The sequence below is a fragment of the Prionailurus bengalensis genome, chromosome D2, assembly GCF_016509475.1.
Source record: "Prionailurus bengalensis isolate Pbe53 chromosome D2, Fcat_Pben_1.1_paternal_pri, whole genome shotgun sequence".
Taxonomy (NCBI): domain Eukaryota; kingdom Metazoa; phylum Chordata; class Mammalia; order Carnivora; family Felidae; genus Prionailurus; species Prionailurus bengalensis.
Window position 1 is genome coordinate 38,654,432 of NC_057351.1, and position 279,909 is coordinate 38,934,340.

General features: G+C 57.1%; 2 protein-coding genes across 11 annotated transcripts; one reads left to right on the top strand and one right to left on the bottom strand.

Annotated features, from left to right (window-relative positions):
* Window positions 1-3,444: 3,444 nt before the first annotated feature.
* LOC122492902 lies at window positions 3,445-12,869 on the bottom strand. Its single transcript, XM_043596698.1, has 3 exons — window positions 11,353-12,869; window positions 4,515-4,666; window positions 3,445-3,803 (listed from the first exon to the last, which is right to left on the bottom strand). The coding sequence occupies exons 1-2, from the start codon at window positions 12,487-12,489 to the stop codon at window positions 4,592-4,594; spliced, it is 1,212 nt and encodes a 403-aa protein (XP_043452633.1). The 5' UTR covers window positions 12,490-12,869; the 3' UTR covers window positions 3,445-3,803; window positions 4,515-4,591.
* A 167-nt stretch (window positions 12,870-13,036) lies between these two features.
* ZMIZ1 (zinc finger MIZ-type containing 1) lies at window positions 13,037-243,463 on the top strand. 10 transcript variants are annotated; one of them, XM_043596687.1, is made up of 24 exons: window positions 13,037-13,272; window positions 59,836-59,959; window positions 98,618-98,697; window positions 136,980-137,088; window positions 143,361-143,474; window positions 151,150-151,255; window positions 210,731-210,875; window positions 220,190-220,304; window positions 221,300-221,517; window positions 222,222-222,420; window positions 223,336-223,626; window positions 226,402-226,584; window positions 227,770-227,847; window positions 228,522-228,696; window positions 229,359-229,500; window positions 230,725-230,935; window positions 231,733-231,838; window positions 232,774-232,934; window positions 233,963-234,030; window positions 234,340-234,408; window positions 234,893-235,137; window positions 236,270-236,436; window positions 239,669-239,926; window positions 241,478-243,463. In XM_043596687.1, the coding sequence occupies exons 4-24, from the start codon at window positions 137,029-137,031 to the stop codon at window positions 241,583-241,585; spliced, it is 3,219 nt and encodes a 1,072-aa protein (XP_043452622.1). In that variant the 5' UTR covers window positions 13,037-13,272; window positions 59,836-59,959; window positions 98,618-98,697; window positions 136,980-137,028; the 3' UTR covers window positions 241,586-243,463. The 10 variants fall into 10 exon arrangements, with proteins under 10 accessions (XP_043452622.1, XP_043452625.1, XP_043452630.1 ...); XM_043596690.1 differs by having other exon boundaries at window positions 223,354-223,626; XM_043596688.1 differs by having other exon boundaries at window positions 13,209-13,272; window positions 98,621-98,697.
* The last annotated feature ends 36,446 nt before the right edge of the window (window positions 243,464-279,909 follow it).

A 279,909-nucleotide genomic window follows, 5' to 3' on the forward strand; every position in this document is an offset into this window, starting at 1 on the left:
GTCTTTTCTACGTATGAAACAGAATGTAATAAAAGTTTGAATTGTATCCATGCCCAAGTTTACAGGGCTGTTCTGAGGCCGGGTTGGCTGAGATGCCTCTAAGCGATTACCTGAGCTTGGGCATCCTCCCACGGGCCCCTGTACTCCGCGGCAGCATGGAGTCTGGACTCTTGTCCCAGCTCCACTGGGTCCATAGAAGATTCCAGTCATTTCCAGAACAGGACTGGGTGTAGCTAGGGAGGTAGGAGATGAATGCCCAGCCAACTTCCTGTATGGGCTTGGGCACATCCATTCCCCTCTCTGGGTCTCAATGTCCCCCCTGCACAGTGAGGGACTCTGGCCAGCCTGTCTCCGGGTTTGAACTCAGGCTCTGCGGCTCTAGCACAGCTACATGGAGACCTTTCCTACCTGTAAAGGGGACCATACAGAGCTGCTGTGAGGGCTCGATGGCACAGGCTTCTTAAGACACAGCCCCTGGCAGGTAGTGAATCCTCCAGAAGTAGTGTTTATTTTATTTTATTTTATTTTATTTTATTTATTTATTTATTTATTTATAATGTTTATTTATTTTTTTTTTTTTGAAAGACAGAGAGAGACAGAGCATGAGCGGGGAAGGGGCAGAGAGAGAGAGAGAGAGACACGCACACACACAAATCTGAAGCAGGCTCTAGGCTCTGAGCTGTCAGCACAGAGCCCAACGTGGGGCTCGAACTGACAAACTGTGAGATCGTGACCTGAGCCGAGGTCAGATGCTCAACCGACGGAGCCACCCAGGCGCCCCAGGAAGTAGTGGTTTTTTTAAAAAAAAGTCACCAGAACAAACAAAAACCCTCAGTGGAAACAGGGTGAGATGGGAGGCTGGGAGAGAGCTCTGCTCCAGGTCTGGACTCAGCACTCACTGGCCTGAAGCTTCTGGAGTCCTTCCATCCCTGGGCCTCACTTCTGCTCCCGTGTAAAATGGGAAGCATAGGGCCCCTGGGAGAGGAGAAAGGATGAGAAAGTTCTCGCAAAGGAGAGTGTGTTGTAAAGGCCGGGGTCAGTAACCAGAGCTCTGGTCCCCAAGACCCCTCCCTAGGAGAGAAATCCCAACCCGCTGCCTGGGGGGCTATGCCTGGGGGCCTCACCCAGGGCAGCCCTAATCTCAGCACAGGCCCAACGCCTGCTCCTGCTCCAGTTAGGGGCCTGGGCTGGATCAAAGGCGGAGAGAATTAGCATCACAGAGAGCCCGGGGGAGGGGAGGCCAGGATTAATTTATCTCCTCTTCCTGCTGCTCCCTCTGTAGCCCTTGGGGTTGGGGGGAGGGTAACCGTCCACCCCCAAGCCCCTAGCACACCCCTGAGGCCCAGTTCCTATAGAAGGAGGCAGAGCAGGGCAATGATTTGGGCGGGACCAGCACGGCACACACATTCTGGAGCCGTGGGCTTGAACGGACAAGAATGAAGATGCCTGGGCCAGAGGGCCACCCGCAGAGCCTGGGGGCCAGGGGGCTGCAGCGTGAGTTCACAGATCCCACCAGGTCATTTTGGGGACACAGGAGTGTATGTACCTCGCATGTGTGTGCGGGGGTGGTGGGAGATCTATGAGCGTGTGAGGGATGCTCACATGTGTGTCTGTCAGGCGGTGTGGCCACTGGGTGTCTGAGTGTGTATGTGTATCCTTGAGGCCCAAGGGCCACTCATGCCGTGTGTATGTGTGTGTGTGTGTGTGTGTGTGTGTGTGTCCAGCCGGGTAGGCACGATGCCTGCACACGTCTGTGTCTGTGCCTTGATGATGGTGACACTCATGAGTCTGGGTGACTATGGGGTCCAGTGTGTGGACCTACGGACAGGCACCTGTGTGGACAGAGGAGCTGCTGGTGAACTTTGAAATGAGCAGAAAGGAAAAGTGTGAGGCCAGAAGGGGTCCAGACTTCTGTCTCGTAGTCTCTGCTGCCAGGCTCCCCAGGCTCTCTCCGCTCCTTAGGCGTTTCCTCTCCTCCCATGGAGCCGCAGTGGGACCGCCTGGCTCAACCGTCCCGTGCCTCAGTTTCCTCGTTTGAAATGAGTGTACTCACAGCGCAGTTGTGAGGATTAAATTAGTTAATATAATGGAGGCATTGAAAACAGCCCCTGGCACACAATGAACGCTCTTAAAGGATTCACTGGTGCTACCTGGAGGGGCATAGTGGGACTGAACCGGGCCGGCCGGAGGAACGGGGTCAGCCCACAGCCTGCCAGGCACTGTCCTTGCAGAAGCCTACAAGGGAGATTGGCCCGGAGCCAGCAGAGCTGGGCAGCCTTTGGCGATGCCGGGAAAATGGAGCTTGTGCTGTTGGAAGAGTCACGAGGCACAACCTGAGCCAACTTGGCACTCACTGGCTGGGCACGTGGAGTTCCTCCCCCATCCCCTTCCGGCTTCCCAGCCACCCCCCCCAAGTCCCTCCCACCACTTCCTACCCCAGGAGCGTCAGGCATGGTCCTACCCCCAGCCCTGTTTCCTCCTCCAACTGGCTCCAAAGGTCCACTCTTCATGCCCATTCTGCAGATGGGGAAACTATGGCTCTGAGACATCCCCAAGAGCATAGCTGGATTCAGAAACCTAGGACTTTGAAGACTCAGAATAGCTTGTAGCGAAGCAAAATGCTAATCTGACCCCAAGGGCAGCCCACCTGGTTCTCAGCTCTTCAGGGTCTACACTGGCTTTCAGAGCCCCTGAAACGGCTCCCTCAGCTCTTCCGGCATCACAGGCTGGACCACTAACACACCCTTCCCCGTATTCACCTTATCGACTCTACCCATCTACCCAAACGCAGGAGAACATCTAGCCCGACCCCTAAGTGAATCCCTAATACACCTCTTCCACCTCTGCGCTTTTGCTCCTGTGTTCTGCCTTGCTGTCCACACCCACCCAGACCTTCATCTGTCAAGGCCCACTGCAAATGCCACTTCTTCTATGAAGCCTTCTCTGATTGCCTGATTGCCTGTCCGTGGGTGGCCTCTCTCGATCCCTGGCCTCTAGGGACCTGGAGACATTCCTCTCTTTGGCCCTAACTGCTTTACCTGCTGAAAGGTCCTAGACGACGGACCAGGAGCTTCTCTGTCCACACCCACCCTCACCCCACAGGACAGGGCAAGAATGTCCATGGGCTGGGGTGCACGGTGGGCACGCGCACACACACACACACACACACACACACGCACACACACAGCTCCATAAGCCCCTCCAAGCCCTTCTACCATGGCCATTTCACATAGTGTTCCCAGCTTAGGCCCCGGGGCTGACTTTCCTACATTCAACTCTCCACTCTCCACTCACTGTGTGACCTTGGGCTTGGTACCTAACCTTTCTGTGCTTCGGGTTGCTCATCTATCGCTGGGAAGAATAGTTCCAATGCCACACGGCCGTGGTGAGAATGAAATGAGGTAGCACATGTAAATTCTTAGAACAACACCCTGCACACAGTGATCGCTATATGTTTACCATTGTTGTTAATATTTACACTGTGACAACCAGGACACAAAGAGGCACTGGACAGAATCTCTGTCCTCCAGAGGATGGGAGTCCCAGATAAGAACAGGAAAGGGGAGTCGCATTTCTAATCTCATGCAATGGTCAAACCACCTTGGAAGTAGTCATCACCGGCCCCACTTTGCAGATAAGGAAACTGAGGCTCCGATAGGTAGTACGAGATTCCCCAGGGCTCACAGCCGTAAGTGGCCAGGTTGGGATTCAGGGCCGGGTCGCGAGGGCTCCAAAGTCCATGCTCTTTCAGCAAGCCCGCTGCCTCTCAGTCTGGCAGCGAGATAAGCCGAGTACACAAATAGCTGTAATCCAAGGTAGAAAGTGGTAAGTGCCAAACAGGGACCGATAAAGGCTCGGGGAGGGCGGGCGCCTGCCTGCCTCGGGAGGGGAAGGGGCGGAGGGCAGGGCAGGCTTTTGAGAGCGGGTGACATCTGAGCACGGCCTCCAAGATGGACAGGCAGAGTGGGAAGACTTTCCGGCTGGAGGGGCCAGTGTGCACGAAGACATGGGTGGCCGCTCCCGCAGTACCTAGCGTGGTGCCTCGTGTGTCACAGGGGCCCAATGAGTATTCGCGGAAGGGAGGGAGGAAAGGCAGAGAGAGAGGGTCAGCATGCCCTGACCCCACTTGGCCTAGGAACTCCCCCTCTCACAGGGAGACAGAAGTCAATTCCTCCTATTCTCTGAAGGGTTTCATGGGGCCAAGGGTCCCCCTTGTCCTTGGACACCCCAGAGAAGTAGCTCAGGACTTTCAGGCTAGAGTTCCTGATAACTAGATGCTTTGCTCCACACCAGGAAGAACTTTCCAACACGTAAAGCTGGACCGGGCTTCTCTGTGGGGCAGGGCAGCGATGCGTCGGAGCCGATCGCTAAATTTTCAGGCACTCTGCGAGCTGCTTGATGTGAAGTCTGCATCTTGAAAACTGGCCACGGTATAAGTATTTACACCATGGAAGTCGGCAAATGCCATCCATCAGGCGTTCCCCATTACGGAGAGCCAGATGTTAAACACTTACCCAGCACACCACTGAGCAGTTGTCTGCCACGCACGGGAGCGAGCTCCCCGCCCCCAGAAGGATGCAAGCAGAGATTGTCACCTCCTGAGACGAATGGCACCGAGGGGCTCTGGCTTAGATGACCTCAGAAGCCCCTCTCTGGCCCCGAGAGCCTATGGAAAGTCAGGTTTGAGAAAAAATTAATCCGAGTAATTATTCATGCTAGGAAATCATTAACCAATTGACTCAGAGGCTGGGAGTAGGGCAGGAACCAGAGGAAATGTGTGAAGCGCCACATGTCGATTTCATAGGTAGGAAGCCTTGTCCGACATCACGCAGGGAGCTAGGGGCAACACTGGGACCAGAAGCGCGTCGCCGGGGCTCCTTCCACAGCCTACATGTTGGGCTGGTGGGGACGGGGACATCTTTTTTTTTTTTTTAATTTTTTTTTTTTTAACGTTTATTTATTTTTGGGACAGAGAGAGACAGAGCATGAACGGGGGAGGGGCAGAGAGAGAGAGGGAGACACAGAATCGGAAACAGGCTCCAGGCTCTGAGCCATCAGCCCAGAGCCCGACGCGGGGCTCGAACTCCCGGACCGCGAGATCGTGACCTGGCTGAAGTCGGACGCTTAACCGACTGCGCCACCCAGGCGCCCCAAAGGGGACGGGGACATCTTACTGCACAGTTTGTTTGGGGTCTCTCCTCCGACAGAATATAAGCTCTGTGACAGCATAGACCACATCTGTTTTGTTCACTGTGGGATCCCCAGGGCCTAGTTTTGTGCTTGGCATGCCGTAGGTATTCGATAAATGTTCGTTGAATGAACCAGTGTGTCTGAGATCCCTTCCTGTGGCAGCATTTGGAGAACTGGGAATATGCCGTCCTCTGAGACCATTACTACTCATGCTTAGCGACATGCAAGGCTGGGGTTCACATACCGATTCTGCCCCTTCTTGTAGGACTTTGGCCAAACCACTGGGCCTCCTGGACCCTCGTTTTTTTTCTCTGCAAAGTGGCTTGTGCCGTCTCTGCCTGCCTCTTGAGGTTGCTGCGGCACTCAGGTAACACATAAAGCGCTCTTTACAAACTCTAAAGTGTTGTGCCCATAGGAGGAAAGGGAATGCTCAGGAAGCTGGCTTTGATGGCCAGGCCAAGCCCAAGGGCTCCCAGTGGACCCTGGAGAGCGGCCAGGCTGCTGCTCTCTTTGGGCTGATGCTTCGGTAATCTGGATCAGACCGGCTCTTTGGGGAGCAGGAGTGGGGGGTGTTGCAAAATGGAACTCAAGTTTCTAAAGGGGCAGGGAGGGGAGGCTGACGTGAAGACAGCCAGGGAGAGTTGGGGGAACCTCTTCCTCCTACGACCAAGTCTCCTGGAGCAGAGGCAGCGGGCAAACCAGTAACTTTAAAAGGCATTTTTCTGTCTGCAGAGCGGTTTATTGCCACCGCACCTCATCCCACCCCCTCCCAACCCCCAAACCCTCAGTGCTGCAAATTGCCTTAACGAGTGAGCTTGGACTGCCACTTGCCAAGTCAGGTGGGGGTGGGGTGGAAAATCCCGGCGTATTCTGAAATCAAACCAGTGTTCCAAATGATTCCATAGAGAAAGGATTTCTGCCACTCTCCTAGACAGGCGTCCGAAGCCGCCCCCGCCCCCTTGGTAGAGTAGGGGAGCGAGGAGGGGGGCCCCAGCTCACTCGGGGTTGGGGATGGATGAGGAAGGAAAACAGGGGGTGGTAGTGCCCCACAGCCCTCCCAAGAGGCATCGGATTTTCGCAAAGAGGGTGAGGGCAGCGGGAGACTCAGAGCTGGGGCCAGGGAGGCAGGTGGAGAGGGTGCCCATGGAGGGGACGACACGTCAGCCTGGGCCCCCAGGGGAAAGCAAAATAGAAAGGCCCTGTGTCAGCAGCCAGGCCCCTGGCGGCCGGGCTCTCGGCTCCACTCTGTTCGGCGGGATTCTAGTCGGCACCAGCTGCAGTCAGGAACAATGCCTGGATTTCTTTCTTTCTTCTTCTTTAAAAAAAAAAAAAATTTAATAGAGGGGAGAGAAGGACTGAAGCCACTCACTGAACAGCTCAGCATCAGGGAGGCGTCTGGGACCGTGTGTCCTTGAAAAACAGCAGAGACTCAGGGACCCCACGGCTGGCTATGAGGTGCACGAAGGCACATCAAACTGGGAGCCCGCGGCCCCACCCTGCTGCTGCCTCACACTTGCTGTGTGACCTTGGGTAGGTCCATGCCCCACTCTGGTCTATTACCCCAGCAGAGGCTGCCTTCCAGACCCTGCTCAACGCCAACTCTTCTCCTTCCTCCAGACTTTCAGCGTGGTATTTGATGTGGGCAGTCCTTCCTGATAGCCTGTGAACTCCTGGAGCGCTGGGTCTGGTTCATCCTTATGTGCCCCTTGCCTCTCCCACTGCACTTGACCGCCTGTCAGTCACTCAGACACTATGCTGGGTGATGGCATAGAGCAGTGAGCCATGCTATGGCCTGAAGCTTCAGCCAGGGGTTGGACGGGGGTAGGGTGGGGATGGGTGCACATCAAAATAATTTCCCTGCCTAGCGAGGCGTCGTGCTGGGCAAATACAACTCCCTGTGCCTCAGTTTCCTAATGTGTAGAATGGAGAAGCTACTACCACTAATAAAAATCAGCTCACGGGAAGACGGAAGGAGTTCGTGTGCATGAGATACTCAGTGCCTGGCACACAGTAAGAGCTTACTAAGTAATCACTGATGACAATGATGATGCTGGAGGCAGGGGGGCTGAGGCCAGGTAGACAGCACGTCTGCTAGAGTTATCAGGGCAGGCCTCTGAGCATGTGGCTGTAGCTGTGGCCTTGAAGGTTGATAGCGGTGTGTCCTAGGAGCAGGAAGAGCGCGAGGAGGTAAGAGTACGTATAGAATGCTGGCGAGTCTGGAAGCCACCCAGCACGGCTACACGCATGGGTCAGGGCAAGGGGGCGTGGGCCTTGAGGCTCCAAGACTGCTATCCAGGAGAGGAGGGGAGATGTTGAGGTCTGAGATCTTCTCCCACCCCCTCCAGTGCCAGAGAGGAGGGACCCTTCCCTCAGGGTGCAGGAGCATCCCTCAGGATAGCGGTAGGAAGCTTGATCCTCCTCTGGTCGCTCTTTCCAGACCCCCGGCGGTGCTGGACCTCCTAGCTCCCAGATGGCTCTCTGGCAGCACCAGAGGAGAGAAGAGAGCACTGGATCAGGACACCTGGTTCTTGTCCCACCTCTGATACTTCCCAGCTGTGTGGCCACGGGCAAGCCACCACCTCCTTTCCGGGGCTCGGTTTAGTCCCCGGAAAAGGGGCCATTGCGAGGCTCAGAAGATTAAGATGTACCTTGTGAAGCAAAGTGTCAATGTCGTTATACCTATTTACAGTCCTAGACTGGACCGTTCCCTCTGTGTGTGTGTGTGTGTTTTCCTTTCCCTATCCGGCCGGAGGAGACCCTCTGAGAGCACTCCCCCGAGCAGGGCCCCCCTCAAACCCTAAAGTGTACTGTAGCTTTGTCCAAGGGTCAAAGGCTCAATCAGAGGGAGAAGGGCCATGGGACATCCCCTGTGTCCCATACTCCCTTACTTGATAGCTATGGAAACAGAAGCACAGAGTCTGTGATGTGCTCAAGATACACAAGTCGGGCAGTGGTGGGCTGGGAGTGAAGGTGGCCCAGCTTCCAAAGCAGGCTTTCAGTTGACTCCCCAGGGCCTCCCATCAGAAGAAGGGGTTGCTGGCTGAGCTGGGTCTGGAACCATGGACCTCTGCCCCATGGCGGGAACTGAGAAGACAGCATTCCTGGTGGAAGGGCCTGGGAGAGCCATGGCCAGGATGCTGGGCAGCTGCTGCCTCCAGGTAAGGAGGGGAGTGGGCCATCGGACTGGAATACTGGGAGGAGGCAGCCCAGGGGGATCCGATATGCTGAAGGGCACATCCACTCTCTGCTGCACCTAACCACCCGCCTCTAGAAACATAGCTGCCTCACAGCTGGGCAGGGACAAAATGCCTCCCGGATCCACCAAGGTGTGAAGACTAACTCTATTCCCCGTTACCCCACTACCATGGGAGGGGACCCAGTCATTCCCTGGAAGGTGAGTAGGAGTCCTTACTCCACCCCAGAGTACTCAGAAGGTCACCTTGTCTGCACCATTGCCCCGTGATGAATGGGGGCAAGTCCCCATTCTCAACCCTGAGGTCCAGTCCCATTCACTGGATAACTGTGAGACCTTAAGCAGGTCACTTAACCTCTCTGAGCCTTTGCCCTCGGTGGGAATTATGCCTTCTGGCTTGTGGAGAGAATAGGATGAGGCAATATTTCCAAAATGCCTGGCAAACAGTAAGGACTCAACAAATGTGACACTTCTCTTGCCCTTTTGGTCCCTGGGCTCCCTTTTGGGGAGTGAAGGGTGAACTGTGGAGACAGAGAAGGCATTCCTGAAGAGGTAGGAAGTTAGCCCCCTGTGTGTCACTCCTTCACTCCCCCAGCCCAGTGAGGGCCCCTGGCCCAGGAGGCCATACTCACTGTACCCTATACAGGTCCTCTGCTCTCCCCAGGACCTAAAGCCTCTTACCACTGCCTTCCTCATGGCCCCCTGGACCTTCTGGCTCCCCACTCCCTAGGCCCAGGCCTAAGCAATGGCTTTCTTTCCTGCTGATGGTTCCCGGAAGGTAAGGCAGTTAACAAAACCTAAGTCTACTCTGAAGATGGGTGTGGGCAGGACCCTGCATTGGTGCCCACCGGCTGGCCTCATGCAGCCCACACCCTCCTGATGGGCACTAAGCTGCCTCTGAAGCCACATAATTTCTGGGCCCTGCATTGGCAGAGTGGGATCTGTCTTCCAGTTCTCAGTGGCTGGGAAGAGAAAGCACTTTCCCCTCTGCTTCACCCCCAGATCTCTAGGCCCACAGAAGCCAGGGCCAGGAAGGTGGAGGCACATCGTCCCCGAAGAGGCCTGACCATCGCCATGAGACCTTATCCTTGGTTTACAGAAGCCCAGAGAGGGCTAGCAACTTGCCCACGACCACACGGAGAGTCTATGGATGAGGATACAGAGCTGGGCCGAGAGGTCAGCAGGAAACTTTGTTAACAAGAGCCTGAGTTTGAATCCTGAATGACCATGGGCAAGTTACAGGGCAATTTTCTCCGAAGGGGAGAATGGGAATAGCCTCGAATTCAAGGAAGTGTGAGATTCAGTAAGCCAATGCTAAGAGGCCCTCACCACAGAACCCAGCACACAGTAGGCACTAAATAAGTCACAGCTTCTTGCCAGACCCAACAAGGATCCAACCTGCCTTGTTATCTCCCTGAAAGATGAAGAGAGACAGCAAGGGCCTGAGTCCCAAAGACTGGGGCCCAGGATCCCCAGGAGGCCGAGGCAGACCAAGGGCCCAGGGGAGATTTCTCAGACTTACTGCCGTCAAGTGTCATGCCTGCCCAGCCAGGAAGAGCTGAAATTACCCTTAGCTCCATGCTACAAAGCGTTGAGCCTGCTTTGTGTGCTGGGCTGCTCTCTGCAGTAGCGTGCTAGTTTTCAGATGTAAAGGAGATGGCGGGGGGGGGGGGGTCTTCTGGACAGGAGCTTTTGAACATGAGTGGTCACCCCGCAAGGTTGCCTCCATTCTCCATTTCCTGGAGGTGGTGAGCCCAGGTCACTCACTGAGGAATCTGGACAGAAATGTCGGGAGGATAGCATCCTGACCCATCTTGAACCGGTCTAGTTCTTGGCTGAGGCTGGATTCCTGCCCTCCAGGCCCCAAAACCCAGAAACTCTATCCCGAGGTTTTGGAGCTGGGGTGGGGGCGGGTAGCTTTCTGCCTGCTGCAATGCTTTAGCTTTCCCAGGGGGAGCAGCTGTGGCTCCAGCCACCACTCAGCAAGCTGAATTACACCTTCCAGCCCTGGGTCAGGCCTCCAGGGGTTTCTAAGGCTACCCCCATGTCCTGAACCTGGGCCACCCAGAGGCTGAGGGGGAGGGGCTCAGGAATGTACTCCCACAGGAATGTTCTGGGACCATGCTTCCCTGGTGTCCTGAGAGGTCTGGAAGGCTTTCATGCCACCCACCTTCCCCAAGGGTGCTCAGCTGCCACCTGAGCAGGGAACAGCAGCATGATAATAGTCCATGTGGCAGGTCGAAAGACTGAGGCCCAGAAAGGAGTGCCCTCCCTTGCACCTCATGGCATACGGAGGCAGAATTTCCCCTGGGAAAATCAAGCAAGTTCCCGGCATCCCCTCCCATGCCCCTGTGGACCTGAGCTTCCATCCTCTGAGCCCTCAGGAATCCAAGCTGAGTTCCCTGGCTGTCAGAGTAGCTAAGCCTTGAGAAGGAATTCAGGGCTGGTGAATGCATTTTGCCTCCTTTCCCTCGGTGGTAGAAGGAGTGATCTAGCTGGTCCTGAAGGAGTTCAAGCCGAGGTCAGAGATGCCCACTGGAGGATGTTTTTAAATAGGGTGGGGGGAGGGTACTCTGGCCCGCTCCTTGCACTGGCCCAGGGTCGGCGCTGATCACTGCCCAGGAGGCCTGGACGATCTTTGAGTCTGCGTCGCACGTCCGCGCTCCCAAGCGGGCCTCGTCAATCAGGCAATGGCCCTAGCGGGTCCAGGACGTCTTCCGCTAGTCTCTGTCCTCCGGGGAGACCCCCGCCCGGGCTGCCTCCGGGTGCCCGCCCCCGGCGGTGTCATTGTTCTCTGACGTCACGCCGCGGCCCCGCCCCTCGACCCCCACTCGCCCCCCCCCCCCCACTCCCTCCCCACCTCCGGCTCCTGGCGCCCGAGACCCTCGCAGCCTGCAAAACCCAGGCCGTGCAGAGCTCCCCCCGCGGCCCGGCCGGGGCTGCGCCCCCTTGCGCTCTCCCCAACTTGCCTTTGTTATTCCAGCTCCCTTCCTCGCCTCGCCTCCGACACCGCGGCGGACTGCAAAACACGGAGCGCGGAGTACCAGCCACACCTGGAACCGAAACCGGCGCGGGGCCGAAGCCTCCCCCGCCTGTGCTGGGAGGAGAGGCTTGCGTGCGCGCGAGTGTGTGTGTCCAACCCGTGCTGTGCGGGCGCCGATTATGATTTGGGACTGAGGGTGCAGCAAATCACGAGCGGGGGGCGGCTTCTGGGTGTGAAAGGGAGGGGGGCGTAGGGTATGTGTTTGTATATGTACGTGAACGTGAGGATTTAATGCCCAGGGGAATGTTTCCTGTTTATTAGTGTATTGGGGGTTGCACAGCGCTGTATGTGTGTTTGCGGTTGTGTGTCTGTGTAAATGTGCTTGGTATGGCCGTGTATACGAGTACATTTGTGAGGGAAAGTGTACGTGAGTGCGTGTTTGTGTGTGCGCGCGTGTGGAAGCGTGTTTGTAAAGCTGAGTGTAGGCGCGGATGTGTGTGCTGTTTGCGTAGGAGTTTCCGTGTGAGTGGCAATGGACCAGAGCCAAAGTGGGTGCGCACTTAAGTGCTCTCGGGGGTGAGTCCGCAACGGGAACCCCTCGAGTGGGTGCACTCAACTGCGCCTTGTGAGTGCCATCGCTCTCTGCGGCTCCTGGGGCAGCGCCCAGCCGGGGACTGGGGACTGGACCTGGGTCCCGCCGCCCCCACCCTGCCCAAATGCTCTGGGCCGAGGGGCGCCCCCGACGGGCCTCGAGGAATCCACGGGTCTCTGGACAGCGCAGGGTGACGGGGGCAGCCCGTGTGCACTGGTCCTTCCCAGCCGTCGGGGACACAGCGCTCCAGCCTCCCGCACAACATCGCCCTCGGTGGTGGCGTGTGGTGGGGATTTCCTCTGCTCGCCCCACCAGCCAGTCCCCCGGCTTTGGGAACAACACCAAAGCCTCCTCCAGGGGGAAGGCTTTGGCGATCTTGCTGGTGACTCGCTCGCCCCCAAATCGGGTACCTGACAGCGTTCGCGGCCCCAAGTGCACTCTAGCTCGGGGCTTGCGAGCGAAGGGGGGGCACTCCGGTGTGCCGGTGATTTTTGCCCCCTCCTCAATGTGGTCCCGTACTAGCTTCAGCATTTCTCTCCTACTCTAAACTTGCAGGAGCGGGGAGGTGGAGGCGGGCGGGGAGAAGTGGAGGAAGGGGGAGAGAGGAGGAAGGTGAGTGACCGGGTGGGGGGGGGGGCAGTGGGGAGGAGGACGTGCGAAGCCCTTCCGACCCACAGAAGGTGAAAGCTTGGAGAGGGCCGGGACCGAGCAGCGGGGAAGAAAGAGCAAAAGAAGGGACAGGAAAGGCGAGGGAGAGAAAAAGGCGAAAAGGAAAGAAGAAGAGTGAGCGGCGAGAGCGCAGAGAGCGCGAGCCGAGCGGAGTCGAGCGCTGGCGGCGGCGGCGGCGGCGGCGGCGGCGGCGGCGCGGCGCGGCGCGGCGCTCCGTTCCATCCGTAGTTCCGCGCCTGCTTTTGCCAGCGGCCGGCGGCGCGGGGCCCTTTGGAAATAGAATAGCCAATGTAATCTGACACTTCAACTTGCTCGGCTCCGGGCGAGTTGATTCACTTACTCACCCCCTAACGCCGAGTTCCTTTTCACTGTCTGTGGACATTAAAAAAGCGAGCGGCGGCGGGCGCCCGGGAGAGCAGGCGACCGGGCGGCGGGCGGGCGAGCAGCGACCCGGCGGCCGAGCGAGCGAGCAGCGCCGGCGCAGCGCGGTGACCCCAGCCTCCGTCGGCGCGGAGCAGGAGCCGAAGCGGAGCCGTTCTCGGCGCCCTCGCAGCGCTCTTCCCGGCCGGAGCCGGGCCTGCCCGGCAGCGGCCGCGGCGGCAGCGGCGCGTCCTCCAGCGGCGGCAGCGGCGCTCGCAGCGCCCGGTAAGTTTGGGGCCAGAACAGGGCGCCCGCTGGCCCCGGGCCTTCCTCCCGCTCCCGGTGGACTCTTGGGGTGCGAGCGTGGGGCGCTGGGTGTTGGGGTTTTTTCCCTTTAAGGGTCCGCCGGGACCAGGCAAGCCGGGCGAGCGGCCGGCGGCCAGGCTCCGCCGCGCTCCCCTTGGCGGCCCGGGGCCGAGGCCCAGGCGACCGGCGAACGCCCGGCTGCGCGGAGCCGGCTTGGGCTGCGCGCGGGGGCCGGGGCTCCTCTGGTGTGCGGGGCGTGAGTAAGGTTGTGCGCGCGCGGACCCTGTGCCCGCCTCCTGTCGGTGCGCCTCCAGCCCTCGTTCTGTACACCCAGGCAGGACCGGGATTCGGTCAGGGAGGGAAGGACCGGGATAGGACCACCTCGGTCTCGCACGTCTCGTTTGGGGAGACGCGAAGTTGTGCGCCCGTGTGTACGAGAGCCGCCGGAGACGGCGCTGGATTTCGGGGTGGCAAGGGGTGGTGATGTTAAGTTGTGCATCTGAATTTCCAGGGAAAACACACACTTTTGTAAATGGGAGGTGGAGGCGCGGTTAAGTTGTTTGTGTGTGAATTGCCCGGGGAGACGCGGCGCACGGTACCGGCGGGGAACGCCAAGGGGTGTGTGTGTGTAGGGGCTTCCCGTAGGTCTTTAGAAGCCGGAGGGGCGTTAAGGCCACGGCCTGGACGGGGCTGCCCCAGCCAGGAGGGGAACCCAGAGGGAAGATGTGCGTGTGTGTGCGCGCGCGCTGCAAATACGAAAGTAATTTCTCCGTGTTCTTTCTTCCTCTCCGTCTCCGGCGGCGGCAGCGGCCCCGGGGGAGTGGGAGGCCGGCCGGGGCGGAGGTTGGGGGGCCGGGCCGGGGCTGGAGCTAGGGTGGGGGGCGGGCTCTGGAAGCTTGTTTCACATTCCTGGCGTCTGGGCTGGGGAGAAAACAGTGGGGAGCGCGGCCTCAGCGTCTGGGGCGCGGGCAGCGGGCGCGCGTCGCCCCCTCGCCGGGGACATCTGTCCAGGAAGCCAGGCGGGCGGGGAGAGGGCGCGGTGCGGAGGGCAGGCTCCCCGCCCCGGAGCAGCGGGGGCGCGGGCGAGGGGCGGCCGCCTTCCCGGCCATTGTGCGCCAGCAGATTTTCACGGGAGACTGCCCCGGAGCCGCCGGAGAAGGCCGGGAGTCGGCCTCAGCCCCGGGTTTAAAAGACACTCCAGGAATGTAAACAACCCGGGCAGGAGGGCGGGCTGGCGGGAGCGCGCCGGGGCAGCGGTCCCGGCCCCCCCCCCCCCACCCCATCCCTCCCTGGGGGACAACCCGACGGCGGGGCTGCTCAGCGCTTACCCCTTTACCTGCCACAAACTTTTTCCTCCTCTGCCTTCCCTTCCCACCTCGCCCCTCTAGCCGGGCACAGAGCGAGGGCCTCTCCGGAGGCCGGGGCACAGAGCTACTAGCACCCGGTGCCTGATCCTGGAGGGCTGGTGGCCCGGCCCCTGCTTGGGTGTCCCCCCTCCTGCCTGGGAGCGCAAGCTTCCTTGGGCAGCGCCTGAGTAACTGGGGCTCTGAGAGCTGCCTGCCTGCCTGCCTGCCTGCCTCCCTCCCTCCCTCCCGCTGCTCCTTCCCAGCTCTCCCCCTTCTCCTCTCCCCTGACTGCTTTTCCAATGCCTTGACATGAGGGAGGGAGATTTAACTTGGCAGCCCAAACAAATGTTCTCTCAGAGGTCCTCCAAGAAGCTGGCGGCTGGGCTGGCAGGGTGAGGGCACTGCTCGGCCAGCCTTTTCCTCCTCCCTGCTCTGCCATGGCCGTTTGGAGCCCCCTGGGTGGACAGCCCAGGGCATGGGAGAGTGGAGCCCAACCCCGCAGATTTAAGAGGGCAGTGAGAAGCCGCCTGTGGAAGCCCCTGTCTTGGCGCTGGGCAGAAGCTGCAGGGATCTGCCTCCGGGTGCCAAGGGTTTTCTGGAGGCTTTTCTTGAGCAACAGTTTGTCTTCCTGCTGCAACCTGGGAACAGGGCCTGGTAGACCAGAGGGTTAACTAGGGCTGTCTCCTCCTCTCTCGTGGGTGTGAGGACAGGCTGGTTACACAGGGCAGGGCAGGAGGCCAGAGGCTGTTCCCAGAGGTGCCTGCGTTTGCTTATTATTGTTTTTTTGAAGGTAGAGATAAAGAGGCAGGCGCTGTGGTTGGAGAATGAGCAGCTTGGCTGGCGTTGAATTCGGACTTGACTTCCCTGGCGTTGGTACGGTCCCGTGAGTTTAAAAGTTGTTTGCAAGCTATCAGGGAAGTTTAGGACAGGGGGCCAGCCCCTAGCTTTCTCTGTCCTGGCTGCTTTTTGAGGGGATCCAGGGTGGGAGTGTGGTGGTGGTGGTGGGGGAGCGGGGTGGGAGTACGAATTCCTGGCCCCTTGCTGCCCTTGTGGTGTGGTTTGTGAATGCCCCATGCCTTGCACTGACCTTTCTGTCGTCAAGTTGAGGATGTTGAAACACCAGCATCAAACAAAAGACACATTGAAAGCCCTATCTGCCACAGAGCACGTGTGACTTTGGGGCCAAGGGAATGCATCTGGAGGGAGATGGTGTTTTCCTCTAAGTTTTATGATTTCGGTTGGGTTTTGTTTCTTTCTCCCAAAAGGACAGAAGCATCTCCTTGTCCCAAGTCACGAGGTTATGAAATGCTGGGTTCACGTGTAAATCTCAAAACTTTAGACTTTCGAGAATTGGTGGCAGGCGCTGTAGCTGGGGCAGGGGCTGGGGGGGGGGGTGCAGAAGCAGGGAGTTTTCAGGAGTTTTTTAAACGGGTTTTGGGTTGGGGTTTGGAGGCACTCAGGGTATGGCTCACAGAGAAGAGTCGGGGGTAAGAAATTGCTGGACTTCTGGGAAGCTTTGATAACTAGCCCCGTCTTTGCAGAGAAGGATTTCTGGCTTCTTTGTGGGGACAATATGTCCCTTTTTCCTCCCAAGGAAAGAAGGGAGGAGGATCCTTGTTCCTTTCACAGCCAGGAACAAAGTGAAGAAAGGTCCAGAGACTGTGGGGTTTGGCCACAGGACCACAGTTCCTCACACACACACACACACACACACACACACACTCCCCTAGCAACAGTTACACATTATCTCCATACCTGGCCCCCAGAGATGTGCCCTCACATAGGACAGGTGTCCACCAGTGACTCATCCTGGAAAAAGTTGCAGAGGGAAGGCTCCCACCGAGCAGAGCTGCACATTTACTGTTTCCCTGATTGACAGAGATGGGGGGTAGTAGATAAGGAAGGAAGGCACTCTGAGGCCTACTGTGTCCTGGGAGTTGTGTCACAAGAGTGCCCATGTGTGAAGCCACGGATACTGAATTCTCAGGCCTTGGCCAGGGTCCAACACGCAGCCGTGACCCTCGCCTCGGGGTGAGGCATTGCTGTAAGAAATTTGGGCATCAACAAGTTAATTTCCGGAAGTTTCTCTGGGCACTCTGTCACGGAACCAGGAAGCAGGGCCTGCCGGGTTGTGACTGGGTCCCCTACGTTTTCATTCATAACTTTGCTCCCGAGGGCTTTTGCCGGGCTCCTATCACCGCCTCATCTTTATGAGGTTCCTTGGGTTTTGTGTGGACAACAAAGGCCGGGCTGCAGTAATTACCCTGGACCCTGCTGCAGCCTTGCCTGGTGGCTTGCTCTGACCTCTCAGCAGGACACGGTGGCCTCTGTCCACGCCCTCTGAGAGGGAAGCTCTTTGTCCCTAGAGCCCCTGACTGTGGGGGGAGGCAGAGCCTGCCTGGGCTGTAAACTCTAGGGGTGATTCTGAGGTTGGGTCTTGCCCTCAGGGAGGATGAAGAGAGGCTGAGAAAGCCAGTCCCAGCCACAGGCTCTGGAGAGAGACCCTAGAAGACCCTTGGTGCGGTCTTCCCAGTGCCTGAGGAGATGGGGGGAAGAGGTGTCAAGAGGCTGGCTTCTTTGGGCCAGTAGCTTCACTGCTGGCACTCAGTCTTCTAATCTGTAAAATGGGTTCAAAGGCAGGAGCGCTCTGATCCCCCTGGATTGCTATGAGGATGAGACAGATGTGAGCATTAGAGCCCTTGGCATGTGTCTTCTGAAGTCCTGGCAGGCTCTGGGTGCAGAATGGGACACAAAGGTGTTGCATTGGAGGTGCTGGAAGCATTTTCTAGAAGCTGCTTCCCCAGGCCTACTTCCCTGGAAGCTTATTATCCAGTCTCGGCTTACATACATGCCCCCTGTGACAGGGCGCTTACCACCTCTGGACAGCTGCTGCCTTCAGTGGACAGCTATGTTAATGTGCTCTGCTACATGGCACGCTTTCTGGAAAGGAACCCCTCCTGACCTTCACTTTGGGCTTGAGGTGCTGGGGGTCCTCCAGACCACAGACTCATTCCTTCCTGGAAGATCACAGATTCAGGACCATACTGATGGCGCTGGGGAGTGGGGTCGGGGCAGGGGCCCAGACTGGTGCCACAGACATGTCCTCAGGGTCCCACAGTGTGAGGATTGTGACCTGTGGGGGGCCCAGAAATGTATAAGACGGTTCCTGCTCCTTAGGAGCTTGAATCCAGTAAGGCCAGGAAGATCAGTCCAAATAAATAATTAACCGCTACCAGCTGGCTGCCTGCCACAGGGCGCATGACAGCAATAACCACAGCCCCTCGCCTTTGTGTATGGCACTTGGTGGATTTAGAAGCACTCTCCAAATTTACTGAACTCCAACAACAACAGTGGAAGCTGGCTTCTATTTGGAATTACCGCCACTTAACAGAGACGAAAACCGAATTGCGGAGAGGTAAAGCGACCTGTAGCTAAGCTGGGACTCAGCCCCGGGCCTCAGAGATGCCTGCACGGCTGCCACCTTCCCAGCCCACCCACCAGGCAGGGACACGGGCGCAGAAGTCAGTGTGACCGCCGCAGAACGGGGCCTAGGGAGCTGAAGTTAAGGAGGAGAAGCCATATATAGGCAGGGTCACGGATGGGCCTACCTGTGTCCACCCCCACCCCTACCGCCCCCCCCCCCCCCCCCCCCGCTTTTGGCGGACGCAGCCCATGCCCCCAGCGGCTGGGCTCCTTTCCTTTGGCATCGTGTCTTAACAGCCGGAGCTTGCTCTGAACCCCAAACGTTGCCACTTCTGCTGGGGCCCACGTGTCTGTGCGTGGGGCTTCAACCCCATCCCTGGCCCTAGAGCAGGAAGCAGAGATGTTTCCAGGCCCCAGGTCCCTGGGCGGCCCAAGGCTCTTCCCTGGGCTGTGATGGTTTCTATAGATACAGACGTTGACTCAGCCTGCCCCTCCTCTGGCTGAGTCAGTCCCAGGCTGTGTGGGGTGGCCGCCCTGTGGGGGCTCTTGGGTTCCTTCTACCCCCTGACACGGCCCGCCTGCTGCCCACGCCCCCGTGCCTGGTTCTCTGGGGCTCGTGCGCCTGCCGCCCCAGGACGAGGCTGCGGCTGGTGGGGTGCAGAGCAGGGAGCAGCCAGGCAAGCTGAGCTGGCGCCTCCCCAGGAAGCCTGGCCCAGCCTGGCACACCTGTACAGGTAATGACTGTAGCCTGGGAGGGCCCTGGGTCCCGCCTGTCAGGCCCAGCTGCTGGGGTTACTGCAGGATCATGCTGGGGGAGGCCGGGGTGTCTGAGCTAATTAGATTTCTTAGATTTCAATGCTCCCCTAATCCTGTTAGCCTGGCTGTAATTGTAACCACTTGAAGGTTTCAGCCGTGGCAGGCTGTTGAGGACAGACGGTGTGGGGACTCCCCTCTGCCCTAGCCCCAGCCTTAGACAGGCAGCTGGGGACTGGGGACTCCTTTTCCAGTTCTCCAGGGTGGGGGCCTGGGTGATGGTAGGTGTTAGTTATGCTTTTCGGCAGAATCTCAGCACCACGGAGTATCCGAGCAGGCATGGATACTCATCTGGCTCAAACCCTTCACTCTATAGATGGGGAAACAGAATTCTGCAGAGGGGCAGGGACCAGCCCGGGGCCTCAATGGCTGGTAGTGGCAGAGTGCCTGGGTCTTGTGGTCTGGCTTTGTGATCTTTGTCCCTGGAGACTTCAGGACAGGTCTGGAATTGTACACGGCTCATGAACCCTCCAGAGAAGTCGATCCCAAAGATAGGGGCTAGGGGGGGTTTCACTTGTCCCCAAAGCCTGCTCCCCAGTTGGCATTACCCGCCCCCCAGTTGGGGGGGGCCATATGGGTCACCTAGTCTGACCATTACCCCCCCAACACACACACACACACACACACACACACACACACACACACACGCACGCATGGGTCTGCATGCCTACATACATATATGCTGCTACCTCTGATGGCCAGGGTTGCTGCTGAGGCCTCAGGTCTGCCTCTCCTAGGGCTCTCAGACATGGGGGCTTTCTCTCTTCCTCCCCTGTCCCAGATTCTTGATCTCTTGGAGGATCCAATTCAATGCAGATTATTGGGTGGGGGGAGCGGTGTTAGAGTACAATCTCTTTGTACTTTCAAAGGCTCTTGCCAAAAAAAAATTTTTTTTGGTGTCTGGTTTAAATGGAAACTGCACCCCCTCCCTATCCTTTCTCCTGCCCTTCCCCCATTCGCATTACCCATAACTTCATTCGTCCACCCACAGAGGTTGGTGCTTGGGGGGAGTTGGGGGTGGGGGTGGCTATGATGCCTTCCGAACCCCTACCCGGGAGGTTCCCACCAGCAGTCCCATCCTGTCCTCCACTTTGCTCTGAAGCAGCAGGGAGAGGTATCTGAAACCCTCCTGCTGTTCTGGAAGCTCCCTGGCTCTGTTTTGCACCCCTGAGCACATAGTAGAGACCTGAGGGGCCATATGGGTCACCTAGTCTGACCATTCCTTTTCTAGCCCAGGAAACTCAACTGTGGAAAGAAAGAATTGGTCGTATCCAAGGGCAGCAGTGAATTAGTGACACAGCCAGGCCTGGAACCCTGTCTGTCCAGCCCATTAGCTCATTAAACATTTGAGCATCTACTGTTGGCCGGGCACAGCCCCGTGAGCCATGCTTCGGAGCTCATCAATAAATGCTGTTCCATCTTTCATTGGGAAGGGCCCAGATGAGCCTGGGGAGGACAGGGTCCGTTTCTGAGAGCTCTTGGGGTAAGGAATAAGGAAGGGGCTTTTCCACGGGACTCCCAGATCCTACACAGCTGGAAGGGGATGGGCATTAGCATTCCAACCCGGCAGCGTGTTTCTTAAAAGGTAACCGTAGGCTGGTTGTAGCGTAGATTTGAGGGAAATAAAATAGAAAGCCTCTAGGGAGGATGCAAAGTTTCTCCTCTGCCCAAGCCTATTTAGTCCAAGAAGATGAGTGGCTCCCTCCGTCTGTCCCCCACCCCCACCCCCCCAGCCCTCCTAGTGCTGACTTTTGTCCTTTGAGGGCTAATGGCCTGCTGCCTTGTTCCTGCTAACACTTCCTCTGCAGATGGGGAAGCAGGGAAGGAGCCCTCTCCCTCCACCCTGGGAGTCACCTGCATCGGGCCCTGGTGAGAGCACATGAGGAAGAGCCGGCAGGCTCAAGACAGGGGAGGAAATGCCACGTGCCCCGACCTCACCCTGTCCACAGGCGCTTACCTAAACCCCCACCCTGCTCCCGGGTGGACCTTGGCCAAAGGCCGGGAAAGCTGGCACATAGCTGTGACCAGCCAGCCCTCTGGCTGAGGGACAGATAGGGCAGAGAGACCTCTGGGAAGGGTCCTGAAACCCTTCCTTGGCGTTTTCAAGTGGGGAGGGCTTTTCGAGGGTCTCCATCCAACCTTCTTATTTGGCAGGTGAGGAGACCCAAAGCCCAGAGAGGTGAAGGGACTGGCCTCAGGTCACACAGCAAGCTGGCTCCCCTACATCAGGGAGGCTGAGTCGTCTGGGTAGGGAGGGGTGGCATTTTCTATTGCTGTCATGTTTTGGTGCTCCTGCTGTTGTTTACATCTTTATAAAAATTTCCCAGGGGTGCCCGGGTGGCTCAGTCAGTTAAGCATCCGACTTCCACTCAGGTCATGATCTCGCGGCTCGTGAGTTCGAACCCTGCGTCGGGCTCTGTGCTGACAGCTCAGAGCCTAGAGCCTGCTTCCGATTCTGTGCCTCTCTCTCTCTCTCTGCCCCTCCCCTGCTCACTCTCTGTCTCTTTCTCTCTCTTTCTCAAAAATAAACATGAAACAAACAAAAAAACTTTCCAAAGTCTACCAGAAACATCATAATAGCCAGTATTTCTTCAGCAACTAATTTGTTTTCGGCTCTCCTCAGACTGCCTGCATTTGTTTTTCAGCTATACCCTTTATGGCACCCATGACTGTGGGCAGGTTATGTTGAACTTTTCCAACTTTGGTCTTCATGTCGGCAAAACAGGCTTCTCAATAGTATAAAAGTAACATACTGCCTTCCCCATAGGCTGAGAAGATGGAATGCACCTGACACATAGTAAGTGCTCAAGAAACAGTAGCCTCGGGGCGCCTGCGTGACTCAGTCTGTTAAGCATCCGACTTCGGCTCAGGTCATGATCTTACTGTCCCAGAGTTTGAGCCCCGCATCAGCTGTGCTGACAGCTCAGAGCCTGAAGCCTGCTTCGTGTTCTGTGTCTCCCTCTCTCTCTGCCCCTCCCCTGCTCACACGCTATCTCTTTTTCTCTCTCAAAAATAAACATTTCTTAAAAATTAAAAAAAAAAAAACAGTAACCTCAGTCATTGTCATAACCATGGCTCCCACCACGCCCGGCATAGCTATGAGTGTCGTGTGGCCTCCAACTTACAGACGAGGAGACTCCAGTCGGATGGATGGCTCAATGCCACCCGGTACCTCAGGACCAATCACAGCTGGACCTGGGTCCCAGACTTCCTGACCCTCAGCCTCCTGCCATCATCCGCAGTCTCCCCTGTGTAGCAGGAAGGGCTGGCAGGTCATTGCTGGCATTTAATTGAGTACATTTTAATTCAACGTAGCAGGAAGGCCTGGTCTCCTTGCCGGGACCAGGGTGTGGAGACTTACTAAGACGGAGACTTACGTCTGGGTTCCGACCCGAAAACCTCTCTCTCCTCCCCTGCAAGTGGAGGCTAGTGGTGATGCCACCGCCCTCCAGGTTTCTTGCCGTGTGAAGAGGAGAGCAGGACAGACTGGGCCTTGTCAATCATGGTAACTGACTGTGGGACCTCAGCCGGTAGCAGACCCCTCTGGGCCTCAGTTTCCCCACCTGAAAATCATGAGCTGGGACCACATCAGCATTCCCCCGTGTGGGCTCTCAGGACCCCCAATCCATAAAAGGAAGGACAGCAGGGCACAGCCTCCCTCTCCTGGGACCCTGTCCCCCCTTTTGGCCTCATTCAGCAGGTTCCCAAACTGTAGGACCCTCTTCCCACCTCCCTTTTTTATGCACAATAGGTGTCGAAGCTACCAGTGCCAGTCTTGGGAAATGCCAGGCTGCGTGGTCACCTCCCACTCTGGTGTCAATGGCTCGGTCCCCTGGTTGGTTTCCCTGCTGCAGAACTGCCTTCCCAGAGGGGCCGTGCACAGTGGGGAAGTGGGGGAGTCGAGGGCAGCTTCCACGTGGACGGGATCCGGCCCCCATCCCCAGCCTGCTTTCTTGGCCTGTCCACCTGAGTTCTACCCCTTAAGCCTGCAGCCCTCTGCCACTTTCGCTGGCCTCCTTTTCTTTTATTGTTACCAGACCACAAATCTATGGCTGGGCAGTCCCAAAAGCAAGGCCAGCTTGGCAGAGGCGTGGGACCTCTGCCATGTCCCTAGAGATGGGCCTCAAAGACACGCCGGCTGTTAGGGCAGGAAGAGCCTTGAACTCCGCCCGCGGGAGCCAGGCACCCCCGAACCCGTGTGCGCACCTCTGCAAGGTGCACGTATTTTTTGCAAGTGCGCGTATTTTTCTGGAGCGATGGTCCACGGCTGTATTCAGATCCTTAAGTCAGTTTGGACGCCCGAGACCCGTGTAACAAACAAGGCCTTCATCCAAGGGTCTAAAATAACCCTGGGCCCTGAGTGGAACAGGACCGCTGCATTTCCCCACCTGCTGTCCGCCGACCCTTCCATTCCAACTCCTTGGTGTCAACCACCCTAGCCGTGGGGGCATCTGGGCTTCTGACACCTGCTTCCAATCCAGCTTGACATTGTATGGGTGAGGAAACCAAGACCAAGGGAGGACGGGGGGACCCGCCCAAGGTCGCCAACAGGACATAAGACCCGGTACAGGGGCTGGGGTGGCCCCAGGGGACGGCCTCCTGTGCTGGCTGACCTCACTGATGTCACCATTTGGTCTTGCCCTCTGTGAGTGCCTCTGTGAGGTGTACCAGGATTTTGGGATTCGTTGTCCCCAGAAATCTAGGGACTGGGTGAAGGGTGAAAGTGCCCACTGCCCCTGCCACTGCCTCTTCTAGGAAGGCTGGGCAAGACCGGTTTAGGGCATACTTCCTCTGGCTCAGGAGGCCAGGTTCACCCCAGCTGTCTGCACTGCCTACTTATCCCGCTGTCTTGGGTTAACGTTTTCTCTTCAAGGGCCGTGGGGCTCGCTGGTATTTACGTACAGAGAAGCCCTCTATATTTTCAGGGCACCTTGCTGGTATGAATTCTAACCGCTGTTGGTGGGGAGAGGCAGCCCGCGGCCCCTAGGAGGGCTCGAGGCCGAGTTGGGCTGCCATGCAGGCAAGCCCACCGCGTGACCACAGATGAGTCACTCTGCCTCCCTGGCTCACAGCCCTCGTGTCCCTGACTTCCTGGGACCCTGGGGGGTGGCCTCTGTGGCTGGCGGTGAGCACGTCGGGGGACTCCTTGGCCTGCCACCTCCCTACCTGAATTGCTCAGCCCTCCTGAGCTCCGGGACCCCTTCGTGCATCCCATCCTGGAAAAATAGAGGACATCTCAGGTGTGATTTCTTGCCTGGTGTTGGGTGATGGGGCCGTGGCTGAGAAAGGAGCTTCCTCGAAGCTGTGAGTTTATCTTCTGCAGGAGGACAGCTTTCTGATCCTTTCAGCTCAGCCTGGGCTGACGGCATCAGTTTGACATGTGTCCTTCAGCTGCAGGGCTGATCCCTTTAGGCAGAAGGAGCAGAGCCGCTTTGGGGTTTCGAATCCTTGAGGGCCCCAGGATTCTCGGAGCTGTCTGCCTGGTGGCTGGTGCCCTCCTAGCCGGCTCCCCACAGGCAGCCGGGCCGGTGCCTCCTTCGCCTCCCCTGACAAGGGCTCCAGACGCTACTATACCTGGTATTCTTGGGACCTTGCATCCTCAAGACTTCAGGGAGCTTGGCAGCCACCTCGTCTGATAACCTGTCACACGGATGCCACCCCCGCAGCATCCCCACAGAGCACCTTCTGGTGTGGGCTTGCACACCTCCAGGGGCAGGCTGCTCCTTGACTCTCAGCGGCTCCCTTCACCTAGGAAGCTCTATCTTATGTGGAAGGACGCCTCCTCCCAGGACCTAGTGCTCATCTCTGGACCACACAGAATAGGGTGAACTCAGTTCTTGTGAACTCCCTCCCATATGCTACGTCAGAGATCTCGCCTCTCTAAGCTGAGTCCAAGGCTGGAGTGGGCAGAGTGGGCTTCCTGGAAGAGGTAGCCTCCTTTTCCCCGGGCCTCCTCATTATCCGTGTCGCTGTTTAAGAGCCTGGGCTGCTTGGAGACCTCAGGCCTGGCCTGGAAATGGTCTGACGCAGGTCATGAGACATGGAAATAGGCTGGGGAGGCCCCAGCAGTGGCTCCTTGGGGTCTGAGGGAGAGAAGGTGGCCTGGCAGCAGCTCTTCAAGCAGGGTCAGGCAGGCCACATGATTCCAGAAGCGTGTCTATCTTGTAGTCTCTCCTGGCACGCTCGCCTCCCACGGAGCCTGGGAGAGTAGCTGGAGGAGGGGTGGTGGCTATGAGAAAGTCTCCCCTTTCTGCCCCCACCTGCCTTCTTACTGAGTCCCGGTCTGCCCAGCTCTGCTCCCTGCTGCTGTCAGGGAACATTCTGCCTAAGTGTCCTGACGCCCCAGAGACCTGGCGTGGCAGAGGGCCCTGGATTTGGAGTCAGAACTCCCGGCACGGCCTCCTACCGACGGTCTCCCCTGGGGCTGTCCCAAGAGTCAGAGGGGAGAGCCGGCGTTTCGCATGCTGTACCGTGTCACAGCATCAGGGAGCGTGATGTTTTGTTACCGTGTGTGGGGATGATAACGTCAGCACAGAAAGGCCCCGGAGATCATCCAGGCCAACCCTCTCATTTGGCTGCTGAGTCTGACCCCAGAGGGGACAGAGGCCTCCCCAAGGTCACAGGGCAAGTTCGTGGCAGAGCTAAAGCAAAACTCCAGGCGTCCTGCCCATCAGCCAGTGCCTGCCCCCTGTCCCTGTCACTTGACAGAAACCCTTGGCTAGAGACACACAGGGGGAGATCCCTCCATGGCTGTGGCATCTGGCTTGCCTGGGACTTACCGTCTTCGTCTCACAAAGCTCCTGGGCCTTATGCCTCTGGCCGTGCCCACCAGAACCGCTGGCCCTGGGGGCAAGCAGGTGTTCCCTGGGACCTCCATGAGACAACCGGCTCCCCCAGCCTGGCACCCCTGCTTGGGGCTGCTGCCCTGTAACAGGGCGCTTGCCTTGACTTCCTGCCTCAGACAGGGCTACTTTGCACCCTGCCGGCTGTTACCTTGGGTGGAAATAGAGTCTCCCGAGACCCCTCACCTAGGTATCTGACCCAGCTGGCTGCAAGATGTCACCCTGGCCTGGGACACATGGCTTGAATATGTGGCTCTAGTTTCAACCTGGTGTGAACCCCCCCCCCAAACCCCCCATGGCTCTGAAAACCCAAAGACGCCCAGACTGTTGGAACAGGAGGGACCTGGGCAACCAACTTATCTCATCCCCTTCTCATTCCCATTTCTCAGATTAGGGAGGTGAGGCTCAGAGAAGGAAGGAAGCTAGCTGCAAAATCAGCAAGATACTAACTCCTTCCCTGCCCCCGGCCAGCCTGGCCTCCTTCCATCTCCTGCCTCCCCGAGGCTGAGTCCTGAGGCTGCCCGGGCCAAGAGTGTCTGGAATAGGGACACTGGTAATAGTAACTGGTGCTTTTCCTGCAGGGTGTTTCCAGGCCCTTGGGCCAGGCCCTGCCTCCCTGCCAGACCTGGGGAGCCAGTGCACCTGGGAGGGGGGGTGGGGAGGCAGCACATGGTTCCTGCTGGTGGGTTCCTGCCAGCCTGAGAGTAAGGTTTCCTGGCTCCTCTGGAGCCCCCAGCCCCTGGGAGAGCAGAGCCTGGGATCCTTCTGTGCCTCCCCTTGCCCAGCCCCCCAAGAAAGATTACTTATTCATTCATCAAGTTTGTTGAACACCTACTATATGCCAGGCACTGTTCCAGGCCCTGGGGATACCATGATGAACTTGACAGAGGCCTTGCTTACATTGTTATAGGTGAGACAGTGAGTCAACAACTTCATGTATGCTGTCATTCTGAGCTATAAGAAATATTTTGATGAAGAACAAATCAGGATAAGGTGATGTGAGGAAATGGGTGGGGGATTGGGCTTCTTTAGATGGAGTGATCACGGGAGGCTTCTCTGAAGAGGTCACATTTGAGCAGATGCCTCAGGGAGGCAAGAGAGTGAACCCCATGGACATTTGGGAGAAGGGCATGCCAGACAGCGGGAGAAGCATGTGCAAAGGCCTGGTGGCAGGAGTGTGTTTGGCATGATCTAAGAAAGGCAGGGAGGCCAGTTGGAGCATATGGTGCGGGAGAAGGTGGAGGATAGGAGAGGAAGTCAACGAGGTGCTCAGGGAGTCGTCACAGGAGGCCTTTCGGAGCATGGGAAGGGCTTCTGACTTCATGCTCAGTAATTCGGAAGCCACTGGAGGATTTTAATTAAAGGACCGAGACTATCTGATATGCTCTCTAAGAGGATCCCTCTGGCTGGTGAGCCAAGAATAAACTATAGGGGACAAGGGTGGAAATGAGGAGACCAGCTGGGCGACTTTTTCAGTGACCCAGGTGTGGATGCTGGTGGCTTAGACCAGAGCGGTCAGTGGAGGTAGTGAGACAAGGTCAGGTCCTGGATGTATTTGGAAGGTTGACCAAGGTCATGCCCAGAGGCCCATTGGGAATGCCTGCCCCTCCTCCACAAAGCGGACTGAGTGGCTGAGGCTGGACAGCTGGCTGAGGGCTCCAAGTCCTGTGCCTCTAAGTACTTTTCCTTTTATGCTGTCACCTCTCCTGGACCATAAACTACTGCTCCATAAGGAGTCCATTTAACAGGAGGAACAGTAGAGGCGTGGCGAGGTGTTCCGTGCACCCTAGTCGGCACTGTAATTTCGCCATTCATCATCGGCTCTCCATTCTTTTCCATTCATCTGCTACACTTTTGTGTCCTCTGCTCTGTGCACTGCCACTTTGTAACACGACGTCACCCTCAAGTGCTGTGGCCAGGGCCTGTGTCAGTTCCTCCACCCCCACAATTCTATCTGAAGAACTCCTACGTATCCTTAAGAGCCCAGCTCAAAAGCTGCACCTCTGAACTCCCTTCCCCGACACTCTCGGACCCCGGGGATTTCTTCCTCCACTGAAATTTCTCCTGTTCCCCTCCCTGCTGCTCTCGATTGCCTGCGACCAACCGCCATTGGGGCTGGGGCTGTGCTTCCCTTCACACCCCCTCTTTCCGCTCTGTGTCCTCACAGCCTGGCCCGGGGCCGGCACAGAGGAGGGAACAAAAACATTTCAGTGTATTCCTGGAGCAGAAGCTAGTTGCTATGGAGACAAGGAAGTGTTGCAACTTCCCTGACTTTTGAGGTTGGGGTCACAGAGGGCAGCTGTGTTTTGGTCCCATGGGATCAACCCAGGATGACCATTCTAGGGTTCTTATGGACTCAGAGTCACCTCAGGCGGGTCCTTTCCCATCCCTGGGCCTCAGTTTACCCATCAATAGCACGGGAGCATGGGGGTTGCTTGGATCTCGAAGGCCATTTCTAACGTTCCATATCCCTGTGCCTTCAGTCCTGCCACATAACTACAGGCGGGCCCTTTGGGGCCCCTCTTTGGGCCTCAGTCTCCCCATTTGGTTCACCTCTCTCCTCTAAAAAGTTACCTGCCTGAGTCAGACACTTCCAGAATCCCAGAGTTTCAGCAGCCAGGTGGCCTTTGATAACTAAACCTGGGACTCTTGTGACCTGCAGAGGCACAAAGAGGGAAGTCTTGTTTCCAGGGTGGCAGCAGGGGGAGCAGGAAGGTGGGTGGTAGGGGAGAGGCCAGGCCAGCTCACTCCGGTCTGAACCCGCGCAGGCCCCTGCTCTCCTTCCCTCACCTTGAAAGTGGCCAGAGCCAGTGTGCGACAGGTGGGCCTTGCTTCGGCTGAAAGCTGTGCCCTCCGCATCCTAGTGTGAGCAGAGGGCTGGAGTGGCCCCAGAAGCTGCCCACAGTGGCGGGGTGGAGTGGGTGGGCAGTGCCTTCTTGCCATGTCTCCTCTCTCTCCATTGCTCACCCTGGTAGCATCCCCGCCCCAGCGCCAACACCTGCCTGGCACTTCGGAGTGGTTCAGCCTTCCCCATCAGGCCCAGAAAGCGAGTGACCTGGGATGAGAGGGCCTCTGGGCTCTCTGGACCTGCTTGCTCATCCGTAAAATGGGTGGCGAGTGCTCACCTCCCAAGGGCTGCCAGGAGGGGAGACTGAGGAAGGCAGTTTGTGCCTAATAAAAACACTGGATAGGATTGCCAGCTGGAGGCAGCCACAGGCCTCAGCCAGAGGGACGCCCCTTTGAACATCGTTTTCGGGAAGTGAAAGCCTGAGCCTTTTCAGGATGAGAATCTGGCGCTGCATATGAGAAGTACCCACCCCACCCCACCCCACCCCACCCCCGCGACCGCTGCCCCGTCTCTGGGCAGTTCCCAGTGGTCAGGAACCATGTAGCCGTCAGAATGTGCTTCCCTGTCTACCGGCGTTCCCGGTGCCGTCTGCTGTCGGGCTGAGTAACACCCCCAGGGCAGTCCTGGGCCCTAGAAGGGGCCCTGCTCAGGGCCCGAAGACCCATTTCCCATCTCACCCATGGTCAAGGCCTGCTTCTCTCTACCCTCGGTTTCTCCATCTGTGGATTGAAGCTCCTTCTAGCCAAGACACCTTTCAGAAGCCTATTTGAGCATTTCTCCCTCCAAAAATAAGCAAGGCTCCCTACATCAGCCCCCCCAAGATTGAATATTGTTTATCTCACCTCTGCTCAAAAAGTTCTCACTTTTTTTAAACAGAGGAATTGCCATCTGGCCACATGGCTTTGGACTTCACTGTGTGGATGGCGGTGCACTGAGTCACCCGGCCCCTCCTTCCCGGCAAGCCTCTGTCTTACCCTTGCCTCCCCCTGGGGGCCTCAGATGTTTCCCTCTGTACTCCGCCAGCCCTCTGTATACTCCCGCACTGGACTGTCCCCTCTGTGAGGGCACTGGCTGGGTCTTAGTCCTATATCCCCAGAGGGCCTGGGGCAGAGAAAGTGTTCCGTAGGGGCTAGGTGGATGATAGAATGGAAAGCCTCATCTAGCCAGATAGTTCCAATTTTCTTAACACAGGGGTCTCACTCTGCTATGTTCACTTGTTGGGAGTTTTGCTCAGTAGAAAGGATCTTTTTTTTAAAAATCATTTTCTAGTAAGCTCTAAGGCCAGGACTGGTTTTATATACTTTTGGTGAATCCCCATCTTTCAAAACTGGTGCTTTCTGACTTGTGTTTTTACATTTCCTCTATTTGCCTTGTTTGAACAGCTACTTTTTCTTTTTGGGACTCTGTAGAGTAAATAATTCTGCCTCTCATTTTCTTGAGATTTCTCATGCCAAAGAGGCAGGGAGGGTTAGTAAACATTCCGCTTTGGTTGTTCTTTGCTTTGTTCTGTTTTTTCCTTTGCGTATTAGGTTTTATCCATTTTATCTGCCTGGTCCCCGGGCCTCTGACACCCCATCTTCCCAGTGATTGCTCGGTGGCATTGCATCTGCCGGACCCACCGTGTGCAGTAGTGCACGTTGCATACTGCACAACTTAGGGACACGTGTATTGTAGCCCCCCCTCCATTGTACATTTATTAGATAAATTTCTGGTGGATGGTGGTAAAATATTTTGAGGAAGAGGAGCCTTGTTCTCATCCTCATAAAGCCCTGTGAGGATTAAGAGTTGGACTGCCATTGGCCTATTGCCCCTACTGAAACTTGGGCTCACCCTTGACTCCTCCCAGGACTGCAACCTGTAACACTGGGTTTCCACGCCCTGCCCAGAGCCTGGCCTGTGGGAGTATGTCGCCAGGGAACTGAAGCCTCTAGACTCCACCTTCCAGGTGTTTCTAAAGCTGTCCGTCCTCCCCACCCCCATGGAGCAGGCTTCTCCCTCAGGTATCTACCTCCAGCCTCCCCTTTTCTCTACTTGGCCACAAGTGTGACCTTAATGAAAGGTCCCTATGATCTTGTTACCTTCTCCACGCTACCTGAAACTCCTTCATGGCTCCCTACCACCCGCAGCCTGGCACTCAGGGCCCTATAGTCTCTGGCCCCAGCTGAACTTTCACTTGTGTGTGTGTTGCACATTCTGTCCTCTGCCCTGTCTGCCTTGGGAACTCCTAGGCATCCTGCAAAGCCCTGCTCGGGCCTTGGCTAGCCCTTGTACACCTGCCAGATCAAATGGACCGGTCCCTCACCTTTGCCCTAGTTCCTCTAGCACTGTTTTCTGACCACTGTTGCAGCCCTAACCCGGCAGGACTGTAGCTACTGTCAGGGTACCCCAGCCGGAGGCGTGCTGTGGCTCCCTGACACCCAGCACCACACTTGGCTCTTGCAAACATTCCAGAATGCTTGCTGAATAAGTGAATGAATAGAAGATGGCTACCCTTGACACAGAATTGGTAGGTTTGGGGGGTTTGGGGGGGGGTGCGGAATGTGTATACACACACACACACACATATACGTATACACACACACACACACACACACACACACACGTATGTATTTGCACTCTAGGAAGGTGCCTTTCAAGTGACTTGCACACCTCGGTTGAGAAAGAATTGAACAATTTCAGCCCTGGAGTCACAGCTGCCCCATTTACATGGTCTGACCCTCGGCCCCTTCTCTTTCCCTCCCCATCTCCAGTTAGAGCCAGAGGAGTAACCAGGCTGGGCCAGGCTCCCAGAAATCTCTCCTGGTCCTGATTGTCTTGTGCCAAACTGCCAGGGTCTAAGGCTGCCTGGGAGTTGGCTGTGCCCACGTTGCTGCCCTACTCAGCTCAGCTTCCTGGGAGGAAAAACTCAGCAGCAGCCGCCTGGCCGGGCCGCAGGGCCTCTTGGGCAAGACCCCCTGGGCAGGGCGGGGGGCTGGAGCCTCACATGCACTGCCCACGCACCAGGCGAGTCTACGGGCAAATGGGCTCCAGCCTACCATGCTGCTGGGGGAGGGCCGGAGGGAGGGCCACCCTTCTGTTGGGTAAACATGGGTGTTCAGGCCTGCCTAGGCACAGCCCTGTGCTATATCTGTTAGAGGCACAGCACGGCATTTCGCCGAGCTGGGAGTTGCCAGGTGTCAGCCTGAGGGTGACAGAGGAGGACACTTGAGAGTCTCCACAGACCTTGCCTGGGGCTCGGCCCCTCCTGTCTTTGTCAGAAGCAGAGGGGAGGCTGCAGGAGGTTTGGGTGCCTCAAGCCGACCTGACTATTGTCCCTCCCATTTTTTAGTCTCTACCTCAATATGGGCAGCTTCCTGGGACCCAAGGAGGGTGGGTGGGCTACAAGCAGGTGAATTTGCTATGCCAGGACTGTGATCAGAGCTTCTATTTGTCCCCCTACAGATGCATTTCATCCCACACTCACCTGAGGCAAAGCTCATGTCCTTGGGAACCCCCATGTGCACCAGGCACAGTTCTTTGGGAGTCTTGAGATTGTCACAACAGTCCTCAGAAGTGGGGGGTGTTAGCCCCATTTTAACGAGGAGGAATCTGGAGCTCAGAGGAGTCTAGCTGCTTTAGGCCCCACAGCTACTAAGGGGAAATCTGGTCTCTTTCCCCCTGCTTATGGCCTCTTTTCAATTTTTCTTTTTCAATCCATGCCTGTTGGTGCAGATGAGAAACCTTACGGGCACGGTTGCCAGCCCCTGCCGCTGACTGGAGAGCCTGGCAGGTGCCTGGGCCGGTGCCTCATGGGGGAGGTGGACAGGTAGCCGCAAAGCCCTGAGCAGCCGGCAGAGTTCATTGCCTCCGAGGAGAGCACCTACGAGGTCCATGGCTAGAACATCAGCACATTGGATCCCCACCCACCACCACCCCCACCGCGACCCACCCCCATTCCCCCCGTGGCTGAAGCCAGATCCTGCTTCAGCGGAGGAAATATACCCTTGGCACTTGTGTAAACACAGATCGAGGACCATCAACAGAGAAAGAGAGATGCAGCCCCCCTACCCCCCAGGAACCCAGCGCTGTGGGCGGGCACATTGCTTACTCTCTTTCTCTGAGATGAACTTGGCCGAGGTTATTTCTTGTCTTCTCTGATTTCCTGTTGGCTAGTTTTGGCCCCATGCTGTTGGAGTCCCCGCCTCCTTCTAGGGGAAGCAGCAGACCCCTCTTCCTGGGACCTGAAACCTAGGGCCTAGGAACCCTCAAGGACGGCGATGTTGAATCAGACAGAAGCCAGGTAGCCATTGTGGGGGGGGGGGGCGGTGCGGGGATGGGGGGGCGGGGCTGGGTCCTTCCGGGCACTTGGGGTTGTCAGCTGCATGCTCCCTGGAGGCGGGATCCTCTGCAGGACTTGTCAGCCAGCGTGTTGCCATCTGTAAATGATGAGACCCTCCCCCCAACACCACTGGCTTTGGAGGGGGCTGCTAATGTCACCTCTTGCAGGCTCCACCTGGAACACGGAGCCAGCTGACCCTTTCCAGGACAGGGGCCAGACCTGCCTCCTCCTCTGTCCCTCTCCCACCTTCCTCCTCCCCAGGCTACCTGCTCCCTTTTTACCCCCACACACGTGTCCATGCGTGTGCACATGAGTTCCAGGGTTTGGGGAGGGAGGGGCAGGTTGCAGAGAGACAGGATGAGCCCGAGTGTAATTTTATTTCTGTGGTTCTCCTTTCAAGCTGTCACGGTAAATCTATTTTACTTGTCACTTTGTAAATCATTATGCAGGATTAAGCCTTTTACCAGCTTTTAAGGCTTCTGCAGCCATCGACAACCCACCTCTTCCCCATCCTGCCTTCCGAATGTCCCTCGCTGCTCTGGGCTCTGGCCCCGCTGCTGTTCCTTTGGGTGTACTCTCTTGGCATGACAGGGAGAGCCTGGGGGACAGCACACCTTTCTTTGAGTTTAGCCACCCCGTTTTACTGACCGGAAAGCAAGCTCAGGAGGGGCAGAGGCGCCCAGGCCCAGTGCCCCGGATGCTCGATTGTTCCCGATGCCCCTTGAAGCGGTAAGGGGGGGTAGCTGCTGACAGTAATGGGGGGCGCTGCTCTCAGAGGGTATTCCCTCATCGCCCACAGGAGCCTGGCCCCCTCCTCTCTTCGGTGGCTATGGCAAAATGGTTCAACACCTACAGGGGGCTCCAGCTTGGAAGAGGTTGAAGGGAGGCAGAGACGGGATGGGCTGCCCACATGTGCTGGGGCCCGAGGAGGGCCTTCTGCCTGCCGTCAGGGTGCAGGGGGAGCTGCACAAGCTGGGAGAGGGGGCAGGCAGGGAGCTGGAGGTGTCCTTCAAGTCCCCCCCCACACACACACACACTGGCACGCAGGATCCCATTTGTTTATTTCTCTGGAGTCCCATGCCCTTCTCCCAGGAAGGCTCTGGGATGCAAGAAGAATGAAACCATCCGCTGAGATGTTCACAGAGTCGTAGACAGTGGCCAGGGCCTGCTAGGCCAAGAGCCAGCAGCGTGTGCTGGTGCATTTCCTATCGCCCGCCCATCGGAGAGGCCTGCTGAGAAAAAAGAGAGAACAGAAAGGCACCCCCTTGCAAGGCTGACACGCATTTTGGGAGCTGAGGCTTGCGGGGTGCCTCCCGTGAGAGGGACAGGGATGTATGTGCTGGGGGCCACGCTGCCCCATGAGCCCTGCCGGGTTGGGCTCGGCCCTGGTGCTCCCGGCCTCTCCCAGCAGGACAGATTAGTCTTCCCTCCAGGCCAGGGGATTCCTTCTTATTACTTGGGTTCCTGTGTTCCCTCCTGCCTGTGGCTGGTAGAGGCCCCTACCTTAGAGGCCAACAGTCACCCAACCTGCTTCCCCCATGTCCCTCCCACACCTCCTTTGTCTTGAAACTTGACAGATTAATCACTCGCTTGGCATCTCAGTCCGGCAGGATGGCTGCTGGAGCATCCCGTTAGGGCAGGTCTCTTTCTTGGCATGGCAAGGACTCCCGAGGGAGAACAGGAACGCTCTTGCAGCCTCCTGATTGCCCCGTCGCAGCCCCCGCCGTGCTGGGTCAGCCCCCACCATGCAGACCCTGCTCATTTTCCTGTCTCTAGACTTGAGCTCTTTCTAGAAGGCCAGAGCCCTGTCCCTTGTACCCCATGGCACTGGGAAGGGGGGCGTGGAGCAGAGACTTGCGCCTTGCCATCCTTTGAAAGGATGGCCCAGTAAAAATCCGGAGACCTTGACTTTAAAGAGCTGCACAGTCTAAAGTGGAAACCAAGCCTTGGCTATGTGGCAGAATAGGAATGATGCATACCGAAGTACCAGAGAGATGGGCTAAGAAGTTCCAAGGAGAACTTGGAACAAGTGAGACATGAGAATGGGTTCGAGTGGTCGGGGAGGGCCCCCCTGGAGGAGGCGGCATTTAAGGGTGGTTTTGAAGATGGAGAGGCTTTAGCTAGAATAAGGGAAGAAGGAGGGGGAGGAAGGACACTTCTGGGAGGCAGAAAGGTGTGAACAAAGGAAGGGAGGTATCCACGCCAGGGGTCTGGGGAGCTCAGACAGTGCCCCGCATCTTCAGGGGAGTAACTGAGGCTGAGTCTCCAGCGACGGCTGGGACCCCAGAGGGAAGGTAGGGTTAGGAGGGGAGGTTCATCCTAGAGGTAGGGGTGGGGAAGCTTTGAGCAGGGAAGGGCAGGGACAGAGCAGCGTTTTAGGAGAAGAATCGGAAGGCAGGGGTCTGCCCAGATTGGAGCAAAAGAAAACCTGAAGCCCTGCTGATCACAGGTGAGCAGAGTCCCTCAGGTGTAGTTCAGGACCCAACAACCGGTGCTGGGTGGGAGGGCCTGGGGGACTGGCTGCTTCTCCAGCTGGGGCCCTCCAGCCGTGAGGAAGAGGTAGTAAAATCAGGGGGGTCTGAAGGTCCAGCACCGGTTCATCCCGACTGCTCCCTTACTGGGCGACGTGGTCCTGCCTCCGTCCTCAACCTGCCAAATGGGGAGATTTAACAACCCCTGTCCAGCCTTTCTTCCTGGCAGCTGTGAGGAGTACAAGAGGCACCGTGAGCAAAAGGTCTTAGTGAGCTGACATCACCCGTCGGGCTTCATCCCATTCTGGAAAATCGGTGACAGCAGTGACCCGGGGGCAGCCTGTGCATCTAGGCTTCATTACCAACAAGCTGGGTGTCTTTGGACCAGTCACTCCCCCCCTGCCACAGGCCTCCGCTTTCTCCTCCGTAGTTGGGCCCATCGTGGGTGCTGCCCCCCTGGGTGCTGAGCGTTGTGGTAAACGCGTGCCACGTACACGGTCGCTGGGGTTCCCTGCCAGGAAACCGAGGCTGGGGCGTCCTTCTGTGGGCGGGGCTCCACACTGCCTGGCGAGCCCGGTTGTCACGACAGCTTCGTGACGCCTCCTTGTAAGCCTCGGAACTTCCACCGAGAGGCTCTGGTGCGTGCCTCCTGGTCTCTGGCGACTTCTAGGTCCGTTTTGAGTTTTCTTGCACTCCCTGCCCACTCCCTGGAGGCCTTCTTAATAGTCTAGTGGTAGCAAGCTCTTATCAGATCCTGGTTATTCCCCAGCAAGCCTCGTACAAGGCATGTGCCTTTAAGCGATGCTCGTGGCTGTTTAGAAATCCCAACACCAGCTGGCAGAAGGGCGGTCAGGTAGCTCGCTTTTCTAGAAGATGGGTGATTTTTTTTTTTTTTAGAACAGATTTTGTTTTTCTGAAAGAAGAACCTTGAGAGGGTAAAGAGGCAGGGTACCAGAAACAGCACCCCCAAAGCTGTTTGCATATGATGCAGGCAATCGAGGAGTTGAGGGACCAGTCAGTAGGAGAAAGGCTCCTGAGGACTCACTTTACATGGGGAAAACTGAGGCCCAGACAGTAAAAGGGACCACCTTGAAGCCGCCCACCCAGAGTGACTGGGTGGCCGGTCCAAGCTTCAGATGGTAATAATAGTGACGATTATTTCATTCTTCTTCTCCGCCATCACCCCCACCACCACATTCAAGAGACTTATTGGGGTCTCAGCACCATGCCAGGCGGTGTGTGTGTATCATCTCGTTTAATCTGCCAAAGAACCCAATGAGGAAGGGACTATTTTTATCCCCACTTAACACACTTGCACAAATGGAGTGGTGCGTGGAGAGATTAAGGCCACAAAGCTGCAATGTGTCAGGGTCTCGAACCTTCTCTCCCACTGCTCTTCCGACCCCTTCGCATGCCCCGGATGCCTCTTTGGGGCCCATCCCGGGGCCAGTCCCCATGAAGCCGCGTGAAGCCATCTTCCTCTTTCTAGGAGGTGTGGGCACGGAGGCCTTTCTGTATGGGGGAGATGAAAGAACCCGTTTGGGATGATTTTTATCAGCTCAGGCAAGCTGGTTTGACTTACAGGAAGGAGCCAATTTGCATTTTGGGAAAGAGCTGAGTGTAAAGGCCACGGTGAGCGCTGGGCGGATTTATAAATCAACGGTCGACCCAAGGCATTGTATGTCCCCAGCCGTACAATGCTGGGCTCACGCTGCCACCACAGACCCGTTCTGCACGTCACAGCTGCCCTTTGGACAGAAAGGGCCCGACTGAGTAAGAGGATGCCAGGGAAGCCGTCCTCCGGCCTGGCTTCCCTGGGCACAGGCAGGCCGGGTGAGTTCGGCCGTGGCCGGGGCTGTTTACCGCGGCTGCTACATCGAGTGCCAGGTGCACCGCCCGCTGGCCAGGACGCGTGGCCCAGAAGGCAGTGAGCATCTCCGCTCTCCCCGAAGCTCAGAGGGAGGTGCCAGGGCCAGGTTCTGTGAGTCTGGGTGGTGGTATCGTGGTTGCTGGACTCGTTCTGCCACTTAGCAGTGCTTTTGCTTTCTGGAGACTTCCATTCCTTGGCCATGAAATGAGTAGGACTTACTTCCCGGGTTATTTTAAGAATGGAGTCAGGTAAGGTTGACTACTGTCGGTGCTCCTAGTTGTCCCCGCCCTGCCATGGGGTAACTAGGTGATTTGGGGCAAGTCCAAGGCCTCCCTGGGCCTCACTCTCTTCTTCGGAAGGTGACAGGGTGGGTGCCGCTCAGGGACCGAGGATCCTCGGGCCGGAGGGGGCTGCTTCCGCCCCACAGAGTCCAGGAACTCCAGCTCCCGGGATCACCAGATTCATATCCTACAAGCTCCCCGCAGGGGAACTTGGGCATTCAGCTTCCCGGTCAGCACTCCATCTTCGTGGGTACAAAGCAGGGGTAATGGAGGTTGTTAAGAGGAAGTGTACTAATGTATGGTTAGTACTTAGCATAGAGCCAGGCACATGGTAAGGGCTCATAAATAAATTATACCTGGAATATTTATTTCAGGAAAAAAATCTATTTTCGAATCAGAATACTGTCTCTTCAAATATTCGGATTTAATTCCAGATAATACTATATACCCCGAATGACCATAATCCCAGTAGTTACAAGACTACCCCTATCTGTTCACCTTGCGAACTTGCAGAACCTCCACAGTAACCCTCGTTCAAGGCAACCGTGCTCAGATGAACTTAACCAGTTCTTGCCTGGTCATTCAGCCTTTCCAGCCTCCAGCTCACCTCTCTGCCCAGATAAAGATTATCAGTCTTTCTTATCTGACTGCTCTGAGAGCAGACCTGCTGCTTCCCCTGCCTTCGGATTGCACCTGTCTGTTGCCTTGGGCTTAGAATGTTCCCAACAAATGCCACCGCGTGAGCAAGGGCCCTTGGCCCCCATTCACCCAGAGACTTCCCCTGGATCCCTGCACCCCCATAGGGATGCCCAGTTATTTCACAGGGCGCAGTGGGTCCTTTCCCTCACTGCTTCCCAGTCTTCACTGTTCTGAGCCTTTAGGGGATCCGTGTCTTGTGGCCCCTGGGGACCCTCGTATCTCAATCCTCATGGTCAGTTTGAACCCCGGCAGACAGTATCACTAAAGGTGCCAGAGGTGGGTACTATGTATGGCCACTTAGGAAGATGTCCACTCCTGCTGCTGAAACTGACATCTCCTGAGGTCCCTGTGGGACAGGTGGGGCCCCAGACTTCCCACCCCCATTTTGTAGGGAGACGATTGGGTAGAATTTGGTGCAGTTAGTTACATGCTCTGCTCACGTGGTAAGGCCAGGATGGGAATCCAGTTCCTGGCCTGACCTTAAGCCCTCAGTTCCCCACTTGCCCTGCCTCTGAGGGTTCCTGGAAGAAGCTGAGGGTGAGGACGGGCTGGGAGAGGAGGGGCTGGAGAGGAGTCCTGACGGACAAATGTTTGCCCAAGGAGAGTGTTTCAGAGAACCTCTAGCGTGGAGCTCAGGGGTAGGACGAGGAACATCAACCCTGAAACAACCAGCCATTTTCTCTAGAACTTCTTGATTCAAAATGCTCCTTCAGAGACTGATAGAAACTAGGCCCTCTGCCCCTGACCACCCTGAGACTGAGACATTCATTCCCCACATGGGTAAGGGGGCCTGCCGGGGGTCCTGCCCTGCCAGGCTCTGTGGCTGTGATGGTGACCGGACAGAGAAGATCCTGTCTTCGGGGGGGCCCAAGGAGGAAACAGGCCAACCGATGCCCCCTTTATAATTTATGATAAGCACTGAGAAAGAAACAGTGGGTTGCTGCTTGGAGAATACCAAGGGGTGGGCGTGGGGGCCCTTTAGGCCCTTTAGGCAGGAAGGCCTTTCTGAGAAGAGACATGAGATGATGTGGCCCGGGGGTGGAGAGAACCTGAGGCAGAGGGGACACCCTGTGCAAAGGCAGGCCCTGAGACTGAAAAGTGCTTCGTGTGTTCTAGAAACTTGACGGGAGTCTCATGTGGCTGGGGCCGAGTGGTCTGGGACAAGGTGGGTCCCACCCACATGGTCCACCTCATCTCGGGTCTCCCACTTGCCCCCAGATAGCCAGCAGACCTGCCAGGCCCTGGTGTGAGCTCCGGCCCGTATCTGCTTGTGGGTTCCATACGGGGCCAGCTTCCTGCCCCAGGCAAGGGGCAGATGACAGGACATCGGTGGTGATTTCTGCCCCCCGCTAGCCACCTCCATCTTTGCAGCATGAATGAGAGGCCTGCTCCGAGCTCTCGGTCTGTCCCCCGGCTTGACTCTTTTTGGGGACACCACACATGCCACTCTTCATGACCTGGTATTTCAGCGCCCGTCCTACGGCCATGGAGGGAGGAGAAGGCAGAGGGCGGGAGGGCTGTCCCCGGTGGTCCCGGAACAAGCCCAGGTTCTCTGGGCCGTGGCCTCGAGAGGTCGGCCGTTGGCCTCGAAACCTTTGTTTCCTTTGGTCCCTGCTTAAAAACTCTGGTAGCAAAGCTGCCTGGAATGGAGTGTGAAGAACTCGAGATAATAATAAAATCAATTGGACTGTTTCCCCAGTAATTCTAGAGACTGATGCATCATTAATGTTGGTAATACAGTGCCTGTCAGATCACAAACTTCTCAATAAATGTGCAGCTGGCAAGCTCTGATAGAAATTGGAGGCAAGCAGAGAATGAGATTTGGGGCCTTTGATATATGGGGTGTCAGCGGTGCGGTGAAGTTTTTATCAATTTCTGTCACTTTGGGCTTTTGTGCTCACTACATATGTGGTCTTCATGGCACCTCTCTGCGGGCTGCCTGGATGTTAACTGCCCTCCCCCTAGTAGCGTGAGAAGAGCTGAAGGAGGGGCCTCGACGTCCAGGGGGCCCTCTATGGGGCCTCGTTACCAAGAGCTTCTCAGGCGACGTGAGCCCGTGAAATGGGCAAAACCAGAGGCCTTTGGACCTGCCCATGTGTCACTCAGCCACCCCACGAGCATTTATTGGGATCCTGCATTGGGGGTCTCCAGGAGCGTTGTTTGTTTGTTCTTTTTAAAGTTTGTTTATTCTAAGAGAACTAGTGCAAGTGGGGGAGGGGCGGGGAGAGAGAGAGAGAGAGAGAAAGAGAGAGAGAGAGAGAGAGAGAGAGAATTCCAAGCGGGCTCCACACCACCGTCAGTGCAGAGCCCGAGTCAGGGCTCGAACTCATGAACCTCGAGATCGTGAGCTGAGCTGAAATCGGATGCTTAACTGACGGAACCCCCCAGGCGCCCCTCCAGGAGCTTTGATGGAAGCCTTGGGCTTGGGGAGGGGGGAATGGTCAAGTGGTCATTTCTACCTAAGGGTCAGAGGTCCGAGGGAAAGTGGAAGGAGTAAGTGCCTGCACGGCTGTGGCCGTGAGAGAAGGTAGGAACTCCTTGCAGGCAGCATCACGAGGTAGTCAGTGCATACCCTCGGCAGCCAGACGGCTGGGACTGTGTCCCAGCCCCTGTGCTTACCAGCTGGGCAACCTCAGGAAAGTGACTCAACCACTGCGTGCCTCAGTCTCTCCGTCTGCAAACTGGGGGTGTAGTAGCAGAGCCACCTACCCCGGAGGGATCCCGTGAGCATCAGTGAATCGATGCCCGTGCAGATCTCAGAACAGGACCCCGGTGCGTTGCGGGCACCTGACCAGCATCGGCATTCCTTTTGCACGGCTGTCTCGGCCGGCTCCAGTAACCTCAGAGCCACACAGAGGAGCTGCGGAGAGGTGAGGTAGGACGTCCACACACAGCTGGTAGGAAGCAGAGCGGGCATTTGAGCCCAGCCGCTGCTGAGGCTGGGGTTGGGCACGGTGGGTCGGGTGCCATGGAACCGGCGCCTTTCAGAGGACTGGGAAGCCAGCACTCCTGGGGGTGGGGGAACCTGAACACCGGGGCCCTTGCCCTACTGGACAGGGGTCCCTCCCCGGTCTCCCTTTAACGTGTCCCTCCCTCTCGTGGCTTTGCAGAAACTCTAGGATTTACTCACTTGTTTTGCATCTGTGTTTGCTTTGAAAGGAAGGCCAGGTTGCAAGGCCCCCTGGGGCCTCAGGAAAGAGGAAGCAATCTTGTTAGACTGGGGTGTGGAAAAGGCAGGGGGCTTGCACTGCACTTCGAGCAAGGAGAGGTGGCATCTGGGCCCAGCTCTGTCCCAGGCTCCCTCTCTGCCTCTCGGAGCCTCCCTGACCCGTACAGACCCTCCTGGCGCGAATGCTGGTACTTGTTCTAGGTCGGGGAAGGTGGCTGGTCCCGCATTTTGCAGGTGACTTGCCTGGGAAGACTCTCACTCCATACACCCCTCCCCCCTGCCTGCCCACCCTGTGGCTTGGGCTTGGAGGAAGTGTCCCCTTCCGCCCAGAGAAGGCTCAGGCCCCCGTGGGAGTGGGGGCTGGGCGAGGCGCTGAGAAGCTGCAAGGTACCGTCACTGTGGACGCGTTAGAACAAGGAGCAGGTGGCTGTCTCTGCACTGCCTAGAGGGCCTGGTCCCAGAGGCATAGGCGCAAGCATGTGGGCCTTTCCTACCCTGCATGGGTCCCACCGCTACTGCAGGCATGACCTGAACATCACTTTGCTGATCCCCAAAATGGGACTCCTTGATTGGGGATGTGGTGGGCCATGCCCTGTGATGCTCGGAATGCGTCTGCTTTTGAGGGCCAACGATGGACAGGCTCTGGGTGACGGGTTCCAGCCTGTCCCCGGGAGCTCAGAGCCTCACTGGGGGACACAAGACAGGCCAGCATTCCTACAGCAGTGGGACCTAGTGGCTGTGATCATAGCCCAGCTGAGTAGAACAGCTTGGGTCAGCCTGCGAGGGAAGGGCATTCAAGGAGGGCTTCCCACAGGAAGTGAACCTCTGAGCTGTATCCCAAAAGATGAGTCAGTCAATGCTCAGCAGAAAAGGGGTAGCAGGGGGCATCAGGCCTGGGCGGGTGGGAGCCAAGGAGCTCAGTGGGGGCCTGATGACGTCCTCAGAGGACCTTAAATGCCATCCATGCCTTAGAGTTTATCTTTAATGCAGGGTCAACAAGAAATGATTCAGAGGAGAGGAGTGACATAGCCAGATCTGATTTATAGAACAATCACAAGCAGTGGCAGCGTGGACGATGTTCTCACAGGTCCCCTGAGAGCCCTGCCAGCATCCGGGAGAGAAGGCACGAAACCCAGCACTGGCAGGGGCCTGGACATGGGAGCAGGGGTGTGGTAGCGGCATCCGAGGGGAATGAACTCCAAGTGCCGGCGTGGGGGTGCCCTTGGCCGTCAGGGCCTGTGCACTCAGAACCCCGGGGCACTTGTTTAATGGTGCAGATGCCGGCCTCACCCCAGCATGTCTACATACTCACATTTAATAGGCTGGTGGAGCACTGCAGGGCCGATGGGCAGCACAGAGCCTGGGACTCCGAGGGGTCCGGAGACCATAGGACGACAGCTGATAGCTGATCGCAGAATCTTGAAGATATACGTGGAGTTATCGCAGGAGTGGACTTGGCTGGAGAGAGGAGACAGGACTGAGCTCATACCTTGCGAGTTAATTCAGCAGTTACAGAGTGCCCTTCCGATGCGGCTCCGTGTGGCGCAGGGCAGGCCCTTGCCCTGGGGGAGCTATTGACTCTATAATGGAGGGGGGCACAGTGATGGCACGGTGCCAAGCTCGCTCCGCTGGAGAAGGAGGCAACTGAATCAGCCCTTTGGAGTGTCCAGGAGATTCTCAGGCCAAGAAGTGGGGGAAGGGCATCAGAGGCAGAGGGAACAGAGCCTGCAAAGGCTCAGAATACCGGCGGGATTTATCAGAGGGGCACAACCCTTCCAGTCAGGCCAGAAGGCATGGACTTTGTTCCCGTCTAGGGGCAACAAGTCAGCCAGGCCTCCCAGGTCAGAGAAGAAAGGCCAGGGGCTGCTAGATCCCGAGAGGCCTGAAGTCCTCAGCCTGGTGGGTATTCGAGGGTAGAGGGGAGGTCGGTGCTTGCCCGTCACCGCCTGCCCAAGGAGGATGACCAGTCAGTGTGCCAGTCCTCTGACAGCCTGCGTGTTTCTCCTTGGCACGGCCACATTCATAGGATCCGTGAGGTAGAGAAAGCCCTGTTTGTCCAGAGGGAGGGGCCGCCTCTGGGCAGGCGACTGGCGCCTACCCCTCGGTGTTAAAGTCCATCTGGGTGAACCAGGGCAGGGAGGGAGGAGGAGGGTGGCCAGGTGATGGCTGTTCTGGCAAGTACACCTTGTCATCTTACGTGAAGACAAGCCGCGGGGCCCCAGGGGTCAGTACTCTTTCTCGCTACGGTCCACCCCTGCCCCCCAAGCACTCACACCGAGGATGCACGGTCGGCCCTCCACACTCTAGGAATGAGACGTGAGGAGCAAGATGTCAATCACTGAGTGCCAGTTGCCGCGATACAGAACAGTGGCCGAGGACCAGAGAGGGGAGATGGCCCGCTCCAGGTCACACAGCGAGTTGGACAGCCAGCCGGTTCGCATGGCGCCGTGGCCCTCCAAAGCTCTGACGTGAACTGGCCAGGCACCCACAAGGCTAAGGCTCTGGCCGCCTTCTCTGTACCTCCTGCCTTAGCCACCACTCTAACCCCCCGGGAAGAGGGACAGTCACCTCCCTCCTGAAGGGCCGTCAGCTCACCCGGGGAGGTACTGCCCGCCCCAAGTGGAAGATGTGCAGCCGGTAACGTGGATTTGGGGAAGTCTTGAACCCCTCCTGACAGGGAGGCAGACATCCCAGCTCTGGAAGTGTGTAAACATAGTTATTTTTAGCCCCGGGAGGGCTGTGGGCACCACAGCGTGACCTGCATTTGGCTCAGCCCCCCTCCTCCTGCCCCACCAGGGAGACAAGGGCTCCTTTGCCCCCCTCTCCCGCCAGCAGCCTCAGGGCTGGGCCAGCGGATTCCGGGACGAGCTAAGAGAAGGAGCTGGGTGGGGGATCTCAGCGAGGCTGCCCACGGCCGGGAGCTGAGGCCAAGCCCAGCTCACAAGGGGCAGGATGTGGTTTTCAGAGAGGCGACATTTCAAGTTGCAAGAGAAATATTGGAGCCACACGATTTCATGCTTTTTTCCACGGGCTCTTATTGTCTGATCTTTGTACCTTCCTTGGTCTGGGCATCAGGAGGCCCGGTCCCGAGTGAACATGCTACCGCTTTCAGCACTGGGTGCTCCCGGGCATGCGGGGCACGTCGTGGTGTCTCATTTATGCCCTCATCAGTGAGGTGAGTTAATTCCCAACCTGGCTGTGGGGTGGGGCGGGGGAGCTGACGAGATCATGGATGCTCACTCACTTGCTCCTTGAAAGAACACTCACTGGGCATCAGTTGTGTGCCAGGCGCTATTCTGGCCACTGACTATAAAGCAGGGAGCCAGCCTGGCAAGGTGCTGACCCTCCTAGACTAATGTCCTCCGGGTGAGGACAAGAGACAAATAACAAATAAGGACACGCGTCAACAGTAATCAGCCCGTGATCCACACGCACGATTCGGGACTAATACGGAGGTAGTTGTGGAGTGGCTGGGGTGGAAGAGGGGCGTGTGTTTTAGACCAGGGCTATCAGGAAGGACCCCCTGAGAAACTGAAATAACGCAGAACGGACTGTCCTGAGGGGAGGAGGTGGCGAGAGGGAGCAGCAGGTGCAAAGGCCGTGGGGCAGGAAAACCAGCAGGGGCTGGAAGGCAGCAGTGCCGCAGGAGCGGGCAGTATACTTGCTGAGGTGGACCGGGGCCAGACGCACAGGGTGTGTGGGCCTTGGGGATGCCTGGGAGAGGGCTATAAACAGGAAAAGATTTGCTCCATGGGTGCAAAGAGGAGGAGGAGGAGGGCAGTGAGAGTGGGAGGCCAGAGGGGGGCTGTTGCCCTGGTTCAGGCAAAGGAGCTGGCGAGAGGTGGGCAGGTTGGAGCCCAGGGAGGGAACCGTGGAAGTGGCAGGTGGCTTGGCTGAGGGGGAGCGTCTGAATTTAAGGAGCGTCTGGATTTGATGCCTGGGTGGTCGTGGTGGGGGCAGGGGGTGCTGGGGAGAGGGCAGTTGATCCAGAGGGGGCCAGCAGAGGGTAGAGGAGGAAGAGATGTGGGGGATGGAAGCTGTTGTGGATGCGTGGCATTTGCAATACCTGTCAACGTTCAAGTGCAGAGGGCTGCCCCGGGAGCAGCCGCATGGGAAAGGCCGGGCCCCAGTCTGGCATGGCTCTCCTCCCGGGGGCTCTCTGCCAGCCTCCAGCCAGGCTGTGTGGGCGTTCGCTCCCTCGGGGCCTGGCCTGGGGTCTTGTCCCGGTGCATGATGGACGAGGGCCTTCCGGTTCCCTGACTTCGAAGTGGGTGTGGGGCGGGGAGGGGGCAGTGCCTGCATCCTTGGGGCAGAGGGGCTTGAAGGCTCTGCCCAAAAGGCTGGGCTGGATGGACCGGGAGACGCCCTGCTGGGGGACACTGGAGCACCCTTTGCCGTTGGCTGGACCCAAGCCCCGGGTGTCCCTACCAAGCCTTGTTCTCAGCTGGATTGACTTATTGTGAAGTAGCAGTGAGTCCTCGTGTGTCTGAACCAGGATGCCAAGGACAGTGGGAGTTAGCAACACGTTTGGGATTTTTTTTTTTTAAGTAAGCTCTATACCCAACTTGGGGCTTGAACTCATAGCCCCGAGGTTAAGAGTCACATGTTCTACTGACTGAGCCAGCCAGGCACCCCAACACATATCGGATTTTTAACAGCAAACCTGGTTGACCTCCTTTTTGTCATCAGCCAGCTGTGTGACCCTGAATATGTTCCCTCCCTTCTCTGGGCCTCGGAATTCCCACCTGAGACACCAGGATGGAGTGAAAGGTTCTCAGGGTCCTGCAGCTTGAAATGCTGCATTTTGAGTACAGAGGATTGGTATTGAGGGTTGTGGTGCAGGTAAAGACTGGGCTGCGGAGATGCCTTGCAGGGACCTGGGGAGCCAATGAGGATAACACAGAAGCCACTTGACGGATGGTCCCAGGAGGTTCGTCGGACAGGCTGGGCTGCCTGCAGAAGGTCAGAGGGACCAGCTTACCATACAAGCAGTCGTGTCCTCACGAAAATCACTGGGAGTTTTAAAGCCTCAGTTTTGCCATCTGCAAAATGGGGTGATAGACGTCGCTGACCTCGGAGGGATGAATAACTACTGAGGTAACGTGAGGAGAGCGACTTTAGAGGCTCGGCTGCTGCTCGTAAAATGTCTTTGGTTTTGGAGGTTGCCTTCTCCCTGTCCGTCTGCAGTTTATAGCCGGAATCCAAATTTCAGGGGAGGGCTCTTTTGCTGCTGGGGCTTCCTCTGACAGCCACAATCCTGGGCCTGGGAGTCCTGCCAAACCTAACTCTGGAGGCAGTGAACCTCACTGTGGCCTTGGGGACTGGCCCACTGGCCTTGGCTTTCTGAGCATTAGCCTTAGGTATTGCCAGCAGAGGCACCTTGGGGCTCCAACCAGAGGTAGTAATGGGCTCTGAAATCACAACAGTTTTGTTTTGTGTTTTATTTCTCAAAGAAGGGATGGGCTTTGATTTCCTATCAACACTGATGTGCTTGTTGTTGTTGTTGTTGTTGTTGTTGTGTGTGTGTGTGTGTGTGTGTGTGTGTGTGTGTTTTGATGGCTCTGGGTTTTGGAGCTGTGGTGAACGTGCGGAAAATAGCAGATGCTGTATCCATTTGCCACCAAACTGTCTCGAAACGCTATAAATATTTTCTAAAAAGACTAGCTTCCCAAGCCCGATGTGTTAGTTATCTCCTCCCTGAGAAACTGATTCCCGAAAATTAAGACAAATAACCTCTTAAATCACAGTTGTTAACCTCAGGTGTAAAAGCCGCTACCACGCCAGCCGCGGGTCAGAGTGACTCCCTCCGCCTAAGTGACTCCAAGTGGGAGGAAAGAACCTTGCGCTCAGTCAGGAGGTCCACGTCAGAGGCCTCGCTCTGCTACTCACTGCTGTGTGACCTCGGGCCAGCGGGCTCACCTCTCTGAGCCTCTCACTTCCTCATCTGTGTAACAGAGACACGTTACCTGCCTCCTCTCAGAGCAGGCGAGCATCTCCGAAGTGCGTTTGTGCTCCTTAGAGGTGCACAAAGGTGACTGTCAGGGGTTCATGCGCTACATCAGTCACGACTGAGAAAAACCCTCTGCGCCACCCCCTCCCCGGCCCCTCCTGATTTTGTATGGAAGGTTATGTTATAAAGTTTTGTTTTGTTCTGTTCTGTTTTAAACAAATGTAGTTTAACAAAAACTGAGTTGATCCCCAGAATGGCATCGAACCAACAGCCGTCTAGACGGCAGGGGGGATTGACAAAATCCGGGTGGGTCGACGGCTGGGAAACCTGGGGCCTTCTCCAGCTCCTTCACCTTCGATTCTGGGAAGCTGTCTTCTGACCACGGGACCCTTCCTGACGGAGGAGCCGCGGGAGCCCCTCCCCCAGGGGGCGGGCCCTGCTGGCAGCCGGTAGTAGTTGTTCCACCTACGGGGAGGTCAGATCCCGCAGGTTTTGTTTTCCTCTCCACCTGGGAGGGACAGCCTGGAGTGCTGTTTAGAAAAGCCACGCTGAGGTCGCGTTGGACTCTGAGAGTATGGGGATTGATTGCTAGTGGCTGCTACGGTGTGTGGGAAGGGAGCTCGGTGACATACCTGCCTTCCTGTCACCCGGGAGCTCCTCCAAGCCTGCGGCTGGCCCCCGTCCGCCGTGCGTCGCCAGCACCGGACATGGTGGTCAGCCGGCAATGGAGCCGGAAGCGCCTGTTGGAACAAAGCAGGTGCTCCTTGCGCGGCCCGTTAGGCAGGGGGCGTCCCCGAACCACACCGTCGGCCAGGAGGGTCAGCGCCCAGCCCTGTGCCGGTGGAGCCCATGTGCTGCTCAGGCCCCCACCCCTCCATGGCTAGCCCAGGGCTGCGTAGGGGGCGGGTGCCCAGGAAGTGTGTTGACAGACCCACGAAGCTGCCAAGGCTTCATATCCCTCATCCGTTGTTCTCGGGGTCCCCACCAGAGCAGGCGTGCAGGCTCCTGGCTTGGAAATGCTGGCTGCCGTGTAGACAGGCATCATGATCGTGTGGTCCGCAGTGTGCTCACTCTACCACTGCTTTCCTATCTGGTCAGTAGGATGCCCCCATTTTACAGATGAGGAAATCGAGGCCCAGAGTTGGCAAGTGACTTGCTTGAGGTCCCACAGCTAGTTAATGCAGAGACCTGGCCTGACCCATGACACTCCTCTCCTGGCCATTTTGTCTTCCACACACAAAGAAAGCTCAAAAGACTTTATGCATCCTGATGTTCAAACTAGCTTCCTTCCTTCCTTCCTTCCTTCCTCCCTCCCTCCCTCCCTCCCTTCTTTCCTTCCTTCCTTCCTTCCTTCCTTCCTTCCTTCCTTCCTTCCTTCCTTTGTTCATTTGGAGCCTTTGGAGCCTAGTAGGTAAGAGTTCTGGAGCCAAATGGCCTGCTTTGCATTTCAACCACTTCTTGGCCACGTGACCTTTGGCAAGTTCCTTGACCTCTCTGTACCTCAGTTTCCCCGTCTACAAAATGGGCATAAATACAACACAGGGCTGTTGTGACCATTAACAGCTTAACAGTGCCTGGCTCAGGGGTGAGGGCTCTCAAGGGCCAGCTGGTGGTGTTCGCTCCATCGGGCAGTGCGGGGGCTCCCTTTCCATGCTGGGCACTGAGGAATCGTAGACGTGAGTCGACAAGAGCATCTCACGGTCTGGTGAATGTGAAGTGAGAGGTGGATATGTATAGCAAGAGAGCATTTTAGGTGGATGATCAAGGCCCGGGGTGCACTGGGCCCCATGGGGTGGTGGGAGGAGGGACAGTGTGCCTCAGTCCCAGTGCATGGCGGGGTGTTGAGAAAGGCTTGCCGTCAGAGGGAGGCTATTAGGGGAGGGCTTGTGGAGGGCAGGGAGGGCCTGCCAGGTGGGGGACCTGAGCGTACAGGGCACAGAGTCATGAAATGGGTGGCCTCCGGGTCTGGTCCTCGAGCACTGGCTCAGGGGTCTGGCCTGGCCCTGGCAGATCACGGCTTCCGGGATTTCTTTGGACAGAGGGTATCCTCATCCCACCCCCTTGTTAACTTCTGCAGCTGAGGCCTCTGGGCTCTACTCTGGGGGTGTGGTGAGTGTTCAGGAGAAGTGGGAAGGCCAAGGTTGGTTTGTTCCAGTGCTGGGCGGAGAAAATCCTGCCCAAGAACCTTGGCACAAGGTAACTGTCTCTTGCTCATCAGCTGATGAGCCAGCTCCCTGCCGTCTGTCTGTCTGTCTGCCTGCCTGTCTGTCTCCTCTCTGCATCTGTCTGTGCAGTGGAGTATAAACAGCCCCTCTCCAACACACAGCCACCGTGGATCTGCTTGGACGCCTGGTGTGAACATCCCAGCCCACCCGGAGACCCATTTATTCTGCCGCTGGGGCATGGGGCCGTTTTAATCATCCTCGCTCTGCCACGAGATACAGATGGTTGTATTATTAATAGTCATAATTAATCAGCCTCCACGGAGGATCTTTTCCCTGGGCGTCAGATCCTTAGGACGAGCAGCCCCACGAGGGCCCGTTCCAGCCTCCACTTTACAGACAGGGAATGTGAGGCCAGGAGAAGGAAGTGACTCACGGGAGGGCAGCTGGGAGTGAGTCCCAGGTCCAGATCCCCCCGACCGCTGCCAGCAGCCCCGTGTTCCTGCTCAGATGTGGCTGTCCACCGCCCCCACCCCCGGCACACCTAGGCGGCTGGGAGAGCAGCCCTCAGCCTAGGGGATGAGGTTAGGAGTCTCTCCAGCTGAGAGCAAGGGAAGAAAGGTGGGGGGTGAGGGTGGGGGGTAGAAGCAGAGAGAGGCAGGGCCTAGTGGGCTAGCAGGAGAGAGATCTGATCCGGGGGTGTGGACGGGGAGCCGAACACCAGCTCCCCCTTCCACCCGCTACCCAGACGGTGGGCCTGGGCCTGATGCTGGCCGCTTCCCCCTCTAAGTGCTGTGTCCCAGAGACAGTGATTTAATGCTTGCGGCAGGCGGCTTCCTGATTTACGGGCCTGTTCTGGACGGGCCTGCCTCCGTGAGCACAGTGGCAGCGAGGGGCTTCTCACACGGTCCTGCGGATGGCCGCCTGCCCACCTGCTCCCCTTGCACACTCGTCCTGTCGCCTTCAGATCGATGCCATCCACACTCACACACCCACACGTGCATGCACACACGGCGACCGGCGTGACCGGCTGAGATGCCCTGCCCTGAGACTCTGCCGTGGTAAATGAATGCAGAGAGCGCCCTGGTCCAGAGTCCCGTGGGGAAGTGGGGAGGTGGGCACACGCTCAGAGGCCCTCCGGCCCGTTCTCCATTCCCACAGGGGGAAGCTGGGGGTGGGGAGGGACGGCACATAGCACCAGGCCGTGGGGCCCCATGTGGTGCACCTGAATCTCCTCTCCCCACCGTGTTCACAGGCTTACACTTACACTGTGCCAGGCCTTGGGAACAGCCCCGTGTCACGGGAGAAGCCCAGTCGGGAGTCAGGCAGATCAGGACACACACCCAGCCTCTGTTGCCAGTGCACGGGAGCCAGCCAGCGTTGCCTAGCCCGTCCTCTGCATCCTCCCCATCTGGAAAGCGGCTTCAGCAGCATCCACTTCGTGGGGTCAGCGTGAGGGTTAGGGGAGTATAAAGCTGCCGGCCAAGTCCAAGCCTTTCCCCCCTCAAGCCTCGGTTTCCCAGTCTGTGAAGTGGTAATAGTGACCCTCCCTGGCCATCTCATGGGGCTTTGGGGAGGATCAGGTAAGAAGTGGACCCCGAGGAGTAGGGGTGCCTGTGACACTTGTTCCGGCTCTGAGCATGCAAGATGAGGGGCTCTGGGCACGCAGGGGCGGGTAGTATGCGGGGGCCTGGGCCACGCACCTCCGTGGGACTCCCCAGCTGCCACGTGGTAGCCGTGGGACGTCGGCACGCACTTCACCTTCGTCTGAATCTCTGGGAACCCTGCGTTCCTCCTCTTTGAAGCAGGCGTAGTAATGGTGGGTCCCGTAGTGTGCTGGGAGCATCCGGGAGAAATGTGCGTTGCGGAGGGCTGGGATGGCCCGCGAAGCTTGACACACAACAGCCGCTCAAGTCCGAGGTGTTTGTTAGTGTTTTTGCCAGCCCGATTGCCACGTACGTGGACGCTGAGTTTGGAAACACAGGTGAACGCATAGTGATTGACCTGTTGACATCACATGACAATAGCATCTATGTTTCCAGACTTCGCGTCCGTCAGTTCTCACCCAAGAGTCCAGGCCCTTCGAGAACAGGGCAGATTAGAGGAGGTGAAGCAGAATCACACCCTGGCCTGCAGGGTGGTGCCCTGGGGAAGGAGGTGGTCGGTGCTGACCTCTCCTGCCTCCTGGGAGTCAGGGGCCGCCCCCCCACCCAGCACAGCCACCTGGCTCCCCAGTGGGAGGCCAGCCGACGCCTCTACTCTTGTTTTGACCACACCTCTGCTGGCCCGAGGCCCTGAAAAGGAGGCCCAGAGGAGGACTCGATGCCTCGCTTGAGGTAGGTGGGACCACAGATCCCTCCAGCAACCCAGGCGCTTTCTTCTGCTGGCTGCAGACTGAGCCCACATGCAACCCCTAGCCCGCGTGGGCTCCCTGATCTGTGCCCTGCCCCATGCCAGCTTCTGGGGTCCAGAAGAGGTGCAGAGTCCCCATCCTGGCAAGGGCTCTGCTGCAGAAATGAGCCCCTGGTGGCCAGGCCAGGGCTCTAAAGGCTCAGAGATTGTGGGGGCCAAGACGGGTCCAGATGGGCAGGGAAGAGGGGAGGCAGGCCAGGCTGGGGCCAGACCTTGAAGGACAGGGGGCATTTAGCTCTCTGGAAGGGGTTCCGTTCCAGAAAGAGAGAAGTGTGTGGGAAAAGGTTTGGAGTCATTCCTAGGGAAAGGCATGCCCTCTCCCATAAGACATCTGGACTGCTCTGGCCCAGATGGCCTCGGCTCTCAGTGACCAGTGGCTGTGGGGTGAAGCAGATGGCCAGCGAGGGGCGGGGCCCCCCTCAGGCCTGAGCCAGGCGAGGCCAAGTGGCCCACACAAGGCCAGAGCCCGAGACTTTGGCACCAGGCACTCGGAGCTCTCGACTCGAGAGTTAATGATTCATTTGTGGCCAATTTCTGCTGGCCATTGCCTGGAAATTCCCAAGCCTGCCCCTTCCATCGGCTCTGGGAGCTCCAAGAATACGGTCTCATTTACACTTGGCTGAGGACATCTCACCCACTATCCAGGGAATGGCTTTTAAAATTAAAGCAGGAGTGATGCAGGTTAGCCGTTAGGAAGAACTGATTATGGGTGGTAGGCCAAGGGCTGGAGTGGTTGGTTTGTATGCAGTAAAGTTAGAGGCCCCTCTCTAACCCCATGTGCCAAGTGTTCATGGTGCCCCCCCCCCCCGTCTGGCTCAGAGAGGTGTGAACGGAATCCGGTTTAGTGTAATGTGGAAAGGGGTTGCAACGGTTACCAGGGGGAGGAAATAGAGCTTGACCCAGAGCAGGACTTGGCTAGGTGAAGAAAGCTATAATACATGCAAAGGCCCTGGGGCATGAAAGTCCAAGGGAAGTTGTTCAGGGAGGTTGAGTAGTTGTGGTGTGGCTGGAGTGTGGAGGGTGTGAAAGATGTCTAGAAGCAAGGACTCAACTCACAGGTAAAGGGCTTCGAGGACTTGGGAGGACCTGGCAATGAGAAGTCAGGACTAGTACCTGGGCAGGGAGAGGTGCGTTTGATTTGGGTTTTGGGGGTCATTTACCCGTTCGTGTCTTGATTCTGCCGGTCGGCAAACCTTTCTTGGCACCCTGGTCTGTGCCAGGTCAGGCCCAAGCCCTGCATAGGTCCCTGCACCTGGGGGGAGGTGGGCTAGAGGGAAGGGGTTACGGGTAGTGATCCGGGGGAGGGTGGGGTTGCCGGGAGGGTCAACGTAGAGACAGGGAGATGGCCGATGACTTTTTTAGACCCACCCGGCCCCGCCACCCCAAGTCTTCAGGTGAGCAAGGCGGAGGTGTTGACGTGACCTTGAGGGACTGTGTGTTCCTTGCAGACTGGACAGAGAGCCTGGAGGTTACCCCTGTGCTGTATGACCACGTGGTCCTACTGAGTCCGAATGCGTATCTGTTGCTTTGCAGATGAGCAAACGGAGGCCCAGAGACGGGAGGGTCAGTGCCGTCCCCCTCTCCTAGTCCCGGCTGGCTGCACACATGTCCCAGCCACCCACCCACCCCCTGCTGATTTAAGGGTGTTTCTCCAAATCAGGCAAAAGAGAGCAGCCTGATCCTGCAGGTTGAAACGTCCGGGGGCTTGGGGAGGAGGCTTCCTTTCTATCTTCAACTTCGCAAGTTTAATTTCTTCTGATTATTTCTTGACAGTCCCAGGCGTTGGTGGTAAACAGCGCTCTCCCCAGAATGTTTCCCTGTGACAGCAGCTTTCTCTGGCGAGGGTGCTATCAACACTTGGCAGGACCTCTTCCCGGCTCCTGAGAAGTGAGAGCTTCTGTCAGGCATTCAAGAATGCGGCTCTCCTGGTGTGCCGGGCCAGCAGGGGCCTTGTCTCTTTGTTCCCCGAGGCCGCCAGTAGCCCAGCCTGGCCTCAGAGCCTCAAATGGCCCCCGGTTGTAGATGGTTCCCAAGAGGAGAGGCGGAGCAGTATCGGGTATCTGGTATCTGCCGGCTCCCCGAGCCCTGGTGCCTGGGTCCTTGGCACAGCTCAGCGGCTGCAGGGAGCTCATCTCCAAAGGGTAGTAGCTCTGCCAGACCCGTCTGTGGCCGGGAGACCAGCAGTGTCCCGGCTCTGTGGCCTCCATGGCCTGCGTCACACTGGCTTAGGTGTCCTGAGTCAGAGGCAGGAAATGGATCTGCGTACGGGGGTGGAGGTGCCGTTGCCCTGGGTAGCTGGGGTGAACCCTAACCTCCTGCCTGTCCACGCTATGGGGGGCCTGGCCTGGGTTTGAACAGTGCCTGGAGGAGAGGCTGCAGTGACAGCCAAGCCCCTAACCCCACATGGCCGGTAACTGCCATTGAGACATGCAGAGCTGTTGACAGGATCAGTGCTCAGACACAGGCCCAGCTAGGCTGCAGTGCCTTTGCTCGTGCTTTCCTGGAATGCCCCTCCCAGACTCGTCCTCTGGACGAGAATTTACCCAAGAATTACTTCTTTGGCCAAGCCTTCCCCTGAAAATCGCCACCCCCCCCCCCCAACTCCAGCCGAAGCTATCCCCTGTTCCCGTGAGCCACCCTCTGGACCTCCATCACGGCCCCTAGCACGATGTAGTGCGACCCCCCCTTTCCCTGTAGAGGGACCCCACATTTACCGGTGTGGGTGCGTCGAGCTTACTGCTGCTCCGTGGTGCCTGACATATAGTAGGCACTCAGGAAGGCTGTGTTGGAGTGTCCCTTTGTTAATGATGTGGTAGAGAGAGGAAGAGGGAGTTTGCCAGCAGAGAGGCTGACCTCCCTGTGCCAGGCCCGCCCCGCCCACCCCCCTGCACGCAGCCCGGGCCCCCATAATTGCTGGGGGCTGCTGCGGACCCCTCCCCGCCTCCATGCACCCCAGCGCCTTCCTTGCTGGCAGGAGCCGACTCCCTGGGTTGGCCGTGTGATCACTCTCCAGAAAACACCCCAGTGGAAACTGCATGAATGATTGATAAGAGCTGAGAGCTGTTTAATTTTTTCCCCCTGTTTAATGGCTATCAATAATTTAATACGCTCTCTGTATGTTTTTAAGAAATAGCACCCATTTTGCCGTCTCCGGTTTAGCGGGCTAAATGATTTAAGTGTTGGAAACGGGCTCTGAGGATGGAGGTTGAGCGAGTCAGAGGAATCTGGAGCCTGGGGGTGGGGGGAGGCGGGTTCAGAGCCACCAGCGGCATCGGTGGCCTGGGTGTGTGCATGTGTGTGTGTGTGTGTGTGTGTGTGTGTGTGTGAAGGTGGGAGGGAGGGAGGAGGGAGGGGGCGGGTAAAAGCCAGCGCCTCTCTGCTAAGAGCAAGATAATTGCTTTTCCGGGTCTCACCAAGCAGCAGCTGAACAGCTGTCAGCTCGCTGCCCCCCCTCACCCCAATGCTGAGCTTTTCTGGATGACTCTGGGGGGCCCAGGGGGGCTAGAAAGGAGTTTCAGCTAGGACCACTGTGGGCTCAGAATCCCCCTCCCCCTGACATCTTTGCCCCCTTCTAAAGCTTTTAAATCATTTTTATTTTAATGATGCAGTTCGGCTGCTGCCAGCCGTGGCTTCCAGATGGGGTGGGGGTGGCACTGGGGTGGGGAGCTCAGAGTCACTAATCTCGGGGCCCAAGGGGACCAGGAAGGTCATCTGCCAGTGCTCCCCGAAACTTTCCAGATGCAAAGGATCACCTGGGAGGACTTGTTAAAAATTTAAATTTCTGGGCTCCATTCCAGAGCCACAGACGTCCATTCTCCAGGGAGAGAGGCCTGGGAAGCTGTGGGCTTACCAAGCGGCCCAGGTGATCCTTATCATCAGAGGAGTTTGGGAAAGAGAGAGTCCAGCTCTAGTTCCGACGCTCACAGCACCCACAGCACCACGTGGCCACTCCCTCTGTTGGCACCCCTCTGGGGACAGTGCACGCACCACTCTGTGAGATCGCACACCCACCTGTGGAAAGTGTGCTCCAGTCCAGAATCCCTTCTGCTGTTAGGCTGGGCCCACTTAGCTGTCCCCGTGTGTGTGTGTGTGTGTAGTTAACCTCCGCCGCAGGACAGATTCCCTCTCCTAGGCCCTGGTGTCCTGCCCTCTCCCATTCAGGCCATCCCCTGGCTTATCTACGCCTCTCTGCTGGGCAAGGAGCTTCCTGTTGTAGCAAAGCACTCTGGGTATCAGAGAAAACGTCCAGGGTAGCCCGGGCGTGGGGGTGGGGAGGGCTGGGCAGACACCGTCACTGGCACAGTGGGGGCCCAGAGGGAGGCAGAAAGAGACCTGGGCCTCCCAATCGTCTTGGCCTGTCAGGGGCCAGTCCTGCTGTGGAGACAAAGATGTGACTCATCAGAGATCGTCGACTCAGCCAGACCTCTGGATACCAGTGAGGGAACCGAGGACTCCCCCAAGGTCACATGTCCATGAAGAGCAGAGAGCTGCAGAGATGGCGCAGGGGGCCCAGAGAGGGGCATCGAGGATCGAGGCCCTGGTGCTGGGGGTCATCTGAGACCCCAGTCACCCAAGGGCCGGGAGCCGGGGCCGAGTGGGGGTTCCTCCTCACCAGGCGCCGAGAGAGACAGGTCAATACCTCCAAGGGTTTCGAGTAGAGCCGATGCCCCATCTGTCTGGCGTTTCAGCACTTCCTCTGCTTTGCCTGGCCGTTTGCATTGTTTCCGCAGAGATGAACCCCCGACTACACGCCAGGCTTGCTCTTTTATTTTACTCGGCAATTAAGAGGGAATGAGCGGTACGCATTTCACAGGTGTTACCGTCGACCTCAAAATGGGGCACCCCCCCCCGAGCTCTCCTCCATTCTGTAGACCCTCTCTGTACCCCCAAATTCAGCCTCACCCTCAATCTATGTGGGAGAAGCCTGGGTCCCGGGAGATGCGGGCACACAACCCATCTTGCGATCAGCACTCCCCCAGGGCCCCGTCACCCCCTGAAATCTGCTCTGGCTTCACGACGTCACTCTGGGGTGGGGGGAGGTCTCGTCACCTAACCCTGACAGGGCTTCTGCTTGCAGAGCTCTGAGAGCTGGGGAGACAGAGCCAAAGACTTCTCCGTGCTCAGGAAGACTCAGCCCAGAAAGAGAGCTGTGTGAATCTGGATAGCTGGGCAAAGCCTGGGGCAGTCAGGGAAGGCTTCCAGGAGAAGGTGCCACCTGCCCTCAGGCTTGAATCGTGGAGGGAGGAGGAAAGGCATCCCGGGTGCAGAGGTATGAGGTGGCGCGGTGAGTGTGTGGGGGGGAACATCAGATGAGAAGGGCAGGGGCTGGGCTGGTGAGGTGGGAGGACCAGGGCTGGGCTGGATCTGGTCTGCCCAGGTGGAGGACCCCACAAGGTTTGTGTGTTTTCAGCTTCATCCATGCAGAAGAGTGTGCACATCCTAGGTGTAACTTGACCAACCGTCACGAAACGAACACGGTCATGCAACCACCACACAAATCAAAAAACAGAACATTCCAGACCCCCTAAAATCCCCTGTGTGCCTCCTCCCACTCACTGCTTCCCCTCCAGGGTAATGACTCCTGATTTCCAACAGCATGCTATCTGTTCCCTATTGCTGCCCAACAAACCACCCCAAAACATAGTGGCTTAAAATAAACGACCACCATCGATTATGTCTCATAATTCTGTGGTTTGCCTGGGCAGTCCCTCTGAGGAGCCCCTTGGGCTCGCGTGACTCCAGTCACCTGAAGGGCCGGCTGGACTGGAACGGAAGGTTGGTGATGAGCTCAGTCACATCTGGCCGTAGGCGCTGGCTGCTGGCTGGGCGGCCTCCGTACGGGAGACCGGCCTCCGACAGGGCCAAGGCCATAAACTGCGCGCCCCTTAAAGCCTGGCCTCCGTAAGTCCTAAAATGTTCCTTTCACTGAATCCTATTGGCCAAAACCAGTCTCAAGGCCAGTCCACATTCAGGGGGTAGAGAATAGACTCTCCCCTCTTGCTAGGAGTTGCTCTGTAAAAGAATGTGCTGCCATATTTAGTCCACCACAAGCACAGAGTAGATTTGCCTGCTCTTGACCTTTCTATAAATGCACCCCTGAAGGGTGTTCTCTAGTGCGTCTGGCTTCTTTTGGTTGTTACGTTTGTAAGATTTCTCTGTATTATCGGACACGGTTGCAGATCATTTGTTCTCATTGCTGTGTGGTGTCCTTTCCATTGTATGGATGCGCCAGTTTATCTCTTCTGTGGTTGATGGCCGTTTGGAAAGCTTTGGGGCTTTTTTGGCCATGATGAATCGCACTGCTCCGAACATTCTGGTACATGTCTTCGGGTGCCCACATGCACACGCGTATGTAGAAATGGAGGGGTGCCTGGGCGGCTCGGTGGGTTAAGTGTCCGACTCTCAGTTTCGGCTCATGTCATGGGTTTCGGCTCACGGTTTCGTGGGTTTGAGCCCCACGCCGGGCTCCGCGCTGACAGTGCAGAGCCTGCGTGGGATTTTCTGTCTTCCTCCCTCTCTGCCCCTCCCGTACTCGCCCTGTGTCTGTCTCTCTCAAAATAAATAAATAAACTTAAAGAAAAAAAAGATGAAGAAATGGAGTTGCTGGGTTGCTGATAAGCCACAGGGTGGGAGATACCTCCAAACTATTTTCCAAGCTGGTCACCAGTGCATGTTCCATCAGGAGTGTTTGGGAAGCCTGCAAAGGCTTTGTGGAGGGGAGTGAGCTCTCAGTGGGGCTTTTGGAAAAGTCTCCCCCTGGCTGAAGATCACTGAGCCTGAGGCTTTCTATAATGTCCCCTCCGGGCCCACCTTGAGCCATAGGCCTCCAGGCTGGGGGACGTAGGGCCATCCGATCAGATGGCCTGCCTGGTCCCCCAACACTCAGGGAAGCTGGGTGCCTGCAGCTGGAGGGGATTGCCATGGCGGTCTCCATCCGTGACAGCTCTGGGCAGTGGGCAAGGCAGTCCCCAGAGAGACTGGGGTCTGCTTCTGGCTTTGGCTCTCTCTTGCTGTGGGACCCTGGGAGGAAACCCTTTCCCCATCAGGGCCTCGGTTTCCACATTCGTGAATCAGCAGAGAAGGGTATCACCGTCACCAAGTCTCTTGCCTGAGCCTTACCAACCTGAGCCTTGTATTCTAGAATCTAACAGGGGGGAGGGCATCAGGAGGCCCTTGGAGAGCTCAGCGGGCTTCCTGATTTCAAGACACATGTCGGTTGGCCAGTTTTGTTCCTCTTGTTCACCAAACACCTTCACCGCACTGTCCGTCCGTCACTCACTCGTCTGTCCGTCCATCCCTCCAGCGGTCGCTGGCCTTGCGAGCCTCAGAGGATAAACTAGATCTCATTCCTGATGTCCGGGAGCTCTGCCCAGGGAGGAAACGGGCCTCCAGAAAGCCGGAGAAGACCCGGTCAGCCAGACCCCAAGCCCCTGGGTGATGAACAAAGAAAGAAGGGGCAGGTCAGGGAGGGCTCTGTGGAGAGGACTCAGAAAATTACACAGAATTTGTAAGGAAAGGGCTCACTTCACTTGAGCAGAGTCTCCAAGGCCAGCAGGGCTTTGGAAGACAGAGAGAGGAGTGGAAGAAAGGGCTCTGAGCGGAGCACCGAATTTATCCCAAGGCCGGGGTCCCGGGGTCCCGGGGTCCCGGCCGGCTGCAGCACAGTGGTTTGTGTGTGCCGGGGTGCTGTGGCGTGGGGCCGCAGAGGGGCAGCCCCTCACGCCGGGGCTGGGGCCAGGCCTCTAGCACGAAGTCCGGGAGACAGGCCCTTGCCGGGGAGGGGGCGGGCAGCACCCAGCTTCTGGAACGGCTCCGCTTCGGTGCGCCAGGTCAGCCGGAGGAGCCCAGGCGGGCAGAGCCTGCCGGTCAGTGAAGCGGGTGGGAGCTGCCGGGAAGGTTAGCTTGAAGCTCACTGTGCCCCCCTGGTCTGTCCCGCAGGACTGGCAGCGCTGTGCCCGGCCACGTCGGACCGCGGGAGCCACAGCCGTCTTCCCTCCTCGGCCTCCTTCCCCTGACGCTCTCAGCAGCCTCGAGTCCTGGCCATCCGCAGAAGCCTTCGCAGGTGAGCGGGCCGGGCTGGCCCCTGCTGCGGCTCACACCAGCCGGCGTGGGTCCTGGGGAGCGGGCGGCTGGGCTGTCACCACTGAGGCACGAGGGGATGGAGCTCACCTCCTAGTTTTCGCTTCTTCCCTGGCCTCCTCCTCTCAGACGGAGCCAGACAGCGGAGGGGGGTTGCGCCCTGGGCTGGGACTTTGAGATTTGGATGTATTCTTTCGTCAAGTCCCACGTAGCCTTAAGCAGGCCCGTGCTTCCGCTGCTGGCGGCCTCGGCCCTCTCATCTATAGTGAGAATAATAATGCTGGGTCTGCTGACATGCTGAGCATTTCACTGTGTGCCAGGCACCATGCTAAGTGCCGTGTAGCTCTTAATTCCTTTCATCTGCACACCAACCTGTGAGGCGGGTGCCTGGTATCCTCTCCATTATATAGACAAGAAAACTGAGGCTTGTGGGTCGGGAAGTAACTTGCCTAAGGTCCCATGTCTGGCTGAGCCTCCCGTGGGGTTCACCTTTGGCTCTATATGGCCCCTAATCCTTGGACCATTCTGTCCCTGGCCTTGCCCACCTCTGCTTGCCTCTTCTTGGGGGGCAGGAACTGAAGCAATCCTGGGGTCTTCAGAAGTGCTAAGTCCTAACCCAACTCAAGGCAAAGGGAGGGGACTTTTACAAGGTAAGTGTGGCTACAGATGTCTGGGGTCGTGACTCATTTGTGGATGTGATGTGACATGGACCAGGCCTGGCCTCTGGGGTCACCAAAGTGGCACCTATGGCCCCTTCTAGAGGAGGGGCATGTTGGCTGCGTAGGGTTCTCCCTCTCTTGGCTTCCCTAATTCAGTTTCCCTAGCTTGTATTAAGCACTTAATATATGCCAGGCGTGATGTCAGGCCCCAGGATACAGGGGAAAGGGGCTCGCAGGGAGATCACTGCAGATGTCGTGCGAGCCCCGTACCGGTGGAGTGGACAATGTTCAGAGGTCAGAGGGGGGCGTTCTGGGGGAGGTAACTCAACAGTGAGGAGCGTTGTGGGGAGACAGGGACAGGGGATAGGTAGGAGAGCCTGGCAGGATGGGGGATGAGGTTGGCAAGGGGATGGGAAGATTATAAAGGGCCACAAATGCCAGGCTGGAGAACTAGATCCCCAGGGCAGTGGGGAGCCACGGAGGGTTCTGAGTCAGGTAGGTACCTAATGAAGGTGGCTGCGTTGGAGAGGCCATTGGAAAGACCCTGCTGGAAGCAGGGGGACTAGTGGGACTCTCCCAAGCCACAGCAAGAGGTCAGGGCACAGACAAGGAGTGAAAATATAAGACCCCAAGGCAGGGAAGTTGTCAGGATTGCAGTTGGCCAGGGTCGGGGGGTGGGGCATGAGGGTGGGAAAGCTCCCAGGATGTGGGATGGGGGTTAACGATAGAGTGAGCATGGGGAGTCTGGCATCCAGGAAGGCTTCTTGGAGGTGGTGGGCCAGGTATCTCTAAGAGAGCCAAGATTTTCACGAGGAGGAGGAGGATTTGAGTGGCATTATAGTTACACGTGGGCTTCATGTTCCCATGCAGAAATATTGATACACACAGAAGTCCCAGAAGATTCTCCCCACCCACAGTCATACCCATAACCATGAATGCAAGTGCACACACACTCGTGCACACAGGTGCACACATGCTTACAAACCTGTCCATGCATGCTCAGGGGATACAGCTGTGCATGCACACCCGTACATGAATGGTCACACGCACAGATGCACGCAGCAAGGTAGGAGGAGCACTCCCTCGCATGCATGTGTACACAGACATGACTCACGCGTGCTCCAAACATACACGCACGCACACAGATAGACTTGCATGCACATACGTGCTCGCAGACACACGTTCACAAACCGCATGGACTCCCCAGCAGAAAGGCACAAGCTCTCACAGCACACACATGCCCACACACGCTCAGGGATGCCTTCACGTGCACACACAAGGAGGGATGTGTTCCAAGGAGAAGTAGCTATTCAGGGATCGGTAGCTTCTCATCTGTCAAAGCTCCCAGGGCACAGGGAGTTGCGGGTTCTGCCTGGTGCGGGAGGTTAGCCCCGTGTGGGGAGGAAATCTGGGAAGGACCTCCAGGAGACAGCCAGAAGGTGGGGAAAGATTTGCCGGGTTGCCGTGGAGGGACAGGGCGGACCAAGCGTAGAGCCTGGCTCTTGCAATGTCCCAGAGAAGTGAAAGTTCATTCACTGGCCCTTCCCTCCTCCCCCAGTAAGCGTCCGTCAGAATTTACTAGAATCGGGACCGGCTGCATGATTTGCCTAGTGCGAAACAAAAACGAGGGGCTCATTGTTCACAAATGATTACGGATTTCAAGACGATGGCGGCAGCACATGAAACCAAGAGTGAGTCCTTCTAAGTGTGGGGCTTCGTGCAGTTGCCCGTGAGGCCAGCCCTGCCCGTAATAGGGGTAGTGGTCATGGGATTAAGTGCCAGGAACTGAGTTTGGATGCTGGCTCCACCAGTAGAGACCTCGGGCGTGTCCCCTGTCACCTGTGGGAGGCTCGTCTGCCAAGGGGAGAGATGTCGAGCTCTTCAGAGCAGTGCCGGCATCCACGTCGTCCCCGCAGCCCATGACGGTGGCTTCGGTTAGGGTGGGATTACAGCCCCTCTGACAGGCAGTGCTGTTCAAGGATTCTCTGACCTCTGGCAGCCTAGTTCTTCTGTGCTTTGCCAAACCCACCACGGCAGGGGGCGGTGGGACGGCTGCTCTGTGTTTTATTTGCGAATCTTCTGCCTGGTCGTCTTTTGCACACCCGTCTCTGCTTGGCAAACTCACTCCTGTAGGTCAGACGCCACGGAGCCTTCTCTGAGCCCGGCCTCTATCTCCCAACCTTTGCCCTGGGATCCCTCCAGGAGTCACCGTGACCTCGTGCACTGTAGACTTCTCTATCGTGTGCAAAGCCCTTGCACACTCCGGCAGGCCACTGAGCAAGCCCTGTAGAGGTCCTGTTCCCGTTTGCTAAACGGGGAACAGAGGCTAGTGCCTGGACCCAGGTCAGGTCCACAACAGGCAGAGGCGCAGACAGTGGCGACAGAAGGAGGTCGCTGGGCTCTTTCGGTATTTTGGAAGACTGGCTTTTCCCCCTGGTCAAGAGCTCCAGCCTCTGGTGGAGCTGGAGGTCTGGCCAGCCAGAGTAGACAAAGCCCCACCCCTCTTCCTCCCTGCGGGTGACTTGGCCCAATCCCCGCAGCCAGGCAGACTGGAGCCAGATAGATGTGGCTCCGGAGCTCGAGCGAGTCCCACATCAGGCAGAGAGGTGAGAGGGTCCCGGCTGGTCTGGGCCATACAGCCTACAAAGGGTGGACACAGAGAAAGGGTTTCTGGCCGGGGGCATGACAGCTGGTCCCACGTGGCCAGCACTCTGTAAAAGGTGCTCTGAACACCCGTGGTGGATGAAGGCAGAGGGCACTGACACGATCAAGGGTATGAACCCTGGGCCTCGGCTTTGGGCCTAGCTCTGCCGCTCCTCTGTGATGCCAGATTAGTGGCTTAACCTCTCTGTGCTCATTTCCTCGGTGTTAATGTAGGGATAAGAATAGGACTTACCTCACTGCGTTGTGAGGAATCCAGGGAACTAAGCCATGTGAATCCTTGCGACGCTGCCTAGAACATGGCTAGCGCTCCACAGCATACGGCTTGATGGTGGGCGAGCAGCTGGAGGACGGTGACAGAGCTGACGCGAGTGCTGTGGACACATGGAGGAGGGTGGTGACATGGTCGGTGTCATTTAAGAAAGGACGTAGGGAGACAGCAGGATGGGGGTTGGGCTGGATTTGAGTTTCATGTGAGGTAATCGCAAACAGTTGTCGATCACACCTCTGTGGGCAGGGACCTGGGGTGACGGCCACACTCCCCGGCCAGCCCCTTCAGCATGCTGCCACCATGCATACCCATCCGCTGTCAGCAGACTTCCAGGGTTACGTGGTGCAAGACGGGTTCGGGGCTGGCTGCAGAGACCTTGAATGCCAAGCCCAGCTCACAGCGGGCCTGGCCCGGGCCATGCAGAGCTGGCATTCCAGGGTCCCCATGTGGCATGCCTGTCAGTCTTCAGCGCCAGCTGAGAATGCACACCCCACTCTCCTTGCCTGGAATTTGTTGCCTGCAGCCCAGGCCCCTCCACCCCCCCCCCCCCCAGCCTCTGCAACCCTGACCCCAGCCTGGAGCTGGAAATAGTTTACAGCCCCCTGATCATTCCTGCCGCAGGTGGGACACTCTCTGGGTCACCAGAGCGGGGCTACTGCCCTGGCAGGCTCTCTGGGCAGGACTTTGGTCAAGCCTCAGCCCTGCTCACACACCTTCTGTGTGACCTTGAAGCAGCTGCTGCCCTTCTCTGAGCAGTTATTTATTGGGAAGTCAAACCAGCGGCCTGGGACAGGTCAGGGGTCACAAACTAATGATCTCAAGGGACTCAGCAACCCAGTGAAGCTGAGGTTATCCTGTTGTACAGATAAGGAAACTCAGAGCACAGAGAGGTTAAGAAGCATACCCAGGGTCACAGAGCTATTGGTACAGAGCTGGGATTCCGCCCAGTCTCATTTGACATTTTATTTGTATTTTCCCCACTCTATCAAACTGTCTCGGATAGGTACTTGCATGTTTCTGAGTGATCTGTTCACTCTGTCAGCCAGAGTGTGCTAAAGATTTACCAGGCTCCCGTACCGTGCTAGGCGTTGGCATCCAAAAGTGAATCTGCGTTTGAGAAGCTGGGTAAGCACAGCCTTGGGCTTGGATGTCACAGAGTCTCCAGTGCAGAGCACGCTTGGAGGGGGCCCTTGATGGGTGAAGGCAGTAGGAAACGGGAGGAGCAGCTCTTCCCTGACACTAGAGGAGGCAGGCCAGGGGACTGCCTGGAGGAGGAGGCTGGATCCTTACACAGAGGAGCGGAAGACTAAGGTCTTCCTGGGGTCTCCGCACAACTTGGCAGGACTCACCCAGTGGGATGTCCAGTTGGGGAGGAAAATTCATTCAGCCACAGCTGGAGGCAGATGCTGAGGCAGCCCCTGAGGGCCTCAAAGGCTGGGCCAGAGTTTGACCTTGATCCTGCAGAGAGTGGAGAGCCAAAAGGGCTGTCGAGCAGCAGCTCCTCTGTGAAGGACAGGAAGGGAAGGCAGGCTTTGGCCCACTAAGTGGGGCTCCCAGCTCCACCCAGAGATGGTGACAGCAGGGAGGAACAAGGTTAGGGGCTTGTTTACTCCAGCTAGCTGGACCCCCAGCTTCTCCAGGCCATCTTCAGCACCCCAGGCACCTCTGGGCCTCTCCTGGGCCAGGGGCTGGAGCTCTTTACCAGGAGGAAAATGCTGGAATAGGAAGCTTCCCAGGTGCCACCCTCTGTTGGCACCACCTGCACCCCTCCCTGTGCAGGGCGAACCCTAAGTGATGTGGTAGAGACAGAGAGGCCTGAGACCAGCCCAGGGCCGTACAGCATCACCGTGGCAGGTGCAAGAGGCCAGCAGGCCAGGCAAGAGGCATCTTTCCTGAGGGTGGGAGGGAAGGTCTAGGGCTCCCTCTGGCTCTCCCAGAGTCCGGTGTGAGCCTCTGCAGTTGGGTGTGATCACCCCTGTAGGTCCACAGAGCTACACATGCGCCACAGGGACCCCTGACCTCGGCCACCAACAGGACTCTCCAAGGACGGGCTGGGATTTGGCAAATTACGCCAAGAAGGATTCCTTGGGTGTTACTCACCATGGGCGCTTCTCCCTCCCACTGATGTTTGCTCACCTGGCTCTGTCGGAGCTCTGGAGTTGGTCTCCCTCTGGTCCATAAGCCACACACTTAGGATGAGGACAAGCGCGACCATGCCCTGTGTCCAAGGCCCCCAGCCTCAGTGACCTTGCAGGGAGGGAGCAGACACTGGGCGGGGCAGCCAGGGTGGCATCTGTATTGGAGGCATACCATCCCTGCTTTGGAAACATAGCAGGTGTAGACCCTGGCAGGGCCCACGACCTGCAGTGGTGGTAGTGACCTGGCCATGGGGCGCAGTGTTTCTGGAAAGGCAGGACCAACCCCTGAGGGGCTGAGGGCACAGAGATTGGGGCCTGGGAAGTTCTAGGGGTCTGTGGAGGTTCGTCCAGAGCCGGCACTGAGAACTTGCATGGGGCGCTGGCTCTGTTAAGCCTCTTTTGTATTCCACCTCCTATAATCATGACCTCCTGCCAAGGCTTCTAACCATTAGGGCCTTTCTTATCTGTTTACCAAGAAGTGAGGGCTGGAGATTGCAGGCCCAGATGCCAGGGCAGAGAGAATGCTCTGGAGTCAGGGCCCTATTTGAAAGCCGACAATCTACATGGGGGTGAGAAAGGAAAATAGATTCAGGGAACTAGGGACCACTCTTGTCTCTTGTCCGCCTTTTGCCGAGCCACAGCAGGGTGCCCAGAGGCCTACAGTCTAGGACACTGGATTTGCAGGTATCTAGGAAAAACATCTGGGCTCCAAGGGAGTCTAGGGTCAAAGAGGGCTTCCTGGGGTTCCTGGGTGGCTCAGCCAGTTAAGCGTCTGACTCTTGATTTCAGCTTACGTCCTGTTCTCATGGTTCCTGAGATTGAGCCCCTCATCGGGCTCCGTGCTGATAACATGGGGCCTGCTTGGGATTCCCTCTCTCTCTCTGTCTCTCTCTCTCTTTCTCTGCCCTTCCCCCATGCACACTTTCTCTCTCTCTCAAAATAAATAAATGAACATTAAAAAAAAAAAAAAAGAGGGCTTCCTGGAAGAGGTGGAGCTCCAGCCGGACCCTGAAGAATGAACGTGACTATGAACTGAAAGCATTCCAAGCAAAGGGACCAGCTGAGCCAAGGCCCTGAGGCAGGCACTCAGAGTAGGGGTGAGGGGCAGATCAGCGGGCTGGATGGAGGGCACAGACTGGGCAGTGAGGAAGTGAGTTGGACATGCCCCCTAGAGGCCAGATGGCAGAAGGAGGAGGAAGCTTGCACTTTGCTTCTAACTTACTAAATCCCTGAGCAGATTCCTGCCATACTTCCATTCCTCAGTTTCCCTCAGATCTCCCTGGACTTCCAGACACAGCAGGGCAGTGCCTCAGTGGAAGGGCCTGCCTTTGGGGAGGCTGTGGGCAGGTGCCAGGATCCTGGGCTCCCTGGGAGTTGGCGGGCAACTGGGCAAGGGCACTGGTGCTGGACCCAGGCCTTCTCTTTGGCTGGGGAGAGCTGACCTCAGCCTCCAGGGGCTTGCCAGGAGTCTCCCCCAGCCTGGGAGGAGGGGAGATCGGGCCCTCTGGGGCAGACCCTCCTATGGGCTAAGGGTCTGGCTCCCAGAGCAGACTCTGGAGCTGAGAGTTTGGAGGGTGGGCCTCCCCTGTCCTTCCTATCACCAACTACTGCTTTTCTTCTCTCAGAGAAGGGGGGAAGGGGTGGCCATCCGCAAGGGCATGGGCCAGCTCAGAGCCGGACATAAGAAGGTGATCATTTGAGCCCTGCACGCCCGTGCCAGGCCTGTGATGCGTCGCGGGCTCTGTGTGCTGGTGCCCTTCTGAGTTCAGGCCCTCCCTGGAGCCCTGCGCTCAGCCCAGGTTGTGTTTGCTGTCCCTCCACTGACCCACAGCGGCCTTTCTCACCCTCTCCCTATGAGCAGGGTGGTAGCCACAGGCTCTTCGACTCCTAATACCCAAGACTGAGCAAATCTCCCCAGCAGTTTGCACAGCGGCCAGCTCAAGCCCCGTCAGCCCGGGCCTGGCCTGGGTTCCCGCTTGGGAAGCCCAGAACTGTCTTCTGCAAGAATACAGCAACCACCCACAGCAAGAAGGGCAAGCCGCCTTCATGCAAAGTCTCTTCATGACCTCAGCTCCTCTCACCCTCGTAAATAATGAAATGGTGGGCTTTGTGGGGGCCCATTTTGTAGAAACTGCAGTTCTGGAAGAGAAGGTAGGAGACTTGGCCAGGGTCATGCCGCCAAGCCAGAGCTCAAACCCAGGGTCCTAGGCCCCTAGTCAAGCTCCTTTGGGGACAAGCCAGTGTTTCCTGTTCATGCCAGAAGGCAGATGTGCCAGGGCCTAGAGGATGTGGAGGAAGGGAGACCCACCCTGGGGGCCCAGGGGCCCAGGAGCCGAAAACACACAGGGGACTGTCTCTCTTCCTTGCCTCCAGCTACTTTAATTGGCTGGGTCTGCCAGTGTAGTGACATTTACCTGGTGGGGAGGAGGGCCTCCTTCCTCTTGAATCAAGACGCTAAAAATAACTAGGCCCAGCTTCCCGGGGCCCCTGCCCAGCCAGCGCCTGCCTGCCCACCTCAGCGATCTTTTTCCTGGGTGCTGGAAGCTAATTGCTTTGTGAACACACGGTTCCTTGCGCTGAGGACTTCCTAGGGGTCATGGCAGGAATGGCATTGCTCACTCGGCTCCGAAAGACTGAGAGGTCTCTGCAAGGCCTACCTGACCCCCAGGTATTGAAGCAATGGGCCCCTCCCCGAGCCCCTGCACCGACCCCCTTTTTCCCTGGGTGGAGTACCCTGCCAGGCTGGCCACCCTACCCCTACGTGTTTGGGCCCCTTTCTAGAGCGGCCAGAGTTTCTCCAGGGTTGCCTGAACTCTAAGGGGAGGGGAGGCTGTGCCCCTCATCCTCAGAGTTATCTGGTGCCCACTCAAGTCCTAACACGGACATACAAGTCGTGGCCGCCTGCCTTCCTGCTGCCTGTTCATCCTGTTACATGAGCAGCCAAGAGGAGCCCAGGCTTTGGAGCTGGACACGTTTAAATCCAGCTGTGCAACCTTCGCAAGTTTCTGAGCCTCTGTATTCTCATCTGTGAAGTGGGCATCATCAGTGATCTGGTTGTGTTGTTGTCAGAATGAAATGAGGTAATTTGCAGAGTGGCGGATGAAGACAGCTGGGCCCACAGGGCCACTGGGAGGCCTGAGTACCTCTGGGGGCTTTCCTTTCTCTTCCCTTCCTCTTACTATGGCATCAGCAGGCCCTAGTAACCTAATAAATTTGGTTGATGTGTTCGGACCGGAGGGGACAGTCTTGATCCAGACTGAGGATCAGGGACTCAGTCTCCCTGGGAGCAGGGGTCCCTTGCCTGTTCCTACACAGCCCCAGAGCGACCTGCCAGGCCTGTCCCGCCCGGGTGTTTGTCTAGTTCTTGCCCTGGGTCAGTGTAACCAGAATTGTGTTGACACTGGCCTACAGGTCCCTGGCTGTGGGGTCAGCCCCGTGGAAACAGAAGTGGTCCTCTGGGCTCTGTACTTGCTAGCCGTGGGCACCCAGGCCAGTGGCTGAGCTCATCCGTGAGTTCTGCATGTGAAAATGGGGTAGTAACGGCCCCTGCCCCGTAAGCGCTGTGAGATTAAACTAGCACAGATATACAGTGGGGTGTGGCTCGGGGAGAGCACTCAGGGTGCATTAGCCAGTCCTCACGGTAGAAAGATAGCAGGAGCAGTCGGTGGTAATAACCGTGGCCACCTGCCATTTGTTGAATGGTTAGTTTCGGGTGCTGTGTCAGGTGCTAAGTACTTTACGTACATTATTTAACTTCATCTTCATGACAGCCGTGCACGAGGTGCTCTTATAAGCATCGTGTTCCAGATGAGGAAACCGAGGCACAGAGGGGTCACGTACAATCTGAAAGTGGTAGAACTGAAAACCCGAACTTAGGTTCAGCCCTGCTAGGGTGGCCAACAGTTAGGGTTGGCCCGGGACCACCCCGGTTTTAGTACCGGGAGTTCCGTATCCCACACACCTCTCCATTGCTGGCACACCAGGACAGCTGACCATGCGAGCCCCATCTGAATCCTAAGCCCTGCCCGCCCCTCTGGACTCCCTCCTTGGTTCTGGGGCTGGCTGGTGCACTCTGGGCTCTGGAGGTCCTGCTCCCGCTGGGCCCCTTCCCCCACCTCACAGATTCCACTTCTAGACTGTCCTCCTTGCCCATCCCCCACAGCTAGGCTGCAGTTCCCCACCCCCACCCCCATCCAGCTTTCTCCTCTCCCTCTCTCCCATCTGCCAGCAGGAGGACTGTGGCTGTGCCCCCACCCCCACCCCGACCAGTCTTCACTCGGCCCATTTGCACTAAGGGCTTTGGCACCTCTGCTCCTGGCTTTCTAGAGATGCTCTGGAGACCTCTTCCTTAAAAGAAGGAAGGCGGAGTGAGCCCCCACCCCCAGCCCTGGCCCAGGCAGCCTGGCGAGATCGCACTGGCCCTCCTTCCGGTGAATTGATGGAGGGCACTGCTGACAAAGGAGAAAGGTCAGCAGGGGGACAGAGCCGAGGTGGTGGCAGCCTGCTGGCCGGCACTGCCCTCCCCCACGTCAGGGCTTTCTAGGGGGCGGGGCCCAGTGCTCCTTGGGGTCTGGTCAATTCCTATTGACTCAGGCAGCCACTGGCTCAGCACGGCTGAACAGCCGGGCCCCCAGAGGACTAGGGGAGACGCCTGGGTCATTCTTGACACCTCCCTCTCCCTCACCCCCACATCCAACAGTCATTTTGACCCCTGACCCATCTCTGGACCTGCGTCCTCCTCACCATCCCCACCTTCTGCTGGCATTCGGGTCTGACCATCTTCTTGCCTCTCAACTACTCAACCCTTCCCGGCCCTCTGCTGCCCTCCCTGGCTTCCCACTGTCACCAGGAATAAAGCCCAAGTTCCAAGGCTGACATTAAGGCCCTCCTTGGGTTCAGTGAGCCTGCCCGGAGCTGCCTTCGCTGAGGACTTCCGTGTGCCTGTACCCTCCCCACCCTCCGACAAGGGCCTCTCCCAGCCCTCTCTCCCTGCTCGGGTGTCTCTCCCTGCAGACATGTCTTTCCAGGGCCTGGCCCACCACTTTCGTCCCCAGGACTCTGTCCTCTGGGGGAGGTTGGAAGAGGTCATCTGTGAGGTAGCAGCACCCTGAGGGCCAAGCCTGCAGCAACAGCCTGTGACCAGGACGCTGGCCCGACTCATTGCCCACTCCATGCCTTTCCTCTGACTCCCCCTTAAGCCATCCAGTGCACCTCGTGCCCTGGCTTCCGGAGGGCAGGAGCCACCTGTCTCCCCAGCTCACACAGGGGCTAAGCCCCAATGAGGGCAGGAGGCACAGTGGTTAGCGTGCAGGCTCTGGGACCCGACCCCAGCTCTATCACCTGCTAGCTGTGCGACCTTGGCAGTCACTTAACCTCTCTGAGCCTGAGTGGTACTAATTGTGGGATATGGGTAGTAATAGTCCCTCCTTCGCGGGATGGTGAGAGTCAGTGTAATGACAGGTGTTGAGTATTTGCAGGGCCCTGGAACATCTTACGGATCAATAAAGTCATCTCTCTTCCTTACCATCAGAGCAGGCAGCTACCCTATCCAGGAGATGGGGGGCCTGCCCTCCAAATGGGCTCCTCCTGGTGATTTGGATGGACCTTCCGCTTCTGCCCCCTCACCGCCCCCTCTTTGCCCTTCATCCTGTCCCAGCACTGCTCCCTTACATCCCCTATGACCCCAGGAAACCCAGACCTCCCTGGCTTCGTGCTGTCACCGGCACACCTGCCTTATCCACCCTGTGTCCACAGGATGCCTTCAGAGCAGGGGCCAGGATTTATTATCGGTTTCCCCCGCGGCCCCTCACAGGTGCCTAGAGCACAGTAGGTGCCTAATAGTTGTTTCCCGGGTTGAACTGATGTTCACCAAGCCAAAGTCACCTCTAAGAACAACACAGCAAGGAGCAGCCGGCCCCTGTGCTCATCTGCAAACTGCCGAGGGGCACTTCTGAGCCGGGGGTGACACTAGGTGAGATGCCTGCCCACCCTAGCGTCCTCGGGGCACTCGGGGGAGGCGGGGAGGGGACTGGGGCGGCGCCACGGTTTGACCACCGTGTTGGAAGGGGTTTCGAAGCCCGTGCCTCGCACCGTCCTCTGAACTGTCTTATTTGCCTGGGTCCTTTCCCCACCCCCACGGTTTTCTGTGAAATTGTGTTATTATATTTAAACAAATCAATTCCGCTGCAGAGTTTTCCTGTCCTAATGGTGAGTGTGCGGCACAAATACCATTGATCCCTCACAGCCCTGAAAAACAGTTGATGGATAGCACCCGGGCTGGTCTTTGGAGAGGCACTTAGAGCAGCTGTGTGCAGCCCCCTCCGCTCCCCCACACCCACGCCGCCCCCCCCCCATCACGACCCCACCCCACCCCGAATGTCGAGGTTGTGCAATGAAAGGACACCCCCAGCGCTGCCAGGGGTGGAATGTCAGCACAAGGAGCCGGCCCCTTGTGCTGGTAAAACAATCACAGTGCAGATTTTTATTGATTTTGGCCGAAGGCAGGAGCGAGGCTTACGGAGCAGAGAAGGGGTGCGGTGTGATCTCTGTCTTTCCTTACAAGTTCAGAGCTCTGTCCCGAGTGACGAGTGACGGCAGACAGCAGCTCAGGCACCATCTCCAGACCTTGATGGCGCTGCTTTTTATTAAAGGGGCTGGAGGGCTGGCTGGGCTGGGGGAGTGTGAGCTTCCCCTTGATGAAGTCCTTCGGAAATCCTGCTGTTCAAAGTCACCGCACAGGGCTCTGCCTTGCAGGTCACCGTCACGGGCTTGTTTGAGCTTTTTAATGGCCCCAGGTTCGGGCAGACAGGTATTACTACTCTAGTTTAGAGATGGGCAGCCTGAGTCAAGGGCAGTCACTAGAGCAGGGGAAGGGCTGCTGCCTTCTGCGGCCAGAGGAGCCCCAGGCCCTGAACGCTCCCGTCTCCCTCCTGCACCAGCAATGACAGGAAGTTCCTCTGACTACCAGCCTTTCTGCTGTCCCTTCACCTGTTCCTGGGCTTTCTGTCTGTGGAGCCCAGGTTGTCAGCCGGAAGGGCCTACGTGGTCATCATGCAAGGGTCTCAAATCGGCACTCCACGGCATGCCACACAAGCCTGTGCACTGGGCCGGGGTAAGGCAGGAGGGAGCAGCAGGGACTGCGGCGAAGGAGAATGCCTGCCTCGCCTAAATCCCTAAGAGCCCAGAGGTTTTAATAAGTCCGTGCCCATGAAACTGTATGGGATGGGACTGTGGGCTGAATTTGTCACTGCCCGTCCCCCATTCTAGTACAGGCCTTTGTTTGGGAGACAAGAATGTGTGGCCTGGAGTTGAGAGTGGCTCCTCAAGGTCACCGTGCAAGGCCACAGAACTAGGATTTGGGTCTGGGAGGAGGTGGGGCCTCTGGCAGTGCTGTCTCCTATCCCCCTGGGCTTGGTGAGGCCACCCCAGCAGTCAGGGTTAGGGGGCAGGGCAGGGCAGGGGGCTCTGTCCTAGGACAGATAGGCCCCTCACTCAGGAGACCCAAGAGTGGCCCAGTGTGCCTCCCTTCCCTACACTGTCAGAGCACTTATACCCCCACCCCAACCCCTGCAGACAAACCTCCTGTCCCCTGTAATCAGGTTAGCTCCCTGCTCTGTGCTCCCTCAGCTGAGCTGAACCAGCTGCCTCTAATGGCCTGTGGCTCTCCCCATCTCCCTGGCTCTGGGGGTGGGGGAGGGAAGGTAAGAAATGAACCATGAGTGGGAAGGGACTACCTTGCTCTCTGCATTCAGACCTTTCCATGGCTCCTAGGATCAAGTCCAAACCCTTAGCCTGGCATCCAGGACCCACTGCCACGAGGCCCTGCTTATCCTCCACGCCCCTGATAATGCTCTTTCCTATGGTCATGGGATGCTATGTCCCACCTCCTGGTCTTTGCACGTGCAGGTCCTTTTGCTACTTCCCACCTTCTCGGAAAACTCCTATGCAACCCTCAAAACCCAGCTCCCATCTCTTCCTCCGGGCTGCCTCCACTCAGGACTCCTGCCTCTGTACTCCCACTGGAGACTCCCCTGGTCTGGAATGTAATCCCCGTGTTTGGGTACTTTATTCTGCACCTGGTGCTGCTGAGTTCCTGGAGGAAAAGGAGAATATTTTAGAAGAATATGCCTCCGGATGCAGTATGGAGAATGTTCAGTGAAGGACTAGGGCCAGAAGAGAAGAAAGAAGTAGGGACCAGGGTTGGAAAAGAGACAGGAGTGCACAGAACAGCTGTTCCCAGCCCGTCCACACAGCTCCAACCTACTTCCTGTCGGGGAGGCCATTCCCAGGGACACATGCAGGGCCTGAAATAGACACGTGGGGGCCTTGGTGGTACACTTCCACAGACCAACACTGAGCGCCAAGCACCCCTCCACTCCTTAGGTGTTGAAACTCCTCTCCTCCCAGGACCCTGCCCTTGCAGCCAAGACCCCCTTCCCCAGCCATGCCCAGGCCTTTTCCCTCCGTTCCTGCTAACTTTGTTTTATAAATAAACGATATAAATAGGCCCCTCTGATTCCTCGGAGTGCGCAACGTTTAAGGACGGGGGCACGGCTGCAGGCATAATTGTACTACCAAATCCATCAGCTGCCTAATTACCATTTATTTTGCATTTATTTCTGCTAATTAAAAAGAGAGAAACTCCTAACAACTTTTACGTAAATACTATATTTGTTCTATGTAAAGATGGGATGCTAATTTGCTGGTGATTAGCTGATTATCTAATTTTGTAGCTGTCACACAGGATGGCCCTGTCCCCCCCTTGGCACCCCAGAAGCCACTTGAAGCCCCTGGTCAGGGATGGGACGGATAGGTCCAGGGAGGTCTCCGTAGGTGGTTAGAAGGTCTGGCTGAGGCCCAGAGGCCACCAGGAGCATCACACGTCACCAGGGTTCAGAGAGGCTGAGAGGAACCTTTGGCTCATTCACTGTTTCTGTGCAGATGAAGAAACTGAGGCCCAGAGAGGTCTAGCATCCCGCAGGAAAACAGTAGCAGAGACAGACTCCTGACACAGGTGTTTAGGCTCCCCTTCCAGCGCTCATCCCGATGTATCGTGCTAATGTCGGGAGGAATGTGCAGGGAGATGGCTTTGTGTGCAGCCCAGAACTATCTGCACCAAACTCCAGCCCCAGTAGAGGAAAGATGTCGTCTGGTCTGAGCTGATGACCAAACCAGACCTTCTGTGTACCCTTCTGGAAACATACACCTTCTCCCACTTCCCCACCCGGCTCTGGGCTCTGCTCCCACAGGCCCCTGAGCACACCTACAGAGGCTTGCCCCCCAAGTCCAGGCCAGCTTCCCCGGGACCTGCCTCCGCTCATAGTATCGGGCCTTGAGCCCTGTGGGCTACCAGGACCTCTGCGAGTGTCTGAATTTCAGATCTTAAGATTATGTGTTTATTTTCATGGGAATTAGAAAAAATATAGAATTAATATAGCAAACCCGTGATTTCACAGACTGTATTGCTTTGAATGAGAGTAAGTAAAAAGAAAGTGATTTAAATAACAAAACGTAAATAATTTAGAGGGAACACAGATGTGGCTTGAAGTATCTAGTAACTGAAGCTGGGGACATGCTCAGGGAGGGTGTGAGAACACTAGGTCCAGAGGCCAGGCGGGCGAGGCCGGGGTCAGCAGCAGGGACCTGAGGTCAGGGTTGGCCAGTCCCTGGCCTGTGGGCCCCCACTGCCCCGTCTCACGCCCAGGCCAGCAGTGTCCCTGGATCGTGCCCTTCTCTCCTAGCCCTGCAGTCTATAGGAATCAGCCCACCTCAAAGGAATCATTTGTCCTCAGAAGCAGTCTAACGGTGGCCGGAGAGGTCAGGACCAAGGTCAGCATGACCCACTGGAAATCTCGGAGGCCAGGGACCCAGTCCTGGGTCCCTCTGTACAATGGGAGACGGTTGTCTTTTCCTCCTAGGGCTGCTGAAAGGACTCTGAGGGCCATGTGCAAAGCGCCCCTCAGAAAATCACTCCGCGCAGCTGGTGGTGAGCCCAGTTACCCGCCCAGGGCCTCCCTTGGCCACCCGCCGTCGCCACGGTGTCTATGTGAGGTGACTGCCGCCAGAGATCTCCAGCTCATCTGCCCTTTTATCGCCCGGCACACAATCGGGGGAAGCCTGGAAGGCTAGGGGGTGCGGGCAGATGGAAAACAAAGAGAGAAAACAAAGGCACTGTTCCGAGGAGGCTAAAAGGCAGGGTGCGTCCTCCCTCTCAGCCTGGCCCACCAGTGCCAGGCCTTGACCGTTCCCCAGGCTGCTGGCGACCCGCCCCACCCCTACAGAAACCAGCCTTGGACCTCACATGGGGTCACCACTCACTGCGTGACCCTGGGGAAGCCACAGTTCTCACCATGTCTATAAAATGAGGGAGTTGGACAGCATGCTGTGTGACCTTCAGTGAACCCCACTCCTCACCCCCCGGCTGAGGGTCTCTTTGGGCAGGCCCAGCCCATCTCTAGACACCTCCCTAGCCCCTCAAAGTCAAATGGGGTGCCCACTTTTGCCCATAGAGAGGACGGCAGCAGAGTAAGGAAGTGTGGGGGGGCCTGTTTACCGCCAAGCTCTTGGTGTGCAGAATGAATGAAATGGTTTAATCGGAGGGGGCTTAACTCAAACCTCTTCCCTTGGCCGCCGCTGCTGTCGGAGGCTCTGAGTCAGAGAAAACTCTCCCGGGCCCTCCAGAGCAGTACCAGCGAGCAGCGGTTGAGGGCTGGTAACTGTACCCAGGCCAGGCTATCTGGGTTCACATCCTATCTGTGTGACCCTGGGCTGGTCTCTTAACCTTGCTGTGGCTGTGTCCTCATGTGTGAAAATAGGTATAGTATGAACTTTGCAGGTTGTGGGGAGATTAAATGGGTTAATTCACATGAAGTACTTAGAATGGTACCCGATAAAGGTCCGTTAATGTTAGGTATCGTTATCATTGTCAGTTGCGTCACTGTTATTGATCAGAGGCAGACTCACCGGGGGAAGTCGTCAAGCTCTAGTCTCCAGGCCCCACCCAGCACCGCCCTGGGGACGGTGGGGGTTTTGCAGGCAGCCGTGGAGTGTTCCAGGTGGGGCAGGGCGGCGAATTTGCTGTCAGGAACATGTCTGTGTGAGCATCTCCCGTAAATGGTTTAGAGGGGCCTGGACTCCTTAGGTTCTAGGAATTTGTTGTTGTTCCTTTTCTCATTTTCAATATGTATTTGTAGGGGCGCCTGGGTGGCTCAGTCCATTAAGTGTCTGACTTCGGTTCAGGTCATGATCTCGAGGTTCGTGGGTTCGAGCCCCGCATGGGGCTCTGTGCTGACAAACAGTTCGGAGCCTGGGACCTGCTTCAGATTCTGTCTCTCTCTCTCTCTCTCTGCCCCTCCCCTGCTTGTGCTCTGTCTCTCAACAATAAACAAATGTTAATTTTTTTAATAAATAAATATGTATTTGTAATTCTATATACATTTCCGAAGAGAACCCTAAAATAGTATAAGCTCCAGGCCCTGCAAGCCTGGACGCCCTCCCCCACTGCTGCTTATTCCCATTTCCTTTATTGTATTTCTGAGGCCCAGCCCTGTGCTGCTCACCTTGTGACCCCAGCAGGAAGATGGCCCAGGCCTCTGGGCTGAAGGGGGCTAACTTCTCAGCCTGTAGGCTCTCCCCTGAGTACCCCAGACTGCGATCCACACCCCACACCCCACACGCAGGGCTCGAGGGAGCCCTAAGGAGAGCAAGCAGGGAGAATGCAACCCTCGACGAAGGTCTCCTGCAGGAGACCCCGGATGTGCAGGGCACAGAGCCCTGTGCCTGAGTGCCCCTGTGCTGCAGGCTGGAGCCCTGTCCTCTCTCCTCCCCCCCCTTCCCTCTTCTGCCCCATGTGGGCCCCAGTGGGCAGGCACAAGGGGCGGTTGGGGTCGTGGGAAGCAGGTTGCTGAGTTGGAACAGTTGCCCCTGAGGCTGTCACCAGGGTGGCTGGCTGTATGCCAAGTCCCAGGTTCAGTGCCAGGTGGGGGCCCAGCCTGGTCCCTGCCCCCTGAGAGCTCTCGAGGTAGCTGGAACCACAAGATTCACACCTGGAAGGGCAAAGAGTGGGCAGGGGGAGGTGGTATGAGACCCTGTCACATCAAGAACCGTAGAGAGAGCCCAGGGGTCGTGAAGGCTGGACACTTATGGAGGGCCTCCTGGAGGTCGGGCCCTCACTTGGGGAGGCCCCTGGAGACGTGGGTCCTGTGGACCCTGGCCCCTCCACCAGCAGCAGGGCCTCTCGGCCTGGGCTCTGACAGGGACATTTATAACTCACAGCTGTGCGGTCCTGGGCCCAACTGACTGTGGTAAACCGATCAGGCTTCAGGAAGTCAGTCCCGAGGCCACTCCCCACCCCGACCCCACACTCTCCTTCACCTCCTGACACCCACATCCTGTTCTCAGCGGGAGGGGCAGGCACCGGGGCACAGGGCTGGGGGCCCAGTCAGGGTCTCCAACCTTCGGGCAGAGTGGGAAAGGACAGAGGGGGCTCAGTGAGGTCCAAGAACTAGAAGCCAGGGCCTCTGGGGTCACCCGGCTCTACCCCTTGAGGCACACCTGGGGACATTCAGGCCCAGAAAGGCCACCCTGGAGCCATAGGAGCTCAGGGGGACATTCTGTGCTTTCAAATCTAACTGGAGAGGCAGTTAAGCCTCTAGCCCCTGCTGACCCACTCTAGCCTGAGGGAGCCTGATGGAAGGGGCAGATGTGAACCAGAGGCCTCAGTGAATGTTGGGAGAAGACATCTTGGACCCTGGTCCTCGGCGTGGCCTGCAGCCCTCCATGGGGACACCCCATCCCGGGACCAAATTCTTCACAAGACCTTAGTGCTCACCTGGCTAGATTCTCACAGCAGAGTTCACGTTTGGCGAAAGAAATGGTCTTGCCCAGCGCTGGGAAGAAAGGACAGTATTAAGTTCCTAGCCCATCATGACTTTGACCCCCTTGTACCTCCCTTGGCATTATACGCTAGCAGATTCCGGGGCCCTGTTAGCCAACCATCCCTCCCCATGACTCTTTCTCCTTCTGTACAAAGAGAGGGTTGATAAACAACAGTGAGTTTGCCAAAGCTTGGCCCATAGAACTCTGGTAACCTGTGACAAGATCCCGGAATGAGTTAGTCCCCGAAAGACCTCCGTTTTTCTTTCGTTGGTTTTATATTCATTAAGGTGTATTGGCAATATAGGACTAGCATATCAAACCACTTATTTCGTGGACAAGGCCAGATTTATTGAAGCTAAAAAAAAAAAGGAAGTGACTTGAAGTAAAGGTAAATACTAAGTCAAAAAATATATATATACTAATTAAAATCATTGTACAGCTAGGACTCAGCTGGGACCAAGAAGCACGAAGGTCAGGGACTGGGCTGGTTTTCTGAAGAGGTACGTGCACAGAAAATGGCTCCAAGTGCCGGTCACAGATCTGGTGAGCAGTTCATAATGAGGAAGGAATTCAGGCAGGGGTCAGAGAGTGGCTTTAGAAGTGGCTGCCGGCCGGCCGTGTGAGATAATTCCCCGGAGCCAGGCACAGCAGAGAGGAGACACTGTGGGGGCCTGTGGCTGGCTAAAAATACCCCAACAGCTTCTCCCTGTCACCCTGCCTGGGGGCCGCACAGGAAGGCCATGGCTTTCTGCTTTTCTCACCAGGAAGAAAAAGACAACAACACGAAAGCCGCCAAGCCCCAGCAGAAACAAAACCTAGATAGGTTTTTTAGTTTTAAAGGCTCCCGCTAGGTGGAGTTGGCCGGCTCGCCCGAGCACCGCAGGGTGGGGGAGACAGGGCCCCCGATAAATCAGGCATCCCGAGATGTGCGTAAGTGGCCTGAGAGGCCACTGAGATTAGCCTGGTTGCGGGGGACCGGGGTGGGAGGGAGTGGACTACCGTCCGTGTCCCTGGCTATTCACACGTGTCCCGCCTCTCTGTACCCAGGACAAGTAGCAAGAGCCTGAGGGTGTCAGACCAATGGTGTGAGGGGTGTAGGGAAGAGAGCCGCTGTCCTTCACTTAGCTGCCAGACCCAGAAAGGTAACGACAGACCCCTGCCGCCTTCCCCTGAAACCTGGCCAGGGGCGTGGTAGCGATGTTGGGCTGGGGGGTGGTCCCCGAGCTGAGGGTGGTCAGCCTTTCCTCCCAGCCCCTGACCCGGGCTTCTCTGTAACTCCTTGTGTGTGTCCGGCACAAAATGCTTCCGGGCTTCAGTGTGTCCATCTCTGAAATGGGTCACCATTTATCCCAATTCTTGAGGACTCTGTGAATGAATCCGTTGGTCCGGATGGTTATTTGGGCTTAATCTGTCTTAGCAACCTGGTTCACTTTGAACTCCATGGGCATGGCCAGGAGTTCTAGGCCTGGTGGATTGAGCAGTAAGGCCACAGGTCAGCAGGGCCAGACGGGGCTCGAGAAGAGAGGGTTTTCTAAGGCAGAACCAGCCAGACATGTGAGTCATTGGAAATGTGGCTGTGAACTCCTTTGTGGCAGTATTTGAAACTTCGGAGTGATTTCCCTGGCAGCTCTGGGCAGGAATGGTTATCGGTATTTTTAGACTGCAAAGACCAAGGCACAGGGAAGTGAAGGGTCCTTCCGGGGGTCACACAGCAAGGTCTGGTCACCAGCCAAGTGGCTCAGCTTTACCCTGTCTGCCATGATCAGTTTCTGCACTTTGACTTCTGCTACCCTGCTCTGGCCTGGTCCGTTCACCCTGTCGAAGTCTGGCTGTTGAGCCAAGCAACCAGCAGTTCTATTGTGTGACCTGGTGGGACCCACCCCTCCATCCGTCCATGCTCTCACCACCCATCCTTACCATTCACTCATCCATCCGTCCGTCTACTCCTCAGCTCATCCACCTATCCTTCCAGCCATCCATTTGGTCATTAGCTCGCACATCAAACACTCACTGACTCTTATACCAAGCCAGGCCTGAACTAAGGGCTGGGTTTTGAAGGTGTATCCGCTCCAGCCCTGCCCTGAGACGGTGCAGTCGGCAGTGGGGGCAGAGACGTGATCCCAGAGCCGGGCCCAGTTCCATAAGTTCAGCGCTCAGGGCTGGTGTAGTATCCTTGATTGCATGGGGAAGGGAAGAGGAGAGGCCATGGGCTGGTTCTGCAGGCAGGCATTCAGGGAAGGCTTCCTGGAGGAAGTGACATTGCTCATTGATTCACGCCCCAAATGTTCCTTGAGAAAGTCTCCGTGCAGGGAACTGCTTGAGGTTCTGGAGACACAGCAGGGAATAAAATGAACAAAACTTCCTTTCCTCATGATGCTTACATTCTCATGAAGAGGCAGGGACAGTAAATACCTAAAACGTGATTTATGATACGTCAGGTGCTGCTGAGTTCTAAGAAGGAAAGTTAACAGAGTAGAGGAACAGTCTGCCGGGTGGGGTAAAGTGGACACCTTTGGACAAAGGATGGTCATGGACAGAGACATAAATGGAAGGAGGGAGGGAAACGGGTGCTTGGCATGTTCAAGGCACTAGGAGGGAAGCCATGTGGCTGCAGTGAATGAGGGGCTGGGAAATCAGAGAGAGCCTGGGGGACCCACTCACGCAGGCAGACGAGAGTGGAGCAGGGACGTGGCTGGGACCCACATAGAGAGGGTGACAGCTTGGTCTAGGGGTAGCAGGGGAAGGGATGGGGGGCCATGGGAGTCCGAATGTACTCCAGAGACCTTGCAGACAGGCTTGCCTGTGGACTAGAAGTGCTGGATGAGAGAAGACAGGGAAGCCGAGGAGTGAACTTGGAGATGCCTTTGAGACACCCAAGTGGAAAGCTTGAGTAGGCAGTTGGATACATGAGTCTGGGAGGCAGAGAGGTCCTGACTGGAGCTAGAAATGTGGGAGCCGATGTGCACAAAAGAGGTTGCGAGCCATGAGGCTGATGAGGTCACCTCGGGACTGAGTGGAAAGGGAGCAGAGCGGAGGCCTGAGTCTGAGTCATGGGCATCCAGCCCTTGGAGGGAGGGAAGAGACGATGGAGGCAGTAAGGGAGACAGAGAAGGTGCAGCCAGGTATGTGGGAGAACCGAGGGAGCAGGCTCTTGATGGAAGAGGGGAATTTTGCTGGCAACGCAGGGGAAGGACACCCCAGGGCCAGGGAACAGCTCAGATGCCTCACTCAATGAGCCCTATTTGGAGAGGCGTGGAAGGGAGGGAGGAGAAACCAGGGGGCCGTGAGCGCCCAGGCTGAGGGTGAGCCCACGTCCCTCCGGGGATCCTCCCTGTCACCTGGGCCGGCACTCTCTGGTCTCAGCTGAGTCCCTTGCCCTGATGTCTGCACACTCTGCACTTTTCTTTTAAGAAGCTTCTACCTGTCCTGACCTCCCACCTCCTCTGTGAGGCTCTTGGGCTCCGGAGACCTCCCCGTTGCCTGGAGCACTTGTCTGAAAACACAGGGCTCAAGGCGGCTGCTCTGAGCTGCCTGCAGGGGAAGGGCACCCAGCAGCTTCCTATTGAATCTCTAAGCACTGCTGGATCCTTTATCTTAAAAGAAACCGTAGAAACTTCCTGGACCATGGGTGTGTGTGTCAGAGCTGCTCGCTCACGCTCACCAGTTAGGGCAGAGGAGCTCTCTGCCTTTGGTGGGCGATTGTGCGTGAGTTTGGGTGGCGGGGGGAGGCATCCACCTTTGTGAGTCTGTGGCACCTTATGCCCAGCTCTCAGCTCACAGCGGAGGGAATGCCCACGTGCTGTCAGGGAAGGCTGCAGAGAGGAGCCGCTGCCTGGAGGCAGGACAGTTGCTCAGTGGGGCCCTAGAAGTGTGATGGGAGGGAGAGTGAGCATGTGGCCAGTGGGGGGCCGGGGGTGGTTCCAGGGGCACGGTCCAGCCCACCTGCCTGGGCATACGGCCTCGAATGACCGGGAGGTGGCCGAGGCCCAGGAGACTTCTCCCTGCTCAGAATAGGATGAGACCAGGCAGGGACTTGGGGGCCCCCTCCCGAGTTCCTTGGGGAGATGCCCCTCTGACTCTGCACCGGGGACAGGGGGACCTATGGGAAGCCGCTCTGATGATACACGGCTCTGTGGCAGGAGGCTGCAGGTAATCGAATTAGTGTGCTGGGCGGATGGGACGAGTAATCCTGCGCCTTTAGACTCATTTTTCTTTAAGCCTGTCCCCACCCAGTCTCTCCCTAAATCCTTCCACTGCCTGGGTGATGTCCGGGTGGGAGTGGACTTATCTCCATTGAACAGATGGGTAAACCAGGACCAGAGAGGAAGACGCTTTCGTGATGCCACGGCTAATAAGTTGCAGGGCAGAGCTCTGAACCGAGTCCATCTGAATCCCAAGCCCAGACTCTTAACCTCTGCCCTCCATCATCCCCCCGGGCTCTCCTAGAATACCCAGACTTGCAAGGCACCTTCCCGTAAGCCTCCTCTCCAAATTCCTCATTTTTTTTCAGATGAGGAAACGGAAGCCCAGAGAAGGTAAGTTACTTGTCCGAGACCACACAGCAAGCCAAGGGCAGAACCCATAGCAGAATCTTCTCTGACCCCCCGCGTCCACTCAGCCCCGGCCCCCACTAGCAGGTGTAGGGATGCGGCCCTGGACTGGGCCCACTTCCCCTTGGAGCGCCCACAGCCTTCTGTCCTCCCGCAGCCTCTGGCACTCTCTCTCGTTGAAGGCACCAAGTTCCTCATCAGAAGGCTCTATTGTGCCTATTGTTTAAATATAGATTACTAATGAAATGCCTTTTCATTGCCTTCCCAGTGAATAGTTTCCGTGTAAAGTTAATTTGCAGTGTTATGTAAATTCTGTTTAACTTCAATCAAGTTTCTAATTATGTTTTTACCGCAGTAATTCCCATTTGATTTGTCATCTCCTGTTAGGTATTTAATGTTCGGTGGGCGGGGGCGCTTTCTCTGTCTCTCCGTTTTCCAGGGCCCTCTCCCTCCCTGACCCCGGGCTCCCTTTCCGGCTTTCTGCTTCTCCTCCCTGCGCCTCGCACCTGGGCTGTTACCCCCCATCCTCTCCTTCCCCTCCCTCCTCCCTTCCCTTCTACCCCTCGCTCTTTCTGGCTGTGTCTTCCCTCTCCCCTCCTCCTCTCTGCCTCCCCCCTGCCTGCCCCCTTTCCCACTGTCGGTTCTCCTGGCCCCCGACCCTGTTTCTCCAACCATTCCTCTTTTGCTTTTCCTCTATTTCTGTGTCTCTCCTGCCTCTCTCCACCCTCCCCCACCCCCGCCAGCTCCCTCTGGCCTCGTTTTTTGCCCACGCTCTCCCCTTCACACCCGGTCTTCCCGCTCGTCCCTGCACCCTCAGAAGCTGCCTGGGACAGACAGGGGTGACAGGTAGGGTTGGCTGGGTGTGCATCCCTGGGGAACCCAGGCCTGGCCCTCAGAAACCTTGTCAAGGGCTTTGTAGAGGACGGGCCAGCCCAGCGCTGGGGGCCCGGCCCCAGGAACCCTGGGTTGTGATAAGAACACAGACGCTACAGGCAGGCTCTCTGGGCCCACGCCTTACTAACCATGTGACCTTCAGGTTGCTGAGCCCTCATCTGTCACATGGGGTGACAGCATTACCTACCTAGTGGGGTCACTGTGAGAATTCGGTGAAGGACTTAGGAAGAAGGAAGGCAGGACTTAGCCAGGTGGCCGGGCCAGAAGTGGCTTCTATTTGAGAATTCCCAGCCACACCCCTTGTCTCTTTGTAGCCTCTGTGGCGGGTTTCTGTGCAGATGGAGTGCTGGGGGTCAGGTCTGAGGCCGGGGCCGGGGGCTGGTGGCATCCTGGAGCCTGTCTCAGCTCTGCCTGTCAAGAGATGTGACCCCCTTCTCCCTGGGTGGGCCAGTCTCAGGGCGGTGGGGACAGGGCTGCCATTCCCGGGAAGCATCCGAGGCACAGAACCCCCGGAGCCGGAAGAGCCCTCAAGACCCTGGCCTACAGGCTTTTCCCAAACAGACCAGAGGCAGAGCTGTTCCCGCTAACTTGGAGTAGACACCCCCTTCTCGCACCCTTTCTCTTCCCTGGATGTCCCCAGGGCTGGGCCATGCGGTCCTGCTTCAGAACCCCTGATGGGAGAGTACAAGGCCTTGATAGGTCTGTCGCTGACTCCCGGGGAGACTCCTCCCTGAGCCTCGTCTCCCCTCCTGCCCCACATCCAAATGCTGGGCTTTGGGATTCTCCCTGGCGGGGCGGCCACAGTTTCCCAGCAGGCAGCTGCCCTCTGGGTGGGGAGGGCGGAAGGAAAACACCACACGGAGGCCAGCAGGCTGGACGCAGGCTCCTCCCCCTCCTCCCCCAACTCCGCTCTCTTCCCATCCAGCATGTCCCTGGCGTGTCCAGGAAGCAGAAAGCAAGTGTTTGGAGAAGGCATTCTTCTGGGTGAAGAAAGGCAGGCCCAGTCACTTGTCCTTCAGAGACATGGGAACCTGAGCTGACCCAGTCCCTGCCCTGCTGGGCCACATGACCACCTGACCCACTGCGAGTGGTTGTGTGTGTGTGTGTGTGTGTGTGTCCATCGCTGGTTCAGGAAACCTTAGCCAGTCACGTGACCGCTTCCCCTGTTTGTCTAAGTAAGCAGTTCAGGCTGGCTATAGCCAGGGGGCTGAGATACGGAGCCAGGGGAGGGGGCCACACTGGCGTGGCTGGTGGACATAAGGATCACCAGGGACAGAGAGCAGCCTCTGGGTTTGGTGTGGGGGGGAATGGCCTGCTTCTGATCTCCTGCCCTCCTTGGGCCTCTCCTACCTCCATCTGTCAAGAAAAAGCATTAGGCTTGCTGACTACAGGAAACCCTCCCAGCCCTGAAACGTCCTCTGACCAGAAAGAGCTCAAAAGGGCCGAGCCCCAGGCTACGCAGAGGGGCTTGTGCGTATATACCCACCATCTGTCATATCCCCCGGAGCGAGTTGCTGAGTGCTGGCCCCTCAGCAGGCCTGACTCAGGCCTTCCCACATGCACCCAGCAGGCCACCAATTAGTTCAACAGACAAGTATTAAGCACCTACTATGTGCCAGGACCTGAGCTGGGCCAGGCCAGGAGTAAGCTTGTCAGAACACAGATCTTCTGGAACTTCTGTGGAACCCCCACACCTGTGAGATATTTTCCTCCCGTTGGATGGGCAGGATCGCCTTTTATTGCAAAGACCTGACGTACCTGTCACGAAGCAGCCGTGTCCCATGCCGCTGCCATTCCAAGAAGGTAGGGCCCCAGCACCAGGCAGGGCACAGCAGGCAAGGTTCAGAGACAGTACCTAGGGCCTCACAGACTGAGCAGCTGGGGTGAGAGTCCCCTGCCTCCAGAGAAGGGGGAGCCAGAGCAGATGTAGGCAGAGTACAGAGGCCCTGAACCCCGGGTACCTTGCAGCCTTCTCGGAGGCCACCTGGCCAGAGAGCCCCAGGAGAAACGGCAGCCCCAGGATCCCCCTGAGCATGGCCTCCCTCGGCCTTCCTCCAGATTTGCCCAGCCAGCACGGCATGCCTTAGCTTTAGAGGACACAGTCCCCTGGGACCTAGAGGAGGAGGGGGGCTGTGGTGGCCTGTGGGAGCCATGCATCTGAGAGCCCACCTGGGTTCATGTATCTGTTTGCCTCCTTCCTCCCTGCTTCTTCTCGGTCTCCTTCTTTTGACAAACATTTCCTGGCGGCCAAGTCTGTGCCAGGCCTGTGTTCCGTAAAAGACGCATCCCTGGCCCCGTGGATGGTCACTACCGCGCAGGCATCAAGCAACATCCCAGGGCAGACCAAGGGTCCAGGCTAAGCTGATGACCAGGAAAGAGGCAGCCACTGGATCCCCCTCAGGGTGCAGCTGACCCCACAGGTTACCTGGGTTCTGGGCAAGCTTAGGCATACTTTCCCCAGATGGGCTGACGGAGCCCCCCCAGGTGCCCAGGATGAGGGGCACAGAGAGCATTGTCAGACCTTGCTTCTGTTGTGATCGGATTTGGGGGTGTTCAACCCAGAAGGGGCTCACGGGCCCATGAGCTCCAGGCCCCTCTGTTATAGCTGGTGCACTCCTATTCAAAAAAGGGAGAGAAGTGGGGTGGCCAGTGGCTGAGCTGGTGACACAGGCCAACCCTCTTGCCACCCACAACTGAACGTGGATCCTGGGCAAGGGTGGCTATAAGGTTACTAGGGCAAGAATTCCAGAATGCCACCTAGGGCTGTGTGTCCCCGGCCTCAGCTTGCACGCCTCCAAAGTCAGGAAACCTAAAATTGCCCATGGCTGTCTTAGTAACTCTCCCTGGGAACGTGTGGCCTTACTACCCCCAGGCTGGAGGCTGGCTTCTGTCTTCTACCCTGCTCACCTTAGGCCCGTGGGCCTTAGACTTCCGGCGTCCTTGACAGAGTACTTTCTGAGCTTCATTCCCTCCAGGCAGAGCATCGAGCTGGGCCCCCTCAGGGTCTGTTTGATTGGAACGTGGCTACACTGGGCAGCCAGGGCATGGCCAAAGTTAGCCCCTGCCCCAGGGATCAGACCCATCCCAGCATGGCCCCCAGGGAGGTTCTTTGGCTGCCCGTGGTGCACGCAAGAGACCTGGCTCCCAGCTCTGCTCCTGTCCCCAGGGCGATCTCAGGCAAGACCCAGCCCCAGTCAGGCCCAGACCACCTCCCATCCATGCTGAGCCATGAGAGGCTGTGGGTCTGCGGCTGGCCAGAAGAGTCTTCTTCTGGACATTCTGGCCTGTTTGCTTTCTGAGGCACCTGTTTGCCCAGCAGCCTCGAGAGAGACCTGGGATGCTGGGGCTCCCAAAGCCTGTGCCCTAGGATCCCAGGAGGAGCAGGGTTGGGGGCTGAAGGCCTTTGTTCAAACCTCTTCCCCCTCACTGGGCCAGGCCACCAGCCTGCATATTCCCTCCACGACCCCCACCTGTAGACAGGTGCGTTTCCAGCTCCTGAGACACAGGGACTGGGTCGGGTTCTCCTAGAGGCCATGGGTGACCCCACAGCCCCTGGGCCAAGCTCCCATCCCACCCAGACTGCTGACACTTATAAAGACTCAGGCGTGCAGAGTGGGGAGTGGGGTGAAGGGGTCTTACTCCGGGGGCTGTGCTGTGGTTTGACCACATGCTGTTCCCCCACATGTGTGGGGGCTGCTCTGCCTAGCAAGGGGGTCACACCTTCTGCAGCTGGTGCTATCCTGTCCCTCATCTTTGCCCTCTAGGAAGCTCTGCCTTGAGGCCTCAAATCCACCCTTCTTCAGCTTTCCCCCTTGTCCTCGTCCCTTCCTCATGGCTCCTCAGAAGTGACACTGTCCCTCTGCCCAGAGTGGGGGAAGACAGTCACTCCAGTCCCCCGGGTGGGGCTGAACCCCACAGCCCCCGCTCAGCTGTGCCTGGAGCTGTGAGCTGCTGGGAAGAAAACCCGCTGCCTTTTGTTAAGTCCTTTTGCTAGGAAACAAGTAGCCGGAGGTCTAGAGGTCAGAGGCCAAAGGCCACCAAACAGGCCAGGCAGCCTGCCCACTCTCGCCCCAGAAAACTCAAGCCTTCTGAGGAGGCCTCCACAGGGCCCCGCCTCTCTCCGGGCCTGGGTGGGGCCAGTGGGACAGGAAGCCAGGGAAGGCCTGGAGGATGGGACTCAGGGTGGTCTGGGCCTGAGCCAGGGATGAAGCAGAGCCCAACCCTGGCCTGGCCCCAGGGCCACGGCCACACAGGTCACCCACCCGACAGGAAACCCTGCCCGGCACCCCCTTTGTCCCACCCCATGTTTCCCTCGGGTGGCGCTTCTACTGTTTCCCGTGGGGGCCGCGCCAGGAATCATACCCTCTTGAGAAAGGAAGCCGGACCTCGGGCGCTCAGCCTGTCCTGCCTCTGACCTGCCCTGACCCCCTCCTAGAGCCTCCCGCTGATGGACGCTTTGGGCCCACGCCCATGCCTCACCCCACACATGCCGATGACTTATCTTCTCCCAGACAGTCAGTCACCTTTAGGGGACTGGGAAGAGAAACCTCATAGTAGGGCCAGGCCCGGGAGCCCAGAGACCAGGGTTTGGGGTCTAGGATCGACCACCAGCTTGCCCGTGCCCTTGGCCAAGTCACTTGACCACTCGGGCCTCGTCCATGGAAAGAAAAGGGAGAGGAAGGAGTTCTGCCCAGCTAAGAGCATCTCATGAGCTAAAGCATTTGGGGGTAGGTGAATTTCTACCCTATAAAGACAGCCAGGTTTGGAATCACGTGCCCCAGAGCCTCCTTCATGCATCCCCAGTCCAGCCAGGGCACTTTGTCTATGATGAGCCCCAAGCAGGGAGAGAGACATGGGCGGCAGCTGATGTCCCCACGGTGGGTGAGGGTGATGATGCTGGTGTGGCCCCTCTCTGGGTCGTTCCACGTCTGGGACCTCAACACAGGGGCAAGGCTGGGCCTCTGCACCCCGGAAGGAACCTGCCTTTCTCTCTCCTCCCAGGAGCCGCGTGAGGGCGCATGCTGGGGTCTCTGCAGTACTCTGCTGTGCTCAGGCCGGCGGGTCTGGTTTGGTTAGCAGGCTAGGGGCCAGGAGCCGGGGAGGGGGTGGTGCCCAGTCTCCTGTCCTCCCCCTCCCTCCTGGTAGGTGCTCTGAGACCTTCGGTTCTCTTTCACTTGTGATGTGGAGCCTAAGGCACAAGGAGGAATGAGATCGTGATAGCACCAGCTCTGAATGCTTCCGCGGTCTTCTGTGGAGGTGCTGCGGGAATACCCTGTGTACGAGAACGCATTTCGCCCTCTCTGTGAAGACACGGCTCCTCTCATCCCCATTTCCAGGGGAGAAAACTGAGGCACAGAGAAGCGAATCAGCCTGCCGAGGTGGTTATGCTGGCCTTTGAGCCAGGCAGCTGGCCCCAGAGTCTGTGTCCTCGGCCACTGAGCCACCCTACTTCTCTGACCCGTGGCCCCTTCCCCGAGCCAGGCGCCCCCAGCCTACTCCCAGCTCAGTATCAGCAGGGGGTACAACCTGGGGTAACAGCCGCTCCCAAAGGGGCGTAAAGGGAGGGGCGGGATGCCCCGCGAGCAGACCCCAGTTGCCATCACATCGGATGGGCTAGCAGAGTCGGGGCCACACCCAGAGCTTGTGGACCAGCTGAGAACCTGTGAGTAACCAGGAGGACTGTAGGTCCACGCAGCCCAGCCCCTCCCTGCAGGGTGCTGACAGTGGCCTTGGGCACATTGCCTCTCTGAGCCTCAGCGTCTCCACCTGCCAAATGGGCAGTGTCCGAGCACTGTGTCTGACCTCTGCAGCCCCTCGGTGGGTGTTTGTCTCTTCCCCGGTGCATCAGGCCACTGGCACGAGGGACGTGCCTGGCAGTAGGGTTGACGTGGGCAGGGTGCAGAGGTGGGAGACCCAGACATATTTAGGGAAAGGTTACAGCTCGGAGTCAGGCTGCGGCCTTGAACATAGAGCTGAAGAGTTAGAAGTGAGCCTCGTAGACGGTGGGGAGCCATGGGAGGCTCTTGGGCAGAGGCGAAGCGCATTGTCGGGGAGAGGAACTGGCAGCAGGGGAGCCTGCTGTGTTCACCCAGGCGTAGGGCTCTGGTTCAAAAGGAGTCATGTGGCTAAGAAGCTTGGCCCAAGTGGGTGGCTCAGCAGGGCCAGTTTTCCGCCTTTCGACTGGGTCCGTGGTCCACAAGGCACTACCGTCCCGGGCTGGAAGTGTGCAGGGCACCGCAGGGAGGGGCAAGGCTCAGCGCTAATGTCTCCTCCTCTGCGTGTCCTGCAATCCGTGTCCCCCCTCCTTGGACTGGTCTGGGCTTCCCACCCAGGCCTGGGTGGGGCCCCACTGCTCCTTCCTCCCTCTGTGGCTTTCTGGTGGGGACTCAAGACCGCAGTGGGCCGTGGGGTGTGAGCCAGGGTGGGGACACTGGCGGTGGGTGGAGTCACGGGATGGGTGGCCATGAGTCAGGAATTGTTGGGCCTCTGTGTCATCTGGCTGCGTGCTGTTCTGGCCTCCCTGTGCCTGTCTGCCTCCTCGCTCCCAGTCACAGCTGTGCCTGTGGGCAGCTCTGTGGGGCTGACCTTGCTCTGTTTCCAAGAGCCCAGAGCCAAGGCAGACAAGTCAGGCCACCTGGACTCCAGGTCCCAGGCGCCCCCGACACTCGGGGTGATCTTTAGCACTCCCCTCCCCTGAGCCACACTTTCCCAGATTGAAGGATGAGGGTGGGGGGTGGGGGGCAGCTGGCCAGGGGTTCTCAGACCCAACGGGCTAACCAGCGCGCAGCATCCGTTGGGGCCAGGCCTGGTCCGGACGTGGCAGGTACCGTGTTCTCTGACCTAAAGTTGTTTTCACATGGCGCCTCCCATCACCGCTCATTCATTCGTCCAGCAGACATTCCAGAGGTTCTGGGGGCCACGGGAAGAAGACACCCATCAGGGGGCTGGCCTCAGCCTCTCTTTCTAGTCTGTTCAGGGGTCCAGTCCCAGAGGTCAGGTTCTGGCAGCCCCAGGGATTGATGGGCACGTGAGAGGTGGCTCCCCCCAAATCCCTTGAAGTTGCTGGGCCGAAGGAGCCCCTCTTTCTGAAGGAATGCAGGGAGACCCCGGACTCCAGGGCAAAGGAGGTCATCCTAGGCTAATCCTGACGCCTCCGCCGGGAAGCAGCTACGGAGGTCCTCGTGTCTCCTGGCGGGGACCCTGGGACACGCTCTGGGTGTGCTGTGACAGGGAGAGGCTCTGGGGCTGTTCCTCTCGCTTTACAGATGGCAGATGGAGACATCATGGGATGGGAAGGCACTGGCCCAGGTCAAGGAGGGTAAAAAGGCAAAGGGCCGACTGGAACCTACCTCCCTGTAAGCAGGGCCAGGTGGAGACAGGCAGGCTTCTCCAAGGCAGCTGCATCGGTGAGCATCTTGGGATAGGCCGCAGAGTGCTGCATGATGATGAACGCCCCCTACAACCCCCTCCCTCCCCAGCCTTCCCGGCAGCAACCCTGCAGCCCACCTCTGGACTGCCCTTGACGGGGGGCACTGGCATTCCTACAAACAGCAAGAGCTCCTGTGGCCTGGCTCCTCCAAGGAGGTGAGCCACCCATTCACCCCAATTAAACCTTCTCCCGCCCAACATTGAGTAAACAGAGGCAGGGGTAGGTACAGGGACTTGGCTAAGGACGTGTGGCCTGCAAACAGCGAAACCAGGATTTCATCTAGGCCTGGGTGACATTGGTGCCCGAGCTCAGACCCACTACCTCCTGCTCGCAAGACCAGTGCTTTCCTTTGTCTGGCATTTGTAAATCTGGGCCTCGGCCACCTCCTCAAACTGGCCTGGCCCCCATGTGGCCAGAATCCCAGAGGGATGCCTGTGTGAGGAGTGAGACCGCTGGGGGCTAGCCTGGGTCCAGGAGGGGGGGGTCACTGGGAACACTTCGTGCTAGGCGGGGTGCCTGTGCCACTGGAAGCCCCCGTGCCCCTCAGCCTCTTGATCATTCCACCTACCTCCTCAATGGGGGGAGCACAGGGCTTGGAGTCTAGGTGCCCGTGGAGCTGCCCAGCCCTGTATGGATCATGGATGAAATGTCAGCTCAGTTAGTCCTCCAGCAGGTGTTTGCCCAGATAAGGAGACTGAGACCTGGGGGACAGGTGACCTTACCTTCTTGGTCCACCTTCAACACCAGAACTGACTTGGGTTCTCGTCTTGGTCTTGGGCCCATCCCTGTTCCTCTTTGGACTTATGTCCCCTCCTGGGTAAGGTGGCAAGCTTAAACTGAGGACTTCCAAGGACTCTTGTGAGAGCCTCCGTCAGGCCCTGTTAATGCTGCAGAGGAATCGGGATTGGGGACGTGCCAGGGGTAGAGAGCAGGGGTATCGCTCCAGAGCTCCATCCAGTGTCCTCAGACGGACAGTGCAGGACCAGGTGGCAGAGGCAGGACACTGAGTCCCTAAGAGGGGCCCGTTGGCAGCAAATTCAATTTAGATCATCAGCAGTGGGATGGGTGGGTGCCAAGGGCCCTGGTTTGGCCAAGCCCAAGTGGGTGCTCCTCCGGGCAAGACCCTAGCCCCTGGCAAGGGAGAGGCTATGCCCACCCCCAAGGGGCTGATGAGAGGGTGGGCAAAGAAAGACCATCAGGTGCAGAGCTTACCCCAGGAGCGTGCGCAGCTTTGGCATGCTTTTTCCATTTATATGGAAAGGGACTGGGAGTAGGTGGTCTTCGGGAAGCCCGTCTCTGGGGAACAGACCCACTGGCCCTGCTCCTGAGTCAGCCTTAGGAGGGGCCTGTGCCTTTTGGCTTTGCCTGGGCCTTTGCCCTCCTGCGTGAGAGACTCTGCCCAAAAGGATGATGCCCCAGACCCCCTGTATTGCTGCCAGGCCGAGGTGGGCACACCTACCAGCACTTCTGTCCTAGAATTATCCAACTTGCGGTGTTTTCGCCCACCTCGTGTGGCAGACACCCGCGGGTGTGCAGACACCCTTGGGAAGCATACAGGCTGGCCCTTGTTGGCCTTTGACCTTGCCTCCCCTCCCCCCACTCCAACCCTGCTCCTCCTCTTCCTCCTCTGTCAGTAGTTGTTGAAAGAAGGAAATGAATGAATGGATGGATGGATGAATGGAATGAAGGAACAACCCCCAGAAGTCATTTCTCCATTTTCACAAAGGGGAAACCAATTTCAGATGTTATGAGGGTGGAGAGGGCAGTTCTGGGAGCCCCTACCCTTCTCCAACTCCCACTCTTTGGGTCCCCCACCATGCCAGGGCGCGGCCCCAGGTTTTACGCTGGGCATCTCCTGTCACCGGGGCTGTCCCCACCTGGAGACATCCATCAGGGCCCCGCAGCAGACTGGCCAGGCCTACGCTTCATTCCTGAGTCCCGGAGGTCAGCCCATGACACTGGTCTGCACCACCAACCCCCCCCCCCACTTGCCAAGATTCCACACTGGAGAGAGGGAGGCGTAAAGCCCAGGGGCATGGGCTGGGCTTCCCTGGGCCTGGGTGTGGGCAGGTTGTCAGAACAGCTCCAAATACTCTCAGACGAAGTGAAGACAGACAGGATTATTGAACCAAGGTTAGTTCATGATTCTCGGACAGCCCTGCCCAGGAGTTCTGCACCCCCGCCTCCCCCCCTCACCCCAGACAACCACTTACTAGGTCTGCTTTCTTATCTGTTCCTTGAGGCCAGCTGCGGCTACTTCTCTTTGGCGAAAAGACTCAGCATTTCAGTCCCACCCTGGGCACTAGGCCACCTGAGCCTCTGGGCTCAACCCTGCTGTACCTAGAGTGAGTGGACAAGGGTTTCACAGCCAAAGAGATGATCAGGCACCCGGTTTTAATTGGGCAAGGAGGAGGAAGAAAACAGCATCAAGGCGTCTGGAGGTTCAGGAATGGGAAAGATCATTTGGGGGACTCTCAGGGAGGGCAGCATGGTGGAGGTGGTCATTGGGCACCGAAGGAAGGGGTTTCGATGGGCAGAGCTGTTGAAAGTATGACTGGGGTGAGACAGTACCTCTTCCACCGCTCTGGTCTCTGCTGGGTGCCTCTTGGGCTTTATGGCTCCCTGGTGACAGGACTGTACTGAGGATGGATGGAATGGGGGCAGTGAGGGCTTATGGGGCTGCTGAGGAAGCCCTGGAAGATGGAAGAATTTTCTGCGTGTTTATGGCAAGCTGAGTTTCTCACTCCAAAGGCACAACAGGCATGCGTGTGTGTGTGCTCGCGCGTGTGTTTGGGGGTGGTGATTGGCAGCAGGGGTGAGGCATCTCAGAGGTCGCATGGATGTAACCCCCTGCCCCCCCCCCACACCTACTGGGGTAGTCCAGCCCCTCCCACAGGGGCCTGCGGGTAGGTCAGTGCCCTGCCCTACGAGATCAGCCTGGGGCCTCTCCTACTGGGTGTTTAGTCAGAAGCACAATTCAAAGCTGCCTTCTTTCCTCCTGGCCAGCAGGCTTCAACTTCTTCCTGGGCCCAGGACCCTCTCCGTCTGGCTCTCCCCCATGGTCTGGATTCCTCTCCCCCAACTGCCCCATTCCGCCCCCCCCCCTGCCCCCCGCGTGATGAGGTCAGGGAACATGTATTCCAGGAATGTGGGAGGTGGGGCGCCAGCCTGGTTTGGATAACCATCGCGGTAAATATTTGCCTTGCTCCCAGAGCCGGTACCGGCCGCCAGGGTAGGACGAGGGGCCTGTTCCCAGGGTCATGTAAGGGGATGTTTTCCCGGGTGGATCTCTGAGGTGGGGGAACCCGTGTCTCCCCAGTGAGCCTGGGAACTGGGTCTGAGGCCACCCGCCCTGCGCAGGGCCAAAGACAGGGCCCCTGGCCCGCAGGACCAGCAACTGTTTGTCCCATCTGTGAAATGGGGATAAAAACAGCCCAGGTGAGGAAGGTCAGTGCCACGGGAGCCGGTTTAGGTCGGTTCAGCCAGTGGAGCAGGAGGTTAGACCCAGTTTGGGTGCGTCCCATGTGACCACGTTTTGGTCCCAACTTGGCCACTTATGACCTTGAGTAATTTCCCCCTCCTTCAAACTTTTAACAGCCACCATCCCCTGACCTGTTCCTTCCTACGTGGCACCTGTATTGACACGCCCATTTCGCGTTAAGCGGTCACAGCCACCAGGGCCCAAGGAGCACATGTGTTCACGTGATTAGCAGCACGTGACCAGAACCCTGAACTCCGGTTCAGGGATGCCATCGGTACAGCCACCTGCCTACAGACCACACTGGGCAGTCTGACCCCCTCCCCCAGTGGCCTGTGGGTAAGTGAATGCTCTGGCCGATACCGGGCTCTACAAGGTCAGCTCGAAGCCTCGCTGATGGGTGAACAGCTAGAGGGGTCACCAGTCTCTGTTTAGAAAGGAGATGAGGGCTCAGAGAGGCCAAGTGACCTGCTCAAGGTCACCCAGCATTAAAGGGCAAACCAGGGATTCCAATCCAGCTCTGCCCACCCTTGTTCTCGACCTCACCACAGAGCACAAGACCAGGGCTCCAGCCCAGAACGTGGGTTCCGAACCTTCGGCAGTTGTAGAGAACAACCAGTCACTTAGCCACAGGCCTGGAGTCACAGGCACAGAGTCTCCAGGGTGCCCCACATCCTGGATGCCCTGTGGCACAGGCACCTTGGCCCTCCAGCAATCCCGGATTGGCCCTGCGTCTACTCTGGGCCAGCCTCAGCCCCAAGCAGCTAGTCCTGTACCTCCCCTCAGGCCCGGGTCCTCCCAGGGCATCCCTGCAGGAAGAAAGGTCGGGAAGGTGGGTGTGTGTGGGAGAAGGTATCTGGGTCCTGGGACACTCCCCACCCCAGAGTGACCTTTGCCGTGTCCCAGGCCCAGCCTTGCCACTCTCCCGCTGTGATACCTCTGGCCACGCTATCCTCCCTCAGAACTCGGTTTCCTGCTCTGCAAAATGGGCTCCCACCCTGCCCCGTCCTGCCCTGCCCCTGGGAGCTCCAGACACACAATGAGAATGAAAGCGTGGTTTGACCTGCAGTCGGCAAGCCCCTTTCTGCCCTTCTGGCTTTCATAGTCAGAGGCTGCCTTGGCCAGGCTGTCTCCCCACTGCCCGCCCCTGGAGTGAAGAGTGAGCAGTGAGGCTGTCTCCCCACTCCCCGCCCCTCCGAGGCTCACAGGGAAGTTGATAGCCCCCAGCCTATCTCTGTGCGCTCGCTGTGTGACCTTGGATATATCTCTTCCCCTCTCTGGTCTGTTTGCCCCTCTGCACGGGCCCAACAAAGAGCCTGGGTGGCTGAGGGCCATGGGGCCCGCGCGGAGGCACCGTGAGCTGGAGTACCCCGAAGCGGCAGGATGGGCGGGTGTCGTTCCTTGGGGCCTGGACGTTGCTCACTGTGTGAGCGAGGACTTTCCGGCTCTGGCTTCTATCTCAGCTGCCAAAATAATTATTTTCTCTTTGTCAGCGGGTCTGTGGGCCAGCTCGCCTCTGGGAAAGGCCTGAGCTGTGGGTGGTGGGGAGGCAGGAGGCTGATTCCGGTTCTGCCCCAGCCACTGACTTGCTACGTGTCCCTGGGATGGGGGTGGGCGCTGCCTCTCTTCAGGCCTCAGTTTCCTCCTCTGAAAAATGGGAGAGTCAGAGCCTGTGAATACAAGTGCTGTTTGTGTTCCCATGGCAAGAAGTTTGGGGGCTGCCAGAGCCAAAGGGTCAGGACGCAGAGACGTTGTCTTTCCCTGCTGGGGTGGGGATGTCATCCCTGGCTTTGGGGGCTTGGGGCTTCGGGGCCTAATGCTCCATAGAGCCCAGCACCAGCCCCTGCAAGGTCATTAATGTCTCAGCTGACATACCTGCCCCTCTGGCCCTCATGTGTGCTACTCCCTATGTTCCCATCCCACAGATGAGAAAACTGAGGCATGGAAAGGTTTAATTAACAAATTTGCGCTAAGCCCCACACTTGGTAAGAGAGCGAAACACAGACTTGAACCAGCCACAGCACCCACTTCTCTCCCACTGCCCAGTGGGGTGGGCCAGGTCTGAGGCCTCCAGCGGCCCCCTGGCATGTGTGAGAGCCCACAACTAATGTGGACTGCACACTCCCTCTCCCTCTGTTAGCCATGGGGCTCGTCCCGAGAGGCATTCAGCCCGCAGTCCGGTTTCCCATTTCTTAGAGGAGAATGTGCAGGCCTACGGAGTGTGGCAGTTGCCTGGAGCCCCCCGGGGAGGCACCTTCAAAGCTGGGACCCAAACTTGGGGTTCTGTGGCTGGCACCCCATGGCCAGGACTCCAGAGAAGTCCACCTGCCAGGCCCTTGGGTCTGGTCCTCCAGGATCTGTAGGGAGGTGGAACAGAGTAAAAAGCACGGGTGGCCCCTGAGGAGGTGGGCAGGTCGGAACCTCCCCCCCAACTGTGAGGATAATCAACAGTGGGGGACAGGGGACCAGGGTGTCCATGCCTTCTCCCTCCCTCTGACATCTCCACATACCCAGTGCACCCCTGCCTCTCTGCCTGCTGTTCCCTCTGCCAGGAGCACCACTCTCTCTGGTCTGGACCCCCAGAACAGCCTACATGCCGGTCTCCCTGCCTCCCAGGGTCGCTCCCAAGCCCTTCTCCCCCAGCAGCCATGGGAATCTTTTCAAACTGGAACTAGGGTTATGTCCCTCGGCTGTTCAGACCCTCCCGTGGCTCTCAGTGATTGGCCATGCCCCTTGACCCCCACTCACCCCACCTCTCCTTCCCTCATCACACCTACCACCCGCCCGCTCTCAAGTCCTTCACTGAAGCAGGCTTTCTTCCCTGTCTTTGAGTCTTCGCATATGCTGGTCCCTCTGCCTGGAATGCTGTTCCATGCATCTTGGCCTGCCTCTCTTCTGGCTCATCCTTTGACTTTACTTCCCCAGGGAGGCTCCCCTGAACCTTGACTCCATGTTGCATAGCCCCTGTACTCATTCTTTCTGGCAGATGCCCCTTCTCATTATGTAGCGTTTAACTGTTGGAACCCCCACAGGGACAGGAACCCCCGTCCCATTCACAGCTCAGGATGTTTGTTCAGTGTTTCTTTTTTTTTTTTTTTAATTTTTTTTTTCAACGTTTATTTTTATTTTGGGGACAGAGAGAGACAGAGCATGAACGGGGGAGGGGGAGAGAGAGAGGGAGACACAGAATCGGAAACAGGCTCCAGGCTCTGAGCCATCAGCCCAGAGCCCGACGCGGGGCTCGAACCCCCGGACCGCGAGATCGTGACCTGGCTGAAGTCGGACGCTTAACCGACTGCGCCACCCAGGCGCCCCTGTTCAGTGTTTCTTGAGCGAATGAATGAACAACACTGAGTGCTTCTGTCCCCGTATGTCCTTAGATGCTCCTAGAAGGCCTGAGAGAGCTTGTGATCCCATTTGACAGGTGAGGAAACCAAAACCCAGGGAGGCCAGGGGCATATCCACATAGCTGGTAACGGGCAGATGGGGGTGTCAGGGGATTGTTGGTGTCAGGGCACTCCATGATTATGCCCCTCTTCCGCTCAGCCCCTCTGAGTCTCCATCTGTCAAATGGGGATGACTTGGTTTTGCCCAGTAGGTGGGGATGGGGGGGGGGGGGAGTGGCAGCCCGATCGGTTCCAGGGCTGCCGCGAGGGGCCCCTCTGACCACCCCTTCCCCTTGCAGCAGGATGGAACCGCAGTGAGGTGCGGGGGCTGAGCACTGCTGACCAGACGTGGGACGCTGGTGGTTCGCGGGTCACTGAGGTAGGTGTGCGGCGGGTGGGGAAGGCTTGGCCCGGGTGCTTGGAGAAGGGGCAGGCACGTCCTGAGTAGTGACTAGGTGTTAGCCCCGGCATACCCAGCCTTTGACTGGGCCTCGGCCCTGGTGGGCGGGACTGGGTGCTGCCCCGCCCCCTGCTTAGACCTCGTCGGCCCCAGAGGCCTCTGGGACCTGGCCTTTGTCCAGAGTGCCTGCCGGGGAAGGGCTGGGGGAGAGCACCCAGGGAGAGGGGCAGGTTTGGGGTCCCCAGCCTTGGCGCAGCACCTGTGTCTGTACCACTCAGCCCGGGGCGCGTGGGCCCCGTATGCCAAGCAACATGGCGGCCACGCAGGAAGAGGCCTGGGTGAGCAGAAAGGCCTATTTGCTGAAATGGGCGGTGTGTCTGGCCACCTCCTTGTCTCCCGCAAACACGCTGAGGTGCGCGCACGAATCTCTGGGCTCTGGAGTCAAGAGTGACTGCGTTCGAATCCTGGCTCTGCCACCTGTCCACCGTGGCCTTGTGCGGTTTCTCTGTGCCTTGATTTACCTGTCTGTAAAAATGGGATGGGTTCCCAGCACCTGCCCGCGCAGGTGCGTGGACACACCTGGCACCAGAGGCGCTCAGGAGGACACATCAGAGTCACTGTCAAGGATCCTGGGATCCTTCCTTCTTTCCATACACCGCAGCTCCCGCATCCCCTCCTCCCTGAGCGCCCAGCAATGCCAGGATGGACACGGACTGGTCATCCAACATAACGAGGGGGTGGGGGCTCCCAGGGAGCTCCCAAGAGCAGCAGGAACCAGAAGGTTCTGAGGCAGAGCCTCCCGGCCCTGCCTCTGGCCTGGACACCAGCGTGTCTCATCACAGAGAGGCATTTTAGGGTTGATCGCACTTGGCCCTGTGCCAGAGGGTGACCTGTGTAATCCCTCTTTACTCTGTGGTTCCCAACCCAGAGATGAGAGGCCTTCACAAAAGTGCTGACTTGGGCCAGGGCCCTTTGTCCCAAGGCTCTGGGGCCCAGCGGGGGGAGGCAGAATCTTTGCTCTGGCATGAGGCCTTGCCTGATCATGTCCCTGCTGCCCTCAACTCCCCTCCTGAGGCCCCCGTGCTCGTAGGTGCCCAGACACGGGGCCAGGCAAGCCCTGGGATGCTGCACGCTTCAGTCAGGCTCTGGAACCAAGGGGCAGGGCTGCAGGAGGTCCCGGCTCCCTGCCATCGGCTCGTGACCTTGGGCAAGACTTTCACTTTCGTGAGAGTGGGGGCCAGGGTTCTCATCAGAAAACAGGGATAATTATACCAGCCCTGCTGGGAAGGCCGTTATGGCGACGCTCGGAAGCCTGAAATATTTTTAAATGTTAGAGCTTAGTGAGAGTCTACTGTGTACCAGGCACCACGCTCCTTAAATACATATTTCTCCCCGCAGTAATCCCGTGAGGAGGTGTGTTTAGTGCCTCGTCCTTTCTCCAGAGGCTCAAAGTGGTTAAGAAACCCATAGAGCTGTAAGTAGCAGCATGGGGATTTGAACTGTGGAATGAAGCGGCCCATGATGCCTTAGAGACCAGGGGCGGAGCCACAGGCTGGCCTGAGGTGGGTGCTCAGGAAACCGCCTCCCTCTCCGCCTTGTGCTTTGGCCTGGCCCTCCAAGCCCCGCTGCCCTCAGGAACCAGAGGGTGGCCCCTGAAGGCTGGCGACCGCCCCTCCCCAGAGGGCCTGCCGGCAACCTGATAAGGCTAGGGGGACCCACTGCTAATTGTGAGGTAACCTCTGAATTCTCCTTCACGGTGGGTTCTCTTTTCGGATGTGTTTCAAGGTAATTCATTCCCTTTCCAGAAATTGCTAGTGGCGGAGCATTAGGCAGCTGGTAATTAATCATAGGAGCGGCTTGGAGTTTATTTAAAAAAAAAAAAAAAAGGCAGACTAGAAAGCCTTGATGGAAAAAGAAAAGAAAAGAAAACCACTCCAAGGCAAGGGTGGTAATCAATACCTCAGTGTCCTAGAAACGGCTGGGGGGTGGGGTGGCGGACACGCCTCTCCTCCTTTTCTTCCTGGGGCTGACAGATGGTCAGTGCCTGCAGTAGCCTGTGCGAGGCTCTGCCCTTCACCGTCAGCTCCCTGGGCCTCGTTGAGCAAGTCACTGCCTCTCCCCGGACTCAGCTTTGCCACCTGTAAAATGGGTGAAGGGCAGGTGCCAGACTAGAGACAGATACTGTGATGATGTTTGTTCACTGCCACATCCTGGTGCCTGGTCCTATTATAATTTGGAGCGACAGCTGGAGTGAGGGGCCAGCTCTTTCACGCTGCAAGCTAATGTTAAAGGACAGCCTTGCCCAGCAGACTGGCCCAGCAGAGCTCGGGCCCCTCCATGGCAGCCACACCGTCTCCCTGGCATCCTCAAGTTCAGCTTTCCAAGAGTCTGAGCCGTCTGGAGATTTTTTTCAGTTGCCCTCTGAGTGGGTAGTGAGCTCCTCGTCGCCAAAAGTGTGCAAGCGGGGGCTGCACAGGGCAGTCAGGCAGCAGACTGGGTGGGACGGCGTGCAGAGCATCCCTGAGTTTGAGACAGAACATGAGGTGCTCCAGGGTCGCGGGAGGCTGGATGAGCAGAGAGGGGAGCCCCTGCCCAGAGGTCCCCTGGGGAGGGCTGGAAGAGGTCGCTAAGAGGGGTTGGCCGTGGAGGACACCTGTGCTTTGCGCTTTGGTGCCTGTTCCCTCCAGAAGGAAGGAGGTGCGTGCGTGTCTGTCTGTCTCTGGTTCTCTGTGTGCCCGTGCTTCTCTCCTGCCCGGCCCCCCCGTCTCCTCACAAAGGCACCCCCACTCTGCCCCCTTAGCTCACCCACTTTCTCCCTGTGCCACGTCCAGTGCTCCCCCTTGAGCCCCCTCTGGAATTTCTCTCTGAGCCCCAGGACCTTCTCACTTCCGCTCTCCTTACCCTCAGAGACACTCCTAGCCAGGCGTCCCCGCAGACATCTGCTCTGCGTCTGCTCTGTGTCATCGCCTCTGTCATTGCCAGGACTCAGCAGAACTGAGACCTCCCGGGCTCCCAACCTGCCGCCCTGAGCCTTGTTCTTGCAGCTCTGGCGGCACACGGCTCCCCCCACGCCCACCCTGCTCTTTGGAGGTATCCAAGGCAGTGCCCCGCACTCCCGGCTTCGGAGGCTGTGCGCTCCGTGTGGCCTTGAGCTGGAGCAGACGCCATCCCGTCTCCAGGGACCCCCCGTGCCGACCACTCGGGATGGAGCCCGAACTCCCGGCTGCCCTGTGCTGTCCTGGGCACCTGGGCCTCTGGCTGCAGGCTAAAGCAGGGAAGCGAGAGGGGGCGTGCGTCCACTCACAGGGGCGGTTGGAGCCTGGCATTGCCCTCCAGCGCTAATAAAACTCCTGCTGTAATTAGAAGTGAGGTGTCCGAGAGCTGGCTGCCTGGCGGGAGCCAGTGTGTGCTCATGAATAAATAAGTTGTCCTCTCCCGAGGGGAGAAGGAACCAGAGGGTGGCCTCCCAGAGAACCACGGGCCTGAGGGTCTCAGCGGTCTGTGAGGTAGGCTGCTGTGTTCTGGTGGCTGGACACCTCCATTCACCTGGACGCCTTCTGGAAGCTCCCTCGGCCCCCATCCCTGGCCGTCAGACTCCCTGGGAGCGCCAGCCGCCGTGCACCGGCAGACTCAGCCTGGCACTCGAAGCCACCACCGCCGGCCCCAGCCTCCTTGCAGGGCCGCATCACACGCTAGCTGTCCGCCAGTGCCCTGGGCTGCAGCTTCCCTGTGCCGTCCCCTCCTCACCTTTATGACACGTCCCCGCCATGGCACCTTTGCTCCTGCCCTTCCTTCTGCCTTGAAAGCCCTCCACCCGCATTGCTGTGTGGCTGGAAACTTTTGGAGCCTTCCTCAAGCCGTGCTTCCTCTACAGGGTCAGACGTGGCCTCCACACCCCCTGGGCCCCACGCCCTCCGCTTCCCAGAGGCCCTGCTCCTTTCCTCCCTGAACTCTCTCAACTCCGAACCCTCTTTATGCTCCTGTGTTTCTAGACTGCCTGCCCCCTTATCTTCTCTTTTGTCTTGATTGTGTATTGGAAGGATAACCTATTGGCTCCTCTGTACTCTTTTTTCCTCCTGAGTCTTTGACACCTGGTGTGTATTTAACGCCTACACCGCCCGCAGAGGCCGGTGTTCAGTGGCCCCGTGGGGTTCCCTCATTCGCAGGTGGGGAAACTGAGGCTGGGAAAGGCAGTCTTGCAGATAAGAGTTGGCAGGGTGAGTGCATGCCTTCCCTGTAGGCAAGGCTCTGCTACCTTTCTGCAGTTTAAAGTAAGGAACTGGGGCACGGGGCATGGGGCACTGGTCATAAAGGTAAATTGAGGTGGACAGGACCGTGGCTAGTACCTAGGCAACCACACCTTCAAAGAGAGGGGACATGTTGTGAGGGTTCCATTTCCCTCACAGTGGGTTCTGGGGTCCTGGTGCTTCCCCCACTGAATCTCCAAACAGCCCTAGACCGAGGGGACCAACACAGGGTGAGCCACACGGGGATCAGTGCTGCGCCTTATCACTGCACCCACAGCATACAGCCTAGAGCACTGGGGTTCAGGGGGTCCGAGCACCCAGCTCTTCCCAGGAAGAGAGGATGGCCCCTGTCCTCCTGCCGCGCCATCCAGGATGCGGTCTGAACTGCAGAGGCGCCCAAGTGCGAGTCCGTGGAGGATTCCCACACGGTGGGGAGATGCCTGGGGCAGGCAAAGCTCCGAAAGTGGGAGGGGGAGGAGGGAGTTTTCCCTGCAGATCCTGGCCCCGCCCCCCGCTGGCCTGGAGGGACCTCCCAGGGGCACACCAGCAGCAGAAAAACCCCTCCAGAGCCCTGTGCCCTCTGGAACCAGTTTCCCCCTTTGGGACCTGCAGTCCCCACCGGCTGCACGTTGCTGCCTGCTCCGTTGACAGCTGGTCTCTTGTTTGCCTCTGCCTAGGGATCGTGGCAGGAAGTCTTGGAAGGTCCAGGTGCTGGGCTCATCCTCCCCCCCGCCCCGGGTCCCACACCACAGGCAGGGCTGGGGCCACAGCCCAAGGAGGACCCCCCTCCCAAGGGCTACCTCCTCCCACCTGCCGAGGGCTGCAGAGCTTATGCGTGCTGAGCTAGCCCCGCGAGACACATCTAGCCCGTCCTTCAGCCCCCTGCACCCATGGCTTTTCCTTGTCTCCACTCCTCCATGCCAGCCACCTGCTGTCTCCCCTGCGGGGCTGGAAACCCCTCAAAGAAGGCTCGGGGCAGACTGAACCTTGTCCCCCATCCACCAGGCATGGCTCCTAGTACGCCTATACTGAACAGGCAGGGAGCCTGCAGGCACTCACCTGTGTGCCCTTAGTTTTCTTTGGGGACGGCAAGATTTTATCTGGTGTGCCAGTTCTTAAATTTTTTTTTTTAACATTTATTTATTTTTGAGACAGAGAGAGACAGAGCATGAACGGGGGAGGGTCAGAGAGAGAGGGAGACACAGAATCCGAAGCAGGCTCCAGGCTCTGAGCTGTCGGCACAGAGCCCGATGCGGGGCTCGAACTCACGGACCGCGAGATCATGACCTGAGCCGAAGTCGACGCTTCACCGACTGAGCCACCCAGGCGCCCCTGGTGTGCCAGTTCTTAATGTGCCGGGTGGGCTGTGTTAAGAAGGATTCTGAGTCTGTGTGTTTCTCGTGGTGCATGCTTGTCCTTTCAGCCCCCAGCTCCCTGGCCAGCAGGTCCATTTGTCAGGTGTCTCAGTCCTGGGCTGTGGCCAGTGCAGGCATGGGGAGGAGATGGTGACCTCAATGTGGTCCCTCAGGTGTCCGTCTACTGAGGCTCCTGGGCAGACTGCCCTGAGAACCTTCTAGAGCCCCTGGGGTTATAGGGACCACATAACTCCCAGAGAGCTGACTGGGGAGCACCGGTCCCATGCCCACCACTCCTGTTAATGCGATCGTGTGAAAGCTTTTTCCTCACATCTGTCTTTCCTGTTAAGTGCTTCTCACCCTTCTTCCGTTCCGGTTTGGGAAGCAGCACATCTTGCCTCACAGCTGTTTGGGACCCTCCGCTGCTTCCCCGAGGCTCTTTGGGGGCCTCTTTAAGAGCCTGTGGGAGCATCTCTGCTTCATAACCCCGGTGGGATGCTCCCGTGCTGCCCCCATCTGGCCCACGCTCTGGTTGGCCGGTGGGACAGCCTAGTGTGTGACGGGTCTCACTGGGTGGCCCCTGGTGAGGTCTCTCAGCCCCACCTCCACCCGACTCCCAACCGCCCTGGGTCACCCTGGCCTGGGGAGCCAGCCCCCTGCACCCCCACCGTCTCTGCTCCCGGCAGATGCCCTCTCAGCCAAGGCTCCCGACCGTCCTCCGCCCAGCAGCTCCAGGGTGGCCAAGCACTGAGCCAGAAGAACTTTGATGAACTAACACTTGTAAATAACCCAAAACATTTTTCTCTGTGTGTGGAAGAAACACAACAAAAACACCCACATCCCCTGGCCAGCTTCGCCTGTCCTGTCACAGCTCCAGGAGGGCTGATCCAGGTCATCCCATGCCTGCCAGGGGCTCCTTCAGCTGCGGCTTGCATACCTCCACTGCTGGGGAGCTCACCACCTCCCATAAGGGTTTGCTCATGCATGTACACTTCAGTGTGGTAAGGGATGCTTTATGACATGGGGTTAAAGCATGGGTTTCAGGAACAGGTGGTTCTGGGTTCAAGACCTTGCCTTGCCACCTGTCAGCTGGGTGAGTCTGGACAAGTTGCTTCATCTCTGATACCCTCTGTTAGATCATAGATGAGGAAAATCTACAAGTGGGGAGAGGCCTGCCTGCCTGCCAGGGGTGCCAGCAGCCCTGTGTGGCACCAGCCTTCTCTGGTAATGGAAGACGGATGCCCTCAGGGAGCTGCCCCCACCCCTCAGCACTGGAACATCTGCTTGAGGTTGGCATCGAGTCTGGCAGCCAGATACCTCCCTCCCCAGGATCCCAGCCTCCTGGGTCCTCTCTGGAGCTCTCCAGTGGAAACTTTCAGGATGGCGATTCCACATGGAGACACAGTACTTCCCCAAAGTGCCAACACACACAGATCACCAGGGGCACTTGTTCAAATGCAGATTCTCAGGTGTCTCTCTTGGAGTCCGATTCTGTAGGTCTGGAGTTGGGCCTAGGGTTCTGAATTTTTAACCAGTGCCCCACTTAACACCTATGATCATGCCAGTCTGGGACACATGGATGCCTGTAAAACGGAGCTGGCCTAGAGGTTGGGCCCTGGACAGTGTCATGGCCTTCCTGATTGAACTTGGGCAAACCTGCCGCTCTCTGTGGCTGAGTTTTCTCCTGAATTCACCAGGGGTTTCAGCGATCTGTAAGGGCTCTTCCTATTCTTCTAACCCCATGATAATAAGAAGGACATTCCCTGGGGTCCTCTCTGCCAGGACCCCTGAGGCAGACCTCTGGGTTTCAGCCCCATTCCCTCTGGCCACAGAACATTCGGGTCATCAGCCGCTGGCCAGCCCCAGAGCCCCAGGGACAGAGAAGCTGTTCCCTGGACGTGATGTGTCATTTAGTGGTGGTTCCCCTGGGCTTTCCAGGAGGCTTTCAGATCAGCAGGCATCTGCCGAATCCACTCAGATTGGAAATGTCTTCTGCACGCTGAGATAGACCGCTAACTCGGAGCCAGCCGAGGAAGGCAGGATGAGGTGGGGTTATCTGGCTCCTCCGAGGGGCCTCAGAGCTTTACTAGTTAACACACACAGAGGCCTGGAGTGTCAGAACTAGGGGGTGGCCTTGTGGAGCCCCCTGTTTTTATCGACGGGGAAACTGAGGCCCCAGGAGGAAAATGAGTTGCTAGGTCACCCGGGGAGAAATGGGGAGCAGTGCTGGAACCCAGGCTTCTTGGCTTGCAGTCTGGTCTCTGGGCCGTGCCTGCCACCCACCACACCTCCCCTTGGGCCGTCTTTCTGGGATGGATATTCTCCCCCACCCACCACAAGGCCTGAGCCCTAAACCAGCCCTCTGCTGCTCCTGGGAAGAAATGGGGCCATCTCAGGACAGGGACCAAGGGGCTGCCTGCTCCCGAAACACTGGGCCCTTCTTTGATCTGCACTGTCAGCCTGAATCAACAGCCCCTGCTTAGCTCCCGGTCCCCCACCCCGGCCAGGACAGCCCCCATGGAAAGTTTCCAGGAATATCCACGCTGAGGGCAACATGAGCCAGAATGAAAAGGCTCTCACTCCCTGGCTCCCTCCCATTTTCCACTCGCTGGTGCTCAAGGGAGTTAATAAGCAGAGGTGAAAACACCGGTCCTGTCCTAATGAGACCTTGTTTGAGGCGGCTAGGGCCTGGCAGGTGACAGAGGAGGAATTATTCACCATCTAGGCGTTCACCCGTCCCCCCGCCGCCCCCCCCCCCACAACTGGGATGATGTCAGGACCTGGGGCGCAGAGTCTGGGCTGTGCTGTCACTCAGACGAGAGAGCAGGGCTCCTTTGACCACTGGCATCCAGCTTACATAGCCAGCCTTGGGTGTGGGCCGGGGTGGGCGGCTCAATCTCCTCCCTGGGCCAGGAGCCCAGCCGGGCCCTCGGTTCATACCCGGCGCCTGGTACCAGACCCACCTCAAGCCCTTTGCATAAATCGGTTCCTCCTTCCCACACTCTCCCTCTGTAAGCAGTAAGGCAGCAGTATTTAGTAAGCACCTACTGTTTGCCTGGATCTGTGCTCAGCTCTTGGGGAGATAAGGCAACAGAAGACCCTAGGCCAGCCCTTAGGTTGGCACAGCCTAGGCCAAAGTTCGCTTGCAGGGAAGAGAATTAGTCATACCCAGTGCTCTGGGACCAGGAAGGTGTTGAGGTCAAGGAGAAGGAGCTCTTGAGAAGTATGGGATATGGAAGGCTTCCCGGAGGAGGCTGGCTGGAGCAGATTGACACTCAAAGGATTCTGAGGATTTCCAGTGGGGCTGAAGGTGAGGCAGGAAAAACACAGGCTTAGGTCAGGGTATCACCCAAGCCAGGACCCCGGATAAGCGCCTGCTTGGGCAGGTGAGTGCAGTATACTGTGAGCTTGTGCTTGGGGGTGGGGGGGGGGGTGGGGGAGGAGGTGGCTGGGGTGATGGCATTTGTGTCCCAGAGCACCGGTGGGAACACACCCGTGGCAAGGAACAGCAGGGAGGCTGCTGGACAGAGCGAGGCTGGGGCTACGCTATTGAAGCAGCCACGGGCTTCGGCCTGGCGCCTCGTAGGCCATGTATCTGCTGAGCGAATGAGCCGTACAGGGGTGGCTGTCCTGTAATTGTGGTGGGGATGAGCAGTGCAGGGCGGGCACTCGGCAAATGCTGATTGGGTGAAGGGTACATGGCACGCACTTGGCCGTCTGACAAGTGAGAACCCAGGTCGCAACGGAGACCAGGAGGCAGGGGGGGAGGCAGAGCCCAGAGCAGCCCCAGAGTAATTCTTCAGAACCCGGGGTAGGAGATGCCCGCCAGGGGCACATTGTGGCTCCTGACAGAGTGAGGACTCGGCGGGCCAAGTTGCTCAGGGCCCAGCTGCAGTGGGGGCCTCGAGGGGCATGCTTGTACACACCTTCAGGACACCCCCAAGACAGACCCAGCCGCCCTACAGCCTCTGGGACAGGGAGAAAATGACTACCCATTACATGTGTCACTGAAAGGCAGAGGACAGCGGAGCTCCAGGACCCTTAGTCAGTACTAATAACGAGAGCGATAATAATAACGATGCCGGGGTGTCTGGGTGGCTCAGTGGGTTAAGCGTCCAACCTTGGCTCAGGTCATGTCTCAGGGTTCACGAGTTCGAGCCCCGCATCGGGCTCTGTGCTGACAGCCCAGAGCCTGGAGCCTGCTTCGGATTCTGTGTCGCCCTCTCTCTTTGCCCCTCCCCCGCTCATGCTCTGTCTCTCTAACTCTCTCAAGAATAAATAATAAACATTAAAAAAAAAATAAAAGAAATAATAACGATGCCAGCAGGGAGTGCGGCATCTCCCTTGGTCTGACACCCTTTGAGGTGGGACCAGCATAATCTCCGTGTGATGAGTGAGGAAACTGAGGCAGGAGGTGGTTAGGAAGATAGCCGAAGTCTCCAGGCGGCAAAGCCAGGATAGGAACTCATGATGTCTGACTGTGACTCTCCCGTGGGGCTCATCCCACCCAGCCCTCACTGCCAACATGCGGAACATCTGTTTTGACCCAAAGAAGGAAGACACAGACTCTGAGAAATCATTTGAAATCGTCAATGATCGCTCTGTACACAGGTCCTTCTGGTCCCTTCCCAGCTTTGTGGGAAGGTGAACACCCAGTGGTTAGAGAATGGGCCCTTCCCCTGAATCGGGCTTTTGTAATGCAAGTAAATTACCTGCGAGCCGTTTGATAATTTAGGTGTTTAAATGGTAATGACTGTGGGGCCAGCCCAGGAGGAGGGGAGGAGGCCGTGAGTCAGATGGGAGATTCAACAGGCACTTAATCTCAGTGCAGTAGGACTTTTCTAAATCTGCCCCTTCTGCACGAAGAACCAACTGACCAGAGACACTGGGCCGCCTCCCCCTGGGGCTGGGCCACGCTGGACGTTCTTGGCTCCGTCAGAGAGGGTTGCGGAGCTTCTGGGGGGTGGCAAGAGCTTGGTGGCTGTGAGTACAGAAGATTGCGAAGGTTCAGGGGACAGCCTGTGTGTCCCAGTTGCCAGCAGATCCCTCAGGCTCCAAGGACAACCTGCTGCTTTTTTAGGGGTTTGGGGAGGGGTCTCCTGGATAGTAATAAGGAAGAATTTTAAGAATAGACCTTGTTCAGCAAACGGAGAGAGGAGTGACTTGCCCAGGGTCATGCAGCCAGGATTTAAGACGGAATCCTTGCTGTTAATCACTGTGATATCGCTCTGTGTGTGTGTGTGTGTGTGTGTGTGTGTGTGTGTGTGTGTGCTTTTGGGTAGTCTTAATGATAGTTGTGTTAATCAGCACCTGCACCGTATAATTTGTATACATTATCTAATTTAATTTTCCTAAAGCCTATTTTGCAAGTGAGTAAACTGTTGGGCAGAGAAGTTAAGTCATACAGTCATATGGTCACACAGCCCTTGGGCGATGGGGTCAGAACTTGAACCCAGCTCCATGTGACTTTCAAGCCTGAGCCCAAACAGACTCAGGGCACCGAGGACCTGCTCTGGGCGTTGCCAGGGGAGAGCCCCTGCCAACCAGGAAGATCAGAGGTGGCTTCCTGGAGATAGATGGGTTTTGTCTCCAACAGACCAGGTATCTTGAACTTTCAGGTCCCAAGCTGTGTAAGGCCCCATCACCTGACCTCCCAGAGGCTCTTCCTCTTGGTCATAAAAGGAGAAGAAAAAGGCTTCCTTCCTGCGGCCCAGAAGGACCAGGCAGGTGGAGGGTGTGTTCCCCACGTTCAGCTGGGCTTGCTGAAGCAGCCAGCATCGCCATGGGTTAGGCCTGCCCAGATCAGGGCCCAGAGCCCTTCCCAAGCATCAACTCGGAGCCTTGCAACCAGGGCAGCTCAGCTTTGGGGGGGCCAGAGACACACAGCTCCCACTGGGAGTTGCAGGGAAAGGCCAGGACAAAGTAGATGGAACAGTGTGAGAAGACATAAGGCACAGCCAGCACGCAGTTGTTGGCTGCAGGGAAGGGAGTGGGAGCAGCGGTTTGTAATGAGGTCCAGTGGCTCACACGCTCTTCAGGGGGCAGCGAGGAGCCAGCAAGGACACCGACACAGAAGGACACGGCGCGTCACTTCTCACTGAACTGTCATTGAAATGCAGCTTGTGGGAGCCCAGAGATAGCACGCGGGCAGGTAGTGGCTCTGCTCCCCTGGATGCTGGCGGGAAAGAGGTGCTCATGGCAGGGAGCCCGGCTGTAGCTGCGATGTCCTTCTGCACGTCTGGCCTTTCAAATGCAAGCCTGGTGGGGGCCCGGAATGGGAGAGGTCAACGAGTTCATTCAGAAACGGGGGTGGGGTGGAGAGAGGTACACACAGTGCCCCGGCTAAATGTGAGATTCCAGAGACACAGGGTGGTAGGGGCTGGGGGAAGCTCAGGGGCCAACAGATCCCACCTCCTCTAGCAAGAGGAAACCGAGGCCCAGAGACAGGAAGGGGCTGGTTCGGAGGGGCCCTGGGCTTCCTTGTTTGTGCTCCTGCCCTCCAGCGGGGCTTGCCACCTCCCACTCCGTCTGACCTTCCGCCCCAGCTCTCCCCCTGACCACGAGTGGGGGGCAAGGCTGGAAGGGAGAAGGGTCAGCGTGCGTCGCCTGCAACACCTCGCTGAGCCTTGGAGGGCACAGAGCAAGGGCATTCCTAGCAGGGCATGGAGGGGGGCGGTGCCTCGGGGCCCCGCAGCCTGTCTTTCTCCGTTCCTAGACGCCGACCTTGCTGCACCTGGACAGGGAAGGAAAGCACCCAGAAAAGTCTGCCAGGGCTTTGGAGCTGGTGCGTCTGTGGCATGCTCTGTGTGTCTACCGCAGGGCCCCCTCCGTACCTCTGGCTTGTCTCCCTGTCCTCCCGCAGCGGGCCTCCCCGTCACGCTCATCCGTGCACCCTCTGTGGCTCTTCCCTGCACCCATCTTTGTCTCTCTCCTTCCTTGGCTCTCTTGTGTTTGTCCTGCCCAGGGCAGCTGCACAACTCCAGGGGGCGTCCCATCCACACCTGTTTGCTGTCTCGGGGCCTTTTCCTGACTCTCTCGGTGCTTCCCTGACTTGTGCCCTCTTTCTCGCTGCGTCTCTTGCTGTCTTTTTTCTCAGTCTCTTATTTTCCCTCTCTGGGCATGTCCCTGCATGTGTGTTGTCCCCCCTCCCCAGACGCATGCACACACGGTCTCCGCCCTTCTGTGGGCCAGCGCGGGCGCGGGTTCCTCCCCACGCCTGAAGGCACAGCTCAGCTCCCTGCAGGCCGGCCAGCAGGAGGGCAGCCCGGAGCTGGAGCCCCGAGCACCCGCCCCCTTGGCAGCCTTGATGTTGTCCTTGCTGAGAAGGTTCTGTGTCCGTGTCTATAGCGGGCCTCCCTGGCCCAGCTCACGGGACTCCTGGGAGCCAGTGCGAGCCTGGCCATCACTCGCCTGGAAGGTGGCTCCCGTTTGGGAACAGGAATGCCCTGGATAGGAAGAAGAAGGGAGGGGACAGTTGGTGAAAAACACAAACAAGCAAGGGATTATGATCCCTGAAAATGTGCCCTTTGTCTAGTGTTGGAATTTGCCCAGAGAGCGAGCAGCGGGGCGCAGGGAGGACGCCGGGCAGAGGGGCCAGGGTGGGAGCTGCCATGGAGCATTGGGTTGGGGCCGCTGGGTGCGGGCGGGGACACGTCTCCTCCTCCCCTGGAAATGTCATAAATACGTGGCTGATGAGACGAGCCGCCAGGTCTCTCCAGACCCACCGTGTGAGCAGAGCCTCTTGCCCAACCACCGTCCTCCGTCAGTCATTCAGCAGACGTTTATTTAACACCGCCTGTGTACCAGCGCTCTTCTGAGTGTTTGGGAGACATCAGTGAGCAGGAGACCAGGCCCCTGCCCTCAGGGAAGTGACATTCTAGCAGGGTGAGAAAGAGCAGAGATGTATTGAGCTCCGAGGCCTTCCTGACAGTCCCCTCGCCCATTCGTGCTACAGGGCGGCTGGCTGTCAGCATGGAGGGCCTCCTGGGTGCCAGGACGCAGCCTCCTCCCCATCAGTGTAGACCAAGGCATTCAGTGCCCACTGGCTGAATGCACACCCCTGCTACAGGCACTTTGCAGTTTACCAGGAATTTCCAGAAGCACCTGGAGAGGGGAGGGACCCGCAGGACCTGTGTGGTGGGAGGCTTGCAGCCAGCCTGGGCTAGGGCAGCTTCAAACAGCAAGGAACAGAGCCGAGAGCAGCCCTGGGATGGGGTGGAGAAGGGGATTTTGCAGCACAGCACGAGGCCCCCAGCTCCGTGGTTGCCCACGACGTGATCCTAGAGAGGTTCCTAAACCCCGCTGTGCCTCGGTTTCCTCATCTGCAAGATACGAAGGTCAGACAGATCACAGGCTTGTTCTGAGCTCAAATGTGATCACGGTGCCCGCTTGTAGGCGTGTGGTGTCGATCATCGGTCAATACTGTCACAGGGGACAGTCTCCCTTTGCCTGGGGGAGAATCTTCCCCCCTGGCAGTTGGGAATCTTCCAGTCTGGTTGGGAATCTTCCAATCTGGTTAGAGGTCATTCTTGCTTCACCATTGGGAAGCCTCTTCCCTCTGTGGGCCTCAGTTTCCCCATCTGTCTATCAAGAGAGTAGGGCTCGCCGACATGGAAGCCAGGAGGCCAGGGATTGTGCCTTGTGCGGTGGGATCACCGGGCACATCACCTGCTAACAAACCCCCATCAGCTGCCAGGCACCTGCAGCCAGAGTTGTTCTGGAGTAAGGCCACTTGGGGATCCCACGGGGTCCCCTCTGGGGTCCTGGGGCTCCACCGGGCCTGCCAGGGGTTCCCAACTGCAGCCAGGCCTGGAAGTTTTCTCCCCACACAGCCGGCTGGTGGAGCGCCTGGCAAGGACCCGTAAATTGAAAACATGATGTTTCCTGTCAGAGGCCAGCGCGGGGCTGGACTCGGTGTGGCCTTAGAAAGCTGGCCTCGCTCTCAGGAAGCCCTGCTCCCCACAGCACCGCCACAAAAACAGTGGAAAAGTGAAACCTTTTCAAGTCTGTGTTTCCACTGTAAACAGGGGACGAGAGCTGGCCCCTCGCCTCCTGGCGCTGCTCTGCCGTTCCTCCGCCCTGCGCCGGCCTGCCCAGTCTTTGGAGGCACCTCAGCTGCCCCTTCTGCCCCAGACAGCGTCCCTCCAACTCAGAGAAGCCCTGTCCCCCTAATCATGAGGGCTTCCAAGTTGAGTTCAAGCATTAGCCCTCAGTACCCGTCCTGTGAGGTAAGAAAGACGAGGGGAGGAGACACGAGAGCACAGAGAGGGACAGGACTCGCCCGGTCACGCAGCGAAGTGAGGGCGGCGGTGGTCCCCTCCTTCGTGCCTGCGGTGACTTCAGCAGGCCTGCAGGCCAGGGCGGGAGGCTCGTCATGGCGGACGAGCGTGTGAGCCTGTGCAGAGCTGCTCCCCCCTGCAGCCAGAGTTCCAAGTCAAGATGGAGAGCCTAAGAATGCCCCTTTCTTCCTTACTGTAAAAGTAATGCACGCTTCTTGTAGAAAGCCTGAAAGTCCCATAAAAGTTGAAAGAAGAAAAATAAAAACTGTCCGTGACCGTCCCCACCGCTGGTCATGCTGACCAACATTCTGGTGTATTTCTTTCTGGTGACTTTATGACCTTTTTTTTGTTCTTTCTCTTTTGGACTCAGCTTATGTCATGAGCAGGTTTCGGGGTCATTCAGTGTTCCTAGAAAATGACTTGGTTTTTCTTTAAATTATTTTATTTTATTTATTTATTTTGAGAGAGACAGAGACAGCATGAGTGGGGGAGGGGCAGCGAGAGAGGGAGAGAGAGAGAGAATCCCGAGCAGGCTCTGCGTTGTCAGCACGGAGCCCGACATGGGGCCCGAACCCACGAATCTGTGAGATCATGACCTGAGCCAAAACCAAGAATCAGACGCTTAAGACTGAGCCACCCAGGCGCCCCTAGAAACTGTGATTCTTAATGGTTCCGTGGAAGGACCTGGAACAGGGCCAGGGCCATATCCTCCTTCACAGGTGTGTTTGGTCCTCGGCCTGGGTGTGATGTGGCATCGGTGGGGACACAGTGGAGAGAGGCCCCCAACCCTGGAGTTTATGCTGAAGGCACCCTGGCATGGACCTCGGGGTGGAGAACCCAAGCGGCTCTGATTCGGCATGTGACCTCGGGCCCGTCTGACCTCCCTTCCCATCTGTGAAATGGGCGAATGGGCTTCAGCCAAGTCCTCGTTCGTGGCTAGTCAGCCCTGCTCGCCAGCTGCCTGCAGACAGATTCTTTCCTTTATTCAGTCCCACGCTGAGTCCCTACTATGTGCAGGTATTGGCTCATCAATTTGACAAAAGGCCCCTGTTCCCAGGCCTTTTCTCCCCACCGTTGTGCCTCCCACACTCCTGCCCCTCCTAACCCTCAGCCTCCCCAGGCCCCCCTCCTCTCCAACCCCTCACCAGCCACGGGCTGGAGTCCGGCTGGGCGGGGGCGGCAGGGGTCCCAGCAGGAGCTATCTCCGGCCCCTTCCACCCACCAACGTCCTTGGTGGCCCTTAGACAGCTTTATGGAGGACGGATGGAGACTGTCTCCCTCCTGGCAGGTTTATTTCTTCATTTTTCAAGACTTGCTCTGATTTTTCCACATTGGCTTCCCTGGTACCCCCCACCCCTCCCTCTGCATGCTTCCCCCTCCCTCCCCCTCCAATCTGTCAGCCCAGCCAGGAGAGAGGGCCACTGGCCTCCAAGGTGATTGAATTATTGTGGGGGGGGGGGGAGGGGGAAGACAGGCCAGAGTTTTCCGCGTGAGTGCTTTTGGCTTCCTGCCCTTGGAAAGGGGCTGGAGGAGCGGGTACGGCTGGGGGCCGTGGGTGTCCCAGACAGTCCTGCTCTGTCTCCCGTCTGGGCTACAGATGAGCCCTGCCACTGATGGTGCAGGCTAGTCAAAGCCACTGCCCCTGTGCCCAGCCCAGCCCTGCTCAGGCCTCGGTTTTACCTCCAACTGAATGGGCAAGTCTGTAGGAAGGAGAGGCGTTAGGGCAGCCTCAGGCACTGACTCACATAGGAGAATCTCTTCCACATCTGCTGTCTGCGCTGCGGGACCGGGACCCAGTTTGAAGACACATAAAACATCTACTGTGTGCACCGGGCACATTCACATGCATAACTTCACATCAACCTCCCCTTTGAATAGTAACTCAGAGATAGGTGGCAACAGATAAGAGTTGCTGGCCTTGTTTTCACAGTTGAGAAACATGCCTGATCCAAACTCCCCCTGCTCACCTGTGGACTCCTGGACGACCAGGGCTCTGTCTGGGGCTTTTCAGGTTCTCCGGGGAAAGCAGAAGGCCAGACACTCGAAAGAGACCCAATAAATGCTTGGTGAACTTCCTTCTACTGAAGGGAGACCAGAGAGGTGAAGTCACTAGCCCAAGGTCACACAGCTAGAGGTGGAGCCCTGCCTTGCCTGTCTCCAAGCCACTTCTCCTGGTCTAGGTGTTGCCAGAGAAGGCTGCCATTCTGGCTGGCATTGTCCAGCCACATGGCTGCTGTGGTGGCCTGAGAGCTTGGGGTTCCAGGTCCAACCCCCTTCCCATGGGTGTCTGTGCCTCTGCTGGTCTGGCCGCACGCACACCCTCTCTCTCCAGGCTGCCTTCCCTCAGAGGAGGGGCCGAGAGGGGAGAGCCCCCTCCCCTGCTCTGCTCCGCACTCCCGCTCATGGAAATGAAAAACACATTGGCTTCATTATCCCGGACTGAATGAGCAGGGTTGCCATGGCGACAGCCATCTCGGGCCGAGAGGGGGCAGGGAAGGGGCTGGCAAGGCCATGGCAAGTGGGGACCGGGCAGCAGGTGAGCAGGTGCACCAGGCGGGCAGGCGGTAGAAACAATTGCTCCTCGTGCCGCCCGACCCTGCGCTGGGCCCCTGCCTTTAGATCACCACCCTGGGACCCAGAGAAGCAGGCAGGCCCCATCCTCTGCTGAGTGGCCTCTGGTCCACCTGTACTACTGGCTGTCCATCTGTCCCCTCCCTGGAGGATTGCCGAGGGTGAAGGTGGGCTCGTGCCTCGCACCATCCTAGAGGTCGAGAGCGAGGGAAAAGATGGGAGGTCGGGAGCCAGATGAAAGCAGTAAGCCCCCCTCCCCAGCTGGGACCAGTCCTGGGGCTCCATGCCTCAGGGTGCCAGACTCTGCACACCCCAGGACTCCTGTGTGACCGGTGTCGTGTCGGGGACCCTGTCCTCAAGCATAACCCTCTCCAAAGAGGTTGGATCTTCAAATATCCACCAGGAAAGTCGGGGTGATGGTGGTTGTGGGGATGACAGCAGGGAGTCCTGAGCCAACATAGTCTATGCCTGTGGAGGCCCCAGGAAGGTATCGTGCCTCCAGGCCTGAGCTGGGCTGTCCCCATGGCCCTGACCCTGATAAGCCAGGCTTATCCCTCCCCGGGGCCTACGTCCCACCTGCCTCATGGCCTGTCACCCCAGGCCTTGAGTCTGAGAACAGCACCCCTAGGTAGGCCCAGGCTGTGCTCAGGCTGGTCCAAGGGAGACTGAATGTACCCCCTTTCTCCTCTGGGCCACCTGGTGGTGCGGGAGCCCAAGCTGGTCCTCTGGATTATTCTCTAGCAAACACTGCTGCCTCTCTTAGAGCAGATTGCCTCTGCCTGTCCCTCCTCATGATCCAGAGATGCCGGGACGGCTGCCGAGGGCCCCTGCCCAGGAGTACTGAGTGCCCACGAGGGACCTTGCCTTTAGGCAACACTGGTCAGAGAAACCCCACACTGACTCCAATTCCCGTTTCACCCTTGCTCCTAACCCTAAATTTAGACTGAGCCTCACCCCCAATCTTCTGGCCCAGTCCGCCTGGGCACGTTTCCAACTGCGCTCCGTCCAGCTTCTGTTCGGGCTGTTCTGTCCACCTGAATGCCCTTCCTTTGCAGCCTGCACATCGCCAAGTCTAACCTCCTCCTGCTGAGAGAGGGCATGTGACTTGTCCAAGGCCACTGACAGTCAGGGCAGCATGGCCTGGGCTGGGACGTCTGTTCCCCATGGACATGGCTCAGGGGTCCGCATGGCCCTACATCACAAGCCCAGCAGCTCCAGGGGCTGGGAACAGGTTCCCTGCCACTTCTTAGAGGGGAGGCAGAGAGCACCAACATTTTAGCTCCTTGACAGCTGTTTTCAGTGGGGAGGGGCCCAGGAGGGGTGCTCCGGGGCTGACCCCAGCCTTGCTGACCAGGCCTTAGGAAACGGAGACAGTCCTGGGGCCCCTCCCACAAATGGGCCGCGTGCCTCCCAGGAGACAGGTGGTGAGGAGCCTAGCCCGGCAGATGTGGTTGGGGTGTCCATGGCACCGCTCTAGCCTTGCCTTCCTGCCAAATGGAGGGCGGTGCCGAGGGGAAGGCAGCACAGGCAGGGGAAGCCCCAGCGCCTCCCTGGGGCAGAGGAAACCCAGGGGCTCTCAGCTGCAGGCAGATCCCAGGGGCTCATTCTAAAATGCTGGTTCCCCATCCATCCCAGGGAGGCCAGCGCAGAGCCCAGGGATCAGTGTGTTTGCAGCTTCCCAAACCCCAAACCCAAACCATGGGCCATGCTTGACTTGCTGCCTCCAGGCACCTAGCCAGCCTGCCTCAGGGTCCCAGGCCCTGTGCCTTGAGCCTCCGTGCAGAAGTCCCCCCTCCCTGTGCTTCTGGTCCCAGGCTCATGACCCCTTGCTGACCCTCCCTGCATCACGTCCTACAGAGGGCCGGCCTCCGGCCAGCCCTGGGGCCTTGTGCCTACCCCTTCCCCCTCTTCTCTCTCATCCACGTCCCCCTGCCCCAAGGCCCATAGTGCCCATGACATTTGTCCCCTCCATTGACCTCCCCTGACTCCGGGGCTGTGTGTCCCGGGCCCACCTCCCAGCCACCACCACGGCTACCGCCCAGCTCCCCGCCCTCGGCTGAGGGCAGCCGCTGGGCAAAGCTGTCATTTTCTCTGCCAGGGATTATAGGTTTGGGACTGAGGGAGTCTGAACTGGAGGAGGAGGAGCCGGGACTCTCGCCCCAATGCCAACCCCAAGAGACACCTCACGGAAAGGGTGGCCTGGTGCGGAGTGCTCTTTGGGCTGGGACAGGGATTCCTGTAACCAGGGTCACCCCAGCTCTATGTGTGCACGTGTGTGCAGTGTGGATGTCTGTGTGTGCCTGGCCTCTCAAGAGTCACGGGCTCTCTCATACTCATTTAATTTAATCCTCCCACAACTATCATGCAGGCAAACCGAACCCATTTTCCAGATAGAAAAGACACAGCTCAGAAAGGTTGCGGTGAGGAGGGGGGGGGGGGGGGGTGGCGCCTGAGTGGCTCAGTCAGTTAAGCGTCTGACTCTTGATTTCAGCTCAGGTCATGATCTGACAGTTGGTGAAATCGAGCCCCACGTCGGGCTGTACATCGGCAGGACGGAGCCTCCTTGGGATCCTCTCCCTCCCTCTCTCGCTGCCCCTCCCCAACTCACGCTCTCTCTCTCCTTCTCTGTGTGTCTTTCTCTCTCAAAATAAATAAATAAACATTAAAGAAAAAAAAAAGGGGCAGTGGACTAGCCTGGGTCACACAGGAGACTAGAGCAGAGTCCGGAGTAGGTCTGCCTCGCCTTCAGCTGCCCACCTCCCGCCGGGTGGCAGCTCCCCCATGCCCTGCCCCCACCCGTCCTCCCGTCTATGGGCAGCAGAACTGACTGGGCCGTCACAGGCCTCCACGAGGCCCCAAGTAGCGGGTCCCGTGGTCCAGTGCTGTGTGCCGCAGCCACCATGCCGGCTGCCGGGAAGGCTCTGCAAGGCAAGACTGGAGGAAGAGAGCACGTGTCCCTTTGCTGTTCAGCCATCAACAGCACCCCTTCGAGCTGGGCTTGGAGGGATAGCGTGAGCCAGGCCTGGAGTATGGCAGCCCTGGTTCGGGGTGTACAGAAGTTGGAAGCATCTCCTGGCGGTTCACACGCCAGTGGGGTGACCCCAACCGGACCCAACCTGGGCCCCCCGTTATCCACTCTGGAGGGAAACGGAGTGAGTGCCTGTGTGCCAGGAACAGGGCCCAGGGACCTCCAATAGGCTTTGAAGAGTTGAGGGAACACGATGGGGTGGTTCCCAGCACAGGCTCTGGAATCAGGCTGCCTGTGTTGGGGTCTGAGCCGAAGTCACATAACCTCCCTGAGCCTTGCTTCAGATGAGACAAACCTAAAGCACATCGCATAGAACAATGAGGGGAGCAATCCACGTTCGATAGATGTCTGCTCGGGTCCCCCTTCTTGGTTCTGCAGGTGCTAACGGGCCCTGCTTCTCACCGTCTGACCAGTGACTGTGGTGTGACATGTGATGGGGCCTCCGGGGGTGGGGGGTGAGGGCGTGGGATAGCTAACCTGTGCCTCCTGGGGCTTCCTACGGGCCAGCATTTCTGATGAGCAGGACTGGGCCACCAGGTCAGCGGCCACTCCTGGGCTGAGCCGGCCAGCTCTCCTGGACCCATTTTGTGAGTGAGCCAAGGCTGGGGGGAGCCCTGCCTGTTCTTGGGAATTCACGGCATGTCTGCCTGTCACAAGTACCTCGATAGGGAAGATTTGTGGGTGAGATTTGCAATTCTGTTTTCTCTGAGGGTTATAAATCAGCTGCGTGCACACCCTGGCTGCAGCGTGGGCCTGAGGCCACACACACGCGCACTCACACACACGGGCGGAAATGCGGTCCGGGTCCCGCCTGCCGTTCCCCAGGGTGGGAGAAGGCACTCTCCAGGGAGCTGAGCTCTAGGAAGGGAAAAACCCAGGTCTCTAACTGCTGCCCGGCCTTATAGGCTCCCAGAACCAACCAGAATAAAGGGGTCAAGGGTGGGAGACAGGATGCCCCAGTGGTTGGAGAAGCCGCACATTATATGAGTTATTAGTGTAAGCGCGAGTCTGCCTGGCTGGGACCAAACCTTGGCCTTATGCCTTTCTAGCCATGTTGTTTACAGAGCTTCAGGCCTCAGTTTGCACATCAATGAAATGGAGCCAATTATAGCACGTACTTCAAGGGATGGCTGAGGAATAAAATAAGTTAACATGTGCAGAATGATTTAAACATCACAAGCATGTGGTACGGGTTCTGGAAGGCTTAGCTTTTCTTCCTCCTCATCATTAGTTAAGAGATATCTGTAGGGGTGCCCGGGTGGCTCAGTCAGTTAAGCGTCTGACTATCGATCTCAGCTCACGTCTTGATCCTATGGTTGTGAGTTTGAGCCCCGCGTCAAGCCCCATGTCGAGCCCCACACTGAGCATGAAGCCTACTTAAAAATAAGAATAAAGAGAGAGGGATATCTGTGTTTTGGCGTCAGACTAGGGCTTGAATCCCAGTTCTGCTTCTTGCTAGCTGTGAAGTTCGGCATGCTACTGAGTACCCAGTCCCTCATCTATAAAAGGGGTTATTACTACCTACTTCGCGGGGCTGACTGGGCATAAGGGAGATGGAACTTATAAAGGACACGCTATCGGGCCCTCGGGGAACATTTACCGCTGGTTCGGAGCAGGTGGCTCTGCTCCTAGGCCTGTCTTCCTGGGGAACGTTTAGAGGCAGAGGGAGGCTCTGGGGAGGGGAGTAGAGGGGTGAGTTTCGGAACTTCTGTGTCCCTTCCGCCACCAGGGGAGTAAATCTCCAGCCAGAGTCACTCTCCTTCGCTGCCTGGCACCGGGATTGGCAGGTGTGGCTCACAAGCCTGCCTCTCACTGGGTGGCCTTGGACAGGTCACTTGACCCCTGAGTTCCCTCCAGCGAGGAATAACTGTGCCTGTCTCACCGGGCAAGTAGAGGACGAATTAAATGAAACGATGTGTGTGGTGCTCTTAGCCCAGTGCTGGGCGGCCAGATAAGTGCTCTGGGATGCCATGGCAGGGCCTCTCTCCGCCTCCTTTCCTTTTTCCCGCCTGCCCCCAGCTCCCTCCCACACCCAGCCCACAGACGGCGTCTTCCCAGGCCAGATGTTTAAATATGCCTCCCTGGGAAGATGGGCCCTAAAATCCACGAATTGCGTGTGGAGCCACTCTAGCGACCCAAGATGGAGGAGGGAGACGAGCTCAGAAATTTGGACCTGCTCTCTTCTGGTACAGTTCCCCGGTGCCAGCCACCCCCCGGCTGCAAAGTGTGCTGGACGGGAGGCTCGGCCTTGCTGGGCCATCGGCCGCCCACCCTAGAGCCTTCACTGCGCCCTCAGGGTCCTTGGGTGCCCTCAGACTCAGGCTCATTTCCAAGTTGTTTCTGGCACTTTTTACCTGCTCCGTCATAAAGCCCTGGAAAGTGGTGATCTGAGGATGAGTGGCTCCTTGCACGACTGTGGGGGGGGGGGGTGGTGGGGCGAGAGACGGGGACTGGTGCCCACATTTTTGCAACACCGACATTTTTGCACCTCTCCCACCCAGCTCATGGCCCAGGCAGGCAGGATGCTGAGGCCTCGGCCGTGGATAATTGCTGGGAGCATCCCAGGCCAAGCCTTGGTCTCCCGGCAGAACTTTGGAGGCTGGACTTCTCTGTTGCCAGGGAAACCAATGTGTTCCCTGGAAAGGAAACCACAGTGCTTTGGCTGTTAAGACACCCCCCTCCCCCCTCCCCAAAACGAGTTCCCTCCAAAACCGATTCCCCCGAAACTGTTGAGTCGGCAGCATGCCGCCTCCTCCCTGAGCCTCTGAAATTATAGAAAATGAAATCTGCCCCTGACCTTGTGCTTTTCACCTCTTTTTTAAACATTCCACTGTAGCACAAGGACATGTTTTGTTTTTTCTTATTTATCTTCCTCCCATGCCAGCTGGGGCTCTCAGTCCTTCTCTCCTCTTGTTGACTGGAGCCAGAAGGGGAAGGACTTCCACATTTTTTTTTTCGTTCAGCTGTCAGCAGAAATAAAACAAGCAGGTTTATATTTGGAAAGCAGAGGGTCTCAGCCACCAGATCGCTATGTCCGGGGTAGGTCATAGCCTTCGTGTCCCCTCGCGGCTTGAAATTTGATCTGCAGATTTGCAGGGGAGGGGTGGGGGGGGGGATTGGAATGGGCCTGGCTTTCCTCACATTGACTTTTAAATGCCATTGGAGGGTCAAGGGTGATTCCTCAGTGGCTGACAACTCGGGGCCCAGGCAGAGATGGTTCTTCGAAAAGAACCCCCAAGGGCACCTGGGTGGCTCAGTTGGTTGAGAGGCTGACTTCAGCTCAGGTCATGGTCTCACAGTTCGTGAGTTCGAGCCCCGCATTGGGTTCTCTGCTGGCAGTGCAGAGCCCGCTTCAGATCCCACCCCACCCCCGCTCTCTCTCAAAGATGAAAAACTGAAAACATTAGACAAGAATCCCCTGGGAAGACCTGAAGCGGTCAGGTAGGGGCAGGGTCTGAGGTGCCCACATTTCCTTCCCATCTGTCTTGCCACCGTGTGCCTGGAGGCAGGGAGCTCTCACCCGGCTGCACAGGCAAGGCACCTGGGTCTCAGAGGGTCCTGAGATTGTCTAAGGAGTGGAGTCAGGGCTCACAGCCAGGCCCCAGTGACCCCACACATCATTTTATTACGAGACAAAGCAAAACAGGAAAAGAGGGAAAGAGAAATGTGGCCAGCGTTCACTTTCAAGAGCCCTGAATGCTCTTGAAGGGAACGGATGTAAAGGGACCTTGGTCCAAATCCCAGATACCCCCCTTGCCCCTCTTGGGCCTAGGTCTCCCCTCGCCCTGCACCTCCCCCCCAACAACTGCCTGGGACCTCCTCCCAAGGTCCCTCCCAGGTCTGCCTCAGGGTCAGTGCTATCAGGGCCACTTTGTTTTGATGATCTGAGCCATTAATTTTCCACCTGGAAGTGACTCTCTGTTCCATAAGTAATTTTAAGCAAATTCTGTTCCTGTCCTTTCGCTTCCGAGGCGGGGAACAAACAGGAGCCCGCTGGCTTTTCCACCTTCCTCAGCAGAGGACGGTTTGTGAGGCAGCTTGTGCTCCGGGCCATGTGCCTTTGGAGCCCTGGGCAGTGAGGGTGCAGGTGATGCCGTCCATGTGAGAACAGCGTCAAGGGGCCCGAGACCCAGCCCCAGCTCAGGCAGGTGGGGCCCGAGGAGACACTGAGGCCGTCTCCAGTCCCCGGCGGTCCCGTGCTGGATTTTCAACAGGTCTTTCTTGGTGACTCCTGAAACCCTCTGTCAGATCTTGCTATTAGCATGAGGCTCTAAGAGTGTAGAGTAAACTAATGAATTACAGCATGATTACACAGCACATAATTAACTTTGTAATTAATATGCAACTGCCACTTAAGCTAAAACACTGCTTATAGAGACGTACGGCAATAGTAAATCACAGGTCAGAAATAGCACTTTGGAATTTTCAAAAGAATGAGCGTAAGCAGGGAATCACTTAAGGCAGCAGGGCGAGTTAATTAAAAAGCAGATGAATTGTGAGCGTCCTGGTTCATTTCAGTACCTTCTACCTTAAGAAAGACCCCGAGGCCACCCTTCCCGACTGACTGGCCAGGCCTGGTCCAAAAGGGACTGGGCATGGAGCGCCTGGGTGGCTCAGTCGGTTAAGTGTCCGACTTGGGCTCAGATCATGATATCACGGTTCGTGGGTTCGAGCCCCGTGTCGGGCTCTGTGCTGACAGCTCAGAGCCTGGAGCCTGCTTCGGATTCTGTGTCTCCCTCTCTCTCTGACCCTCCCCCGTTCATGCTCTGTCTCTCTCTGTCTCAAAAATAAATAAATGTAATAAAAAAAAGGGGGGAGGGGACTGGGATGCGGTTGTATTTCCAAAATAAAGACAGGCCTTCCTTGCCCCATCCTAGCAACCCCCACTGCTTAGCCCTCTGCCAGTCACGCTGGCCCTGTGGGGGGGCAAGCCCCCTGGTCCTTGGGACCTGGCTCCACCCTTCCTCCTCCAGAAAGCTTGTGGGGATGCCCCCAGCCCAGCCCTGAGCCTTCCGTAGTTGGGCCTCCATGGTGGGTGCTGACAGCAGGTGGGTTGGGGAAGCTCGTCTGCCTTCACCTGGATTCTGGGTTTCTAGAATATAGGGATGCCATCTCACTTTTTTTTTTAATCCTTTCTCCCCCAGCCTCCTGCCAGAGCATTAAAGCAAGTAAGTGCCTGGGTGCCTGGGTGGCTCAGTCAGATAAGCATCAGGTCATGATCCACCCAGGTCACGATGTCATGTTTGTGAGTTCGAGCCCCGCGTTCGAGCTGAGCTGTGCTGACAGCTCAGAGCCAGGAGCCTGCTTTGGATTCTGTGTCTCCCTCTCCCGCTGCCCCTCCCCTCCCATGCGCGTGCTCTCTCTCTCTCTCTCTCAATCTCAAAATTAAATAAACATTAAAAAAAAAAAAAAAAGCAAGAAAATGCCTTAGGAACCACCTCACCCAGCCTCCATTTCACCAAGACAGTCCAAGGGCTGAGTGCTTATGGTCACAGGGTGACATAGGCCTCGGCCTGGCCAGAACCCCTCCCCTGTATCTGTTCTAGCCCTGCATCAGGCTGGCGAGGCCTTTGAAAATAGTCAGACCCAGGTTCCCATCCCAGCAACCCCACTGCCCTGCTGTGTGACCTTAAGTAAGTTGTATAACCTCTCTGGACCTCAGTTTGCTTATCTGTAAAATCTGAGCAATGATGCCCAGCTCCTTGGGTCAGTGTGAGGACTAAGTGAGCTAACCTGTGAAAGGCCCAGGGGCATGGTGAGTGCTCCCTAAATGCCGAGTGCCCTCGGCCACCCTCTGAGGTTTAGGGGTGCTTGGAGAAGTATGTGACATCTCAATCAGCCCCATCCGTCGAGGGCTGAGAAAACAGGCCCAGAGAGGCCAACTGTGTGTCCACAGCACTGCAGGTGTGCTGGCATACGGTTGGGAAACCCGCCCCCCCCCGCCCTGCCCCAGGCCAGGAGCCCACCGAGGACGGACACCTCTTGTGCACATGTCCCACTGTGGGCTGGGCACAGCCAGTGCAGGCTAGCACAGAGCAGCACCCTGGGGGATGGCTGAACTCAAGGCCTCTTGCAGGTCACCTGGGGCTGGGCCATCTGCAAAGCCCCAGGATGGTGCAGAGGGAGCCTGGCTTAGGGGATGGATGGCTGGGCTTTGAAGCTTGACAGATGTGGGTTGGAATCCCAGCTCTGCCATTTTGTAATCTTGAGTGAGATCCTTCCTCGTTTCCTATCTTAGTTTTCCCATCTATAGGTGGTGCTAATCACTCCTATCTTTGGTTATATTATTATAAAGATAATTCGCATAAAACGCCAAACGTGCTACCTGACACACTGTAGATACTTAATGATACCTGTTTTGTTCTCATTATTATTCACAGCTATGAACAGAGGTTTCCCAGCGGGCTCCCCTCCCCCACAGCCTCAGGGAGTTCTCTGAACTCTGGCCTTCTGGGCCACCTCGGCCTGTGCCCTACCTTTGCAGGTCTTGGCTTGGGTGGGGCGAGAAGGAACTGGCCTCTGCCTCAGGCAGCTCATGTGACCTTCCAACTCTGGCCTTTGCCCCGGCCTGTGCCAATCTCCTGACCTGGGCCAGCCTTGCTGGGGGCTGGGAGCTGAGCAGGAGCTGGTTGAGTGTATCATGATAACCAGTGACTTCTGGAAACTGGCCGCGATACTGGATTCAGAATCCAGGGCCCTAGGCTTCAGGGATGGAGGGCTTCATATCTTGACACCGATGCCTGTGGCTTCTCTTCCCACAGACACTTGAGTTTCTGGTTCCCCTTCCTCAGCCTACCAGCCCGCCCAGCCTCCGCTGTGTCCTCCTCCTCCGGGTTCTCTCCCTGCTGTCCGGGCCTTCACCCTACAGCCACTCCCCTTAGGTCCGAATTTCTCAAGGCCAGTTCCCGGGAAACTAGTTCTATGGGATTTTAAAATGGGTTTAGTGAAAAAAAGTGGTTTGCAATCTAGTAACTTTGGGAGAAGTCAAGTTCTGCGAGGCCCCCATGTACAAGAGTGCTTTCGTGATCTGCCGGGGAGGGTAGAATACACAGCTTTTCTCCAGCTAATGAGACCAGAGCATCCTTTGTTTAGGGAGGATCTCAAGGGCCCTATTTCTGAGAAACAGACCCCAGGCCACCTCCTCCCGGGTGGGCAGGGCACCGCCCTCTTTTTGCCAGAACTGGCAGTGTTTCCCCTCTGCTCTCCCTGCCTCCATCACCTAACGCTGACTCGCTGGACAGACTTCACATGGGCATCCAGACTGCTGCCCAGGAGGAACAGAGCCCAGCGCACGTGCTGTCAAGTACTAACCTGATCCACCTTCCTTCTGGAACTTTCCACCACTGGCCTTTGCCACTAGGACAGATCCCTTCAGCTCCTCGACCTGACGTTCTGATCAGTGGGCAAGGGGATGCCTCAGCCAGCCACGTCCTCAGACACCCAGCCTCGAGCCCAGGGCATGGTTCTCAGGGTTGCCTGTGTGAGAGCAAGCCCCGCCCCTACCCCATCCAGAGCACAGCCCCTTCTGTTGTTGCAGAAACTGAATTTCTTTTTTTTTTTTTCAACGTTTTTATTTATTTCTGGGACAGAGAGAGACAGAGCATGAACGGGGGAGGGGCAGAGAGAGAGGGAGACACAGAATCGGAAACAGGCTCCAGGCTCCGAGCCATCAGCCCAGAGCCTGACGCGGGGCTCAAACTCACGGACCGCGAGATCGTGACCTGGCTGAAGTCGGACACTTAACCGACTGCGCCACCCAGGCGCCCCTCTTTTTTTTTTTTTAATATTTATTTATTTTTGAGAGAGGGACACAGAGCATAAGTGGGGGGTGGGGGGGGTGGTGGCAGAGAGAGAGGGAGACCCAGAATCCAAAGCAGGCTCCAGGCTCTGAGCTGTCAGCACTGAGCCTGACGGGGGCTCAAACCCACGAACTCCAAGATCATGACCCGGGGCCAAAGTCAGCCGCTCAATTGACTGAGCCCCCCGGGTGCCTCAGAAACTGAATTTCTGCCTAAAAGTTTGCTGCAGCTAGATTGAAAACTAGATATTTTGAGTAAGTTTTGAAAATAAGTTTAAAAAAAAAAGGTTGAAGATCTTTAGTGTGTAGGGTTGTGGTGTGTGTTCCCCCCCCCACCCCCCCCACCCCCCAGCAAGTCCCGGCTCCTCTCTGGCCCCGGTTTCCTCCTGCCTGTGATGGAGACGATAAAGCCTACCTGGGCCTGGTACAGACCCAGCGCTCATGGGCTCAGGCTGTGCTGAGTGCTTCCCGTTCACTAGCTCGGTGAACACAGCAGCCTATGAAAATGGGCACTGTTATCACCACTCTCGTTTTACCGAGGGGGTGCCTGAGGCACCCGGAGCGCAATATTTTGCCCCAGGTCACAGAAGCCAGGGAGTGGCAGAGCCAGAATTTGAACCCAGGCCGCCCGGTCACCTTGACTGCTAAGCTGTGCTGCCCGTGTAAGATGAGGCACAACAGGGCCAGGTGAAGTTCTGACGCCCGCGCTGAGTACTCCGTGGAGTGCCTTTGCACGGTTAGAGCGCCGGTCAGCATGCGGCTTCGGACCACCTAGGGGGATTTTTGTCTCTTAGCAGACAGCCAGGAAACAAGTTTGCCGGTTGCCTGTGGGATGCCCGCTTTGCGCCTGGAGGGTTCCAGGGACGAGGCCCCTGCTCCCCCTGCGGGTGGCGCAGTCCCTGAGCGGCCTCGGAGCAGAAATGCCCTGAGTACAGATGAGGCGACGGGCACCACACCCAGCCGACTCACCCCCTGCTCTACGGGCCTTTGGGAGAAAGGGGGCACTCGTGGGGTCAGGTGCACCGGCCTCAGCCCAGCCGGGATGCTGAAAATCTCTGCACAGAAACCACAGGTGCTGGCCAGTGGGAGCGGAGCCCCTGCTTCCCGGGGAAGGCCCCTGTTTGAGCCTTCTGCATCCACAGGCCTGGCCCCGGCTCTCTGCAGGGAGTGTCTAGACGTGGTGAGGGGCAGAGAGAGTCGAGTTCAGGGCATCTAGGGCTCCTGAGGCCTGGGTAGGAGCCCTGACCCCACCTCTGACCCAGACTGGGCCTTCAAGGCTCTGCTCCACCGCCTCCCCTACCCCTGCCCTGGGCCTCAGTTTCCTCATCTGTAAATACTAGGATAGGCCTGAGCAGATGCCCAGATCCCTTCTAGATCTAAGACATGAGGACCATTTTGTTTGTTTTTCTGTTTGTTTATTTTTGAGAGAGAGAGAGAGAGAATGATCAGAGGAGGGGCAGAGAGAGATGGAGAACCCCAAGCAGGCTCTGCGCAGTCAGCCCAGAGCCCAATGCGGGGCTTGAACTCACGGTCCTAAGTGGTCCTAAGAGGTCCTAAGTAGGTCCTAAGTGGTCCTAAGTGGTTCATCTGGTTCTATCTGGCTCTGCCTTGGCCGTGCCCGTCTGGAGCTCAGGCAGAATATGCCAGGCAGGTAGCTTTGGAGCCTTGAGGAGCTGGGGGGAGAGAGGGCAGTGGAGAACGCCTCTGTGTCTTCTAGAGCCAGAGCTATAAGAACATCTGCATGGTATTCACAACCTTCTAGAAGGTTCCAGCTGGTGGTCAGGGGGTCCTGGCACCATCTCCAGCTTCATCCCGCCCCCTGTCCTCCAGGGGCCCTCAGAGAATCGTTGCCATGCCTCTCTTCTCTACCCGATGGCACCTGAGCCTTTGCATTTGCAGGCAAGAGCCTCAAGACAGAGCCAGGTCAAGGCCACTGCATGAGCACCACTGTCCCAGGGAAAGTCTGCGGCCCGGGCCTGGCACCAGGCAGCAACGTGCATGACTCTGTCCTCGGCTCTCCACGGCAGACAGTCACCTGTCTGCCCTGGCAGTCGGGGCCAGGGAAGGAAGAGTCTAGTTGAGGAAGGCCTGCCACGTTCCCCTGGAGAGCATGATGCGGTAAAACACCACGGGGTTTGTATTCAGACCAGGGTTCGAGTCCTGGCACTTCTCAGTAGCATGACCTGGAGCAAGCCATTGGACCTCTCTGAGCCTCCGTTCCTTCATCTGTAGGACAGTGCGGACAATCGGAACACCACAGTGGGTGTGGAATTCCGAGGCATAAGGTGGGGCAAGAAGAGAATTGAATGGCACATACAGATTCAATACTTGTTTAGAGGCTCTTTGTTTTAGGAAACGAAAAGCAGAGGCAGCGTGGCCTTGGGGATGAGAGAAAACCCAGTGACCTTGTCCAGGATTGAATCTGGTCCTCCTTTGCCTGTTGGGTAGAGAAGCTGTCAAAAGTTCAGTATGAGGTCATGGATTTGGAGTGTGATGGGGGGCAGGGGGGGTGGCAGGAGGGTTTGGGCGTCATCACATGCTCCGGAGGGATGAGGCACACCCAAATGCAGCTGGGATTCCCAGCACGGTGCGGGTTGGGACAGGGGGCTGGCACTTTGGTCAGGGCAGTGTTGACACATGTTCTCCCAAGTGAGTTGTCCCTCCCTCTGGATTAACCTTTGGGTTCCAGAACAGGCTGTCCCTCAGGAAGCCCCTACTCTGGCACGCCGAGGGTACATCGTGTTGTCCCATTAACCACCACTGACCACGGGTGTTCCTGTAGACACGGGGGGACGGGGTGCGGTGCTAGGAGATTGGGTCATGGAGAGAAGTGGGTCCACCCTTCCAGGAGCCTCGAGTGCCGAGCCAAAGCACCTGCCCTGTGTGGCCAGGAGGCCGGAGCTTTGTCAAGCCTTGGCAAGGGGGCACTCCCTGAGCTGAGGAGGGACCGACTGGATTTGGAGGAGCTGTGGTCCAAATCAGAACTTCCCTTTCCAGAACACTGTCCCCTTTCTCAGCTCCTCAGCCCAGCGGGGCGGAGGGGGCCACGCCTTTCTGTTGGACAGCTGAGAAGCCAGGCTCGAGGAGATAACGGGGCCTCCCACAAACTCACAGCCAGGAAGGTCTGGCTCTCAGGTCCCCCCCCCCTACCCGGGGGGCCTCACCCTGTGCAGGGGCCTGCTCCAGCTGCCTGGCCAAGAATGGGAAGCAGCTGGTCCCGGTCAGCTGCCTGGGGCTGCCTCTTCCCTCCCTCTCCCTTTCCCATCTCCTGTCCCTCTGCCCTTCCCCGACTTCCCCGGGCTGGGGCACAAAGTCAGTCTCCTCTGACTGCCTCTGCTTCACCACTCCTCTCTTCCCCTACCAGCAAGCAGTGTGCCGAGTGCATGCTGCAAGGAGCGGAGGGGACACCCGCTGTGTGACCACAGGCAGTTCCTGCACCTCTCTGAGCTTCTTCTCCTTCGCAGCCTCGAAGATGAGGAGGGTGTCAGATTACATCCGTGCTTCCCTAACCCGAGTCACTTTCATCCCACGTATGCTATGTTTCTTTAATCCGCGCACGTTGCTGTTGCTTTCCAATGTAACCTTATCCGAAATAATAATACCCCCAGACTCAGCAGTGATCATCGTGCTAGTCCAAACACGTCCCTGCAAAAACGGCAGACCACTGGAGATCTTCCTTGTTCCACCAGGGGTCCGCCACTCTTCGGGAAGCGTGGCCCGGGTTCATGGAGCCTCTCCTGGTGCAGAATCCCTCTGATGAGGGCTGGGTCTTGGGGTTTTCAGCTCGTGCTACTCTGGGTCACGTATATGCCCGCAATGGCCATCCATCCGTCTAATGAGCATTGCTGAGCACCTGCTGGGTACCAGGCCCCGGGCTGGGGTCTGGGAATCTGTAACCGGAAAACATCCCAGCTGATGGGGCAGACGGATACAAAGACATTCCACTGGTCTGGTCTGGTACCACCAAGATGATGCGTGACAGGTACACCGGGGGCATTCGAATGGAAGTGAGTAGCTATACTGGTAGAAGACAACAAAGACGGTGACTTGATAGATGAAGGGGACCAGGAATTCTGGGCTGAGGGACAGAGGCAAAGACGTGGAGGTGTGATCTTCAGAGCACAGTCCAGGGTACAGGGGGAGGACACAGGACGTGGCTGAAGTAGTGAGGAGGACCTAGACTGACACGCATGTGCGAGGTTGGCGAGTCCCTGCTGAAGCCAGGATCCGTGACACCTGCTCCTCTTGGAGTCTGGAGAGCTGGTGAAGGAGCTGGCTGGGATGGGTCCCCTAGCCCCGCCCCCCCCAGGCTCTCCCTCCAGGCTGTCCCAAACTCACTGGCCTTGGCCATGTCTGGGAACGCAGCCTCTGCTCTGCAGGCTGTAGGTACAGCTCCCCCCCCCACCCAACCCCCGTCCCTGCTGCCAGCACCGCTCGCCCCAGGGGATCTGAGCTGCAGATGTGCATGGTGATTGAATCATTTCTGCACACCACTGCTCACACAGCTCCCCTGGGGACCCCGCCACTTGCCTGTGCAAGCTGTCAGGAGATGTGTGTGCTCAAGTGCATCTGCGCTAGCACTTGAGTGTGTGTGTGTGTGTGTGTGTGTGCGCGCGCCTACACCTGAGTGTGCAAAAAGGGTGCATATGTATGCGAGCGCGCACACACGTCCGCAAATGCGCCTCCCCTGGGTGCCTGTGAGTCAAGGGTACCAGTTGACTTGTTTGGCTGCAAAAGTGAAAAATAAAACATCCCGATGCCAGCGTGGCTGATGTTGGCCCACCACCCTCCGGAGCTGCCTCCAGGGCCTCAGCACCCCACATTTCCACGGGGCAGCGAAGAGCACCCCACTCCCTGTTTCCAGGGACGAAAGGGCCAAGGGCCACGGGGCCCCAAGGGCCATGATGTTTTCAGGGAGCCAGCCAGATGGGCTCCAGTCCCACTCTGCCCTTGTCTCCCTCTGCGCCCCCTCTCCCGCCCCCCACCCCACCCCCGTCCTGCCACACGAGGGCCTCCTGCGTCTCTCGGCCCCCTAGTTCCAATCAGCCCTCTGTGCTAGGCACCAACCGAGGGGCAACGGGCCAGCGCCGTGCTAGGTGGTGAGGAGTGGCATAGAAGCCTGGCCCTCCGAGACCTACCTGGGAGTCAGAAGACCACGCCGGCTCACGTGTCACCGGCAGAGAACATATCCGCCGTGTTAAGCCAGGCTGAGCACAGGACGCAAGGAAGAGTGGGTGGCCGAGGGGGCAGCGTCCCCGGGAACAGGGGCTCTCCCTCCCGGGATTCCTGGGGCTGCCCTGGGACGGGCTTACGTAGTTGTTAACGTCGGACATTCTACACTTGTTGAGATAGAGTTTCCCAACTAGCTGGAGCTCCTGACACAGAAATCCTAAAATGTTCAAGTGGGAGGGGCCCTTAAAGGCTGGCTACCCTTTGCTTTACAGGGAGGAAAACGGAGGCCTGGAGGAAGGAGGCAGAGCAGGGCCCCCCCCCCCCCCCCGCCTCCCACCGAGACCCCTCCCCAAGCTGACTTGTTTTGCAACTCCTACAGGCACGTGGCTGTTCAGACCAGGAGGGAGAGGGCTTGGGGCCAGAGGGGGTTGGGGGCTTCACTGCTTGAGCCCACTGCCCGTTCAGAGATAGGCAGGCGGCCGGGGACGGGCTGGGGCTGTGGATGCACCCAGGGCCAGTACACGCCAGGGATCTCTAGTTGGGAGGGAGCCCGGCCACCGAGGGCACTGGAGCTGCAGCCACGGAGGATTTGTAGCTACTTGTAAAGGCTTAAAGGAGCCCAAGCTCTGAGGAGGGAGGCTGCAGCCCAGCGGAGCAACACTCCCGCGGCGGAGGGCGACCTCTGCTGGCCACTGAGCACATGGCCACTGCCCCCCGCGCTGCCCGTTTGCAGGCAACTCCTTGCAAGGGGCGGGGGAGGGGGGGGGGTGGCTAGCAAGTGGATGAGTTTGGACAGATTGGGTAGAAAAAGGGGACATCTCTTTGGGCCCAGACACAGCTCGAGTGGGGACTTCCAGGAGGCTCTGACTCCAGTCTTGGAGGAGTGGGAAAAAAACCGCATTAACGGATAGAAAGAGTGTTTGACTCTCAGCCCAACGCCTTCCTGGCTGTGTGACCCTGGTCATGTTGCTTCCCCTCTCTGAGCCTTTTAGGATTAAGTAAATTACCAATGCACAGGGTCAGACCTGGTGCCTAAACATGGCAGGTCCAGGACAAATGGAGGATTCCAGACTGCTCCTCAATGAGCTGCCTGTCATAACTCCTTCGCCTCTCCACACCCAAGACTCTTAGCCTTCCACGCCTTCATCCTTTTTCTGTGGGGGCTGGAGCTGCCAGCCCCATCCATTCCTGGGGTCAATAACCCCAATTGTCCATTGATCTTCAATGTCACCTCACCTGTGAGTGTCTCCTTCATCAGCTGGACGTTCTGTTCTATAGATTAAGACACATAGGACATGCAGTTGTCCCCATGATCTTCGCTATCTCTCCTGCTGCCTGCCACCCACCCTGAGTCTCACCAGTGTTCCAGGCCAGGACCGGGGGACACTCAGCAAGGAGAAAAGCCTCTGGGCCCCAAGGTGGCTGCCTAGGTGGGTCTGGGCTCCTGATGCCTGCTTAGAGCTTCCCTGGCTGGGCTGAGTGCCCCTCAGTTTCCAGGAACAACATATCGGTCATTCAATAACCATTTAGCAAGGCCCCACTAGGTCCCTGACCCTACATAAAATACTGTGTGCATCCTGGGAAAAGTCTACCTAGAGACAGAGTCTTGTGAGGCCACCTAATCCCCACTCACCATCCTGCTCTACAAAAGGGGAATCCAAGACCTAGAAAGCCAGAGAAGTCTGCGCGAAACCGCCCCCCCCCCATTTGGGGGCACTTGGGTGCTCACTGCGGAGGAAGAGGGCCCTAAAGAGAGAGCCCCACAGTGCAGGTTTCTAGCCCTCTGGGCACTTAGCTTCACCAACAGCGCCCCCTGCTGGCCGACTGGGCACCATGGCTGGTCCCTGGCCCCAGGAGCCCTCTGGGAGTGAGCGCTGGCTGGGGCTCTGTAGGAGTCAACTCAGAAGGAGAAACTCAGCCCCTGCCTGGGGAACCGACAGGAGTAGCAAGGGCAGCAACACTTCTCCCATGACACACACCTGCCACACCGCAGCAGTCTCCAGCGGGGACCCCCAGCCCCTCCCTACTCGGTGCACCAAAGTTTAGGTTCTAATGGGAAAGCCAGGATGCTGGAGCTGGCTGCCACTACTAAAACTTCTGAGCCTCAGTTTCCTCACTTAGAAGGAGCTCAACAAATAGTCGCCTAGCGGGTAAGACAGAGTGACTACTGACTTGACCAAGAGTGCCATGAACATAAAAGAATTATCTTAATCTCTCCGTGGCCGATAGATCTAGCAAGAAGACCCGGCACAGTACAGACAGATATTGAAAAGCATTTACTGGGTGAGTTGGAAGCGTGCCTGGATGGGTACGTGTAGACTGAAGGTGTTGGGATGGATGCGTGGGTAAGTGGATGGATAGACAGATGGGCGGACAGGCATGTAGACGGACAACGATGTATAGAGAAGTTGGCTATCTGGGACTATAAATGTGTGATAGGTGGGGTGGATGGAAGGATGTTGGTGGGCGAAGGTAGAAAAAATAAATGTTGGGCGCTACCCCTACATTTACCTTTTTGTGGGAGAGTTCTAAGGCAGAGTGACCCCAGAAAGCATGTATCAGAAGTACAAATGCCCCAAGGACCCACACACTCCACTCCTAAGAGTATGTTCTCTAGATTAATTCACACGTGGGCGATGTGACCAATACAAAAGGTGACCCTGCAACACTGTTTGCAATAATGAATCTGGAGACGGCTTCGGGCCTCATCACTCGGTCTGCAGTGTGAGCCTTCTGAGCAGAAGGGCCTCGTTTGGGGCCTCAGGCCTTCGAGCAGTGCCTGGCAGGGGTGGACATTCAGAATTTAGTTGGATAAATTTCAGAATTTCGTTGGATTCATTAGTACCTTGGAATACGGTGCAGCCATTAAAAAATGAAAAGGCTCTTTATGTCTTGATGTGGAATAAACTTTGAAATATTATCAAGAGGGAAAAAGCAAGGTCCAAGTAGTGTGTGTAGAACGTTATCGTTTTATGTGTTTCTTAAGGGGTGGCAGGGGACAGTACCCATAGTTCTTTGCTTCTCTAAGATGAGACCCTCAGGAGACTGGTGACACTGGTCCTCCCAGGAAGGCCATCTGGGGGCTGGGGACAGGGTCAGCACTTCACTGGATACCCTCGTGGGCTTTGATTTTTTTGAACCACGCAAATGAGTTGCCTTTTCAAGTACAAAGGGAGCGGTAAGAAGTGCTTTGAAGGAACTGTGTAGCAAAGAGCTCCTTGGAAGACAACCAGGCCTTTCTTCCCAAGACTGGGCCTGGACACACCATGCTGGTCGTTCGCTCAAGCCCAGGGTGCTCGTGCTGGGGGCAGAGAGCCAGGACATGGAAGCAGACAGGCACAGACAGACACAGTCCAGTCTCCTACTAGCCATGGGGACTTGGCAGATCTCGGACCTCAGTTTCCTCATCTGTAAAAAGAGGATAATTCTAGTCTTACAGAGTGGGCACGAAGAGTCAAGGAGAGAATGCAGGGGCCCAGCCTACCCAAAGTGCCTGGTAAATGGGAACTTTGGTGACACAGCAGGAGATGAGGGGCCTTCTGGGAGGGCAGTGTCACAGGATAGCAGAAGAAACCAAGGGCCATGGGCCTCTGTTCAGCACTCTGTGTCTGAACCATGTGTCTGCAGCCTGAAATGCCCGCTGGGTTACCGAAAGCAAACCCAGAAGCCATGGGCTGACTTCTGCTTTGCCCCAGGGACCTGGACCCCTGAACAGTGGGTAGACTCTCTCCTCTCTCTCCAGTTTTTTCTCTTTCTTTCTTTCTTTCTTTTCTTTTCTTTTCTTTTCTCTTCTTTTCTTTCTTTTCTTTCTTTCTTTCTCTCTCTCTTTCTTTCTCTCTTTCTTTCTTTCTCTCTCTTTCTTTCTCTCTCTTTCTTTCTTTCTCTGTCTCTATCTCTGTCTCTCTCTCTCCATCTCTGCCTTTGCCATTGTGCCCCCCCCCAGTGGCCTGAGGACCCCAGGGCCTTTCTGAAGGTGACAGGGTTGCCTTCATTTACTCAGCTTCCCCACCCGGAAGGAAGTCACACTCCTGTTAAAGTTCCCAAGGCCCACAGCCATTCAGGAAGTGAGCCCGAGCCGTGAGCTGATAGTCGGAGCCCTAGTTCCTGGTATGGGCTCTGACACTGGCCACCTGTGCCACCATGGGTGACTCCCTTCCCCCTCTGAGCCTCAGTTTCCTTGTCTTGAAGGGAGGGGTGGCGCTAATTCCCGCCCTTCTCCTTTCCCAGGAAGGCAAAGGGGGAAATGGAATTGTGGTCCGTAGTGTGGAGAACTCTGAAGCATGGGGGGTTGCGGGGGGGGGGGGGGATCCTGGTGCCACGACAGGATGCTGCACGTACCCCACACACGCAGTGAGGGTCACGTGGGAAGACCCCTGCGCGTGTGCACGCGCACACAGAGCCACGTCACGTAGGCTGAGCCCTGAACTGGGAATCGGAAGGTGGGGTCGCCGTCCCCACCGCCCCCTAACACGCACGCGCGTGTGGTAACCTGTGTGCCGAATGTGCAGTTCACGTCGTGTCCCACGTGGCCGTGCCTGCGCAGTGCTCACGTGAGTCATCCCCAGAGATCACCCAGGAGCAACTCCTGCTCCCAGCCCAGGTGGGCTTCCCCGGGGGCTGGGCAGCTGTGGCCGAAGTTCCTCCCTCCGGTGCAGGGCCGGCTGGGACAGAGGCCGCCGCAGCTCAGAAAGGGCCCTGGAACCTGCCGGGAGCCACTGGGGCCGGCACGTCCGCGTTGCGGCTGGAGAGCGGCCGTGAGGCCGTCGGGCCTGGCACGACCCCAGTGACACCCGCTCTCCTCTGTCTTCACAGGCTGGACAACGTTCATGGCTCTCGGGTAGAACCCAGTGAAACGGCCAGAATGAATTCTATGGACAGGCACATCCAACAGACCAATGACCGACTACAGTGCATCAAGCAGGTGGGTGTGCGGCCTGGGCTCACTCCTCCTCCCCTGCCCAGCCTGGCCCAGCTGGCGAGGGCCGGGCCGCCAAGGCAGCAGAGCAGGAGAGGTGCCGGCCTGCCCTACGTAGCCGGGTCTCGTGGGCGCTGGGTGGAGGTGACGGCAGGCAAGGGCTCACTGCCTGGGTCTCCCTGACCCCCTCGTGAGAACGTTCCTGGCAGAGATCAGCCTAACTCCCGCATCGCACAGCAGGGCTCACCTGCCAGCTCTGCCCTGTCCTGTCCCTTCCCTCCCCTCCCCTTTCTCCCCTTCCCCTCCCTTCACTCTCCTCCCCTCCCTCCACTCCTCCCCTCCCCTTCCCTTTCCTCCCCTCCCCTCCCCTTCCCTTTCCTCCCCTCCCCTCCCTTCCCTTCCCCTTTGCTTCTCTCTCCTCCCCTCCCCTCCCCTCCCCTTCCTTCCCTTTCCCTCCCCTTCCCTTCTCTCTCCTCCCCTCTCCTCCCCTCTCCTCCCTTCCCTTCCCCTCCCCTCCTCTCTCCTCCTTTCCCCTCCCCTTCCTTCCCCTTCCCTCCCCTTCCTTTCCCTCCCCTCTCCTCTTCTCCCTTCCTTTCCCCTTCCCTTCCCTCCCCTCCCCTCCCTTCTTTTCCCCTGCCCTCTCCCCTCCCCCTCCCTTCCCCTCCCCTTCCTAGCTGTGTGATTTGGGGCCAGTGCCATGCTTTTCTGGGCTCTGCTGTGCCACCTGGGCCGCTGTGAAGATGCAGGGAAGTGCCCTTCTGCTCCAGTGGTTTCCTATAAAGAAACAGAAAAGAGAAGGTTCTGGGGAATTTGATCATCTTACAGGAAAGGTAACTGAGGCACAGAGAAGAGAAGGGAGTCAGCTGAAGTCACACGGCCCAGCTTCACTTGTGTGAGGCAGGCCTCATCCCTGAGGGCATCCAGCTCCCCATCCTGTTGACGATCACACTGCGCTGAGGGGGTGCTCTGCCTGCCAGCCTCCTCTCCGGATTGTTCAGAGTCGGGGCACATTCCAGGTGGGCACAGAGCCCCCCACCTCCCCCCCATTTTAAGAAGTCTGGCTGAACCAGGGTTGGTGGGCGCCCCCCAGTGTTGGCCGGGAGTGGCGCACCGCCCTCCGGGCGCAGCCTCCTTGCGGCCCTGAGTGCCTGTGCAGACTCTTAAGTGTTACTTTCCTCCAGGAAGCGCTTTGACATCAAAGAGACCTGGGCCCAAATCCTCACTCCTCCATGTGCCCACAGTCCCTGATCTCAGACCTGTCGCTTTGTTCCTCTGAGCCTCAGTTTCCCCACCCGTCACATGTGTCTGGGCTGTCGCATGGTGGCAGGGGCTGTTGTCCTCAGCGTCTCAGGGGCAGGGAAGCAAGCGCTGGGGTGAGCCCTCTGGCTTAGGTGGCTTAGCAGCACACTCAGGTCACCAGCATGGGCCACTGGCCTCAGGACCCCGGGGGGGGGGGGGCAGAGCTCACGGCCCCACCCCCCCTCCAGCCTGCCCTCCCTGAGCGCCAGGGCCCGGTGGAGCTGAGGCTGGTCCTTGGGAACGAAAGCGTGTGTCTTCTCGTAAGCATCGAGCACAGCTCTCTCTCGGAAGCCCGGGCAGGGTCTGAGGAGAGGAAATTGAAGAAGACTGGTTACAGATTGAACTCAGCCCAAACAGCTCCCCCAAACGCCAATTACGCCTCTGCTCACAGTCACAGAATAGAAGCCAGACGGTGCCCTCCCTCCAGCCCTGCTCTTACCTCCTCCTGGAGGCTCTGCAGGGCTGTCTCCCGGCTCAGCCTGTGGCCCCACTTCTCCCAGCCCTGAGGGATGGGCCATCAGTGGCCTCCACCCCCAACAGTACAGTCAGGTGCATGAGCCCCTCCTAGCGCCAGGCACGGTGCTCCTTCTGACACCTGCTCACACCCTGACCTTTCTCCCGTGCCTGGCTCTGCGTCCCCAGAGATCAGGGTGCCCTTTACCCCTTTGAAGCATGGCACACGGGGCTCAGATTTACCAGCCGGCGAGGCCGAGCCCCCACTCCGCCACTTGCTAGCCACCTAACCCTGCTTAAGCTGCCACTCCACCCTGCTTGGTCTGCAGAATGATGCTTCGTGATGGATGCCCAGCCAGTGTATGCCCGGGCAGCCAGAAGGCCAGGGATCTCCTCGGCCGCCCTCCCCCAGCCTGCCCGACCTGCGCATGTGCACACACGGGGCACGCAGAGCTGTGCGCTGGGGCCAGACCCCGACACGTTTGCGAGGGCGAGCGGGCCATCCAGAGGCCTCCCTGGGCCATCCAGAGCTCCCTACACTCCCACAGCCCCCTCCACACCTCCGGTCAGACACGGCTCAGCACTTAACGTCTGTCTGCTCCACAGCTGCCCCAGAGGGCGGCGTGTCTGGCTGAAGACTGTTGATTCTCAGACGTCCTCTAGCCTAATCAGAAGAGAAAAGCAAGCAGGTCTGCGTGCTCTGAGGATGACAGATGTGTTGGCTGTGCCTGGCTCTGGCGGGTGGGTCTGTGGCTCCCAGAGGGGGCCTTGCAGCCTCGGACTCCCCGCCCTGCCTCACTTCTACAGCACAGCAACCCCCCACCCCCACCCCACCCTGGTTCTAGCGTTGCTCACACTCACCATCCCCCAAGCAGCCCGCTGCCCCTCTTTCCTCCGGGCCGCTGGCTCGGCTGCCTTTCCCCCCCCTCTCAGCCCCCGGGACGGGAAGAACCAGCGCCCTCTCCACAGTGTGCCCCACTCAGAGGTCACAGGCACATCTGGGCTGCACGTGCAAAGCCACACAAATCAGCGAATTCTTGCACAGCAGCCTCCCCCATCCCGTGGGCTCTTCTGAGCGTCTACACCCTCCATCTCTGAGCCCCACTGCTTCCTGGGCACCCAGCCACCCCACCGACCCTGCTTTCTCCCTTGAGCTAGAGGCCCTGTGGGGCATGTGTCAGGCCTCCCTCCAGGCTAAGTTCCTTGGGGGCAGAGGGCGTGTCGTATTCATCACAGTCAGCAGAGCCTAGCACGGTGCCCAGGCTGGGGCAGGGCCCACGAAGGTTGAGGGGAAGCAGGGGAGGGGTGAACTGATGGATGGAGAGGAGAGCTAAGGGAATGAGTGGGTGGGTGGATGGATGGACATAGGGATGGGCAGTTAGGCAGGTGGATATAGATGATGGATGGATAAATGGATGAATGAATGGATGGACGGGAGGTTGGAGAAATTCTGGATGGATAGATAGGTAGGTGAATGAATGATAGATGGGAAATGAATATAGTAGTGAATGGTTGAATGGGTAAGTGGGCAAGGGGATGGATGGATGGATGGATGGATGGATGGAGTGATTCACTTTTGGATGGATGGACAGGTTGTTTGATTCACAGATGAACTGATAAGAAGATGCATTCATCACGTGGTCTGGGTAGTCAATCCAACTTGGTCTAGGCTTTGTTGTCCCCTGCTCCTGCCCCAACAGACTCAGTGGCCAGTGGATATAGCCCAGATCTTCTGAGGAATTGTGGAGACAGGCGGACTTTCTGGTGGGAGGTGAGCTGTTAGAACCCAGTAACAGCCACAGCCAGGGAGGCCTCTGCCATTGATTCACATCTGTGCTGTCATCCACTGACCATCAAAGGCTGGCCACTCCACATGGCGCTAGGGACCTGCTCTGAAGTGGCCAGGTTGCCAACGTACAACACAGATGGACCATCCTTTGGACAGTTAACTGCTCACCAACCATTTCTCCATGGGCCTGGCCTCGTGCCAGTCTTGAGAGTTCCACAGGTGAATAGGGCCCTATTTCTCCTCTCAAGATGCTCATAGGAGAGAAGAAACTGTACCAAGTTCAGAGCAATAGCAGCCTTTACCTGACACCTACTTGGTAATAGGGAGGTCATTATTTAAATCACTCCTAAACTTTGTAGCAGTCCTGTAAGCTGTGTGACAGCTTTTTACCAATGTGTGACCCCATTTTACCGATGAGGGGTCTGGGGCTCAGTGACTGAGATAAATAAGTGTGACCCAGGTCACCCGTGCCTGTGCAGTCCAGTGACCTCATAGACGAAACAGGAAACAAAAGCGCAGAGAGGGGAGGGGTCTTGGGCCAAAGCCACAGAGCCACAGAGCAACAGTCACTGAAGGGGATGCCCTGTGCCCAGTGAGTCGGGCCCACCAGTGACCACCCAGAGCCCAAGCTGAAGGCCACATGAGCTGGCCGGCACAGAGGTGGAGAAGCTTGGAGGTGGGCTGGCCAAGATACGGACGGCTGCGTGCTCAGGGGCCAGAACAAAACTGGACCCCTGGGACTGGCCTCAGAGGCCACTTGTGAGCCCAAGAGCCCTGCAGGGTGAGGGTGCTATGGGCAGGCAGCTCTGAGAGCAGCATGTGGCGACTGCTGACCCTGCTAATTGGGTGTGACATCACATAAATAAACGGAATAACTCGGTTAGCAGAGAGAGGCTGCTGGGCAGGGAATTAGCCGATTTGCATGGCTTTCCACTCGGAGCCCAGACGGCCAGGCCACCCGTGGCCTCGGAGGGGGAACGGTTTAAAGAGAGAACACAGGAGGCGGAGGTGAGGACCCACCCCTGCCCTCTCTAAGGGCCCTTTTCTCCATGTGGAGGTTCCTCCCAGCTCTGCCTGTGCAGAAGGAGCCCGTGTGAGCCAGGGCTGAGAGCTGCACGGGACAGCTGTGCTTCCCGGGGAGACTCTGGGAGGCAGAGTCAAGGCCAAGGGCAGCCCCGCGTGGGAGCACCCCACGCGCCAGGCGCCTCGCCAGGGGCCACACGAGTCTCGTCTTGTCCAGCCCTCCCCGGCCCCGTGACGGAGGGCCTGCTGCTGTTCGCCTGCCCTCTCTCTCTCCTTCACTGCTCCCTCTCCCTTTTCTCCCCTAGAGGCACCTTGTTCTAAGTCATTTCACTCTCTTCCGTCCATTTTTAAATTTTTCTTGCTCAGACCACGTTGTAACGATAGTCACAAAACCCTAAGCGAAAGAAACAAAAGTTTCCCGCCGCTAAGCCGTGAAGGGCCGACGGAGGGAGGTTGGGGAAGGTGAAGAACTGCCCTGGGTCAGCAGCAAGCGGGAGGTGAAGGCAGAGGGAGCCCCCGGCGCCCCGCACTTTCCATTCCTTCCCAATTCTGGGATCTGGCCGCTGCTAAGACCCCTCCCTGCTTCGGCTCCAGGGCAGACTTGAGCTGCAGGAGGGAATAGAGTGCCCCCCCCCCCCCCGCCGCAACCGCAGGGGAAGCCACTGTTCCCTGTCTCTCCCAGCACCAAGGCAACAGGGGCCTCAGAGGTTCCCACCAACCCTCTTGCAGCTGGCCTCACCTCCGACCCTTGTGGATACGCCCTAGGTGTCCCTCTGGAGGACCCACAGTCAGTGACACCCATCGCTGGGATCCCAGCTCCGCACCTAACCTGCTGTGTGACCCTGGGCGAGTCACCCACCCGCTGGGCTAAGGCCCAGCCCCTTGGGGCTGGGGAGACCTGGGCGGGGGTTAGAGAGTGAAGCGCCCACCACCCACCCAGTGGGCCCCGTGGCCTGGGTCCCAAGCAGAATCTAGAGGCCTTGGTGTCAAAATTCAGTCTCTGTTGACTCAGACCCGCTGACCGGGAGGGGCTTGAGCTCAGGCAGGGACCCCTCCCGACAATGCCAGCAGCTTCCGAGCCTAGCCAGACTGGGCCCGGGGAAATCTGGCTTTGGGGAGCTAAATCACACACATCAGACCCCGGTGTGAGAATAGCCTGGGCGCAGTGTGCTTATAGTTGACTCCCTGGCTGAGTTTGGCCTGGGGGTCTCTTTCTGATCCACCTGACCCCTGCCCTTGGTGGGCCATGGCCGCACTTGCTCTGAAGCCAGAGCTGGTGGACGTCCAGACCTGGGTGGTGATGGTTAGCAGGAGTGGGCTTCACCAAGAAGGAATCTCCAGCGCAAGGCTGCCCTGGCTTAGGGAGAGCCAGTCCCCAACTTGGGGGTCACGGGCTACCCTCCTGAACCCTGCAGAGCTCACCCGCCCCCACTGCCAGCATCCAGGAAACACTTTAATACTATCGTCTTTCTCCAGACCTTGGTTTTCCCATCTTTGCAATGGGGCTACTAACCCCCATCCTGCCAGGGATGAGGTGGGGTGGATGCAAAGGGAAAGCGAGAGAGAGGGAGTTTGGGAAGGTTCCTTATTCCTGGCCCACCCCAGAGCCACTCCTCCCCAGTGGGGCCTGGGGTCTTCGCCACCCCCAGACCTGCACGTTGCCCTGCTGGCCTTGTTCCTGGAGCTTCATGCTGCCTCCTTCCCTCTCCCACAGCACTTACAGAACCCTGCTAACTTCCACAATGCCGCCACGGAGCTGCTGGACTGGTGTGGGGACCCGCGAGCCTTCCAGCGGCCCTTCGAGCAGAGCCTGATGGGCTGTTTGACGGTGAGTCTGCACCCCCTCCTCCACCTGCACCCAGGGCGGATGCCTGGGGACCCGTGTGCCTGTCCAGCTGTCGGAGAGGCCGCAGATAACAGAGGATGAGAGATAGAAAGACAGCAGTGCTGGAGGGCACAGCCCGTCTGTGTGCACCACCCCCCCCCAACATACAGCCTCCGGGAAACCAGTCTGATGGGGAGACGCGGCTGTCAGAGTGATACGGGCTCCCCACACCTGATGGGAAAGCACAGCGCCTCGCTGGGTTGGGGGGGGGGTGGGGAAGCTCCAGGTCTGGTGAGGGTAAATGTTCCACCCTCAGCAAAGCAGAATTTCTAGCCATTCTTTAAAAAGAAAAAAAAAAAGTTTATTTATTTGTTTTGAGAAAGGGAGAGAGAGAGTGTGCACACACAGGAGGAGGGGCAGAGAGAGAGAGAGAGAGGGAGAGAGACTCCCAAGCGGGCTCCACACTATCAACACAGAGCCTGATGCAGGGCTCGAACTCACAAACCGTGAGATCATGACCTGAGCTGAAACCAAGAGTCAGACTCTTAACCAACTGAACCACCCAGGCGCCCTGAGTCATTCTTTTATCCGGTGGTTCATTCATCCACTTGGGCAAACGTCTATCGAGCTCTTTTTGTAGTCATCCATTCTTCTACCCATTCATTTAAGCATTTAATGAGCTCCTACTACATCCATCCATCTGTCCAAATAAACATCGATTGAGCCCTCGTTTATCACATATGATCCCCTCTGCGAAGCCCTGCGAAAGCACAGAGTAAGATTTTGCCAAGCGCGATTCCCTCTTTAGCAGGGAGACCGGTGTGGAAAGAGATGGTCGAGAGAATTGTGTACGAGGTGAAGCGGCCCAGAGAAGGGAAGCGTGAACTGCCTGGGAGGTGGGGCGGCTTGTGGAAAACTGGGGCAAGGAGCTGCAGATACCCCTGCGGGTATCTTGGACAGCATGTGCAAAGGCCCAGAGAGACCACAGAACCCAGAGAGCCGAAATTCACTCAGCTTGATAAGGGCCTGGGTTGCAGGCTGGGCAGATGCCAGGCCCAGAACTTGTGGCATGATTTGCCAAGTCTCGGAGCTCACCGGCTGACAGCCATGGGGAAGGAGCTTGCTGCTTGTGAATGACCCCAGCCACATGACGTGCATCCATAAGCTCGAGGGAGCCTTGGGGACCAGCGAGGGCAGCTTCTCAAAAGGCCCTGAGTCAGCTTTTTTTTTTTTTTTAATTTTTTTGAATGTTTATTTATTTTTGAGAGAGAGAGAGAGCATGAGCAGGGGAGGGGCAGAGAGAGAGGGAGACACAGAATCCGAAGCAGGCTCTAGGCTTCGAGCCGTCAGCACAGAGCCCGATGCGGGGCTTGAACTCACAAGCCGTGAGATCATGACCTGAGCCAAGGTTGGACGCTCAACCGACTGAGCCACCTAGGCGCCCCAGCCCCGAGTCAGCTTTGAAGGGAACATGGGTAAACAGATTTCTGGAGAGCCCAGCTACCCCAAGGCTTGGAGAGGAGGAGGCAAGGCAGATGCCTGGCCAGGTAGGAATCTTTGGTGAAGTTCAGGGGCACCATGTTCCCTGAAAAGCTCCAGATGGGAGGGAGGCAAAAGGTCCAGCATGGCCCTGGCTGGAGCAAAAGGAAGAGTGACATTCTCATGGGTCATCGTTATAAAACACCCCTTCCGTGCCTGCTACTGAGCGTGGTCCGCTGCATAGACCTTCTCACTGAATCTTACATTCCATGAAGCCGGCCCTGCCATTGTCCCCGTTTTATAGAGGAGGAAACTGAGGCTTGCCGTGATGGCTTCCCAAGGTCACACAGCCAGCTAGAAGTGGGTGTGGGATTCAAGGCGAGACCCCTCTGCCTCTAGAGGGAATGCTCCTGGCCAGTGGGGATGCCAGCCGGGGTGGGGGGCGGCTCCTCAGGGCTCCTCCATTTGTCCGAGGCCGATGCTGTCTGGTTTCCTTGGAGCCACCAGGCCGAATCAGGCGCCGCCCAGCCCTCCTCATCCTCCAGCCCGCTGGGCTCCCCTCCCTCTACCAGCTCCCTTAATCCTCTTTGCGGGGATCCTGGTTCAGGCTAAGCCCCACAGGCAGGGACAGATGTTACTAGAGGCCCCCTCATTCCCATCCCAGCTGCCAGCAGCCATAAGTCAAGCAGGAGGTGGGGGACCATGCACAAGGTGTGGCCAGACTGGCCGCCACAATCCCCCAGCACCCCGCCCCGAGCCTGGCCCTGCCTGGGATATAGGGATTCAGAGCTGAATCAGACAATGGCCCCGTGCATGCTGGATGGGCATGGCGTGTGAGGTGACCAGTAGCTGGCCCCGCCCCAGCTCTGCCATTTATTTACTGAACAGACATTCACTGAGGTCTTATGCCGGGCACTGGAGGAGTGCACAAGCACAGCGGACCTCTCTCAAGCAGCGTATGTTCCAGTGAGGGAGGCAGTCACTGAACTCATAAAAGTAAATAAGGACATCCATCAGTGCCCTGTGAGAGGGGTAGAGTGCTGGCTGGGAAAAGTCTCCTGAGGAGGTGACCCCCAGCCGATACCTGAATGGCAAGAAGGAGTCATCCATGAGAGGAGAGGGTGCTCCGGGCAGAGGGCACTGCTTAGTGCAAAGGCCCTGAGGCTTGATTTGTTCAAGGAACAGAAGGAAGTCTCAGATGGCTGGAGCACAGAAGAGGGAGAAGGATACAAGAAAAGGTCAAAAAGGGAAGCAGCAACAAGCCAAGACAGGGCCTGCAGCTGAGGGAGAAGAGCTTGGATATTATTTGAAGGGTGATGGAGGGCCTTGAAGGATCTTAAGCAGGTGAGTGATGGGATATGATTTGGGTGAGGACAGAAGCACTAAGGGGAGCATCCTTGGAGGATAGGCTGGAAGGATTCTGGAGGTCTTCCCGGAGGAGGGAGCCCAGGGAGGAGCCCGTAGGCTCTGACTAGCCAGTGGGGAGGCTGTGGCTTCCTGGGCAGGGGCAGCTGTGTGGACAGAGGCACAGCGCCAGCTCTCCTGGGCCTCCCCTCATCACACGACAGGCTAAGGCACGCACTTGTTCAGTGTGGGCTTTGACCCCCACCTCTCTGGCCTGCTGCCTAGCCAGAAAGGGGCCTTCGGTTCACCTGCCTCAGTTGCAGAGACAGGAGTTTGACTGTCCCTTGGAGCTCAACAGAACCAGCAGCAGGGAAGTGTGGGGAATGGGGAGTCACAGAAGACAGTCGCAGTACCCAAGGCGTTTTCCTGGCTCCTCGGTCCTTATGAAGACCCTGCATGGCAGGCAGGGGAAGGATCACCGCTTCTGTTTTACAAACAAGGCAACTCAGGCGGCGAGGGGACGGCGTCCTACCGTCCCAGGGCCCCGCTGCTGGTCCTCCCGTCCCCCTGCACATCCTCAGCCCCAGCCGTGTCGTGCGGGAGGGACAGGATGGGGGAGGTCAGAGATCCCAGGGGGCCTAAACAGGGCAAAGCTGCTGAGCTCCCCCGCACGCACCCCTCCCCATCCAGTGGCAGGCCGGGCACTCCAGGTTGCCACGATCCCCTGGGTGACCCCTGGGAACAAATTCCTCTGGATCCGGCTTACTTGGAGGACAGAAATTAAAAACCACTTCGCCTCAGTCAGTAAACGGGCGCATCTTTGTCATACTGGGGCTGGGCCCTGGGGTGAAAGCAGCCAGCAGCCCCCTCGCCCCACCCTCCCCTTCAGGCCCTCTGACCCCAGGATGCAGAAGTGCAGGAGCCCTGTGGCCCCTCCCAAGGGACAAGGGGTGTGAGCCGTGGTCACCGCTTCAGACCACGTTTGTCCTAACCGTGCCAGGGGCTCACTTCCTGGCCCTTCCCTTAACATCAGGCCTCATCCTTCCTCCCCGAAGGTAGAACACACTTGATATGCTCTGGGAACAGAAAGAAGGAGGCCAGAGAACAGGAGAGGGGAGACCGGAAGGAGAGGAGGTGGCGTGAGGGAAACAGGCGCCAGCTAGCTGAGAGCAGTGCCCTCCCCATCTCTCCAGTGGCAGCCTCCCCTTAGCCTCAGAGAACTCGCTGCTGAAGCCGTCGGGGTATGTCCATAAATAGCATTCATTGAGCTGTGTGCCTAGTCCTGGCTCCCATCCTCTCAAGGAGGGCACTGCACAGGGGAGCCGACTGAGGCCCAGAGAGCTGAGTCACTTGGGTGAGGTAGGACAGCTAGCAGGTGGCGGAACCAGAGCCCCATCCCGTGCCTGACTCCAGAGCAGCAGCGGCAACAGCCACAGACACCTGCCGACCCCTGCACTGAGATGGGGACGGGGGGGCAGAGAGGGAAATGAGGGCTGTGCCCTGAGGGGCTTGTGTCATGACCATGAGACAGAACTGGGACACACGGAACTGTCAGAGCCCCCCAGCACACAACCTTGGCTATAGAGGACGGCCTTGCACTTTTACCGAGGAGAAACCTGAGGCTCAGAGAGGTTAAGTAACCTGCCTTAGGCTGCACAGGATACGGTGGAGCAGAATTGGAGTGCAGGCCTGGCGTGCCTCCAGTTCCCCCCGACTCCCTCAGAGGGTGTCAGAATCCAGCCCCACGCCAGGAACAGAAGTCCTTTCCCTAGCGTCCCCCAGACAGCTTGTCCTGCTTCGGAGCCAAGAGGCTCACCACTTTTCAAGGCAACACTCTCTCTTTCTGGGACTAACGTAACTGGCTGCGGGACCTCGAGCACACGCCCTCTGGCATCTCTGGGCTTCAGTCTCCCTCTCTGTGGCACGAGGGGCTGGACTCCCTGACCCCTAGGTCCCTCTGGGACCCCTGGTCTCCGTCTCAGGCCTCCCGGAGCTGGCTGGGCCTGGGCAGCCAGCAGAGGGCAGCAGCACCTCTGCGGAGGCCTTTGTGGAGGAGGGGTCTTCCCCTGGCCCACCTTCGGGAAGGGTTCCATGCCCCCCCCCCCCCCCCCCCCGCCGAGGTGGAAGCAGGCCTCTGAAACACAACAGGATACACAGCCAAGTCCACCCCCGCCCCGCCCCGTCAGTCAGACCCGCCTCACAGGACTTTCCTGGGGGTCCGCAGGCTGGGCCAGAGGAAGCCAGGGGGTGCACATAAGGCACTCTAGGGCCTCAGGGTTCAGCTTAGCCACGCCTGTGCTGTGCTGCCCTTCAGCAAGGCCCTACCCTCTCTGGGCCTTGGTGAAAGGAGGCTGTTGCCAGTGACCCTTCTGAACGCTGGGGCTCAGGGGATTTGGCGACAAGCTGACCTTCCCAGGCCTGCAGGACAGCCCTTATACCAGCACCAGGCCTCTCTTGCTCAATTTAGCTAGTTTGTTTTTTGGTTTTTTGGTTGGTTTTTGTTGTTGTTGTTTAAACCAGAGCAACAGGATTAGCCAGCCAGTATTGGCCAAACAGAGGGACCTTTGCCTTCCTGCCCTCAACACAGGGCCTGAGGGTTCTCCCTGCAGTTATGGCCTTAACGCTTTTGGGGCTGAAAAAGAGGGCCTCTCGTGGAAAGAGCCCAGGCTCCACAGGCTGACTGCCTGGGATTGCATGCTGGCTCTATCGTGGACAAGATTTGAAACCTTTGGTTGTTCTTCACACTCAGTTTCCTCATCTGTGAAACAGATAAGAATACCGCCTCCTGGAGCTATCAGAATTTGGCACTTTGCTGCGTACAAAGCTTTTACTTGGCCCCTCTTACCGGGGAGACCATATTCTCATTACACTATTTGCCCTTGTCAACATTTCCCACAAACAGCAGCCTCACTGATGCACTCGTCCAAACAAACTGCTCACTCACATCCACTCCAAGGTTCCACCAAAGAAAAGGGCACCATAGCCAACATCTAAGCTGAAGTGACCCTTCCCGACCCACTGTAGAGAGTGCCTGTCTCCAGACCTGAAATGTTCAACAGGCCACAGAGAATAAGTGGCGTTGGTTTTGCTGAGTGGACGGTGAGCCTAACAGTGAGGATGCCCTGCCCAGAGGTGGCCCAGAGCCTCTGGATCATGGGGTGTGTGTAGGGACAGGAGGTACGGCAAGAACCACAGTCAGGGGCAAATAGAGCCTGTGGAAAAGAGGCCCGGGGGAACAGAAGGTTTCTGTGTCAGGGACTTCCGTTTGCAGCAGAGAAGCTGAGCAAACATTCAAACCTGAGAAGTCCTTTTTCCTCCTTGCCCTGGGACTTCCCAGGAGGTGGGGGGGGGGGGTGCAGGGAGACAGGGCCCCATTCCAAGAGGCTGTGGGTATCCTGGGAAGGGGGAGTCTGCTGGCTCCTCCCTGGTTCACCATGGGCAGTCTGTCCAGGCCTTAAGTATCCATAGTTTTTAAATGAGAGGGTTGGCCTCAATTAGCTGTTTTCCCAACCTTTTTAGCCCTAGACCCCTTGTAACGAACCCTTAAATATAAAGCAGATAATGAAGAGCTATCCCAGTGGTTACAGAGGCTGGGCCAAAACCCATGGCAGCCGGAGGCCCTCTGAGCACCTGCCTCCGGGGCAGGTGGTCTCTAACGGCTTGCTGTCGCTGACGGAGTCTTCTCTTTCTCAAAAGAATGAGCTCCCACATCTGGGAGCACTCCTTTCCCGCTCAGCCATAACCGCCCCAGCTGCTTAGCCTGCACCGACTCCCATCTTCCAAGGTCCTTCCTTCTTAATAAGTAAACCTAATTTTGCTGCTGTTAATGAGGAAGGCGGGCAGGAGGGAGCCGGTCTGGCAATGGCAGGACACCTGGGAACGGGTGGGGAAGGCGTGAAGCCTGATGGGTGTGAGCCTGCAGAGCCGTCCGTGGGTCCCCCAGGAGCACCCCATCCCACACTGCCCCCGGGGACTGTCAGCCCTCCTAGCCCCTCACCTGTCCCCCTTCCGACCCGTACTTTGGAGGTTCTCAAGGAGAAAGAAGGGCCCTACGGGCTCCAAATACACAGCCGTTAGCAAGCTTCCATCAACATGCTTATGGGAGCCTCCCATGTGCTGAGCAGGTGCATGGCGCCGGGTACAGACCCCAGGCTGAGCATGAGGGTCCTGCAGCCTCTGGGCTGGGGTCTGAGAGGCTGCAGGTCACCTGGCCCAGAGCGGAGCACTGGGGAGCATAGGCGTGTGCATCTGGAAAAGCCTTAGTCGTCTGTCGAAGCTGAAGCTCCGTGAGCAGCGTATCCTCGAGCACAGATCTTGACTCGGGCTGAACCAAAGCTGCTGGGTGAGGGCCATGCCTAGAGTAGTGAGGGCAGTGAGCATCCACGATGGGGGGGGGGGGGCACTCAGGGAGGGGATGGGAAGAGGTGCCAAGAGACTTCCCAAGGGCCTGGACTCAGAAGGGAGTTTGGGGAACTGCTGTGGGGGAAGAGAGGCCCGGCCTGCAGCCACCCAAAACACGGTGGTACAGTACCCCCAGCCGCCTTCTGGAATGTGGCCGAATCGAGTCCTTGAAAGCTGCAGAGCCTGGGCTTTGAGGTCAGGCCCACCAGCCGACCAGAAACCCCTGAGGGCAGGGGCCAGGATCCCTGGGCCTGGCACAGAGGAGGTGCTCATCAGTGCTTGCTGAGTGAGCAAGGCACAATCTGAGTCCCAGCTCTGCCTGATCTTGGGGACCTGCCTTAGCCTGCGCACCTCACCTGCCTCACCTGTTAAACGGACACACGTGCCACTCTGGGCTCGGAAGCCGGGCGCCAGCAGGGACTCACTCTGCCCTTCCTCTGCCTCTTGCTCGCAGGTGGTCAGTCGGGTGGCAGCACAGCAAGGGTTCGACCTGGACCTCGGTTACAGACTGCTGGCAGTGTGCGCTGCGAATCGAGACAAGTTCACTCCGAAGTCTGCGGGTAGGTGACCGCTGGGGGTTCCACGGACGTCACTGGGCGGTGGGAGTATAACCGGATTCTAACTCAGGGCTGCATGCCACCCCTGTCAGCGGGCGCCTTGGTTCGTCCAGATGTGGCGTGAGCCTCCAGGGACCAGCAGCTTGTCCACCAGGCTGGGCAGCCCATGGCTGAGGCTCCGCCCCTCCTCTCAGGCAGTATGCTTACCTGTGGGGGTGCGTCGGGGCCCGCGAGGGTCCCAAGGCACACCACACCCCAACAGGCTAAAGGGAGACATGCACCATCTCATTTCATCACCATGATGACCCCATTTTACAGAGCAGGAAACTGAGGCTCAGAGAAGCTGGAGAGGTTCCTCAGGTCACACAGCTGGAAAGTGGCAGAGCTGGGGCTGAGGCCTACACCTATACTCGAGTCAGCATTCTTGACCCTGACACTCCACCGTATTCATTCAGAACATTTGTGCTTAAAACACAAAATGAAAGTGAGTCAGTGCATGCAGGGTTCTAAAGCCTGCTCCACACAGTATTAGCCACTGCAACTTTGTCATTGCTTGGGACCTCCTGCCCCTATATTAAACAGAGGTCACAGAAGGTTCTAGCAGCATTCTGTGCGAGGGCTTTAACCACACCAAAGATACAGTTTTATATCTCCCACCATCCTCAGCATCTTGCATAAGGTTGGGGGTGCTGTGTAAGCTGGGACAACCCAGCCCTGTCACTTGCTGAGTGTGTGGCCTCCGAGCCTCAGTTTATCTCCTCCGAGCCTCAGTTTATCTCCTCGGGAAGGCAGGAATGACAATGAGACTTACCCTGCAGGGGTCGTCGTAAGTTCTAGAAACACGTGTGCATCGACAGACACAGCGTCTAGATGTTGTTAACCTTTTTTATGTTGGAGCGATTCATTGGAAAAGAAAAAAAAAAATCCATTATTTCCTTTGTATGACAATAAAACAGACGTTTTCTCTGAATTCGTCAATCAGTTCTTTGGAGTATATATAGAAACAGCCTTAACGAAAACATTTAAAAGACTTCTCACGATGTATTTTCGTAAGTCTGCTCAACCTATCCTCTCTCGGATGCGGGTTCGTGCTCCTCTCCATGTATGTTTGCAGGCCGTGCACACGGACGATAGGTCTTTTACAGGGTGTGTGAAATTATGGTTAGCCAGTCGCTACTCTAAGATCCTTGACGTGCCAGCCTGTGCTGGGATATCGCTGTTGTATTGAACTGCTTGCCAGAAAATGGTCTTGGAATCTCATAAGTGACGTCTATTCCTGATGGACTCTGCAGTTTTAATAATAACTCAAGTCAATACAATTTTGACAAGGTAAAAATTGCTCCTTATCCAAGAAACATTTATGTCCATATCTCTATGAAGCTCCTGCTCTGTGCGGGCACCTGGCCAGGTATGGGTTCCGACGAGGAACGCAACAGACATGGTCCCACCTCGGGAAACTTACAGTTTAGAGCAGAGGTCAGCAGACTTCCGTGAAGAGCCGGACAGTAAGGAGCTCCGGCCTCGCGGGCTATACAAAAGCAAGTGTAGGCAGTATTTAAACAAGTGGGTATGGCTAGTTCCAATAAAACCTCATTTATGAAATCAGGTGGTTGGCTCTGGCTTTCCTGACCCGTTGCCTATGAGAAAAGAAAAAACATCATATAACCACAGGTGTGTGGGGGTGGGTGTGCATATGCATGTATGTAAATTCCAGCTGAGCTAAATTCCATCAAGGAAAAGTCAGGGATGCCATGAGACCACTCGGGGGTGGGGGGAGGCTTCCCTGGGACCTGAAGATTGAGAAGTGCTGAATAGGTAAAGAAAAAGAGGAAGAGCTTCTTCCCAGGTAAAGGGGACAGCCTGAGGGAAGGTCCTGAGGTAGAAGGAAGCACGGCTTTTTGGCAAAACTAACACAAGGGCAGTGGTTCCAGAGCTCAGAGGCAGGAGTCAGCAGCAGTTAGACACAAGCGGCCTGTCTTGAAGGGTTGTGGTTTTTGTACTAAGAGTGATGAGAACATGGCTAAATTCTCCTTTTGCAAAGATGGCTCCGGCTACCAAGGAAGAACAGATTGCACAGGGGAGGGGGACAGTGTAGATGCAGGGAGCCAGTTGGCAGATTGCTGGGGACATCAGGATGATGGTGGCTGGACCAGGAAGGTTCCACTTCCTGTGGAGCAGAGAGAAGGGGATAAACCCAGAGGGTGTGTAAGTGGCAAAACCAAGTCAAGGATAGCATGGACAGAGGGGTAGGAGGAAAACAAGAGAGCGGGCTGTCCCAGAAGTCCCAGCTGCTCCCTCCTTGGGGAGGAGAGGCCCGGGTCCCTGTGCAGCCCTTCCCTCGGGGGGGTCTCTCATGGCCCTGCCGGTACGTGCTGGGTGCTCTCTTGTGCTTTGCTGCAATGCTCAGCTTTGTCTGTATTTATGGATGAGGAAATGGAGCTCAGAGAGGTTTGTGACTTACCTGTTGTCCCACAACTCATCGGTGATAGAGCTGGGACTTCAACCCGTGGCCTCCTGACTCCAGGCCCAATCTCTCCCCACTCTGCCACAGCTGACTCTGGACCTAGACTTTGGAGGCCCCTGTGCTCCTGGGCAGGATCTGGGAGGCTACTCCATCTGGGAGAGGCCTTTCCTTTGTTCAAGTCTCTCTAGCGTGGCCCTGCCCTTGCTAAGTGGTATCTTCCAGCCTCGCTTCTCCTGAAACAAGGGCTTTGTTCTGCCCTCTGTTTGCACTCCCGGCTGCGCACAGCTCTTCACAGTGTATTGAGCCTTTTCCCAGGCCCTGTGTCTGCTAAGTCGTATGATATACCGTAGGCCCCTGAGGCGAGGCCTCAGCATATACCCATTCTGCAACTGAGAACACGGAGGCCCGGCCGTCCCTGTAGCTTTGCTACCACTCGAATTCCCTTCTTGGGAGGCAAACCCCTGTCGGCACCGACAGCCATGACTAACCACTCTCACAGCTCACCCCCACCTCCTCGAGAAATGTGGCCCTCAGGACTCGGGTTCCCAGCCATGCCCCTGCTTGGCCCTTCCTCTGGGAAGGCAGGCCACCAGTGTGAGGGCGAAGGCTTCAAGCTGTGGTAGAATGCAGGGTCGGCGAGGGGCAGGGGCAGGACCACGGGAGGGACGGAAGCCATGGGGAGCTGAGCAGTGACCCCGAGTTCCAGGGGCGGCTCCGACACTGGCCCCCGTCTTCACCGTGTTGCCCACCTCCCAGAGCTGTGACCTTGTCTGTCAGGATGCCCATGAGGATTAAGCAAGGGCCCCGCCAACACCTGGCACCCCTGTGCCAAATAAATATTACTTTCCAGTCCTCCTTCTCTGCTCGTGTCTGCCTTTTTCCCCCGACATGGCTCCCTACCTCTCCAAGGCTTTTTTCTGCCCCAGCAAGGTTGTTTCTCACTGCTCCATTTCCCTGAGGTTCCGGGGGCTGCGTGTGACCTGTTGTAATCCCACCTCTGGGTGCAGCGCTGAGGGTCTCTGGGGCCTCAGGTGTGGGTGCGGTGGCCACACTGGCCACAGCCGGGCGTGCCCAGGCCTCTTCCAGCCGGGCTGCCGCAGTTCTAGAACATGCTCTGTCCATAGAGCTCCGACAGCCAGCCCACGCTACCTCTGGCCCTCCTCCCTGACTCTGTCCAAGCTCCCATTGTGTCTGACCTGCTCTCGCGGTTTTCACCCTCCTAGTCCCTCCCTCCCCTTTCTTTCTGAGGGTCTCTGCTGTCCTGTATCTGTCTCTGCCTCCCTTCCCTGGTGCCCCTCAGACTTTCTCCCTATGTGATGTGTGTGTGTATGTGCATGTCTGTGTATGTATGTGTCTGTGGTAGTGAGCGTGTGTGTGTGTGTGTGTGTGTGTGTGTGTGTCGGGGATATGTGTCTGTGTGCCTGTGTGGGGTGGTGAGCGTGTCTGTGTGTGTGTGCCTACGTGTGGTGGTGAACGCGGGGGGGGGGGGGCGGTCTGTGGGGGCACATGCCTGTGTGTGCGCGTGTGTGTGTGAGTCAGGGGGGCTGGGTGCCTGTCTGTGTGCGCCTCCCCTCTCCCCCCTCCCGCCCCCCTCCCGCCCCATCTCCGTGTCTGTCTCTCTTGTCAGGAGGCCAAGCTGGGGCCGGCCGAGGGCCGGTGGGGATGAGATCATGCCGCGAGGAGCGCTGCTTTGTCAGGAGGGATGGCGGTGCGCTGGGCTGGGCTGGGCTGGGCTGGGCTGTGCGCGCCGGCGTTGCCGGGCTCGGGAGCAGGAGCTGGGGCCCGGGGGCAGCGCCGCACGGCGGGTGCGTGTGCGTGTGCGCGCATGTGTGTGTGTGTGTGTGTGTGTATGTGTGTGTGTGGGAGAGACAGAGACGGAGCGTGAGCGCAGAGCAGACACTGCAGCAAACCGCCAAGTCAGGCGTCTCCACGTGGGCCCCTCAGATACCCAGCCCCCAGCTCTTTGTTCTGGTGCAGCCTTTAGCCTGTGCGCTCGCACGCCGGAGCACGCGCACGCGGGCACGACGGCCCGGAGCCTCCTCGGGGGGAAGGTCCTGGGGCGGGGGGGGAGGGCTCCCCGCCCCTCCTCTGCCTCCGTGCGGAAGGTCACCTGCCTCGTGCCTCCCCTCGGCCCCCCGAGAGGCCGCAGCGGCCCCCCTGCCCCCACCCGCCGCCGCGTGCCAGCCCTCAGCAACTTGGCAGGCGGCGCGGAAATGTCAGCCTCCTCGGGCGGCACCGAGCGGGCCCACGCCTGCTGGCTGTGTCGGCACCGAGCAGCAGGCGGTCGCCATGTCTCAAGGTCCCCGAGAGCCCTCTGCGTGCCTCGGCCCCTGTCCCCGGCCTCAATGACTCTGTGTCCCCTCAGCTGACCCCAGAACCCAAGGGAAGGGGCGGGGGGGAAGCCAGGGCCCAGAGAATGGAGGGGGACCTGCCCCTGCCTGCGGTGCCCTCTGCCTGGCCTCACGCCCCTCCTGTCGCCCCGCAGAGGGTGGGTGATGGCTCTGGGCTCTTGTCTGGGAGATGAGAGGCTCTAAGCTGCTGGCAGAGGGGAAACCCACAGAGAACAGCAGGTATGGGCGTCCTGGAAGAGGTGACCAAAAGGCTTTGGAGAAAAGACCCGAGAACTCAGGAGAGGGCCAGAAGAGACTGCCCCTGACAACTCCCAGGAAGAGGCCAGCCTTCCTTAGGGACAGCAGAGGGCGGTTGCCAATCACCCGCCTGTGGGCTGGATGTGGCCCGCAGACTTCTGAGCTCCGATGTTTGGTGGTTTTTAAAAATGCTTATTAGTTGCCAACATTTGCTCTTGGGGAGATTGTACCATCAAGTCAAATGCCTGTCTTCCTTTGAATGGGAACCTTGGGCCCACAACCCACGACAGTCGGGGTGGTGGCTGACCCCCCAGATGGGTTCTGTGTTTCCCCCGTTGTCTTATGCCCAAAGCATTTCCCAGATTTGGAAACCCACCGGACCCTGTGGACATGTGTGTTTCTGACCTCTGTTCTAAGCACACCCTCACACCCCAATACAGCAGCCTGAGCCTGGGTCCTGGCGTGGAGACCCAAGCAGAGGGGGTGTCGACAAACACCCACTTGGTCCCGCTTCTCTGATGTGCTGACAGCCCCCAGAGGAGACATTCGTGGGAAGGGGACTGAGACATGCCCCGGGCCCCCAGCCAGCCTGAGAGGTGAAGAATCAGGAAGGCTGGCAGTCTGTGGTCCATGCGGGAGGGGCTCGGTCCTTCTCTGGAGCTCTCAATCCCAAGAGACCTTCTGTAGCGACTTGTATAGCAGCCCTGGGACTCAGACACAGACCCCGACCGGGGGGCCCCAGCCATGGCACGCCATACCCCCATCACAGGGTTGGGATGGGACAGGCATCAGAGGCCAGCCAGGTCATTTCACCACTTGTATCCAGGACTCTTAAGCAGGAGAAGGAGGCTCGTAAACTATTTCCCTCTGTCTTTGAAAACAATCCTTCTTGCTCCCACCTGGCTGAATGGGGGCTCTCAGACCTCCTGGGGTGGGGACATTCCTGGTCTCTCTTAGAGGCTCTGCTTCTGTCTCTACCTTCACACCTCCCCCAGGACCTGTCTCCACCCCCCCTCTGCCTCTGCCCACCCCAGAGCACGCAGCCACCTTCCCATCACCGTCACCAGGGAGGACAAATGGCCTCATTCAGGGACACCCTGCCAGATCTGTCTCTCTAAGACAAAGCTGTGCGCAGCTCTGCGTGAAAAATGGCTCGCGGCCGCCCAGTGAGCAGGCGGGATTGGTGGGTGCAAATTGCAGGGGATTTGTTAACGCTTGCCGGCTTTCCCAGAAACAGCAGGGCAGGCGGGCCCTTGCCCTTGAAATGCCAGGCTGCCAGGCTGGGCGCCTTGTCAAGGCTGGGGACAGACTTCCTCCTGGACACCAGCCCCACCCCCACATCTGAGCTCAGCAGAGCTGGGGTGTGGGGGAGGGATTTGGCTTCCTTCCTCCTGCACTCCAGGGCAGGTCCCGCTCAGGAAAGGGCTCTGGATTTCATCACCAGGCCCCTGGGAACCGACTCACGGTCAGCCCTGTTTAATGGATGAAACCTGTTCACAAGGCTCGCTCACCTCCTGCTGATTCACTGCCGTAGGAGAGGCCACCGGGGCCCTTATCAGCGTGTCCACTTTATAGAGGAGGAAACGGAGGCTCTGACAGGGGAGAAACAGACCCGGGCCGCATGACTTGTGGTGCTAGAAGCAGGGATCCGACCTCCAGATGGTCAGATCTGGAGCACAGGGAGCTGTCCCCCTTCCAAGTGACCCTGAGGGAGCAGGTGGGGTAGGTCGTCCTGGGCCAGTAGCCCCTGGCTCTCCTCCCCTCCCCCAGCTCCCTGAGGGCTGGGGCCTGGGATCGGGTGGCCTCACTCTGCTCTTGGAGAAAGAGAACAGTGGGGAGGAGTCCACGTGACAGAGTTTGTGGACACAGCGTTCCCAGGCTAAGGAATGGGGGGGGAGGGGTAGCACGATGGTCCCTGGGGTGTCCCGAGTGAGCAGTGAGGAGCAGGGCAGTGCCATGGAAGAATGGGAGAGGACAGATTTGGAAACAGCTCCAATGCCCCGGAAAAGAGATCTGGGTATTTCGATGGCCACTCCACGGTCATTAAAAACCAGGTCTCCCAAGAATTACTATGTGGAAATGCTTGTGGATAGAACATTAATTTTTAGAAGGGTAACACAAAATGGTAAGTTCAGTGTGACCTCAGCCAGGTGCACGGGAAACAGAAAACAGAAAAGAAGATACCAAAATGTCAACTTATAAATAATGGATCTGTCTGGAGGGGTGGGGAGGGGCGGGTGACACTTGATTTCCCACATTTTCTGCGGGGAGCACAGATTTCTGTTTGGAAGCAGAAGCAGCGATGGGCATTGTTGGTTCCTTTGGCGTTTGGCTGGCGTTGGCAGGGGTGGAGCGAGACGAGAGTGCCCTTGTCTCCAGGCTGGCTCAGCAGTTTTCCCAGCGCAGCCCTCTCTGGTTCCCCAGGAGCCCCGGGGGGCAGGCCTCTGCTTGTCTGTCGGGAGGCTATTCTTCCTGTCTCCCTCTCTTCTGCGGGATTAGCTCATTGCTGGCTCCCCGACCGAGCCTGGGTGTGCAAGGACACAGCTGCCTGAGGCCCAGCTGGTGCTGATCTGCTTAACAGGCCTGTCCAGCATGAGAGGGGGGCAGAAGGCTGAGGGCATCAACTCATGCAGGGTGGGGAGGCGGAGGGGACGGAGTGGGGGGTTGGGGGCCAGGACCCTGACAGGCAGCGTACGGAGCCCTCTCAGGAGGGGGCTGCTTCTACCTGGACCCTCACGGCCCCAGTCCAGGGCCCCAGCTGGGACTGCACACCCTCAGGCCACATGACTGGGGCAGGGGTCTGGGAGGGGAAGGGCGGGATGGATGAGGCTCCTCCAAGGGGAAGGCAAGGCTGCCGGAGGTGCCTCAACCAAATGATGTGTGTCTGAGTTTGGGTTCTCCCTGATGCAAACTGCAAATCGAACATTCTGGCTCAAAAGGTTTATTGAAGAGAATCCCAGAAAACACCGGTGGAGAAGCAGGGAAAGAGAGGGAGGGGAAGGAGTTCAGTGACAAGGTGTCGTGAAGCACGGTTCCTGCTGTGACCACCTGCCAGGGAGCTCTGGGAGACAGGAGAATGCGCCCCTCGGCCTGAGAGGCAAGGGCGAGGAAGTATTTACTCTGCCTCCGGCAGCCATTATTGGTGGAGGGCTGCGTGGGGTCGGGGCCAGGGGACACCCTCCAGCCCTCGCCTTGGCGATGACGCCCGGCAGAGTCGGGGCACACAGTAAGCAGAGGGTGTGCGACGAGGCACCCACAGGGCCGGAGCAGGGCACTTTCCCCCTTTCCGTCGTTTGCATCCCGTCCGCCGCATCCCTGCCATATTCCAGTCCCGTTCCTACGACAGTCGCATCCTTCGTGTGGTTGCTCACTTATTTTGACGTCAAGTTGGAGATGGCAAGAGGAAACTTTACATCTCCTATGCCGCCCTAACTGGCAGACTGGCCTTCCTCCTCGCCACATTTAGAAACTAACTGTCAAAATCAGGACGATAGAGCGCCTTCCCTTGTCTGGGTGGAGCCACAGGTGTCCTGTCCATGGCTACAGCCTGGGCCAGCTCTCTGCCAGTTAAAAAGACAGGTGGGGGTTTAGGAAATTGGGAGTCCCTTCCTTGGAATAGCAACACCCCAAAAGTGGGAAGAGATCTGACGTGGTAGGTGGTTTTCTCATTGGGTCCCGTGACCACCTAAGGCATCGCAGAGGCCACATGTCCTAGTCCACACCTGAGGGTGCTCCCGTCGAAGAGGATAGTCCTGCTGCCCGAGGCCACAGGGGGCCTGGGCACGCCCCCCCCCAACCTCTGGGCCCCTCCCAAGTCCATTTCTTCCATAGTCCAAAGAGTTCTCGTCTTTTCTCTACCTTCGTGACTACAGGATGAATGATGGAGTCGTGGGCATGAGAACACCTCTCGAAAGAAAAAATACTAAACTGGAATCTTCAGGGCAGGGAATGATTATCATCTTGTCCAGTCCCACTCTGTGCCAAGCACGGGGGCTACACACATATATAAATGCACCACACAAAGTCTCTGCTCTCGAGATTTGAAATCAATGAATGCTCCCATTCTGTGGGTGAGAAATGACAGTAATCCTACACACAAACACAGCCCTTTACACAGCCTCCCTTGTCCAGCCCCGTGAGATCCTCAGGGCGGGCTTATCCCCATTTAAAGAGGAGGGGACTGCAGCTCTGAGGGGGGGGGGGGGAGGTGGCCTCGGCAGGAGAAGTGGAACCAGTGCTCTGGCCAGCGCATCCCTGCTTCTCTGCGTGTGCCCCCCGAGGGGTGGGCACAGCCTCTTGGGAGATGCAGGAACACAGTTACCGCCCTCCAGGCACCAAGGCTCTCACCCCACAGCCACATGCCGCCCCAGCCCGAAGGCACGTTCGGGACAGGGATCCTGCCAAAACAACCCCCACTGCCCCAGGGTGCACCGAGGATGCCATGGCTGCCCGAGAAGTTAATAAAGCCATCGGCAGCAATTAATTCTGCAGAGGAAAGAGCCAGGTAAGAGGATTAAGGAAGCCAGAGCTTTAGTTTTAAGATGGAGCTTAGCATTCCCACTAACAGAGGAGGGATTTCAAGGGATCCGCGGGCGTGAGAGTGAAATGGAGCGGGAGCTTGGCAGAAAGCAGGCGAGGTGGTGATGGTGGTAGTGGGACTTCTGAAGCAAGCTTTGCCAGCCACAGCCTTATAAATACCTTCTGTTAGACAGACAGACAGGTGGGAATTAACAATGGTGCCGGTGCCGGGACTGTCTGCCTTGCCTTTTTAGATTTACAGGGCAGGGCATCTGGATTGGCCAAAAAAACTCTGATTTACAGCCCCTTTCAGTCACGATGATGGCCAGCACATGGTCAGCATCTTCCTGGTACCGGAGCCCTCGCTGTGTGTAGCAGCCGCGAACCCACTCACCCCACATGATGATCCCAGACCCACGTCTACCCATTTTACAGATGAGGAAACCCGGGCTGGGAGAGATTGCGTAATGTGATCAAGGCCCTTTGGCTCAAAAGAGCCAGAATTGTGGCTCAAACAAGAATATCTGATCCTGAAGCCACAGGCTGCCCCGTACTCTCTATGAACAGGTTGAAATGAAATCATGTTAATGACTCACAAGAACGTGTCAAGATCACCTGAATTGCTTGCAGGGAGAGGTATTAAGTATATGACAATGATCTGTCCTTGTCGGTAGGTTGAGCACCCTCCTATCTTTGAGCTTATTCAACACTCAGAGTCCCACGGATGGTGAGTGGCAGAGAACCCAGCACATAGCCAGCATTCGGTACCTGTCAGCTGTTTTAATCGAAATGTCCCGGTCAGCCCCGATTTCAAATATTGTTCCCAAAAACCATTCCCAGGGAGGAGTAGTGACTAAAAGCATGGACTCCAGAGCAACCTGCCTGGATGTGAGTCCCACCCAGCCTTCCCGTTCACCAGCTCTGTGACCTGGGAAGAAGTCACTTGACTGCTCCATGCCATGGTTGCCTCAGTTGATGATAATAATGCCTCCGTCGTAGGCATTAAGTGAGCGACCATCCGTACAGTGCTCAGAACAGGACCTGGTATACCGCGTGTTAGCAATTTTATTCCAACATGGTGGCATTCAGATGGTCTTAGGAGGCCTCTTCTACCTGGAGGTAAACGCAAAAGCCTGTGCCTGACGCTGTGTCTGGAGAATACAGAACCTGTGTGGGTAGAGAGGGCCGAGGTAAATGCAAACCATACCCACCTCTGAAGGGGTAAGAGGTGAGTAGGGTGACAGTTCCTTCCTGAGGCTCCAGGAGAGGTTCACGTGGGGTCAAGAGCATGTCTTCCTTCCCCCCAGGGAGAGGAGGCTGAGCCCCAGAGGGGAAGGCAGGCTGATTGCAGGAGTGGAGCGTAGAGGGCTGGCTGAGGGAGGCCAGGCACTACCAGCGGAGCTTGGTCTGTACCTTGGGCTGGGGAAGTTTGAGAGCCTCTTTTTTCCCAGCAGCCCCTCCCAAAATTCTCTCAAGAGAGAAAGCAACCTTCAGAGTACTGTTTGTTGAGTGTCTGCTTCATGCCAGCCACTGTGCTGGGTATGTTATGAAGATCCGCACTGATCCTCTCAAGGACCCAACCCATTTTGTAGACTGGAAACCTGAGGCACAAAGAGATGTATCCACTTGCCCAAAGTCACCTAAATCTTTTCTAACAAAGCGAGGGACATTAGATAGATGGCTCTAAGTGGATGGATGTTTGATTCGTTGAGACTGAAGAGACGAAGGAAAGAAGCAAGAGAAAGGGAGGAAGGGTGGACCAGGGCCCTGCCGCAACTCCCAAGTACTTGCCCCTCTACCCTTCCCTGGTCTTGCCTTTTCTCTCGGGATCGGGTTCTTTGCGAGTGACCCCTTGGCCGGTCCCCAGGGCCTATCTGGCAAGCAAACTCAGGGAGGAAGTTCTTGGCCAACAGACCCTGCCCTCCTGCCCGTCATCAGCTGGCCAGGTAAGCGTGCACAGCAGAGCTAGGGCTCAGGAGAGGCCAGACCTTAAAAATTGTGAGTCTTGGCCTTGTAAGCCCCTAGGTCTCCTTGCCTCCACATTTTCAGCCACCCTCAAGTCAGGGCCAGCTAGCTGCTGGGATAGGACAGGTCTCAGGACATGCAGAACCGAGATCTGGACACCAGAGTAGGGGCGGCATGGGGCAGGGGTTTAAGCTTAGGCATCAGGATCAGCCCAGTTCCATCACTCCCATGCCACATGTGACCCCCCGCCCCCCCCGCCCTGGCCACGTCTCCTGAAATGTTCAGCACAAACTACTTAACACAAGCCGGCATCTCAGAAGGGCTCTGTACATAATCATTCAGATTAAGTCTCGCATTGCAGCACAGGCTCGGAACCCTGCTTGCTATGTGACTTTACGCAAATCGCTTCACTTCTCCAAGCTTGGGGTCCAGCAGATCTAGAATCCGGGTCTCCTGGCTGGAGCGGCAGCAGTTCTGTTTCCATGGCAACCCAGCTGCCTCTCGGGGGACCATCTGGATCACATCACCCTGGCAAGGTGCTGCCCAGGCAACCAGGTGTTTGTGTCTTGCAGTGGGAGACTCTGCAAGGTGGTAATTCCCACCTCACTGGGGACAAGGTAGTGGCCGGGCAGTGGCTGGAAGGAAGCATGGGCACCTTGGCCAGACCTGCCGCCCTCGCTCTTCCTGCATCCAGAGAGGAACGCACCTCAGAGCTTGGAAACTCTGGCCAATGACTTTCCTTGAAGAGCTGTTAACAGTTGCTTCTTTATATTCCTGGGTACATTTTCTGGCTTGTTGAGGCTGGCCAGGTGGGAAACACTGCCTGGGGCTGGACTCCTGTAGGGAATTCCAAAGGACCCAGTCTCACCTGTTTGGGATGAAGACTACTATTGTCTTCTGACAGGAAACAGAAGTTATTGGGAGGGAGGAGTGAAATTAGGAGTCCGCCTTTCAAACAGGCACATAATTATGACAACAGAAACTCAGTGCAAAGGATAAAACGAAATTCACCCCTTCAACAAAGGGCATGGGCCCCTATTATATGCAGACTGTGTGATTAGCACTTGAGTAACCCTGGAAATTGTACCCTCGAGGAGTTTACAGACCCTCCATGCTCAGGAAAAAGACAAGGTCAATAGACCCGCATCAGCAGAGGGTGAAGCTGAGATGGGGTGATGTGGAACCCACTGGGGCCAGCCACTTCCGGCAGGCAGGCAGGCAGCTCCCAACCCAGATGGGATCGGACGGTTCAGAGATAGACTGTGCTCTGCCATCGCTTCAAGTAGGTGAGCACCTTGGCTCTTAAAACAGCCTATGCGGAGGCATTCTGTCCTCTTTTCCAGTTGGGGAAACTGAGGTTCAGACTGTGAAATTCATGCCCAGGGTCACACAGATGGGCAGTGGCTGGGAAGAGATCAGAACTGGGGCTCCCTGCCTCCTCGGAGCACCCTTTGGGGAGGCTCCATTTCCCGGATGCCTGAGGCCTCCCTCTAAGCTGAGCAAAACAGTCCTCTGCCTCTGTCCTTTCTCCCCCTCTTCCCCTCTCTCCCTCTCCCTTTGTCTCCCCCACCTCCCTTCCACTTCCCTCCCTCCCTCCTTTCTCCCACTCTCCCTGTCTTTCTCCCCTCTCCTTTCCTCCCTGTCCCTCCCTCTCCCTCTCTCCTTCATTTCCTTTGTCTCCCCTTTCCCCTTGGGACCGCAGCTCCAAGCGCCACTGGGCCCGAGGGCTGCAGCTCAGCCCTGCCCAGGAGTCACCAGCAACGTTTGCTTGTAGGCCCCAGGCTCACCATCCACAGGTGCACCCCCCAGGTCCTGCCCCAGCCCAGCCCCATGCTGCGCCCCCAGACACGTCCGCTGCTGTGTAGGGTTGCCCCCCCTCCTACGTACCCTCCGCCAAGGAAGTGACATAATTGCCTGTATTCCCATTTCCTCCAGGCTCCCCACTCTCAGATGTGTGCCCCAGATGTTTAGACTCACTTCCTCCCAATTAAGCGTCTGCTGGGAGGCCGGGAGGCAAGGAGGCAAGGGGCTGCGTGTATGCATGCGAAAGGGCTTGGAAGGGAGAAAATGGAACCCGTCCCCCCACCCCGGGGACAGATGGGAACTGGCCTGCTGTTGGGGTCCATGGGGAAGCCGAGCGGCTGGGAAGTGCGGCCAGATGCCCCTGCGGTTGGCCGCCAGCCCAGCCGCTGTGGAAGCACCAGCCCCTTGGCCCCTTGTCAGTCTCCAGGGGAAGATCCTCTCGTGCCCAGCCCCTGGGGACAGGCCTCCCCTGTCTGGTTCTTCTCCTCCCTCATAAGAAAAAGAAAGAGGAGGAGAAAGGTACTGGCCCCTGTAAAGCTCAGGGAGTGGGCAGGTGACCCCACAGATCAGGTCTGTTTCCCCTGAGGCACTTGTGCCCTTTGTTTGGCCAAGGCTGGGCTTCAGGGTCTGGTCCTAGGCCTCCTCCTTGTGCGGAAAAGGCTGCCTCGGCTCCATATCACACTCACACGTCCACACAGCCAGGAGTCGTACAAAAAGCATTGGCATCCAAGTGCACGATACAGAGTGGGTCTGGGGACCAGAGAACCCAGCGCCCCCAGTGGGGCAGCTGCTGCGTGGGGGGCCGCCTGAGGCCGTGTGAGACACAAGCCCAGAACCGCAGCCTTCTCCAGTCCTGTGAGAAATCTCCTGAGGTTTTTAATATGGAGCCACCCCTTATTGAAGACGCAGTGCTGGCCAGTCTGGCTGTGACTGACGGCTGGCTCTCGGGTGGCCAGTGGAGACATGGGACTTAAATCGTTGGGGACCAGGACTGGGACAGATGGACCCATGACTCGTGGGAGGGGAAAGGGTCAGTCTGCAGAGTTTGTGGGACTGGATCACCTTCCCTGAGTACAGAAAGAGGGCTCAGGCCATGTCAGCAGGGAAGGGTGCTTCTGAGGAGCTCCTGAGTGGGGCTGGGGGTGAGAAGACGGGCCACCGTGAGGCGTAGAAATCACCCATGTGGTTAAGTATCCAACATGGAGGTAGGCCACCCTGGGCTTACGTCCTGCTCTCCTTGCTTTCAAGCTGGGTCACTTTAGGTAACTGGCATGACCGCTCTGAGCCTCAGCTGTGGCGTCAGGACACGGAGCTAACCATATACCTCCCTGCTAGAGTCGTTTGTGTTGAGGTGTTGAGGATTAGAGGGGACGATGCGGGGGAAGCTGTGCCTGCGTGTAGTGAAAACCCTGTATCCGTTTGCCATCTCCCAGTAACAGACGAAACAGGTGGGTGGATAGGATAGCACCCTTCCCACCCAAAACTCAGCCATGAGAGGAGGAAAGCTGGGTCAGGGAGGAGGACACTGTAAGTTGGACAGGAAAGGAGAAGCAGGCAGACAGTGCCCTTTTGGAGAACAGGAGGTATGCAATAATAAGGAATAGGTGTAGTTAAGTGTCTGTGTTTCGTTACTATTACTCCCACAACAGCTCCTATCACTGCTACCATTATCGATAATCCCATGCCAAACCTCTAATGCTATCATTTTCTCCTCCTGACCAACTAAAGAGTTCACTTGTACTGAGTCCTTACATGTTCCAGACACGGAACAAAACACTGCACACGCATTCTCTCGCCTCCACAAAAATATCGGGAGGAAACTGAGAGTCAGAGTTGCTAATGACTTGCTCAAGGCCATGTAGCCAGCAAGTGATGGGGCTGGAATTTGGACTCAGGCAGTCTCACTCCAGACCTGCACCCTTGGGTTCCGGGGCAGATGCCTTCCAGAAGGAGGAGGAAGGACGCTTGACAAGCGCAGGGTCCCGGATGAATGGAGGCCTGGCGCGTCTCTGGAGCAGGGCTGCCTTGCGAATGAGCCCAGTGGGAGATGCCTTTGTGGAAAAGTCTAATAACCTGTCTCTTGCCTTGTTTCACGAAACCTGAAATCCAACTGCTTTCCTTTGGATCTGAGCACTTGTCCTCTGTAGATTAGCCTTGTTCATTCTCTCTGTCATTTGAGGACCACGGTGAGGGGCGTTGAGGCCGGGTCCCACACTCGAGCAGGCCTGGCTTCCAGTTCTGGCTCTGTTTGCAAGCTGGGTGGCCCTAGGCCTGTCCCTTCACTACAAGGCCTCACCGAGTGTCCTGTCCTTCCATCCCGGAGGGTGCGTCTGCCCTGTAGGAATCAGTGAAGCTCCCCTGTGAGTCAGGGACACCTGGCACAGCCCCAGGTGCAATACTTTTTACAGGTGAGACCCTACCCCCCCCCCCGCCACCCCCCACCATTCCAAAGATCCAGGCCAGTGATGGCAGGAAACCGACACACTATGTCTGGAAAAGACCTGGAATTTAGAGATTTCTCAGCCATTCATTCAGCAAATATTTATTGAGCACCGCAGCATCCCAGGCCCTGTGCTGGATGCCTGGATACCGTGCGAGTGAGGCGGATGTGGTCCCTGCCCTCTGGGAACTCAAGGCTTGGTAGAGAGGACAGACTTGGAATAAACACCCCCCAGTGATGATGCCACTGTGATCAGTTCTACAGAGAACAGCTTAGAGGCTTTCTTGAGGAAATGACCCTAGCGATAAGGACTTCGAAGATCTTCCCAGAGAGAGGGCAGAGAAGGGCGTTTCAGACAGAGGGAACAGCATTTGTGAAGGCCCCGGGTTCCGAAGGAATGTGGGTTCACATCCCCTCTCTACTTTTTCGGATTTGGTGTTCCCTGCACGAGATGCTTCTGAGCCTCAGTTTCTCACCTGTCGAATGGGAACAATGCCACCTGCCTCCCAGGGTTCCGAGCAACTGAGAGATTAAGGAAAATGAAGGTGCTGGTGTCTAGCACGGCTTCCCTGAATGCCTAAGGAATCCGGAGGCTGCCACTTGGCTCCTGGTTTCCAACTACCCCCCGACACCCGAGGCCTCTGTCAGTACTGGTTGTTCCTCAGCGCAATTAGGTAATTAGGCCAAATTCAATTACACACCACACTCCCAGGTCTGTCTGGGGCCCGAGGGAGGCGTGGGCTCCCCTTGCCGAGGGGGAGCAGTGGAAACACTGGCTTGGTTCCCAGGACTGTACCTTCCTGCCATGTATCCCAGAATACTGCCTACATCCCAAATGGGGAAACTGAGTCAGGGGAGAGGCAGTGCTGTTTGGCCTCAAACCGTAGCACCCCCAAGGCTGAGATCCCTGCGCTGACTTCTTTTCACGCCTTGAGCACCCCAACTCAGGCTGCTGGCCCGTGGCTTTCCCCGCCTTTCAGATTCATCAGGGATCCAGGCTCCTCATCCCCCTGGACCGGCTCCCAGATTGGTGGGAGGGTAGGGTTCAGCTTCTCTGTCACTCCCGGATTTGTGGCAGTTTTCCCCGCCCAGCTACAGGCTGGCACCCAGTCATTGCGCAACACTTTGTTTGGCATGTGGGTTTTTGCAGTGAGCCTGCCTACCTCCAGTAAAGCTGGGCAAGCCAGGGTTTATAAATGCCTGTAAGAGACTTGCTGCAGGCATCTCGACAAGAGCAGCCCAGGTTGAGGGTAACAAAAGGGCCTTCCCAGAGACCGTGCATGAGACTTCCAGGGCTTTGAATATCAGTCTAGGAAGCTCTAACTTGAACCTGATCCTGGCAACGCTGGAGAGCCAGGGAAGGTTTTAGGTAAGGTAGCGACGTGGTCAGATTTGCATTTTATTATACCTTAGCAGGTAGAGGAGGGACCAAGGGGCCAGAGGCAGAGAAAGCAATGTGGATGCTATTCTGGGTGTCCAGAAAAGAGACTGCTGGGGTGGCATGGTGCCATGTGTAGAGAGAAAGGGACAGATGGTGACTCTCTGGCAATGCCTTTTGCCCACGGCCAGCCCCTGGCCACCCACAGCCGGGCCTCGGAAGCTCCACTGGTGACGTGAAGTTGTGTCATCCTTGATTCTGGAGTTACTGGTTCTCAAGACTGTGCACAGCAGCTTTTGGGGTGAAAAGTCTTAACTTTAGATTGATTCATTTAATTCTAAAAAGAAAGTGGTTTATGGGGTTCTTTTCCTAGTCCCAAAACTAATACACACCCTTTATAAATACTTAAGGCATACGGGAAATTATAACAAAAGTATAGCCGAAATCCCACCAACATAGGGTAACACGTTGGTGAATAGCTGTCATTCAACAGATACTTGTTGAACACCTACTATGTGCCAGGTACAGAGCCACCAGGGATACAGCAGTGGCCAAAATAGACAAAATCCCTGCCCTCGTGGAGCTCATAGTCTACCAAAAAGGATATGTTTACAGGTCCAGGGCACATAGATTTATAAGAATGGACTTCGTGGGCTCACCACCTTGGGACTGGCTTGCCGCAAGAGGATTATGTGTGCCGTAGCCATCTTGTCCTTTATAGGTGGTCCGTGGGGGTCAGCTCAATTGTGACAGTTCTTTTAGGGGCCTTCCGTTCAGATTTAGGGAGACCGGTGCCCCTAATCTGCACTAGATGTCCACACTCGATGGGGAAACGGTCGTGACCTGCTCTTGGTCACACAGCAATGCCCCAGCCTCTTTCCCAGGCAGCATCTTTCGGTTGGGGACTTGGCCTCCGGTGGAGGGGTGTGCTGTTCTCACCTGCCAAGCTCAGCTCTACAGATCCCGATTTCAACATCAGGCCTCCCACTCATTGCCCTGCCTTGGCGGCCACTTCGGATTTTCCTCAGACAGACATTCCTATGTGGCCTGTCTGCTCACGTCCAACTGCTCCCCCACCCCGGCCGCCAGAGCAGGGGGACACCTGGGACCACACTGGGGGGCGAAGAAAGCCGCCAGATTCCCTGGGCTGCTGCGGGCTGGCAGCAAGGGGCTAGAAGAGGGTAGGCGCCGCTGAGAGGGTCCTCTCACTCAGGACTGTCAGGAGGAGGGAAGGAGCCCACCAGGAGATGAAGGGTTCCCCGGTGAACTCTAATGAGCCTGGAAGGTTCATAGGGCTGCTCTGTTGCTGCCCCAAACACACTGAGGTGCTTGGGCATGCTTCTCTCCTCTTACCTATGAGAGCACCCCAAGGCAGAAAAGTCCACAGAAGTCATAGCCTACCAGTCTGAGCTCCCCTCTGCATTTCCGCATCCTTAGCTCACACACCTCAGGTGACAGGGTGGTCACCACCACCCCCGGGCAGCCCCAACTGTCCGTCGTTTGAGCCCAAATTGAATGCCTCCACCCACCTTCCTGATGTGTGTGACCCACTGTGGATGAGAAAAGGAGCCGAGAGGTCCAGAGTCTGGCCTCCAGCCTCTCTGTGAGGAGAGGGAGGACAGAGTGGGGCGGACCCTCCATATCCGAATCCCATCGGCTCATAAAAAGAAGCAGCTGATGGACAGGAGCCCTTTAGAACAGCAGGCCCTCGTATCCGTGTAGCACTCCACGTTTGGAGAACAAGTTCTTAACGCTACGCTTGGTGGGAACACAGCATTGGGAGACACGGCTTGGGGCTCTGGAACAAGCCAGAAGTCGTAGGCTGGTCCTGGCTCTCCCACCGACTTGCTGTGTGATTGGAGGAAGGCCAGGCCCCTCTCTGAGCTAAGGTTTCCTCATTTGAAGTGAGGCTAGGGGGCTCTTCACTCCAATGCTACATGAGTTCATGATCCCCAGTGGTCAAGAAGAGACTCTGTAGGGAAAAGGGTTGGTGGTAACAGGCCATGCAGGCTGGAGTGGCGGGGGGGGGGGGGGGGGGGGGGGGGGGGATGCATAGTGGCGTCAGCAGTTGCTGGGGCAGCCTGCATTCGGCTCCACCGGCCCCCCCACCCCCCAGCCTTGGGCCAGAATGTGTGCGTTGCCTTAACTCTTTCTCTGTCTGAGCCTCATTTCTGCTCAGAGAAAAACGGAGCGCATCCTCCCGGGGCCTGCTTGAGCCTTTGTCTGGGGTGTGTCGGAAGTGGAATTCAGCTGCCCCGGGCCCAGACAGGGAGGTATGCTGCACAGGCAGACAGACAGACAGCTCCAGCAGGAAGGGAAATTGCCTTTGCAACTGCAGGGAGCTTATGTCAGTCCAACCCGGGGGCCTTCCGGAAGCCCCCTGTCAAAGCTGTGTCCTGGGAGAGGCAATAAAACCCCAGGACTGCTGAGGCACGGACATTCGAGCTGCCTTGGCCGTCCCTTGCCTTCAAAGGCGACTCCAGAAATCAATGGAAGGAGATTCATTAGAGGCCTGGGTGGCGAGCTCCCCACCACCTCCGGCAGCCCCTTTGTTTAGCTGGCCTGAGCTTCCTGTCTGAACAGGCTGCCTCCGCTGGCCCGTGCTCTCTCAGACAGTGGGTCGGGGGCCCCATCTCTGGGCCAGGCAGGCCGGGGGAGCAGGGCACCACAGACCCTCCTGTTCACTCATTCAGTCCTTGACTCACTAATTCATTCAGGCATTGGGTTCTTGTTTGATTCATACAGCAGAGATCCCGCATCTGCCTGGCATCCTTTAGAGGCTGGCAACGCAACAGGTACAAAACAGACAAAAGTCACTGTTGACATGGAGCTCGCCTTCTAGTCAGGAGACAGCGTTCACAAGAGAAATAAGCAGTCATAAATGCTGAGGAGAGAGCTAAGTCAGGAAAGAGTGGGAGGAAGTGTGGGGTGAGGCTGCCGTTTGGGGCAGCGTGGCTGAGGAAGGCTCCCCGAGAAGGGGTCACCGGAGTGCAGGAGGCCTGTGGGAGGTGGGAGGGACGAGAACCCGGCTACCTGGAGAAGACCACGGCTGGCGCACCTCTGAGGGTGCATCTGGGCCACTTGCGGCCAGAATGGCAGTGAGGCTGGCTGGGGCAGAGTAAACCAAAGGCAGACTAAAAGGAAATGAGGTCAGCGAGGTGATGGGGACCGGGTCACGCGGGGTCTTGTGGGTAATAATAATGGCTTTGGGACATTATGCTGACTGAGCCAGAGCCACTGCAGGAAGGGATTTGAGGAGAGGAGGGATGCACTGTGACTCCAGCTTTAACAGCATCTCACCAGGGGTATTGTTTCGCTAGGAATGCCATCACTGACGTACGACCACCAATTAGGCGGCTTGAGCCACAGAACTGCACTGTCGCATGAGTACTGGGGGCCAGAAGCCTGGGATGTGAGACCAAGGTGTCGTGTCGGCAGGGCCACGCTCCTCGGAAGACACTAGGGAAGGATCTGTTCCAGGCCTCTCTCTCCCAGCTCGTGGCACCATGACGCCGTTGTCACTAGGCCTACTTCCCCCGTGCATGTCTGTCTCCGTGCCCAGATTTCTGCTTTTTAAGCGGACACCAGTCATATGGGAGTACGGCCCACCCCGGTGACCTCATCTTAACTTGATCATCTGCAAAGGCCTGTTTCCAAATAAGGTCATATACACAGGTACTGGAGAACAGGACTTCACACTCTTTGTGGGGGACACAGTTCAACCCACACCATCCCAGCACAGCCTCTCCGCCTCTCCAGAATGATGACCCTTATCTCCTTTGGGCCCCTGAGGACCTGGAGTTAGGTGGTTTCACTTCCGTTGTACAAAGGAGGAGGTACAGGCCGAGGAAGCCTAGGTGACTTGTCCAGGGCCACCAGCTCATCAGCCCTTTTTTCCTGAGCCTCCGCCTCCAAATCCAGGCACATCCCCTCCCTCCAGCAGCTCCTCAGCTAGCAGGGACATGGCCAGTTCCCTCCCAGCTGCCTGCCCCACCTGCCAGCCTCTCTGTCCCAGTGGCACCTGCAGGCCAGCCTCAGGCAGGGGAGAGTGCACCTTCCCAGCTGAACAGTTAAAGGGCAGACAGACAGCTCTTGAAGACGGAAGCCACCAGAGTACCCATTTTGTGCCTGGCTCCTGGGTTCCCACCCACCTCCTCCCTCCTTCAGCCTGACAGGGGGCTTTCCTGGGTCCCCAATAACCTTGCAATCATAGGGCTTCTCAGAGGTGCTGAGTGGAGGTGTGGGGCAGGGGGGTAGCTTTGTTTTCTGAAAGAAATGATGATAAGATTTGGGCAGAAGCCAAATGCAGACTTCTGGGAATGCAGTCTGAGTATGGGATGAGGGCCCTGCTGGGGGAGAAATCCAGGAAGGGGCGTGGGGTGCTGTGATAGGACGTTCTGAGCCAGGGAGCTCTCGTTCCCCACCATGTCCCCAGTCCCCCTCAGGTGGAGCCAGGGCAACGAAAATGTCAGGTGGATGCTTTCAATCGCACAGAAGGTAAATAGGAAAAAGAAACACAAAATATTTCGGTGTATGTAATGTGGTATGCTGGAAAAAATGTGTAACAAGGGTCGGGGGACATAGCTATCATCACTTCAGCTCGCTGCATGACCTCAGTGGTCCCTCTCCTCTGGACCTTTGAGTCCCATCTTAGCAATATAGTATGATGGTCCAGTGCAGACCTCACAGTCAGATTGCCAAGTAGTTTAAACCCTTCTGGCAAGTTGTCCAAACCTCTCTGTGCCTCGATGTTATTCCCTGTAGACTGGGAATGATAATCACAGCTCACCAGAGAGGGTAAGGATCACATGTTGATACTTGGAAAGTGTCTGGAAGCGTGCCTGGCAAAGAGCAGCCCCTCAGTCACTGTGAGTCCTGTATGAGTAGGAAACAGGAGAGGCCTGGATCCAGCCTGGGGGTCCCAGCTCTGTTTCCCAAGTAGGAGTGCACCCTCCTGCTGCCCCCATGCGTGGGTAGGGTTCTGAGGCCTGACAGAGACACCTCCATTGGCTGGGTGCTCCTGGACCTCATCACTGCCTTTCCTCTTCAAGAGCGTACACATAGAATTGAGGGGATTGCCCAGGGCGAAGGGAGAAGGGAAAAGGGACGGAGGGAACAGCATTCTCAAAAGCCATAGGAGTTCCTGTCCTGGCCCCCTCGGAGATGGGCAGGAGAAGCCCCAGGAGAAGGTCTCCGGAGACAAAGCCCCTGAGTTGACCCCTGCCCCCACTGCAGTAGCTTGAGCCTTCCTGGACCTGCCACGCTGGCAGTGAGACAGATACTCCCAGGACCAGTGACCCCTCCCCCCGCCCCGCACCCAGTGCATTCCTTTATTGAATGTACCCTGGACCCTGCACTTCCTTCGTGGGTCCTGGGAGGGACCCAGTTGTATGAAAATGGATAAGCCAGGAAGCTCCTAGGACCAATGCTCATGCCTGTCACACTCATGTGGAGATCGGCCCAGGGCCTCCCTGTCTCTTTCATTCTCCTTCCGAGTGCTCCAGCCTGCCTGGGTGACATTTGTGAGTCATTGGGATCCTTGCTGAGACCTGCTGAATCAGCAAGCCCTGCTTGAGGAAGACCCAGCTCTTCAGAACTGAAGGCCCAGAAGAGCCACCCCTTGGGTTCATTGTTATGCCTCTCCTCAGCCCCAGTCAGAGCAAGCTTGGCTTTTGTCTGTCCCCAGGTCTCCCAAACAAAGCCTGGCACGGTGGCGACCCAGCCCTGAGCCTGGAAGCCCTGGGCGGAGCCACTTTCCACCCCTGGGTGATCTACATCCTAGGTGGCTTTGCTCTTTTCCCCTCACTGGCCTGGGCTGGGCTGGGATCCAGGAGGCCCAGCCCTCTGCAGGTTAGCAGGGGAGCCCTGGACGAGGCTTGTCCTGCACCCCCAGGCTCAACTGTGGTCCCCTCCCCCCATGGACCCGCAGAAGTGGGTTCCGCATGAGAGGTTCCCCCGGCTGGGTGAAGAATCCTCCCGCCCGTGCCCTCCGGAACGAGCCGCTGCTGCCTTCCTGGCTGCAGCAATGTGATTTATTGGCGGCTCTTCCTCGCCGGGGCCCATGGCAGGAGGAGTTCAAACACCGGCAAGAAAAGCCACCCGCTATTGATCCCCACATCAGGCTTCCCGAGCCCTCGCAGGCATTCATCAAGGAGCCCGAGCGCCGGGGCCACAGCTCTCCCTTTCTTCCTCCTTTCTTCTGCCTCCCAAGTCATTCCCCCCCACTCCCGGGCTGTGCCCCCCTCGCCGAGGTCACTCGGAGAGCTGGAGAGACTGCCCTGCCAGCAGAGGTGGAGGGTGGCTTTGTCTGCAGCCCTTTCCTGCAGATCCTTATCGAGGCTTGCGCCCGGAGGGCGGAGCAGGCCACTTCGGGCTCCGTCCAGGCTTTCGAGCAAATCTTTGGAAGTTGGAGAAATGGAGTTGGAAAGAGAAGTGAGGAGAAGCCCTTCTGGGGCAAGAACTGGTTCGAGTACCCGTATTTCTGTAGACTTGGGGCTTGTAGTATTCATAAGAGCTCGCTAACCTAGTGGGCCCTGGGGGGCTTGAATAGGGCCGCGCAAGCCTTGAAATTAGCATGTGAAAACCCTAGCTGCAGCCGGGAGGACTTGTGGGCCGGCTGGTGAATGGATGCTTAAAAACAATTTGTTTTTCTAATTACGTAAATCTGCTGGTGAACAGTATTTACTTTTTTTTTTTTTTTGTCTTACCTGGGGAAAGTAAAAAATGGTTGGTCCCAGGCATGTGGAATTTAAATAGGCATGTTAATACTTTTCTCCCACTCCAACCTTGCGGGACTGGGAGGCTGGGGAGGTGGGTCGGTGGGGTGTCTTGATGGTTTTCCAGGCAGTGATGCCAGGTCTGTGTCCCTTCTGGTGTAAACTTCAGGGCAGTCCATATTATGGCTCAACCTACAGGAAGTGGTTTTTCTGAACTCGGCGCCTGGGGGCTGGCTCCATGGTACCAACTCACACAAGGCATTTCAAGAATGAACCTGGAAGTTCCAAACATTTAGGTCTTTGGTAGCTCAGAAGGCACTAAAAATCAGACTAGTACTGTGAACTATCATTGCACAGAATTTCTGGAAGGGGAGGATCCAGGAGAAGTGTATTCTGGTTATGTGAGGTCTTGGCTATTTGAATTCTGGATAATCTGACATTATGTTAAAACCAGATTAATGTTAGAACCCTGGTTTGGGGGGTTATCCATCTCAGTGTTTTCTTCTGAAAAGTAGGTCAAGTTGTCAGGCCCCATCTGTTTCTGGGTGTCAGTGGCTGGGCACTGGGCTTTGGAGAACATTTTCTAGGGGATCTGCAGTGGGGACTGGGCCAGCCAAAGTGAGAAAGATAGGAGAGTCTTTATAGGGCCACAGGGCTCTTCCCTCTTGGGATCCCAAACCCCTATGGGGCTGCTTAGGTGGGCAGGGCCCCAATGAATGTCTCACTGAATGATTGTCCCCCAAAGAAACCATTCTAACCCAGAATAAGGAAGACTCCTTAGAGGAGGTGAGATTGAGCAGAGCCTGGAATCTGTGCTGAGTGGAGGAGACCCTCTTTCCCTGGCTACTCCTGGGGTTGGCCCTGCAGGAAGGGGATGCCAATTAATCTCTTTTGCAGGAAGCCAGTTCTTGTCCAAAAGGCAGCAAGTTATGAAGTATGAATTAATCCATTTAACCAGCTCCTCGGAGGGAAAGCCCATGACAACTGCATTTCCAAATGCCATCCCCGAAAGTGATATTTCAAGTGGCAGTGGGTGGGATTAGAGCCTGCTAACGATTTATGTCAAACAAGGAGCAAGAACATAATTTCTAGATAAGTGATTTGTCTCAGCCACTTCCAGGGCGAGCAGGAGGACAGACAGTAAGGTTTAGGGGCCAGCCAGAGGCTCAGCCTGAAAAAGGAGGGGCGTATCTGAGAATGAAGTCTCCAGAAGCAACAAAGGCTAGTGGACCTGGTCAGTTCCCAGTCACGTCTCAGAGAGCAGTGAACAGCAGACAACATAGAGGAGATTTTCAAGACAGTTCTGGCTACCTTCCTTTAGGATGAATGGTGGGACCCCACTTACCTTCCTTGTCGTTTGAGTTAGCCAGATCACCAAGAAATATACACTGGCTGGTGGGAAGGGCTGGGGGAGGGGGCTATAACACGTTTCTCCCAAGGGGGTGAGGGTAATGCGAAGAGGGAGGGGCGTAGAGCCCTTTGGGCAAGAGAGGGGGTGGGCTTCCAGCGGTGTCTCAGGGGCGGAGGGGTGGAGAGGGAGCAAGCTCAGCTCAGCGCCAGGAGCCCTTGCGAAAGACAGGCTGGAAGGAAGAGGCCTCGGCCACCACAGGATGCAGTGTCAGGAAGGCAGTAGCTCCCGGGGCGGGGCAGGGCCCAGCCGCGCACCGCAGCCGCCCCCGGCTTCCCTACAGCCGCTGGCCCAGGGCACAGGAACTCCCCTAAGTCGGGGAGGTCGAGCGTTATGTGAGCCAGCTCACCCTGCCCCCGGCTCCGCGCTCGGGGAATCCCGAAGGTAGCAGGGGCCTCTGTGCCAGGTTGGATGCCAGGTCGCCTGCTTTCTCCGCCCCCTAACCGGTTCCGAAAATCCTTCAAACCGAGGTCGCAATCCGGTTGACCCAGTCCCGCCCCGCCCCTCCCCTTCCCCCACCCCCACCCCGGCCAAGACCGCCTCCAGGCCAGCTCCCTCCTCCGCCCCCACAGCCCCCCCCCCGGGACCCTCATTAGCATGACCACTCGGGAGGATTCGCAGGGGGGCCGTGGGGGGCGGGAGACACCCCCAAGTCAACCACCGCCAGCGCCTTCTCGGCGGCCCCCTCGGGCGACAGCGCTCCGGGAAACCCACTCTCACAAGTGTTGCTTCCAATTAATTGCCCAGGCGGCAGGGGGTGGGGGGAGGGGACCCTGGTCGCCGCCCCCGCCCGGAGGCTGGAGCGCCGCTCGTCGGGTCGTGCGTTCGCTCGGCGGCGGCGTGCACCAGCACCACCCCTGCGTGCAAGTTTGAAATGTGAGCTGCCTCCGATTCATACTCGCTCGCGCTCCCTCGCAGCAAAGTGGCTGGGCCGACGGTCTGCGCGCGCGAGTGAGTGCGGGCGGCGGGCTGGGGGGCGGGGGTGCGGACGGCGAGGCTCTTGGGGCGGGGAGGGCGCGCGCGAGCCGGGGCTCCCTGGAGACGCCGAGGCAGGTCTGCTAGCCTTTCATCTTCCTCGCGCGCTCCTCCTCCTCCCTCCCCTCCCCCCGCCGCGGCGCGCCCGGCCTCCCCGGAGCCCCCAGCCCCACGCGGGCGCACGCAGGGTGGGTGGTCGCGCCGGCGGGGTCCCGGCGCGCAGCGCAGGGCGCGGGCCGTGGGAAGTTTCGCTGGCGCGCCCCGTGCGCCCCCGCCCCCCGCGCGCCCCCGGCCCATCCCCGTCCCCGGAGGGCTGTCGCTTGCGCCCGGGCGCGCGGCTGGCTGCCTCCTCGGCGGCGGCGGCCCCATTAGCGGAGCCTCCGCCTGTGATTGGCTTCGCCCGGGAAGCTGGAGACGGGCGATGAATAATTGATGTGTGCGGTGCGGTAGCCGGACGGCGGCGGCGGTGGCGGGCAGCAGCGAGCGGGAGCGCGGGAGCCGGAGCGCCCTCGGAGCGGGCAGCGCGGAGCGAGCGGGCGCCGGAGCCGCCCGGGCCCCCGCGCCGCCGCCGCCGCCGCCCGGGCGCGGAGCGGGGATGCAGGCGGCGCCCGCTGCCTGCGCGCAGCCTTTGTTCGGCGCCGGCTGAACCCTGCCCGGAGACGCTCGCCGCGGCCGCTCACGGCCGGGCCCCAGCCCCCCGCGGGCGCCAGGGTGGGACCGCGGCCGACGCAACTTCTAGGTGAGTGCGGGGCTGGAGGGGTCGGCGCCGGGGCGCCCGCGGGCCGGGCCGGGCTCCCTCCGGGCGCGGGGGTGAGTGTGCGTGCCTGTGTGTGACAGAGGAGGGCCGGTGCATTGTGGGTAGCGCCGTGTGCTGCATGGTGTCAGCCCGAGGCTTGGCCGCGAGAGTGGCACAGGCGTGCACCGGGCCCGTTTTGTGCGCCCACAGAAGGGGCCCTCGTTTTTTCTCGGGGCCCGGGGCCAGGGTGCTCCCCCGTACTCTTCCCGAAGGTGAAGTGTTGGCTCTCTAGCAGACATCTTACAAGGCTCCGTCCTCAATCGGTTCCTTTTGCAAAAATAAGGATGGGCCAGGAAGCCTTCCGGGGAGGCAGTGGCCGAGGGTCTTTAACTCCAAGCTGCTCCTTTGTCAGCTTTGCAGCCCTAATGTTGAAAGAGCCCAGAGACCCCCACAGGCGCTGGTGATGCCACCATTGCAGCGGGGCGCCCTTTGGAGAGCTGATGGGTGCGGAACGGGGACTTCTGACAAGTGTTTGCTGGGAAGCCTGCTGGAGGAGAGGGTTTGCACTGGCCGGCAGGAAGGCGCCTTTTCTGTGGCTGCCTGACACCAGGCTGTGAGGATCTTGTTTAAGGCCTTGGAGAGAGGGGTTCTCAGAAGACTGCTGGGGCTAACTGGTTGTTTCCTGGTCCTGAGCACATGGTTTTGTTGTTGGGGTCTTTCTAGCCTTGGTGCCCAAGCCACTAGATAGGTCCCAGTTCCCGGGTCCAGCTGAAAGCCAGCTCCGGGGAGACTGGGAGAGTTCAGAGCTGTGACTTTACTTGCCCTAACCCTTTGCACCAGTGGAGGGAGGCGGCACCTCCTCAGATGGGCTTCAGGTAACTGTCATTCTCAGGGTGGGGGGGGGGGTCCAGGTACCCTGCCCTTGACCATCAGGCCAGACTGCCAGGTGGGCACTGGGCATGGCTGGTGTCTCCTCCAGCAGGAAGATTTTGAGAGGCGGCTGGCAATGAGTTAATGGCCCATCCTTGAGAATGGGTGCAATCTGGGCCAGAAATCCTGCTGGGGAGTGAGAGTGGGCAAGGTGGTGCCCCCCTGAATTCCAGGGTGGCCCTGATGGTGTATAGGGTCCTAGTTCTGGGGCAGGATGCTCCTTTCCCATCCACTACAGAGCAAAAGGTTCTGTCACATGGCAGAGGCTAGGGGGTGGGGCTGTGAGCCTGGGGGTCCACGTGGCTACTCATAAGCCTGTTCCCCTTTTTTGTGTATTAGCTGAGCAGTGACTACCCCCCCCCCCCAACTAGCGGGATTCAAGTCCCCTCCTGAGCTATTTTTACCCTGAACTTCCTTAGTGAGAAACCACCAAACAGCGATGCTTTGGTGAGAATCTGGGTCTGAACCGGAAGCAGCAGCCTGCACTGAGTTTGACTTGCTTCACAACGCTGTCTCCTCTCCCCTGCACAGCCTCCCAACCCCTCCACCTCGCTCTCTTGCCTCTCGGTTCTCACCACAGCCTGTGCACTCAGAAACTTAGGAGACCCAGCTTCAGATGGGAGAACATGTGTGAAACCCTGAGACCACCCGGCAGGGGACCGAGGAAGCCAGTCTTAGCTCCCCCTGGAAGGAGGCCTTGGCCGTGAGCCCCTTAAAGGCAGGGGTCATAGTGGTCCTTGTCACAGTGTAACCCAGCGCCCACCACAGCGCCCGGCAGGTGGGAGACCCTCGGTGATGGCTGAGTGCATGAGCAGAAAGCGAATGGGGTGCTGCTTTCTCTGCTAGGGTGGGGAGGGGACAAAGCGGTTAAAGAGCACTTCTGGATTTAAGTTAGTGTTGGCTGAACACGAAGCAACGAGGCCCTGCTCCGGTCCCCGGGAACTCTCAAATGAGTCCCCATTCTGGTGTCAGCCCGTCAGACTGAGAGAGGTGCCCCCGCAGATACTCAGCTACAGTCCTGCCTGGGAGTTTCCTGGTGGCCTTTCTGGGTCACATCCCAGGGACTGAGGATGGCAGAGTGTATCTAGAACTGATAGCCGCCAGCCCCGGGGGCGGGGGTGGGGGGGGGCTGTTTATAAATTTCAGTGAATTAAAAGCAAAAGTTCAGCTTTCTCCTTTGTAACAGCCGCATTTCAAGTGCTCAACAGCCCCACATGGCTGGGCAGATTGTGGAACATTTCCACCATGGCAGAAAGTGCCATTGGCCGGCACCGGCCTGAAGGGATGGAGACGTAAAGCAGAGGTGAGGGCCTGATCCAGGGCCCGCAGGTGCGAGTCTGTTCAATAAAGCTACCTTCTGTCTTCTTAGCACTTTATTTCCCGACCGCTTCCCTGTGAGGGGAGCATGGGCTAGCCAGGTACTCCCATTTCGTGCGGGAGAAAGCTGAGGTTCAGTCTGGCCCAAGGTCACCCAGCCAGTGGCATGTGCCCCTCCCCTACGAGTGCTCTGCCACCCAGCAGAGGTCAGCCAGGGGGCAAGGGTGGGCAGCGGTCCCAAGAGCAGCGTTAGACCTCCCTGAGGACCGTCGTGGTGCCTGGTAGGCGTCAGTCTTTGTGAAGTCATCCATCGATCGGGCGGGAGAGCCAGCTCAGCCTCGGGTCCCCAGGAACAGAGAGTTCTGTGCTGGCAGAGCTGGGAGAGGGAGAGAGAGACTCTGGGTGAGGGAGGTGTTTACCTTGATCGATGCAGCTTTGGTCCCCAGGGAGAGGCTGGCTCTTCTCCGCAGGGAAGGACCCCGGCAGTGGGCCCGTGGCCAGGTTCGTTAGCACCACCCCAGAGAGAGAGGTGTGCAGACCCCAGCCCAAGGGGAAGAATCGGCTGGGGACATATGGCTGGCCCAAGATACCCTTTGCTCCCACCCTGCCAGGGCCTGCTGCCCCTCGCGCCATGGGGCATTCGTTTGGCGCACTTGGCCTCACTTCCCCCCAGAAGCCTCAGCTGCAGGAGGAAACTCTCCCAGGGCCTGGCAGGGAGGCAGCAGCCTCACGGGGGAGCCTGCTCAGGGAAAAACAAGCCCCTGCCCTCCAAGCACGCCCAGCTGGCTTCTCAGGGAGCTCCCAGGCTGCTAACCACAGGCAGGGAAGGACAGTCAGCCCACTGCCCAGGCCGGTGCAGGGACTCCCTGCTTCAAGGTTACGCGGCAGGTGAGCCTGAATGGAGTTAATGCCCTCTCCTCTCATGGTCCACTGCAAATCCCAGTCTGTCATTTTGAACTTGAGGTTTCTATAAGATTTAATTGTGCCTTGCTTCAGTTTCCTGTTCCAGCCCTGAGATGAGGTCATTTTGTCTCTGGCTTAGGCCCTATGTCCTGAGGTCCCCACCTCACCCCAGCATCAGGCCTTACTGCAGCCTCCAGCTCTTAAATGGCCCTGAGCTGACAGAAGGACAGGGTCTGAAAAGGGGGGTGGCTCTCCGCCAGGGACCTCCACACACCCGGAAGGGGGTCTTCAAGGCCCATCCAGGAGGCCTTAAGAGGTGAGGGGACCTTTGGCCACACGCCCAGGTTCCCAGTCCCCTTGAATGAGGGAGGGCGGTGTTCAAGGCCCCTGTGCCTTTCCCTGGGGTCAGGGTGGGCCGCCCTGGGAACGCCCACAGCACTCTTGCTCCCCAGAGTCTGACGTGCTGTGTGTTCTTCAAAACAGACTGACAGGGCCAGGCCCTCACCCCACTGCCCAGAGAATTAGGCTGGGTTGCCAGGCAGTCCCCAAGCAGATGAGAAAGTGGGCCCTTTTCTTCCCTTTCAGTAGCCCAGGCCTTGGCACTGACCTTTGCTTGGAGCCAGCTCTAGGGCCTTCTCTGAGCCCCCGTGACCCCTGCCAGGTCCTCCTACTGTCCCCATCCACCTGTGGATAAGGCCTGGCCTTGTGAGTGCCCCACTCCCGGCAGTAGTGGGTGCTCCGTGCGCGTTTGGTGAATGAACAGGGGCTTTCGCCAGGATGCCCACGTTCCTGGAGGCCACGGCTCCCTCTTGGGAGAGTCCGTAGTTCCGAGGTAGGGCCCAGCCTCTGTGATTTGGCTTTGGTTTTGTAAAGTTCCTCCAGATAATTGTGATACTGTTCATGGAAACGTGGCTTCCAGGGCCCAGTCCTCAAATGATAATATCTGTGATCTGGTACCAAATTGGGGTGCGACCTTTGGCCAGTCACTTCCCTTCTGGAAGCCTCTGTTCTCATCTCTGTACCGAGAACAGTGCTCGCTGTCTCATCTCTAAAAGGTAAACTCCACTCCGGGAGGCTCGTGCTAGAGGGGGCCGGTGTGCGTGCTGGGGGAGATATTAAGGTGCAGCAAGGCAAGGAGAGTTGAATGAACACAGGCCCGTGACTCGTACCGTAAGAGCTGTGGAAGGAAGAGGGGGAAATGGTGACTTTGGGGCTGGAGTAGCCAGAAACTCCCCCCAGGCAGGACTTGATTTTGGAAATGGGAGAATTTGGGTCTTGGGCGCAAAGGGCAGGGAATCTTAGGCAGGAGGGTAGAATGACCACGCAAAGGTTTGGAAACCAGGAGGGGTGTGGCACCCTCAGGGAAGGGAGGGTGTCCCTCCAGACGAAGCACCAGAGGTGAGCATGGGAAGTGGAGCTGTTGCTGAAGCCCCGTGGGGAGCACAGATTTTATCCTGGGGGCAATGGGAAGGTTTTGGATCCACACAGGCCCCTGGGACTCCCAGGGCTTCCAGGAGCAGGGATGCTGCTGAGCCGCAGGCAGGAATCCACGCGGGGAGGTGGGGAGCAGCGCGAGGCCTCAGTGAGAGGTCACAGTTCTGCTGCAGGAATATCCCTGCCTCTGCTGACGCAATGGAAAGTCTCCTTGTTGCAGGGTTCCTGTTTTGTGGTTGCCCATGGTGGGGGGCGAGGGCAGCCAGCTCTTCTTCTGAGGAGCTCCGGGAACTTGGGGGAACTTGTCCAGACCTCCCCTCAGCGCCCTCAGCTCTGTCCTGGAAAAAGGGGAGATGTGTTTGTGTCTCCAGTCCCCTGGGGGTTACAGCCAGGCCCCAGAGGTTTTAAATCAATGTGGGCAGTTCCCTGGGACTAGAGGAGACGGGTGACAGGGGATAGCCTCTGGGCTTGCCGAATTTGATCTCATATCATGTCCGTGGTCTCCTCGGTCAGAGCCTGAGGCAGCTAGAGATTTATAGACACCCTCTCCACCTCCCAAGAGTGTAACCAGGTTGGCAGATTCACAGTGTGCACAGAAGACATAACAGGGTCTGGTTCAGCTCCTACGTGTGGGAAGGTGGACTCTGAAAACTTGGCGGGGGGAGGCAGGGGGGCGGGAAGCCCGTGGAGGCCTTCTTTCTATCTCCTCTCCATCCCGTGGCTTCTAGGCCCGGCTCAAGTGTCACCCACCCAGGAGGCCTTCCCTGGTCTCCCACCCCCAGCCGACCTGTAGACATGGGACCCTGTCCCCTGGCAGCCCTTTTCACCCTTTGGATGTCCCGGACCCATAGCCTTACGCCAGCCCGTTTTATGGGGTCGCTTGCCCACCCAAGTGTCCGCCCCACTAGGTTGTGAGTTGTTGCAGGACAGGACATCCATGACTTCTGTCAGGGCTGGGTGCTTGATAAATGTCTCTTAAATGAGCAGCCCAGGGCGTAACTGGGTCACAGCAAAGGCAGTCACCCAGGAAGAGATGGAGAGGCCTGAGTTCCTGGCCCAGCTCTGGCTGTTCCCAGGTTGACCGCGTGACCTGCCAGAGCCCTTGTCCTTTTTGGGGAACCCACCTGTAGGAAGACCACTGGACTTGCTGTGCTGTGTTATATGTGGCTAGTTAGATGCATTTTAGCAAAAATTAAGTGGAAATGGATTTTCAGTTCCTCAGTCACACTCGACGCATTTTGGGTTCTCAGTAGCCCCGTGGGGTTAGTGGCCCCCGTGTCGGACAGGGTAGTGGTGGGACTTTTCCATCGTCACGGCTCTGTTGGGCAGAGCTGCACCTGGGAGTCTCACAGGGCCTTGTAGCTCTGCCATCACGGTGCTGTGGGGAGGCGGGGTCCCGCCGAGGCCTGCCTCCCTGTCAGCAGCCCCAGTGACTGCTCCTACCCTGCCTCCCCTTGCTCAGGACCCTGGACTTCCCCACCCCACCCCAGCCCCCCACCCCCATCTTTTCTATGAACCATGGGGTCCCAAAGGACCTCCCTTGCCCCGTCCCCACCGGGGCTGTTAAAATGAGGCATCCTTCCAAAGACAGTGTCGGGGAGTAATTATGAAACCCACATCTGTCATTTGCTGGGTGGCTTTGGGCAAGTCGCTTAACTCCTCTAAGCCTGTTTCCTGGTCAGCAAATAAGGCTGCCCGTACTTGCCTCTGCCTGGCAGGGTTGCAGTGGGGAGTAGATGGGATGGGGTGGAAGGCATTTAGCTCGATGTCTGGCGCATACTATTCGCTCAGGAAGTGGCAGTTTTCATTACTGTTGGGTTGACTTCATTCCCTCACGCTGTACGTTTAGCTCCTAAGCCAGCTGGGCTTTTGGTTTCTCCTGAGTTCCTGAGTCTGAGAGGCTGGGTTCTTGTCCCAGCTCCTCCTCAGGCCTCAGTGTCCTTGTCCGTGAGATGCCCCTCCCACCGTGAGGTCCCCCTCCCACCAGAGAGACCTTGCTCTGCAATTGGCTGGTCCCTGCTCCTGCGTGACCACTGTAGCAGGAGATCTTAAGAAGGCCGGTGGGGTGGGGGGGTCGGGAGTGTGTGAGTGTGCCTGCCAGTTGTCTGTCCCCATGGAAAGCTGTGGCGCTGTCCCCTGCTGGCAGCCTTCAGAAGGTCCCCATGTGTCCTAGCTCCGCAGGAAGTGTGCATGGGCCAGCACCCGCACCCACTTTTCATTTCCCTCTTGGGGAAGGCGCTGTAAATCCCTGCCTTGGACTCCTAAAGCCTTCTGGATGACGTGCGCAAAAACCTCTCCCTTTTGAGGTCCACGGACCGTTTGCTGGGGTCTGTGAGCCCCAAGTTGTGTGGGGTGTGTTTTCTGGGCAGAGGGTCCCATGAGCTATGCCATGTTGATGTGGCTCTTGGGGTCACAGTGGCCCTGGAGAAGGTAAGGCTTGTGGGTCCAGGCCTGGCTTCCAGGGTTTCAGAGGGCTTCAGGAAAGACACTCAGTGAAAGGAAGCTGGGAGGAGGTCCCAGGAACTTGTGTACTTGGTGTGGGGCTCTGGGCAGCAGAACAGCACTCAGGCCCAGCCTTGGGAAGTGAGTGAGGCAGCAACAAATTCAGGGGACAGATGGTGTGTGGGTGCAGGGACGACCGGGGTGGAGGGGGGGAACCAGGGGCTTCCTGGGGGTTGTCTCCATGGGGAGAGGTGGAGGAGGTGAGGGCTAGGCATTCATAGAGAGGGTTCCACAGCATGGGGGTGGTCGTGGGGTGGTGGGGGGGGGGTGGTCAGGTGCAAGGGGTATGGCCCTCCTATGGCTTTACCTATTGTGGGCTGGAAGCCCTCAAGTTCTCAGAGGTCCCCCCTCCTGCGTCTTGCCTACCAGCATCTCCCCCACCCCCTCTTCTGTCCCTTCCACACACTGGGACTAGAAGGGACATGCTCTAATCCTCTCTGAGCCTCAGTTTTCTCATCTGGGAAATGGAATAGTACCCATCTCATAGGATTGTAGGAGGATCAAAGAGTATATTCCAGCTACAGCTTTAAACACAGTGCTAGGACCCAGTCAGGCCTGAGTGAACATCAGCTATCCTTGCTGCCCAGTCATGGGTGTCCTTGCATTTGTGCAAGGCTCGTTTCTCTAGGGACACATCCTCCTGCTTCGCTGCCTCGTAACCCTCCACCACAGCCCAAGCCTCTCAGAACGCTCCCCCGACCTCCACCCACCCATGCGCCTGTGTGGGGGCCCTTTCCCTGCAGCTCAAGCCCCGAACTGGTGAACATGCAGTTGCCCACCTCCCCCGTGAGCCCAAGAAATCCTGGAGCCAACCTCCCCCCACCCCCGCACTGGCTCCCCACTGGGGCCTCCCAGAGCTCTTGGCCAGGAGCTCAGGACTCCCTCAGCATTTGCTGAGAGAAGCTTGTGGCTTCTCTGCAGGGCTTTGGGACAGCTTGTGTAACCCTGTGGTGTGTGTGCTTTTCACTTGCCAGCAACAGGCCCCTGAAAGCTCTCGGGCCTTTCCGAGCACCTTTCTCGGGCACCTCCTGGAGGTGCCCTGGAGGGAGCCTAAGCAGGAACCGTCCTAGGGGCTCAGGGCAGTGGCCCTCGAAGCAGAGAACACCCTCCCCCCAACCTCACTGGACCCAGGGTGGCCTTTACCCCTGGGTCTCCACTTCTGTGCCCCCTCCCCACCATATGGTGGCACCCGGGAGGGGGGTGCCCAGAGGTCCGCATCGGGCTAGGAGAAGGGGCAGGGGCCAAGCATTTGCTTCTCTTTGTGAGCACAGGCTCCAACTCCTTCTGTCCGGGCCACTTTGACCCTTGAAACAAGGAGGGATCCTCCACCCTCCCTGTGCCCCTGCCCGAAGGTACTCTGAGTAGTGGGCAGCCCTGGTGGGGTGGGCCTGCCCCTGCCGGGGAGCAGAGAGCATCACTGCGCGGTCAGGTCACCCTCCTTACCCTGCACTGCCTCACTGCAAGCCAGGCTCCCACAGCCCGTGCCCGCCCCCGCCCCCCCCCAGAATTAAGCCTCCCCAGCATCAGGCCTGTCAGGGGCTGATAATCCTGTCAGCTTTGCATGGAGTTGTACCTTCTCCAGGAAAGGCGTTTGATGACCTGGATAAGCTCTTTGTCCTCAGGTTACAGTCTCTTCCATGGAGATTTCTTCCCAGGTTGTGGCTTCCTGATTGCTCCCTCCGTTCTCCCAGGAGCGTGGGGTGCCCCCGCAGTACTCTTGGGCTCCTGCCCAGAAGGAACCCAGCCTCTGGCCAGTCCTGGCCTGGGCTGGCTTCCCAGGACACCTCCCTGGTCTTAGATACCTGTTACCTGCAGCCTTATTGGCCTCCACCCGGGTGATCTGAGCTTGACATTTCTCTGCCACTTGAGCTACCTCCTCCCTAAAATGGGGGCACCCTCCCCTCACAGGCCTGTTGTAACAGGAGCTATAGAGTGCATGCAGGCTGCTGAGGGCACGGGATGCATGCCCTCCGTGCCTGTATGCTTACTAATATGCTCGCCTGTGACCCTCTCCCAGTTCACTGCACGATAATTACAGCACTCAGCACAGCCCCGCGTTTGTGCGGAATATTGGATTTCTTCAAGTTCATGGCTGGAGCTCATTCGAGTTTTTATGATCCACATCCAAATGGGCAAAAAAGTACACACTAATATGTTTTGAATGAATGAATAAATAAATGAAGGGTTGGCTCTAGGTGGGGAATGCAGAAAGAACAACAACAACAACAAAAACAACAACTAGTCCTTGCCCTCTACAAGCCTAAAGTCCCTTAATGACCTAATGAAAATAGAGCCAGGAGGCACTGGTGTGCAGGGCCGTATGTGTGCCTGGGCATGAGATGAGGGTGAGCCTCATTGCGGGGGGGGGGGGGGGGGGGGGGGGGGCGTGCTGGAGAACAGAAGTATATGATAGAATGTTTGAAAACCTCTGTGGGTTTTGCATTTGTGTACAGGTACCTCGTACCCATGCAGTTGAACGTGGTTGTGGACATGCGGGGGACATTTATAAGTTGAATGGTTGTTGGATGAATGTATTACAGCAGTGCTCTTGTGGGTTTGCATAGATTTGCGAGCACAGGGGTGTTGGGAGTGTGTCTGTGCTGCAGGAACCGGGTGGTGTGTGTGACATGTTCTCGTCCCTGTGGGGCACACAGGTGTCCACATCAGCCCTCTCGCCATGCAGGCCGGTGCAAGGGAGAGGCGGGGCCGGGCCGTGTGTGGCCAACCCCTCGTCTTACCAGTTGTGTGACCTCAGGCAAGTACTGAGGCTCTGTGACCCCTCAGCCTCCGCATCTAGAAACGGGGATGACGATAGCAGCGACCTTGAGATTGCTGGGAGCACCCACCGGGTCCATGTGCCTGGCACAAGGACACGCTTCATAAATATCCGTTGTTATCGTCATGCTAGGGTAGGAGGATGGTTCTCGACTACACTGGGGCCCACAAGTAGAAGGTGTCCCAAGATAAAGGCAGTCAATGTGTCTGGCCCTGTGCTGTCCCTTCCCCAGTGCAGGCATGCCCCTGGCCCTCTCAAACTGGAAGACAGACTTGGAGCTCTGAGAGAGGGGCTCACCCCGAGGCCTGGATGTTTCTAGGGATATTCTTCCCCCTGAGAGATGGCCAAGGGCATATAGCCCAGTGGCCTTCTCTGTGCATCACTCCAGGGACTAGGGGAGGGCCTGGGAAGGCTTGCTGGAGCTGACCCCAGAAGGCCTGTGTCGTCCTCAGGAAGAGGACTCTGGACCCTCCCAGCCCTCAGGAAAGGGTGTTCCATGGCTTCCCGGGGAAATGAGCCCTGACTATCCACAGCTTCCTTTCTGCCTGTTTCGGGGATGGCAGAGGAATTCTGTGAATGCTGTCAGAGCTACTTAGAGAGAGAGAGAGAGAGAGAGAGAGAGAGAGAGAGAGAGAGAGAGAGACTTGCAGATTGTTGGGATATCAGAGCTCTGTAGAGTCATATACTGCTGTGTTCCACCCCTCACGAGAAGTCACTTGCCTCTCAGGGCCCCCGCTTTCCCCATCTGAAAAATGGGGCCATTAATTCCTGTCCTCCTTAGCACTAGGGTTGACCGACCCAGGGCAGTCTGGGTCTCTGTGACCTCACAGCCCTGTCCCCTGACCACAGACGCCTACGCAGGGAGCGGCTCCCACTCGAGTTGGTCCCAGCCTTCTGCGAGCCTCAGCATCCTGTTGCCAGTTCTGTTAGCTCCTCTTTAAGGGGTTGGTGTGGGGAGAGAAAACACCCTGGATTGGTGGCCTTACCTTAAACTTCCCACCCAAGGACCTGACTTTAGGGTGCTAAATAAACAGAAGCCAGGGGTCATTGGCTGCCCCCAGGCCCCCAGATTTGAGGTTACAAGTTGGAGCAGGGAGTACAGATATCAGATGTTTCCAGAGCTCGTCAGAATCTAAAAATGTGCTTCTACCCAGGTGGTACCTTCTCTCCCCTGGGAGGGGAGCCACTGTCATTACCAACCCTGGGCAGATAGGGAGACTGAGGGTAGGAGTCAGGCAGGGTCAGGCTAGAGTTGAGGCTCTCTGGTCTTTTACCTCAGTGCCCACCAGTGACAGCGCCTAAGGGGGTGTGGGGTCCAGACCATAGGATGGGAACCTTGGTTACGGTAGCCTGAGCAGAGAAAGGATGAGACAGTGACCCCAAAAGAGGGCCACCTGCCGGACGTGGAGCCTGCCCGGGTGGACACGCGGGCCCGTGCGCGCATGCACACGGCCACGCACACAGATACTCCCCACCCTTGGGGGATCCCTCTCCATCTAGACAACTCGACTGTAGTTTCAATTCTCGTTTTAGCCAACTTTGTTTTTAATGTTGAACAACTATCCCTTGTTTGTATATACTTCAGCGGCAAAGTCCCTGGGGGAGAAGCAGTCTGTTTTCTTAGGCGGAATCCTGGAAGTCCAATTAGGGAGTGATCATTCCACTTCTAAGGTTTTCCAGCGGCTGCCTGGCATACCCTACGGAGCCCCTAATTAGGCAGCCAGGGCGCCCCGGTTCAGGGCCCAGCCCGGCTGGGGGTGGCCCGTTTGAGGGCCAGGCCGGGGCAAGTTCAGAGCCCGAACGCAGGCCGAGGAGGGCCTGCAGGGGACAGGACACGGCCCTCTCCTCCATTCGAGGAGGGCTGGTCCTCCCACTTGCCATCCACAGCCTTGACTGCCTGTAAGGGCGACATGCGGGACATGACAGCAGAGGCGGCCGCTCGGGGTTTAAGGAAAGCCACACCGGTAGGTCAGGGTGGCCTTCTAGCCCACGCCGAAGCTGGGTACCATGGGGCCCAGGAGAGGAGGATCCACTCAGGTGGGGAAGGGCTTCCCTGGCGAGGTGAACTGTGAAGTGAGGAGGGCGGTTAGACAGGTACAAGGGGCAGGCAGTGCGAGGAGAGCTGACAGGGAAGCAAACACCTGATTTTTTCACCGTGGACGTGCTTTTCAGTACGTTGCCCCATGGTCTCCATGCACTTTGGCTGGGGAAGAAGAGCATGTGGTTGAAAAAAACACACGCCTTGTAGCCAAGCGCGGCCTGCAACCTACAGGTTTGTCTGAGCTGCTGCAGCTGGTGCCTGCTCGCTCCCTGTGGCTCTTGGCCTCCAGCCTGGGCTGGCTCAGTCCTGTGGTGCCATGGAGTGCCCGTGGCCGCCCTGGGGGGCGTTGCCTCTCCCCTGGCCCCGGCCTGTTCCCTACAGCCTCTGGGAGGTTCGGATTTCTGCCCACCAGGTGGGCAGCTCCCCCTGTTCCCCGCAGCAGTGGCTCAGCTCACAACACTGCCCTGCTCCTGCCACCTGAGCCCCCCAGGTGCCATCTGCCACCCTGTTTCCAGGCAGCAGGTAGGTGGCCTTGGGGCAGGGGCTAGGGGAAGGCAGGCAGATCCCAGATGGGGCAGGCAGGGTGCCCCAACCCTGAGGGGCAGGTAGTGTGAGGCCAGCCAGCTGGCACCTGGGCTGTCCCACCTCTGCGGGACTGGGCGAGAGCAAGTCTGGTGAAGTGTTGGGCGTGCGTAGCACGGGGATTTTTTAGTACCTCTGTCTTGGTGTCTCTGCGTGTATGAGCGGTGGAGTCTGTGGGCATCTGTGTATCTGAGTATCCGACCATGTCTATCCCAAGCCTGGTCATTCCCTGGGCTTCCCTGCTTGCCTCCCTGTGTCTCTCCACCTGCATCTTCCACATCTCTCGCTGTCTCTGCATCTCTGTGTCCCCGCCTGTCTCTGTCTCAGTTCTGAGCCGATGAGGGTTCCTTTGCCGTCAGAGCTACCTCCCCCCCCCCCCCCCCCACGCTGGGTTGCTCTGCTTAATTTCATTTTCCCGGGGCTCCAACTCACAGAAATAAACCCTCCCTTCCCACCCCTGCACTTTTTGATTTAACAAGCCTGCTGGAAAACAATAGTGATTTCCGCATCGATCATAAACAGAAGTGATTACCATACAATTACAGCCTGAACCATCAGCCTCGATGCAATCACTGAGCCGCATTGTAAATCGGAAGACAATTGCCTGCAGAATTACCCCCAAATTGGTTTAAGTGGCAACAAAAGAGTGTTGGCATTTTGGCATTGTGGAGAGGGGTGGGGGGAGGACTGGTGGTCCTGGCAGCAGAAGGTCCCCATTGGGGAACTCTTGGGGTGTCTCCCTTGCCTTTGAGCAGGTGGCTTACTAGGGAGGGCTGCCTGCCACCTTCCCCCACCTCATTCTTTCTCCTGCAATTACTGCTCCTTGCCCGTCTTGGCACAGTTTGTTACAAATTCATTTATACTAATGTGTGAGTGGCTAAGTGTACCATCAACTGGGACAGCGGAGAAGGGTGACTCTGGGAGGAGGGGGTGTTCCAAGAGGCCTCCTCAGCTCCCCTGCTATGGCCTGCTCCCCACTCCCATCTCCTATATGGTTCTTCCAGGCCACCCCATCTCTCTGGACTCTTCTGGTCTGGCTCCCACCTCACAGCCTTCCCTTCTCATCTCCCAGTCCGATGGGCATCTCCCACCAGGAACCTCCTACATTCCATCCAGGGCAGCCTGTTCCCTCCTACAGCTGCAGTGTGTCCCCTGCATCCTACCCAGCTGCCCAGGCCAGCCTGCTCGTGGAAGAGCCTGCTGGCCACCACCGCAGCAAATTTGAGGAGAGGCTCACAAGGTGGGCCTCCACTGACCGGTGCCTGTCCCTTTCCAGCCTCTGGTTCTATGAGAAGTTCACTGCCAGCTGGACATCTCTTGGGTGTCTGAAGACTGCTCCAAAGCTCTGGCTGTTTCTGCAGGGGGCCTGTCTTCTCCCGGGGAAGCGATTTCTCTCTAGGGTCAGACTGTTCTGAAATTATTGGGAAAGCCCTCGCCCCTCCCCCGCCTGGCACACTTAGATTCTATCAGATTTGTCCATTTCCAGGTTACAAATGTGTTTGCATGTTCCTTCTGATCCTCACAGAGGGGGTTGCGTGGGCTTGGGATTTTATTCTTGTTTTTGATAAAGAAAGGAGCCCCCGAGGGTGATGCGGCCTCTGCCAGGTCACGCAGCCAGTCAGTGAGGGATGGGGGTCTTCGGGCCCCTATTGGAGTGCTCCCTCCTAGGTGCTGTCTCTCCAGCCTTCCCAGCCCCGCACACAGGCTGAGGGGCTCAGCTGGCCTCTGACTTGCCCTGAGACATCAGGTGGTACCGATCACTGGAACAGGTCCCAGTGAGAGAGCACTTGTGGGGTGCTGCACCTGCTTGTTAGCGCCTCTCGCCCCCACTGCATCCCTGGAAGGGGACGCAACTCACCCAGGGCCCTTAGGTGCCTGGTGCCAGAAGCTGGTTCCCGCACCGCTGCCAGCCTTCCGGCCTGTGCTGACTGGCATCCTGTAAAGCGGGAGGAAGCCTGATGTCCCTGATCTTTCTTGCTTCCTGGTCCCGGTGCCACCGAGGCTCCATGCCTGGTTGCCCTGGTCACTCTGCAAAAGCCTCAGGACGGGACCCCATCTAGATGTGGTATATTTAGAGCCACGAATTCTGTTGGCTGCCTCAGCTCTGCCCGGTGCTAGGCGGGGCCTCGGGGCCACCGTGGGCTTGGCCGAGTGACTCTGGGGCGCCTCCCCGCCCGGCACCCACCTCCTCAGCTCTGGCACTGAGAAGAGACCGATGGCATCCGCAGACTGGGGGTGGTTGGGGGAGAGGCTGCTACCCCCTGCCTGCCCCGCTGACCTGCCCTCGCAGGCCCCACCCCGAGCCTCTGCTCCCTCCCGTGCGCCACCTGGGTAGCCTGCCCCTTTCCAGACTCCGGTTTTATGAGATGTCTGCGGCCAGCCGGACGTCTAAAGACTGGACTCCTAAGATCCAGCGTCCTTGGGAAAACAGGGGCTCGAGACCATAAAGACCTGGACCTGAGTCCTGCCCTTGCCACTTTATGGTCTGTAAATCTGCTTTTTCTTTCGAGTGGGAGCGTACCCACCCCGCTGGACTAGGAAATGACAGAGGCGACCCTGTTATCAGTTCAGGGTCTTCAGGTAACAGCTGCTGTGATCCTCGGCCTCCGAATCGCGTCCTCCCTTCGAGAAGGAAGGGGCCTGGCCTTCGGGGAGCACTCATCCCGTGCAGAGCTTTGCACTGGCCATTTTAAGGCTGTCTGGTACCATTGTATTTGCGATGTCTGGCACCGGAGCCAGAGCCCCGTGTGGCTGTTTACGTTTCATGCAGTAGAAAGAGTTAAATACAGTTGAGCACACTCACTCCTCACCGTGGCCACGTTTCCAGCGCTCGGTCGTCGCACGGGGCCTGCGGCTGCAGTGTGGGCAGTACGGATACAGGACACGTCCGTCACCGCGGAAGTTCTTCCGGACGGTGCTGCACTGTGTTGTCACCCCACTTCACAGGTGCAAAGCTGAGGACCAGATCAGTGGCACGACACACCCGGAGTCCCGGATGGAGGAGAGGGAACTGGGGGCAAAGCTGGGCCCTCCTTGCGCCAGCTCAGAGACGTGCCCTGTCATGAGCCCTCCGTGAGCTCCTTATTGGCAAGGACTGTGTCTGCTTGTACCCCATGCCCAGCCTGAGGCCGGCCCCAGGGTGGGCATTTGGGACAGTGTCTGCTGAGTGGGTGGTGGAATGAACAACGGAGTGAGCACCGCCTGCTGAAACTTGGGGGCGCACTTACCTCCCCTCCTGCAGGAGGCACAGAGCCAGCTGCTGAGGAGTGATGGATGGCCCCTCTCCAGAGATAAATGTGGCAGTCAAGGTAATCGGATTGTGTGTGACGGTCTAATTTGTAGGCGAGGGTAGGAAGCGCCCAGCCATGCCTTGCCCCAGCCGCCCATATTAGTTTAATCAAATGCCCAGTATCTAAATGACTGGGCCCCAGTGATGGATGATCTGAGCTTTGTTAAATGCTGTTGCCCTGTCAAACCAAACTTCCCAAGGCCCCGCCAGGCTCCTGGGCTCTTTAATTTGTTTTTTCTTGCTTGGTTATCTCTGCATGGGGCAGAGAAGGGGGGCTGGGGTTCTTCTGTCTGTCTTAAGTCTCTGGTTTTTCAGAAAGAAGGAGGAAGAGGCCAGAGCTGGGGGAGGGGGGAGGTGGGGGTCACTTTGCGCCTCTTCTGAGAAGCTCCCTGGGTCGCCGCAGACAGTCTTGGGGAGCCCTACTCCCCAGAGCCCTTGAACCTGGGCCTCACAATGCGCTGTGTGTCTCCTGTATCTTCTAGACTCTCCCACCACCCCGAGGCAGCTTTTTCATTCTCTTAATGGGATATTTTGGTATAGCAGAACTTCTTTGCTCTCATGTTGGATAATTTATCAACTTTCCCTTATGGCTAGTGCTTGCAGTCTTCTTTGAGAATCTTCCTCAATCCCAAGGTCATGGAGCTATTCTCCTATATCATCTTCTAGACCATGTGTTGTTTTGCCTTTTTCGGGGAGCGGGGGGGAGGGGGTCTGTCGTGTGAAGTAAAGGTCAGGTTTCCACTCTGGTCATTCTGTGCTCTGAGCATCTCCTGTGTGCCCCAGACCAGGCTGGATCTTTGGAGAGACAAGAGATAGAAAAGGCTCCATCCTGTCTTCCGGGAGTGACGGTCTCTTTGAGCTGCAACATGTGTTCTTAAGAAAGGCTGAGAATAGCACATAGATCATGCCACCCTTTGTATCAGGGCGGGGTCTGCCCACTAGTGCTGTGTCCACACCCAGCTCTTCCATTCATGTTGCTACCCGTGTGCTGGGCATTGTTCTAGGCACTGAGGATGTGGCAGTGAACGTAGTACATAGAAACCCCTGCTTAGGGGGGCGCCTGGTGGCTCCGTCGGGTAAGTGTCCTAGTGCAGCTCAGGTCATGATCTCACAGTTTGTGAGTTTGAGGCCGGCGTCGGGCTCTGTGCTGACAGCTCAGAGCCCGGAGCCTGCTTCGGATTCTGTGTCTCCTTCTCTCTCTGCCCCTCCCCCACTTGCACTCTGTCTTTCTCTCTCTGTCTCTCAAATAAAGCATTAAAAAAAGGAAAGAAAAAGAATGGAAGGAAGGAAGGAAGGAAAGGAAGGAAAGGAAGGAAGGAAAGAAAGAAAGAAAAAAAGAGAAAGAAAGAGAAAGAAAGAAACCCCTGCCTAGGACGAGCTTTTGCTCTGGTTCAGGGTATCAGGATAAAAAGTAATAGCTGTGGAGAAGGATCGCTCGGGGAGGGAAACAGAGGGAATCTGGTGGCAGGGGAGATATTACAATCTATAAACTGGAAAGGCTCGGGAGAGCCCTCACCGAGTGAGGACAACTGGGTGAGGGGATGAACCGTGTGGATATCCGGGGTGAGAACCTTCCAGCCGGACGTAGCAAAGGCCATGACGTATGCAAATGACAAAATAGCTCTGGAAATAAAACCTAAAGCTTCTGGCATGATTCACCCTGATTGAGATGAGCTGGGCAACAAGATTGGGGTCGGAGGAGGCTGGTTTTGGTTCGTGCCCTTTTACTGCTTCTGCATGTTTTTGATCACGGGCACACATTACTTCTTCAAAGTAACGTTTGGGAAGTTAAGAAGGGAGGGTGGTGAGGTGTAACAGGTGGAACCGTCAGATGTGATGGAAGAATCAGGCGTTTGGAGGCCAGCATATGTGGGCCCCAATCCCTCTTCGCATCTCTGTCGGAACTGTTAGCTTCACAAGGAGAATGGATTTGTCTGTTGTGTGCGTAGAAAGTAATCGTGTTAATTAAAAATGGACAGTCCCGTTCTGCAGGTTGTTCTGGCTGATTGTCCTTGGACAGATTCCTTAACCTCTCTGCGTGCCAGTTTCCTCCTGGAAAATGGGGGTAGTGATCCTGACATCACAGGACTGTCAGGAAAATGAACGGAGAGAAGGGATGTGTCGAGTTTCTGCCTGGCTCGCAGTTGACCTTCACGAGGGCATGTCCCGGCATGGCCTGGCTGTCTTCAGGACAGAGGCGGGGAGGACAGCCTGGTCCTCAGATCCTCCAGGGGTTTGAGATCCCAGGAAGGGCCCTGCACTGCAGCTCCCTCAGGGGCAGCTGGGTTTGCTCTGGATGCCCAGGCTGATGGCCGTCCAGACCCTCAGGCCCTGCTCGGTGGTCAGTTATGTGACCAGCAGGCCCTTGAGAAGCCTCCTCAGGATCCAGCTGGCCCAACTAGAAGGTGGCTGCTGGGCTGGGACCAGCCGGTCATCTGGCTCCGACGCCCCTCCCTGCCCCGGTGTTTCCTTGTCTCTGGGTGCTGTGTTAATTTTTCATGGCTTCCATCGGAGGCAGAAGGCAGAGAGCCGTTTCCTGCAGGGAGAGAGCAAGTGCTGGGGTGGGGAGGAGGGAGGCAGAGCTGCATGGTGATTAAACACTGCAGAGGCCTAAACAAATGACGGCTCCCTCCCCCAGCTGCTCTGGAAGAGAAACAGGGAGCCAGGCCTGAATGAAGGTGGCCCAGGCTGCTGTCTGCACCCCCCCACCCCCCCACCCCCGCCACCTGCCTTACCTGGGGCTGCCTCCCGAGAGCTACAGCCATGCTGAGCCCTGCAGGACCTCACTCAGTGCTCCCAGCCACTCCGGGAGGCAGGTACCAGGGCAGAGAGGGCTCAGGACCATACAGCTAACACACCAGCAAGTTCTGGGGAGACTATAGTAGTTACCTCACAGGGTGTAGGCTTGCGTGAGACAGTGTGTGCAAAGGGCTCAGAACAGAGCCTGGCCTGAGTCCAGTTCTCCAACCACAGGAGCCACTGTCAGGGTTGCCCTGTTAACACCTTCAGAGCGTGTAGGTGAGATTGTTTTACCTGCAGGTGAAGAAGGAGGTGCACACACCGGCCAGGATCTTGCCCAAGACCACACAGCCCACAGCTAGTAGATAAAACCTGGACTCACCCACTTTGGACTCCCTACCCAGTGTTCTTTCTCCTATACCCGGGGCCAGGAAGAGAGGCCAGGGTCAGACCGCCAGGGCCTTGAACGTAACAATCAGGGAAGTCAGCCGACAGTGTTAGAGATCATGTGCCAAGCACACAGTTCCCCTTGACCTGAGAGCCTGTGTGCCTTCTGAACCCAAAGAGGGAAAGGGAGGAATTTTTCCTCCTTTCTCCAATCACGCAGCAAATGGCAATTGAGCTCCCCCCTTGGTCCAGAGCAGTGGTTCTCCAAAGCGGGGTTCTCAGGCCAGCAGCATCAGCATCGCCTCGGAACTGGCTAGAGGTGCAAATTCTTGGGTTCCTTCCCACCCCCGCTAGATCAGACACCCCACTGGGGGCCGGCACTCTGTGTTTCAACAAGCCTTCCAGATGATTCTGATGCACAGGCAAAATTGGAACCCCCCTGGCCTGGAGACCCAGGTGGTTTGGTCCTGCCCCGGGACCTCACCATCCAGGACACCGATTCACGCAGACGTCACCCAGATGTGTTACTCTCTAAGAAACAGGTGCAGCCAGGAAGTACTGTATGTCAATGGAATTCTTATAAATGATTATTTTCATTGCAACAAGGCAGCTGGATATTTAAAGAAACCTCGCAGAGAATCATTTCATCTCATAAAGGAGCTTCTGCAAAGAGAAAACTCCTCTCCCATTTCCTGCCCACCGCCCCTCCCCCGTGTTCTATAAATTCAGTCTCTAAGTCATCTTTTCTTCGAGTGGTGTCCACCTATCCATAACTAAAACAAGTCGACAATATGAGATAGTCGCCAAAATGCACCGGGAAGCAGTGCTAAACTGCTAGTCCGGAAGCCCCGGAACTAAACCGGGAAGTTTAGGGAAGCACAGTGGGACCGTTCTGGTGTTTCAGGCAGCCAGGTTACCCACTGCCAACCCCCGCTAGGCACCTGGAGACGTGGCAACAGCCAGCCATGGGTGGCTACCGGGGTCCCATCAAATATCCACACTCAGGGCTTCTCAGGAAAGAAGCGATCCGCTAGAAAGCCAAGGCAGAAACATGAAATGTGCGGGCGGTGGGCTGCTCTTGCCGGGTGCGTGGATAAGAGAAAAGAACCCTGCAACACGGTTTTGGGTCGAGAACGCACTGGAAGGCTGTCATCTCCCACAGCGTGGGGCCAGGTCACCTGCCTCCGAGCTAAAACACGGGCCTGATTTGCAGAGTGCCTGGCACCAGAGCAGGAATTCTGTCCCCACCCTTAACCCACTTGTTGTGCCGCCCAAGCCTTTGTACCGTGAACCTGAGACTGTTGCCGGTTAAGGAGGTCCCTGAGCCAGGGGAGGCGGAGAAGGATTAGGGGTGGTCCAAATACTTGGAGGCAAAAGAGCTGGGGCTCTGGCCAGCGGGTCTTTTCTCAACTTGCTCTTCTCAAAGAGCAGTGAGTGACCTAAAGTCAATTCTCAGTAGTCAAGTACCTGGATCACCAGGCAAAGCGCCACCCGCCCCAAGTCTCTCTCTTGTCCTTGTCCCCATGGCACACACACCCTCAGTCACTCTGGGGCCGGGATGCTTTCCAGGTGGTTCCTTCATAGAAACAAAGGCACCCTGGGATCGGCACCTTTCCCAAGGCCTGGTCTCGAGACCCCAGGACGGTCTTCTCTGGCTTCGTGAGCCTAGGCTAGGTGAAAGGGAACCTCCATTTGAGGGTCTTGGGGTTTGCTGTCGGCTCCAGCTCCCACGAGGGCCAAGAGCCTGGGTTTGGCCACCGGGGCCAGAGCTAATGATGGGAGTGCACAGCCAGGCCTCTCACCCCCACCCCCCAGACTCACGGCCCCCTTGCCTTCCTTGAAGATGGACAAGCATGATGGTTAGACTTGGCTTCTGGTCGAGCCTGGGAAGGGCCTGGCTCCACTCTGACCTCTCCTTATGCTAGGGGCGGGAGGAAGGAGGACATAGACCCACTGCCAAGTACTGAGCTAGAAAGCCTCAGCAAAGTCAGCTACCCAGGGAAGAACCGGATTCCTGTCACTGCCCCCGCCCCCCCATTACCTGAGAGTGAGTGTTCAGGCCCCAGGAGAAACTATACATACAGGACAGAACCCGGCTCTCCGGGTGGCACCTGCTGGAATGAGGGGCATACAGCTTCCATGGCTCCTGGGGGCACACTGTGTGCCCATGTGGCCCAGGTCTGGTCTTGCAGACCCAGTGGGCATGCCATGCCAGGGCCAACAGTATGGGGAGAGCTCTCCTCCATCTTGCTTGGGTGGCACCTTGGAGCAAAATGGAGCTAGGGAGACTTCTTGACTCTCAGGACCCTCCTCCCAGTGGATATTCTGGTCAATCCTTGAGTAGCCAAAGGACCTGTCCTTTTGGAACCCATGTCCCCCCAGAATGGGGGGGGGACAGATGCACAGAGGCCACCTGGCTTCGGTCTGTTGTGGGGTGTCTGGGGTCATCCCCTCCCCAGCATGCTTGCTTTGCTATTAATGCTGTATAACTTTCAGCTGAGGTGGTCTAGACCCCTACCCTTACCCTATTAGCAGCAGATGTCCCTGGGGTAAGAGGAGAAACTCCTGCCTTGGTCCTAGCCTGTCACATGCTCAGGTGTGCCCTGAGCCAGGTTCCCCAGCTTCTCTGTGCCTGCCCTTCATCTCTATGATGGGGGCTGTGGCCACTCCACGACCAGGTAGCTTATGAGGGTCCACAGCCAGCTCACATGCCCCTCGCAGGGGCACAGGACACAGTGATGGCTCCCTGCCAGCTGGTCTTAGCGACAGCAGCAGTTTGGCCCATGGCCTCTGCCCAGGCCCATCCCGCAGGCTGGCAGGACCGAGGGGCACCACTAAGGAAAAGGGGGCATTCTCTTTCTGATGAAAATGGTCCCTTGAGCTTGTTTCGGTTGTCTTTTCAACTTGAACCAGTTATCCTGGAAGGCTCTAGGTGGTGGAGTGAAGAAGGCAGGGAATTTTCCAGGCTGGGATTTTCCTAAGGCCCACGGACAGGCTCAACCTGTCTGACATCTCCTCTGGGGTCTGAGGACCTGCCCAGCAGGATGAAGGACAGCCAAACCGGTTTGGGTTGGGAATCATCCCTACAGCTCAGGCTCTGAGGTCCCCTGGAGTTCAGTTCCCAGGGTGAGTTCACATGCCTTGAGCCTCCTAGCTCCTGCCAACCTAGACAACCCAAGGGGAGAGGGGTGGGAGCATGTGTAGAGCCTTCTGGGAGGAAGGACACAGCCCAGAGGCCCTCTCTGGCCACGCAAGGACCCAAGATGGCAGGATGCTGAGCACAAGAATGCAGGTAGGGCCGGGCAAGGCAGGCCAGGAGCCTCCGTGCTCATCCGGGGCCAGCCACACCGCCAGCCTGGTCCGTCCTCCCCACGTGTGGGGCCTGAGTGTGTGCGCAGATACAAAGGGCAGGCAGACAAGGAGAGGGGCAGGGTCACTGGCGGCCAGAGGGCCAGCAGATGATTCCTCCTTGTCTTGACTTTCCTACCCCCACAGTGATGGCAGGTGACAGAGCAGGGAGCAGAGTGTGGGATTGATCTAGAAAAACCAGCAGTTGAAACTGAGGACAGCGTGCTCCTGCCAGTGGTGGTAGTCCAGTGATACAGCTGTTTTTGCAGGAGAGTAAGATTTTCTCACAAGGAAAGTACCTCTTGTTTTATGGTCCAGGGGTCAGCTGTCAGGGCCAACCAAAGTCCAGCCCACAACCCCCCAGGAACGATGTTTTCTGTAACCAGAGGGAAGTCCTACCCCCTCCCCAACCCCCATTACCCCCGGGTCCTGCTCTCAGACCTCAGCACTCCCACTCCCTGCTCTGGGCTCCTGGATTTATTAAATGGGGTACCTGGGCAAGGTGAGATCTCTGGAGCCCTTTCCTTCTACAACCCGGGGAGGGAAGCGTCCAGGCCAGACATGAGGACACGTAGCTCATCCCACAATCCCACAGCACCTGCAGGATTAAGAAGGGTGGAGGCTGCCCTCAGCCCTGAGAGATGTGACCCCCTTATGAGACCGGGGCTGATTCGTGGAGCCACAGACCTCAGAGAGCACAGCACCTACCCCCCTCTCACATATGGCCCTGAGACAGGAGAAAGTTGCCAGAGGTCACACAGGAAGTTGGTGCAGACTGTGGGACAAGAAGCTGGGATGGCGCCAACTCATGGGATGAGAGGTGGGCAGGAGGCACAGAGCTGCCTCCTGGGGACGTGCCTGTTCTCAGATCTGTGACACCACAGACTCAGGAAGATGAAAGAGAAGCCATCCTGGACCAGCCCCCGGGTCGCTATTGTGTTTGAATCACCTGCTCTTGGGCCTCCGTTTCTGCTTCCTAAAATACGGACCGCCTCATCCTTGGCCGCCCCCGCTGGGGGTTTGTGAGGCTCAGTGAGGCAGGGGGCGCCGGGCAGGCGAGCAAAAGGCTGCCTCTGCACGCTCATGATCCCATCAGACCCTCCCTGTCCATGCTGGGGCGACGTCACCCCATTTCAGAGGCATGCACATAGACCCCAGGCCGGCCCACTGGGTCAGTGGCCACATTAGGGCTGACGCTGGGTCTCCTGAGCCCAAGCAGCCACTGACCCCGGCTCTGCCTGTCTGTGGTCATGCGCATCCTGTGCTGTTTTCTGGGAGGAGATGACCTTGGAGAACTGGCAGGGAGGGGCCCTTTTTCCATCTCCAGGGGACCCGACAGAAGTGGGCCCACAGAGGAGGACAGGCAGAAGAACAATTCCACGGACAGCTTGGGGGTCATGGGTCAGAGCAGGAATCCTGCCCTTGGCTCCTGTCGCTCATCCCATTCCTGCTAGATACGCAGAGACATGTGGACTGAGGAGGGGCTGAGGGTCTGCCCGGGCCTCCCAGCTAACCACCCCTCGTGTGGGGCCAGAGGAGAGGCCCTTTGTCAGCTGCTCTGTCAGCCCGGTTAGAGAGGGGGGCTGCAAAGTCAGTCCCCACTCCCAGGCGCTCTCGGGGAAGGAAACTGCCCAAACTGGCCACCTGCACCGCATGGCCCGAGAGCAGGGCTGGAAGTGAGCAGCTTCTGGGCTCAGATATGTGGGGGGGCCTATCGTCTTGCCCGCTTCAGAGAGTCTGGCAGGGAAAACGGGCGTAGCTGGGAACTAGGGGACAGCGCTGCCTGCCCAGGGAGCACCCAGCATGAAAGAGGTGCTACAAACTCGGGCCCGTGATATATAAGCATTTTTGTGACGCTCTTACAGATGAGTGAAAGAAATTGTGTTTTATTTGAGCAACAGCATGTAGATGGGGACACAGGGCAGCCTCTCTCTCCTTAAAGGAGCCACGTGCTCAGTAACAACACAAACGGTTCATTTGCCTATAGTCCTTTGTATATGCCAGGCACTGTACTAGCATTTGATGTACATTAGCTGGTTTAATCCTCCCGACAGCTTAGGGGGTAGGTAATATTTACTATCTCCATTTTACTAAAGGGAAGACCAAAGCACAGAGAGGCTAAGTAACTCACCCCAGGTCACACAGCTGCCAAGTGGCTGAGCTGGGATTTGAACCCGAGCTGACTGGCTCCAGCGTGTGTTCTCCACCACTCTGCCTTCTGGAGGCAGGAGGTAGTCAGCGTTTTACAGCAAAGACTTGCCATTTCTTACGTGTGGTTTAGAGCTTGGGCCCTTCCTTCATCCTGGGACTCCTCACACCAGGCCTGTGAACAGAGGTTCCTCTTCTTGTCTTCCTACTTTATAGATGACAGGGAGAGACCAGTCCCCGCCTGACCTCCTCGCCTCTTGGCCCCTCATTACTCTTTTTCCCTGCTCGGCTCTGGAGAGTGGGATCCTGGTCTCCGGACGCAGGCAGAAGTCCCCGTGGTCTCTTACTCCCAAGCTTCCCTGGGCAGTGGTCCCAAGGCCCCATGGGTGGGGGGTGAAAGGAAGGTCAGAAGCTGGGAAGGCGTGGCCTGGAGGCTGGAGGGGGAAAGAGCATGGCCAGGGAGCCCTGGGCGAGGTGCTCTGGGATCCCCTGTGAGATGGCCACTGTCCACATGAACACCAGTGTCAACCCAAGAGCAGAGAGAACCCAGGGAGGCAGCCAGCCTCCCAAGGTATAGGAACTGAGGTTGTTTCTGTAATCTGCTTACCTTTCCTTCTCTATTTTGGCGTGGCCCGCCAGTGGGTGTGCGTGTCACAAAACAGGTGTCAATTGACTCAGTTACAGGTGTTATTTGATGACAACGCCAATCTCTAGACCCGTCCAGATAGGATTCCTTTTGGGGCTGAAGTTCCTGAGGCCAGGTCCCAGCCCCTGGGGAATGGGGAGCTGCTGACAGGTTGAAAAGCCACAGGGCACCGGTCACAGGTTGACCCCGATTGTCTGGCTCTCGGATGCAGCAAGTGCAGTGTGTCCGTCCCTCCCGCCTTGCCTGTATTAGGTTATCAGCTGTGATTCTCTTCAGTGCATTGGTTGTGTTGGTCCATGGCCTGTGCCAAGGGCCGTGCTGGGTGTCAGGGTTGCAGAAGCGAACCCCTCGGCTCCCATCATGGCCCGTGGGTTGCTGTGACAACACAAAAGCGCACCTTCCCCCGGATAGCCCGGCTCTCTCTGACTCATTTCCACATCCATTGAACATCTCCCATCCCTACCAAGCAGCGTACAGCCTCCGGGGACACAGACTGGAGAGAGGTGATCAGAATACATTTGTGGAAAAATTCCTCTGGCCGCCTTGCATAGTGTGGGTTGGCAGGAGGCAGGTTTGGAGACGGAGATAAATGATGGGCCGGGCTTGTCGTAATTCAGGGGCGAAGGGACAAGGCCTGCAGAAGGTGATTGCAAGAGGCAAGAAGCAAAGGGGACACACTGCAGAGATGATCAGGCTACACTGGTCTCTGTGGGGGGCAGAGGCAGGATGTCTCCCTGAGGTGGCTTAAGGTGCTCCCGGGGAATTTGGGTGGATCGGGGAACAGGACCTCAGATGCGGGGTGGGGAGCTGGGAGGAGCCCAGCGTGGAGGCCCATACTTGCTCCCAACTCACCAGGCAGGGCCCTCCAGCTGCCCAGGCCAGACTTTCCCGCTCCTGCTGCCACTTCAGAGGGTCCTAATGGCACGGTCCTGATGGCACGGAAACATTTGAGAGTGGGTCCTTAATATTCCTCGTTGAGCAGTGAACGCCACTGGCATGCTCCCAAGGGATCTTTGTGCCTCGTCCTGCAAGGATCTTCCTCACCCCCTTCCCCAGGGGGTGGCCACAGCCTCCTGGGCACCTCTGAGTCCTGCCCTAAGCCTGGGTCTCAGAAGCCCCTCCTTTCTCCCTTCTTCCCTTTCCTCCTCCCTCCCCCCTTCTGTCTCTCTCTCTCTGTTCCTCTCTCTCAAACACACACACACATACACACACACACACACACACACACACACACACACACACTCATATACACCCAGAGTTCCTCTGTTCTCCAGCAGCCTTTTAGTCGCTAAGATGCTCTTTGATACTTAATATGCCTTTGTTTCATTTTGCATGTAGCTTCCCCAGGCTGCAGTGCATTTGATAATTGTCTGGCTTGGCCCTTACATCCAGGTCTCTATACCCTGATGCCCCCCTCCCCACCCATGGCTGCTCCCATCCCTTCCAGTCTGCACACCTTCCCCAGAATGAGCAGCCCAGGCCTCTCACTGTCTGAACGTCCCCTGCTCGCCTCCATAAAGAACAAATGCCTTGTTTCCTGTGGCCACTTGGCTGCCTCTGGTGCCTGGCTGCTTTTCAAGCTGGAGTGCAGCCTGGCAAGGGGCAGGCAGCCCTTCTCCTGTGCCCGGGTGAGCTCGATCACCCCTTTGATGCTCTAACTCCCCGACCCCAGCCTCTGCCTCTCCTCCACCCGCACCGGCTCATTGTCTGCTGGCTGCTGGGCTTGTCTGGAGAATGCAGCTTCACCCACACCCCCCTCCCCACACCTGGAACCCAGGCAATTCCCAAATCCTGCCGCTCAGCGTCTTCCCACCCCCACCCCGCCATCTCTCTGGTGAGACCAGCCCGTCCCACTAGTCCATCTGGCCAGCCCCTCCTGCGTGTCCCCTCTGCCAGCAGCCTCAGGTACAGAGACATGCAGGTCCTGTCACTGCCCCCAAGGAGGACACATCTGAGACAAGCCAGGACTAACATGCCCTGGGCGCCACTCCCGACCTGCCCTCACTTTTGTATCTGGTTTCCTTTTGCTTGTCCCTCAAGCACCCTGTGGTGGCTGCAGGGTTCCGGAATAGCCAGGAAGATCTTGGGGAGCAAATGTCGGCCATTTTCCCACCCTACCCTCCTAGATGTGCATCCTGTGTCCTCCTGATGCTCAGACCTGGAGTTCATTTTCATTTCTCTTTCAGAAGAGTGCATGCTGCTTTAGCCATAGCATCTTCCGGCACAGGGGTCCCTAGACACAACTACCGCATCCCAGTAATAGAACGTGCCCCCCATTGTCATGCACACCAATATTTATGTCCCACTAGGAAGGAAGTCCTACCACTAATCACAGCACAATATGACATCGACTGTGAGACACATGCTGTGGCAGATGGCCCTAGTTTAGGTCCATGGCAGGTCTGGAGTGGGAATCCGGTGTCCCTGTGGCTCCCTGGGTAAGTTGCAGAGGGACGAGTGCAGGCAGTGGGACCGAGAACTCAGCTGTCACGTCATCCCCTGGCTGGAGTCCCCTCTCCTGTCCACTGACCCTCAGGGCTGCTGCTTCCCCCGTGGTGTGGCCATCAGGAACTTCGCTACTGAAGACTAGGGCCTAAGATAGGGCCAGGTGAGGTGTCCGAGTCTGGGTGTTGGGTTGCTCTGGACCCCAGGGAACCCCTCAGATGGCTGCTGTTGGGCTAGGGGTCCCGTGGTGGATCCCAGGGAAGCCCAAATTCCTCCCTTTCAGGGCTAAAGGCACCTTTCCAGTGGCTGAAGCAAAGGCAGAGCCGCCTCTAAGGGAGGACTTGATTTTTGCATCCTGTGTCTCCGGCGGAGCAGGGCACATGATATTGTCCTCACTTTGCCCCTTGGCACCCACCTCAGCGGCTCAGGAGGGAGGCAGGAGGAAGGGGCCACTCCACAGAGCCTGCAGCCAGCTGGGCATCATCTGCTCCAGGGCCTGGGACTTACAGATGCCCTGCAGCCACCCCAGCCCCTGTGCACTTCTGGAACCGCATTCCTCTTCGGTTCATTTGACTCTGTTGTATGGCCCCAAGTGGCCGGAGACACCGAGGCCCCCATCCTGTTGGTCACTCATCTACCAGTGGGTCAGTGATGCCCATTGTCATCGTCGCAAACACGTGGATAGTACCTACTAGGGCCTGATGGTAACTCAGCTCATCCTTACAACTACCCTTATGAGGTGGGGAGTAGAATACCACCACCCCATTTTACAGATGGGAAAACTGAGGCACAGGAAGATTAGGCAACTTGCTCGAGGTGTCACGTAGGTGGTAGAGACTGAGCTGGGATCAGGTTTCGTGGACTGGTTCCAAAGTCAGTGCCTCACCAGCTCCCCCAGGGCTATGTGGTGGGTGTGGGATGCAGGGGGCTGCTCTTCTGGGACTACTGTGGGTTACAGGGTTCCTTTGTTCCCTTGCCCACCCTCCTTCCCTTTCTGGCTTCTGTTCGGACAGCCCTGTAGTTGGTTGGCAACACTAATCATAGCTCACATCCATTCTCTGAGGCAGGCGGCCCCCGTTAAGCCCATTTCACAGATCGGGAAACTGGGTCTCCAAGCCACGAAGCAGCCTGTGTGAAATCTCACGGTGGCAGGACATGAGCCAAGTACTGTCACCTGTGGGACTACAGGGCCAGGGCACCTAGCCCCCACTTCCCGTGGCCTGCCTACCATTGTCCCTGCCCTCTCTTGGGGCAGCGGGGGCACTGGTGCCCATTGGGGCTGCCTTGACACCTCCTAGAGGGGGCTGGGATGGCCTCCTCCCATTCGCAAGGCGCTTTCCTGCCAGTGGGAACAGGGAGCATCTGCAGACCCTCACCTGCTCTCCAGAGACCACACACGGTGCCTTCTGGGCCTCCATGCTTATTAAACCAGACACTGTTTTCAGCACTTTGTAGGGGTTAGTGTCATTTACATGTCACAACAGCCCTCCAAGGAGTGAGCATTGCCGTTAATGCCTACTTAACAGGTAAAGAAACTGAGGCCCAGAGAGCTCGTATGATTTGCCCAAGGTCATGTAGCTCTAAGGGGTGGAACCCAGACTGTCCGGGTGAGTGGTCCTCCCAGGACCGGCCAGAGGGCTGGCCGCGGTGGCTGTCTACACAGTACGAGGGGCCCCTGAGATGTGGAAGGCTGGTATCCCTTCCCGAAACTCTTCCCATTGCGGGCACCCTCATGCACTCTGCACCACACCTTCCGGTCCCTCCCACCCCATCCGGGGACTCTTCGTGCCTGGCATCCCTCCCGAGTCCCAGAGCCTGTGCTCAGTGGTCCCTTTTCCTTTCCCACCACAGAGAGTGCCCAGAGCAGAGACACAGAGCCAGAGAGACGTGCAGGCGGGGCTGGCCCATCAGAGCACACGCACTCAGCTTGGCCCAGATGCACGCACACAGGCAGTGCACATCCAGACACACCCCACCCTGCTGGGCTGTCTCTCTGTCCCTGTGTGACCCCCTACCTGCCTCTGTCCGTCAGTCCTCCAGGGTTTCTGACGGTGCCCAGACTCCCTTTTTGGCTGCACATTCCCACACGTCGTCATGAACCGGCATTTGCCCCAGAACAGCTTGCGTTGGCTTGCACCATGAGAGAGCACGCACTGTGCCCGTGCAGCCGCCACCATGTGTCTGCCAGTGTGGCCTCTGTGCTCACCGGCTGCTCAGGCCGAGGGGGTGAAGGGTGCTGCCTCCCTCGCTCCCTGCCCTTTGCCTCCTGATTGTAGGAACGTGGCTGTCCTGGCATCTGTGTGATACCGTGACTGCCTAATGCACATGTCACATCTGCTCACAGCGTTCCAGACTCTTCACAGCCAGGCTCTGCTATGCCACCGGCTCCCTTTTATTCCCGTAACGGAAAACCACTCCACAAGACAAGGGCTGTCCTTGAGCAAGCAGGGGGGTGGCCCGTGACATTGCAGGAGAGCTCCTGCGTGGCGTGGTGCCCCCCGGGAAGGGTGAGGGCTGGGAGGCGCGGCCACGGGCAGCGGGCAGCACCATCTGTGGCCATCCTTTGTGCTGGCAGCCGAGCAGTCCCTCCGTCGCTGCGATCCGGCAGGCCTCGTGCTTGGCGTGCAAATGAGTTTCCAGATGCCCAGTGCCCGCCCCCTCCCCCCCACCACACACACACACAAGAAGCAGTAACTAGGGGCTTAGGAGAAGAATGGAGCAATCTGGAAATTCATTTCTGTTTGTTCCAACCTCTCTGAATAGGCTGCCTCCCCCTCCAGCTGCGGCAGATGTGTGCTGAATGCCCGCTTTAGGGGCGCTTTGCCCTGGTTCTGGGCAGACACACGCCAGGGTAGGGGCCTCCCTGTGCAGGTGGTGGCAAGATGAGCCTCACAAAGAGGGCCAGGACATATCTCTTAAGATCTAGCTGCCCCCCCCCCCCCAGCAGCCCCTCCTGGAGGCAGAAACAGGTGCTCTCCTGGCCGAGGGCACAGGCTGCTTTTCAGCCCACACTTTCCTCCTTGACCGGATGTCTTCGGGCCCTGCACCAGCAGAGCAGACAAACCCAGCAAGCCGGGAGGGCCCGTCACCACCCTGCCCCGTTCCCTGCAAGAACCGCTGCCCTTCTCTTGTCCTTGAGCCCCCAGCAGGTCCCTGGTAACCGGTGGACCTTGCTCCCGGGCAGCCTCAGCAGGACGGCATGGGCAGGGTTCTCCAGCTGGTCCTAGTGGCTGGCCCCTGGCCCCTGCCCGCCTGGGGAGGAGCGGGAAAGAACCCCTAGGCCCCCACTACTGATCAAGCTTACGCGGGGCATGAGAAGGGGCAGAGTGTGACATGACTTCAGGGGGTCCCTGGCCCTGCCTTTTGGGGTTTCGGGCTAATGGGGCTCTCTCCCCAGGGTCTGGGCAGTTTGAAGTGACAGCCCTGTGCAACCCCTCCAGGCAGGGCTTTGTGCCTCAAGGTTTTGTTTTTTTTTTTTCCCCCAGTGCCAGCTGAATGTGGCAAACGGGCATGATTTGCGCGTGGCCTGAGGGGTTCCTCGCTGAACTGGCGGGGCTGGAGACCACAGCCACTTGGTGTCTGCCTCCTGAAGGGTTTTATCCGCTCCCCCACATTTTGGTTCAGGCTTGGGCTTCCCCACTGGGGTGTGGGGCAGGGGACACACCATCTGTGCCTCTGCCCGTCTAGGCGTGGTTACTGTGAGCGAGGGACTTCACCCGCCTGAGCTCAGTCTGCTCATCTGTAGAATGGAGATAACAGCTGGCATTCTGGATCATGCAGGGCGGGTTTGAACAGAAGGGCGTGGAAGCATGTTGTACAGCATCTCGATGGCAGAGCCTGGAAATGAGGGAGCGGGCTCTGCACCCAGCCAAGTGGCTGAGCTGAGCCGTCCTGGTTCCGAAGGCTGACTACTTCCGTAGCCATCAGACAGACCAGTCCGGCTGAAGTACTCATGGCAGGAGGAGGCCAGGGTGTGGTCACCCCTTTTTGCTCCCACGCAATCGTCTCAGCAGTTTTCCCGCCTACCCCTCACCACAGCCCTGGGAGGAAGGCAGGGCAGGAGTCGTTATCCCTCTTCCTCTGCAAGCAAACGGAGGCCCAGAGAGGGTCTCCGAGCTCCGTGGGTTCACACGGCAAGGGGGTGACAGCCCGGCCTTCCGGACTCCCTCATGCTCTTCGGAAGGCCTGGCCAGACAGACTGAGCCTAAGCTGCTTTTGGCCCCTGGTGGTTACCTCAGGCCGGTGGAAGATGATTCCCCAGCACCCCGTTAACTTCGGCTGCTTTTCTCTCGGTGTTTAATGTCTCTAAGCCTGGGCATGGAGGGTCCTCCTGTGCTTCTGCCCTTGCTGCCCCCTCACACGCTCTAGCTTAGCCCCCACCCGTGGGCCGCCCTCTGCCCTGGAAATCCTTCGTTCTCCAAAGCGTGGGTGCCCAGCACACAGGGGCCAGCCGCTGGGCTGACTGGAAGGATGGGCACTTCTGCGGGGAGTTCTTCCGGGGAGGACCCTGCAGGCACTCCTGGGATCCTCACTAGGCTCCAGGAAGGCTCTGGATGCCTTGTGAAGTTTGCCCCGCCTGGGAGAAGCCATGTCGGGCTGCTTGTCCAGAGGCTTCGCTGAGAAGTCTGGGGGTGGGCCGGCAGGCCCTTCCTAAGCTCACGCCATACAGGGTCTGTGCCTGGCTCCCTCCCTTGCTTCGGGGGTGTGACCCCTGACATCCCCTCCATCATGTCCGGTCTCTCCTCTTTGCCGCCTCTGGGCTTGTCCTTCTCAAAGAGGTAGCCGTTGAAATGTGCCCCCTCTGCTGCCCTCCTCCAGCATCAGGAGCCTTTTAGCCCTTCCTTCGGGGTGTTAGTCCCACTGTACAGGTGAGGAGGCTTAGTGGCTCTCCCAGTGTCACACGAAGGTGGGAGCACCCAGTGTGGGCCCGCGACGGGGGTGTGGGCGTGGCAGGAGGAGGTGGCCGCGGGGCCCGCTGACCATCCTGTCCTTCCTCGTAGCCCTGCTGTCCTCCTGGTGCGAGGAGCTCGGCCGCCTGCTGCTTCTCCGACATCAGAAGAGCCGCCAGAGCGACGCCCCCGGGAAACTCCCCATGCAGCCTCCCCTCAACTCCATGAGCTCCATGAAACCCACTCTGTCGCACAGGTGAGTGGGCACGTGCTTCCAGGGGTGGGCTCTGGGCAGCCAGCCCTCAGGCCCCGACGTGCCCTTGGAAGAGCCCCTCAGGTGGCAGGACTGGGGTGGGGGCCTCTGAGCAGCCGTGAGGATATTCCCTGTTTTCTCAAATGCCGCTGTTCTTTAAATCCGTGTGGGTGAGCGCCGTTTCTCCAGCGTGACAACGGAGGCTGCAAGCGCTGGTCTTACCCAGCCTGACTGCTTTGTCCCTTCAGTGGAGGGCCGTCTCTTCTTGAGGTTCTAGACTCTGGGCTGAAAGGTACCCATCCTGAGCCCAGGGTCTTCCCCCTTTTCCTGAGCGAGGTGTTGGGCAAACCCGGAGACACCCGGGGCCCAGAAGGGGCTCGAGAACGTCACAGAGCTGATGGTCCCACCGGCAGATGGATGGGACCAGAGCCAGCCCAGGCCGACCACGCAGGAACCGAGTGAGGCTGGGCTGCTAGCACAGGGGTGGGGCCACCAGAAGCGCAGGGACACAGGTGGGAACGGCGTGGCGGAGGCCATCAGGCACTGAGGAACTGGCCGGTCCGCCCTGCACCGGCCTCAGAAGGAGCGTGGGCTCAGGCCCAGCAAGTTCTGTGGCTAAGTATTCCGCAGGTCCCTTGCCGAACTGGGCACGCTCTCGCCCAGTGCTCTACCGGCTGAGCAACAGACCCGCCATGCTGTCTGCTTTTCCTCTGCGGGTCCCGCCAACGAGCGCATTTCGGGGTGAGGTGCATTTGCAGTCAGAGCTAGGCTCCCGTTCGTGACCCAGCCCGACCGAGGCACCCGCGGCCCAGAGCACCCCGCGGGAGACCTGGCTCACACCGTTGAGGTGCTGCCACAGACGCAGGCACTGGCCACACTCCACAAATTGAATTGGAGACTGTTGATTCTCAGAGCCACAGGGGAGCTCCTTAGGTCCAGCACCCTGCCCAGACAGGACGGCCCCAACACATGGTTCTCTGCTTCTGCCAGAAGCACTTTATAGGACGGCAAGCCCGTCACCACTGCGTCACCGCACCCTCAGCCCGACCTGTGACCACTCAGACTCAGGACAGCCCCCCTTCTGTGCGTGTTTCCTGGTGGGTGGTACCGTGTTGGCATTTGGGCCAGGGCATTTTTTTCATGGTGCGGGACTTTGCAGGGCATTTAATATCGCGGTCCCTGCCCACTCGGTTCTTCTACTGCCCCCTCTCCCGCCCCCACGGTGCTAAAGTACCTTCACACAGTCTTGGGGGTGAGGGTATCACCTGTGGCTAAGAAGCACCGCTCTAGAGAGACAAAACCCACCTCTGGCCGCCTTCCTCCCCTCACCCTGGCTCAGCAAAAAGCCACAGGTCTTGTCCGTCTGAGCGGCTGCCAGCCGCTGTGCACTAGCTGGGGCTGAATGCAGCCTAAACTACCCAGCTCGCATTTACCCTTCTTTTAGTCTGTTCCCACTCTGCCCCGCCAGACTCATCCTGCCTCTTGTTGCCCCACACGTCCTGTCCTTCCAGCCTGTCCCCCTCCAATTGGGCCAGGGCCCTGCAGCCCCGCTTAGAGGCCTGCCTCAGACCTGCTTGGCCATGACCGTTCGGGCCACGGGGCGCCATGGATCTGGACCCCGGCCAGGCCTTTGCCAGGCTGTTGCTGAGCTGAGCTGCCGGCATGAGAATGTCCCGTCCTGGAGTTCACCAGATGAGGGATGTCTGTGCGCCAGGGGCTACATCTCGCTAGTTGGGGAAGTAAGACCAGTGGGGCAACTTGGGAACTGCCAGATCCAGGCAGGGTTAGGGTTCGGTGACAGGTCGGCCTGGCCTTGGGGTTCCAAAGGAGGAAAATGGCTGTCAAGAGGCTGCCCAGACGACATGGGCCTTGGTCTTCAAGGGTGTGATCTGAGAGCTGGGCAGGTGCCTTCTAGGAGTTTGAACTGGCTTTCCCTCAGTGGGCCGAAGAGCCACTGGCTGGTACCCAGTGCCCTGCCACCTGTACCACCACTGGTTCAGCTCTCTGTATGTGCTCACGGAATGATAGAGAATGGAGAGCCCTGTGCCCTGGAAGGTTTCAGGGAGAAGTGATGGATGACCAGCTGCTTCCGTGGAATGTGGCCTCCTTAACGTAGCACATTCTGGACGACACCTCCCACCCTGAACGTCAGGACTAGAAGGGAAAGTGGGCCCAGAGCAGGACAGTGACTTGCCCATGAACACACCACATTGAACCACACACAGTGCTCTGCCCTTCCCTCTGCTGCTGGCCATTCAAGATCAGTGAGGTGCTGTCTGGTTGTTCACCCAACCCTGATCCAGACCTTGCCCTATTCCCCATTCTGTAGCAGGGCAGCTGAGACCAGAAAGAAGTGTCATCAGTTGAACAAGGACCGGTCCACATCCCTGCAGACGCAGGGCTGAGGCCGAGATCACATTGTGAGCCAGTGATTCGAGTCTGGTTGGTCTCTACTCGTAGCTTCATGAATTTCCTGGGAAATTCCCATGAGGGGCATCACCTTTTAAGTCCTCATGTAATTTCCCAAACCAGAAGGAAAGAAAGTTGAAGAGAAAGTCAAGTATTTTCACAGAAAGGAAACTTTTCTGACCACCCTCCTCCACAAGTGTATTGAGTGACGTGGGGACAGAAGCCCTTCTTGCCTTATAATTAAGGAGACCCTAACCCAGGTGAGCTTGAGGACCCTGTGATGTCCAGGATTTGGTGTTTGAGATGTGTGGCTGTTTGAAAACTCAGGGGTCCTTGTCTGTAGGCTCTGAGGACAAGTAAATAAAAGGGTGAGGGAGGCTTGGAAGCCTGAAGCCCCAGGCTCTCTCTGGGGAACTGTGTGACTGTCGCATGGTCACAGCCATTTACATTTTTGTTTTAATGTCTGTTTATTTTTGACGTGGGAGAGGGGCAGAGAGAGAAGGAGACACAGAACCCAAAGCGGGCTCCAGGCTCCGAGCTGTCAGCGCAGAGCCTGACGTAGAACTCAGACCCACGAACCGTGAGATCATGACCTGAGCTGAAGGCAGACGCTTGACCGACTGAGCCAGCCAGGCGCCCCGTCGTGGACATTTAGAGGAAAGGTTACATGGAGGTTGGTGCCACGGCACCAGGCTGGGAGTTGGGGCCCGTGACCCCTCGAGCCGATAGGCACACGGTGGCAGTCATTGCCACGCAGGCCCCAGGCATCAGAAAGGGCCAGCCGACGGCAGCCCCGTGGCAGTTGCTGAGGGTGACAGTGTCAGGAGGAATGTCGAGTGCCCGCACGTTTGGGGAGGGCTTTGTGGTCCGTGGAGCAGTCAATGGGCCGTCTTGGAGTCTGGTCCTGATGAGCGAGCTGTAGGTAGGTGTGTGCTCTCCACTTTACAGGGATGTGCAGAGCTTCGGGCGGGAGAAGAAGGGCCGGGAGAGGCCAGCCCAGGGCGGCACGGGGCCTCGGGCCCACGGTCCTGCAGCTGGACCCCTTCACAGTCCCCGCAGCGGCCCGGACTTGTTGCCGGCAGACGTTTCTGCCTTCTTCTTGCTCATGAGTGGTTAAAAAAGCCATTTGTGATTAGCACATTGTCCATATGCAAATCAGTGCTGCAAAAGTAATTAAAAGCCTAATACATCTTGTTTACACTCTTCGTTTAATTACAGCCAGAGCCCGCTAGAGCTGGGGAACACTCCGGAATCAAGGGGTGCTGCCCTTCTTCCAGGAGAGAGGTTTGCGGCCCCCCCCCCCAGAAGAGAGGTGCCTGGGTGCGGCCCCGGTGCTCCCCTCGGTGAGGCAGGTTGGGGCACAGGCCCTGAGCCAGGCTGCGGGAGGCGAGCTGCTGCCCTGGCGTCTTCCAGCTGGGGAACTTTGGGCAGCTCTGTAACCTCTCTGTGCCTCAGTTTCCTCATCTGTAGCACTAGAATAACAGCAGTGCAGGACTTGGAACGTGCTTGCCGCCGGGCCTGGCACACAAGATGTCCCACGGGCCAGTCATTATTCCCCCGCCCTCCGCTTGGTGCCGGCAGACTCTGGCGCTCTCATTCTTGTCAGCTGACGAAGAAGGGGTCATTCAGAGCTGACCCCTGGTGTTCTCCTTTCCTTGGTCACATCACACTACCTTCACCGCCTTCATTGTTAGCTGCTTTTGTGTAGCCGTACCCAAAGCTCAGAGGGTAACAGGCCCTTCTTGCCCCCAGAAAATTAAAAAAAGACAGAGAAAGTGAGGAAGAAAGCAAGAAAGCAAGAAAAGCAAGCAAAGAAAGAGAGAGAAAGAAAGAAAGAAAGAAAGAAAGAAGAAAGAAAGAAGAAAGAAATGAAAAGGGGATTGAAGGACCCATAAATCCTGCTCCATCGGTTCCAGATTGCTAAGATACAGGATCTTTTCCTTTCCTCCTTCCTATTGATAAAATTTAAAACCCTGTAATATGCAGTTAGCGACGCATTTCCCTCTATGTTTCACCGCAGGGAGGAAAGGAAGCGGCCCGAGTCGTCGTGATGATAGAGAGCAGTGTTAATGGTCCCCCTAAATTAAAGAGGGTGGGAGCTTCAGCTCCTCACTGGCTTGGTGTTTCATTAATGGTAACTCTACAGCCTTGCATGGAGACGGGACCAATATAGCCAGATCAGGGAAATTAATTAGGGTCTGACAATACCCTTAATAGGAATTCGTTATTTCTCCCAAATAAAGTGGCTGTTAGAAATGCAAGGGAAGAAATAACTCAGCCCTCCCCTCCTCTTCCCTCCATGAACGTCTGTGTAGACACTGCCACAGGAGGTACCCGGGAGCCAGGAATCATCACTCCCTCTTGCTGGGCTTTACTCATTTTCTCACATTTAGCAAACATCAGTCAGTGCCCATGGAGCTGCCAAACAGACATGTAAATCGTCTACTATAACTGCAGCGTGAAAAGCTCTTTCATGTGACAAAAAGAGCTGAGGGAATAGAGGAAAACGTCCTTGCTTCTGCTTAAGAGAATCACAAAAGGGAGTATCCAGGCTGGGCTTTGAAGTATAGGTAGGAGTTCACTAGGAACAGGAAGGCAGAGGGACACTGAAGCAAAGCCCCAGAGGCTCAGAAAACGAACAGGAATGATGGTAACACTCCCTCTCATCGATAGCATTTCTGCAGAACTTCTAAGCACTATCATTGTATCAGCGAGTAAACATGGGTGCCTACCTACATGCAGTCAGGCTGGAGAAACAGAGAGGAGAGCATATGTACAATTTAGCAGGGACTCTGTGCCAGGCACTGTGCCGAACTTGTATTCGTATGTTTCATCTTAGGAGAGCGTTCGTCCCATTTTACAGATGAGGAAGTTGAGCTGACTTAAGTTCAAGTTGATACAAATTGTCGGTAGCAGAACCCAGGTTTGACCCTATAAAGAGTCTAGGTTTAGAGCCTAGAAACTTAGCCTCTGTGCCACAGGGTGAGGACACAGCATCCCAGACCGGGAAGAGGCACAGAGATGGGAAAGCGCCTGTCCCCGTATTAGGGAGCTTTTGGCAGGCAGAGCCCTGCTGAGATTCCAAGTGGCTTCTGGGACTGCTGTCTCTCTGGGTGGATTGGATTCTTAGGGCAGTTTTGGCTGGGCTAGACTGCAGCTGGGGGGAGCTGTGGCATGAAACCAGGCCGTGCTGGATTGAGGGCGCACAGAAGGAGGCAGGATTCCTTAGCTCCAGGGGCCCTGGCCTCCCTTTGAATTGCAACCAGGTCTGGGTAAGAGGAGAGAGTGGTTCCCGACCTGGGCTGAACTTATCTGCAGGTTAAATAGTATTTGCCGGAGGAAGGAAGAGTCTCAGAACTACACAGCCCTACACAGGCCTTCTAGGCCTCTTCTTCATCACCCTGGGCCCCCTCCCACACTGGAAGGGCCCAGGAACCTGGCTTGTCCTTGCTCCTGGGGCACAGGGAGCCGGAGCCGGGCAGCCCCCCTGGCGGTGGTGTCTGAGTCCGGGCAGAGGCGTCGGCAGGGCTGACTGCCATGGGCCTGTGGGGGCGAGAGCCTTCACTGCGACAGCAGGAGCCGTCTCCCCAGGAGATGAGTCACAGCCGTGTTGGTGCGGCTGCCACTTCTGCTTCTGCAGCAGGTGCGAGTGGGGGCGAGCAAGTCCCCGAGACCGCCCCTCCATGCGTGTGCCTGTCTCTTCCCCCGCGTGTGCACAGCAGCATGTCAGCGGGGCTCATGTGCACGCACGCACACATACGTGTCCCCATCCGCATGCGTGCGCTCCTGGTATGTGCCTGGGCTCTGGGGTGAACCTTGCAGCCGGGCGGTGGGATGCCCAGTTTGGGAACGATGGTTCCAGTCGCTTCTCACCGGCTTTGGGGTGGAGGGGACGAAACAGGAAGGAGCTGGTTTCCGCCCACAAGGCCCACCCACGGAGCTGCAGGGCAGTTGGGAGCCTGTTTGTGGGCCTGTGCAGTATCCTGGTGAGCCGGGGCCTCCCCACCCGAGGCGGTGAGACAGCAGCTGCCGGCTCCCCGCCCAGACTTCAGGCGGGGCCCTGCCGGGCTACAGGGGCTCCCGGAGGGCTTTGCTTCCCAAGCCTGCCGAGTGCGTGCTCAAAGGACACGAACCTCGGGCAGAATGGGCCATCAGCCTGGAGGGTTGATGGCAGCTTGTGGGGCAGGCGGACTGGGGAGAGAAGACAGACTCACCCTTGTGTTCTGTTAAGCTGATGGGAGTCCCGTGTTCAATCCTGCACACCTAGAATGAACCTCACAGGACAGCTGGTGTCTAGGGGTCTCCTCTCCGTTGTTTAAAACTGTCGCCTGCAGGGCCTCCCTTCGAGACTGTGGTGTGCCAGGCCCGCGACCAGATGGTACCCCAGCCCTCTGTGACTTGTGCCAGAGAGATGGGTCTAGCCCAACTGTGCTGACGAGCAGGCTCGTTGCTTACTTGCCTGTGCTGCTGCGCCCCCCGCCCCCTCCCGAGCTCTCTGGGCACCCAGGTCCCCATCGGCCATCCCAGATGCAGAGTTTGAGGTGTCTGTCACCTTTGGCCTGTGCATCCCGGCCTCACCCCCCATCATCAACATGATGCAGACACGATGTTCCCGGCAGGAGCAGGGAGCAGGCAGGAGGGCTGGTTCCCGAGGACATTTCCTCCCCTTCAGGTTCTTGGCCTGCTGTTTGCCCCTGGAAATCACGAGTAATGCTCCAGCCTGTGTCCCTTTCTAGTTGAGAAAGCCTTTTTGTCTGCGTTCGTCTCTCTGAGCCACATCAGACTGACACGACCGAGGCCTGTGTTGCTCAATCTTCCTTGACTGAGACCCAGAGTAAAAAGCACGTATTAACGGCTGTGACCCAGGATGCACTCATACGTGTGTATAAAACCAAGATGTTAAGTTCAGGGAATAATATGTATTATGACCACGTGTTCATGCTTAACTACTTTCTGTTTTGTTCCCTCTTTTTTCCCCTCATGCTGGTTTGATGTCTTGACCCGCTCGGGTTTCATGACCTACAGCTTAAAAACTCTTGAGAGGAGAGTGGGGGAGTACCATTCTTAGGCCCGTTTTACAAAGGAGGGGACTGAGTGCAGACAGGCGGGAGGAGCTTGTCCCCTGAGCCAGGGAGGGACAGGACTTGTATCCAGGGTACCCCGCCCCCCCCAAAAAAAGCCAAGAGAGGAGGAAAAGGGAGCGGTAGGATTTCTCTGAGACCAGGAGGTCGGGGCAGGCCACTCCAGTGAGGTGATTTCTGAGCAGAGATAGGAAGGAAGCCAGGGGCTGGCCGGGCAAGAGGGTGTGAGGCCGGGGAAGAGCAAGCCTGGGCAGACAGTGCCGTGGTCCTGCCCTCCAGTCCGACCGCCCCCGCAGGGCCCCGCGTGCCTTGACTGTGTTGACTGCCGAGGGCTCGGCCTGGCAAGAAACAGGCGTGAGACTCAGACCCCCGGCTCCTCTCTGGCTGCTTGTCATGCAGGACTGCGGCTCCTTCCTATAAGTCCTGACCTCTGGGCTGGCTCCCAGCACCCCCAGGGCCTGCTAAGCTGGGGTAGAAGCTCTCCAGGAGTGAGTGAGAGCTTTTGCCTCCTGCCGACTTCCTGTGACGAAGGCACGAGCCCAGCAGAGGCACGAGGCGCTTTCTACCACGCCACCCTCCTCCAGGCCTCCTTCCCCCATCCTGGTACCCAGCAGCGCTGCCCGGCAGGCCTCACTGCTGCCCGTCGGGGTGCTGTGCGGGGCCACTAAAGCAGATGTGGGTGCTCTGTTTCTCTGCGCCTTCTGGGGCCGTGTCTGGGATGTTCTCCTGGTGAGAGGTGCCAGAGTCCGAACGGAACAGGCTCCAGAGGAGAGACAGCTCCGGCTCAGCACTCATAAAGGCTGGGCCTCGGGCATGTTCTCGATGCTGTAACCCCAACAGCCCTCTCCCTCTCCCTGGAGTCACTCTTTGCAGCAACTAACAGGAAGCCATTACTGAGCACTTACTGTGTATAGGGCAGGGTGTTGGGCCTAAGGTTAAGTCCTTGCTTCTGGTGTTTAGGGGCTTCCCAGGAGATGTCACCAAACACAGTGGGTACTTCTGGGCCTAGCGACGAGACTGGGGAGACGTGGGTACGGCTGCTCCAGGAGAGCTGGGAGCCAAGCTGGGAGGCGGGATACGCTGATGAGCTGACAGGGTAAATCGCTCTGAAGTGTGTGAGTTTGGACTTTGCCTTGTAAACACTGAGAGCCAAGGAAGGTCTTTGATCACGCAGAGCGTCTTGGGGGTTGGAGGGAGATTAGCTTGGCAGGGATGTGCAGGAGAGACTGGGGTTGGGAGCAGGGGAGGAAGCATGGCAGGCAGGCCTGTACCTGTGATGCAGAGTCGGGAAGGAGACTGACGTAAGGAAACTCCTGCCAAAGTCCAGATCCGCAGGGCTGTGTGGCCAACCTGCTCTGAAGGGTCGGGAGGAAGGGGGAAGAGGTGAAATTCAAGACTGGGGCCCTTCCGGCCTTTTCTGAGAAGGGACCGGGAAGTTCCAAGGGGAAGCGGGTGTGGGGGAACCAGAGCTTTCTGGAGGGACCACTTCAGGTCAGAGCGTGGTTGGAGGAGGAGCTCAGGTTGGGCCTGCGGCTCTCTCTTCTTCCTCGCAGCGAGGCCTGTGGACTTCGGTGGCCTAAGGTGAGACAGACAGCCATGGGGGTGTCCCCAGCGATGCGGGGAGAGGTGGTCGCTTGGCACTGTCCGTCACCGTGCGATGTCACCTGTTCGGCATCGGACAGCCTGTCAGGGCTGGGGGGTCTAGAGCTGGCTGAGACGGGGGTCACCTGGGCTGGGCTGGGCTGGGAGCTGCGGAGCGTGGTGGAGTGGCAGGGCCCTCCTGTGTACGTGGCCCCTGAGAGAACCCCCGTCTGTCTCCCTCTGCAGTGATGGGTCGTTCCCCTATGACTCTGTCCCTTGGCAGCAGAACACCAACCAGCCTCCCGGCTCCCTCTCCGTGGTCACCACGGTTTGGGGAGTGACCAACACATCCCAGAGCCAGGTAAGAGCCTTTCCTGCCCCCAGCCCCGGCCCCTCCTAGGCAGGACCATCCCCTGAGCCTCGGGGCCTTTGGGTCCCCGTCCCGTGCCAGCCCTCCTGGCTCTCCCGGGCTCTGCCTGGCTGGAAAGACCGGCTCTCAGGGCACACTCAGCTGTGGGCACGCCTCTACCCTCCACACCTGCCTCAGGAAGGTGGCAGCTGGCCCCTACACACCGTCCCCAGTCTGGGGCCCTTCCTGGGGAATGAGTCTCATCTGACGGAGAGCCAGTTCTTCCCCAGCCCACGTTTACTTTGGTTGGATAAATGGGAGAACTTCCTGGCTGTTACTGGCCTCAGGGCCCCAGTGTCTGGGGTCTTTGACACTGGGTAACCTGGGTTAGATTTTAGCAAAATGGTGAGCTTTCAGCTTGTGACAAACCCCTCCCCACACGCCTGGCCAAACCTGCCTCCTGCTCTCGCCCCTTCCTCTTTCCTCCACTCCTTCCTCTCCCGCCGGCCCAGCCTCTGCCATGGCCATGCGGAAGGCTCCGGGCTGTTTGCCGCCTGGGAGGGCACCACTGGGCCTCCCTGCAGTCTCGGGGCACAGGGGTCCCTCGGCCAGCATCCCGCCACCCTCCGGAGCTGGAAGATGGGCTCTCTTCGCCCTCACGGAGCAGCATCCCAAGGCCTCTGTGTGACCCGACCCTCCGGGCATCCAGGACCCTTGGCAGGGGGAGGGCTGAGAAGTCCAGTGCCTTCCACCTGGCACCAGGGGCAGGACCAGCCCTGCCTCACTCGATCACAGGCTGAGGCTCTCCTCTTCTGTGCTGCCTGCTTCCGGGCTGCATTACCCCTTCGAAGCATTCATATGCTCTGGGAACAATTCATGCCTCCACTTTTCTCCTCCTTTCTCTCTGTTCTCCCTCTTTCACCGTCGCAACCCCCCCCCCATGTCTCCTTCTTCCTCCCCATGCCGCCTGGGGTACCGCTTGAGTGACAACCACTCTCTGCCCACAGGTCCTCGGGAACCCTATGGCCAATGCCAACAACCCCATGAATCCAGGCGGCAACCCTATGGCATCGGGCATGACCACCAGCAACCCCGGCCTCAACTCCCCCCAGTTTGCTGGGCAGCAGCAACAGTTCTCGGCCAAGGCCGGGCCCGCTCAGCCCTACATCCAGCAGAGCATGTACGGCCGGCCCAACTACCCCGGCAGCGGGGGCTTCGGGGCCAGGTGAGCAGCCTTCCACCCAGGAGGAAGATTCCAGTTTAAATGCCAGCACCGTGCTTCCTGGCACATCATTCCCCATTTTGAGGCCGATCTGTGGGTCAGACACTACAGCAGCTGCCGTCAGGCCCGTGGTGATGGGACCGTGTGCTTGGGCCTCAGAGTGACCCTTGTGCCTGGTGTCTGTATATGCTGGGACCCACGGAGAGGGCGGCCCCAGCAGCGGGGGGAGAGCTGCTTCACGCAGGTCAGGCAGGTCACCGCCCTGCCGGTTGTGGAGGCAGAGATGCATAAGGTCAAGAATCACCAGGGTCAAGAGGAAGGGAGGAAGGGGCACAGAACCCCAGGAAGATGCTGCAAGGATGTGGGGGGCGGGCAGAGGCAGCCCATTCCTCCTCGGCGGTCCCGTACTGTCCAAGACCACCTCTCGGGCTTCACCCCTCTGCGCGGCCCTCTAGCGGCCGCGAGAGTCTGCGCCGCCCGGCACCCGACACGGGCGGCTTGCTGGTCACCAAGTGACACGAAGGGGGCTGCCAGCCCACAGGAGGCCCCGCGCCCCTTTGGGTTCTGAGTCTAAACACCTCCCCTATCTCTGAGCTGGGGGCGGGAGGGCTGGGAATGATCCCTCTTCTCCCTCCCAGCCCAGGGCTTACCGCGGTTCATCTGTAGATTCAGGCGGTATCTAAGTCTTCCCTTCTTCTCGCTTGCAGCTACCCCGGGGGTCCTAATGCCCCCGCTGGCATGGGCATCCCTCCGCACACCAGGCCGCCCGCTGACTTCACTCAGCCGGCGGCTGCTGCCGCGGCAGCTGCAGTGGCGGCGGCGGCGGCCACAGCCACGGCCACGGCCACGGCCACTGTGGCAGCCTTGCAGGAGACGCAGAACAAGGATATAAACCAGTACGGACCGGTAAGGGCCCCGCCAGTCCCAGTCGAGCCTCGGCCCACTCAGCAAGGCAGGCAGCCCCGGGGAGTCAGGCCTGGGGTGTCAGTGCCCTGGGTGCTGGGAAAGCTGATGGGTCGGGGTGTGTTTGGGCTTTCTTGGAAGCACGTGGAAAGGTGTGTGTCAGGACGTGGGTGTGGCGGGGGAGGGGGAGTTTGTGTTTGTTCCGAGTGGGTTTGTGGCTCGTGAGTGTCTGAGAATGGGGAAGGAGGTTCCTCAGTGCCCTCTGGGCTGCTGGTCGCCAAAGAGTGGACTCCATGTCTAAAATGTCTTGTCACCAGTCTGTCCCCGTGGTGGCCTCTGAAGACCATATACTCCTTGTCATCCCATCTGGGGGTTGAGCCCTGGTCCCAGTTCTGCTCCCCTGACCTTCAGGACGGGTGGCATGTGAGGCGAGGGGGTTCCCCACATGAGTGCAGGACAGGGGACAGGAGGTGGGGACCGTAGGATGGGCACAGCTGGGACTGCCTCAGACTGCCGATGGAGGGTGTGTCTCCATTGGCCAAGGGCAGGGCCAGGGCTTCCAGGAAAGGGGCTCCTGCCTCCATCCTCATCCCGCCCCCCCCATCCTTCCACGCCCCTCCCCACCTCTGCACCTTCTTCCCGTTCCCTGCCTGCCTCCCTGGAAATGCTGCCTGCTCTCTGGAGTGACTGCGCCCCCACCCCATAACACCCTCGGGCTGCATCTTTCCCGTGTGGCCTGCAGAGGGCAGCGGTGAGCCCAGGAGGCCAGAGATTCCCTTGGGGCCTGGTCACCAGCTGCAGCCACACAGGAAAGTGCCCCCCAACCCAGAGCCTCCCACCTCCCCCACCCTTCCCTCCCTGCACTTTCAATGCATGTGGCATTTTATTCTTTTTTTTTTTCTTCTTCTCCCGTTGAAGGTCTGTTCCTCTTTCCAGATGGGTCCCACCCAGGCGTATAACAGCCAATTCATGAACCAGCCCGGGCCGCGGGGGCCTGCCTCCATGGGGGGCAGCATGAACCCCGCAAGCATGGCGGCTGGCATGACACCCTCGGGGATGAGCGGCCCTCCCATGGGGATGAACCAGCCCCGGCCGCCCGGCATCAGCCCCTTTGGCACCCATGGGCAGCGGATGCCCCAGCAGACCTACCCGGGGCCCCGGCCCCAGTCCCTGCCTATTCAAAGCATAAAGAGGCCATACCCGGGAGAGGTGAGTGTGACAGCAGGCAGGTGGTGTTCATGGTGGGAGCTGGGGGCAGGGAGGGGGAGGGGGGAAACCTGGGGCTTGAAAACACAGGGACTGTGGGCAGTACTTTGGAAAGGGCACGAACTGACCTGGACAAAACCTGGACCAAAAGGCCAAGCCTAAGGACTGAGGAATCGGGCTCCAGGCTTTAAGACCAGCTCTGCCATTTCCCAGCTGAAAGTCCTTGATCAAGCCATGTCCCTTCTTGAGTCTTGGTTTTTCACCTATAAAAGATGGTGACGGTCCAGCCCACCTCCTGGGGCTGCTTGGAAGATTTGCATGAGGGCTGTACCCAGGGCGCTTGGCCCCGGGCGGCACGGACAGCTGCAGCTGCCAACAGGCTACTGGGTGACTTGAGTAAGGAGCGAAACCTCCTCGAGTCCACATTCCTCACATCCGCTTGAGGGCTTCTCACTTCCAAGAGCGAGAGAGGAGAGACAAAACCCTGTACATATCTAATGTCTGTGCACGTCGGAGAAGTGATTGGAAGGCAGACAGCGTGCTTCTTAGGGCTCTTCTCCATCAACTGTCAGCTGCTCTTTTGGGAGGAACATTGCCTAATTGGCTGCCCAGCCAGCTCGGCCAAGGGGGCGGTGAAGATTTAGGGAAGTAAAACCCACACCTGTCCTCTGGGAACCGAGACCTCAGCAGGAAAGAGAAGGGCTAAGCAAGAACCCATAAGGCAGTGATGCACGGTGGGGTGTATGGAATTCAGCTTGAGGTCAGAGAAGGAGGACTTCCTGGAGGGGGTGTCATAGGGCCTTCCGTGAGCAACGGGAAAACAAGTTGGCAGCAAGTGGCCTATCTGGGTAAGGATTTAGCTCAGGAGCAAAAGACACAGGGCCCCTAGAATCCTAGCCCAGCGCCCACGCTCCTCAGGGAGCCTGCCTCGATTCCTTACCTAGGCGAGGCTCCCTGCTGAGCAATTTCCCCGGCAGCTGTCTGCTTGCTGCCTGTTCTCAGACCCGCTTCCCCCTGCTTGTCTCAGAACTGTGGCCTTCAGCTCGGGCTTGCAAGTGGGTTTAGAGTCCAACCTTAAGTTCCTCGAAGGTCTCTGTGATTCCCTCAGTATTCACCCTAGCTCGGGCTTGGCCATTGTTGGAGGCATCCTGAATCCAGTTAAGGGAGAGGTCAGGGACCTCTTCAAACACCCAGACACTCCTGGGTGGGCACGGGTGCAGGGAGGTACCAGCCAGAGAAGGACCGTGGCTGTCAAGGCCCTGGCTGTCCTTGTGCTGGGGGCTCAAGCCGCTGGCCTCTGTCTCCCACATACAGCCCCCCACATGAGCTCTGGGCCCTCTCTCGCCCCTTCTGTGCTCACACTCCCAGCGTCCCTGCTGGCCGGGCTAGAGATGCATGTGCAGACCCAGATTCAGGGCTGCGGGCCCCCAAGGAGGTGATGGCAGGAAAGGAGATCGGGAAAGGAATTCCCGGTCGTTGCTCTGACATCCATCTGTGCCTGCCCCTGTGCTGCACTGCCCAGGGCCCGCCAGAGGCCTTCATTTATGTTTACTAAATCATCCTCTTCGTAGAATGCTGATGCTCCCCTGCTACAAAACGCCTGGCTCCGGGCTGTGACGCCGGGTAGTCACGTGGCCTGACGCTGCCTGGGAAGGCAGGCCTTCCCTCACAGCGGCGTGCTTCTAGAACCTTTGAGCTGTTGGCACGTTGGGCCGGGGGCAGGTGCCAGACTGCCCCGTGCCACACAGGACTCCTCCTCTGCAGTCTGGTGGGAAGGCCCCAGCCCCCACCTGCGTTCCTCCTCCGGTGACGTGACGGGAACCCCACTGTCATGCAGAGCGGCCACCGTGTCCCAGCAGTGTGAGTGGCAGATTCTCTGACACTGGCGTGGACACCTCCCTCCTCCGCCGCTTACCTTCAGACCCTGCTTTCATTTGTTGAGCGAGGATTTATGGAGGGTCCACTGTCTACCAGATTCCGGGACACAGCTGGGACCTCTGAGCCTGGAGGCAAGAGAGACAGTTACTAAACCAGGAGCTTCAACAGACAAGGGAGAGGGAACCAGCGACTCCACAGGATGTGATGGCCTGGAGTGTCTGGGCGGCAGGTGGCCCCTGAGGGTCACTTAATCTTACAGAGGGGGAAGGCAGCTACGAGGTGGACATCAGCGTGTCATGTGTCACGTTGTAGATCTCCGAGGACAGTGGTCCTGCCCCTCCCTGGAGCTGTCTTCTCTCTCAGTTGCTTGTCTTGAGAAGGGTTGTCTGGAACCTCCACAAGGCGGCTTCTCCCCACCCCTGCAACATGGCCCAGAACGGAGTGGCTGTGCGTTCTCTTCAGTGCGGGCTCTGGGGACGGTGCCTCCCAGATTCAGCCTCAGATTGCAGGGGTCGAGGGACTCCCCTCTCTGGAAGCACATCCTGTTGTCTGCCTTCCCCCATCACGTACCAAGTACTAGGAGAGGCACAAAGGGGGCTTTGGAATAGGGCCCCCTCACGATGGCAGGAATGAGAGGCTCTGAAAGTGCCCTCGGTTCGGGGAGCAGGGTACTTGGAGAAGACATCTTCACGGTGAGAGGGCCTCCAGCCGCACAGCCAGAACCTAGTGTCTCAGAGCAGCAAGGGCCTCAGACATCTTCTGGTTCAGCCTCCTCTCTCCGGGTGGGGGAGGGGGCAGTTTGCCAGTGGAAGACAGCAAGGACAGAGGTGAGGTGGCCGTCTGGTGAGTAGCTTGGCCCCACGACACTGACACACCTTCTCCTCTCCTTTGCCGCCACAGCCCAACTATGGAAACCAGCAATATGGACCAAACAGCCAGTTCCCCACCCAGCCAGGCCAGTACCCTACCCCCAACCCCCCACGGCCGCTCACCTCTCCCAACTACCCCGGGCAAAGGATGCCTAGCCAGCCGAGCACGGGGCAGTACCCACCCCCCACGGTCAACATGGGGCAGTATTACAAGGTGAGTTCTCCCACCCCACAGGCCCCTTCCTCCCTCACCACCTCCCATCCCCACCCCCACCCGTGTCCTCTCGGCTCTGTGTTCCCCTGAGTCACCAGGGGGCAGGCAGAGACTTCCAGGATGTGTCATCTTGTCCTCAGAGCCATGTGTGCGGCGACCAAAATGTCCGTTCCTGTTCTCAGGGGCTCAGACAAGGGTTTTGTCCTCTCCTTTAACTATGTACAGCACACGGGATAATAATTTTAAAAAATGCATTTTTTTAAAGGAAAAAGCATCCACCTAGATATATTAATATTAGTTCTAAACCTGTTTCACTACACGCACATGGGCATCAGCCTGTTCTGAGACTGTTACTAAGGCTGTAATTTTGAATCTGTTTCTTTCACTTGACGTGAAATCACAAGCGTGTCACTTATTGCTACAAAGTCTCCATGGTTTTTATTCTTTTAAGGATGTTTAACATTCTGCGGATACATAACCACACCCTATTTTATTCACTTTTTATTGGATATTTGGGTTGTTTCTGATTTTTCACTTTGGAAGTAACAGTATCACGGATATTTTCAGGTACATAGCTTTTTCCTCCCTCTTTTTTTTTTTTTTTTTTTTAATGTTTATTTATTTTGAGAAAGAGGGAGGGAACAGAAGCAGGGCACAGAGAGAAGGAGCCAGAGAATCCCAAGCAGGCTCCGCGCTATCAGCTTAGAGCCCAAACGGGGGCTTGAACTCAGGAACTGTGAGGTCATGACATGAGCCAAAATCAAGAGCCGGACGCTTAACCGACTGAGCCACCCAAATGTCCCTCGCTTTTTCCTTCTTTGGGATTATTGTAAAGTACATCTCAGGAGTGAAGCCTGCTCTAGAAACACTTTTACGTATATTTGGCGAGAATTCATGCTGACTTACATGACCACCTTCGCTGCTCCGGCTTTAACACGCTAGGTGTTTCTGGGGTTTTTTTTGTAAACTCATGCTGTATCGCTAGCTATGGACAGAGAGGGGAAATGCTGTCCCCGCGGGTGGCCTGCTCCACCCCTGTCCCGCTCTGCACCCCAGCACTGGGTGGGCCTCACCAGCATCCCCTGTATGGTACCGCTGGCCAATTTTCACATCAGGAAAGAAAGCAGGCTTCTGGTAGCTTTTCTGCCTTCCACGTTCATCACGTTGTTTATCTTGTTTTAACAGCCAGAGCAATTTAATGGACAAAACAACACCTTCTCGGGAAGCAGCTACAGTAACTACAGCCAGGGGAACGTCAATAGGGTATGTTCCGGTTTTCATCCTAGCTCTAAGCCCCGTGCACCTGTGTGTCTAAGGGGCCATGCCGTCCCCGGGCCCATGGATCAGGGTGCATTCCCGGGTCGTCAGCTCTGGGACACAGTAATGCCCAGACGGAATCCACAGGTCCAGGCAGGTGGGCCAGGGATGCATAAGGACTGGGGCCAGAAGGGTGAGGGGCTCCTGGGGTGCCAATTGCCCAGGATGCTACAGGCCCAACTCCATCTGGGGACCCCCTGAGCTGCGGGGGTTGGAGGGTATGGTCTAGAGTCATTATGTAGGCAACCAGAGACCTGGGCTTCACCCCAGCTCTCCTCTCCTCCTGAGATTGCATTAGACTAGTGCCCCCTACCTTGAGTCTATGTCCCTGTTTGTCAAGCGGGCAGGGGACGCTGCACCTGCCTAGCACTGCAGTGCCGTGACCCAAGTGAAGGGTGGGAAGGCCCTTCCTAGGCCCACCTGTCTTCCAATTGAGACAGAGGCCTTAGTGCTGACCAGGATAGATGTATGTCCCGAGGGGTGGGGGAGGGCTCTCTTCCCTTGAGGGACCAGGAACCATAGTCCCAGGACTGTGGGGTGGGTGGGGTGTATGTCCACAGACATAGTCCCTCCTATCCCTGTGACCCCATAACCTATGTGTGGTTTCTCTTTCCCCCCAGCCTCCTAGGCCGGTTCCTGTGGCAAATTACCCCCACTCACCTGTTCCAGGGAACCCCACGCCCCCCATGACCCCCGGGAGCAGCATCCCCCCGTATCTGTCCCCCAGCCAAGACGTTAAACCACCCTTCCCGCCTGACATCAAGCCAAATATGAGCGCTCTGCCACCACCCCCAGGTGAGTGCCCCACCTCCTCCCTCTGTCTGGCCAGCCCCACCTCCTCCCTCTGTCTGGCCAGCCCCACCTCCTCCCTCTGTCTGGCCAGCCCCACCTCTTCCCTCTGTCTGGCCAGCTCCATCCAGGGCCCTGCAGTGGGCCAGGAGCCAGGGGGCTTGGAAGTTGGACTGCCTGTGGGGGCTGGGTGTGTGGCAAGGGCAGGAGGGCTTGAAAGCAGATAAGCCCCACCCAGAAGGGAAATTTGGGGTAGGGCTGTGCTGCCAACAGTCCTCATCACCTTCCTGAGCAGCTGGAGGCTGGAAGGAAAAGCGGCTCCCAGCTGCAGAGAGGGGCTGGGCGGAGAAGCCTGGCGCTTCCAGAGTGGGGAGTCGGTGGGCATAAGAGGGGAAGTAGAGCCAGGGTGAGTGGGACACGGGACTCAGGGGTGGTCAGGATAGGGTCGGGTGGACTGACAGAAGCAACAGGCTCCCTGGTGTGCACGCAGGCAAAGAGCCCAGCTTCTGTGGCCCTGTTTACACACACGCCTGTGTGGCCCCGTGAGCATGCAGTTAAGGGTGCGTGTTGCGTGGGCGAGCGAGCTCCACCCACAGCCCTGGAGCCCATGTTTCTGTGTGCCCGTGCGGCCATAGGCACGGGGCTCATCCAGCTCCTTCCCCACCCAGCCAACCACAATGACGAGCTGCGGCTCACGTTCCCCGTGCGGGACGGCGTGGTGCTGGAGCCCTTCCGCCTGGAGCACAACCTGGCTGTCAGCAACCACGTCTTTCACCTGCGGCCCACAGTCCACCAGACGCTGATGTGGAGGTGAGTGTCATGGCGGGGGGCACAGGCTCAAGCCGGGGGAAGGAAGTCCCCGGTGGTGACCTCCCTAGCCCAGGCATTGCCGTGAACAGATCATAGCAGCATCTGCCTGCCACCTTCACCCGTTCAGCATCATTGATTGGGCCCTGCTCTCTGCAAGGTTTGGGGGATGTCACAGGCCTCGGCAGGTATGGTGGCCTAAGAGCAGGGAAGCAGCTGTCACTCATCCTGGTTCTGAGAGACTGATCGGGGACGACCTCCCAGAGGAAAAGGTGGCTAGCTCAGACCCAAAGGCCAATAAGGCAGTATTCAACGCAGAGGCCCCGAGTTGGCAAGAGGAACTTGAACATGGTTTGCTGTGGCTAGAGCGGGGACACAGAGGGATGGGGCTGGCTTGGGCAGGACCAGCAAGTCCGACAGGTTGCGAGGGGCTGGCCGCCGAGCCAGGCAGCTGCTCAGACGTCCAGACACACTCGAGTACAAGGTCTGGAGGTGGCTGGCCAGGCCAGGCCCTGTGTTCTGTGCCTCCCACACATGACGTCACTACCTGGATCTTGTCAGTGGGCAATGCTTGTGCCATTGGCAGTGAGACCAGAGAAGCTGATTAGCTTGCAGGGCTTCTCACAGCAAGCGGCAGAGCTGGGACTCAGACCCAGTTCTCTTGAATGCCGGGACCCACTGGTGTCTCCACCCTCGGCCCTTCCTCCTCAGGCAGGACTCACACTTGCAACCGTTAGTTGCCCAGTGAGCACCTAAAAGGCACGAGACGGGTCTGCCCTGGGCACATATGTGTGCACGCACAGCTCACTCAATGCCTTGACCACACTGAGCCGGCTGACCTGGCTGCTGCTCCCAACTGGAGTCTGGTTTGGACATAATCAGTCCCCTAGCTGGTCTTGTCACATTACTGTCTGTCCGTTTCTTTCCTCTGTCTCCATCCTTGGGGCACAGGATAGAGGGGCTACGGGGAGCAGTCAGGAGGAGACCAGCAGAGCTGTGGGGTGTGGCTGGAGTGAACAGTGCAGGGGACTCTGGGCTGTGGCGGTGGGTTTGGACTGGGGATGTGGGCAGGGGGAGCATCCAAAGTGGGAGAGGAGAGCCCGGGGAGGCGAAGGCGGTGGTGCCAGCGGAGGACGCGTGGCCCTGAGGGACTCCGGCTGTGGCGAGGTGGCCAGGCGTCACCGAGGCCCCGGGCAGAGCCAGCTGAGCCTCACCGCACCCCCTCAGGTCCGACCTGGAGCTGCAGTTCAAGTGCTACCACCACGAGGACCGGCAGATGAACACCAACTGGCCGGCCTCGGTGCAGGTCAGCGTGAACGCCACGCCCCTCACCATCGAGCGCGGGGACAACAAGACCTCCCACAAGCCCCTGCACCTCAAGCACGTGTGCCAGCCAGGCCGCAACACCATCCAGATCACCGTCACGGCCTGCTGCTGCGTGAGTGTGCGGGTGGGGCTGGCGTGGGGGGCTGAGTCCCCCTCTGGCCTGCAGCCTTGACTGCGGGTCTCTGTCCTCATCCCCGCGGCCACGGCAGTGGTCTTGCAGAAACACGTCTTCACAGACGTTGCCCCAGGGCTGTGGAATAACTGTGTGTGTCCCCCCGATCCGTGACCTGCTCTGGATCCACATCTGAGCCACACTCCTGTCCTCCCAGAGATCCGGGCCTGGCACACAGGGCTTGCCCAGGGACCTGTGGGGAAATAGATTGCCTGCCTGTCCCGCTCTGCTGGCCTCTGTGAGGGACATAGGGGAAGGAAAATGATCCTGAGAAGTCACAGGATGGGGAATGCTGTCAGAATGAGGAACCTGTAGGGGCTTGTGGGGGTGTGCAGTCCTGGAAGGCTTCCCGGAGGAGTGAAGACAGGGGTGACCCCCTCTGGCAGGAAAGGTGGAGAACACATGATATGGAGCCGTGCCAGGCAAGGTTAGGAAGTGAGGCCCACTCCAGTCCTCATGCCTGGTGTCCCATAACTCAGGCCAGGAGGTTTTCAACATCAGAGTCAGCCTAGAGCCCAGGTAACGGTCCCCCAAGTGGTGACCGTTGCCCGGGTCCCCAGGCTCACAAGTCCCAGGACACATCCTGGGCCTCAGGAGACCCTCTTCTAGAGTGGCATCACTGTGGATCATGGGCCCTTTCCTGTGCTTGGCCTCCAGGGGCCTCTGGGCACAAGTGGGCCCGGCCGTGGGGGCCTTGGGGCCTTGGGGTGGGGACTGAGTACGCTTTTCCTCGGCAGTCCCACCTCTTCGTGCTGCAGCTGGTCCACCGGCCCTCCGTGCGCTCCGTGCTGCAAGGCCTCCTCAAGAAACGCCTCCTGCCCGCGGAGCACTGTATCACGAAAAGTGAGTGCGGGGGCGCAGGGAATGAGAACCGGGACCGGCCTTTGGCTCCATGCACACACCCCGGGGCCCGAGCGTTCCTTGGCACCAGTCCCCACCGCCCCCCCAGCTCATGTCCCTCCTTCTGAAGCCGTGGGGGTGATCAGATGAGCATGGGCTGTGAGGCCTGGCTCACATGGAAGAGCTGGCTCGCAGCACAGGATGTGAGGCAAATTAAAACCACACACCGTGGTGTAGACAGGCCAGGCAAGCTTCCTGGAGGAGGTGATCACCTAGAAGATCACTTCTAGGAACTGGACAGAGGGGATCTTCACCCAGGGGTGGATTCTGGACCGGCCTCCCCACCTCAACAGCTCATGTATAAACTAGAGACAGGGTCTTGGCTCAGAGTCCCCTCCTTTGGAGGAGGCACCCAGGTGATGACTGGGGGGCAGTATGCAGGGCGGTGCACCGCTGCCTCTCCGCTCGACTTGCTTCTCCACATCACCTCCTGAGCCCTCCGTCCCCGCCCGGCGCTTGTCCGTTCCCATCTCCACCCTTGTAGAAGTGAGCACGGGAGCACCTGAAGGGCTCTCCACTGACCCAGAAAATCAGTGGGAAGGGCCAGACCGTGTTTCTGTAAGTGCCGTAGAAAGTCCCCCGTGCTGGTGAAGGCGGGGTCTGTTCCGCAGAGACTGGGGAGCTGACGCGGCTGCTCCGGGGCCACACGCGTTCCACACGTCACACGTGGGGGCTGCCGTCCCAGAGAGCTGGGTGGCCCAGGGCACCCGGCGGGCCGAGCTCCCCTGTGACCAGGCCTGGGTGCGCTAGTTATTCCCAGGACCTCCCAGTGTCCGGGGGGCAGTGGAGAAGCAGGGTGTGTTTTAGCCACACGAGGGAGTGTGATGTGTGCAGGGTGGCCCCGTCCTCCTCAGCCACCTGTGCCTCCTGCCCCACAGTCAAGCGGAATTTCAGCAGCGTGGCTGCCTCGTCAGGCAACACGACCCTCAACGGAGAGGATGGCGTGGAGCAGACAGCCATCAAGGTGTCTCTGAAGTGTCCCATCACATTCCGGCGCATCCAGCTGCCTGCTCGAGGTCACGACTGCAAGCACGTCCAGGTGAGTGGTCCTGGCAGGTGCAGCTCGAGCGGGAGCAGGATGGCTGGCATCTGGCTGGGATGGTGAGGGGCAGGCGGGGGCGGGAGGGCGGGCAGCAGGGCCTGTTTCTGGTCCCCAGAGGACTCGGCGGCCATCAGCAGCCGGTTGTATTCACTCCCTCCGGCCTCCGGCCTCCGTCCATCCTTTGAGCGAGCATCTTCTCTGCATGCTCAGGGCTAGGTTCCCAGGGGGCCCCAGAACCGATTTGGACAGTCCCAGTCCTGACAGATGTCAGAAGCCAGCTGCAAGTCCTGCACATAAGGCCACAGCTGGCCTGGAGCCCCAGGGCAGGGACACCTCTGCCTGATCGCTGCTGTGTCCTGGGGCCTGGCCCCAAGCAGGTCTTCAGGAAGTGGCCGTGGAATGAGTGACTGTCGTGGCCTGGGTTGCTCTGATAGAGCACTGTGCAAATGTGGGCAGCCTGGATGGGTGGGATTCCCTGAGTGGGGGCTGCTCAGGAAGAAGTCCCAGAAGAGGGGGAGCGGCCATTCCTGCAGAGGCTGGGGGGCCAAGCCAGGTGAAGCCTCGGCCCCTCCCTCCACACAGCAGGTCTGGAGGGCTTCATGGTAGGGCAGGAGCTTCCCTCAGGGAGAACGTTGTGGGCACCAACACGTACTGATGAACTCGACTGGAGGTGTTCTCGGAGCCGGGGCTGGGCTGACGGGGAAGCCAGGCCGTCATGGGTCAGGGTCTGTGGAGACACGCTGTTGGGTGAGCCAGGAAGCCTTCTGAGAGGACACAGGCAAGGGGCCATCGGGCACAAGGGTGGTGTGAGAAGTGAGCCATGCAGGGACTCAACGTGGCCGGCTAGCCATATGAGCAGGGGAAAGGCCTCATGATCGCCAGCCCCCACAACCCAGCCCCCGTCTCCCCACCCCCCCGCTCCCTCCCTGCTGGGAGATCTCCACAAGGGTCCCAGAGACGATGGCACTTGCACCTACGCGTCCTCTCATCTGTCTGTCTGTCTGTCTGTCTCCCGGCCTCTGCAGTGCTTTGACCTGGAGTCGTACCTGCAGCTGAATTGTGAGAGAGGGACCTGGCGGTGTCCTGTGTGCAAGTGAGTAACACCTACCCCGGCGGGACCTTCCTCACTGGCCTCCATCTGGGCCTGCCGTCTGGGGTCTAGCCACCTCCTCCTGCCCTAGGAGCCAAACAGAGAACCCAGACACGGCAGAGGAGCTCAGCGCACAGGGGCCGCGTGCAGTCTTCTTGTGTCAAGTTGTCACAAGGCCGTGCTCTCCTGTCACTGCCTCCAGTAGTAACCCGTGGCAGAAGCAGAGTCTTTGACCTGGTGGGAAGGGGTGCGCTATGCGCTAGTCCCTACGCTCCAAGAGCAAAGGCCAAGCCCCCTTCTCTTTTTTTCTAGTAAAACGGCTCTGCTTGAGGGCCTGGAGGTGGATCAGTACATGTGGGGCATCCTGAACGCCATCCAACAGTAAGTGGGCACCCCCCCAGCTCGGGGCACATGGAGGGGGCGGGGGAATGCCCGCCTGGATTGGAGGAGGTGAGACGGGGACATTCCTGATACCCCACCCTGTCCCCAGCTGCAGACCATTCGCCAACCCAAGCTCTCACCTCTGTGACTCTACCTCAGGAACTTTTCTATCTGGGGGCGAATGAACTTTCTAGAAAGGACTAAGCTCAGCCAGAACAAGACAGTGCCCCGGACAGCCACTTCCTGGGCGGCAGGCCTTGGGGCCGGCTGTCCTGTGTCCAGCCACTTGCTTTTCCTCACCTCACCCTCCCCATCTCTCAAACAGGTGTAAAAATCCCTCACACCCCTGTCATATGGCAGAGCGTGGCAAGGATGGGGACAGGGGCCTAGGCAGGGACAGTTCAGTGTCTGCCTGGGCTAGAAGCCCTTGTATCCCAGGCCTGGTACCACGTGACCTCAGCTCTGCCCCCTTGCTCCCCACCAGCTCCGAGTTTGAAGAGGTCACCATCGACCCCACGTGCAGCTGGCGGCCAGTCCCCATCAAGTCAGACCTGCACATTAAAGATGACCCAGATGGCATCCCCTCCAAGCGGTTCAAGACCATGAGTCCCAGCCAGATGATCATGCCCAACGTCATGGAAATGATCGCAGCCCTGGGCCCTGGCCCATCCCCCTACCCACTCCCGCCTCCACCGGGGGGCGCCAACTCCAACGATTACAGCAACCAAGGTGGGTGACGTTGGATGAGATGGGAGAGAGGAGTCCCAGCAGGGGTACAGGGTCTCTGGGCTCACGTGACAGGTGCAGGGGGGATTGTGGTGTGAAGAGGTAGAGGCAACATACACCCCAAAACACAACCCATGTCACTGGACTTGGGGGTATGGTGGCCCATTCAACGCCATCCTGTCTCCTTCGCCACCTGGTTCCGTCCAGCCCTATGGGTCAACACCCTGCTGAGAAGTGGGCTCTGCCTCCTGGAGCTCCAGGGGACAGCTCCTTGCCTTCTTTGGAACCTGCTTTGCTGGGGGCACTAACAGAACACTCCCACTTGGAGTTCTTGGCCCTTCCCCCAGCCCTTCCGTGTTTCTCTGTGAGATCTGTATTGTCCCAGTCCCTGAAATGCTCCCATCCTTCCAGGCACAGAGTTCCAGGGGTCTCTGGCCACCAAATTCACCATCCCTGCCCTCTCACTCTCCCTGCTGTCCAGACCAAGCTATGCTGTACTGCCCTGGGTTCCTAGAAAGTACCCAGCCCCCTTAAACACTGGCAATGGCAGCTCCCTGCAGGATCCAGGCTCCTGGATGATTAGAGGCCCGGAGAGGTTAACCCACATAGCAGGATCCCACAGCCTTCCAGTATGCTGGTCCTCTGATCCTTCTCCATGGCCATGTTGGGGAAGGAGCAAGGGCCAGGGAAGCCAGACAGCTGGCTTCTAATGGTGTCACCTCGAGGCTGGTGCAGCTCTCTTTGTGGACTTGAAATTGTGATCTCCCACTCTGGGCTGCGGTCTTCCCACTGAAGGGGTGCAGCCACGTGGGGGGCAGTGAGGAAACAGGTCTTGGGGTCTAGCGCAGCAGATCCTGAGGAAGGCTCAGACTGGGGCATCATCTTCCCCTGCCCTCAAGAGCCTGGCCTACCTCTTGCTCACACTCTGTTCCTGCTCGTAACTGTAAAACAGCTCAGGTCCTGGGGTGCTGAGGCCCACCAGAGGAGGCTGTATTGCTGCTCCGTCTAAGGCCACAGGAGCCAGGACAGGAGTCACATCTTAACTTACATACTCCGTGTCCCCCCACTCCCCCCGCCCCGTGGCTGCCTTCCCTCTGGGTGACACTGCCCCGGTGCCATCTTGTTTTCTCCCCAGGCAACAACTACCAGGGCCATGGCAACTTTGACTTCCCCCACGGAAACCCTGGCGGGACGTCCATGAACGACTTCATGCACGGGCCGCCCCAGCTCTCCCACCCCCCGGACATGCCCAACAACATGGCCGCCCTCGAGAAACCCCTCAGTCACCCCATGCAGGAAACTGTGAGTACCTCTTCATCGTCCTGACCTCCCTACCTCCCCCTTCACCCCCGTCCTCCGCGTGGGGCGGCTGGGAGCAGAGGGCTCCCCCAAGGACCTTTCTGATGTTTGCCTAGCTCCCTCCCAGGCAAAGGGGAAGACTGCCATTTGGGTCTGGGGGCTCAGAAGGAAGTGAGAGGCCTGACCGAGGCTGAGTCGGTGTCCTTGGACTTGGCCAAGGACGTTGGTTTCACCTAGGACGTTGGATTCTCAGATGGGGGAAGCTGCAGGCTCCTGTCTGCACACACACTGCACGTACACACGCCCACCTCCCACACATGCCCACCACACCCCCACACACACCACTGCCACCAGCCTCTCTCCCTGACACGCACACTCAGATGCTGACCTATGGTAGCCCCAGCTGTCTGGAATTTTGTCTCACGCCTAGGCACCTGCTCCCCAGGGGTCTGAGTCTTCTGCATATCGCCACCGCCTGCTCAGCCTCAGAATATTCACGCCCCGTCCTGTGTCACCTGTTAACACACCCAACAGTGGTAAGAGGCCTGGCCACCCCAGGTCCTCTTCCAGTGAGTACTGCGTGGCTCTGTTTGACTTAGAACACATTTCCTGAGCCTTTGCTCCGGGCCAGGTTTTGTACCTGGTGTGAGCAAGACAGACACAGGCCTTGTGCCCACGGAGCGAAGGTTCTGGCAGCGCTCGGATGGAGACAGCACGGTTGGGGTGTTTGGGGAAACCGGGGCCTGAGGGCTGAAGTCAGGCCTCAGTCGTTCTGTCTGTCCCTGGTCTCTCCCCTCAGGAGGAGGGGCAGTCGTAGAGGGCCCGGCAGTGGGGTTGGGCGGGCCTGCACCGGAAAGCCAGGCTGCAGGCCCCCCATCTTCCCCCATGTGGCCTGGGAGGAAGGGCCTTGGGATCGCACTGTGATCCACACGGGGTTGGCTCTGCCAGAAGCTGTCCCGTCCCGAGCCACCCGATTCTCAGCAAGAGTGGCTGTTAACCGGAAGGCTTCTGGGAGAGGGACACTGCAGCATCTATCCTATGGAACTCCAGAATGCCAAGTCAGACATAGCTGCTGTCACGGGACTTCAGCCACATTTTCGCAAGTTCCTTTCTGCTCGTGGAGCTTCTGACTTCTGGGGGCCTCTCTCCCAGCTCCCCCCGTTTCCTCAGCAGTCCATGCCCAGGAGTCACCCAGATCACACCCCACACACGCTCACCTGTCACACACAGAGGTCCCAGCACTGGACAATGGCAGCAGGATGTCGCTTACTTTCTGAGCCCTGCCACCTGGGGTCTTTTCAGAGGGCCCTAAGCCTGTGAGTTGACCACAGCCTGCCCCCCCACCACCACCCCCGCCGCCCAGGGGTGCTCCCTAGATATGCACCGTCCTTCCCTATTTCTGGGCTTTCGCTAGACGGCGACCCAGAAGTACAGCTGCGAAGAGGGATAGTACAGTCACGGATAAACTGCCCCGCGCCAGGGCAGCCTGGCCCTGGCTGAGCACCAGCTGGATGCCCACGTGCGCGGACACTGGCAGAGAGGCTCCCGTCAGGTGCTGGGTCACTGAAGGACTCTTCCTTGCAGGAGAGGTGACAGGTGTATCAGCAGGTCTCAGAGCATCCCTCTGGGCCTGAGGGGGACAGCCGTTGTCAGCAGATCTAGAGACTGTCTGCCTGGGCTGGGCTGGGCTGCTCCAGGAGTGTGGAGCCACTCCCTGCCCCCCAGAATGGGCACTGTGGGGCACCCACGGTCATGGGTGGGAGTCACAAGCTGGCCTCTTACTGACAGTCATGGTGGCCATCCTTCCAGCCTCTCCTGGTCCTTCCCGCCTCGTGTGCATCCCCCCCCCCCCACACCGTCCCACAGTCGTACAGTCGGTCCCGGGATGGAAGGGGCCCTGTGCTGCCTGGGGCTGGCTGGACTGAGCAGAGGCTCCCAGCAAGGCCTGGGAGCAGCTTTAGGAGAAACAGGAAGAGGTACTAGGGTCTGGAGATCAGGCTGCTGTTTCGAAACCCACGAAGGAAAAACGAAATGTGTGCATGGCCTGGAAGATGGGGTGGGTAGGAAGGTATAAAAAGACCAAGGAGACATTTGCTCACCGGCAGCCTGGCGGGTCAGGCTCCCCTTGGCTAGCATCGTGTGAGTGCGGTTGGAGGACCTGTCGGGGCACTGGCCATGGGCTGAGAGTGTGGACTTGTGCTCCAAGATCTGAGCTCTGAAGGGAGGCTGCTTGGGATAGCACCCAGACCAGCAGGGAAGTTTCGATGTCATACACCATAAGGCCCCCTGCCCGGCCACAGCCCTGGTGTTTCAGTCCACGTGCACACAGGAGAGCACGGGCCTCTAGTGGATCTGTTAGAGAAGCACTTCCTGCCTCACCGGGGCACCCCCTCTGTGAGCCCTAGCGCCCAGCGAGGCACAGAGGTGCCTGCCTTCCTCGGCACCCGGGGACGCGGCCTACCGCTGCCTAGGTGGGTGGCCAACAGGAAGGGTCCGGCAATGCGGAGAAGCCCTGCTCTGCCCCTTTGACTCGGGGCTCAATTCTGCCCTACCCTGGGCAGCGGGCAGGGCTGGTCCCAAGGGGCCAGCCGCTGCCACCTCGGGCCCTTGGAAGGTGCCTCTGTGTCCAGCATCGCCCCCCCTCCCCCCCGGCCAGGGCCCGTTGTGGGACGCAGACCCCTTCCTGAGCTGCACGCCTGCCCATGCTGTCTGTCCGTGTCTGCTCTCCGCTGCCCCTGGCCCTCGGGGGGCAGCGGGCAGGGGTGGGGGGAAGGGGTGTGCCGTACCACGCTGCCAGCGTCACCCTCCCCGCCTCCCCACTCCTTGGAAACATGCCCATTTGCTTCTCCATTCTGCCCTTCCTGTTCATTGTGGTGATGGTGTCCGGGCTACAGAGGCAGAGGGGCTTGCGGGGGGCCTGGACCATGCTCTCCGTGTCTGCTTGTCCCAGAGCTCCGGGCCACCTCCCTCCCGGCCCCCACCTGGCCTCACAGGCCCTGGCCCCGCCTCCCTCTCCACAGCCTCCCTGACTGGCGGCCTCGGGGGAGGACTTTTTTTGTTTGTTTCTCTGCAAAACGACAACAACAACAAAGAGCATTGAGCTTTGTAAGGGGGTGGCTTTGTTTTGGGGGTTTGTTATTTTCCTGGTCTTGTTTGGTTTTCATTTCTCCAGGCATCTCGTTGCTGTACCTCGTCACCTCACATTTCTTTTCTCCTGCTCTCTCCTCCTCCACAGATGCCACACGCTGGCAGTTCTGACCAGCCCCATCCCTCCATACAACAAGGTTTGCACGTCCCACACCCCAGCAGCCAGTCAGGGCCTCCATTACATCACAGTGGGGCTCCTCCTCCTCCTTCCCAGCCTCCCCGGCAACCGCCACAGGCCGCTCCCAGCAACCATCCACACAGCGACCTGACCTTTAACCCCTCCTCAGCCTTAGAGGGTCAGGCCGGAGCACAGGGAGCATCCGACATGCCGGAGCCTTCGCTGGATGTAAGTTGGGGTCACCACCGGCCTGGGGCTAGGCCTGGCGCTGGGACCTGCCCGAGAGCAGGGGTGGGTGTCGAGGGCTCAAGGCCCAGGGTGGAGGAGGTGCAGCTATGAGGGGGTGGGTGGGTGGTGGGTGGGCCTAGCCAGCCTGCCTCCCCTGGCTCCAGAACCAGGAAACCCCACAGTGGGGAAGCCTCACCAAGGGTCCCAGCATCCCTCCCCCGCCCCCTTCCCCACCTTGCCGGCACCTGCCCTTCGGTCCCCTCGGCCACAGTCCTGCAGCCCCTCCCTGCCCCACCCCACCTTCCCCCACAGGCCCTCACAGAGTCCCTCTGGGCCAGGGTCCAGGAGGAAGCACAGGAAGGCCCCCTGCCCTTCTTCCTTCCCACCCCCTCCCCGCCCCCACCCCCACATCAAGCTTGCCATCTCAGTGTTCGCCACACTCTCTGGCCTGAGGCAGGGGAAGGGCTGGAGTGACAGGGTCCCTCTGTCTGTCTCGCTGGTATGTGTCTGTGTCCAGTTTCCTGTCCGTGTGTTGTCCACGCCCTGTGTTGCCGCTTTGCTCCATCGCTCACTCAGAGAGGCCCCGGTGAGGGGTGACAGTAGGACCAGCCTCGGGTCGTGCCAGGACTACTGGGGCAGAAGTGGGTGGCTGAGATTCAGGGGTCTCCCACCTTGAGGCCCGACCGGTCTGGAAAGCGGGGTGGGAGGAGCCCTCGAGTGATGGGGGCCGGGTAGCCGGCTAGGGTGGGCCGGGAAGGGACAGGTGGCACTTGCCCCTCCCATCCCACGCCCCCTAGGCTCTAGATTCCCAGAGAGGAGGCCTGCTCTGCCCTCTCCACGCCTCAGCCCCGCTGTGGTCGCCCTCGGCCCCGGCAGGCAGCGGCAGTCTTTATGGTGAATGGGGTTTCCCCGGCTGTGCGGCCATCTAGGGTTCTCCCCCAGCTCTCCTCCCCAGACCCGTCCAGTGAGGGTGCTCTTAGGTTCGTGAGGTTCCCCGGTGTGACAAAAGGAGTCCGAGGACCTCACAGTAGAGGGTAGGGAGAGTCTGCAGCCACAGCCCAGGGGCCGCAGGGAAGGATGGTTCCGTGCCGCCCTCTGGTCATAGGCTCACCAGGGAGCAGTGAGCTCCTGGGGGGAGGTCCAGGGTGCCGAGAGCTACAGGGACCACCGGCCTTACGTGCAAAGTCATGTGGTTTCTACTGGGAGGCCTCCGTGACCCAGGCTTCCTCTTGGCAGGGTCTTGGGGCCAGAGGAAGCCCGGAATCAAGAGAAAGCCCCCTGACCTGCCTCGAGCCTTCCCGGCTGGCGGGCCGAGGGCCTGTCTCCCCCACTCTGGAAATAAGCGCGGGTGTGCCCCAGGCTAGCCCAGTGGCCTGGGCGCGTTTGAGGCCAGCCAGCACGGTTAGTGTCCCCTGTCCCGCCAGGACCCCGGGAGGCAGGTAGAGAAGCACGCACCCCGGCAGTCCTTGGGGGCACCCCTGCCGTCCTCACCCTGGGCCAGCCCAGCCCCTCAGCTGACACCTCATCTGGGCTTCTGTACTTCTTTTCCAGCTCCTTCCAGAACTCACAAATCCCGATGAGCTCCTCTCGTACCTGGATCCCCCCGACCTGCCGAGCAATAGTAACGATGACCTCCTGTCTCTCTTTGAGAACAACTGAAGCCCACCCCTCCACTGGGGCCATCCCCCCCCACTCTGCCTCCTTCCCCGTCTGTCCCACACACACTTTACCACTGGGAGCCCATGCCCTCAGACCGCCCCTGCTGCGGCCTTCTCAGAGCGGAGGGGCGGGAGGGTGCACTGTGAAGGCTGTGTGGGTCTGGTGCCCGTGCCCAGAGCAGGCCCTGAAGATGAGCCTCGAGGTGGGGAACCGGCCCGGCGAGAGGGCACACGCTGACAAAGCCTTCCTGGTCCCTCTGTGTGTGCTGATTCCAAACGACCCTCCAGTGCCCCCCGAGGTTCTTCCGGTTTCTAAACTGTAACCCTGCCTCCCTGCTTCCTGGCCCAGAGCCTCCTTCAAGTGACTGAGCCTGAGAGAAGGCGCCCCGAGACCCAGGCAGGCCCCGAGCCTTGGAGGAGCAGTGACGGTTGGCGGCAGTGAGAATGGCCCACCCACCACCACCACCACCACCACCACCACCAACCACAGAAAAGCACAAACCTCTGGGAAAGAGAACTCTCTCAGGGGCCAAGGTCGTCGCTTTGACCCCTGACCTCTAAGCCAAGATACCCTGTAAACACTCTCTCTCAGAAAGCAGAGAAAAAAAGGACAAGATTCTGTGTTCGAGAGAGGGTGTGCCATTCCTGCTTGGGGACCGGTGGGAAAGGGGGTCAGGGCCTCCTCAGAGCCAGGACAGTGCAGCTGGCCCCATGACCTCTGGACTCAGTCCGGGGCCCGGCCTCGGGGAGCAGAGGGAGAGAGTCCCCAGCCAAAATTACTGTGCCCTTAGTTGGGGGGCAGGGGGATGCCGCCAGCCGGAGTCCGATAGGAACGGCAACTTACAACTTTGCTCCGAGCCACTCCCTGTTTTTCAATGACCGATTAATTAAGCTACGGAGTCATCTGAGAAAGGGGACGGTAGACTTGGACGGCAAGCAACCCATTTCTCTCCACGCGTCCTGTTTCCTCCCTCCTGCCCCCACCCACGTCTCCCAGACTGTGACGGGGGACACCTGCTTCCCTCTGTCCCACTTCTGCTGTGTCCGCCCCGACAGCCGGGTGGGCCGGTGGAGGGGCGGGGGAGGCTCAGGCGCCTGTGCGGGCATGGCGCAGGCACCTCTCCGGCCCCCCCGTCCCGGCTGTCCCTGTGCTCAAGGCTGCCCCAGCTGCACCCCAGTCCGTCACCACACGTGCCGGGATGTGCCCGCCAGCGTCACGTGGTGTCTCTGTGCCGCACTTGGCTGCCGGCCTCTCCTTCCCTCTGTGTCCCCCTGCCCTGCAAAGCTGCCCACACTCCTGCTCGCCGGAGCAGAAGCAGCCTCTGGTCTTTCCCTCCACTGCCTCGCTCCATCCGGCTTACTGCTCTCGGAGTCTCCCGGGTAGCTTGTGGGGCGTCCGTTTCGTCTGGGGGTCCTCTGTCCCCCTAAGCCGCATGGCCTGTGATGCTGCTGGGCCGTCACTTGGGTCACGTCTGTGAATTCGTTGCGCCCCTCCCTGCTGCTGCCTGGGGTCTCCTGCTTCCCGTCCACTGTCCGTGTTCTCGAGCTCCGTCTCCCCCCGTGGCGGGTGGTCCCCAGCACTCCTCTGGATTTGACCGGAACGGTGGCCCCAGCTGTTGATTTCCAGTCACTGTACCAGACAGCCGGCACAAGGTTTTCTGTAGGAAAGCTGCCATTGTCCCCGCCCCCTTTTCCTTTGTCCCGTTGTCGAGGTTTTTTCAAACAGCGTGGTGTTCAGTATGCAAATCAATTATTTTGAGAATTGCTTTTGTAAATATCTTTGTGAATATTTTAGTATTGTCTTTGATAATATTCAACATTTTCATGACCTGGTTATAGCCTTTGCTGGTGTTTTTAAAAGACCTTGACTCAACAACAAGACCGAGTCCTTTTTTTTAAAAAACGACAAACAAAAACAAAAAAGCAACCAGGGCTATTTGTACAGATGAAGGGACAAAGTACGTGGGTGGCTGTGCCGTGAGTTCGAGCAGGCCGCCCACTGTTCAGAGCCATCCCCAGTCAGCTGGTGGGGACGAGACGATGCCAGGTAGCACGCGGCCGTCCTTGCCCAGTGGCCGATAGCCCTGGCAGGTGGCCACGCTCCTGTGTTCGGCCATCTGGGAATGTTCTGCCCCAGACAGACTTACAAATGCCTTCCTTAGAAGTTCCTGCTTCCTGCTGTGGCTACTTTTTTCCCAGAAAGGCCTGGGGTCCATTCTGGTTCTTATCGGGTGTCCCTGCTCTGCTCACCAACCTACCCACAGCTTTCTAGTACAGAGGGTCGATCTGCTCCCCACAGCCCGGGCTCTGGGCACCTCCCTCAACCACCTCTGAGGAAGCCAGGGCTCGGCACCCGAGGCAGGTTTCCTGGGGCCCCTCCCAAGCGAACCTCCACCAGCAAGTTGGACAAAGAGCTTTCCCGAACCGTGGTGCCTGAAGCCCGTGCTCTGGGAACGTCCTCTCCCGGAGTGATTTTGGAGCCAGGCCAGGGGGGTGAGGGAGGCAGAAAGGTGCCCGGGGCTGGAGAGAGCCCCGGTTGGTGACAGATTCGGGTGACGACAGCCTCCCCAAGCAAGGGCGCTTCTGAACTCCGGGGGCGGGGGATGCTTCCCTCATCCTTTTGGACGACTACTTGGAGCCATAAGTAACCTCAGCAAAAACGAGGCCTCAGCAAGCCACTTCTCTGTGACAAGCATCCACCCAGGCCGTAGACACGTTTCTGCTGCCACTCCACAAGACGGACAGGGCGCCAGCGGGCAGGCGGGAAGGCCCCAGTACAGGCAATCACCCCATCTCCTTGGTTCGAAGCTTTACCCGTGTATCATGTTCCCTGTAGCCCTTTTATTTTTGAAGACGCTTCTAATCCTTCCTCCCTAATGAAAGCCCTAACCACCACCCCCCCACACACCCCCACCCCAGAGAGCTACACGTCTGCTCCCTCGACCTGACCATCTAGACAGGATGACGTCAGCAGCAGCGACTCAAGGGACGTGTGTACATATGTAAATGAGAAATAGAGACACGTTAACAGATGCATTCATTTCCCTTGGAATGTGTATTGTTTTTATTTTACGGAACAAAACGAAACAAACAAACAAACAAAAAAAAAGGCTTGAAACTCCATCTTAACGTGAAAAAAACTAGATCCTGTTAGCGTTTGTGAGGTCTCTCTCCACCTTCGTCTTATGTAATATACTCTGCCCCTGTGTGGAAAGGCATTTTTGTTCTGTTTTGTTTTTTATTTTACCTCCATGTACTATTTAGCTTCCGGTGTACTGGTCCTGCCCCCTGTGTATTTTTAGGGTGCTATGGAAATAATGAAAAGAAATGGGGATTTCAGACGAAAATTGTAACCAAATTCATACTTTGTATAATTTTTGATATCATGATTGCAGGTGATTCACATGTCCACACATAAACACACCCACAGCGCAGCCTGAAGTAACCCCCACAGAAATTGTCATCGTCTTTGAACATCTCTGTACAATGCAACCATTTCAAACTTTAAACTGGTCAGAAACCTAATTGTGATTTCTAGTCTTGCAAAGCTGTATGTAGTTAGATGATGTGACAACCTCTAATATTTATCTAATAAATATGTATTCAGATGAAACCTGTATATTAGGTGTTCATGTGGTTATTTTGTATTTAAAGATCAAATTATTTGACTATTGCTAGACATTTCTATACTCTGTTGTAACACTGAGGTATCTCATTTGCCCATGTTAATTGTTTTCTAAATAAATTGACAAAAAACGAAGGTTTGGCGAATTAGCTATTTTGTGAACTTTAAGGAGCGGTTTGGGGGTTTGTTTCTGCTTCTGAACCACCACCCCTGCCTGATCACCTGGCAAAACCAAAACAAAACAGAAACAGTAAGCAAGCAAGCAAGCAGGCAGGTGGTTTGGTGTTGATCTGGAGGAGCCCCTACCTCGGGTGTCCCTGGAGGAGACACTGGAGTGGCCAGGTGAGCATGTTCAGAGCCCAGAGCCTTCTTCCGGCAGGACCCGGATCTGCGGCAGGCCCCGCTCCTGACAGTGGGACAACCAGGTGGGGAGGGGACCCTGAGCAGGGCCAGGCCCTGTACGGGCTGCTGGGGACTCAGGGAACGTGTGCGATGCCGGCCGGGGCTCTGAGAGCAAGCCCCTTGCGGATTTTCCGGCTTTACAGCCCCTCTCCTCGTGGGCTATCCCTCTCACCGTCTCCCTCTGGCCACCCTACTCCCCAGCACCACTGCCCCCGACCCTGTAAGGGGACCTTGGGTTTTCTCTTCTCTGTGCACTTTACACGGGGTTCTAGAACTACCTACCTGGGCCACTGTCCTAACTATCCTCAAAGAAAGAAGTGGGGGCTAGCAGGCTCCCCAAAATATATCCCCTGGAGTGTGTGTGGGAATGTGTGTTAGGAGAGTGTGCAGGTCCCCTGAGTGTGTGTGTGTGTCGGGGGGGTGGGGGATATGCAGGGGGGGATATGGGTGCTTCTGGGGCTTCTCCAGGGTGGCCAGTTTCTCTTTTCAGTGGGAGATGGAAGGGGAGGGGGGAAGGAAAAACTTACATTAAAAATGGAATCCTGGGTGGCGCCGACTTCAGCTCAGGTCACGATCTCGCCATCTGTGAGTTCGAGCCCCGCGTCGGGCTCTGGGCTGACGGCTCAGAGCCTGGAGCCTGCTTCAGATTCTGTCTCCGTCTCTCTCTGCCCCTCCCCTGCTCACGCTCTGTCTCTGAAAAATGAATGAACCTTAAAAAAATTTTTTAAAAAATGGAATCCTGTTGGGGCGCCAGGGTGGCTCAGTCGGTTAAGTGTCTGACTTCGTGTCCACCTGGGTCATGATCTCACGGTTCGTGAGTTCGAGCCCTGCATCGGGCTCTGTGCTGACAGTGCGGAGCCTGCTTGGGATTCTCTCTCTCCCTCTCTCTCTGCCCCTCCCCTGCTTGCATTCTCTCTCTCTCTCTCTCAAAATAAATAAGTAAACTTAAAAAAACAAAATGGAATCCTGGTCACTGCTAAGCCGCAGGCACTGACTGCCTTCTGCCAACATCACGAGGGCCAGAAGCATTTTCTCTGAGAGCAGACACCCCAGTGGGTAGCATGAGTGAGAAGGGCCCACCCCAGCCTCCCGTCGACTCTAGGGCAGTGCTTCCCCACAAGTGCAGGGACCTATGAAAGCCCAGTTGGGCTGTGACCAGCATTTAGATGAGGACTAAGCAGAACACCAAGAGCACTTTGTAGGGTTACAGAGCAAGGGTGGAGATTGATCATGAAACATGCGTTGCAGTTTGTGTGTGTGTGTGTGTGTGTGTGTGTGCTGAATCATGATGTGAAATTAATTCTTACTTGTGGGCTGTGGTTGAAAACAAAAAGTTTGAATGCCATGGCCTTGAAGGCAGGAAGTGGGCAGGGGGTGGGGAGGGAGAGGCAGGGCGGTATGCTCCTCTAACTTTACATAAAAAGCAAACCGTCCAGGCATTCCAGCTGCAGAGCCTGAAACCCGTAGTGCAGCTAAACACAGGCCTCGGGGGGGCCTGGCCAGGCTGCGTGGAGGCCTGCCCGCCCGGCCCCGCTAGATTCCCCGGGGACTGGCCTAGACTAAGAAGTCCACGGGAAAAGCCCGAGGAGGGCCTGGCTCAGGGCCGCGTGCAGGTCGCAGCCCCCAGGGCGGGGGGGCGGGGGGGGGCCCACACATCACATCCTCCAGGTCCTGCGTCATCTTGGGTTTCTGTTCCTTGAAACCCACCCCTCAAAGCCCCACCCTGAATCCGATGACTGTCCCTCCACATAAGGCCATAGGGTGCTGTTGGGGAAAGTCACTCAGTCCCACAGGTCGATGCCAGGTCTCTAGTCTCACCGAGACCTCAGAACATGGTCTCCTCCCCCGTCCCCGTCCACCCACGTCCCTGTACTCCAGCCACCTGCTCAACCACGCCCATCCCACTCTAAGCAAATTACCCATCACCCAGACCCCCCCACCTGCTCCCCCACCCACAACCCTACCTCCACCCTCCCCCGGGCTTATCTTCTTCTGTCCAGGCCCAGAGGATGTGGCGTCCTTTCTCCAGTCAGGGCCAGCCCCTCCCCCAGCCCCTGACACCCCTACCTCCTTCTCTTCTGGGTGGGACTTCATCAGTTGGCCCTGTACCTTCTGTACCTGTACCTTCTTGTATCTTCCCCGAGTGTGGAGCTTTGGGCCCTAGGGTTGTGAGGTCTAACAGCCCGCATCCCCACCCTTTGCTGGCCACCTCTCCCCATTCCTTCTCATGCGGACTCCTGGGCCGAGGAAACTGCCCACGCTCACCGTCTTTCCTTGCTCACTCGTCATCCTCAACGCCCTACGGCACACATCTCAAAAGTTCCCTGAAACTTCTCTAGCAAGCTCACCTGCGACCTCTTGGTTGCTAGAGCCCCTGCTGCTCTTGGAGATCGGCCCTCACGACTGCATTTGATAGTTGCCATCCTCCTTTGAGACTCTTCTCTTGGATCCCGTGACAACACCCCGCGTTGGGTCTTCAGTTCTCCTTGAGTGCTTCTGACCATGCCTTTTCTGTCGTCTTCATGGGTTCCTGTAGTAACTAGGTGCTGTGGAGCTCCTGCCAGCTCTGTATCTAGCACCCATCCCTCCACTGCTAAGGGCGTTGACTGCCTGAAGTTCACAACTTCTCTTCACCAGGGAATTGCCCTCAGCAGACGGGACCTCCTTGCCTGGGAGGTTACCCACTCCCCCACTCCCACACACACCCCTGCCAGGAAGCCCGCAGCAAAGACTGAGTGCTAACAGCACAGCCTCTTTGCTGCGGTGTGGTTCGTGTTCCAGAGTCTTCTCTGTGGATCAGGCCAGACTTTACCTGAAGTCATATGCTTGCATGACTCTGTCCCCTTCCCTCTTCTGCCTCACGACCTCCCTTGTAGGTTTCTCCCGAGAGACGTCCCTCAATGAATCACAAGAATCTGAAAGCCTGTCTCGGGCTCTGCTCCTAGGCAACCAGACCTAAGGCAGCGGGTGCTGGGAGCGGGCCTGGGAGCCAGCCTCTGAGGACAGGATGCTAGGGATAGTCACTGACCGGACGGCAACGGTGCCCCATCCCTAGGGATAGCACGGGCATGGGACAGCCATGATTCGCTATGACTTCCACCTGCAGAAATCTGGTAAGGGGGCTGCACCATCTGGGGCAATCTGGCATTTGGGAGTTAAGAGGAAAGAGTAAGCATTAAGCCTATGGAATGGAGCGGCCATTGCTAAGTGCCATCGACTCAAGAAAGGAAATTGCATTCTCAAATGTCTTACTCGGCCATTTAAAACAAAGTGTGAGAGTCCGAGGAAAGCACTGAAGGAAGGAAGCATCGAAGCACGTATCTCCTGCAGCTGGAGTGCAAATCAGGTGAGGACTTCACCATAGGGGTCCGAGAAGTTCAGAAAGCACTCTGTGCTTTGGCCAGGTGTCCTATGCCAAAATCAGGCCCCTCACAGGGGAGGAGTGAGACCTCAAGACTTGGGACGGGGACAGTCGTACCACCTGTGTCAAATATCTATTGCCACTTGGAGGGTCTATTATAACCAGCTGGCAGAGAAGGAAAATTGCTGAACTTGGTTCACAGATGAGACACCTTGGGGTGTGGGTGAAAGCCACAAGTGGAGCCCCACTCGAGATGGAAAGACCGAGGCGGAAGGGAATCCTTCCACTAGGCAGGGACCTGGGCAGGACACCTGGCCATCTATTTTGCATGGAGAGAGAAGCCACCTGAAAAGGGGGGCAGATACATACTCCTGGGCAGTGGCAAGTGGCTTAACCAGTTGGTTAAGGGTGTGGAAAGAGCAAGATTGGACTACCAGGGACAGGGAGCGTGGGGAAGGAGGCAGGAGGTTAAGCCTATGGAAGTGGGCAAGAAGCATGAGGATCCACGTAGCACATTTTTACGTGCACCAGAGAGCCTCCGCTGCAGGTCACAGCAGACAACCATGGAGGTGAGACAACTGGGCCAGCGGACGTCAGCCAGTCTCTGTTCTAACCCCTGTCCCCCCATCTAGGCTTGCACAATCTGGGCTCAGGACCAGAGTGTCGTGGAGACAGAGATCAAGTTACACGTGAGCCCACCAGCTTGGGTTTCCTCTCTCGAAGGCTGATCCAGCTGCTGCCCTGGCTGAATTCTGACCTGTCATCAACAGAGACCGGGCCGACCCTCTGAGACGTGAACACCCCGTGAGGAGACCAGCTAGCCCTTCAGTGGCAAGTTTATCACCTAGGACCTCTTCCACCCTAGAAAGGGCAGTGGTCCACTCTGTCCAGGATCGATGGCTAGTCTGAGAATGGGTCTGCCTCTCCTTCTTATGGAGCCTTAGGTCGCCACCACTGTCTGAAAGCTCACGGACACAGGCTCCCATACAACATCACTACAGACAGAGAGAGCCTACTTACAGAAAGGCGGTGTGCCCGTGGATACATTCTGATAGGTTCCACTGGCCCTACCACAGGGTGCACCATGCCGATCTCATGGATGGTAGAATGGCCTCTTCGAGATGCAGCTGAGGTACCAAAGGGGTGGCATCCTGGGAGAATGGGCTGCCACTCTCCAGGTCACACTGCACATGGCAAAGCAATGACCACCCTGTGTCTGCCAACAGGCAGACACATTAAACTCAATGTGAGAAGCAAGTGGATCTGAGCGGGGCAAGGGGAGGACTGTACGAACACCAATGCTCCACCAGATCCCCTCTGCTGGGCCCAGGCACCCCTCCCCCAGCTGCGGGAGTATTGACCCTTTCTCTAGAGAATGGCCCTGAGAAGACAGGAGCTGCGTCATCTGGGAAGTTGCACCCTCTTGGGGGCAGCCGGCAGCCCACAATGACCAACGCAGAGTATGAAATGAATGCCAGCTCCCTTCCTTCAGGAGAGACTACTCTGTGATGCGCTCATGTTCTGAAGCCCTCGCTCTGGGATCAAGCCAAGAGGGTCCTCTCCCTGCCCCACCCCCCTCTTACAGGTGGTTTCAGAAGAGCCAGCCCACAATCCATCAACTTCACAAGAATCCGGGTCTCAGGCTCTGCTTCCGGAGAGCCCCATTCAAGGCAACAGCTCTTTGTTCTCGCATTCTCTAAATATTGGTCTTGCCCCCTTGTCTTAGTTGTCTTAGTCTGCAATTTCTCTGTGTGCGTCTCAACCTCTCCTATGACCTTAATAACCAAGCTTTTTTGCAGTTCGTGCATGCTTTTATTAATTTTTAATAGTTCATTTTTCCAACAACGTTGAAGTAGTCGAAAAATATTGAAAACCTGACAAATAGGTATCATAAAACTTACATTATTTTAAACTTAAATATTTCATTTATACCCCAAGCAGAATCTATTATCATTTTACTTTCCTGTCTTCAATGGAAGCAAACGCATCAATAATATCTTAAAAATATACATGTTACCTATCTGCTTTTCAACTGAGATTTGCCATATTTTATCATTTCTCATAATCTAGTGACAAGTTTAAATAATTTCAAAGTGATAGCAGGTTACTAAAACCTCATTCGCAGGACCCCACTGTGTCTATTATTATTAAAGAGACTATCAAGACCACTTCTAAATTTGGGTAAGATTACACTAGGCAAAATTTGTGACTCAGGTTTAGAAGAAAAAACATGATGGTGGTTTTTTTTTTAATGTATGAAAACTGACACCTGCATCCACTGATTTATACATTTCCAAGTTCTTTCTTTTTTATTTTCTCATTCAGATATTATATTCATGTATCTTCCTAAGTTTTAAAGCACTAATGACTTGCCTCCTTAAATATCTATCCAGTCCAACGTCTTCTTTCCATCCCTAATGCTGTTACTGTCATTGAAGACCACTGTCAGTTCCCATCTGGACAATACGCCACTGTCTCCCCTGTCTCTTTGCCCCCAGTGTTGCTCTCTTCAGATCCATTGTGACACAGACTTCTGTCACTCACTCAAATTTGGTTCCCCTAAGCTTCTGGGCACCTGGAATGATTACACATCCCCATTCCTTATAGGCGGGGCCCACGTGAACAATTCTGGGAGATGGGTTATGAGCCTACATAGTGTGGGTCACCTCTAGGCCACAGCATTTAGTTACCATTGCGAGGATCCCCAATACGCCTGTCCCTGCCATGTGACAAGGAGGCTACGTGTTTTAAAGAGTACGGTTGCAGGATGGCAGAGCCTCTATGAGCCTGAGTCCCTGAATGGTTTCTGGAGCCAAGCATCCCACTGATCTATGGTGGCAATGTAGCTTGAGTTAAAAAGAAAAAAAAAAAATCTTCATTAAGCTAGTGACATTTAAGTGTCACTTTCCTTTTTTTTTTTTAGTTTTTTTTTAATTTCTTTTTTTCAAAAGATTATGTATTTATTTTGAGAGAGAGAATGCACTCGTGGAGGGGCAGAGAGGGAGAGGGAGAGAGGGAGAGAGAATCCCAAGCAGGCTCCACAACTGTCAACACAGAGCCCGATGCAGGGCTCGAACTCACAAATCACGAGATCATGACCTGAGCTGAAACCAAGAGTTGGACACTTAACCGACTGAGCCACTGAGGTGCCCCTAATTTTTTTTAATGTTTATTTATTTATTTTTGAGAGAGAGAGAGACTCTGAGAGTGCATGCGTGCAAGAGAGCAAAGGAGAGGCAGAGAGAGAAACAAGAGAATCCCAAGCAGGTTCCTCACCGTCAGTGCAGACCCCGACCCGGGGCTCTATCTCATGAACAGTGAGATCAAGACCTGAGCCAAAATCAAGAGTCAGACGCTTAACTGAGTCACCCGGGTGCCCCGAGTGTTCATTTCTTACTGCAGCAAAAAACTAGCCTTTTCCGCCTCGTACATCCACCCTTACATGACTAGCTACTGCTGCTAATCGTACAGCCATTTACTGAACATTTGCTACCTGTCCAGTACTATACTAATTGCATTATTTGTTTAATTCTGTTTTTTCATTGCAGCACAACCACAAGGCCATGCCATTTCATAGAAGAGAGAAGTGAGGAACAGACAAGTAACTTACTGGGAGAGGATGTTCCAAACCCTAATGTCTATAGCACCAGACAGGGAAAGGTCAGGTGTAAGGTACAAATACACGGAAATATTCCTCACTTTCATTAAGACATATGCTCTCTCCCCTTGTTCCCCCAAGACAGCACCCTCTTGGCTTAATGTTCATTTTGATACGAGACATGGTGTAGCAGTCTTCTAATGTTTCTGTACACAGTTACCCCAAACTTGACTTAAAACAACACCAATGTATTATATTCCATTCCTGCAGGCCAGAAGTACCAGATGGTTCTCACGAGAGTAAAAGCCTCTAGGGCTTCCTTAGGGAGACCCTAGGGAAGAATCCATTTTCTTGCCTTTTCCAGTTTTCAGAGGCCACCCATGTTCCCTGACTCATGGCCCCTTCCTTCCACGGCCAGCGAAGTCTTTGTCACTTCTCGTCCCTCTGACACTGACTCTTCCGCCCCATATTCCACATTTAAGGACCAGCCGGGATCATTCCGCCTTCTCAAGTTCAGGGGATAAGCAACCTTAATTACATCTGTAACTTTAATTGCCCTTTGCCGTGTACTGTGACATATTCACAGATTGCAGGCATTAGAGCATGGACATCTTTGGATGCCATTGTTCTGCCTACACATGGATACAGAGAATTATTTCTCTACTGTAAGAAAGCAATAGTGAAAGTTGCTGCTGAGGCACGATGTGCCCGGGCATCAGAATCAGGCAGACAGTTGGGAGAAGGTAGAGATTGTGGACAGCCAGCAAGCATCAGCGGTGACCAAGGGGCGTCTGCTTCTCTAGGTGTTTGCTGCCAGGTCAAGGTACCAACCCAGTTGTTGGCTGATTTTCGAATTTTCCAATACACTCTGGAAATGCAGATTTTTTTTTTTTAATGTCAACAAGCAAACGAAAATATGCAAAGATGCCATGTGGTCCAAATAAAGCCCAAGGTGGACTGCATCTGACTCAATGGCCCTTAGTCCTTGACCTTGACCCGGGGCCATATGCTGGTTCAAGTGGCAGGACTGAGATGCAACCCCAGAGCTGTGGGACTCCAGAGGGCAAGGCTTAACCCCATGTTCTGTACCTCTAGATCTCCTGGAGAGACCCATTCCTGCTTACAAGCCCTTCAGAGGTACCCATGGTCTGCAGATCTCAAGACGGGTCCCGTCTCCCACTATCGCAGCCCTGAACTTCACTCTCTCCTTAGCCATCATTTCATACCACCCTGTTTCTCCCTTCCATATCTCTGCCGATGACTGTCCCCTGTCTCTGAACGTCACGCTAGACTTTTGCCTACCCTTCCCCTCTTTCCCTGGCTGCGACTGAAGGGTGGCCATGTTTGGCCCACATGACCAAACCCCCCTCTCTCTCAGCCAGCTAGACCAAGATAGACACACAACCCAAAGGATTAGCTGGCCAGTGACCCATCACATTACCTCCTTTGCTCAAGAATTTGGCCTGAGATGAAAAGGCTGCAGGGTGGCCGCCTGCGGCCCCAGTTGGGCTGGAAGCCTGGCCTCCTCTCTGAACTCTCCCAGCTTATAAAGGCTGTCTGTTGTTAGGCCCCATCTTTGCCTGGAACTTAATCCCTCCCCTCCAGACTGCATGAATTCCTTGTACCTTCTTATGAATTGTCTGATATCAAAAGTTAAGTCTTCTGACCCCTGCCACTAGACCAAAGGGAGATTTCTAGCTTTTAACTAAAGAGACACCTGTTACAATGAGAATCCGTGTCCGGCAAAGATAAGGTCTCCGCTTTCGTGGGCTTGAGAGGCTCTGAGGTCCGACCAGGGGTCCTTTCTCCCGGCCCAGTGTCGTCCCCACGAGGCAGGAAAGACCAGCCAGAACTGGCGAGACAACTAACACATAAACCTGCACACACTGCCCTTGGAAGCACCCCAGCATCTCTCTTTAGGTTGGTTTTGTAGCCTGACATTCGAGGTGGTTCCTGGCTCCTTGGAGAGGACGTTTAATGTCCTGCCTTGCAGCAAACACCCCTCCCTTCTGGGCACAGTACCAGCTTCTTTTGGGGAATCATTCTGTTCCTCTTTCTGCCCTTTTCTGATATGTGAGCTGAGCTATGCTGCTGTAATAGATAAACACCACACAATTAGTGGCTTAATATAACGCCCACGTCATAGCTCGGTGTGGGTATTTCTGGTTGGGTGCCATCTGTGTGGTCACTCAAGAACTCAGGCTCTTCTCCTCTTGTAATTCTGTCCTCTTTCAGTCTTGGAGCTCTCTGAATTAGGCTGGCAGATGGGAAAGGACAGGGGTGTCCCACAGGGAGTGAGTTTGCGGGCCAGGCCCACATTCTACTGATGGGTACTCAATCGCATGGTTATACCTAGCTGCCAAGGTAGCAGGAAGGAGTTCAGAGAGAAGGCAAAGATCTGAACAAACTCAGCCTAAGAGAGAATCCTAGGGAAGGATTCTGCTTGGTCAGCTGGGCTCTGTGCCCACTCCCTGGACCAGTCATGTGGACTAGAAGGCAGGGTTGTGTCAGTACCCATGGGTTTGATGAACCCTCAGTCACTGTATCAGTTAACCTCCGCTGCATAACAAACAGCTCTTTATTATTCATAGCCTAAAACAACTACTTATTTTCCCCATGAGCCTGTGGGTTGAGGAGCAGTTCTGCTGATCTTGGCCGGGTTCTAATCTCAGTTGGCTTGCTCGTGTATCTGCAGTCAGCGAGCAGGTTGGTTGAGGATGGCCTCGCTCGCATGTCTGGTAGTTGGCTTGCAGTCAACTGGGGTGATGGGGTAACTGGGCCATGTGTGTCTCATGGCCCATCGGGCTAGCCTGGGCTTGTTCAAATGGCCGTGGCAGATTATGTGAGATGAACAGGAAGTCCGCAAGACTTCTTAAAGCTCAGAATGGGGACAATATTACTTCTACCTCATTCCTTTTGTCAAAACAAGTCACAAGGGCAGCCCCGATTCAGGGCATGGGAAAACAGACTCCGCCTCCTGATGAAGAGAACTTCAATGTCGCGTCGCAAGAGGTGTGAATAGAGGGAGGCGATTGCAGGGCGGACAACTGCAATCGACCACAGCCAGATTTTGCTACATGGTTCCGTGGAAGTTGACAACAGCCCTACTTTCCAATCTGTCATGACTGGTCTCGGGGCGGGCCCAGAACCATGCGGGAGCGATCAGAATCCTTCCTTGGTTTTTCCATTCTGGTGCTAGAATGGAGAAACTCTTTTCCTCTCACCGTAAAGTTCTGGGGGTGTGAGTCTGAAAGTATCTGGCCGTCATGTCTCAGGCCACATGGAGAAGGAAGACTGCAGGTGAGGGACCGTGAGCCTGCCATGCAGAGGAACAGAGAAAAATGACCGAGAGAACGAGGATGGCTCTCGTATTTCCCAGTCACACCCATGACTTCCTCGGTTACATGAGCCGGTGGTTCTCCTCTTCTCTAAGCTAATTTGAATTGGGTCTCCGCCAGCCACCACTGCAGCTTCTGGAGAAACAACCTGACAAATGCAAGCTCTTTCTTTTGGAATGACCTGAACCAAAACCTATAATTGCTGCAGGGTTAATTTATGAAGGGGCCCTGAGAGAGATATGGACTTGGGCAGGACTGGTGCCAGCCATCCCTCCCCACAGCTACGCCACCCCACCCCAAGAAGGGTGAGTCTCCTGGGGTCCACGGGAGAGAGGACCTGGGGACTTAGAAACTCCAAAGTCAACCTGGGTAGAGTCTCAGAGCCTGGGATCATAGCAACCATCCCAGGGCCGAGGATCGTGGGGTCCAACATCCTAGGCTTTTCTGCACTCCTGCATCCAGACTGCATGCTTAGAAGATTCCATTGCGGCTGGACAAAGTAAGACAACTAGTGTATATGTGAGTGAGTGAGCTTTGGGTACCAGCAGCAGAAACCAACGCCGATTACCCTAACAGAAGGATAAGGGCATTTGTTGGTAGGATGGAGGGGGTGGGGTGGAGAGGAGGGTGGAAAGGCTGGGAAGGAGGAATGGAAAATGAGCTTGTAACAGGCAGGAACACCACCCCAGACAGGCTTCGGGAGCAGGAACTGGTAGCACATCTTATCGGGCACAGCTATAGGAAAGAATGAATGAATTCCTGTGGCTTTTTGTTTCCTGTCCTGGTATCATATCCTGCTAGAGAACATCTGGTTCTTGGTCAAGCTGAAGGCACAGGCAAAACTCTTCCCCGCTTCCCTCTACACAGGCCTCTGAGGAAGATTCTAGTAGAAGGTGCCTCGGGGACCCCATTAGTTTATACCAAGAGTTCATAAACTGTGAGTCCAGAGCCAAATCCCAACCAGGTTCTTGTTTTCAGATCCCGTACGCTGAAAATGGCTTTCGCATTTCTTAGCGGTTACATTTTAAATGATTACATAAGTACTTACATCATAGTCTCGAGTTTGCCTCTCGGCCCCCGAAACCTAAAATATTTATTGACTGGCCCTTTAAAAAATATTTACAGACCGCTGGCTTACACAGTGGGGCTCAGGCATCTGGACATATTGATCCACAAAGACAGAAGCCGTAGAAGGAAAAAGATCTCCTCCAAAGGAAGTCAGAGAGTTGGTAGCAAGGGGAAAATTGTGGGAGACCAGACAAAGTCTGGTGTGTGTGTGTGTGTGTGTGTGTGTGTGTGTGTGTGAAGGCATGCACGCATGTCTTCAGGCATAGATGTCTCCGCACCAGTTCTGTGGTCTGGGAAGAAACTTGGCAATGAAAGTGATGTGATTTGGACAGGATGCCCTTTGTTGTCATTGTCAAGCTAACAGAAGAGATACATTGCAATGCGGTCGGAGCAGGGAGGAGTGAGAGCCCTCTATGCATCAATCAACATCAAGGTGACTGTCAGGAAAAAGGTTGAGTCTATGTCAAGTGAAGAGACGTGGATGTGTCTTACAGCTTCGGGAGCCTTCAGCTACCATGAAGAAAGTCCAGCTCTCGGAAGCTGCCGTGTGGAATGGCCACATGGAGTCCCACAGAGAAAGCGAGAGATGCCCACAGAGTCCTGGCTGTTCCAGCCCCACCTGTCTGTCTTTGTAGCCTCGACACCAGCCATGGGAGTAAGGAAGTCTTCAAGATGACCTCTGCTCAGTCACCACCTGGCTGAGTCCGCAGAAGACTCCGAGAGAGAACCGCATAGCTGGGTCCAGTCAACTCCCAGATCCATGAGCACAACCAGTGGTGGCTATTACTGGAGCTGCTGTGTGGGCCTAGTTTGCACGTAGCCACAGGTCACCAAGCCAACAGCATGGAGGGAATTCATCTTTTCCATGCAGGTGTGCTGGATTTCTATTTTAGAAGAACACGGGCTTGGAGAACGGAGGGATGGGGGTAACCCTTCGCCATCCTCCCCACACATGACCGCCAGGGCCAATCCAAACAGGACCCCCGGGATCCTGAGTAGTGCAAGGACTGTGGGGCGGCGGTGGCTTCTTCATCAATGTGACCTCTTAAGTGAGCAGGGCACCTGCCCCCAGTGGTGTGCAGATGGAGAAATGGGAACATATCCCACGAGCCCCTTTTCTCCAGGTTCAGGAGTCCCAGGTATGGGAGCTCCCTTACCTCTTGCCACAGCAGGAGAAACAGGGATGGTGACAGGACCCCAGGCAGACGAGCCCACCAACCCTTGGGTGCCTGGAAAGATCCAAGGACGGAGGTCACATAGAGGTCTCAGATACCCCACACTGCCTACTGAAGACACAGGCCAGCCCCTGCTGCTGCCAGAACAGACCAGAAGGAGCAAGTACAAGGAGTAGCCAAGTATCCAGAGGGCCGTGAGGAAGACGTCACTGTGAAGGGTGTTCTGAGCCATCATCCACATGTGAGCATTAATCACACCGTGAAGGAGGCATACTTCCAGTCTCCTCCCCTGTGGCTTTCCTTGTAAAGTGCATATCTCCTGGGAGAGGAAGCCCAGAGGACAACCTCATGCTCAGGTGTTTGTGACTCACCTGAGTCAGGCTGAGGGCCGGGAAGGAGGCTCAGGAGATACCCAACCCTGCCACATGCCCCCCCAGCTGGAGTGATGCAAATGCCCACAGAGAGTGACTCACAGGGCCAGCTCCTCCTCCATGATGTAGGTTGGGCCTGGAATCCCTTCATGGTGTGGGGACTCCAAGCCAAAGCCTTCAGAGCTGACCAGACCACAAAGAACCTTCCCGGGGCAGAGAGAGAGAGAGAGAGAGAGAGAGAGATGGAGAAACCAGCTCTCTGTCAAAGTATTATAGACAGCTGTGAGACCTTGTGCAATGCAGACATTCTCTAGGACCTCGGCTACCTGATCCAGGTAGTGGGCACCCCATTCACGACTCCCCACTTGAAGTTCAGGGCAAGTGAGGGGGCAGAGAAGGGCAGGGCTGCCCACGTGTTCTGTAAGCTGTGGAGGGAAGTGCACGTGGAGGAGGCATCATCCTTGCTCTGACGTCAGGAGAGCTGGTCCCAGGTTCCCACCCCATGGAGCCTCCAAGCTTGTTGGGAAGGCAGACGCACCCTCATCTTGTGAAGGTCCAGAGGGGTTAGTGTTCAAACAGAAGGGTATATGGCACTATGGAAATGTCAAGAAAGCCAGCAGGGCAGGGGCTGGGCACAAGCTTCACCTTTACCAAGCGCCCAATTAATATTTGTTTATACACATAGCCATATAAGCTCCATGAGGGATGCAGTCCATTTTGTTTGCTGCTGCGTCCCCAGTGCCCAGAACAGTACCTTGGTATACAGCAGATGCCTAATAATTACGTCAGTGAATGCATGAATGAATGAACGAACAGAAGAGAGGTAGGAGAAGGCAGTCAGGTGAGCGAACCACAAAGAATGAGTCAGAAGTGACGTGGAACAACAGTTCAGGAAGAAGAAACAGTATATGCAAACACTCAGGTGCATGCCGGTACCCAGTGTTTCTGGAAATGGAAGAATTCTCACTGTGCCTATAGAAGAGGGAAATGATGACTCTGGGTCTTTACCTTGAGGACACTAGGAGCTACAGAGGGTAACTGCCTAATTAAATATGGTTGAGTTTTTTAAACAACTTTACAGAGACACAAACCATACAATCCACCCATTTAAAGTGTGCAATTCAGTGGTTTTTAATATATTCAGAGTTGTGAATCACCACAGTTGGTTTTAGAACATTTTCATTACCCCAAAAAAGAAACCCCATGCCCATTAGCTATCATCCCTCGACCCTCCCATACCCCCCACCCCCAGGCAAGCGTTAATATACTTTCTGTCTCTATAAATTTGCCTAGTCTGGGCATTTCATATAAAGAAAATCACACACTAGGTAGTCCTTGGCGGCTGGCTTCTTTTACTTAGCATAACGTTTCAAAGATTCATCTGTGTTGTAGCATGCGTTGGTACTTGAATTCTTTTTATTGCTGAACAATATTCTAATGTATGGATCCATTACATTGAGTTTGCCCATTCATCAGCTGATGAACATGTGGCTTTTAAAAAGATTTTCTATGGGGGAGCCTAGGTGCCTCAGGTAGTTGAGTGTCTGACTCTCGATTTCAGCTCAGGTCATGATCCCAAAGTTGTGGGATAGAGCCCCACATCAGGCTCTGTGCTGAGTATGGAGGCTGCATGGGATTCTCTCTCTCTCTCTCTCTGCCCCTCTACCCCACTCCCTCCCCCCTTCTCTCCATCTAAAATAGAGATATAGATAGATGATTGATAGATAGATAGATAGATAGATAGACAAATAATTTTTTTAATTAAAAAAAATTAAAAGATTCCTCTATGGCTAAAATTACAAGACTAACAACATCAAATGTTAATATGGATGCGGAGCAACTGGAACTCTCGTACATTATTGGTGGGAGTCTGTAATGGTACAACCACTTCGGGTAAGTTTAGCGTTTCTTATACACATATATCTACTACATACCTGAGCACCTTAACTTGTAGGTATTTCCACAAGAGAAATGCAAATACATGTCAAAACAAACACCTGCAGTATTTTTTCATAATAGTAAAACCTGTAAACAACCTACCTGTCCATCAATTGGAGAATGGATAAGTAAACTGAGCCTTTTTCATAAAATGGAATCTTATCCAACAAGTCACACAAGATGGATGAGGGTGGAAAATATTATGCTGGGTGAAAGAAGCCAGACATAAAGAAAGGATTACATACTGTATCATTACTATGAAATTCCATTTTTGTGTGTGAAACTCAAGACCCACAAAACTTATCTGTGGGAGAAGTCAGAACAGAGGTTATTGTAGGTGAGACATAGGTGATTTGAAGGGGGTACAAGAGAACTTTACAGGGCGATGGAAATGCTTTATACCTTGATTGGGGTGTTGGTTACACAGAGATACACATTTGCCAAAACTCTTCAAAGTCACATCCAGATGGCCAACAGGTACATGAAAAGGTGCTCAACAACATTCATCATCAGGGAAATACAATTCAAAACTCCAACGAGATATCACCTTGTGCCTGTTAGAATGACTATTATCAAAAAGACAAGAGGTAACAAGTGTTGGCAAGGATGTGGAGAAGAGGAAGCCCTTGTGCACCATTGGTGGGAATGTAAATTAGTGTAGCCACTGTGAAAAACAGTATGGAGTTTCCTCAAAGAACTGGAAATAGAACGACCATATGTTCCAACCATTCCACTTCGGGTAAGCATCTGAAGAAAACAAAACCATTAAGTCAAAAAGATATATGTGCCCTATGTTCATTACAGCATTATTTACAATAGCCAAAATATAGAAACAACCTAAATAGCCCTCAATGGATGAATGGATTTAAAAAAATGTGGTACGTATATACAATGGAATACTACTCAGCCATAAAAAAAGAAGGAACTCTTGCCATTTGTGACAACATGGGTGGACCTCAAGGGCATTATGCTAAGTGAAATAAGTCCAACAGACAAAAACAGAGACTATACGATCTCACTTATATGCAGAATCTCAAACAAACAAACAAACAAACACTCTATGATTCAGAGAGTGGATTGGTAGTTGCCAGATATTGGGCGTAGGGGTGGGAGAAATGGGTGAAGGGGGCCAAAAGGTTAAATAAAAATCAGGATCCAAAAAGTTCTTGAGGTTCTGGAATAATGAGTCAAAGGAAAAAATATAAGGAAGATTTCATAGCAAAGGATGTCAAGTCTCGATAGTAGGTTAAAACAAACGTTGGACAAGAAGAGGTTTGAGGATATTTGAATCAGCTCATGTGAAATAAAACAAAACAAACCCTCTTTACACTCGGGGCACCTGGGTGTCTCAGTCCATTAGGCATCCAATGATTTGGGCTCAGGTTATGATCTCGAGGTTCATGGGATCGAGCCCCACGTCAGGCTCTGCCCTGACAGAGTGGAGCCTGCTCGGGATTCTCTCTCCCTCTCTCTCCTCCTTTCCTGCTCGCTTGTGCTCTTTCAAAATAAATATGAACTTTAAAAACAAAACCCTCTTTATACTCTACTCTTAAGGTCTGTGCATCTAATTGAATGTCAGTTCTACTTGAATAAAGCCAGGGATGGGGGAGGATGCCCCAAAAGCCTGAGGAAGAAGGACCAAGGTGCTCCTAGAGCACATGGAGGGGCCTCCTGCAGCCTCTGAGGCAGGGCTATGGCCTGGACGTAGGGCAGGGGACGCAGAATGGGGAGGGACGGTAGATGAGCAGGATGCTAAGGAGACGGCACTCCTGATCGGCAGGAGCGGGGACCGTGGGGAGAGGAGGAAGGCGAGGTGACTTCTCTCTGCACCTGTGATGGGTTAGCCCTCAACCTGTTCCCGCTCCTCCCTGTGGCCTTCCTCCCCAGGCTGTTCCACTTCTGGGTGTTGGGAGCATCCTGCCCTGTCACCTGTGTCAGGCGTGTCTTGTGATGCTTCCTGACTCATGGGAGCAGCAGCACAGGTGACCAGCTCTGTGAGGTCAGCAGAGTGGAGCAGGCTTTCCAGCTGTGCGCGCTGCTCTCTGGGAGAAGGGCGTGGGCCTGGCAAGCCGCCTCACCTCCTGCGTGGTTGGGGGCCCTCCCGTAAGAACCACCTGGGAGGGGGCACCTGGGTGGCTCAGTCAGTTGAGCGTCTGGCTTCATTCAGCTCAGGTCATGATCTCACGGTTCGTGGGTTCGAGCCCCGCGTCGGGCTCTGGGCTGACACCTCGGAGCCTGGAGCTACTTCAGATTCTGTGTCTCCCTCTCTCTCTGCCTCTTCCCTGCTTACGATTTCTCTCTCTCTCTCTCTCTCTCTCTCTCTTTCTCTCAAAAATAAATAAACATTAAAAAAAAAAAAACCACCTGGGAGGTATCACCCAATCTCCCATGTAACAGAGGAGAGGCCCCGGGAGGGCAAGGGAGTAGCTCAAGGCAACGCACTTCTGATTTCGCTGGGTAGGCCCCTGCTGGCACCACAAAGACCCTTCCATCCCAGAGGCCCGGGTGGGAAACTCATAAGGAATTACCCTCCCCTCAGAATTGGGGCAGAGAGGCACAGAAACCCCCAGCCAGCTCCCTCTGTTTGTTGCAGGTGAGGTGTGCAGTGGCCTGGGGCAGAGCTAGCAGGAAAGTCCCAGATATGTGTCACGTTGTCGTCACCTACCCTACCCGGTGGACCTCCCCATAAGCGCATCCTCTTCTTGGTATCTGATCTGGATCCCTGTCCCAATCAAAGACCAGCCGTTATCAAGAAATTCCTCTGAAATGTTTTATACCGAGTCCCAAGAACTGGGTATCTCGGAAGGGCCATGGTAGTGCTCCCCTTTAGGCTCCTCCCTTGACCCCACTCCCATGCCGGTGCACTGAATTCTTCCAGAATGAGCAAACTCGGATGAATTTTTTCAGATGTTTTGGATACCACACACGTATACTATAAAAGCGTAATGACTTCACACATCGTCAATACAGAGCGTGATGAATTTTGCACACATAACCACCACTGAGAACAAGATACAGAGCATTTCCAGAACTCCAGGAGACTACCCCCTTCCCTCCACCCCCACCCCTGAAAATCACCACTATTCTGACTTCTCTGACCATAGATTAGTTTTACCCACTCTTGTACTTCTTACAGATGGAATCATACAGTGTATACTCTGGCGTTTTCTGCTCATGGAACCATCTGTGAGATTCACCCAGGCTGCTGTCAGCATCAGCAGTCTGTTCCGTTTGTCTTGCTAAGTGCTGTTCCACTGTGGATGTACCACAGCGTAGGTATCTATTTCACTGTTAGTGGGCATTTGGGTGGTTTCCAGTTTGAAGCTTTTATGAACAGTCCTATAAAGTATTTGCATAGACTCACATACTCTTTTCTCCTGGAGACATGCCTAGGACTGGAATTTCCGGCTCATAGGAAAGCATATTTTTAGCTTTAGTAGATAACTACCGGGGCACCTGGGTGGCTCAGCTGGTTGGGCGTCGGACTTTGGCTCAGGTCATGATCTCTGAGTTCGAGGGTTCGAGCCCCGCGTCAGGATCTGTGCTGACAGCTCAGAGCCTGGAGCCTGCTTCGAATTCTGTGTCTCCCTCTCTCTCTGCCCCTCCCTCACTTGTGCTCTGTCTCTGTCTCTCTCTCTCTCTCTCTCTCTCTCAAAAGTAAATAAACATTAAAAAAGTTTAATAGATAATACCAAATAGTTTCTAAAGTTATCATACCACTCCAACAACATAGGAAAGTTCCCGCCATGCTATATCAGCCCCAACCCTTTTTAATTCCTGCCCTTCTAATAACTGCATAACAGTACCTCCTTGGGGCTTCTTCTGGCTTTCCCCTATTGACTAATGATGTTGTGTGCCTTTTCATACGCTTATGGATCATTTGGATGCCCTTTATTTGTGTGAAATGCCTGTTCACGTCTTTCGAGCAGTTGTTTACTGGGCTATCTTTTCGTGTTGTTGTATAGGAGTTCTTTGTATCTACTGGGACTGAACTTTTGTCAGATATATGTATTATGAATACCTTCTCCCAGGTTGTGGCTTTAGTTTGTATTTCATTTTTCAAGGATGTCTTTTGATGCCCAGAAGTCACTGATGTTAATGAAGTCCAAGTTTATGCTTAGCGCTCTTTGCATTCCCGGTAGGAGATCTTTGAGAAGCCTAGGTTTTGTGCTGGTAGGGGCCCGGCTTCCTTTCTGGTCTCCTTCCCATGCAAGACTCAGTCAGTCATTACTCACCAGCTGAGGCAGGCCAAGGGCAAAATACAGGCTGGCACCATCCGTCCCCCCCCCCCCAACAGGTGGAATCTGTGTGATACTCCTCGGACACTCCCAGCTACCCAAGAACAAAGGAAAGGGGTTTGAGTGCTTGCCATGGTGATGTGGGAAAATGTGGCAAATGAAAAATCAAGTTCCCTTACTGCCTGCAGTCCACTGACAAGTCCTTGAGACCGGCAGAGTGACCTCCCTCTAGGAGCTCAGCTGCCTCGATGATGACACTTTGCTAGGGGCAAAAGAGAACCTTGGCTTAACATTGTCCCCACCTCAAGGATCCTGTCATTCTACTTCTTTTATTTCAACTGCCCCAAGATATATGCTGGCAACCATGCTCCAAGCTATATGCCCCCCCCCCCATAGACATCTAAAGGGTCTCATGACTGAGGTTTTATTACATGGTAATAAATGTTTCCCTAGCAACAGCTAGCCCCTCAAGGTCCTGGAAACCTTGCTTCCAAAATTCCTTAGAGACTTACTGCATCCCTGACCCCCTCCCAACCTGAGGGTATATAACGAGTTACCCGTCAGGACCCCAGTGCAGTTCTTCCTGCCCATGGGTCCTGTTCCCGTGCTTTAATAAAATCACCATTTTGGCACCAAAGACGTCTGTAAGAATTCTTTCTTGGCCATCGGCTCTGGACCCCACGAACGCCTCATCCCCCCAAAACTTCATCACATCCACCCATTTACCCCTCGTCCACCCTCCACCGCTATGCACATACTCATCCATCCATCTATCCGTTCATCCACCAACTACTTCCTGCCATCGCTGTGAGCTGAGTGACGACAGGCACAAAGATACTGAGATGGTGGCAGAGTTATTCGGATGAACGGCAAGGAGCTCATGATCTGGTGGGAAAAATACACCATGCACAGAATCCTTGACCGATTTCCATCTAGCCTCGCGTTGTCCCGAAGTCTGCAGCTTTCATTCAGTATTCTCCGACACTTCCATTCATCTGTCCCTGTTCCGTGACACTCTTTCCGGTACTTGTAGATCGTCCAGTTCCCATGGCTCGGAGCTACAAATAGCAAAGCTGATTCTCACTTCCCTCATTTTAGATATTTTTTTAGGTTTATTTATTTTGAGAGAGAGAGAAAGAAAGAGAAAGCGCGAGTGGGGGAGGGCCAGAGGGAGGGGGAGAGAGACAATCCTAAGCAGGATCCGCACTGTCAATGCGGAGCCCAACTCGGGGCTCGAACTCACGAGACGTGACATCACGATCCGAGCCGAAGTCAGACGTTTAACCAACTGAGCCCCCCAGGCGCCCTCCTGTTAGATAGTTGATTGATGTGGCCTGAGATGGCAGGGGGCCCTGGCCCAGCACTGGCTCAAATCCTGCTTGTGACTGGCCCGCGCTCAGAGAAGCAGCCCCCAGCTGGGGGTGGGCGCCCACAGCCCCCTTGGGGCCGACCGGCCAGCAGTGGATGCTTGAAGGCTGGCCTTGCGGGACCAGCCGATGGCCCGATCTGGCAGTGGGCCTGCGCAGGAGCTTCGGTGGTCTGCTGGAGCTGGCTGAGAGCGAAATGGGGGCTCGGGGGGAAGGGTGGGGCACAAGCTACAGTGTGGAGTGATGGCCTCCTGCCTGGCTGAAGGAGGTGGACTTCCATTCCCTCCTTGTCTCCTCTCCGGTCAAGCTGGGACCAGGGGCCTGAGAAGCTGAACCCCTCCTGGAGGCCCCTCATCGAGCCTCTAGCCTCTAGCTTGCAAATGCGCCGCTGCTCCCCAGCCCGGACCTCTGCCAGCCTCCCTCCCCCAACCTCTTCCTAGGGGCAGTGGTTCAAGACCAACTAAAACAATGAAGAGCCTGCTGGCCCTGATCCTGACCAGCCAGGGCCTGGTCACTCCTCTGTGATCTGACCGCCCAGAAGCCCTGGCAGGCCTGGCTGCTGTCCTGCCTGCACAGCACCTGCCCTGTTGAGGACACTGGTCCTTTGTTGGAGGAGACGACTTGTGGGGACTGCCCTGAGGAGGGGCTCAGTCTTGTGGGCCAGGCTGGCGCCAGGCAGGACCAGGATCCTCAGCAAACAAGGCCTCCTACATAGCAGCCCGCTGGGTGGGGGCAGGACCGGGTGTAGCAGTCCAACCGCAGGGCCTGATGGGCCTGGAGCAGGGGTGGGGGACCCGAGGGTGGGCCGGCCCCAGGCCTTACCCTCAGGACCCACACTGTGCACTCACATTCATGCAGAGTCCCCTCCCCGTCTCCCCACCTCTCTGCTCCAGCCTGGCCCCTCACCGTGACCCTGCCAGGTCTGCCTCAGGGCAGACCACACTTACCAGGGGTGACTGGACCCACCCCTCTGGTCCCTCAACAGGCAGAGAAAGCCTGAGAGTGAACCCAGAAGCTTAGGGGTGACAGAGACCCCCTGCCTGACCTGACGTCAGCCCTTTGTGGGCTCTGTGGCCATGCTGATTGAGAGGCAGATCTGAGCTGAAGGGAAGATCATTCCCACCCTTTCTCTGTGCCAGTGCCTTACCTACGGCTTCTCACTAGACCCCCACAACAACTTTCAGAGGTTGTACGGCTAAGAACAACACAAAGTGACTTCCCCAAGGCTGCCTAGGCAGTTGGCAGGGAGAGCCGGTGTGAGCCCAGGCTGTCTGATTCTAGATCCCATGTCCCTAAATGGTTGGTGCAGTGGTGGAGGGTAGAGGCCACAACGGTCAGCTCGGGAATCTGCTCCTAATCCCGTAGGAGATGGGAATTACCAGTGGATTTCATAGGCAAGAGGTGTGTGTTTTAAGAATGATGGCTCCAGACACGGTTTGGGCCGAGGGATCAGAGACGAAGCTGTCTCAGTAACCCGGATGCAGCCATGGACGGCGTCCTGGGCTTGCCCTTTGGGAAAGAATTTGAGGTTGGGTGGCAAGGAGTGTGTGAGCCTGCACGGTCAGACTTGTCAAGGCCACGCTCCTCTGTAACAACTGCACACAGTGGGGATACACGCTGGCCTGGCCTTTTCAGCCACCTGTGCCCGGGGCTCCCGTGGGTGAGCCCAGGATTGGACAGATCTGCACAGGAGCCTGGGGCCCTGCCTGCCCAGTCCTGCTCCCAGCTCTGTCTCTCACAGGCACGGCCTCCGGGGAAACCCCTGCCTCTGCTTCTGCTTCCAGAAAGCCTACGGGACTTCGACAACAGCAGCAGTGGAAGGGGGAGCAGGGGTGGGCTGGAAAGAAACTCCGTCTCCGTGCTCCCGCTTACCACTGCCATCACTTCTGGGACCCCACTCAGCCTCTCGGCACCCCGGTCTCCTCATGTGAAAAACGAAGCTGATGATGTCTGGAGCTATTTCCTCATGCAGTCACTTACGGGCTTCAGTGACTGAAAGAACAGGAAGGACTCGGCACTGTGCTTAGATTAACGAAGGCACAAAGGTATTAAGATATTAGTGTTTGTTCCATTTGCAATGGGTAATTTACTTTACTGTAAGCTTCCGGAGAGCAGGGACCGGGTCAGGCTCGCTCCCTAGCATATGCACAAATCTTGATGTTGAGTGATGCTGAGTGATGCTGAGTGGCTGCTCCATTTAAGGTTTGCTAAATGAATACATGGGTGGCATGGAACAGGCCAGGTAGAGGGAAGTATCAAAGGCAACACCCAGTTTGCAGCTGGGGGGCCCCGGGCAGGTGGCAGGGCCGTTGTCCGGCATCTGGGGGAAGGGGCGGTGAGGGCAGAGACATCATGAACCCTCAGTTGGCCATGTCGTCTGGAGATTCGGTAGACCCGTGAGGTTAGGCACCCAAGTAGGGCTCCTGCCAGCCCGTCCGGTGTCCTCTGCGTCTCCCCACCAGGCATTCTGGCCGACTCCAGCTACACAACAAAGCACCCCAAGGCTCGTGGCGTGAAACCATAGCGATCATTCATTATTATCAACTCTACGGCTCGTACGGCTGACTGGACCCAGCTGGGTGGTTCTCACTCAGGGCTCCCGAGTGATTGCAGTCAGAGGGGCCCGGGGCTGGAGTCCTTTCAAGGGCCCCCCTCATGCACATGCGTGGCAGTTGGGACCCCAGCAGGGGCTGTCAGCTGGAGTGCCTTCAGGTGGCCCCTCTGTGTGGCCTGGGCTTCCTTACGGCATGGTAGCTGGGCATCGAAACAAGAATCAGGTGGAAGCCATGCTTCCTTTGGTCAAGGGTAGCAAGACATATGCAGCCTTACTCGTGCCACATTCTGTCAGTTAGAAGTGAGTCCCCCAGGCCAGTCCATATTCAAGCAAACGGGAAAAAGACCACCTCTCGATGTCAGGAGTGGCAGTGAGATTCCAGGACGTATTTTAAAACCACCCCATCAAGGAATCACGGGCAACTCAGCCCCCTCAGACTCTAGGATGAGTCCTGTTTCTCTCTCTCTTTTTTTTTTAAGTTTTTCTAATGTTTACTTATTTTTGAGAGAGAGGGACAGAACGTGAGCAGGGGAGGGGCAGAGAGAGGGAGACACAGAATCCGAAGCAGGCTCCAGGCTCCAAGCCGTCAGCACAGAGCCTGACACAGGGCTCGAACCCACGAACTATGAGATCATGACCTGAGCGAAAAGTCGGACACTTAACCGACTGAGCCACCCAGGTGTCCCCTTTTCTTTTTTTATTTTCTGTTTCTCTTATTTTTAAATTTTTTTAAAGTTTATTTATGTTGAGAGGGAGAGAGAGCACAACCGGGGGGGGGGTGCAGAGAGAGAGGGGGAGGGAGAACCCCCAAGCAGCTGCGCACATCAGCACAGATCCCAACATAGGGCTCGAACTCACAAACCGAGAGACCATGGCCGGAGCCCAAACCAAGAGTTGGCTGCTTAACCAACCCAGGTGCCCCTAAGTCTTGTTTCTAATGGGTGCCTTTGAGCAGCTCAAGTGACAATTGGCCTGGCCAAAGAGCTCAGCATCTGTGGCATGTAATTGAGTCTTGATAATTGCTGCTCGGCGAAGAAGTGAATGCGTGAGTAAGGAAGAGAAGCAGGGAGAGTGACCCACGTCCTGGACAGCCTGGAACCCAGCCTCAACTGTCCTTGCATCTAGCTGTCATATTTGGACCATGGGTTGTCCCCCAGTCTTCTGTGTTCTAACTCTGCTGGGCTATTCGGACTACCCGGATGGAAACCTGCCTCCCTTTCCCCAGAATTTGGCCTTGTCCCCAGGCCCACATCCTGGGGGACAGATGTCAGAGCCCTGTTATGGAAGGCCATCATTTGCCGGTGGAAACTCCAATCAAGTCTTCTCCAAGACCCTACCACAGGTCAGTCAGTACCTCCCTCGCTGCGGGACTTCTCAGATGCCAGCTGATGGTTTAGACTCTCACATAGCTGCCCCTCCAGAGATGTTCGGCCTCATGCCAAGGCCCCTCCCAGACTACCCCTCCCAAGCCCAGAGCGGTCCTGGGATTGGGTGAGAGGCAGAGAGAAGAGACAGGCCAAAAGATAAGGACCGAGAAGGTGATGAGAAGGAGTGATCAGAGAGGACAACGGGAACCCAGGAGACACCCAAGGACAGCCTGGTGCCAGAGAGAGCAGCCTCTGATGAGGGCTGTGTTGAAGGGCACTGGTCAGTGGCTACAGTGGTGGCCTCAGGAGCAGCCACTATAAGGAGCCAGGAGAAGCCATCGGTGAGATGAGTATGGGTGGAGCGAGGAGGGCAGAGAGCCGAGGGGTGAGCAGAGGTGAGTACGCAGAGGTGTTTGCCAATAATTTCATCACCACCTTAGAGCCTGCCCACAAGCCTTGCAGCCTGGAAACCTTGAACTTTCAAGGGCAGCACCCCGGGAAGCTTCTCCAGCTGATGCAATCAGAGCCCAGAACATTCCAGGCTGTGTGGGTGTTTCTCCAGAACAGGCACCAACAAAGGTCAAAAACCCTCTGTGATCGGGACGCCTGAGTGGCTCAGTGGGTCCAGAGACTGGATCTTGGTTTCGGCTCAGGTCACGACCTCACAGTTTGTGAGTTCGAGCCCCGCAGCAGGCTCTGTGCTGACAGCACGGAGCCTCTTCACGGAGCCTGCTTGGGATTCTCTGTCACTCTCTCTCTGCCCCTCCCACCTCTATCTCCCTCTCAAATAAATAAATACAACTTAAAAAAAAAAACAAACCCTCTGTGATCCTCTAATAACAGCCCAAGTCCTCAGGTGGGAGAGGCATGCAAGGACTCCAAGCCCACCCACTGTACCCCTCATCACCTGATAGGGTCCTCGGTGCCCTGAGAGGTTCCAAACTAGAAGTCTTCAGTTGGTCCCAGCGGGCGTCCACAGGCGCTACACACAATAGGGGTAGAGAAGTGAGGTGTTGCCTGTCCCTTGAGGAAATGGCCAAGTAACAACAGTACCAGAAATAGGGATGGTAGGGGCGCCTGGGTGGCGCAGTCGGTTAAGCGTCCGACTTCAGCCAGGTCACGATCTTGCGGTCCGTGAGTTCGAGCCCCGCGTCAGGCTCTGGGCTGATGGCTCGGAGCCTGGAGCCTGTTTCCGATTCTGTGTCTCTTCTCTCTCTGCCCCTCCCCCGTTCATACTCTGTCTCTCTCTGTCCCAAAAATAAATAAACGTTGAAAAAAAAAAATTTAAAAAAAAAAAAAAAAAAGAAAAAAAAAAAAAAAGAAAAAAAAAAAAAGAAATAGGGATGGTAGTGGTCACTATTCATTGAGTACTTAGCATGCCGGACAAAGCACCTTACAGACATGGCCCCATCACAGCCCAGAGGTGGAAGGCAGAGGTCTACGGGCCCGCTACCTATAGTCTGCAGGTACAGAACTAAAGTCTATGAAGGGGGTTCCCAGCTGGAGCCTCAGTGGGATTTGGCACATCTGGGGCTGCCTGGTGAACGGGTAGCCTGGGCTGAGGAGTCTCCTGAGTGAGGACTGGAGCCAGCCTGGTCCAGGAACAAATCTCCGTCATCAGAGGGAAAGACGGTTCTGAATTCGTTCCGGCAGCGGTAAGCAGAACCGGTCCCCCCAGTCCTGCCTCTAGGAGGCTCCTGGCTGAGTTTTATGGGGTTTGGGAGGCTGGCAGTACAAAAGGAGGGGAAAGAGAGGGGTTTCGCTAAAACCTTTGTGAGAGGTCGAGGCCCAACTTGAAAATAAGGTTGTTGCTGTTATAGTTAAGATGAGGTCGTTAGGGTGCACCCCAGTCCGTTATGACTGGTGTCCTTATAAAAAGGGGAATTTTGGAATCAGGTGTAGGGGGAAGACGGCGGGAAGGCACAGGTGAGGATGCCATCTACAAGCTGACGAGAGGGGCCTGGAACAGACCCTACCCTCGCAGCCCTCAGAAGGAACCCACTTTGCGGACAGCTCCATTCTCCTGGCCCCCAGAACTGCCGGACAAACTTCTGCTGTCGAAGCCCCTCGGTTTGGGGTACTTCGTTATGGCTCCTTCATGGGGGCAGAGCAGGGACGGCCCTCATCAGGAGCAGACTGCTTTTAGGGGTACATGTGATGCCTCCCTGGGGTGGGGGGCAGGAGAGCTTGTGGGAAATCTGAATACCTGGTCAGCAGGTAGAGTTGAGTCTGAGATCTCATTAATACTGTAATCCTCCCCGTATGGCCACCCTGGTGAGTCTGCATAGACCCGCTACAATAAGAGGGCAGCAACACCACGGCCTTCAGTGAGGGAGGAAGCACATCGGCAGCAGTGGACTCGGGGTGGGGGTGGGGGTGGGTCAAAGCCCAGTTTGTGTGCTGGAGCCCTGGCTGGGTGTTAGTGGGGCCCTCCCTAGGACGCAGGCACCGAGACGAGATTAGAGGTGAAAGAAAAATATTAAAGGAAATGCCTGTGGACGGAAATGGGGTGGGGGAAGGGGGAGGATGGGCCAGCCGTCAGGCTGTCATTCAAGTCTGACCTTGAGAGGAGAGAGGGAGGGAAGGAAGTGGGGGAGGGGAAAGAGAGGGAGGGAGGGATGGGGGAGGTTCAGCTGGATGGATTCCTCTCCCGCAGCCCTTGGGGGAGCCCTCTAGCCAAAACCAGTCGTCAGAGGGGTAGGCCGCTCCCAGGAGCCAGCCTTCCCTAGCACCCCTGCCACGCTTTGTCATTGGCTGTGGGCATGGCTCAGGGTGGGAGGTGAAGACAGATTTCAAAGTGTGGCAGCCTGGGCCACGTCACGCGTGGTGGTCGGGGAGGCAGGCTTGAGCTGCTGTGGAGGACCTCGAAGAAACATTCGGCTTGTGGGGGTAAAGGGTGGGCCGGTGCACAAGGCTGAAGTTCCATACCTTCCTTGGACATTTCTACTCCTCTTTTTCAGTACTGTGCCTTTTTTTTTTTTTTTTGTAGTAATCTCTATGCCCAACATGGGGCTCAAACTCACAACCTCAGAGACAAGTGTCACCGGCCCTACCGACTGAGCCAGACAGGCCCCCCCCCCTTTATGTGGACATCTCTTCCACAACTTTCAGCGAGCTTGAACGTTGTTTTTCTTAAGATTGCTGGCCATTTTTATTTTACGTTTTGTGACCTGCCTAATCTTTTCCTCTGTGTCTTTCCTACTGAGGTGTGAACATTTTTCCCGTTGATTTTCATGAACATTTTTTGTATTAAAGTTACACATACATGTATCACATATATTTGTTTGGCAATAGTTGTTGGAAGCCTTTTAATCATACAGTGGATAGGAATTCTAGCCCATAAATCCAAGTGTGCACGAAACGTGACTAAATTTACTTTCTGTAAACAGAACTTAATTTCTTTTTCAAGTTCCTGTTTTGGCCAAATGGTGGGAACAATCTGAGTAATCTGGGGAAGGCCCTTCCCCCATCCTCTGCCCCCCACCCCCGCCCTGGCATGGCCTTTAAGTACCTGGGGTTACAGAGTGCCAGGATAGCGGGGTTAGGCAGCTGTCAGACTCATCCTTGCAGATCCCCTAGTGTCTACTGAGGTCCTTGTTTCCATCTGGCTCTTGTCCCTGACCCACCACGATCTTTAGGTCTTCAGGCTTACCGGGTCACTCCGTGCCCTCTTGGGCCCACCTAGGAAATTGGTTCGTGGCTCCCTATGCCACACCATGCCTGGGGGAGAGATGGGAGGCCCACCTGCTTAGACACACCCATTCCTAGACCCTCCAGGAATGGAGGAGTCCCTTGTTCCTTTCTTGGGTTCACCTCAGAAACATGCCTCAAGATGCCCCTGCTTCTGGATCCCTTAGGCTCACCTGCCGGTTCTCATGTACCTGCCCCCCGCCCCCCCAGGTCCGCTTTACCCGTTTCCCCTCCACAACCTTCTTCCTCCAACCCTGAGTCCCATGTCCAGTTGAGGGTGGACGAAGGGAGAATCTGGGCAAGAAGGCTGGCCTGTCAGGCGGTCATGCACATTTTCCCAACTAATTGGCTGTGTCCTGAGGGTTTCTGGAAACCTCAGAGCCACATACTGACTTCTTGGTCATTATTTCTGAAACCTACCTGCCCCCAAAGCATGGAGAGAGAGGGCAATGAGAAACACCCGGGAAAGAAATACAGGTTGCTCTGCCCCAGGTGTGCCCGTGGCGTCTTTGGTTTAACATTGCTACGTAAGATTTAACAATAAACTTGTTAAAAGGTGCAGATGTGTAAAACAGGCATGTCACCAAATAGTTTCATATTTTACTTTAGTTCCTTCCACTTGCTTCTATGCTTCAAAAGCCTTTGCACATTTTCAAACTAGTAATCATATATACCGGGATCTGCTTCTGGCTGTTATGATTTCGTGTTGTATTTCACTCACCAACACATCAATAAACGAATCTGAGGTTGTGCCCGGCTCTTTCTGGTCCCCCAAGCTGCCTCCACCTAGGTGGACCAAATCACAGCTCAGAACTGGAAGGAACCTCGTGGGTCACCTGGTCCCATCACCCACCCCCAAGTAAGGATCCTCTCCTTGGCGTCTCTCCAGTAAATTCCATGGGGAATTTACTACTTCAAAGTACCCTTGTATGATATCACTGACTGAGAGAAAGCTTTCTTGTCTAAATAAGCCCAGATCTGGCTCCTGCTGGGCTTGCTTCAGGCCTAGGGAACCCCACCGTGTTCTCTGCCCGTGACAGCCCTCATCACCTTGGAAATGGCATCGCGCCCACACTCCTCTCTTCTCTAGTGAACAACCTTGATTCCCAGCATCCCCGGCTCCCCTTCCAGGCAGTATCTTCTGCTGAATTTGTCGGGCCTGTCCTCATACCCCTGAGGCCTACACTGCGTTCCCCCGATGTGCCCAGGCTAGCCCAGTACTAGGGCCTGTGATACTGACACGCTGTTTTAGGAATATAGCCCGCGAGTCGATCAATTTCCAGAGCCTCTGCTCATCTTTGTTATATAAATCGACACCTCTCCCAGCCTGACCTGAACCTGCTGACCTTTTGTACTAGCATTCAGCAACAGGAGAGGGTAGGGCAGCCAAGTTCTCGGATTAGGCAGAGCCGGGCCAAATATAGCTCAACCACTTATTTAACCCGAGGGAAGGCCCGTGTAACTACGGGCAGCTTACATAACCTCTGCCAGCTTTGGAGACCTCATTTATAGAGAGCAGTTAACGCTAGTACCTGGTCTTAAGGGCCACGGGAGGATTCAGAAATAACGTAAATTCTCGCCGTGTGCAGTTTATGAAGCATGCAGTAAATGATAGCCGTTCGTATGGTCATCAGGCAGCTAAGACCGTAGCACTGATTTTGACTGGAAGAAAAGACAAACACTCGTCGCCAGCGAAGCGCCATCTCAATTAGAGGGCAGGCAACTCGCAGGGGATTTATTCTAATAGAAGAGTGAGAAGTATTCATGTGAGGAAGGAGAGATGAGGGTCAAGCCCATAGATTCAAGAAAATCACACAGGTTAACAGGAGAAGCAAGGCCAAATAAGGGAAAAGGAGACTGCAGAAATGCAGGCTGTTTGCCTCCTTGCAACCACAGGGCAGAGAGCCCAGAGTTCAGACGAGGTCTGCCCAAGCTGCAATTTGGTCTTGGCAAAGGCTCGAGTCCCACTCCTAGGGAGCCTGACAGTGGGGCCCTCTCCTCGGGACGATGATGACAATCAGCACATGGTAAACAAAGGTGGGGACAGGGCAAGCACCAGGCCCAACCTGGGCTGTGCTTGTGAACCTCTCGTGTCCTGCCAGCCAGCTCTTTGCCCATTGACTCTAGGCAGGGACTGTGAGAATAAGCCCAGGGCATGTTTCTCACCTCGTGCCTGTAGGGTTGGAAGGCAATGCTAGATTCTCTGGGACAAGAAGCCCAGCTAGTGTGTGTGGGTGGGGGGTGGGGCGGGGGGGGGGGGGGAGGAAGGGGGACAGTGCAAACTTCAGAGTCAGCCGGAACTAGGTTCAAATCCAGCTCAGCCATCTGTATGTGTGGCCTTAGGCAAATCACAGGCTCCCTCTTGGCCTCAGAGCCGTTATCTATCACGGGGGATGGCAGCCTGTCCTTTGCAGAGTTATCACAAGGACAAGATGAAAGTGTGAATCTAAGTCACCAAGCACAGGGACAGGCTAGCTGGAAAAAAGGCACCTAGAGAGAATGATACCTGGCATAATCCATCTGAGAGCCGTTGCTCAGAGCCAACCAACTCTGGAAGGAAGACACATAGCCTAGCACAACTGAGAATAATTTCAGTCTCCACACCAGTGTGACTTTGTTGTTTTTTATATTTATTTATTTATTTATTTATTTATTTATTTATTCATTTATTTATTTTTCATGTTTTTTTGAGAGAGAGACAGAGTGTGAGCAGGGGAGGGGGCAGAGAGAGAGGGAGATACAGAATCCGAAGCAAGCTCCAGGCTCTGAGATGTCAGCACAGAGCCCGACGTGGGGCTCGAACCCTTGAACTGAGAGATCATGACCTGAGGCGAAGTCGGACGCTTAACCAACTGAGCCACCCAGGTGCCCCTCCACACTAGTGTGACTTTGGACAGATCGTTTACCCTCTCTGGGTCCCCATTCCATCATTTGTAAGATGGGGATCATTTTCCCTGGGCAGGGTCCTCCTGAGGATGGGGGCGACGTCTCAGTGCCGAGTTGCTTCGTGCAGGGCTTGGCACGGAGTCATAAAGTGAGGTACCGTCCCTCCCCAGAGGCCACTGCGGTGCCATGGCCAAACCCCCGCTCAGGCCCTCTCCCTGACGGCTTCCTCCCTGCTCCCGCTCTCTTGCAGCATGCATGTATGCACCTTCAGAGGAACTGATATAAAAATAGCCAGCCCATGGCCCGTCTTCACCAAGACAGGGCAGCTCTGTGTCTTGGGGCCAGTTCTGTCCAACGGTGCCCGAGAGGTCTTTGCCAAGAACAGCTGAAGACACAGGCCTGCTGAGATGGCAGATCAATGACCGGCTGTGTGTGGAGCTATGGGATCAGAGCTGGCCTTTAAAGGGCCCTGGCTGGGGGCAGGATGCATGTGTATTAGTTATCTGTTGCTGCATTGCAAATGGCCCCAATACTGGGGGGGCTTAAACCAGCACAAATTTATTATCTCACAGTTTCTGGGGTCAGGTGTCCAGGTGTGGTTTAGTTGGGTGCCTCTGACTCAGTGTCTCGGGGGTTGCAATCGGGCCATCGGCGGGGGCAGCGGTCACCTCAAGGCTCCACCTGACCTGCGGGATCCACTTCCAAGCTCACTCACATGGCTGTTGGCAGGCTGCCCAAGGTCCACGGACAAGTCCCTCACGTAGTTGCCAGACAGCCTTGGTTCCTCGCCGGGGGCCTCCATTAGCTGCCTGAGGGTCACACCACGGCAGCCAGTGAGGAGAGGGAGAGAGAGAGAGACAGAGAGAGAGAAAGAGGGAGGGAGGGAGAGAGAGAAAGCCCAAGGCAGAAATCACAGTCTCTTTGTAACCTAGTCTTGGAAGTGACATCCCATCACTAACGCCATCTTCTGTTCACTAGGAGGGAGTCATTAGGTCCAGCTCACATCCTAAGTGAGGGGAACACTGGGGACCATCTTAGTGACTGCCTCCACGGGGGTGGGCATGGAGAAAGGCAGAAAAAGGGGGAAAAAAAATCATAACTTTTTTATATAGTGAAAAGAGCCCAAGCCCAGTGACCCCGGCTCAAATGCTGGCCGTTCTGCGTAGCCTTGGGCTGCCCGCCATCTTGCTACTTAAGAGTCCCAGCCTCCCCTTCTAACAAGTGAGGTAACAGCTCAGCTGGCCTGGGCGAGGTGGTATGCATTCATTCATTCATTCATTCGTTCATTCACTCGTTCCCTGGGGCCCCAGTATGGTCAAAGCCCTTCACCACATCATTCTCCTTAATATGGACGACCCTGTGGCATAGGCGTTATTAACCCTTCTTTACAGATAAGGAAACGGAGGTTCAAAGAAGCCAACAACAAACTCCCTGAGCTCACACAGCTACGTGTGATCTGGTCCAAATGTTTCCTCCTTGGTCAGGCCACCCCGGCCCCTCTCATAAAGTAGCCCTGACCGCACCCCCTCCTGCCCCCGCAGCCCCTGCAGAGCACAGCACCCGGCTTCACTCGTGTACCTAAGAGCATCTCTTTTCTCCTTTTCTTTTTTTTTCCTGCTGTTTTCCCTCTTCCCCATGAAAACAGAAGTCTGCTTTTTTGCCTAATAACCGCCGGATTTCGAATCCCTCGAGAAGCCGTCAGGCACCCAGCAAGGGTGCAGGGAACAGCTGGGAAGGGAATGAATGAAAGGGGAAGCCAGGTTTCCAGCAGAGTTCTGCTGTCTCAAAACCCACACGTTCAGGACCGGGGGCTGGGTGACAGTGACGCGTTCCCCCAGGGCCTGCCTCCACCATCCTTCCAAACTTTTCCCTCTGGGGGCAGCTTCTCAGAAGACTTCCTCAGCCCCCGGGGCTGCCCACAATACAGTGGCTAGCACATACGTTCAGCAGGTATGCTTCCTCCATTCCACTCTGTTCCATTCCGTTCCATGACCGGGGGGCTTTTGCAAGAGCCAAGCAGCTGGGGAGGTGGAGCGTGGGGTGGGGGGTGAGCCGGCCCTGCTGCTGGCTGCCTCTCCCAGAGGCCCACGGCACCCACACCAGCGACTTTTACAGCCCAGCTGGACTCTGAAAGGGGAGTTTCCCCAGACCTTCCTCCTAGGCCTCTTTCTGGTCACTGTGCCCACCACCCTCCACCTGGGCCTCGAGGGAAACCTCCCCTGCCCATCTTTCCCTTCTTCCCATCATGCTCTGGGTCGCAGCGTGCTCGAGAACAGACCCACCCATGGTTCCTGGAAGCCAGCAGAGAGAGGCTGATGCATTCATACTGCTCCGTGAAGTCTGGGAACGTCACAGGGGAATGCCTGAGTGCAGTCCTCCCAGTGGCCTGTTGGCAGGTCTGGCTCACTTTCTGAGCTGTTAGCCAAGAATCTCTCTTCTAGGCTCCCTGTCAGCGAGCTGCCCATAACAGATACTCTCCTGGGCCCCAGCCCCCTCAAATGGAACCAAGAGAAATGAAGCCCAAGGCCTCTTTCTACCCAAGGTACATTGTCCCAGTGACTGATACTGGCAATGATCATTCGTGAACATCCACCCCTTGCCCACAGCAGGGCCACCTCCCTCCCAGCCCCTCTTGGAAAGGTCTCCAGGACTACCGTGACTTCATCCCTCACAACAGCCACAACATTCACCCCTGCCACCCACACGGGCTGCCTGGGAGAGGCTTACTCGGGAGCCCTTACCATCACGTGGCACTGTAACGGTCTGTCCCGACTTCTTCTGGATCCCCAGGGCAAAGAGAGGGTTCGTCCACCTTCCCAGTATACTTCCAGGCTGTGTGACTGTGGGTAAGTCCCTGAGCCTCTTCTGAGCCTCTTTACAGAGCTAGAGTTTGCTCACAGCTAGCAAACTACTGGCCCAGAGGTCCCATCTAGGTTGTAGAAATGTTGTTTACGGCTCATTCAGTGCTCATCTTTGTTTTAAAAGTTGTTCCCGGGGCGCCTGGGTGGCGCAGTCGGTTAAGCGTCCGACTTCAGCCAGGTCACGATCTCGCGGTCCGTGAGTTCGAGCCCCGCGTCAGGCTCTGGGCTGATGGCTCGGAGCCTGGAGCCTGTTTGCGATTCTGTGTCTCCCTCTCTCTCTCTGCCCCTCCCCCGTTCATGCTCTGTCTCTCTCTGTCCCAAAAATAAATAAAAAACGTTGAAAAAAAAAAATTAAAAAAAAAAAAGTTGTTCCCAACATTTAAAACTTGGGAGATTTGGGGCACCTGGGTGGCTCAGTCGGTTGAGCGTCCGGCTTTGGCTCAGGTCATGATCTCACTGCTCGTGGGTTCGAGCCCCACGTTGAAC

Coding starts and splice junctions, on each gene's coding strand:
- LOC122492902 (XM_043596698.1), bottom strand. CDS start 12,489: ATGCTGAAGCTAGTACGGGACCACATTGAGGAGGGGGCAAAAATCACC. Junction 4,667..11,352: donor AGGGAGCTGGAATAACAAAG/GCAAGTTGGGGA, acceptor GACTTTCCATAG/GCTCTCGGGGCCAGAGAGGG.
- ZMIZ1 (XM_043596687.1), top strand. CDS start 137,029: ATGAATTCTATGGACAGGCACATCCAACAGACCAATGACCGACTACAG. Junction 221,518..222,221: donor AGCGGGGGCTTCGGGGCCAG/GTGAGCAGCCTT, acceptor TCTCGCTTGCAG/CTACCCCGGGGGTCCTAATG. Junction 223,627..226,401: donor AGAGGCCATACCCGGGAGAG/GTGAGTGTGACA, acceptor TTGCCGCCACAG/CCCAACTATGGAAACCAGCA.